The sequence below is a fragment of the Marmota monax genome, unplaced genomic scaffold (genome assembly GCF_021218885.2).
Source record: "Marmota monax isolate L192 unplaced genomic scaffold, Marmota_monax_Labrador192_F-V1.1 WCK01_AAM20220418_F8-fsc00018, whole genome shotgun sequence".
Lineage (NCBI taxonomy): Eukaryota > Metazoa > Chordata > Mammalia > Rodentia > Sciuridae > Marmota > Marmota monax.
The window spans coordinates 4,203,203-4,491,560 of NW_026692201.1; the positions used below are offsets into that span (position 1 = coordinate 4,203,203).

Here is a 288,358-nt window from a genome sequence, read left to right on the forward strand (position 1 = left end):
CTGGGGGGAAAAAAAAATCTCAAATAATGCTACGATATTTCTGGGCGCTCTTTGGGAATTAAAAAAAAAAGTAACAAGTTACAATATCCAGCTTTCTATCATCTTTGAAACTTCACTGAAGATTGAAATTCCTCCCTTCTGCAGCTGGCAGGTTATATGCAGGCAGAGGAAGGAGCTTAGTCATTCTCTCCTAGTCTTCTAGGGCTGCCATTACAAAACGCCACAGAATGGGTAGTATGAACAGCAGAAACTTCTTTCTCACAGCTCTGGAGGCTGGGAATTATAGTTGGCCTGTTCTCCCAGAGTTTGAGACTCATCTTGATCAAGATGCCAGTGGCTGGGCTCCAGAGGAGAGCTCTATTCCTGGCTTGTGGATGGCAGCTCCTTCGATGAGTCCTCATATGGCAGAGAGACAGCGAGCTCCCGGGTGTCTTTCCTTATATGCACACTAATTCTATTGGATCAGGGATTATGAACTCATTTAATCTTAATTATTTCCACTGGAAGCCCTATCTCCAAATACAGTCTCATTGGAAGTTGAAGTTTCAACATATAAATTTAAAGAAAAGTAAGATTGAGTTCATAGAACTTGTTTTCTCCACCTTGCACCTCCTCCTCCCTCCTCTCTTGTATCTACAGTTTCTGACCCACCCGTGAAGTGTGGGGGAGAGGAGATTAAGGACCACTACACTGTGTGAAGTCAGTGTGAGCCTCAGTGCACTTCCCCGGCCAGGCAGACACCACACCTGCTCCCTTCTCTCAGGGGGAGTCTTCGTAAATGCTGCATTCTTCTCCTGCCACTGTGAAGCCCATTTCCCCAGTCCCTAAGAATCCCACAACTGACCTTCAGCCTCCTCCTGCCAAAGTCCCTCCTCCCTTTGCAGACAACCTACCTGGACAGACAGGACTCGGTTCCACCCAGCTCTCTTTCAAGTGTGGGCCATCATGTCCCTTGGAAAACTTCACGCTTGCTTTCTCTTTCTTCTTCTTGAGACTCAAACTCTGGGAGAATAGGCCAATTACAATGCAGTACCAAAAACGTTTTTCTCTGCAGTCAGGGGATCTCTCATTTGTGGACTCCCTAAGGCAGAGATCAGAATGCCTCCCAATATGACCTGTCCCCCAAACAGCAAAGAACACATTTCTAGCTTTGTGAATAGCGTCCCTAACTTGAGGAAAAGGGTGCTCATGCCAGGGCCTCCCCAATACTCATCCCTTCTTTAACAGAAATGGTGGATTAGTACCCAACATCACACCCAATCTCTTTTCTTGCACATTTTTCTTTATTGCAAAATTGAAGATGATTATTTTCAGATTGTTTTGCAGTAAGGATTCCAGATGCAAAATAGGATCTGCCGATTGAAGGTACTGTTGACAAGATTTGAAATCAGAGTGAGCTAGGAGTAGGGAGAGGGAGTCTTCCCACTTCTTGCTGGTCATTGGCTTGGGTTTGTTCCCTGACAAAATGCCACAAACCCAGTGTCTGTGACAGCTGAGGCTCTAATCCAGAAGTGGCTTACCTGAGCTCATCCTAATCTGCTCTCAGAGCATGTTCTGATGAGAAAGAAACCAAGAGTACAGGAAGAACACACAGGACAAATCTGTGGCTTCAGGGACATCTTTCTTCCTTTAATAGCCTAAGCTGCCCCATATAAAATAAGAGGAATAATATTTGCAATGAAAAATTGATTTTCTTTTAATTTTATTTAGACTGCAAATAAAAGCACTTCAGAAAAATTTGCTATTTGCTTTGCTTTTTAGCATACTCCAAGCAAAAATCTGGTCTGCTTGTTCTATAAATGCAACTGTAAGATTAGGCCTCTGGCCCTTTTTTTACCCAAATTGCTATCCCGTGGAGGAAATAATTATTATCCAAGGTGGCAAGAAGTGAGCCAGGGTGACTCAGGTAAGATTCGTCCTCTTTTATATTTTTATATTTTGCTTGTAGGCAACATATGCATCTTTTCTAAAGCCTTCATTATTGGCATGCCTAAATCCAGTGTAATTACGTGTAAAAAATGGTTGTATCATGCTAAAACTTGCACCATGCTTTTTTATTCTGATATAAACCAGGACTTAATCAAGATTCTATACTGTCCGTCTTATGTGAATACATTCTGGTTTCTCCCTTAGATTTTGTTTTGACAACAAATTATTCTAAAAATGGACTCCACAGTCTCATGCATTCCCAGGAGCTTCTCACAGTTCCTTGGTCCCTCTTTGGCCTCCCTCTTCTCTGCTGGGCGTCAGTGAGGTGGCAGGAGCCTCTGGGACTAGGTCATAGACTCCCTCATCCTTCCTTCTCCCCTGGAAGGTTGTGTCACTTTCCTGTCTCCTTTCCTTGCATTATTTTCCTAAGATATTCTTTCCTCTCTGTGTCCAGCCCATCACCAGGGAATAATGGCATTCACTGACTCACAAGGGAAGACACCAGACTGGGAGTCAGTCGGAGAGCTCAGTATCCTGTGAATGTACAGTAAATTTCTTAATGTCTCAGGACCTCTGTTTTCTATAAATTCCAATAGTTCTTAGTTCATATCAATCATTGATTTTAAAGCATTCAGATAAAAGTCATATCACAGCAAACTCCAAATTCTACATGAAGAATTTCTGTATTTGAAAGTAACTTTCAATGTTTACCAACAGGACACTGGTAAAATGAAGTCCTTTCAAGGGACATTGAGGCAGTCGTTAAAAAGCAGGAGGTGGTTTTTTGAGTACTGACATGGAATGGTGTCTAAAGAGTAAAGAAGTGGCACACACCTGTGATTACAGTCTCTCAGGAGGCTGAGGCACATCATGAGTTCAAAACCAAACTCATCAGCAACTTAGCAAGGCCCTAAGCAACTCAGCAAGACCCTGTGTCTAAATAAAATATATAAAGGGGCCTGGGGATGTGGCTCAGTAGTTAAGTGCCCCTGGTTCAATCCCTAGTAAGAAAGAAAGAAAGAAAGAAAGAAAATAATTTGCAGAATAATGTGTAGTAAAATCCATAATTTAAAAAATATAAGCTAAAAAATGTATATATGCTACATGTTGAGCATGGAAAAAAATCTGGGAAAATATAAGCCACATACAACAGTGGTTACTTTGGGTGGAGGAGAGGTGTAAGAAGCAAGGAAAAGAATTTAACTTTTCCTTTCTATGCTTCTAAATTGTTTGAAAAAAAAATTTATCACATTTCTTCTGTAATTAAACAGCACCAATTTTGGAGGGTTTCAGAAAGTATCTTCTATATCCTGGATTAGTACTTCATTTATATGTTTAAAGTTATCTAAAATAAATCATTTTACATATTAAGCATTTTTTCCTTTTGTGAAAGAAAAATCTATCTCCTTTCAGAAAATGCCTTTTATTCAGATAGATAGATAGACAGACCGACCGACAAACTGGGTATGATGGCACACACCTGTAATCCCAGCTACTCAGGAGGATGAAGCAGGAGGATTACAAATTCAAGGCCAGCCTTGACAATTTAGCAAAACCTGTGTTGAAATAAAAAATAAAAAGGACTAGGGGTGGAGCTCAGTGGTAGACCACCTCTGGGTTCAATCCCAAGTACCACAGAAATAAATAAATAAAAGATTAAAACAACAACAACAACAACAAACCACTTAACTTCTCTGGCCTGAGAAAAAGTACAAGCTGAGCTGATCCCAGCTTTTTGTTCTGCACTCAAGGGGCAGCTCCTTTTCTTCCCACTTCTTTCCATCTCAAACATCTTAATCATCAGAACAAACCCAGCACCTATTCCCAAGCACTAGCAAACCACAAATTCCAGGACTTTGAGAGAGGAAATGAAGTGGAGGTAGGAGGTGAAACAGAGGTCCTGAGTTTTTTTTTTCCTTAGTGGGTTCAAACTAAAGTATGCTGTTTATATAATTTATTCATTATCTACTGAGCAGGACCAAGTTCTGCCACACAGACCATAGCTTCTGAAGGCTGATTTTTTCTAGTTATTTCAAACCTGTTTTATTTGCTGCCAAGAAATCTTGATGTCCCATGAAGTTTACTATCATAAGACTTTATACTTATATCACCAAATAAAGCCATTTCCCTCAGTTCCTTTTTTTGCTAATAGAATTTCCACGAGCTATTATGTTCGTGGCTAGCTATGGCAATGCCCAGACAATTAAATAAGTAGCAAGACCCACTAGTGTGTGCACACACATGCATACATGTGGTCTCCATTCACCGTATGCTTCCAGAATAACCTGAGACATTTTGATAGTAGAACCCACCCCTCTGCACCCAATGCCCCAAGGAGGAAATTAATAAGAATAACTTGGGAATGTGATTTCCTCCTTCCCTGTGCTGAGCAGTGAATTCAAAGGCAGCTATGTGTAACACATGAACATTCTAGCTGCTTCACATGACTGCTAATCAAAAAGAACAGGAATTTTCTTGGCAGGAGAATGGATCACCATGAGTCGTTAGGTTCATGCCGGGTGTGAGCGATTCTTCTGTCCAGGCATGAAAGATACGTGTAAGTATGCATCTGTGTGGAAATGAGACATTGTTGGTTCTATAGTAAGTGCTTGGGAACCACATGGTCCTGAAAGCACTCAGTTCTCATTATTTTTTTTTAAAAAAGCATTGGTCTAGGGGCTGGGGTTGTGGCTCAGTGGTAGAGTACTTGCCTAGCACACGTGAGGCACTGCGTTCAATCCTCGGCACAACATGAAAATAAATAAATAAAACAAAGGTATTGTGTCCATTTACAACTAAAAATAAGTAAATAAAACATTGATCTAACAATGAGATGTTTTTATTTATTCACCTTTAGATTTATGCCCTTTCTTCCTGAGAGCTCTGCTACCACTAGCTTTATAGGCGCTACCACCATCATTCTTTGACCTACTGCATGATCTCCTAACTGGTCTCCCTGTTTTCCTTTTGGCTCTATTACAATGTTCTCCATATCAATGCAGAATTTTTTATTTAAACATACACATTAGATCCAGTTCCAAGCTTCAGATAAAATAGAACCTCCTTTGTGTGCTCTGGCTCCACCTTGGTGTTAGGCACTTTCCTCCTGGTCCTCTAGTCACCCTGTCTCGGCCATGATTCTGAGATCACATCCAGCTCATCCTGTCTTGGCACCTGGCCTTGTTCTCCTCTGCTTCTCTGAACCAGCTCCTTTTCTTTCCTCAAGTTCTCCTCAGAAGTACCTCCCTGACCAACCTCCCAAAGTGGACCCTTCCTTAGTTCCTTCAAACTTTCCTGCTCCTTTCCTTTTTAAATATTTATTTTGTTTATAATTACTCGTTTATTGCCTACCTCCCCTGGTCAACTGAGAACCTCAGATAGAGGTGGACTGTTAGAGTCTGTAAACAAGTCAAAATGGCGCCTGGCATTTTGCCAGAGGGAGTGGTTTGTGAAGTAACACCAGCGAGCCATTAAGTGTGGAGATTTCCTTATTGGTTGACTGCTGTATCTAGTTTATGTTAATTAAGGTAAGCTGTGTGGAATGTATATATACCCCTCATGTCCTACAATAAACGGCTCCCACTCCTGCTGTATCAAGGTACACAAGTTGCTCTTCACCCCCCGGTTAGTTTGCTGCAGCCGGGCTGCGGCAGTGGACCATCAGAGCTTGTTTCCCAAGTGCCTAACTCAAGAACTCACTGCAACCCCTTGAGATCTGGGGAGCCTAGGTCTCCAACTCCGACCACATCATCAGTGTGAGCATCACTACCTAAGTTTTCTTTATTACTCTTGTTCAGATTTATCCACTAAATTTCATTGAACAATTGATCAACAGTCTAAAATCTGTTAACTCTTTTCCAGCTAAAATCTAATAAGTAAAACTTTTAAACCCACCACAAAACAAGGAAGCTCTAACACAGAAAGCAACACTTGTGAGATACGCTGCTTATAGAAGCTTTCCACCAGTTTGAGGAGTGCTATAGAATGGGAAAAAATCAGGGTGCATTTCAGTAGAACAGAATGCAAAACCATGATTCCACTCTCCCAAATCAAATGTTTTCATGATGACCTCATCATTTTATTTGAACAATGAAAATTTCAGGCTCACTGATACATCTGGACTCAAAAGTAATAAGGAAAATGTTTTTACCTTCTCTTAAAATTCTTTGTGTAAGTCAGGTGTGTTGTCACATATCTGTAATGCCAGCAACTTGGGAGGCTGAGGTGGGAGGATCCTAAGTTCAAGGCCAACCTAAGCAATTTAGCAAGACTAAGTGGTGGGAAGGTGGCTGAGTGGTAAAGGGCCCCTGGTACTTCAAACAATAGCAACAACAACAACAATAAACCTCTTTCTGTAAAGGCTCCTTCCTTCCATGCATATAATTACTATTATTTTTATCATATACAAATAAAATTATTAAAACAAACAGAGTTTAAGTTTCTTCAGTTTTTAACAATAAAAATAATTTGTACATTTGTGAAGATTTAGTCAGACTCACAGCTAAATTATTGTGTTTTTTTATGGGCACTTAGATTTGAAATACAGATAATTAAGCATGAAGTCATTGAAAGACATAGTTTATATTAGCTCCACAGTTCCACAGTTGGGGAGGTTATAAAAAAAAAATCAGCCGTGATTGTTGTAACTGACCAAACAGAAGGCTAATCAAGACCAAGGCCTGTTGTCTCACTTAACCATTTGATTGAACTGACCCATGTTTATTGGGCTTCTACTATGGCCTAAGGAAGTTTAAGATGTGGTCATAGCCTTCGAGAATCTTCCATTTGAGGGCAAAAGTAGCACAGTGGCTATCATATTTTACATTTATTACCTTTAGAAAGTGCCTTCTGATATCTGTTAAGTGCTTACCAGTCCCAAGTTCTCTGCCAAGATGACACATACATTATTTCACTTCATCTTTCAGCACCTTCCCACACCATGGCTACACAGCAATTTAACATGTAAGACAACTAAGTCTCGGAGAGATTATTGCCTCATCCACTAACACACAGTAAGTGTCACAGACAGGACACCACCCAGACCTACCCGACTCAATGACTCTGAGGACTTTCTACCATCAAAAAATGTGCTATCATTGGGAAGTATGGCTCAGGTTCACCCCTCAGAATGCAAAAATACGACCAGATAATATTAGGACATGAACTTCATGAGGAATGGACCAGACCTATTTTTTCCCCATTTTGTTTCCCAAACACAAGAAAATACCTGGAACTGGTAACTATTTTTTTTTAAATGAATGGCTTCTGACAACAAAACTTGGAAAGCAACAGTCTTACTCAGTGCTAAGTATATAAAATCTAAGGAGATGTGATTGAACATATTCTCTTAGTAAAGATTTAAATCAGTCATCAGAGAGGTTGGTTAGCCTTGGAAGTAGAGAAAAGAAGAATGAGACTGTGGCAAGAAAAGATGCCTGTCCCATCTCGGAATGCTGGTACATAAATTGATTTTACAAGCTGGTTTGATGAGAGGCTGGCCATGATGGATAAAGCTCCTTCTTGAAGCATGGACATAATCAGTGTCCACATAATCAGAGGCAGAAGGCAAAGGCCTTCACTTGGAGTAAGTTTACTGAAAGGAGGCTCCTGAGGGTTGGCATGTAGCATTTACCCAGCAGACCTAAGACCTTGATAACCTTATTTGGAGGAGAATAACACCTGGAAGCCGGAGTAGATTGACTGGTTCTCTGAAGGAGATGGATTTAGTGGCATGTTCAGCTCCTTCCTCATTTTCAAGTCACTCTGAATGGTTGTCTTGCAATAATTTGCAAAAGACATGATGCAGAATTCAGGCAGGTCACCCAGAACCAGCAGAATGTGGGCCTGGAATTGGTGTCCCAAAATATTGGTGAAAATGTGACTGGGGGATAAATATGGGCTTAGCACAGATGGACTCAAGAGTGACGATAGCAAGAGCCATTTCAGGTGGGCAGGTAAGAGAGGAGACAGCCTGGGATAAGGTGAGGAGGAAAACAGGAGGTGAGGAAATGGTGATGAAGGGGAGACAGAGATAAGTCAAAGGTTGGGCCCAGAGGCATGAGCTGGCAAGAGAACATCATCCTCAAGGCGAGGTTCAAAGTTTTTGACCTAGAAATTGCTTTCCTCTCATTTAGGGATCCTAAAGGGCCTATGAAAGAGCTTGACAGGAGTAGTGGGGATAGTGGGCCTGGAGGTGGGTATGGGAACCCCCTGAAGGTTTACAGAGATCTGATGAGTATGTATTTTTTCTGGAAAGGAGTTACAGAGCATTCATCAGATCTTTAAGAGATGGCGAGCCAAGGATGTTTATGAGCCATTGAGCTAATCTCTTCCCTTAATTGAAAATATGAGGAAACCAAAGCTCAGGATACCAAAATGCCTCTTATTACAGACCGGATCTGAATGTGTAACACTGACATGCAGATTATCTGATCTTTGACATTTTCTCAAAATGCCTCCCATGGCAGGACAGTGTAGTGATCTACAAAGACTCAATCATAAGCAAATTGGGCTTCCCTTGGAAATTACACAGATTCCTAACAGAGGAGATAGGGCTGTTTGCTCAAGGCAGCTTACTGTTGAAACAATCCCGAAGTTTCAGTATTTCAGTATAACTGAAGTTTTATTTATTGCTCTCCTCACAACTGATATAAATTGTGGGACTATCCTCCCAGAATGATGCAGGAACACAGATTCTACCAGTGAATCTCCACCATCTTGGAGATTTTTACTTCTCAGCATGCAGATGAAAAAGAAGAGGGCAATGAGGATCAAGAACTATATGGAGCCTCACTTCCAGCTAGACCTTAGTCATATGGTTTCATCCAGTGGCAAGGGAGACTGGGAAATGTAATCTTCCTGTGTAGCCAGTTTGATGACCATGCTGCCTTACCTGGGAATGTCCCAGGTTTAGCACCGAAAGTCCTGCATCTGAGGAAAACCCTCAGTCCAGACAAACCAGCATCATTAGTCACTCTACTGCTGGAAGAATGGACATGGCTTTGGTGAACACCTACCTGTCACAAGATGTTTGAGCAAACATCACTCACCCCCTACCACCACTCAACTTCTGAATCAACTGAGAAATAGAATATGGAGAGATGGAAATAATTCATCCACCAACAAAGCTAGATCAGAGAACAAGGCTTTTGTCTATGGGCAGTGGGAGAGAGGTGGACCCCCTGATGATGAACCCCAGAATGAGGGATACTTTCCCAACTGTCAAGGGAGGTGCTGCACCTGCCCATTCAGAAGCCTGATGGTGGAACCCAGAAGTTCCCCATTCTGTGATCAGATCTGCTGCCAAAAAGAAAATTTAAAAAAAGGAGCTGATCTTTGTACGTCCAGTTTATTTTCCCCACATTTACCTAGTAGAGAAGTCACTCCATCTTCCTGGAGTGTGAACATGAGTACAACAGAGAGTGAAAGAAAGCCCAGACCATTATAGCAATCGATCTTCCCTCACAGAGAAGGAAACACCAGGCAAGACAGGGAAAAACAAGGTAAGGAATTTTAACTACAGAGGTAAGGAGACATTAGAATCATAGACTAAGGAGTGTTTAGAGACCTTAGAATTGTAGAATTTGGAGTGAAAATGTTCTTTCAGTGAGACACTAACCAACCTCTTCATTTTGTAGGTGAGGCTCTCTTCCCTCAGGCCATCTCAAAGGATATAAGAAAAATCAAATTATTTTTGTGGGTGAGCTGCTGTGCTCTCCCAGCCAGATGGTCGCTGAGCACAAATGCTCAAATGACTTCTGATCCACAGTATTTCTTCTCCTTCTGGGTTGCCTCTTTTTCTAATTTAATTGGAAGAAGAAATTTACCTAAAAGATTCTCGTTTTTTTAATCTCGGAAGTCACTTTAATGCTCATCTCTCACTATATTAGTCAGTTTTCCATTAGTATAATGAAATGTCTGAAGGTGGGTGCTTTATAAAGAAAATAGATTTATTTAATTCACAGTTTTGGAGGCTGAAAGGCCAAACATGGCACCAGCTGTGGTGAGTACTTTTCCAGCTGCATCTGGATGGCATCACATGTGAAGAGGATGAGAACAGGGAGGGAACAGGAAGCTAGAGTGTGAGGAGGGGCCAGTAACAACTCACCTTGTTGAGAACTAACTCAGGGTTCTCATGGACCTTGTCCTCATGTAAATCCTTCCCAAGGGTATGCCCCCACTTACCTAAGGACCACTCACTAGACCTTACTTCTTACTGGTCTCACCACTTCTCAACATCACCACCCCCAGGATCAAGCTTTCATACATGAACCTTTGGGGATACACTTAAACCATAGCAATCACAAAAGAGTAACCGAGTCTCAGGAAGAGGAGGTGACTTGCTTAGGACACAGGACTGTGGGTATATGGCCATTGCAGGGCACAGGTGACATATCTTCTCACTGCCAGAGAGGCCTGTCTCTTCCAAGTTACTCTGGCATCCCCCACCAAGCATGGTCAGAGTTCCCAGAGAGTTGGGGACATATCTAAGTGTCAGACCAGGGTGGCTGTTCTCAGAGGGTAAAGTAATAAGAGGTCACCTTCTCCCAGCCTGATGAGGAGACCTTACTCTGTCCTCTAAGGTCGTCTACCCCAGCCCCTTGTGACTTATTGAAAAAGAAGTGATCCTCATATTTTATTTTTTTAGCAGTAAAATATCTCATTGCTTTCCTACTGTTTAGTAAGGTTGTGTGATGTGTAAGAAATGCTGATGTAAGTTAGCTGGAGACGAGGGGGCTTTACTATAGGAACTGAGACAGCCCTGAGGCCTGAGCTGCCCTGAGGAACTAGTCAGTCCTGGGACTCACTGCCCTCTCTGTCTCCTTCTTATGGCTTCTCGTTTTCCTTCTTGTGCTTCTGCTCAGTTCTCCTCCACTACCTGGCTGATTGTGCTTATTAGAGGTTTCCAAACTTTCTTAACTGTGGCTTATGCACAATTTTTGCTTTCCATGCCCCCACTTTTCCCTTAGGCCATCTCAAAGGATATAAGAAAAATCAAATTCTTTCTCTTACCATACTCTCATAACACAGAATGCTTCTGAGGACAAATTGTAGGGGTGTTTTCCTGCACACCAAACAATCAGTTCTGCAGCGGGCACCAGCTGGGTGTCCTCTAATTCAATTTAATTCTGACACTATCTCGAGATAGCGTTGCATCCCAGTTTGGCTCAGTCTCACAAGACTGCCCTTTACTTCAGGTGCAGGTTGCAAGACACAGGTTGTTTTTATCTGTGCTTCAGATTGACTGGTTAAAAATCAATGTTCCCATGACCTTGTCCTTGGGTTTGATTAATTTACTAGAGCAGCTCACAGAACTTGCGGAAACACATCCATTCACTGTTTTATTATAAAAGATATTACAAAGGATACAGGTGAAGAGATGCATAAAGTGAGATACGTGGGAAGGGGTGAGGAGATTCCATGCCCTCTCCAGGTGTGCTGAAAAGGTCCTATGATCTCTGAATTCCTGACCTGGCCCATTCCTTGATGATGTCATTAATGAATAAGGGTCCTGCAATAGCATATTCAGTCCTTTGGGGTTTTTATGGAAGCTTCATTACATAGGCACAATTGATCAAATCATTGGCCATTAGTGATCAACCTAATCTTGAACCTCTCTCCCTTCCCCAAGGGTTGGGAGACAGAATTGAAAAGAACCTGTAATCCTGCCTTAGTCTTTTCTGTGAACAGACCCCATCCTCATGTTGCCTAGAGGCTCCAAGGCACCAGTCATCTCATTAGCACATGAAAGACACATCATGTTGAAAATTCCAAGGATTTTAGGAGTGTATTCCAGGACACAGGGCTGAAGACCCAATTTATATTTCACAATATCACAGTATGCTCACAGTTTTAATCTTGTTGCTCTGGTTTTTTTCCTTTTGTGTTTCCTAGTACTAAGAAAGACAGGACCTGTTTGGCTCAGCCTATCTCTTTCACAAAGACAATCTCTTTCAGATTATGAGATTGGCTACCCTTTGGTTAAGTGCCTACCACTGCACAAATCAGATATAGCCAAAGAGGACTTCCATCATGTGGCCAATTTTCTGGCAAATGACGGGTCTATTGGGGGTAATTTTTTTTAAAGGGGATAAAGATATTGTGAGTTTGTCTAATGTCTCTGATTTTTCTTTCTTTCTTTTTTTAAAATTAAGTTTCAAATGTCATGGAACTGAATCTCTTCATTGGCATCTTTTGTAAATTTCTCGTGACTTATAAAAATATGTTATCCAGGAACTCTTTCAACTATCTAACAGTGAGTCATGAGCATGCTATAATTTCCTGTCTGTAAACTGGTCGGCTCTATTCCAATAACTTTTGTTGGGTTCCACTCCCATGAGGCTAAAATTTTAGTGTGCCACTGGCAGAATGAACCCATGTGCTTGGCCTCTGAGCTCTGTCCTGAGAAGGTCCTATGATCTCTGAATTCCTGACCTGGCACATTCCTTGACGATGTCATTAATGAATAAGGGTCCTGCAATGGCGTATCTAAACCTTATTCTCCTGTGTAAACCCTGTTCTATGTCCCATCTGAGAGAAATTAGTTGATTTAGGAGTTTGAGAGGATGCATAGGTGTTAGAGATACATAAGAAAGGAGAAAACTTTTGCTAAGCATCTACCATGAACCTGGTATGAGATTCTCATTTCATAGATGAAGTTGAGGCCCAGAGAAAATTAAAAAAAAAAAATTCTCAAAGGATCACATAGTGAGAAGGTAGTGGAACTAGAATTAAGCCCAGATCTGCCTAATTTCAAACCCCCTTTGCATCAGACCTTGAAGTTGATAGTTGAGAAGAGGGGGCACATATGTTCCAAGTGGAAAAACATGAGACCATCACAAGTAAAGCTGTAGAGACGGGCAAATAGTGCAGAGACTATTGGCTGGATTGGCAGATTCCTGTTGAGAATAGCAGAAGATTCAATATCAGAGGCAGCCAGATTCTTGCACAATAGAAAGGCTAGGCTGGATGTAACTGACATTTTCGGAGGCCTTTGGCAGTCACAGAAGGCAAGGCAAGGCAAGGCATGACATCCCCATGACAGCTGTTTTCATCAGAAGGATTAGTCTGGAAACAGGTGTCAGATAATTGGAATAGGAAAAGACAAAAGGTGACTTAGGCACACACAGCCTTGGAGGCCCCTGTAATCTTAGGGAATGTTTCACAGCTGGCTTCATCTTCTCAACCCAAGACCCTTTTCCAAGTCCTTTTGCATCTTCTCTGTGACAGTCATGAGGCTGGGATTGTCAGTCCTCTCTGTAGGAACTGAGCTTGGCTATTCAGCATCTCCTTTGGTGCAGAGAAAGGCTGGTAATTTCTTGCAATAAATCCCATGTGAAGCTTCCAAGTGCTGCTGCATTTTTTATTTTTAAAAACAGAACTACTCCAAAGGGTAGCGAGTACTGAGAAGCTAAGGCTGTGGTCTAAATTTCCCCTGAAAGTCTTAACCACGGGTGAGATTTTGTATGTATATCAATCAGACCATTTCCATCCTTGTTCTCTGTTCCTGTCACTCCAAGTGTGAGAAGAGAGAGATGATTAAAATAAAGGAGAAGTTCCTGGCACTTTACCTTCTACTTCTCGTTTTTTCTTTTCCATAGTAAAATTACCATGGAATTATAAGAAATTGCAGGTATTTGGCTATAGTACTATGGATTTGTCCTGGAGAGAGAAAAGAAATCAACCAAATTTATTTCTTTTCATGCATTTTGGAGCTATTAAGGATATTTATATAATTTGGGCATGCAAATAATATAAATAGTGTTGCTGCTAAAATGTATCTTTCTGCCACCAAAGATTAAGTATGAAGTGTGGATGTGAGTTAGTTGGTCAGTTTTCTTGGTGAAAAGACTGAAGAGGAGAGTTTAACCCCTAGACATAGAGGTGGTCAGTAGTCATAGAGGTGGAAATCCAGTAGATTAAAAATGGCAGGTTGAACTGCTTTTTCCTTTTGCCCCAGGCTAAATTTAGAGCCTTTCATCCCTGACATACTTGAAGTAAAAAAAATAAATAAACTTGCAACTTTGACACAACCAGAGGAAGAAGTACTCTGTGCAAAAGTTAAACTGACGATCCCTCTGCCCAGTGAAATATTAAGAAAACCAAATCAAAAGACTTAAGTGACTGCCCTCAATGTGTACGTCACTGTGCTAGGAGCAAGCACGAAGCATTTTTTTCTTGAGTTCAGTGACAGGGAAACCATGTTCTGTAATAGCAGTAATCTGCATTGAAACAGAGGTGAGTCGTTAACATTTCAAATTCCATTTCATGACCCCAAGGGCATACTCTACCCAAAGCTTTCCCTACCAAGTGCAAGTGCAAGATCAGCTCTCTGCATTCTCCGGAGCTTAAAGGCCATTAGACTCCACACACAGGGACTCATAAAAAGTCCATGTGTTCAAGGGACTATGCGGAAGGAAAAATAACCTCTTGCTGCCAAGTTGTGGGACTTTTCTGTCAGGTGTGGATGAAGGCCAGAGGCTGGGTGACCCTCAAACGTTGGTTTGGAGTGGTCTGTGTATTTGGATCCACATGTCCCCCTCTTGGTCCCATCACAAGGGGACTGAGAGGACATAGGATTAGCACAGTTTTAGATAGGAATTATGAAAAATAGCATATACTGAATAGAATTGAGTCAGTCAAGGCAAGCCTTGTGCGTGGTCGCCTGTGGCATCTAGTTCAAAGCTGGAGAGGTTACAACGGAATCTCATCTATTTATTTGCACCTCTGGGAATTTGGGGAACCAGGGCAGACAGGCCTCCATAGAACTAATGACTAAATTGAAAAAACAAAATAAAAAAAAACCAAGAAATTTAGGATTCTTGAGCAAAAAAGGGGAGACATTTTGAGTCAACCTCTCAGAAGGAGGGAGTGACTTACTGGGCAAGGAATTCACTCAGTGGGGGAAGGAGAGACTGGGTTCATATTCCACATATTGAGACACTCATTTTTCATAATCAAGGGATTCTTTTGAGTACCAAAAAGATCTGTCTTTCTACCCAGGGAACTTGTAAACGCCAATGTAATGCAGGGACTTGTCTCAGGAGCCTTAAAAAGTCCAAGATCTCTGAAGGGCCAGATAATTCAAGGTTATCTGAGAGAATTCTAACCATCTGGGATATGGGGCTGGGGTCCAAACCTTCTCGATTTGACAGGAACAGTGCAAATCAGGGACTGCAGGAGAATTGGGGACAGGGGTAAAAACTGTATGCAATTGTGGAGAAACGGAACACCCCAGAAGCAGTAGCAAAGATGCTAGTGAGATATCAGGGATTGGTGGGGGAAGGCAGGGAACCTGGGGATTTAGTTACAGAAACACAACCATGTGGGAACTCAGAGCCAAATGCCTCTCTGGCCCATCACCCAAGCTTTGAATATCAGCAGCAGCTGTGTAACCTGAAAAAACAAGGCTTTCTCTTGATGCTTGGTCAAATATTGGCTACTTTAGAAAATACTGCCGCAGTCTGGCTGGGCACAAAATCATGAGCCACTCAAGCAGGAACAAACTTTATTTTTGAAACTGCCGCCAATGCCCCATACGCTCCAGGGAAGATCGCTGACCAACCCACGCGGTGTTCTCCCGGACCCCAACAGGAAGTCCCTCCTCCGGAATTCCCTCCTACCGCACTTCCCCAACCAATGGGAACTCTCCAGGAGTCCCATACTGGGCGGAGGTGAACAGCAGGAGTCCAATATCCATATTAATGCAGATCTTAACATAATCATATCATCTCAATGGCTTGCTGGCGTCACCTTTCAACCAAAAATGCCATGCATCATATTACTTGGCTGTGGCTCTTAGCAAAATACCACCATTTTTATCCAAATTTTGAGATGTGAAAGGTTAGGGAGGGTGAATGCAACCAAGAGACTGGTTTGAGCAGTTTGCCAGCTGCTAGGATCAGGGGACAGACAGGGGACTCCAAGACTAGTGATCGGATCAGAATTGTCCCACTATGTGGAGAGAAGAACTACCTGCCTGATAGTTAAATAACATTAGAAAATCTGTTCCACTGTCCTCTGATAGCCTCTGAAAGTTTGTCTGAGTGGCACATAGCACCACACAGATCCTCCCACCTTCAGGTCAGGTGAGGCTCTGAAGATCCTACATTGCTGCATATGTCTGCCTTCCTTATGGCCTCATATGTGGGAAGGAGAAGTCCTAATCTGGTCGAAGCAGCTTTCTGGCCCCATAACCTCTGTGAACTGAACATATGGGAGGTAGCTCTTTACTGACACCCATACAGCCATTTACAACAATAGCATATTCTTTATTAATTCCTCTGTACCAAGTTACCTTCAAGTTTAGCAACATAAAACAACAGCAAATGTTTATCTCATACAGTTTTTACAGGTTAGAAGGTCAGGCTCTGGACCTTGCTTGGCTCTGGGTCTCTCAGAAGGTAGCAGTGAAGAAAGATGTTAGACATGGTTGCAGTCAAGTCTGAAAACTTGACTGAAGTGGGAGGGTCAGTCTCCAAGATAATGAGCTCACATGGATGGTGACTTGATGCTGTGGCAGAAAGGCCAGTTCCTCACCACATGGACTTCTCCATAGGGCTGCTTGAGTGTTCCTATGGTGTCCAGCTCCCCCACCCTGCTCCAGATCAAGTGATCCAAGAGAGCAAGGAAGAGGTCTCAATAATTTTTATGATGTTGCCTTGGAAGTCACACTCTGGCATTTCTTTGATATCCTATGGGTCACATAGGTGAACTCTATTCAGTGCAGGAGGGGACCACACAACATTGTGGATACCAAGAGGTAAGAGATGTCAGGGGCCATCTTGGAGCCTGGCTACCATGAACATCCAGCATCTATTAGGCACTCACAATGACACAGGCACCTTGCCAATTATTCTTCATACAAGGCTCTTGATTTTCTTATTATCCTCATTTTTACAGGCAAGAAAACAGGCCTAGAAAGGCTAAATGACTTTCCCAAGGTTTTACTTGTCCAGCTCACCTTTGAATTTCACCTCTAAAGTATATAATTCCATTTCTGTTTTCATCGAGCACATGAGCAGTGAGTGCCTGCAATTGTTGTAGGGCCTGAAAATACATGGCAGCAAGACCCAGTCCCTGAGGCATGTGAAGATTTACATAAACAAAAAGATAACCTTGTGTTTAAGGTTAGTGAGGCTCAACTGAGGGAGCAGTCAGTTCTTGGTGGGTAGGATGGGTCAGAAAGGCCTTCTTGTAGGGGTGATGTTTGAGGTCAATCTTCAGAGGTCAGGCGAGTTCTCAAGTGGGAACATATCCTAATTTCGGGCCTGGAGGAGGAGTGAGGAATTCTTACTGGCTTCTACAGAGTACCCGGAAATCAGCCATCTTCATTTCTGAGCCTTTGTTCTGTTTGATGAACCCAGATGACACTTTTGCAATACAGTCAACTGAAGGGAGCCATGGCGTCTGGTGTCAGGAGACTCAGGTTTATATACACCCAACTTCCTACTAGCCCCCATGTGAAATTCTGGAAAATTCTTACATATGCTGTGGCTCTAGCTTCTTTGAATGGGAATTAAACAATCTTTCCTTCCATCACAGTGGGGAAAGGGAGAGAAGAGTGATTGTGAGGATCAAACAGAATTAAAGATATAAAATGCTATGGAAAAGCTCCAAATTCTCCTTCCTGAATGATCTAAAGCCATGAGCCAATCCCTCTACTACCCCACTCTACCTGCATTGTGCAGAAACAGAGGAGTTGCAATATTTATCTCGTTTTTCACAGTGTACATTCAATCAAGGGGAAAAGAACCAACATCTCCTGGAGATGTTTGATGTTCCAGTCTCCCTCTAAAAAGAATTCAGAGAGGCTTCAACTGTCCATCAGAAATTACATCACTTAAAATGTTGAATGACATGATAAAAGAGAGAGAAGTACACTGTTTGCTGTTATGACATCGCCTGGTCTTTGTGCAGCACTTAAAGAACAACTGTCAGGGGGCTAGGGCTGGGGCTCAGTGGAAGAACCCTTGCCTAGCACATGTGAAGCCCTGACTTCCAGCCTTAGCCCTGAATAAAAACAAACAAATAAAATGAAGACATGGTGAACAACACTGCATGACCCACCATCGCTCTGCATTTCATTCTCTGAGAAGTCAAGCACATTCTTTTCTGGTGTGATAATGCTGTGATTTATTATTATTATTATTTCATAAGCAAATGAGCAGTGTTTTCCCTCTGAACAGTGCTTTCATGTGCATGTAAACCACAGCCAGCAGTTCCTCAAAGAAAGGCAAAAAAAAAAAAAAAAAAAAAAGGCAGGAATGTTGAACACTTTTATCCTCCTTTGGTCACATATATGGCACAATGCCAGGGGGCGGTCACCACTCCCTTCCCATACAGGCTCTGGATGCCCTGCATTCTCAGCATAGATAGATAAAAGACTAGATATGAAGGGGAGTGATAGGTCCCCCAGGTTTACCGAGCATTTCATATGAGCACCTGGTGGTGTTACGCATCTGAATAAACACACAGAGCTTGACCTCCTTCATCATGCTCTCTCTCGCCTGGAGCCTTGGACAGTCTCCCCTACAGACTCCCACAGTCTCTCCCTTCTCCCTTCCACGAGTCCTTTTCACCTACACAAAAATGTCAGATGCCATGTTGGGACCTTGTGTGCCCCTCAATGCACACTGGCAAATCTGTCCCAACATCCATCAGGTTCAGAAAACGTCCTTTCTCTTCTGGTAATGGGGGCTAAGACAGTTCTGGAGTAACCCTGGATTGAGAACTGAAGATCACCTTGTTCTGTGGAAAGTGAAAGAGGAATTGGGGCTGAATTGGGGCAGGGAAGCTAAAGCGCTCCAAGCAGTTCCAGAATGTCGACTCTCTTCTCTCTCCTTGGCACTCCCCGTTACCACCAGTGGTCAGGGATTTGCTGCCTGGTGCCTTTTTTCAAATATGGCTATAAATGCTTTATTGTGGTTAGAAGAAGACATGCATTATTAGAAACCCATTATATTCTTCAGAGACTACTTTGTTGTTTGGCTCATTCATATATTATAAAATTAAAATTTTTTTGGCATGCAGTTTTATGAATTTGGAAACATGCTTGGATTCAAGTAACCACCATCACAAGCAGGACACATAACAAATCTGTCACCCCAAGACACACTCATGCTGCCCCCATGTAGTCACACTCTCCCCCTGACCCCTCACTACCATAACCTGTTCTTTTTTTTTTTGTAACATTTATTTTTTAGTTTTTGGCGGACACAACATCTTTGTTTGTATGTGGTGCTGAGGATCGAGCCCGGGCCACACGCATGCCAGGCGAGCGCGCTACCGCTTGAGCCACATCCCCAGCCCCCATAACCTGTTCTAATTATGGATTTGCCTTTTCTAGAAGAATACAGAAATGGAGTCCGACGGTATAGAACTTTGGAGACCTCCTTCCTCTCTCAGTATTCTGCCTCTGAGATTCACCCATGCATGTTATTGTGTTCTTTTTGCACTAGTTCTTTGTTTTTACTGTTGAGTAGTATTCTACTGCCCTATTGTATATTTAACTTAGCATGTTTCTGTATAACACGGTTCCCATGAGTCCTGGGAAGAACAGACTTGGGTCACCAAGTGAGGAAGTAACTAAGGTTTATTCTTCAAATTCTTTGCTTACTTGTCATGGTCTTGTTGGGGGATCATGTGGAGATGAAGAGGAACAGGCAGTTCTCATTCAAGAACACAAGGAGTGTAGAGAGAGCAGAGGACCCAGCACCTCAGGCCTCAAAACTCCCTTTAAGCCAACCTTCACATTGCCAGGGTGGGGGTTGCACTGACCCTCTCCCAGGCAGTGGTTTTTAACAGGGGGTAATATTGCCCCTGCCCCGTGACATATGACAGCCTAGAGGTATTATTTGTTATCATGCAAGGGATTGCTACTAGAGAGCAGGGACACTCCTAAACATCCCACGATGCACAAGACAGCCTCCCCTAACACGAAGAATTACTTGGCCCTAAATGTCAACAGACTGAGAAAACTTGATCTAATGTACCCCAGGTATCACCTCAAAAGATGCATTTAGAGGGTTTTGTGTTGGGTCTGAAGACCTTGGCAAAACAAAGGGTAGCCTTTCTGTGAAGAATTACTGTTTTATTTCAAAATTTAAGTGATAACCAGGAAGTAGAATCAGAAAGATGAAGGGAGAGATTCTGTAGCGCCCCCTGAAGAAGTTGCACAAGCCCCCTGTGAGCAATCTCATCTTCCAAACCGCCAGCGGCTCCCCCTGGGAACTGTGGCTGCCCCCTCTGGGCCAAAGCATATTCCACTGGGCCTGCAGCTCCCCTCACACTTCTCCTTACCTGGAGAACTTATCCTCAGGCTCACCCTCTGTGTATGCCTGGGACAGATATCTTTCTTTACAGCCCCAGTAGCACCTGGCACTTACCTGGAATGTGACATTCTTCCCAGAGCCTTTGAATTTGTTGTTCTCTCATCATTGGGCTATTTTCTGCATAGAATCCAATGACTGGCACAATTCGGTGCTCAATAAATACTTGCTGAATTTTTTTTTTAAAAAAGCATTTTCTAAATGCATTTGAATAGATTATTCATCCATTTGTTCAATCATTCAATAAATATTTATGGATCACCTACTCCATGCCAAACAATATTCTGTGAGCCAGAGATATAGGAGTGCACAAAAGAGACAAAGTCTCTGCCCTCATAGGGCTTACAGTCTGGGGCACAGGTTGGCAAACATTTTCTGTAGAGGACCAGATAAAAAAATATTCTCAGCTTTGCAGACTGCCCTGTCTCTATAGCAATGATTCAGCCTGACCATTGTGGTGTGGTGCTGGGAGCCATTAGCCAAGTAAGTATGACAATTTCCTTGCCAGCGTACCCCATGTTGCTGACATGTTGCAGTGACATTGAATGTAGGTGACCTTGCTCAAGGACCAAGGCAGATTAGGGTGTTCCCGGTTTTAAGATAATCGTGTTTAGGGCGTTCCCAGTTTAGGTTCCAGGTTTAAGGTTTAAGATTATTCCTGCTGGGAATAGGGCGTATCCTGCTGCCTGAGTTCCCCTTGAGTTCTCACGGGATTCAGACAGTATATTTTGGAGATAGAAGCCCAGTGGAGGTGGATTTGGGCAGAGAACGCGAATTTGGGAGAGAACGTGAATTTGGGCAGAGAACGTGGATTTGGGCAGAGAACGTTGGATTTCCCCAGAACGTGATTGTAGACGGCTGGTGTGAGTTCGGGAATAAAGAGTTGCTGTTTGAATCTACAAGCTGTGTGGTGGCTCGTGATTGTGTGCCCAGCCAGACTGCGGCATTTGTGCCCAGCCAGACTGCGGCAGTGTGGAAGCAGCCAGAGGTGGTGAACAGACAGCAAGTGTGATTTTGCCCTAAGGCTGCAGCTTGCCAACCCCTTTCCTAGAAGAAAGACGAATAATAGAGAAATAAATATAAAATTCGAGCAGTTAGGGCTATTTTTTTGAAGGCAGGATATGGGCTGGAGAGCAGAGCAGGTGCAATTTATAAAGAGCAGGTGGTCAGGAAGGCCTCTCTGAAAGAAGACCAGAGGGAAGAAGAAGGGCAAAGGCCGGAAACACAAGTGTGCTGGGGTCTTGGAGGCACTGTGAGAAGGCCTGGGCAGAAAGAATGAGCAAGGGAAGCATGAGGGTTGAGGCTGGAGAGTCTTCGGGGCCACACCTAGGTACCAGGCAGCTTCGATTTGCCGTGTGAGGGAAGCCCTTGGAGGTCTTTTACGAGGTAAGGCCCTGTTTTGCAAAAGGGGCAGGGTCACAGCCCCCATGAATACCCACAGTGTGTTTGGGTGGTTTAGTAAGAGCTAACTCTAGGAAGGGGCAGCCTCGGATCTCAGCCTCCCCTTCCCAACCCCTGCCAAATGCCTTTGATTGGGATCCAGCTTGCACAGCTAGACATCACTGTCATTGGTCTTACATGCTGCTGAGGTTACTTAGACTCCAACTAGATGGCATTTTTAAGACCGTCTGAGGCTTTGATATATTTGTTTTACAAACTGTTGTCATTTAAGATGGTTTCTGGGGTTCCAGACCAGTGTTTCAGGGAAGATAGGAGGGATCTGCTCCTAGGGGTGCCCCTTCCTGAGACTTTGTACCACTAGAACACATGCTGCCTCTTTTTCATCCGGAGGGAATGCAAAGCAGTATCAGCTAGGGAAACAGGACTGTGAGGAGCAGAAAACTCCCCCAGTTCTGGAAACCGGTACAAAGGAATCTTACAGTGATAATGATGGTTTTCATTTTCTATTCTTCGTTGAACTACAAGTTACCAGGAAAGTACTGTCACACGTTTGGATGCAGGTTAAATTTCTCAAAATCTGAGCCACTACAGCTAGTAACAGTGGGACACATGAAACAATGACTCCAGCTTCCCGTCATGCTGTCGTTGTTGTCAGTGGGTAAATTTCTTTAGCAAGTTAATGTGGTTCTGTTGGAACTGACTGGAAAAAGTCCAGCCGTGGCTCACTCTATGTAGGTTGGTCTTCTTTCCTCTTTACTTATTATTTTGGATAGGGAAGTATTAACAGCTAGGGCTGGGGGGAGTGAGAGACAGTTTCAATAGTATTAAATTCCAATCATAGGCAACTAGGAGGCTTCCAGAATAACTAGACCGGCTTGCTGTGGACCAATGTCTTTTACTTCTCCAAGGTGCTTCGGGAGGCTGTGAGGCCAGGGATGAGGCAGTGCTTTCCAAACGGTGTAGACTTTACCTAGAAGTGTTCTCCAACTGGGTCACAAAGAGCATTACTATTAGTTCTTTGGCCATGGTCATCACCATAGGCCACACAACTTTCCCCATCTCACATGCAAACAGTCTTTTGCTTCTTGCCCAGAGGTTCGATAGGGCCCTTTATTCATTTGTCAATTCTAAGAATGAATGAATGGGACCAACATAAAAAATGAAAATTCCTTATGGACAAATGCAATTTGGTTGCCTTGAATTAAAACAAAACAAAACAAAAGGTAAAATTAATGTGCTATTTTTAGTTTTGTGGTAAGAAGCAACTTCTAAGCTGTGAGCAGAGGATGAAGGATATAGCCCCAGAGTTGGGCTTTCTGCCTAGATCTGAGGTTGTTAGGAGGTGTCTGAACATCAGGCCTGGAACTGGCAAAGCCATTTTGTTTTAGTCTGTCCTTTCCATTTGTTTACCAGGGAAAATAGACACTTGCTAATTTTTTTTTTTTTCTGAACAAACTGGGAAAGTGGAAATGCATCTTGGTTTGCAGTAAAGTTTGTATTGGCTGTTCTTGCCCTTGCCCTACTCTGAGGGATGCGACTCATATCAAAGAGTGCATAGACCTTCAGCGTGCAAAAGTGAAGCAAAGTGGCAGCTCTGAGTGGCCTTACTGCTATTCTACAGGATATAGCTTCAAGTAACCACTGAATAAAATGGTTTTGAGGTGTGTTGCTTGCTTATATCAACAGCTTCCCTGCATAGCTGTGTAAAACGTTACTGTAACATGCTCAGATCTTCTCCCCGAGATAATTTTTTTTTTTTTTTTGCTGGGGGAAGGGAGGGTAGGAAACAGGACTGAAAGCAAACCTCTGGTTTCTCCTGAGTTCCAGTAAAGCAACCTCTGCTCTGAGTCAGTGAGTGAAAGAGGAGAACACAGGAAGCCAAACTCCACCGTCACGAAAGAGCCCCAAAAAAAGGGACCTAAGATTTTTTTTCAAAGGGAGAAGCATTAACAAAATGATGGGGAAGACAGAAAATAGAAGAACAGAGAAAGAAAAAGAGGAAGTAAAATTTGAGGAGGAAAAAAAAATCACAAGACATTATTTTATTGCTATGTGAACAGAAGGCAAAATTGTATCCAGCCCACTGTAGCCCCGCTGGCTTGCGACATCGAGGGGACTGGTGTCACCTATTGGTCTCAGAACATTTAAGATGAAGGATATTTGCTTACTTGGGGGGTAACAATGTGCTGGTTGTCTTTGGCTCCCCCTCTGTGTGCATCCAGGAGTTTGCACATAAGAGGATTTCAACAGAGTTAAATAGTAACTTCAAAGTCAGGTCTATACATGCCAAGTGAAATGTTTACAAAAGAAAAAGAGACTTTTAAAAGAACATATGGATAGTCCATATGAAGAAAAGGTTTATACATCTGGGCCAGACCCTTGACCCACTGAGTTCAATATTTTTATTCCAAGGGGGAGGCAAAGACTGTGGAACAGCAGGACTATAGGATCTCCGAGCGACCATCCACCCCAGTTGGCTTACAGGTTAACTCTCTCCTTGGCCAAGACAGAACCTGCATCAGTGAGCTTCATGTTACTGATTCTCTACTTGCAAAGGGAGCGCTGCATATAGTGCAGCACGTCTTCCCTGCATAGCAGTGTAGAGTGTTGTCATAACAAGCCAGCCCTCTACCTCCAACCCTGCATGGCAAAGAGCCTCCTTAACACTGCATGTCAAGAGAGACCAACTGGCCACTCAACTTCAGACTCCTGGAGGAGTATGACCAGATGGCCAGCCATCAACATAGGGGCCCTGGGTTGGTTTGTTTTCATAAGTGAGAAAAACAAACATGAAAGGAATATCATCTATCATAGGATTTCCCTCAAGCCTTTTGCTCAATACCTTTATCTCAGCGGACCCTGTTTAAAGCATTTGAAATTTTGATCCTTGACCAATTCTTTTCCACTTTTGGTTATTCTAGGATGTCCAGTTGTGCTCAGAATCTCCTCCAGTTACTTTGGTAGTTCCCAAGAGTTATTTATTGAATACTCATGAGAAAGTCATCCTGAGGAAGAGCATCTTCCCTTTTCCTCCTCCTTGTCTCTGGTCTCTGTCAGGGATGGCTTTTACTAGAACCCTGATCTTATCATTAGTAATCTATGAAGACTTTATATTAAAAATTTGTAGAATAGAAATTTGATCCTTGACCAATTCTTAGAAATGATTGATGATAAATACACCAGGATACCAAGTGTTCCTACTTAAATGGGGAATGTTCCAAGAGTTTTTACATTGCTAATGATGACAGGAAAAGATAATCTGGCTGACTACTTCACAATGGATTTGGTAGGTAGATAGGAAATCCAAATCACTAACACCTTAATTCCTTTTCACTTCTTTCACATACTGTTGTTATTTTAGCAAACAAAGGTGAACTAATTGTAAGTTTTTTTCATCTTTTTAATTTAGAAAAAATAATAATACCTTTTCCAAGTGAGACAAATCACCACTCTTTTTCTTTCATGATGTTTCCTCAAAAAATATCTAGCGTGTTTCACATGCATGCACAGGCGTGAGCAACACGCACACACATACATTGGTGTGCTTTCTGCAATTGATCAACTTTAGTTTTTTCTCTCTTCTAAATACCCTTTAAACACCAGGTAATTCTTAACTGGGTGAAGGTAATATTTTATATCTCCCTGAAAACCTATCCAGAGCTACTTGCCTGTGTAGCCTGCAGCGTGGACCTCGGTTCTGTCTGAATTCCAAAAATGGAAGACATTTTTGAACACTAGTACCTTTAAAAAAATAGTGACTCTGGGCGCCCTCTGCTGTGTATTCTAAGTTTTTCAGATACTTGCTAGTGAAAGTAAAGCAGGTCAGCCAGGGAATAGTGAAAACACACACACACACACACACACAAACACAAATACAGATACGCACACATGCACACAGAAATGCCATTGGGGAGGGCGATACAGACAAGTACTGCAGTGACCACATGAGCTCTTACATTCAACTGCCTGTTTCCCAATACTGTTCTCTTCTACTCCCTAGTGCTATCTGCACAGGCAACCTCTCCGAGCTTCAGTTTCTTCATCTGTGAAATGGGGTAAAAGTACCTCATGGAGTTTTCCTGAAGATTCACTGAGATAATGTATACAAAGCACAGAGCCTGGCAAATACTAAGTCTTATTATATGTTATTTTTTCCCCTTCTTTAATAAACCCTAGCATAAATATCCTTGTTCTTATGATTGACCTACCACTTGAGCAAAGAAATGATTCTGCTAATCTGAATTGGAAATGACATTTCCTGCACTCTCTATCATTTTATATAGAGATAAACCCATTGACTCCAAAGCCACATGCTGAGTTGCTTGGTTCTCTCCTGGCTTCCCAACAGCACCATTTGTGTAGAATTGTCTTTGGCCTTGTATGCAGCCACCCTGTATCAGCTACAACCAGAACATACCCTTCATAGCACCTGACATCAGTCCTATAATTTCTAGCTAAGAAACTGAAGGTTATCTTAATTTTCTTGAACCTCATGGCTACATAATGGATGCCCCTGGGCTGTGGTGAGATACACAGCAGATTCTGCTTCTTAATTGCAGGAATCATATGGTCGGGCAGCCACAAATGCAGGGTTACAGCTTCCTTTGTGATGCCACTTTCAATTCAACAGGACTATCTTGCTGTCTGAGAGTGAGGGAGATTTGGGGGATTATGGGAGAGGGTGACTCTGGGCTCTTCTGGGTGAGCAGCTTGGCCTGATTTAGAGCAGGAAAAAAGGAATCAGGAAAGATGAGGGATTTAGAAAGCATCACTGTAATCCACCTATGCATTTCCAGGCTGTCTTCAGCTCACGGACCAGGACGCACAGTGCCCTGCAGGCCATCTCTGAGGCTCCTAGTTCTTCCCTTGCAGAACCTGATTAAATGAGGCTTCCTCTCCTATCCTAAGCCAGCCGGCTTTGGAGGGTGTTGGCTGCAGGGTAGTGATTAAGAGGCCAGCATGTGGTTTTTTCTCTTTCCCTCTGGGCCTTCTTTTCCCAACCCCATCTTCAGTAGCTGTGATAATGCTATCTCTGAGGCCCCTGGAGCCCACAGCCTTTGGAAGAAGGTCAGCCGGGCAACTGCTTCATCCTCTTTTATTAGCCACTTCAAAAGTTGTACTGGAACCTTTGTGCCCACCCTCAACTTTCCCCAGCCCTCTCCACATCACTTCTTTCTCTGATTAACTGATTCCTTGGAACTTCTGGGGGAAAACCCATGAATTCAGAAATACAAGACAGAGGGGCTCTGGTGCACTCTGGTCTATGAATGCACTCGCTGGTCCAGGACCCCTGCATGGGCCAAGCTATTTCACTTCTCCGTGTCTTGGCTGTCATTATGTGAAACAGGGAGCAACCCGTTTATGAGAAACTGAAGAGCTTAAAGCATATCATAGCAGACTGCATCTGTTAACTAAAATCTACCTTTAATTAATTTGCTTGTTTAAAAAATATGAAGGCCCTATCAATTATTTAGTCTTATGTATGCTTCATAGGCATGTGGGGATCATATAATAGAAGTGCAGAAAACTGTCCTTTAGAAGAGACCAGATATAATTTGGGAGAAAAAGTTCTTTAATAGCACAAGTCAATGGGATATATGTGTCAAAGTGAGTAACACTGACAACTGGGGTCACAAAAGATCAGAAATACTCATCTTATTCATATATGCGTGCACGTGTGCGTACACTATGTGCATAAACAGCTGCTTATTGTATGTGTCACTGGTGCAAGTAGTACTCTGGACTTGGTGTTTATCCCAATTGTAATCATATAGTCATCTGTCCAGTTACCCCTTTTTTTTAAACTATTTTTTGTAGTAGTAGTAGATGGACAGAATGCCTTTATTTTATTTGTTTTTTATTTTTATGTGGTGCTGAGGATCAAACCCAGTGCCTCACACGTGCTAGGCAAGCGCTCTTCCACTGAGCCACAGCCATAGCCACAGTCCTGTAGAATGCAAGCTTTCTATCCCAAGGGCACTTTTTTAATCTCTTTGTTTTGAATTCATGTCAAAGTATGAATATGAATATGAATAAAAGACATTTAAATCAGAATTACACCAATAGCAACCAATTTTTGTTGAGAGGATACTTTTGAGCTAATAATATTCAAGCTTATTTAAGGTCTTCATTCATTTTCTTTAAAATATGGGCAAACCGTTTCCATTTCCTTTTTTAAAGTATCATTTCATTCTCACTTTTCTCAAGTCATTCACATTGGGATCAATTTTACAATGATTTGGGTCATGACACAGTTTTTATGCATATCAAATTTTACTGATCATAACTTCAGCCGTTGTGATCTTTTCATGGCTAGTTTACAACCCAGTTTAATCTCCTCAAGTCAAATTTGTAGATAAAAATATTACACAGTAAATTCGAATCCTTAGATATTTTAGTCAAGCTCTGAGCAGTTATGCCATATGTTCTCTTATATTGCATGGATTCTTTTGTTAATACATATTTGAAAGCAATAAATGCATATAGTTTTTATTGTCCTTAATTCATAATGCCCTGGGACTCCTGAATCAAAGAAGGGCCTGGGGTCAGCTTGAGGCAACAGCAGAGTGAGGGTACTTATGTATGGGGACAGATGGCAGAGGCCGTGACCCCAGAAGTGGGTTGGGGAATGAAATAATGCAAATTATCATATGCACATACGAATATGTCACAATGAACCCTGCTATTGTGTGTAATTATAATGCATCGATAAAAGCATAAGAGAATAATCTTTACAAAGATAATTAAAAGTGATTCTTTTTGAAAAATAAATCAATAGCCTCCTGGGGCCAACATGGGCACCAGGGCAGATCCCTTGGATGCATGGACATAGCCAGACTTCATACCTATTTCCTCCTCACAAGTGAAACCAAAGAGGAGCAAGAATGGGGTGTGAAGCTCAGCCTCCCCCACACCAGAAACACAAGCATTTTCTCACATCACCTGTTCTTAAAGTGCATCGCCCAGAGTAGCCACAGCATCACCTGAGAATTTATTAGCAATGCAAATTCTTGACCCTACCTTGGATGTGCAGAACCAGAGACTGTGGTTAGGACCCAGCAATTTGTGTTTTAACAAGCTCTCCAGGTGATTCTGACGCATGCTAAAATTGGACCACAGACTGATGCTCAACTATCATCTTGGATGTAAAAAGTATAGGAAGAAGATATCTAAAAATATCAAACACTTACCTCAAAGAAATCAAAGACTAAAATATCCTTCAAGCAAGTCTCCCATGATCCCCATTCTCAGGTTCTCAATAATCAGAGTTCATAAGAAATTTTATTTAGCTTGCAAAGATATAGAGAAATCTACAATTTCATCTGTCTGAAATTGTAGCAGGTAAATCTTTACCTCCCCACTATAATTTCCCAGTCATATTTACTATGAATTGATTAAAAGTTTGTGTTTTTCCTGTGTTTGTATTTTTCTCAGCAAAGCTGTCAATAGTCTTTGCCCAGGATTGGTCTCTTTTACAACCAAGTCTACTTTGATGTATGGCTTTGATCATTCTAGTATTAGGAGGACCACTTATAGAAGACACAAGCAGGTAAGTAGACCCAAAGTTCCTTAGGGTCAAGATGGCAGCCTAAAAATGTTCTGCTTTGGGAAAGGGAGCTGCCTGTCATTTTCCTGTGAATCCTAAGAGCCTTTGTGGATCCTAAGAGCCTTGTTCTTTGCAGATGCTCATTATAGATTTGATGAAATTAATGACAAATACATGTAGATTTAAACAGCATGGAAATGTCTTGTGGGAAAGATGACACATGAGTTGGACCTTGAAAAATTGGCAGAAAATGATTTTGGAGATTGAAGGCATTTAGCAGGAGGAGAAAAATGTGTATCATGAGATGAGCCAAAGTTTGGAGTGGTCTAAATGTGGAGTGTTTGGTATTAGTGTCTTAGTCTATTCAGACTATTATTACAAAATGCCACAAAAACTGATTAGCTTATAAACAACAGGAATTTATTTCTCACATTCTGGAGGCTGGAAAGTCCAAGAACAAGGCTCCAGCAGACTCTATGTCTAATGAAGGCCACCTTCTGCTTCTCAGACACCACTCTCTCCACAGGGTGGAAGGAGCAAATAAGCCTCTTCAGGCCCCTTTTGTAATGGCACCAATCCCATCTACAAGGGACCCACCCCCATGACCTAGTTACCTCCAGTCCCCATCACCTTGGGGACTGGGATTTCAACATATGAATTGGGGTGGTGGAGGGACAGGGCACAAACATTCAGACCACAGCACTGAGTCTGGGGAGAAAACTCTGTCCATGGGGGATCGTGATGAGCACCCACATCATTTTATGTATATATGGTTAAATGGGTTAGCAATTTACATAAGTCCTAATCCTTTGATTTATTCACCTACTATGCTAGGCGTGGGGCAAATTGTGGAGGACAGGACAGACATGGCACCTAAGTCCAGGGAAGAACAGAAGATGAGCAGTGACAGACACACGATAAATGCTTTGATAAGTGAAGGACCAGAATACTAGGGTAGTTCACTTGAGAAGGAAGGTGGGCCCATACAGCTTCCCCAGATGAAAAGATGTCTGAGTTGTGAGCTGAAAACAATGAGTAGGAGCGAGCCAGTCACTGAGGTGTGGGGCGAAGGGGTGCGAAGGAGCAAGGGATGGAGCTGGATGGGCAAATGTGGGTCAGTGTATGCAGGGACTTCTAAGTCACATTAGGTCTGAGCCTTATCCAGAAGGACATGAGGAATCTTAGGAGATTTTAAGCAGGGGGAAGAACAAACTTTGGATAACCTCACTCAGGCTGCAGAACAGAGGATAGCTGAAAGACAGATGCCTGATAGTGGCGGTCTTAATTAGCGAAGTAGTAATAAGAAAGGAGAAAAGTATAGAGTTGTTGGAAAAAAGAAAATCGGTAATAGTCCTGACATTCCCACTACTGACAGGTGGGGTGTCCGCCCCTGCCTTGAATTCGGGTGGACATATGACTTTAGTGAAAATAATCCCATGACTTCTGATGCCAGGTCATAAAAGGACAACAGCTTCTGCCTGGTCCTCTGGGGACACTCATTCCTGGAACCTGGCCACCATGATCTCAGAAAGCTATGTGTAGGAGTTCTAGCCCCAGCCCCAGGTGAGGTCCCAACATCAACTGCCACAAGTACAGAGTGAGGAATCTTCAAGCTGACTCCAGTCTCAGTCATAATCTGATGAGACCCTGAGCAAGAAGCACCTGGTTGACCCCAGTTAATTCCTAGGATAATGAGAATAATGAAGTGATTGGTGTTCAAAGCCACAGTTTTGGAGTGCTTCTGACAGTGATTCCCAGAACACTATCCCTAATATCACTCCAATTAAGCTCCTGTGTTAGTGCGGGAATGTTCAGGGGTGAGATGATTGGATTATGGGAGCTGTAATTTAATCGGTCTGTCCTAGTTTTAATGGACTGGAGGTAACTGTAGGCAGGTGAGTTGTGGTTGCAGGAGGTAGGTCACCCTGGGTGTGCCCTGGAGGGGTATATCTTCTTGCAGACCTTTCCTCCTCCTTGTTGACATCAGCTGAGCAGCTTTTCTCAGCTGGGCCCTTCCCCCACGATGGGCTGCCTTATCTTGGTCTCAGAGCAATGGAGTTGGCCGTCTATGGACTGAGACATCTGAAATCATAAGCCTCCTCTAAGCTGTTTTTATTGGATGTTTTGGTCACAACTAAAACTAGGAGATATCTTTTGGTTTCTTTCTCATATCTCTACTGGTTACAATCCTGAGGTTTGGATTTTGGGGCAAGACATCAACAGGAAGTAAAACAGTCTACACAGGTATCCGAGTTGAGGAATAAGATGTTCTGTCCAATCAAATATTCTCATGAACAGAAGTGGATGATTGAGGAAAATTAGTGATTGCAAAGAAACATCTTTTTTGTTTTCAAAGAAATGAACAAATTTTAAAGAATGAAGTACCCATCATAACTTATACCAACACTTTTTCTTTGATGGTTTACAACCACCTTTTATCTTGAGGTGAACATTATCACATTACTTAGCTCTGTACTACTGGGAACAGGTGAAATGGTCCAATTTCTGCAGACAGCGAAGCACCAGCCACCCTCTTCAAGGGGAATACCAGGGATTGGGAAGGTTGCTATTTTTTGCTCACAAAATAGCCTTTTTCTTCTTTTTGCTAATGAATGGTCATTAGCTAACGACCAGTGCCACACTCACCCAGTGCTTATAGCTGTCTAAAGGTTCTTTGTGAATGTTAGACAAGATCCAAGATAAGTTGGGGGAACAGGAAATATGCCTTGTTGTTTCCTCAGACTTCAAGAAATCCAAATGCTTTTTTTTTTTTTTCCCTTTTAAACACCACACACACACACAGAAGCCATTAAGCTTCTATGAAGATAATTAATCCCTTATATGGGGCTGCCTAATGTTTCATAGAGCACAAGTAAAAGAGATTCTTTGGATAGTTCTGAGGAGAAAGAACTAAATTTGTTTATGTAATTCTTCAACTAGGGGCAAGCATTGTACATGCTGCCTACGAAGGTGGTATCAACAGTGGCTATTTGTGGAGCACTTACTGTGTCTGGCACTGTCTGCAGGCTTCATATTCAGCATCTAGGTTCATCCTCAAAAAGCCGAGGAGCTTGGTGTTATTCCAGTTTACCAGAGGCAAGCTCCTGACCATGCAGTAAGTCACAGGAGCCCTTAGCATCCTATCCCTTAAGGGACTCTCCTCTTTGAAGACATACAGTGTGGTATGGTGGGAAGGATTCTAGACTATAAATCTAGCTTTTAATCTCAGCTACACCACAAACTAGTAATGCCAAATTTGACAAGTCATCAACCTAAAAAAATGAAGGAGTTGATTAGGAGACTCAGAAGATTCCTCCTACTCTAAAATGTCTGATTCTATGGACAATTCTTGCCTGAGAATAACACTAAAGCAGTGTTTTGGAAGTAGCAGGAAAGAAAGAGTCTGTAGTACTCTTGGAGTCCACTGCTGGGCCCACCCTCTCTGTGGACATTCAGAAACAAAAGGCACAACTGATGTGGGGCTGCTGTGTATCCTGCACATCAGTGGCCAGTATGTAAAATTCATCCTAAGTATGTAAAAATGCTGACCTGCTCTCACCACACATTTATGTTTTACAGGGGGCAGGGCAAAGGCTTCCAAGGAAAAAAAGAGATCATTAACAAAAGAGATGAACTGGAGGACCAAATATTTATGACCCACAAAGAAAAATCATTATCATTTACACTGGCATTGATTTTGAAAAGTACGTGGCTCACCCCTGACCAAAACAGTAACCATTTAAATTTGGCTTATCTGTTCTGAAAACTAAATTCTGGTCTTGTTTGTGCTGCAGACAAAATGAAAAAAATCACAAGAAGTTTACTCAGGTGTGTTTTTATTTCTCTTATTTTTGAGAAAATATGACTCTACGAATTTAAATGAAAATTTTAAATTATTATACAACCACATGTAAGCACTATTTGGAGATGATAAAATGAGCCTCAAGTACCTTTTCAGGGTCAAAGAGCTAAAATGATGGCAGGACACTATGAAAATCCATGTTTTCCAATATGGTAGGATAGGGGTTTAGATCTCTTAAATTCAGCAAGGGTATAATTTGCAAGTAACTATTCCCTGAAAAAAATTAGTCCGAAAAAATTGACCACATTTAGTGAAGGCCATTTTTCAGGGCGCTTGTCAGGGTGCCACGTTCTTCCCTCAGCAGCTCGCACAGGGGAAGTCTCTTTTCTGAGGTTGCGGAGCTTTCTCTGTCTGATCTGGGTCTTCACAGTGGCACAACATAATAATTTCTCTGATCAGCATGACACCATTCAATGAACTCAGGACTTAGGGAGAAGACTTGGTGTTAGCACAGCGTCAACCAAAGTTAGATGCCTGACATCTCAGAAAAGCCAACCGTTCACTTGAAGCAGGCCCCTTAGACCCAAGGAAGTCTGAAAATGAGGTTACTCAGCCAACAGGGACTGGCTGAGGGGCTGGAAGGTCCGACGGCTGATTGTCCTCTTGTTTAATAGCAATGTATGGGACTTCTTGTCCCTGGGGGTACGACAGAGCAGAGTATCCAGTGTGTAAGTGGTGACCTGGCCATTTATGTGCAATTTCCCATAGATCTCGTCAAATTTGGCCAGAAGGTTGGGTGCATCATCCTTCACTTTTTCCCTCACCTTGACCAACTGGAAGAAAGAGCAGATCATTACATCTCTACCAGATTTCTTCCTTGTTCTTTTTATTCTCTAAGAAACAAGAAACAGACCTGAGCAAAAATGTACAGTGCACAATTAAAGTGATAAAAACCAGGGTTCTGAGGCACAAAGTGGCATGACTGACTGTAAGAGAGTCCACCAGCTACATGCAAAATTCAGAATTCATACTTGAAAACCACAGTTTCCTATAAAAGAGTGTTCAAATGGCATGTATTATACAGTGTTACACATCAGGGAAGGACATCAAATATCAATGGAATTAACTTTGTTCAGTGTAATGATTAGAGCGGGAGAAGGGTCACACCACATCGGGCTTTACATACAGTCCATGGTAACTGTTTGAATTTAGCTTAAAAGCACATCAGACGGTCTAAATGGGACATGATCTGATTTAGGTTTAAAAAGCTGTTCAGAGAATGAATGGGAGGGTGCAGGAACATGAAGATAATAGTGGAGGCCACTACAGCAGTCCAGAGAAGAAAGGATGGTGGTTTAGAATAGAGAAAAGATGAAGAAGTCGATATATGTAAAATATATTTTGGAGAGTGAATTTTGGAGGGGAAAATCAAGGTCTGTTTTGGACATGACTGAGACACCTGTGATACACCTATGTGGACTTGGGGAGAGGCAGTTAATATACAGGTCTGGGATGTGGAGGAGAGGTCTAGGCCAGAGGTATAAACAATAAGTGTATAGCATTTAATTTTATAAATAACAGTGAGCTCAAAGTTAGAACGTGAAGCTACTTTCTGAACAAAAATCAACATTGTGCCTAGTTTAATTCTTATCAAGATACAGCTTACGTACATTTCTCAGTGAAATTTAAGTGAGTTCAAGATTCCTAACAAATCCTTTGGTCATCTTCTAAATAAAGCATTTTATTTGCCAGCTGCACATTCCCCCAGCCAAACCTTCAGACAAGCAGCCTAAGCTCTTCATAATGGTTCTTGAAAAGAATAGCTTGTTTAGTCCTCAAGTTCAAGGTGAACTGATTTAATGTGCAGCATATGGCTTCTAAAAGGAGCAAACATGCCAAGCTGGAGGGAATGTGTGTTAACTTCATACACTACATCGGTTGTATCACCACAGAAATATTAAATGGCATCGTGAGTCCCATGCTAAAATTTACGCAGAAAAGAGATTTTATTAATTTCATTTTACAAAAGAAATCAACAAAAAAATAGCTAATGCTTGAGTCTTTTCGTAACAGCACTGTAGAAAATCAACAATTCTTTTTAATACTTCTGGTACAATAATAGCAGCTTAAGTTTAGTCTTATTGCCATACTTTTTTTTCCCCCCTGGTGGTGCTGGGGACTGAACTCAGGGCCTTGTGCATGCCAGGCAAGTACTCTACCAACTGAGCTATATCCCCAGCCCCTTCACACATTTTTAATGGGTATAAATATTAAATACAGCATTTTAAAAATACAGTTGACAATATTACACTCCATACACAATCCCTCATACATGTGTTTAGAACTAATTCAAAATCTACTGGACTTGTTATAAATCAATTCATTTCTCATCAAGCAGATCCCTGAGCGGTCTCACAGTAACCAGGGGTAATACACGGAACTAGAGATTAGTTTTCAAAGTAAAAAAGTCTTATATCAGAATTTTTCCATGTAGGGTTTGTTTGGATGCTCCAGTCATGTAAATGGGTGACTGTAGGTGTAAGGAAAGACTAACATCAATGCTGTTGAGAAAACTGATTTGTATCAGTGTTATGCAATCATGTATGCATATGTGCTTATGAATGCATGTATGTACACTTACATACATACACACATGATGGTACACAAAATTTGTTCATATTTCCAGTTCCTCTATTTTTAAAATTTATTCCAGAATGGCTCGGGTGGGCCACAACCTACAGAACCGGGACCTCAGATACAAAGAAGCTTTAAGTTAACCATATCCAGTTAGTTTCCTGACATTTCCTTTGCCGGCAGGAAGAAGTCTTCGGGCAGAAGTGAGGAATAAGTGGAAAAGGGCTGGGAGGGCAACAGTTTGACAAGGGAGAAAGCAGCCACCTGCCACCTTGGTCATCAGCCTGGGCCAGGACTATTCAGGCAGAAGAAGGAGGAAGAAATAGGGAATAGGGCAGACCAACTAACAGACCACGCTGTTAGTCAAAATAACAATGCCAGTATTATTACTGACAATACGACCATTGTCAATAATTTATGATCTCTTTATAGTTCTCCTCTCCCTTATGTTACATGGCATTAGAGATGTACAAATGACTACATTTCAAATGACCAGCAATAATTCCTCTTTGCATACTTAAGCCTACAATATGGCCCAAGGGTTTGTTTCATTTTGCTTTCAATTCCTAGGAATTTCTTTTCCTCTTCATTTTTATTTAACTTTGTTTCTGAATTTTGCAAAGCATTTACTTTGTTCCCAAATCAAACATACAAGGCTCTGGTTGTAGCTCAGTGGTAGAGCTAGAGCGCTTTGTGTGAGGCACTGGGTTTGATCCTCAGCACCACATAAAAATAAATAAATAAAATGAAGGTATGGTGTCCATCTACAACTAGTTTTTAAAAAGTCAAATATACAAACAAGGTACATTCAGAAAAGTCACAGTTCTCTCACTTTTCCACAACTGTTTTGATTAAGCTTTGGTTTTTCCATCTGTTGTTTTTCAAAACTCTCAACCTATTCACATATAAATATACAGTTATGTGTCACTTAATGATGGGAATATGTTCTGAGAAATGTGTTGTCAGGCAACTTACATGAACATAAGTGTACTCAGACAAGCAAAGATTACCATGTATGTTACTAGGCAATAGAGAGCCCTCCATGCTCCCACCCCTGTATTGGCGGTTAACTCCAGGGCCTCGCATGTGCTGGCCAAGTGCTTTACCACTGAGCTACATCCTCAGCCCTTTCTATTTTGAAACATGGTCTAAGTTGCTGAGGTTGGCCCTGAACTTCCAATTGTCCTGCCTCAGCCTTCCAGGTAGCTAGGATTACAGGTATGTACCATTGCACTTGTCTAAAAGCAATATAATCTTACGAGAGTGCCATCACATAAGCAGTCAGTCACTGATCAAAATGTCATTATGTACTGCCTGCTTATATGAACACACAAACACACACACACACACACACACATTCCCTTCTTAGAGCACACCACACTGATTTGTATCTTGCTTTTTTCACTTAGTAATATATATCCAAGTGGTCCATATATGTAGTGATCCACAGAATTACATGTTGTAGTTATTCCTCATTTCTTTTAGAGTTGCATAGCAGTGCTTCCTATGAATACAACCTAATTTGTTCAATTAGTTCTCTAAGAAAGAAACTGGGTTATTTCCAGTCTCTTGTTATTACAAATCAGCCTGCAACAAACAGCCTTCTACATACAGCTTCTTACATTTTTGTCAGTTTATGTATTCTGAGAAGTGGGAGGCTTGAGTCGAAGGGTAAATTCGTTTATAATTCTACTACATATTGCTGAATGTCTCCCCACAAGGACTATACCAATTGCATTCCCTCCACCCTCATGAGATGATGATTCCTGTTTCCTCAGAGCCTTATTGCTATGGTTTGATGTGGTTTATCCCCCAAAAGTAAATTTGTTAAAAGCTTGGTCCCCTGTGTGGCGTGGTTAAGAAGTAGTGGACCTTTAAGAGGTGAAGCTTAGTGGAAGGTCACTGTGGTCTCTGCCCTTGGAAGAGATTCTATGGGACCCTGAGTTGGTTCTTGTAAGAGGATTGGTATAAAAGAGTAAGCATGCCCCTCTCCTACTCTGGTTTCTCATCATAGCATGTGACTTCTCCTCCAGTAGGAGTTTCCACTATGATGCCATCTACCATGAGGTAACACAGCCAAGGAGGCCCTTGTCAGAGCCTGTGCCACAGTATTTGAACTTTCAACCTCCAAAACTGTAAACTAAGTAAACCCTTTTTCTTTGTAAGCAAAGAAATAGCAGCCTGAGGTATTTCATTACAGTAATGGAAAATGGACATTCAAAGAATAAGATGTCAAACTTTCAGATTTCTATCATCTAAGGTATAAGTAAAACCACAGGTAAGTTTTATTTTGCATTTCCTTTAATATGAGCAAGGTTAAGAATCTTTCCAAATACTTAAAGGTCATTCATAATTCTTTTAAGTGAATTCTGTCCCTATCTCTTACCCATTTTTCTTTAGGGTTGTTGGTCCTTTTCTTACAATGTTTAAAAACTGTTCTTTATATATTAAGGTTAGTTAGTTCTCTGTATAATTAAAGTTTGAAAGCTTTTCCTTCCAACTTGTTTACCTTTTGACTTTGTTATGGTGTCTCTGTCATACCAAAAAACAAAAACAAAAACAAATTTATGCAGTCAAATTTATCAATCTTTTCTTTTTTGGTACTAAGGATTGAACCCAGGGCGTAGGGACACTTAACCACTGAGCTATATCCCCAGAGTTTGTTTTGTTTTGTTTTGAGACAAGGTTCTTCCTAAGTTGCTGAAGCTGACCTTGAACTGCTCCTGTCTCAGACTCTGGAGTGCTGGGATTACAGGCATGCGCCACCATACCCAGCTCAATCATTTCTTTTATTGATTTGGATTTTTGACTAAGAAAGAAAATTTTCCACTGTCAGGATATAAAGTAATTCACTAATGGTTATACTTAGTGATTGCATTGTTTCATTTTGAAATTTTCATATCTTATCCATTTGGAATTTATCTTGGCTTGTGGTACAAGAACACATAAAATTTTTGTATTCCACTGGCTCTCTACTTTTTCTAGTACCACTTCTTAGAAATGTCTATCTATTTTCATTTATCTGAGACACTGGCTTTTGTCTTCATCTAAGTATCCCTGGACTTGCAATGCTATCTCATTAGCTCACCCATTCATGTGCTATTGCCATGGTTTGCATTATAGAAGCTTTAATATGCTTTAGTATCTGCTCAGCCTTGTATTTATTATTGCTCTTTTTCATAGGGTTTTCTTAGCTATTCTTTCTTGGTTGTAATTGCATCTAAACTTAAACTACAGAAAGAAACACAGTGAAATCTTTATTGGGATCATATTATCTCATCACGTTAACTTGGGGAGAACTGACTTTATGAGGCTGAATCTTCCTACCTACATGGTAGGACAAATTTTTAGGATGAAAGATACTATACCCTATTGTTTGCAATTAGGAATGACCATGGGAAAGGAGATGCTCAAAAGAATAAGGCAATTTCTAGGCTGATACCCTGGAGAGGGGGCAGAGAGTACACCATGCAAGGCTGGATTAAGAGATGCGTGCAGTCACTATGGGAATATAGAGAAAGGAGCCAGAGGCTGTCTATGGGGCAGTCATTCTTTTCTGATGATTTCTATTTTCTCCATAAAACAGGAAGCAAGGTCATTAACTGAGCATAAGAAAAGAGGAGAAAAGTATTGGAAGCTTTAGGGGAAAGGAAAAAGGTGTAAAATTGTCATCCACGTGTAAAAGAAACAAAGCTCATGAAAACTGTGCACAGAAAAGAGTAACATAAACAAAGATGTTTTCCTAGACTATTAGAAGACATATTCTGTCAGAATAAAACAAATCTTTGTATGCAAACAAAAGCTTTACAACAGGAATGACGGAGCTGCCATGTTTGACATCTCTTTAAGGAGATGGGCTAAAGAATCAAGAAATCAGGTGAATATTTTTAAGAGTGCTTTTTCACTTTTAAATGATTTCTGCAGCACTTGCACACTCACCACTTCCTCTGAGAACACACGTTTTTTCACAAATATTGATAAATTTCCTTCTGCAGCATTCATTAGTATATCTATCAGGGTTTCCAACATATTTGACTGGATATGGATAATAATCTGAATAAAAAAAGAAACAAGCAGGCAAAAACAAGCATGAGCCAGTATTTCAATGGTTGGAAACGCACCTAGCTACATAAGTTTGCATCAATAGGCACACGCCATGTTTTGATGCTCATTCCTAATACATTCAATCACTTGTGCAGGTTCAAAACAGTGCTTATGTTGTAACATGAGAAATTGAGACTGGACATTTAGAAGAGATTTCTGGGTTATAATTTTTGAACAAAAAAAAACTATCTTTAAGTCGGTGACCCAGTTCATAAAGAGGATGATTCATATTCAGCATCAATTCAAGGTTCCTTACATGGTCCTTGCCTAAAGGATAACCCTCCCACTACATGCACTAGCTGATCTTCCAGTTCAGAGAAAAGGAGCCCATCCTCCTACCCTGGCACCGAGCACACGCCCTGCCTACCATGCTCTGCATTTCTCCTCCTACTGGGCATAGACAGCCTCTGGTATCTTTTTTGGACACCACTGTTGTCCACAACTAGTAGGAAGTGGAGAAGTAAAAACAAAACAAACAAACGATATTACTAGAGTTGATTAACAGCTGTGAGAGACAGGTAAGGACAGAGAGCTGAAGAGTCTAAATCTGCGAAGTGGGCTACATGCACTGGCAGTGGATTATGTTTTTTGACATCTAATCCTATGTTCTGTTCATTACCACTCAGGAGGAGTGGCCAGCTCCAGTCCTGGATGAGAGAGGCACAACCCTCCCCATCTCTGTAGGTCTGGAGAGGAGAAACCTGGGGCCTCACTGTCAGGTGTCTGAGTTAAAACCCTGACTCATATATCTGCTGTGAGAACTTGGGTAACTGAACTTACCCTTTGACTCTTAATTTCCCTACCTATACTACGGAGGAATACTGTTTTGATAGGCCTCTATAAAATGAGCTAATGAATGTAAAGTGCCTACTGTAACTTAGCTAAAATTAAATTAAAACCTGCCCATCTCACTATCTTTGATTTCTCTCTACTAACCTCATTTCAACTCCAGGAAAAACTACCAATGATCCACCTATAGCACCTCTCCCACACTCTACTGGATTTCTTTCCTTCCTGATGCTCTGAACTATTGGATGGCTTTGGCTTTAGGGGAAGAGTTTCTTGTTAATTCCAGCAATTCTACTCCTGTCCCATCATAAAATTAGCACATCTGCAGGCCACTCCCCTCAGAATCAGTCACACACTTGAACACCAGAGTTGCCCATAACCAGTAGGAAGTGGAGAAGAATACAAATAACATATGGTATCTGCTAGAAGACCAGGGTTCCTAGTCTTCTGGTGGCTCAAATGACAGGACCTTTGGGACTCTGGAGCTTTGCCAAACAGCCTCAGCCTCCCAGACCTGCCTTAGCCTCTGAATTTTCAGCTTGATGCCCCCAAAGCTTCTCTTTGGACAGTGAGGATCTGCTATTCCAGGTGGGGTGCTGAGCCCTGCTGGAACTCTACACAGCTGTTATTGTTCCCTGACTTTTCTGATGCTTCCTCTGCCTCACCATGAACGCCTTATAAACTCATTTGTGAGTCTCTTACATCCCTTTCTTGTGGCATATGTCAGTTCACAGCAGACCCATCACTAGGTGTCTGCAGACTGACTGAGCTGACGGCTTTCACACTCTTCCCCTCCCGGCTTATGCCCTATGCAAAATACTTTGTGGGCATTTTCCTAGAAGTCTCTTCTCTTCTAAGACCATCTCCTTCTCAGATTCTCTGTTGTCATTGGCTCCATCTTTCCCTCATGAGAAATCATTTTGAAAAGTTAAGTGTAGACTCCAGTATCCTTATCTTAGACTTCTGGCCTAACCTTATTCTCTGAAATTGACCATAAATGTTGACCTAGTCATTCTCCCGAAGTCAATGGGCAGTGGAGTGGGGGTGACTTTTGACAATAACCACTAAAGTACAGAAATGAAAATCATTATTACTGTTAAGTGTTACTATTTTTTTTCTGAGAAGCTTGGGAATTTTGTCTAATTCCCATTCTGAAATTTTTTCCTTTTTATTTAACTGACCTTATGTGAAACAAATACTACTAGTATTGGCAAATATTAATTGATTAAGTGTCTGGCACTATGCAAACTACCTCATTCACTTACTTCTTTCAATGCCCCAAATAAAAGAACAAGTATCATTACGGTTTCAGATCAAAGGAAATCAGGATCTACAGAGATGAAGTAACTTACCTAAAATTCAGATGGTAAGAGGTGCTTAGAATTAAGAGTTTGTATTCTTTTAAACAAAAGCCTCACTAAAAGCAATCTGTTAGCAAAGAACGTACTTCTACCTCGAACCCTTCAATCACACAGACCTGTCTTCCTTCAGAACACTGCTCGACATGACCTCCTCTCCCAGACCTCAGTTAGCCCTGTCTTGTCCTTCATTCCCTCTTCTTGGAATACTCCAATGCATCTGGGATCTGTTACCCTAGTTCATCTCACACCACTCTTCACATGGTTCAGTTCCATGGAAATATTTTCTTCTTCTCAGTCCCTTGACTGTTTCAGGAGATGGGAAGCCCTTGAAAGCTGGGGACTTTTCTTGTCCAACTCCTCACAACACAAATGCACTCAGCACACAAGCAGGGCCTTGAAAGGAGCTGGCTGCATGCAGACTACAGTGCCTTTAATGATAATATGGTCTTTTTTTATTTTTTATTGGAACAGGAAGGTTTACGTGACTCACTGTTCAAAAACTGGGAGCGGTGACAGAATATGCTTTTGGGAGGAATGTTTTGTCTTTGTTTTGGTTTTAGGGGTTAAGGTCATACATGTCTTGGTGGAATGAGTACAGCTCTTGCTGACCCAAGTAACAAGACTCCAAACAAGTGACACAGTAGTCCAGATAAGTCAATGAAGCCAATGGACCTTGGCAGACTGGCAATATAATAAGAATGAAAACAGTTGATATCTACTGAATGCTTACCATGCATCAGACATAGTTAATGCACCATAGGTAATGAGCTCATTAATCACAAAGACATATGAGTTAGCTGCCACAGCTGGAATGCAATTAGCATGCAGGTTTCTCTTAAGGTCCAGTAAAGAGACTGGTGATTTTGTCTCCATTCCCTTCCTCTTTCCGCATCTATAGGAGTCCTAGCTATGCCTTCTGCCTTCAGCATTTAGCCCTGTCTTCCATCTGAGTATATCTAACCTTCCCACATATTTATAAACTCCTGGAAACAACTGCTGTTGACTCCTCTCATGGGGTGATTCTGTAACTTACACACAGAAGAGCTCAATAAAACAAAAAAAGAGCTCTTTTGAACTGAATAAAGACGTTAGGAGATCAAGTTGTTGTACACAGACTGAAAATGCAAACATTTTACTATATTTCAAGTCTTATCTTTAACCATAAAGAAGTCACTTACATTTAAATTTGTGCAAGTTATGTTCTCTGGATTCATGATTTGAGAAAAAATGGATGCAGCTTTTGCTACCTGGTTCTGAAGGAAAACAAACAAACAAACAAACAAAGTAAGTATTACCCCAAATCATGAGTTATTACTCTATCACAAAGATCATTAATGGAAGGCAGAATATGACTATTCACAAAGCCCCAGAGTATTCAGTAATCAAAAATAAATACTGCATAAACTGTGTCATCCAATAGCATATAATTCTATGCTTTAACAACCTGCCTAAGTCAAATTTTTTAAGATAGCAGCAGTAGGTTAGAATTTTCTCTTGTCCCACTGGAATTAGCTTTTAAGTCAAACAAGAATGAGAAACACAAACACAAATCCTATCTCTGACATAAAAACTTCAAGCCAGAGAAGAGGTGGAAACACTTCAAGAACCCTGGAGAGGGAGCCTGGGAAGGTTTTTAAAGGATCTCACAAGGCCAACCTGAAGTGCATAACCTAAAATCATGTTTACAGTAAAGTCAACACAGTTCTAAACTAATGAGGGAAACTTTCTGGGTCCTTGTAGTGGCAGGTGAGCCAAGTCAAAGATTTCCACAGATAAGCCATGTTTGCAGGAAGCAGTGTGTGACTATGGCAGCAGCACAAAAGAGACTGTCACTGAACACCACCACAATGCCTATTTTCATTGGCCAGGGAGAAGTAAACCTATACATACTTATAGGCAGAACTTCACATGTTATATAACATACATGTTATTAATTATTTTACCTAAACAAAAAGCCTGCTAGTCTAGAATAGGGTTCAGGTGCCTGTTTCTTTGCTCTCTCTTAAATGAACTTCCTGCAAATGGCTGTTCTAAGAGAAATTTGTATTTTTCAGTGATGAATAATCAAAAAAGATGCAGCACATGAACTCCACAGAGACATTTTTTAAAAACGTTTTTAGTTGCAGATGGACACAATACCTTTATTTTGTTTATGTGTGAGGCAAGCGCTCCACCACTGAGCCACAACCCCAGCCCACACTGTGTTTTCCTTAAAGGAAGAAAGGAACACAGTAAAACAAAGATAAGAAAATAACTGGTAGATGAGGAAATTCCAATACAAAAATATTCCCAAGGATATCAAGGACACAAATGAGAAAATGAACAAGATCCCCTCAATTCTAAATGGAAGAAAATCAGGCAGACCTCAGATTTCTCCATGGCAATATTCCAAACCACAAGACAAAAGAGCAATGCCTAAAATAATCTCAAGAAAAAGCAAGTGTCATCTCAAAAATTTAAACCTGGCCAAAAACAAAAGGCAAATAAAATAATTTTAAGGAAAGAGCTCAAGAGAATATTGCTCCTCTGAAAATATAGAAGAAAACACTTGAGCCAACAAAAAGAAGACTGGAAGAATAATAGCAAAACAACTAGCAAGGAACTTATTTAACTACATATAGAGGGCCAAGACAAACATGGGGAATATGGTTACAGAACAGACAGCAAATATCATACACCAGGACAACAGGGCAATGGCAATACCAACAAAAACAAGAAAAGGGAAAATGAAGATTAAGAATAAGGTATGCCATTTTCTTCTTTTTATTACCTGTGGGTCAAAAATATAATTTAAAGCTGATAAATATTTAAGAGAAAAGTAAACACTATGAAAGATAATGTATCAACTAAAATTAGATGGTAGTGAAGGACGAAAATAAGAGGAGAAAAAGAAAATATGCTAATTTCACCATCACTTATAGTGGGGAATTAATAGGTATTATCAAAGGAACTAGAGAATTAAGAAAATTCAATAAAGTTATAGCTTTAAAGTAATCACTAGAGCAAAAATACAAAAAACACAGAAACAACCATGAGATATTTTAAGTTAAAAAAATTAAAGCATCAAATAAAGTAAGACCTAAGATCATCTATATGTCATATAAATATAAGCGGGTTAGGAAAGACCTACAAACATTATAAAATTGAAATTTATGCAATGTACAAGAGATTACACCTAAAACAAAACAATTCAGAAAGAGTGGAAATCACAGAATGGGAAAACGTGTAAATATCAGGCATATGTAAACCTAGTCAAAATAAAGAGAAATTCAAACAAGGGTAGAGATATTAATATTGTACAAAGTTGAATTCAGGGCAAAAGCATTAAACACAACCAAGAAAGGCACTATATGAAAGTGAGAGATTCAAAAATATGACATGACATCTGTACTCTAAACAATGTAACTTACACAGACATAAAGGGGAAAAAGACCTAAAAAAGAAATGAAATCATGTGCCTTAAACAATTCCCGTGGACAAAGAGGGAACCAGTGGATGCCTATTGAGTGAAGGACAAGTCTTTGTCCTTCAGTGATTTGTTTCCAGCACCATATGGAAATGGAGCACCCAGATATTCTGATTTCTAATTAGAAGTAAACAAGAGTTCTCTGCCATATTGTACCAGCTGAGTAAATAACCTGGTTTGGGTAGTATTTCTCTGCCATAAAATATCTTTAACTACATAGTAAACATACAAAATATTTTGTATTTTTAAGGCCTTGGAATAGGCAGGGCTCTTTAAGAGTGGCTACTCCACCAGTGTTTCTCATTAGCTAGGATGAAACTTACTTGAAACTTTCAATTTAAAGAAATTCAAAGCTGGGCGGGGGTTATGACTCGGTGGTAGAGTGCTTGCCTAGCATGCATGAGGCAGTGGGTTCATTCCCCAGCACCACATAAAAAATAAATTTATTCTACAAATAAAATAAAGGTATTGTGCACATCTACAACTAAAAAAAATATATTAAAAAAATTCAAAGCTAAAGATATATATGTACATATACTTTTGTATGTATTACATAATATATATATATATATATATATATATATATATATATATACACACACACACACACACACACATACATACATTTATATCTCTGCATGCAGTTTGTCAGGTTATACAGATTTTTTTATTAAGGATTTAAAAATGAACACACCATATAGGATTGAAGTATCTGATTTGATTAAAATTTTGTATATCACCAAATTCTTAAAAAAGTAACAGTCAAATGCTAAATAACATAAAGTTGGTTGCTATTACACCTTAAAAATTGAGTATACACACAATTACCTGTTTATATGTGCTCATTTGTTATTCTCAAAAATAATGCGTGACTATGATGTAGTCAATAGATTTTACCAGCCACGGTTTTGCTACTTTATATTCAAAACTAAGTTTGTTCTTAGTGAGAATCATAAAGTATTTTGTAGAAGGGCCAAATCACAGAATAAAAGGATAAAGTGAATTCGCCAACATTCCTAATATACAATGTTTATGCTTTCTTTAAAATTACTAAAAGATCAAAATCTCAGAAGTAGTTTGCTGCTAATATATACATATATTGTATAAAAAGGTGTATTCTGGTTTTCTTAAAACCCTTGGTGACTTTTCTACAGTGAACATTTTTATAAACTTGGTTTAATAAAAATTTTAATTTTGGAAGTGAAGTTTTGTAAAAACCTTTTTTAGTCAAACAGCAATGACTTTATTTATAGACAGTAATAACAATCACACAAAAAGCCATACATCTTAATGCCTTTGTTCTGTTATTCTAAGAGTAATGTTTACTGTATGCTTTAACATTTTTTCTGCAGTTAACATGAATGTAATTTTAAGAACAGCAGGGCGAGTTCTTTCTAAAAAGATACTTTCGACTACAGTTTTTTTTTCCAGTTTAAAGCAATAACTGTAGTAGTTTCTTTCAAAGTTTAACATGCCCAGTATGTCATCTTAAATCATTCTGAAATTTGCAGACTTCTTTAAAGGAAAATTGTTGTAGAGGTCATCTTGATGAAATTTTATTCTGAAGTTCTGTGAATGAGTTAAATATTAATAGTCTCATGTGTTTTACAAATAAGCTTTTTCATAAGGAAAATATTGACTTTGGGATTTGCTTTTCTCTGGGAGCTCATGTATAAAAGTAATTGTTTAAAATTGCCCCTTCTTTTATCACTGGGTTGGAAATAGGGAAAAAACCTGTACACTTTAATTTATGGCAATTAAGTTCATGGGAAAAGGGTCTTATTTTAAATAATTTGTCAGGATAACTGTATTAACACTGATACCCAAATTTCACAATACCACTTAGGAAAGCCTTTTCTTTAAACAAATTACAGTTTATGTTGTTCAGAGTCTTATTTGAGATGTGTTGCTTTATTTTTCAATTAAAAATGGTTTTCTCCTAAAAAAAAGGAGTGGATTTTCCAAGGTTCCAGCTCTTTGTCCTTCATTGACTCTGAGGTATGACTCGGGGAGGTGTCCTCTCTGGGTTTCAGATGCATTCATTTATCTGATGGGGGGTTATGGGGGGTTGAGAATGGATGTTAAGCCTCAACCTAATAATAGTAATTGGGTCTAACTATGAAATCCCATTCTAGCAATGGGCTGTGGCAGGAGTCCTCATTTATCTAAGGTGAATTCAGCTTTGGAGAGCATTACATAATAAACTGACCATTTGCAATCTTCATTTTAATTAACTAAGAAAATTCTCTCTAGAGTCTGGCATTCCTCTCTGGTTCCCCACAGGATCTTGGCCAACACATTCTAAATAGAAATGCATGTTAGGTCCTCAACTATAAATAAAAACATACAGGCACAGATGTAGACTGCTATGGCAACAAAGGCATTGTTTTCTTTACAGGAACTTTTTCTTTACTTCACAGTCAGAAGGGTAAAAAATTAATTAAAATAAAAAATAAATGAAAGTAGGGAAGTCCTGCCCACTCCCAATTTACTTATGTGCACCCCAAATCTTACCTGGTTCAGAGCTAACGCCACTGCAAAGCAGGAGGCTCTCCTGGAAAGAACGTCTCCTTTGATTAGGGCTTCTTCTCTTAATGTAGTACAGATTTTAAAAGACTCTGGGCTATTCTGTGAGGAGACAGGATTGCTTAATAAATGTCATGAACTTTTACCTTTAAAACTAATTAATGTGCTTAGCATTTCAGATATTCTTTTGTAAGTACTTCCCAGAGCCTACCTCAAGTCAATTAAAAAGCTAAGCTCCTCATACAGCAAATAATGGTCTTTGCAAACAGAACAGGTTATCTACATGTTCGCCACTCAAATCCAGCTTAACTTTACTTTTCAAGCTGTCAACTTCTGACTTGGGGCATCCAGGTCTCTTTGTATCTGGGTAAGCTAGTTTCCAGACAAAGATGCTGTAGTAGAAAAGTACAGTCAGCCTGCTACTCTACTAAATAGTATAATAATGCTCAGTAACACTAGGAAACTTTTCTGGGAGGATTTCCAATCTGAAAATATCTATATAAGCTTAAATATTTAAAAACATCGACACTAATATGAAGATAAATTATAAAAGAATCTCCTCAAAACAGAAACCTTAAAAAAATTCAAGAATGTGAGTGACACACAAACCAGCAAGACAACAATGGTGAACCAAATCCCTTTCCACCCCGTGTCACACTGCAGGTAGATGAAGCTTTCGAGAATAGCACCAGCTGTGCATGTGTCCTATGTCATGTCATGACTTACCTTCCAATCCTCAAACAACTCTGCATTTGATGAGAGGGCAGTTCTCAGAACTGACCTGGAATCTGCACTGCCTGACCAGCTCAGTTTTCCAACTTGTCTCTACTAAGTGAAACAAGTTATTCTTGGACACAATGCAGGAGAAAAGTCTTCTTGCTCTTCTTATGCATAAGAATTGAATTCTACCTCAGCATACACACAGGAAAGTGTCTTTAAATTGGCCAGAAAATTGACTAACTGATGCTCCAGTGTTGTGTGTTTTGTTGGCCTTCTGCTCCAGAAGGATCATAGGATGGTGTGGTTGGGAAGAATGTGATCTAACCCAGGTGTCAGCAAATGATAGCCCTTGGGCTATATCCAATCTACAGCAAAGAATGGTCTTTATGTTGTTAAAGGCTTATAAAAATAAAAAACAAAGAATATGTGACAGAAATTATATGTGGCAGAAACTGTATGTTCCTCAAAGCCTCAAATACTTACTATTTGGCCTTTTACAGAAAAAGCTTGCTGACTGCTGAATCCAACCCGCTCTCATTTTATAAATGAGGTACATGCATGCTCAGTTCAAAGACAAGTCAGTTGATACAAAACTGAGACTAGACTCCAAGTTTCTCAATTTCCCATTTGGTCTCATTTCCACTGTTAACCCACCTGCCTCTCTGTTTTGGAAAGCTGGTACTGCTATATTAGGGAGCTTTTCAAAGGCCCATGTTCTTCAGCCTTGCTTGGTGTTCTTTTGTTTTCAGTATAAAATGATTCTGTTATCCAAATATCCAAAGATTAACTGGCATGAATGACTAAAGTAATGTACTGAGGCTTGGTCATTTCACTATTTCAGTTATCAATCACTGAACAAATACTGAAGGAATAGTTTTTATGTATAAGAAACAATCCCGGTACAGTAATGACATAAGGACTTGTAAGCCAGAGCTCCTGTCCTTAGAAAGCCTTTTGAATGCCATAAACATTTATTAAAGCCCTGTCAGGTATTAGGTACTATGTCAGATGCTGGGATACAAAGAAGCCTCAGGGATCTCCTGCTGTAGGAGGAGGAAGAAATCTGGGCAAAGTTAAGTACAAGTATGTGATATAAATAGAGCACAATTAGGGGATGTTTGGAGGAGATGTCACTTTAGTACTGGCGATCACAAAAACTTCACAGATGAGAGGAAGGTAGTTCTGGAGTTTGACACAGAAGGATGCTCTGATTTCAGAGAAAATGGCAACAGGAAAAACAGATCTAGTAGAGTCCAGCATATGAGACAACTCTAGAGTAGAGCTTGACCCTGACACAGTCTATTGTTCTCAGTATCTACACAATCTTCAGAAGAGTAAAAGATAATTGCTTTTCCTATGATCAAACTGTCAGACAAGACTAACTTGAGTTTTCTAAAAATGAATACATTTAAAATTGAAATATTCCCACCAGATGGAAAACAGACTTCAGAGAAACTGAACTTTATTTGTAGAGAATAAAAATAAACCCCCTTTCAAACACTACCCACAATGCCCTGAAACTTAAAAGGAAATAGTCTTACCAGTTTGTAGCAAATTGCAAACGCAAGGACATAGGTGTCTTTGGTGAACTTCACATCTTGGTTTTTCATCTCTATCAACACTTCCAAGGCATCTGCCAAAAGTGAGGAGTGGCCAGCAGTGTTAAATCCTTCTACTGGCGGTGCCCAAAGCTCTAACTTGTTCAGCACCATCTACTGAATTCAGTAGAATAAAAGCTGTTCTAAAGTCATACAGCAATTAGCTAAATGTCAAATTAAATTATCAGGTCACGTAGGAAGAACTAAAATTTTAAAAGCTGCCACAATTTTAGCATCAGCAAAATCTGAAATGTTTCATTGAAGGAATAACATGCAATGCAATGTTTTCAAATTTAAATAATGAGGTCTCCATAATTTAGCCCCTCATAAGGGTTGTTTTTGCATGGTCCATTCCCCCCCCCCCCCAATTGCTACATTACCAAAGACAGCAGAATTTTTCAACAACAGGTGGTAGTACTTACTTTTATATTTGCCTTTGATAAATAACATATCCATCAAAATATTGAATGATGTGGAGTCTGAGAAGAAACCATGTAAATGCTAATGAAGAAAAACAATACAGTTTGGTAAAAAGTTAAAACTATTAAGGAGGCATTTATACTGTATCTTCTCTATCCAAGTCTTATTCTTGCTGCATCTGGCCTCCTGAGGTCTCTAATAATCTGAAATACCAAATATTTATTTTTTGAAAAAAGTTTAAGCTGCTGCCCACTGTGTTGCCTTTGGGAATATGCACACTGAACAAGAGGCAAGAGCTCTCTGGGTTTCATAAATACAGTGAAGAACATCTGTATGAAACGTGGCTCTGAAGAAACAAACCAGTTAACCCCAGTAGGGTGGCCTTGGAACCTAGGTACCAACTATTAATACAATACAACAGCTATGAATATACTTGGGAAGTAAGACAGAAGGGTCTCACACAGCCATGGTCCTCAGTTCACAAATGGATAACTTTTTGAAAACAATTCACTAAACTAGTGGTTCTCGACATTTATTTCTCAACACTTTTTCATCTTGTATCTGTTTATTGTAATTGACTAAAATTGCATATATTTTTGCATATATTCCTGTGGACATGTGGCTTTGAAATATGTATACATTGTGGAACGGCCAAGTCAAGCTAAATAACATGTGCCTTGCTTCACATACTTAAAATTTTCTGTGGTGAGAACACTTAAAATCTATTCTCTTTGCAATTTGTAAGACTATAATATACTGTTATTAACTATTGTAATCATGTTATACAATATAGATCTATTCCTTCTGACTGAAACTGTGCATTATCCTTGAACCAATACGTCCCTGACATTTTCCCCAAATGAATGCCATGATAATGTGACAGGTGATATTCAAATTATGTCATTAAACGCATTGCTCAAGTTTGTTCTTTTTTGAGGACCTACCCTGTTCTAGATGCTGAGAAAAGACAAATGCTAAATAATATGCACACCCTGTTCTAAACTCTACTTGGGTTTATAATTTACTAAAGCTCAATTCTGGTGGAGGAGAAAATGAACAAATGAATACAAATGAAGAAGAAAACTATAATTTCAGGCATCAATAAAGGTTAAAGAGACAGGAGAGGTGTGAAAAGCAGAGAGGGAAGACTTCTGAGAAGACAGCTCAGTGGAAAATTAGGTCTTATACACTTATTCTTTTTTATTTAATATTTTATTAGTTGTTGATGGACCTTTATTTATTTTTATGTGGTGCTGAGAATTGATCCCAGTGCCTCACACATGCTAGGCAAGCACTCGACCACTGAGCCACAACCCCAGCCCTCACTAATTCTTAATTCTGTTCATTCTACTCCAAAAACATAGGAATTTTTCATAAATGATTTTTAAAAAAACTTTTTCTTTTTCACCATCATATTCACAACTTTACTATAGTGAAACACTTGTCTTCCAGTGATTACAACAATAAAACATGCTTATTTAAAAAGTCAAACAATACAAAATTATATGAAATGAAGTGAGAATTTTTAATAATTCTAATATCAAAGATATACAGTATAGTTTCCTGAGTTTCAACAGCCACATAGTAAAATATATATTTGTATATATATTTTTTCTTCTTTTAAGGAAAAAAACTAAGATCAAACTATTGGTAATGTTCTGAAACTACCTTTGTCTGCTTTATCATCTGTCCAACATACAGGTGTCCTTAAGGCAGGACAAGCCTAGGGTTAAGAGTTCCACCACATACAGAACACTTTATATGAAAAAGAGAAAGAGGCAAAAGGACAAAGTAATTTGTTATAGAGGTTACTAAATATACTAAAATGTACACAGTGGCCAGTCCCAGCCCCCAAATTCAACAAATATTTCTGACCAAGGATGAATTTATAATGTCTCCAAGCCTCAGTCTCGTCATCATCTTATCAGATTTACTGTGGAAAACAATGAAATGAAATGTGTAAAGTGCAAAAATACAATGTTGAGGATGCAGCAAATATTAAATAAATAATTGCAAAAATAACTACTATTTTTATTTTTAGGAAAAGAAAATCATAATATGTGAAAACATTTTGAAATGGGACAAGAATAGGGCCCAGAGGGGCACACCTGTAATCCCAGCAACTTGGGAGGCTCAGGCAGGAGGATCGCCAAGTTCAAGACCAGCCTCAGCAACTCAGTGAGGCCCAAAGCAACTTAGAGAGACCTTGCCTCAAAATAACATTAAAAAGGGTTGGGGACGTAGTGGTAAAGGGATCTCTGGGTTCAATTCTCAGTACCAAAAAAAACCAAACAAACCCCAAGTGGACAAGAACTTTACAAATGTAGTCTTCCATCAGAAATAAAAACAAAAAAAGAGCACAGGTAAAAGATAAGAAAGGGCTCATATAATGGCACCTTGTCTTAAGCCATCCTTCCCTGAAAGTTCCTGAAAAAAAGAGGTCAGCATATTCTCAAAATGTGGCACATACCACTGCAAAGGCATAGAGACTTATACTACTTGGTATAAACCAACCCCAAGGAAACTTTTAAAATGCAGAGAATTGAATTATTCATTCAGTGTAGTGGCCTTTGTCTGAAAATCTAACCCAGGAATAATGTGTATTGAAAAGATGTCTTTTCTGATAATGACAAAATATACCCCTTGAGGAAATCATATTGGCAGGCAAATTAATCAGGAAAAAATAACCTGGTCTTTGATGAGCTCCACTGCAGACTCCTCAAGATCCAACTCATAACACAGCCTCATGAAAACAGGTCCAAACTTATATTCCCCCAAAGTGACATTTCTGTTCTCTGTATGGTACCTGGTAATCAAAATGATTCAATAAGTCAAAAGGTGGGACACAGTAAAAAGGACAGATAACAGCATGGTATGCACTCTGCTAGGTGCTAAGGACACAATAAGGAATGAGATACTCCAATCTGGAAAGAGAAAAGTGGAGATTTGAACAAAATCAGAGAATCCTGTAGTGCAGAAATATGTCAGGCATTTTAAACAGACTCTATTGGAGGCCAACAAACACTGTGCAATAAAAGCAAGAGGAGAAAATGTACATTGCGATCATTCTCTAAATTAAGCATCAATGGAATTGATCTGAGAATAAGGCTAAGTTAGGAAACAGCAGGGTTCTGTCTCCTCAGAACTGGCCCCACCTACAAGAAAAGAAAGGTAAGGAGCAGGGTTGATGGTCTGGGCTCCTCCAAGCTGGCTTCATGCCCATACAGGATAGCAGACAACTGACACATTTCACAGTTTATGGCGATCTCTGCTTTTATAAGCTCACAAAAAAAGTAGGCATATGTGAACCATGACCACCTAGTATAAATTAAATGCACTTATATAATTTGTAAGTCTTGGGAAAAGGTGAATTTCAAGGACAACAATGTATTTTATGTAGCTTGAGAGTTCTATAGGTGGCCAGTCTGAAACTGCAAAACAAGTTACTTACAATAACCCACCCTTCCTGTAGACACTGTGAGGATAATCTGGTGAACATGTCAATGATTTTCATGACGTGAATGATTTTAAAATATGGAGAAAAGCTCTGACTTTACAAAAGAGAATATTTTTTACCCTTTGCTGAAATAACTGAGGCAAGTAGGAGAGGCATTATGGCTGGTCTATTCTAAACTTATGTACTGCCCAGGGACTATGTACTTTTGAAGATACACTTTATAATCCAACTTCAGAAGTTATAAATTATTCACTGCTTCATTATAACTCTTTTGACTTAAGTTATGAAAAAACAAGAGCAAGTAGTGGTTAAGGAATTTAGACTCCAATTCCAAAATGCTGGTTCAAATTCCAGCTCTTCTACTTACAAATTATGTAACCATGAGCAAATTAACAAAACCCTTCAGTGCCTCAGTTTCCTCATCTATAAAATGGAGAGAAGAGAACTCAACTCAAAATATTCTGTGAAGATTAAATGAGATAAGACTTGCTTATAGGACACAGGAAGTCCTTAGTATGTTAGCTCTTATACAACGCACGGCATGCTGAGAAGCACCTCTAAAATCTGTACTTCAGTACAGTCTCATATGAAACTTGTGCCAGATTAAAAACAACAGAAAGCAAAAACAAATGTTTTCCTGAGTTGACATTTACATTCAAAATGAAATTCAAGACAATAAAAGTGCTAGAAAGTCACTGAGATAATGAACTGCCACTTGACAAGAAATATTCAAGTAAGAGGATGTAATATCCCTCCACAAACCAAATTTCAGCATTTGGTCAAGACTATAAGGGGATTAAGTTACTCCCCATTTGTGGCTTTATTAAAAGATAAAAAACATAAAATTTATTTGTTTCAGCTCATGACTCCCTTTCCCATCTTCCCACTTGTCCAGCTATCTACAGAGGGAAAGGCCAACTGGGTAGAACTATTTGCATCAATAAAGAATTGAGAGTCATACTTTGAATGTTTATGATAAAAATAAGAGTGGAAAGAGTGTTCAGAATTTTTAACCCATTCTGCTACTCTTACGAACATCTGTTGGCTTTAGGTAGTAAAAGGAGGAGCGAGAGGGGAAATTGCCAGAAGGTCCCCAATCATTAAACACCATGAAATTTGAGTATGCAACTGTAAATCAGCCTAATCCTTTCGTAAAAACATTATGACATTTTATATTGACAAATTTTAACAAGTCCCTACTGTCTGCTGTGGTTTGGATTTGGTTTGTTCCCCAGGGGTCTGTGTGGTGGAAGCTTGCTCTCAGGGAGACAACAATGAGGTATAAGTATTATTTTAGAGGTGGGGGCCTAATGGAAGGTCCTTAAGTCAACTGAGAATGCTGCAAGGAATTAAGGTGGTTTTTGACTTGTTGGTAGTTCTTGAGAGACAGTTGTTACAAAAGGCCAAGAGTGGCTCCACCTATTCTCTGGCTTCCCACATGCAGATGTGATCACATGGTTCTCATATTCTCCCAATGCTGCCATCAACTACATGGCACCATCAAGAGAAATGAGGTAATGCCAGTGCCATGAGCTAAATAAAACACTTTTTTCATAAGTAACCTGTCTCTAGTGTTCTATTATAGTGATGGAAAGCTGCCTAATACACCCTCTGATCTCCCTCACCCCAAAAAAGAAACAAAGAATTAGTTTTATGCAGAATTGTTCCTCAGGGCTTTATGTATACTGGTGAAAAACTAGAAACAATTTATATGTCCAACATATAGAGGGGACATAGTTATTTAAGGTAGTTAATTTATAATGGAGTATTATATTGTCATCAAAAGGTGTAAGGTTTCCTGGGTGCTGGGCAATATGGCACACAACCACAATCCCAGCAATTTGGGAGGGTGAGGCAGGAGGATTCCAAGTTCAAGGCCAGCCTCAGCAACCTAGCAAGAAAGATCCAGTCTTCACAAAAAGGTAGGGGTGGTGGCAGCAGCTGAGAATGTACTCAATGGCAAAGCACCCCTGGGTTCAATCCCTAGTACCACCACCAAAAAAAATAAAATAAAATAAATAAATATATAGATAGATAGATAAGAGGCTTTCTGAATATATGTTAATAAAGGAAAATTATGCTATAATATTATTTAGAAAACAAAATATCATTACATATATAATAATAATTATAACTATATAAAATAAAACTTACCAAAAGCGTAACTTTTTGTATAGAAAAAAAATCTGTATAAAAATACTCCCAGTAGCTTCTTAGATTAATAGATGGTGGTCATCAGTTTCTTCCCTCCCTGTATGTGCATGCTGCTCCATCAATCCAGAGGGGGGATCCATTTCCCCTCACTTTGACTTTGTGAGCCAGTGCCACTCAAATTACATTAAAGATTGGTGAGGCATTTCAGGAGAGCACATGTGGCCACATGGAGGTAGCAGAAATTCAAGTGAAGCCTTCTTGGACCCTCCAGCACCTTCTAACATGGGAAGCTCTACTAATAAATCAGAAAGGTCAAACAGGTCTAAGGAGGAAGCAGAACAGCTAGGAGTCCACTGAACTGATCGAAGAAAGAAACACTGAAGCCTGCACTGATATCAGTACTAGGGAGTGAGCAAGCACTGGGATTTCTTATTCCATCCGGGAAATGAGGGAAATCAGACTAAGGGAAAAATGCTCCAAAATATTTGTCCTGTATGACAGGTCAATTAGATAGAAGACACAGGAAGAGAAATAAGTTTGTGTATGTTAAGAGGGTAGGGAAGTGGAATCAGTGATTAGATTGATGATTTCTTTGTCCATGAATTACTGTAGCCTGTCCTCAGCCCCTGGCATGTAGTGCAAACCCAGTAAGTGTTCATTCAGTGAATAAATGTCAGTGTCTGGGGTTTAAAGCAAGGCATTTGGACAAGATTTGGAAAGAATCAATGTAGAGGTGATAGCTGAAATCTTAGAGGTGGGTGAAATTGCTCTGGGAAAGGAACAGAATAATAAGAAAGGAAGGCTGGAGGAATTCTAAAGAAATGCCTCACCTGTACATGACATTTTTAGCCAGCTCCACATCATCCCGGGTCTGACACAAATGAAGCAAAGTTCTCAACTCGTCCTTTAAGATGAGTTTGTTCTGGGTCAATTTCTCTTCCAAGTTTCTAAAATAGGTTTCTGGAAGAAAGCACAGGATGTGGCCATCACTCAGGCTAAGACTGTAAGGGGGTTGACCTCAGGGAAAACGGGAAGCTCACTGCAAAGGGGCACTGAAAGGGGTTGCTGAGCATACAGCTCCCCTCACTGACTGATTCCTCTAGAACACTGAGTGTCATGTGTCCCTAAAGCAAACCTGTGACATAGGGTTACTGGCCCACGCCCCACTCAAAACTTTCTACAACAGAACTTCTACGAGTGGGAGTACTCAGAAAGGCATTTTTGATTCCCTGGGAGATCCTCAGGTATGCCAACTTTTGAGAACTACTGTCCCAGAGTCTTACCCAAATAACCTAATCTACAGGAAGCTTACAAGAAGAAAACATAATCAGATACCCAAATCATCAATTAGCAGGGCACCAAACAGGAAAATGAAATTGTGATCTAAACATGGGTTTATCCATGATGTTGACTTCATGTTTCTTTTATCTGGCTCATTTTCATTTTCTTTCATTCCTCTTGGTTTCTCTTTACTCAGTTCTTAGAAAGCATGCCACAGTACTATATAACTTTTTTAAAAAGTCCACTAGTGAGCATTTAGTAACAGAAGCACTTCAAGGTCATCAGAGTCTAGCTTTGTCCCTTATCTTTGTGTCTAATCAACTATAGGGACAAACACCAAAAGGAAGCACTGCTTCTTGGCATTAGGAAGGGGCTACATTATCACTAAATGTGGGGTGGGATGCAAGGCAGGAACCAAGCAAGCATCTGCTTTCCAGGGCTGTTCTCACATTGGAAGCTGCCAAGAAATATCTACAATTTGTTCCAAGGCCCAGAGCTTTGAAGGAATGCTGCTGGAAGTGGCACAATATATATTAAAACACAAAAACTAGAAGTTGATTTACAAGAAGACACACTTGGTTTGACAATGCAAAGGATCTTCTAATCTATTTGTAGAGCCATACAGTGGTTAAAGGTTTTAGAGCCCAGAACCTGGGCTCTGCCATTTGCATGCTCTGGAGGAGACCTTTGTACAGAGACTATATTACTTGTGTATAAAGTGAGATCTCATGGGCTACATGGTATGTCTGAAAACACTTAACACCATATAGTAGCTGCTAGTAAGTAGTAACATTACTGACCTCATTTTCACTCTGCCTCCTGTTAGATCTAAGAGGATTTAGTCTATTAAATATTTCTAAGCAATTTCCAATATGAAAGATCTCAAAAGGATAGTTTTACATGTTGAAACTCCTAATCCCTCTTAACAAATCTTAAGAATCCACAATGTCAAAAGATGTATGTTGTACATTAAAAAACAAATCAATCAGCATTTAATGGCTTATCATATATTTATATTCAGAGTCATTCTTTGAGAATGGTTCCTGCACTCAAAGAGCTTAAAGCCTATTCAGGAAGGCAAAATATATTTATACAAAGCTATCTGAAAACAATGATGGAAGAGGGACATGTGAAGGACTATAAACACAATAGGACAGAAGAGTCCTGTCATGACAGCTATAATGACTCAGTGCGGCAGGACAGACCAGATTTGGTGGAATTGGACAGATACCAGTAGGGACTGAGTAGAGCTGGAGAAACAAAGCAGGGGGTCATTCTGGGTACAGGAATCAGCAAGAGTAACAGAACAGAATTGGGGGTAAAAGCATTATGGAAAGAAGAGCAGTGACCAGATGAATAAGAAGCTACACTGGACACCAGAGAGGGTCGGGTCCATTAAGGCAGGGATAGAAGCCATCGGGTAAGGAGCCATATGATATGATATGGTATACAACATAGTGCAGTTGTGGATTCTCAAAATGGAAGAACTGCTGACAGGAGTTTAAAAATGCCAATTTGACAATGGAGTATGTTGGCACTAATTAGATTATCTTTCAGGACATGTGAACCACTGTCAGTTTTATAAAAGTCTATAACAATTGGAAACAACAACTAGATAATGATATGGGGCCCTGACTATAAACCTCAAATAGGTCAAAAATACCTGGGGCAAAAAGAAGTCTAGATTATTCAGTATAATGAATTGGAGATAAACACATTATATCGCACTTCTTAAGTCTTATTTTTGTATTACATACAAAATTGGGTGGTGTTACATAGCAGTATCACTAGTGAAGCAGTGGGGGATGACTGATTTCTAAAGGAACAGCTGGGAAGGAATGAAAGCAAGAAGTGTTACTTGGGTGCTCACAATAATTTCCCAGTGAGAAGGAGAGCTGGGATTATAGCTGGAAAAGTCAATAGAGACAAATTAAGAGTTATTACAAAAGAGGAATGTCTTGGAAATATTCATAAAGGAGTTTGAAGTACCAGGATAAACTCTCTGTTGGAGGGAAGAACAAAGTTTCTCAAATGTTGAAAGGAAATAAACCTAAGACAGTGGTATTCTTGTGTTTTTAGCTTTTGTTACCAGCAATTGAACTCAGTGCTTAACCACTGAGTCACATCCCCAGCCCTTTCTTTTTATTTTATTTAGAAACAGGTCTCACTGAGTTGCTTAGTGCCTCACTGTTGCTGAGGCTGGCTTTGAACTCAGAATTGTCCTGCTTCATCCTCCCAAGCTGCGGGGATTACAGGCATGTGCCATCGCGCCCAGCATGTTTTTAGCTTTTTAACAAAAAAATTTTAAGCTCACCCAAAAGTAGAGAAAAATTACCATCAGCCAACCTCAACAATTATCAATTTTTTTTCCCTCTACACTGCCCCCAAACACACTGGACTTTTTAAACTCCAGGTTTTATACAAATTCCTCCTGTTTTTTAAAAAACCCTTGATCCTACTGACTTAAAAAAATATCAAAATGAGCTAGACTCAATGAATGGTGCATACCTGTAAACCCAGTAACCTGGAAGGCTGAGGCAGGAGGATCACAAATTCAAGGCCAGCCTCAGCAAAGTGGCGAGGCCCTAAGCAACTTAGTGAGACCCCATCTCAAAATAAAAAGTAAAAAGGGCTGGGGATGTGGCTCAGTGGTTAAGCATCCCTGAGTTCAATTCCCAGTATCAAAAACAAAACAACAAGAAAATCAAAATGCATCATCACATATAGCACTGTTTTATTTCATTCACATGTCTATGTGATTAAATATATTTTTCACTGAAAGCTACATAAGTTTGAAAGCCGGTCATCTGGAGTTCTTATATATATATGTGTATATGCACGTGGCGCCTTTCTATTTGCATCTCTTCTTGGACTCTGGGTCAAGAGGTAAGAGGAAAGCCGTAGACTTTGTAGTAGTAGAGTGTGAAATGAAAGGTGAATCTAAGGGTAGTCTAGGAAGCTAAGAAGAAATGTTATCAACTTTTTCTATGAGATTGAAGGTCACCAAAGCAAAGAATGAATAGAGACAAAGAGGAAACTGAAATGACAGATAAAAGAATTAACAAAATAAATTCTATTTACCTTTGGTGTCAGGAAGATTATATGCAATAGCCAACTTCTTATGTTGAAATTCTTTTAATTTCATGATATTATCTGTAAGTAGATATCTTTTAGCTAAAAATTAGGGGAAAAAAGTTACATCATTTTTACTGCTTTACACTTAGCAAATAACATAAGTAGAGTCTGATCTAATGATCTGATCTTATTGTTATCTATTATGACATAAACTTGGTAGGGAAAAATATCTTGAAACAACCAGCAAATGAAAGTACTCAGTAAAATAAATTTTGTTTGTGTGTGAAAGGAGCTAGTTATTAACTGTGTATGAGGACTGGTTGACAGGAAGCTGAGATTTGAAGGACAAAATAGTTGTTTGCCATGTGGTTTAAGGGTAACAGACATTTTTTTTTTAAGCTGTCATTTAAATGTAAAACAAGCATATCGTGTTTTGGTTTATCTGGGAGCATATAGTAGAGTGGAAAAAGCTATTATTCAACCACTGAAACTTCTAGTTTTGTCCTTTGTGAAATAAAAGGATCATGGCCTTTCAGATCTGGACTCTATCCTCAAGATAAATCATCACAACAGCTTAATAATCTGAGAAATATCCATACTTCGGAATTCTCGGCTGTGCATGATATCAAATGGATGAAGAATGGCAAAGTACCCAATAAAAGAATTCTGTGTACTGCTAATACTTATAAAAGGGCAGTCCATGGCATGATTGGGAGGTCTCCACTGTTAACCTAGTTCAAATCTTGCCTCTACCAGTTCCCTGTGACCTTGGGCAAATGACTTTAACATTGTAGTATTTCCTTCTCTGTAAACAGAGGTTCTCTCCCACTCTGAGGAGGTAAACCTCTCCCATTGAGTGTTTGGAGGAAAGGAGTTATTACATGTAAAATGCATTAGAAAAATGCCTGACACAAAGTGCTAAATATGTTTATCATCACTCACTAGCATTCTCAGGTTTAATCATTGGTAAGGTGGTAAGGATAATCTTGAGAACGAGGAAACCCTTTCAAGGTCTTTTTATTTGTAGCAGCAGAGCTGAGAGTCCAAACTAAGATCTTCCCTCCTAAACCCTGCCCAAAGGGTGAGAAGTATCCCGGGAGAGCAAGTCGCCCCGTGCACTCCTCCTTCCGTTTCCACGCTCTGGGGCTTTCACGACCCCCAGGGGTCACTGCCATACCCACGTGCGACTGGAGGGCAAGGGCGCGCTCCAGGCCGATGAGCGATTCTCCAACGAGAAGCCTGCCAAGGCTTAACACTCCCTTCCTTTCCATCCCCTCCCCTCCTTCCAAGGCCTGATGCCGCGGATACCTCCGAGTGGGCACCGGCAGCAGTTGGAGCCTGCGGCTTCCACCCCGGGATAAAAAGAAGTCCGTGTCGTTTGCTGCAGAGCTCGTTCCAAGGACCGAAATGCAGCCATATTGTCCCGGGCCGCACCACCTGTGAGAGCTGGGGCGGGGGACGGATCGCCGAAAGCTCAGAACAGGACTCATCCAATCTCTGAGCCCACAGGGCGGACTGTGTCCCGCCCCTTCCCTGCCTACGGCCCCCGGCCGGCCCTCCTCATGGTACGCTCCAAGATGGCGGCCCCCATGGTGCGGCGCTGGCTGCTTCTGGCTCGGAAAGTTCCTCTGCCTCACCTCTACCCGGCAGGTTGGTGACTGCTGCCCTGGTGGGGCTTCTTCATTAGGCCCCTGATTACTCCATTCCTTGAATGAAAGAAGCGACAAGCTTTCCAGAAGAGAGCAAATGCTTTGGGGATCTGGTTGCTAGAGAAGCCATTCGAGGTGTGTGTTAGCGCAGAGAGGAGAGGTAGTCAGTCTCTGACCCATCTCCTTCCTTAAAATAGTAGTATCTGCCAGGTCAAAGGTGTGAGAAGCAGAGGAAGGTTATGGCATGAGAGATTTTGCGTATGATTGTCAGATTTGTGTGTTAAGGTGGTCGTCTTTTTGCCCACCATGAAAAGGTGTAATACATCCACCCCCTGATCTGTTTTGAAATTTTGGTCCTTGAAAGTGTTTCAGAATTAAATGAAGAAAACATTTCTTTTTTGTAGTGGGTAGTTATTTTAGAGACTATTATTGCCCAAGCAATATTATCTGAGAGTAAGCAGGTTCAAGACAGTTTTCTCCCACTCTGAGGTTTCCCAGGAGAGGCATCAGGTAAATGTTTTCCTTACCATCTCGCCTTTCCAGACCCCTGGTCTTCACTTTGCATAAGATTTTTGCAGTATTTATCTCACTTTAACCTAATGACCTTGGACACAATTCTTGAACATTTCTTTGCTATAGTTTTCCAGGTGCAGATAACAAATGCTAATAACTACTTGTAAAATACTTTGAATCTGATGGGGAAAAGTTTTTAAGTATTTACAGAAGTCAAGTTTACAATGATTTCAACCAAATAATCTTGGTAGATGTGCATGATTACTTGATTAAAATGCAATAATCATACTTAGTGTTTCCAGTGGCTTTTATCTCCTCTTTTCAACCAATTCCCTTAGCCCCTATTAAAAATTAGCGCACTCTGGCTCACACTTAAGGAACAGCCATTAAATATCAACACAAGATAGGTGGCCACAAGAAGTTTTCTGAAAAGTAAGTGGTTGCCTTAGCTAGTAAAAATATTTAATGCCATGCATTTGGCAAAATTGGTATGCATAAGTATTAGCCACTCTAACAAAGAAATGGAAATTAGGGTGACTTGAGAGACTTTCCAGATGGCATTTTGGATTTAGTTTGAACTGTTGAGCTTCTGGCAAGTTATACTTGTGCTATTCCAGCATGGTAGTTATTAGCATGGGTCGCTATTTAAATTTGAAATAAATATAAATAGAATGAAAATTTCAGTTGTATCTTGACACTACTTGTATTTTAAGTGCTCAGAGAATGGATGTGGCTCTTGGCTACCATTTTGGATAACTTAGAATTGAACCTTTTCATTATTGAGAAAGTTATATTGAACAAGCACTGGGTTGGACATAGATGAAAGTAGTCTCAAAGTCAAGAACTGAAAGCTATAAGGGAGGTGATATAAGTAAATAGAGTAGTTCAACACAGACCACTTGGAATTTGAAAATTCTGATAAGGAATAAGGAGCTAGATTTATGGCAGAATTGAAGCATTTGCTCCATTACAGGAGAGGAAAAATGTTTTGTACAAATTCATGACATAGATTTGCAACACTGGTGCTTCTATCTGTTCTTCTTAAAATCATATGGAGGAGTACAACTAAAATGATCAAGAGAACAAAAAGAAATTTAACTGACATGAAACCCAAAAAGAAAATGACATTTATCAAGAGCCTAGAGGAAAGAAACCTACTAGACATCATTACATAGTTGACATTAAAACATTAATAATGCACTCAAATTACTGAGAGGCATTGTTTTCCCATCCTGCATAGAAAGAGGGAAAGAGGCTCACAGATAACCTGTACTTTGCCCAGTTTTTCAAAGCATTTATTATTAACAAGGCAAGGATTTAGAGTTACCTTGTGACTCTAAGGCTTATCTATTCCCATAATCACACTGCTTCCCTTTGAATAGGGAGAAATGTTTGGAGACATTTGATTATTGATGGAGCCAGTCAGTTTTCATCAAACTTTGAAATTTTGGTCCTTGAAAGTGTTTCAGAATTAAATGGAGAAAACATTTTTTTTTGTAGTGGTGAGACTATTATTGTCCAAGCAATATTATCTGAGGGTAAGCAGGTTTAAGAAAACTTTGTATATACTTTTAGATGGTATATTCAGAGTAGGATTGAACAGGTTTACAAACCTAGAACTATAAGGCTGGTATCTGTTCCTTTGCTAATTCAACTGTGATCTGAGGAATGTCTTCATCATCATTACCTAGGAACTTATTTAGAAATGTGGAATCTGTTCCTGCTCTGAACCTACAGAATCAGAATCTGCATTTTAACAAAAATTGATATGCATACTAATATTTGAGAATCTGATCTAGATAGTCCACTTGGCTGTTGTCCACTCCATTCAATGTTCTTTCCCTGATTTTGTAGAAATGCTTTGGTTGTAACATTAATATACAGACCTTCAATTCATGCACAGAAATGGAAAGAATTACAAATGCTGTCATTTATAAAGTATTTCAGAAAGATGAAAATCCTGCTTTAAAAATCTTAACAGAAAATGTGTTCTATTGCTTTTGTAGCAAATTAACACAAATTTGGTGGCTTAAAATAGCACAGATTTATCTTAGTATTCTTTGGGTCAACTGTCTGACCTGGGGTCTTATCATACTAAAATTAGGGGGTTGGACTGGATATGTTCCCTTTTGGAGTCTTTAGGGGAGAATCCATTCCTTTGCTTTCTCTGTATTCTAGAGACCTTTGCATCATTGAGAAAGTTATATTGAACAAGACCACTCACATTCCTTGGGTTACAATCCCCTTTCTACATTTTCAACGTGAGCAATGGCCAATCATTGTAAGGTTCTCACTTAACTGTCCTTCACATATCACGTTTACCAACAGACTCTTCTGTCTCCTATTTTTAAGGACCCTTGTGATTACATTAAACCTATCTGTATAATCTAGGACACTCTCCTATCTGATTAGCAACCTTAATTCCCCTCTACCATGTAACATATTTATAGGTTCTAGTAATGGGGCATGGACATCTTTGAGGGCTATTCTGCCAACCATACTTGGTAACTTATTCCCATGTTTGTCATTGGTTTGTATTAAAGCAACTATAGAAATTATCTATTTGCCAAAATTAAGTTCTTTATCCTTGTATCCATTTCTTTTCATTATACCCTCAATATAGATTGAGAATGATTACCTACTACTTTTTTAAGCAGAAAAAGACATATATAACCAGGCACTGAGTACACATGCTTGTAATCCCAGTGACTAGGGAAGCTGAGGCAGGAGGATTGCAAGTTTGAAATCAGCTCCTGCAATTTAGTGAGATCCCATCTCAAAATTAAAAAAAAAAAAAAAAAGTTGGGGGAGGGTATGTGTGCAGGGAATGTAGCTTAGTGGTACAGTGTCCCGGGCTTAATCCTTAGTCACACACACACACACACACAAAAACATATAAACATACACACATACCTTGGGGGGAGCCTGGGTTTATCTTTTGTAAAGTTATTAGTCCTAATTCATTTTCATTCTAGTTTGTTCATTTCTCTTGAACAGTTGCACACAGAGGGTGTTCTGACAGTTCTCAAGTCTTCTTTCCATTACCTCTCCAGCTTTGTATTTCTCAATACAGAACACTTGAGCAGTGATCTAAATAATTGTCTTTTCTGACTCCAGAAAAGGAGCCTTCCACAGAAGGGTGGTTTCTTATGCTAGAATGAAGATGTAGAGAACAAATAAGAGATAATAATAATAAAAGTAAAGGATAAACCACTGGTATCTTGAGTAAGTAGCTTAACAGCTTCCTCAGTTCATGTTCACATAGAGAAGGGCTGCCATTGTTCCCCACAGAATTGAGAGAGCCCTTACTGGTTTTAGAAATTGGCATTCAGTTTACATAAAAATGCTGTTATAAGTAATAAATGAATATCTGAATTGATGCTTTTGGTTCTGTGTCAGTGACTGTTAGAGCCTACGGTGACCTTAGGTATCACCTAGTCTTGCTTGATTTATAATGGTAGAATCTGAAATTTTCTAATAGCTGGTAAAACTCAAACTAGAACTCAGATCTCCTTTCTCCTTAATTGGTGTACAACTCTACACCTAACATAATACCAACAGCTTTTAATCATCCTTCTTGTTTTGATTCCTAAATTTAGGAATATAACTAATAATTTATAATATTGTTTATGAGACGTGACTCAAAGTTATAAATATCTAATACTTTCATAAAATCCATTTGAAATATGATCACTTAAATAGTTGTTTTTTTAGAATGTCTTTGTGCCCCTTTTGAAACAGTCTTAAGAAACTTTTTCTTACTGTATATATCATTGTTTAAGTTTTAGGACTCAAATTTAGATATTCTAATAAAGATCTGATCTGTGCTTTAGATAAGAGAAGTATTAGATTGTGTATAAATACACATGGATGGATCTGGTTATTTTAATTGAAGGATGGATAGAGAATATCTATTATTATGTTTAATTGGCCCATCCCGTCTAGTTAACGTTTGGCTTATTGTCTGCTATGACCTACAGGTGATCATCAGCCAATCGTTCTATTTTGTTTTTCCTTTTAAAAAATAGGTTATTAAGATATAATACATATGATATACAACTCACCCATTTGAACTATAAAATTCAATGGTTTTTAATATATGCACACAGTTTGCAGCCATTACAATCAATTTTAGGACAATTTTTATCATTTCAGAAAGAAATCCCATGTTCATTATCAGCCATTTTTCATTTTTCCCCATGATTTCCCAGTCTCCACTCCCAGCCTTCTACAACCAATAATCTACTTTCTGTCTCTATAGTTTTGTCCATTTTGGGATTTCATAAAAATTGAATTATCGTATGTGGGTTTTTTGAGGCTGACATCTTTTTTACTTAGCATAATGTTTTGGAGGTCCTTCATTTCTAATTGCCAAATATTCCATTGTAAAGATATACCACATTTTTATGTTTATTTATTAACTGATGGATATTTGGGCTGTTTCCCATTTGTTGTCCATTATTCATGTACTGCTTATATGTACAAATTTTGTGTAGACCCAAGTGTTCGTTTTTCTTGGTTATATCTACCTGGAAGTGAAAGTGGTAGGTCATATGGTAACTCCATGTTAACAGTTTGAGGAACTGCCAAACTGTTTTCCAAAGCAGCTGCTCTACTTTATATTCTCACTGGCAATATATGAGGTTCTAGTTTCTCTGCATCCTCGTGAGTATCAAAAAGCCATCATTGTCTGCTGTTTGATTATAGTCATCATTCTCGATGTGAAATGGCATCTCCAGGTGGTTTGGGTTGGTATTTCCCTACTGGCAAATGATGTTAAGCATCTTTCCATGTGTTTATTAGCTACTTATATGTGCATATTTATTTGTGCACACAAATTCAGCCCTCCAGACTCACAGGTTCTGCATCTGTGGATTCAACCAACTGCAAATTGAAAATATGTTTTAAAATTTTCATCTGCACTAAACATGTAATTGTTCTTTTTTTCTTGTCATTATTCCTGAAATAATATAGTAAAACAACTATTTACATAGCATTTACATTGAATTAAGTATAATAAGTAATTTAGAGCTGATTTAACGTATATGGGGCAGGTATATATACCTAGGTTATATGCAAATACTTAGCCATTTTGTCCCAAAGATTTGAGCATTGAAGAATTTTTATATCCACAGGGGATCTTGGAATTAATCCTCCAAAAACATCCAGGGATGACTCTGTATACATTTTATGGGGTTGTTTTGTTTTATTTTTGAGGACGTCTATTAAATCCTTTGCCAATCTTTCAGTTGACTTTGTTTTGTTTTGTTTTAAGTTGTAAGAGCTATTATATATTCTGGGTATAAGTCCCTTGTCAGATAAATTATTTGTAAATATTTTTTCCCATTCTGTGGGGTTTTCTTTCACTTTCTTGAAAATGTCCATTGAAACACAAAAGTTTTTAATTTTGATGAAACCACCATTCATTCTTTCTCATTCATTCCTTAAGCTCATGTTTATTGAGCAATGCCAGGCATCGTGCCAGGTACTGGAAATACAACTATGCCATCTTGTGTGTTTCCTTAAATTTGGCTTTTTGAGTTTCTCTTATTTATCACGAGGGTGCTGGGTCACTTATGCAAAATTTGGGTAAATTTGCTAATCCAAGTCAGATGGAAATATTTTCAAGACTAATAGTTTAGGAATTAAACACTGTTCAGCAGTGTTTTGAATTCCATAAAGGAGTTCTAGGGCTCACCTGGGCCATAATTTTTAATGATAAGAAGTTTTCCTTGCCCTGTCAACATTTTGATCCATAAGATTATTGTAAATGATTTCAATTTTTCTGCATCTTTACTTGTTAGAAGATGAATGCATTTTGTAAACTGTGCAGTAGTTGTTTTTTTTTTTAAAGTTAATATTAAAATATATAACCTAGTGTTTGAAGATATGGCAAAGATAGTGTTTCATAGTATGGATATATTAGATGAAATCATTGCAAAACCATGCCTGTTGAGATCATTGCCTTTATTTCCTCAGGAAAAAGATGTCTGCTTTCTGCAGCATATGTGGACAGCCACAAATGGGAAGCAAGAGAAAAAGAACATTGTCACCTCGGTAAGTACCTACCTTGTGGCTGTTCTGTGTGTCATCTGCAGTCACTCCACATGTCTACCTTCATTTACTCATTTGATGTGTTTGTGAAATGATGCTTTATGCTGGTCAATTGAAATAACCATATTTTAAGTCCTAAAAGACCTGTACATTTCTAATATTTCATGTTTGCCTGATGATTAGTCTTCTGAAGTGATAAAATGATTATTTTCCTACTTGTTCATTTTTATCATGCAGTTTTTATGCAGCCTGTCTCTATTTTATAGAATTTCACATTTCTTCCCTTTTTATTTTCAGTCTCTTCATTTTTCTTAACTCTTCTTGTGGTCTTCAGAGCTGTTTTTGACTCTTTTTGTTACCAGGTAACAGGTTTGAAAACAAAGTTGGAATCATTTGGGGAAGATCATTGACCAACATCTTCTCAGAAAATAAGTTCCTAATTATACTTCCCTTGTTTCCTGTGAAATATTGTACAGAAAGCAACCTTTCTTGTATAAAATGCCAAAGCCTAAAAGAAATCACTGACTGTGTGCACATTTTAAAAATGTTCACACTTGAGCCTTTTGGTTCTGCTTGTCCTTTGGTACATACAACATCATCAAGACATTGGCAAAATCAATAGATGGATCATAATTTTATAAGACTGATGTAATTTTTTGAATCAGTACCAGTGCTGATCTAATATTTTCTCTCAGACTTCTTCCACTGTTTGGGGGGAGTTATGTCAGGTAAGAATAAAGTCTTCTTTTGTTTATGGATTTTTCCCATCAAGTGTGGGGGACACAGGTGTCAGTATTGATGACCTTATTGGGTGTTCCAAAATAATTTTATTCCTTGATGATGTGATTGCACAAGCAGAGTTAGTTGTGAGCTCTGGAATGGGTGTATGGGGATGGGTTAGCCAAAGCAGAACTAGAAAGATCTGAGGATGAGTAATCCTAACCTCTCCTCAAGGAACTTACAGTCCGGTTCTGACTGTAAGAGACCCAGCATAGCCTTTTTTATAACAAGTACTTTTTCTCCGGGGGAGTACTGGGGATTGAACTCAGGGGCACTTGACCACTGAGCCACATCCCTAGCCCTATTTTGTATTTTATTTAGAGACAGGATCTCACTGAGTTGCTTAGAACCTGTCTTTTGCCAAGGCTGTCTTTGAACTCACCATCCTCTTGCCTCAGCCTCCCAAGCTGCTGGGTTTACAGGTGTGCACCACCAAGCCCAGCATAACAAGCACTTTTAATACTCCTCTTTTATTATCTTGAAGTTAAGTTAAAGGATAATATAATCTACCTATTAATAATATTCTTAAAATCTATATCATTACTATGATCCAAAGAAGAAACAAAAGGGAAGTAACTTGCAACAAATGATGTGTATTTCAAAATATAAATAAATGCTTAGGCAAAACTACACTAAAAAGACAATGAAGTAGCTACATACCTGCACTTAAATGTAGAGTCACTGTGAACAATGATAGACAGAAACAGATGAGTACAAATGTGGTATGCTGGAGAATTCAAATACCAGGGTGGCATTATCATAATGACATAATTTTATTTATAAAATGAGTAACTTCAAAGGTCTGTCCTCATACAATTTATGTTGAAGTTGCATTTATAGAAAATATAACTTATTTTCAATAATGAAAGAAAAGCCTTTTGTGCTTCTATGTAAAATGAAATTGGTTCTGTTAATTATAAACAGATTTTTTTTTTTTTTTTTTTTTTTTTTTTAGTAGTTATGACTATTTGCCTTACCATAGACATCATGGTATGTGGGGCAAAATTTTTTAACCTTTTATTTGGAAAAATTTCGAACTTAAAAATAATTGCAAAGAGCTCCTCTCTACCTTTTACCCACCTTCACCTGTTGTTACCACTTTGATCCATTTGCTTTTGCTTTCTCACTCTGTAGACATATAACACACATTTTTGAAATAATTTGAGAGTTTGTTTCATACATTACAGCCCTTTTTCCTGAATACTTCAGCATATATCATCTGACATAAGGATGTTGTTATATACCATAGCACTGTTATCAACTTCAGTAATTTTAATATTAATATAATAATTTAACTTTTTATATCACTATTTTGTTAATTGACCTCAAAATGTTCTTTATCATATTTTTCCATATTATCATAGGATCCATTATAGGTTTACATTGCATTACATTGTCAAATTTTTTTAGTCTTTAAGCTGAAATGGTTTCATATCCTTTCTTTGTTTCTGATGACATTGTCATTTTTGTAAGATTCTCATTTCTTCTTTAAATAACATATTCTCTTTTGGGGTTTCTCTGTGCTTTCCTCATTAGATTCCAGTTATGTTTCTTCATCCAGAATACTCTTAGTGGTGTATCCCTAGTGATGTATCCCTATCAGAGCATCACATCTGGACACACCAGATATCCTAATGCCTTTACTAGGCTATGTTAACTTTAATCACTTAGTGAAGTGTCTGATTTTTTCCACTGTAAAGTTAACTATCAGTGAGGAGCAAACATCCTGCTGCTTATCAAGTTTCCCCTTACATTTAGCATCCGTTTATGCTTCTGGCCTGGATCAGTCTATACTACAATGGTTGCAAAGTGATGATTTTCCAAATCCATCAGTTCCATCATACTTACTTGTTAGCACTCGGTATTCTACTATAAGCAATAGTCTTTCCTTCCTTCCTTCTTTCCCATTTCTTTCTCATTAATTAGTGGGATTTTAAAAAAATGATTATTGCCATCCTTAATTATTTTGGTGGTCCAGTTGTCCCAGAATTGGCCAATACAAGTAAGTCCTCTCAAGCTGGCTTCTGTATTCTCTTTTTCTCTCTCAAAATTTCTTTGTTTTCTCATTTAACAAGATGTTCCAGGTTCATCTTGTACCTTTCCTGCCCTAGGCCTGGACTCGACCTTTTGTTTGAGGAGCTCTGGTTCCTTTTGGTGAGGAACTGCATTAGAAACCAGTATTTAATGTAATTTTTACTTCTCATCCAAAGTAGTGGACAGGGATTGGAAAATATGTATGCATACACACATAAACCCGCCTGTGTGCACATCTGTATCTATATACATGCATGTATCTATATACATACATGTATCTGTATCTATATACATACATGTATCTGTGCAGATACACATACATATATATATATATTTTAGAAACAGAGCTTCTGCCAGTACCAATTCATCTCTGTATGATCTTTCCTTGCCTTGCTCTAGTCTAAATTTGTATCTCTTCCATACTGAGTCCTGGTTCCCACCAGAGACAATGTTCTGATGTGTAGCACAGTCACAGCAATGCTGGTCACCTGCTTTCCCTGTCTTCTGTCCAGAAATTGCCAGCAGTTCCTTCCAATCATTGTGACAGTAAAAAAAAAAAAATACCCCCACTTATACTGAAGTGCCTTAAAGGGCCTATACTGTTCTAGTGACAACACCAACATAGCTTCACATAATTATATAGCAAAGATTGTTCTGATGTGTCATATGAATTATAAGGAAAGTGCTATGAGTATATATGAGGGAATGACAAATTCCAGGAAAGTTTTTGTTTTGTTTTGTTTTGTTTGGTACCAAGAATTGAACCACTTAACCACTGAGCCACATCCCCAGCCTTTTTTTTTTTTTTTTTTAACATTTTCCCAGGTTTAAAGGAAAGATTAGGAGACAAGGCTACTATATTTTGACATCTTGTTTGTTCTGTTATTTGGACACAAATCCAGGGGACTTTATTGCAGATACCTTAGTAAATAGAAGCTGTTTACCAAAGAATGAGCATAATCTGCAATGCATAAATATCACATGGAGGTGCATAAATATCACATGGAGGTAAACTTTGTCTCCTCTCTGTTAAAACTAGTATTCTTGGAAAAGCAGTACAAGCTACCATATACTGAATACTTCTTGCCACTGTGGTAAGTTGTTCGTCTGCCTAGAATACCCCCTTTTGCACCCTAAATTCCTATCCAGTCAGAACCTATTTTTCCTACTCTCTACTCTTAACAGTGCTTTGTCCCTTCCTTACCTAGTGTGCTGTGAAGAGTTTGCACTTACTTATGAGGCAGACATCGCTCTGGCTTTGTAGCCCACTTCTGCAGCTTTCAGCTCTCACCCTCCACGTCTGAACCTATAAATTAGGGATGATGATAATTCCTGCTTGAGTGCCTGGCACATAGAAGATGCTCCAGAAGTACGTGGAATGAATGAGACCCCCTAGTTCCCTCGCTTTACCCCTAGATAAAATGTGTGAAGCAGTTTTGGAACTCAAGCTGCTCGGAAAAAAAAAAAAAGAGGCCTTTGGAGACAGTATTTTTTTTTTCACCACTGTATAACAGAAGGTAATTGTTATTACCTCTATTAAAACAGACACGCTTTTCACTTATACTTGCCATTAGTACATGCTTCTCCCAACTTTTTATTTCCGTATCTGGATGGGGGCTGTGAGCACTGCTGGTGTTGTGCCTGGGGGTGCATCCCTGCAAATTGGTCAGTAGATGGCAGTGTGGCGCCTACGGGGAACCTGCATTGCTCTTTGAGAGCCCAGCGTTGGACTCCCAGCACACGCTAGATGAGAAACGTGCGTGAACGCTCAGGGCCGTGCTTGGCATGTGGAGCGCTGTGATTGGTCGCCGTAAGCCGAAGGGCTGTGAGGTGCTCTAGGCGGGCTCGCTGATTGGAGGAGTGAGGAGGGCCGATATGAGGCATTAGTTCCTGCGGTTCCTATTGGGAAGCATGTGTCCCTGAGGGCAGAGTGGGTGCCAGGGCGTGGTTCCCAACACTGGGTGATACCTCTGCTGTCCTTCCAAAAAATTTTCTTTTGCGGTGATTGCTGTAATACTTGAGATTCTACAGTAGAGTCTTACTTTTGCATTAATGTGGAATTTGGTTTTTTAAAAATGCTTCTTTATTACAGTGTTCTGTATGCATACTTAAATGTACACAAATCGTAACATATAGATTCTCACAAAGTGAGCAAACCTGTGTAAAAAATAGAAGGTTCTTACCCCTCCAAAGGCCCTTATAGCCTCTTATTTTCAAAGGTAACCATTGTCCTGACTTATGACATCATAGTTTACTTTTTTTTTCTTTATGTTTTATAAAGGGAAATAGAAAACATACGAAAGTAGAGAGAATAATGGTCAGGAACCCCCTTTATCCATCACCTGGCTTCAACAATTATCAGCTCATAATCTTTTATTTTTCTCTCTACTTGGGTTTCCCCATCCTGATACTTTGGATTATTTTAAGGCAAATCCCAGGCAAAAAAATAATAATAATTGTGCCATAAATATACTGATACCTGTTTCTAAAAGTTAAGGACACTTTTTACTACTATTATCACACCTAAATTAGTGGTTGTTTAAAATATTATCAAATATCCAGTTTTCAACGATTACCTGCTCATGCCCTTTCATTGGTAACTCACCTCCTTATCCAATTACTTTTTAACAAATCTTAATTATCAAATCACTCTATGTGTTTTGATATATACCTCTAAAAGATAAGGATTTTTAAAGATAACCATAATACCATTCACATATCTAAAAACTAGTCATTTAAAAAAAATAATTTAAAAGTCCCTCAGTGTTTACATTTCCCCAAATGTCTTATAAACTTTTTCATTTACATTTATAGATCTTCAGTAGAGTTTTCCACATTATAGATTTGCTGATTTCATCTCTGTTGTGATGTTTAACATGCTCCTCGTAACTTCCATGTGTCCTGTGTAATGGCCCTTGGAGAAAACGGCTTGATTTGATTGAAGATTTTTGTTTGTTTGTTTTTGCTTTTTTCTTTTGGCATGACTGTGTGGTAGGAGGTATTTTCTTTTGTCAGGAAGTACATGGCATAGGGCTGTTCCTTTATATGTTAAAAACTATGCATGCTCATTGGTTGGCTCCATTATTTTCATAAACAGCTATAAATTTGCTGTTATAATTCTTATCTTTGCTTCATTCATCAATTCTTATCATTTTAGTTATCCTGCAACAGTTGTATAGAAGAGGCAATTTTCAAAATATCCTTCAAAGATGATTAGTGAGGGTATTTCTTTTAATGTCATTATGAACTCAGATTTAAACAGTTAAGGTACAGTTAATATTTTTATTGATAGGTCCTCAGTTCTTCATTTGTGTTCTATAAAGCCCTAGGAGTTCTTGGGCTTTCCTACTTCAGTCAGATGATTTCAACTTTTTACTATTTTTGTACTGGGTTTCCCTTAGGCTAAAATAAACACTAAATTAAAGCATCATCTCTCAAATTCCTCTACTAACTTGTAGATCTGATGGGCGAAGTACCAGGTGAAGTTGTCAACCTTAACCAGTCAACAGCTGGTGAATTACAGAATAGGGCCCCCAGTGACTAGGACTCCAGAGAAAACTGTTTGAGAACTAGGTGGGATGCTGGTTGAAGGACAGGTGGGGAAGCTCCCTGGTTTCCTTGAGAGGAAGTTTTCTGGAGGCAGCCTGCCAGGGGGCAGGGGCCCAGGTGACTCGAGCTGAATTGGATTCATGAGCCTTATGGATTAAATATTTGTAAAAAAAAAAAAATACATATATATATATATATGTATATATATGTGTATATATATATATATATATATATGATGGACATAGTATCTTTATTTTATTTATTTATTTTTATGTGGTGCTGAGGATCGGACCCAGTGCCTCATATGTGAGAGGCAAATGCTCTGCCACTGAGCCACAACCCCAGCCCGTGAATTAAATATTCTATTTCTGATTTTTCAATTTATAAGTAATCGCAGAATAAGGAACACTTTTTGGTTTTGGTTACTGTTTTTCTGTGTTTCTATTTTTGTTTTTTGAGAACACTCTTTCTTAATCCAAAATGTATTATACCATTAATTTGTGAGGTTTACTTTTGCTGTGTCATTTCATTTATGGAGGCCTTTGACTTGTAATTTTTCAAATCCTGCTTTTGAGCCCGAATGGGGATTTTCTGAAGTCTGCCTTTCTCATTTTTGTCAGTTCCATATTTGTATCTCTGTGGCATCTATTCATTACTAAGTCTCATATTTACCATCTGCTGACAGTTGTAGAGATGAGCCTGCCTTGTATATGTTATCCTTCCCATTTTCTTATATGTGTACATAGCTTGTTTTCATTCTTGTTCTTTATTGGACTTGTTTTAAAGATTCTAGTGACAGAGAAACAAACAGAAGGAAATCTAAAAATTCGTATCCAAACTGGTTCCTAGGTTGATTTTCCTTACTTCCTTCTGTTATTTCTATGCATGATATGTTATCTGTCCTTGTTTTTCTTTGAAATGTAGAATTAAAACTCAGTTTCAGCTATAGTTTTCCAAGATCATTTCTTCTAAAAAGAACAGTAACAACCTGAATCTGTTTATTATATAAATTAGAATAAGGTTCACTTATGGCCCAAAGCCCAGAAAGAGCTTAGTATTACTTGAATGGATAACAATAATATACAATTATTTTCAAAAAGTGAAGAATTGAAACTGTTTCCCACTCCAGCTACCAGCCTCCAATCCAGGATCCATCCATCTTTTCTTTGGTGACCTTCTTCACAGCAACTTTAACCTTGAGACCACCCTCTTTTAGAATAGACTTCTTTTCCAGGGTGTGTCTGCTACAGATTTTATGATCAATAAGGAGATTGTCATTTCCTTACTGAGAATTTTATGTGCTAGGAAACTATGGTACTATGGTCCTTGCCTGGTTAAAATTACCTTCTCACAAAATCATTATCTAATAACCCACCTAATCTGTAAAAAAAAAAAAAAAAAAAAAAAATACTGCTTTTTGCCTGTAAGACTGTTGTGTCTGGAATTATTATAGTTTTCCTAGTTTTCTTTGGGCTGTGTTTATCTAGTCAATTTCTCATACATTTATTGTCAGCTTTTCTGTGTTCATGTGGTTTATGCAGCTATATTTTGTGTTTTTATTTTAACCAATCTGATAATTACTATTTTTTAACTAGAAGGTTTAGTCTACTTATTGTTATTTCATGATTATTGATACATTTGAATTTATTTTCCTAATTAGTTTCATGTCTCTAATCTCTCTCTGGATTGATTAGCAGTGTTCTTGTTTTTTACATTTTTTCCCTTCTACTAACATGGAAATTACACCCTTAATTTCTACTCTTCTGAAATTGTTGCCCATACCTTCTAACGTGCATATTGAATTTTAATTCTAATATTCATCAGATTTTATTATCCTTTAGAATACTTTAAGTCAAGATACACATATGTGCACATACATACACATGCACACACACCCAACCATGTGCAGTTTTCCAACATTAAAGTTCTGTCCTTTAAAATACACACACAACCATTTTATTGAAACAGTTTCCCCCCAGATTTAGCCAACTATATTTACTCACCATTCTTTCTTTTCCTAAAACATCTAAATGCTTAGTGTGTGTTCCTTGCTAATAAATTCTCAGTTTTTGTTTGTCAATAAATGTCTTTCTTTTGCCCTTTTTCTTGAGAGAGAGTATTGCCAAATGTACAAGTCTAGGTTGAGAGCTTATTCTCAGCATTTTGCTTACCTTCCTTTATTTTCTGTCTTCCAGTGTTCCTATTGAGAAACCCTATTGGTGTGTTGGGGTTTTTTGTTTTGTTTTTTGTTCTTCCTTTGTAAGTTATGTTCTTTTTCATCTGGCCACTTTTTTGAGATATCCTCATTTTTTAGTCTTACAATAACATACCATGGTTTGGGTTTAATTTTAGTTATTTGACTTGAAGTGAGTCTAAAAATGTGTATATTTTATCAGTTCTTAAAAAATTCTCAGCCATCATCATATATTACCTCTTCCCATTCCCTTTAATTTACTTCTTTTGGAAATTTAATTAGATGTATTTTAGGCCTTCTTATTCTATTTTCTATATCTTATAACTCCTTTGATAGGTCTTATTTTTATCTAATATTCATTTATTTATTTAGGTACCAATGATTGAACCCACGGGTGCTTTACCACTGTACTACATTCCCAGATCTTTTTGTTTGTTTTTTTATTTTGTGACAGGGTCTCACTGAGTAACTGAGGCTGGCCTCAAAGCTCAGATCTTCCTGACTCAGCTGCCCAAGTCACTGGGTCTGTAGGCCTGTGCCACTGCACTCAGCTCTAATTTATTCCTGATCTACTTTTCAGTTCACTAATTGTCACCTCACCCATGCCTAACCTGCTCTTTAATTTATTCTTCAGTTCGTTTTTAGAACATGTTGATGTATTATTTACATAAAATGAACTGTATATATTTACAGTTTCAAATTTAATATGTTTTGACATCTGTATGGGTATACAGGACCTAGAAATCATCACCACAATCCAGCTAATGGGCATATCTGTCTCCCTTCCAGTTCTCTTCCTACTGCTTTGTAATTCTTTCCTCCTTCCTCTTTGAGCCCTATGCCTATATCCTTAGGTAACTACTGATATTGCTTTTTGTCCATGTTTAGAATAGAATTTTATATAGTAAAATCAGCTCTTTAAACAAAACACTAAGCTTGTTATAATTTGGATTACATAAAAAGCATGAATTATATCCTCGAAGATGCTTGAGGGCTGCCTTGGTAGTTTAGAATCCTTAGGGGACCGTAATCCTTACTGTTTGCTTTGTAGGATACGTTGTTTTCTAGTTTATCTTTTCACACAAGTGTAGCCCTAGTTGGTCATGGCTTTACCTCAGGAGCTTCTCGTTTTACAGAATTCTTGATTTTATTCCCCCTAAGTCATTAAAACCAAAGCTCTGTGTCATTACTATCCACAGATGTTCTCATGAGAACTGCCACCATTATTAATCCCTCAGGCCCTCCAAGTTTGTGTTCCCTATTATCTTTGACTTCTGGCAAAATAATTACATGTACCTTATTGAAATTTCAGTCATGTATCTTAAAAAAACATTTTTTAATATTTTATTTAAGTGTTTTGTTTTATGGCGGGAGGAAATTTTAAAATAATGTATAGTCCATCTTACTTCAGAAGTTGAATTCCTGTGTGATAATCTTCTTTAGCTTAGGAACAACATCCAAGACAAAAGAGACTAGTGCTTGACTGGCTGCATCACAGTTTTAGGGGGCTATTCATTAAAAAATTGGATGGCCCTGTTTTATCTCAAACCTATAGAATTAGAATCTTCCTTTGGGTGTGAGGCCCAGCAACCTGAAGGTTTAAAGCCCCTCATGCAGTTTATATCCTCCACCAGGTTTGTGTGCCATTACACTTCAATATTTGTAATAGTACAGAGTCCTCAATAAAATCTTCTATACCCTCAGATCATCAGTGATATTGATGTCTTCAACTAGAGAAACAACTTATACTTGCCTACAGTTCAACATTTCTACATTGTATGGACAGTTTTGAGGTTTGTTAAATGAAGAATTTAAATTTCAGATCCATTTTCCCATGTAGTCTTTATTGTCCAAAACCATTAGCTGCAGTGTGTATTCTTGAGGAACTGAATAACAAGCAAAAAACCATCCTCTTTGGCACACCCCTACGAACAGAACTGTGCATCTGCTGGCCCCTCGCTGAAACATGAAGTGTGACTTTGACTGTGGAAGCCCACGATCCAGAAGCCTGTGGCGTTGGCCCTCTGCAAGCTGCAGCTGTCCCCGCTTTCCTGGCCCTCCCCGCTCTGTGCAGTTTTCTGCCTCATTCATCACACCAACACTATAATGTGAGGTGATTGTTCACATAGTATATTTAGCATCAGACCTTTCTCTGACTTGCAGTATGCTAATGTTATTCATCAGATACCAGCTCTGCAGCTGTTGCCTTTTTTGAGGGCCTGTCCAATTGCACTTGTCTGAAGCTGCCTGGGTGTGAAGGCCTTAGGTGGAATCTTCAGTTACAGCACTAAGAGGTCATCAATGAAGTTGCCTTGATCCAGTGTTTGTTAGGCTCGGGGCACTGTGTGAAAGAGGCCTGTGGGCCATTTTAATTAAGCCAGTGGCTCCTGATCCTGCTTTTTGAATTCAACAAGTAAACAGAGGTGATTCCTTATGTTGCCTGTCATCGCAGCAGCACAAGAGCTTTGACTAGAAAGTGATCATAAATATCTGCCATCATGAGAGAGCTGTTTGACATCTAGTCCATGAGCAAGTACATTTAACAATATTAATTTGCCTTGGTGTGAAGGGTTTTTAAGGATTTATTTGTTATTTTTATATTTTCTTTAATCACCTGGCTTCAATTCCTTTAAGATAGTCATAAGAACATCTATTTAGTTTTACATCATATTGGGTTTTAGGGATTTTACAAAGTTGTTTTCAGACTGAATGCAGAGGTGCTTGCCTATAATCCAGCAACTCCAGAGAGTGAGAAAGAGGATTGCAGTTTTAAAGTCTGAGCAACTTCATGAGACCCAGTCTCAAAATAACATATTAAAAAGGTCTGTGTGTGTAGCTCAGTGGCAGAGCTCTTGCCTTGCATGACCAAAGCCTTGCGTTCAATCCCCAGTACCACACACAAAATAGTTATTTTTCCCTTCATCACTACTTAGTCATTGTGATCACTACCCCAGGAAAAGAAGAGAAAATGACTAAATGAACAGAAAGATTAATAACAAATACCTGTTTATTGATTATCTCTGAATGTCTCTTTATTACTTGATGGTAATTTTACCTAGCAGGGAGTAAAAATGTGTTAGAAATCTAGTGATATATTTTTCTCTCCTTGTGTTCCTTTTATTTTTTCTTCAAGGGTTTACTAAGTGCCTTTCATGGAACTGTTTTGAGGATTGAGAATATATCAGTGAATTTAATCTTGCCTTTGTGGATTTTATTTTTTAGTTTAAGTCGCAAAACAAAATAATAGGCCAACTTATGTAGGTATTTGTGGTTCCTAGAAAATATTTTGAATTTTATTCTAAGTATAATAGACAGTTATTGGCTGATTGGGAAAAGACAATGACAGAATCTGATTTGTCTTTCAAAAGCCTCGCTCAGGGCTAGGGTTGTGGCACACTGGTAGAGTGCTTGCCTGGCATGTATAAGGCACTGGATTCCATTCTTAGCACCACATAGAAATAAATAAATTAAATGAAGGTTCATTGACAACTAAATATATTTTAAATAAATAAATACCCTCACAGCCAACCAGGTAGAGATTAGATTGTAAGGGTGAGGCGATTATTAAGACAAGATCAGTAAGTGACAGATATTAGTGCCTTAGCATGATAGTAATGAGATACAAGTTGGAACCTATAGGAGTTGCTAACAAATGGGTTGTAGGGTGTGAAAAATGGGGTCATGGATGATCCTCACTCTTTGACCTGAGTAAGCCATCCTGTCTTTTCCCACCCCATTTACTGAGATGGGAAAAGCAGGTTTAGAGTGGAAGGTTGAAGAATAAAGAGGGCATGTAGTGCTCGGAGACCTATTAGACACCCAGATGGAGATACTCACTTATTCAGTTGGAATTCTAGTCAGAAGTCAGAGTAGGTATGTGTGTGGAGTCTACAGTCTGTAAATGAGGAGGAAAGTCATGGACAAAATGAGATCACCTAGCAGCTGAGCATAAATGGTGAAGGGGAGTGTGCTGTGCTACTGTGGCTTGAGGCACTCCAACATTTAGATCACAGGAAAAGGAGGAGATTCTGCAAAGGAACCCAAGAGGGAAAGGGAAAAAAAATTTGAAGGATAGAATGGTCAACTGTTGATAGGGATAAATAGGTAAAGTAAGATGAGAATGGAGAATTTGCCACTGAATTGAATAAGGTGGAGGTGGTCATTGGTGTTGGTGGAGGGGTAGAACCCCAAATCTGATTAGAGTGAGTTGAAGAGTGGGAACTAAGGAAGTAGTGACAGTTGGATCAAAAATGTCTCTTTGAAGGAGTCTTGCTGTTAAAGGGAGCAGAGATGAGGAGAAGGAGCTGTGGAAGATAATGACAAGGGTGGGTCTTTTGTTGTTTTTAATGCCATCCATGCTTTGTAACAATAGAAGGCAAAGTATATGGGCACAAATGTGAGTAGCCTGGCAGATTTGACACTAGGAAATGGAAGTTCTCTTATGATTGCTTATTTTCTCGGTGAAATTAGATAAAATCATGAGCTGAAAGTGAGAGTGGTAGGAGAAGGGGAAATGCTTAGCATTTCAGATATTGTTAGAATGATATAAAAGTGTAATCTCAGAAATACCAAGTATTCCTATGAATGTTCTGCTAAAAAGAACCAAAATAGGAATGGTTCAAGCCAAAATCACTAAGCATAGTCAAGGAGCTTCCTGATTTGTTCAGGAAATGTATAAAAGGCACTTGATAAATCTTAATTTTTAATTTTTTGGAATAACTAATATGTTGTTCAAAGTGCAAAAGGAATATATGGGTAAGCAACAAAGATTTCCTTCCTTGCTTGTCCTCCCATCTAATTTGTTTTCCTGGAGTCTGTTAAAAATAACCCTTGTGTCTATGTCCAAAGATATTTTATTGATCCATTTTTTAAAATGTGTGCTAAGAATTTTTTATATCCTTACTAAAATGAAATAAACATTTTGAATTACTAATATGCATTTATCCTCTTTAATTTGTATAAAAATCATTTCTAAAAAAGAGCAAGAAGAAGCATCTGTTTTAATACTAACTTCACAATGTTGGCAGCCATCTGGCAGAAGTCTTATTTGTTAGATTTTTCTTAAGAAACATGTGTGTTTAACAAGGTTCTTTTTCCATCTTTGTCTTCACAGCTGATCTCGCATCTTTAATGGACCAAACATATGAGAGAAAGTTGCCTGTTAGTTCTTTAACAATCTCACGGGTAAGAACATTTAAACTCTTTTCCCCCGCTAAAGAAAAAAGAAGGAAGAATGCAAGAAAGATTCTTTATGGTAGATAAGGCTGTGTGAAGAAAGAATATGCCTCATAGTTTCACACTTTTTCAGTAGTGTGGTGTGTTTTTATAGACTTAATAGATATTTTATGGTATAATAGCAATTTTGTTTGGGGCTGAAATAAAAGGTAACAAATTTACTAGTCGCCAGTGTTAGTAATCACTATTTTGTATCTTATTTATTTTAATTTTCTCAAGGTACAATATTCAGCTGTCTGATACCATGATTTTTTTAAGTCAATATGCTTTTCAAAATAATACTATGCACTTGTTGGTATTGGAAGTATTTCTGGTAGCTGAGAAAGTCTTTAGAAGAATAAATATTAGCCAGGTGCAGTGGTGCACACCGTAATTTCAGTGGCTTGGAAGGCTGAGTCAAAAGGATTGCAAGTTTAAAGCCAGCCTCAGCCTTAGCGAGGCCTTGGGCAACTCAACAAGACTCTGTCTGTAAATAAAATACAAACTATAAATAAATATAAAATATAAATAAAAAAGACTAAGGGTGTGGCTCAGAGTAAGTGCCCCTGTGTTCAGTCCCCAGTACCAATGTTAAACTGCTGCAAGGCAGTGGATAATAGAATAATACTGGCTAGGAATCAAAAATAGTAATTGAAAGTAATAGTGACCATTACTGAGCACCTTCTATGCCGGTTAATTTATTAGTTTCTTTTTTTTTCCTCCACATTTTTAATTGGTGCATTATAGTTGTATGTGATGGTGAAATTTGTTATTACATATTTATATATACATATATATGTGATTTGTTATTACATATTTATACACTCAGATAATGATATAATTTGGCCAATTTCCCTAGTATTTCCCTTTCCCTCCCTTCTTCCCTCCCCCTCGCCCTTTTCCTCTACTCTACTCATCTCCCTTCAATTTTCATGATATTTTCCCCATCCTTATCTTTATTTTCCTTTCTCCTCTCTAACTTCCACTTGTGAGAGAAAATATATGACCCTTGACCTTCTGAGTTTGGCTTATTTTGCTCAATATAATGTTTTTAAGTTCCATCCATTTTCCTGCACATGACATAATTTCATTTTTATTTATGATTGAATAAAACGCCACTGTGTATATATGCCACATTTTCTTTATCCGTTCATCCATTGATGGACACCTAGGCTGATTTCATAGTTTGGCTATTGTAAATTGTGCTGCTATAAACATGGGTATATATGTATCACTATAATATAATGACTTTAATTCTTCAGGATAAATACCAAAAAGTGGTATAGCTGGGTCATGTGGTGGTTCCATTCTGGTTTTTTTCTTTCTTTTTCTTTTTTTTTTTTTTTTTTTTGTTCTTCTTAGACATACATGACAGTAGGATGTATTTTGACATATTTTACATACATGGAGTATAACTTATTCTAATTAGGATCCCATTCTTGTGGTTGGGCATGATGTAGAGTTACACTGATCATGTATTCATATATGAACATAGGAAAGTTATGTCTGATTCATTCTTCTGCCTTTCTTATTCCCTCCTGCTCCCTTCCCTTCATTAATTCCCCTTTGATTAATCCAGTGAACTTCTATTCTTCCCTCCCCCCACCTCATATATCGGAGAGAACATTTGACTTTGGTTTTTTTTGGGTTGGCTTATTTCCCTTAGCACGACAGTCTCCAGTTTCATCCATTTACCAGCAAATGCCAGGATTTTATTCTTCTCACTGGCTGAGTAATATTTCATTGTGTATATACACCACATTTTCTTTATCCATTTATCTGTTGAAGGGCATCTAGATTGGTCCCATAGCTTAGCTATTATGAATTGAGTAGCTATAAAATTGATGTGCTGCGTCACTGCAGTTTGCTGATTTTAAGTCCTTTGGGTATATGATAAGAAGTGGCATAACTGGTTCAAATGATGGTTCCATCCCAAGTTTTCCATTCCTGGTCCTTTGAGGAATCTCCATAGTTGCTAATTTATAATTCCACCAATAGTGTGAATGTGTTTCTTTTCTCCACATTCTCTTCAGCATGCATCATTGTTTGTTCTTTGGTACAAGGGATTGAACTCAGAGGCGCTTCACCACTGAATTTAGTCTCCAACCCTTTATTTATTTATTTTTTTTAATTTTGAGACAGGGTCTTGCTGAGTTACTGAGGCTGGCTTTGAACTCAAGTCCTCCTGCCTCAGCCTTCTGAGTCACTGGATTACAGTTGTGTGCCACTGCTCCCTGCTATTTGTATTCTTGATGGCTGCCATTCTCACTGGAATAAGATGAAAATCTCAGTGTAGTTTTGGTTTGCATTTCCCTAATTGCTAATGATGTTGAACATTTCCTCATACATTTATTAGCCATTTGTATTTCTTCTTTTGAGAAATATCTGTTTAGTTCATTTGCCTATTTATTAATTTGGTGGTCTTTTTGTTGTTTTTTGTTCTTTATTTAATCTGGATATTAATCCTCTGTCAGAAGAGTAACTAGCAAAGATTTTCTCCCAATCTATGTGTTCTCTCTTTATATTCTTGTCTCCTTTGCTGTGCAGAAGCTTTTTAAATTTGATATCATCTCATTTATTAACTCTTGGCTTTATTTCCTGAACTTTAGGGGTCCTTAAAAGGAAGTCTTGTATTAGTTTCTTAGAATACATTTTTTTCTGTTAATTCTTACAGCATTATGTTTACTTAAGATAGATGGTTTAATAACCTTTTCAAGTTCACATAGCTTATAGTGAAAAGTTGAGATTCAAACCCAGCTACCTGTGATATCAAAGTTTTTCTTTGTTGCTTTCCTTAAATACATCTGGTCTTATCTAGATCACACATTCACTTTGTAATATTGGGCAATGGGTTTCCTCTCAATATTGTTTCCAGTATGAGGATAGTAGGATCTTCCTTGGAGGGATCCTATGGTGCAAAAATGAGATCTTGTGAAAGCTTTCAATTCAGCTGCTCATAATTTAAAATTTTTGGACTATAATTGACATTTTAGAGGAGAACTAAAAGATTATTGGTTCATTCCTGATGTGATGTGTAAAACTTTTGTGGACTGTTATACCTGGTATTAGTTTAGATAACACTTTAAGGTTTAGAGAATTTCACATGCATTTTCTCATTGGAGCTTCATACTCTTTAGGGCCAGAGCTTTTATCCTATTTCTGCAGATGGAGCAACTAAGCCCCAGAGGGGCTGTGCCATCTGTTTATGCCACACAGAAAGCTACCAGAGAGCTGATTTTCAGGCTCAGGGCCTGTGTTTGTACCACTTTTCATCTGTACCTTAATGGATTTCTAAATCAAATCCACAAGTCTCATTTATTTTTAGAAAGTCTCCCCACTTTTACTCTTCTTCTTCATGAAGTTTTAATTATATTCACAACATGCATTATTGCCTATCTTTTTTGCCTCTGATTTTCTAAAGTGGAATCCATCCTTGCAATATTTTTTTCTATTTATTTATTTGTATTATAGTTAAGGTGCATACTCAAACATTTTATGGTTTGAAGAAAGACTTTGTTAGAGGAATCATAAGTTGACTAACCTTAGCAGAATTTGAATCAGAGTAAGAAGAATGTTTAGAAAATAAGTTCTCTAAGGATTTTTATGTTTTGGCAATATTGTTTTCAGCCATTAGTGTCTTCATTCTTTCAGCCAAATGTTCCCTTTATTGGGAGCTTAGGACATAGAGATAAGATCAGGATTTGAAGATAAAAGGTGATGACTACTTATAGGGATAGTGGAACAAGCTCTCGCCTAGTTCTGAACACATTCAGCTTTGACTTTCAATCAGTTATTTTTTAAAATTTTTAACGAATTTTAAACAATATTTTTAATTGTAGATAGACACGATACTTTTATTTATTTTTATGTGGTGCAGAGGATTGAACCCAGTGCCTCACACAGGCTAGACAAGCACTTTACCACTGAGCTACAACCCCAGCTTTCAATCAGTTTTTCTCACCAAGGTTGTTCTATACATAGAAAATTAGAAGCTAATATATATTGTCTATATTGGCATAAAAGGATTTCAAGGATGGGAGCCCTGCCAAATGAGCATTGTTTCAGTAAAACGGATGTCCTGTCCTTTTTAAGGTCAATGTGAAGTAGACCGAATATATGTCATAATTTCTTTTTCTCTTTTAGTTTGTGGACAACATTTCATCTCGAGAAGAGATAGATCATGCAGAATATTACCTTTACAAGTAAGTTTTCCATTTCATTTGGCTGTGTGTTCTCATGCCCTCTGCCACTGAACTACTCCTAATCCCTATACTTCCTTTTAACAAAAAAAAGATGATATGTTTCATATATAATATTTGACCTCTTGATATTTAGGTTTATGTTTTAGAGACCTTATCAGTATGAGAGCTTTCTCTCTTTTTCTTTTTTCATTTGCATCTGTATTATAGTCATACTTTGAAAAAAATATATATATATATGAATATATATATATATATATATATATATATGATTGAATCCAGGGTCATTTTATCACTGAGCTACATTCCAAGCCCTTTTTATTTTATTTTTTGAGGCAGTCTTGCTAAGTTGCTGAGGATCTCACTAAGTTGTTGATGCTAGCCTCAAACTTGTAGTCCTTCTGCCTTAACTTCCTAGTCACTAGATCACATATATTAATTAAACTAGTTTCATATTAAAAGAGATTATTCTCTTTTTTTATTATATGTAGTGTTGAAATTAATAACCTCACACACATATAATATTGCACATAATTCTCATGAGCAAATACATTTATAATTTCAGTAGCCATTACCAAATTGCATTCCACTGAGGTTTTATCAGTTTACAGTCCTACCAGCAATGTATGAGAGAGGTCTATTTTTATAGCTTGGCCAACAGAATAGTTTTTTCACACTTGGTTTTTGGCTAATCTCCTTTGGTGAAATTTTTTATTTATATGAATAGGTTAACTATTCCTTATCTGAAATGCTTGGGGACTAAAAGTATTTCAAATTTGAGTTTTTCAGATTTCAAAATATATGCATAGACTTTACTGACTGAGCAATCTCTAATTTGAATATCCAAATCTAAAGTGCTCCAAAACCATTTTCAGATTTTTGAATTAGAAATGTTCAACCTGTATATATCATCTCTCCTTTTTTTTTTTTTACAAATTAATATATACTCTGTATAGCTACTGGTCACCTATTTTTAATTAACTGTATATGCTTAGATATTTCCTACATTGCTCCATTTAGTATTTCATTTTGTCTCAGAGCTGTGAACAGTGCCACTATGAGCTACAGATACACTCATCCAGGTGTACAAACATGTATTTTCAGTATAACATTATTGGTAGTAGCAAGACTGGAATTATTAAATTCATCCTTCCAGTTGATTTTTCACCTACCAAATATCTATCAAAATGATACCTTACAACTAAATTTTTATTGTGATTCCTATTTTAAAATCTGATTTATTATTTGTTTCAATTCTTAGATTCCAAAAATAGACTCAGATTGAAATTTAAAATGTTTCCAGTAAGCTTTTCATTAGTTTTCTTTTTTTTTTTTCCTGGTTTTGGGGTTTTTTTTTGTACTAGGGATTGAACTCGGCCACTGAGCTATATCCCCAGCCCTATTTTGTATTTTATTTGGAGACAGGGTCTCGCTAAGTTGCTTAGTGCCTCACTTTGGCTGAGGCTGGCTTTGAACTTGTGATCCTCCTGAGCTGCTGGGATTACAGGTGTTCACCCCTGTGCCCGGCTCCCTTTTGTTTAGTTTTGATTAAAAGAATTTTGTTATTTGTATCTAGGTATAGTTTTTAAAGTTTACTCTGTTTTAGTGAAAATTTGTTCAATTTTCTTTTTTCAGTTTTGCTAAATAGTCATGAGACTTCTTTTTCATTTATTTTTTTTTTAAATATTTATTTTTTAATTGTAGTTGGACACAATACCTTTATTTTATTTATTTATTTTTATGTGGTGCTGAGGAGTGAACCCAGGGCCTTGCTAGGTACCACTGAGCCACAATCCCAGCCCCTTCTTTTTTATTTCTGAGTTGGTATTTTTTGTTTAAATCAAGTGTCTTGGATTCTACCCATTAAGAAACATTTATTTTGAATCTAAGATTACCTTTAGCTATGTCCTAAGTTTAAATTTTAAGTCCTAACATCATAGTTGCAAGTGCCCTCATATCCTTCATTAAGGTAAACATACATGAAGTGAGGCACAGTGGCATAGATGTGAAATACCAGCAGCTTAGGAGATTGAGGCAGGAGGATTTCAACTTCAAACCCAGCCTCAGCAGCTTGGCAGGATCCTAAGCAATTTAGTGAGACCTTGTCTCAAAATAAAAGATTAAAAGAAAGGGCTGAGGATGTGGCTCAGTATTTAAGCAACACTGGGCTTAATCCCTGGTATTCCCCCGCCTCCAAAAATAAATAAATATAAATATATATATATATTTATGGATCCCTTGATGTGAGTGAGCCCTGCCTCCTTTAGTGGCTCTTTGGAACTGTAGTGCTGTATTGTAGTTACTTTTATCCATGGTGAAGGGAATATTTGGACTGCCATTTGTGCAGTTCTCACTCTTTTGCTTTGTTTGCAGCACAATGCAGAAAATGGTTTCAGTTTCTTAATAGAATTATTAGAATTCTGTCCTATGAGACGACATAGTGCCATATAGTCTTGGAAGAAATATTTTCCAAATTTACAGGTACTTCTGTAGCATGTAATTGATTTCAATAATTCAGCATTTATCATATATTTATTGAGCACCTATTTTATACCCAGCTCTGTTCAAGTTTCTGAGCATATGTTGATGAATAAGTTAGACCCTACCTGTCTTTATATACTACAATATATCCCCAAGACCTTTCATGATTAACTCTTCACATGATGTCCAGTTTTGTGTGACTCATAATATTACTGAAAGATTCATAAAAATCACTATTTCTTGTTTCCATATAGTTCGTATAGTGGACTCTTATCTATCATAAATCTGAGCCATTATTTGATATAACATCCCATCTGTTGCTTAATCAGAAATAACATTCTAGCTGTGACATTACTTTTTTTTTTTTTAAGTTCTGTTCCCCTTCCTTTCATTACCAAGAAAATTCACTCTGGTTTTCCTACTCCCTTTTTTAAAGAAGTAAATGTTTTTATGGCTTCATGTGTACTGTTGTGTTTGTATGAGAATAGGTAAAACTCTACAAAGTTGTGTGTAATGGAGGTTGGCTAGGTTTACTCACTAACCAAATACCTTACTCCTGCTTCCCAGCCTTAGAGAATGTATACAACATACTTATGTCTCAGAAAAATTAAAAGTTATAAATTGCATAACTTTTCTCTCTGGTTAAAGTCAGGGGTGTTGATTCTGAAGACACCAGGGACCAGTTGTTCTGTAGTACTTTCACCAATTAGATCTCCAGTGTTTGTGATGCCTAACAGGCCCATATACTATAACTTTAGACATCTCAGGTAAACTTAAAACCATGGGTCTAGAGTAAGGAAATAGAGAGCAACTTCTGATCCTAGACAACTCAGGGCTTCTTGCTGGCCTACCTTTAGAATTTCTCATTTTCCAGGCAGTACCATCATTTACAGTAAATATAGCAGGACACTTGCATTGGCTCAGCTTCTCTACAGCAGCCTGTAGACACAGGCTCTTCTCACAGAGTATAACTGCCACATCTTCTCATCTTCTGATGGTTAAATCTCCCCACGTATTATGGAAAGTATTAGACCCAAAGAAGCTGGAAATCTTGACTGATCAGTGGAGAGCTGATTGAACTTCTGCGGTTATATCAGGTGCATGAGTGCATTAGCCAGCTTTTTGTTGCTGCAACCAAAATACCTGACAAGAACAACTTAGAGGAGGGAAAGTTTATTTTGGCTCACAGTTTCAGAGGTCTCAATCCATGGTTGACTGACTCCATTGCTCTGGGGCCAAGGTGAGACAGAACATCATGGCAGAAGGGGATGGTGGAGGAAAGCTGCTTAGATCATGGTAGCCAGGAAGCAGAGGGGTGGGGGGGTCAGGGGCATGATAGAATCCCTTAGGGCATGCCCCCTGTGGCCTCCTTCAACTAACTACAATCCCCCTGCCTATAGTTAACCACCCAGTATTCCAAATTTTAATCCATCAAATGGATTAATCCACTGAATAGGTTACAGTTCTCATCATTGCCTAAAAGCCCCACCTCTGAGCCTTTCTGCAATGGGGATTGTACTTTCAAACCATGAACTTTGAGGTGGACATTTCTAGATCGAAATCATAACAGCAAGTGAGCAGTTCAAAGTTGCAGTAGTTCATGGTGCTGCTGGTACATGCCACCTATCCCAGAAAGAATTTGCATGTTTGAATCTCCAGAAGTACACAATTTTGAAAGTTTAGGGACTTGAACATTAAAGAGCACCAGGGATTTTAAAGGAGGGATAGAAAGGCTACGTTGGAAACAGCAAGAGAGAAAACAAACATCCAGACACTCTAGTGGGGTGTGCCCTATTCTCTAGGGGCCAGCAAGCCTATGATCAGCTAATACCCTGCTGTTTGTGAACAGAAAATGACAACACCAAGGGAAGGGAGATGAAGCTCTAAACCAACAGTAACGTGAATTAAAGATAATTGAGGCAATTAATACAGGAAACTACGTAAGTTGACCAAATAAGGAAAAAAACACTTGCTAATACTCTATACATCAAAAAGGAAAAGAAACCAAGATCCAAACACTGAAAAGGTTCAAGTGAAGTAAAGTAAAATATGAACGCCAAGAAAACAAGGCAGGCTAAGAATGGTTTAGATTGGGTTGTAACAAATACAGAGATGTTAATTAAAATAAGATAATAAAATTGAACAAAATTAATAAGACAAAATAGAAAGCAGTTGAGCCAGATACTTATACAATATGGATGGTTTAGGCTGGGAGGTTGGAGGAAGGCAAGGAACTACTCTTGCCTAGGTATTCTTAGCAGACTAAATGAGGCCTGGAAGGAGATTCAGCCAGGCCATGCTGCCGCATGCCCTTTGCTTCTGCCAGAGAAACTGTGCCTCCAGTTGTTTTATGTTTTGGGATCTAACGAGAAAATTTAGAGAGGTCTGCAAACTTGAATAAGAATAAAATTGTATATTCGTTTTCACAAACCTCTCGGTAATATTTAGCATTCCCTTCAGTTATGAATATATATAACAGATCACTGTACTATTGGCAGCATCTGTACCTTTCTCATCAATAAAAATCATTTTTTTTCATTTCGCTTATTCTATTTATTGCACATATCTTAATCATGCTCATCGCAGCTTCGAAATTATGTTAGTAATTAAACCTGCTGCTGGCTAGTGTTTCATGCATTAATGAAGCAGCACATATGTTACCTTATCTTGAGAATTTCTCAATATCTTGATGATTATACCTCGATATAATTGGGTTCAGTTGTGAGAAGCCAATTCTGAGAATGGATCCTTACGCTTCCCAGATTGCCAGAGGGTTTAGACACACGCAAATGTCAAGGATCTTACTGGGAGCTCCTGTTTGAAAATAGGTTCCTTTGCCTATTCCTACTTCTTTCCCTGGGCCTTTTAAGGTATTGTAGGTCTTTCTTTTCTTTTCATACAAAGATTATTTTATATATTTTCATCTGGACCTTATAGAGGAAGACAAGCATGTGACTGAGAAGTGTTCTATCTTCCAAATGAAAATTTAGATATAGCCAGTCACCTAGGTTTCCCCAAAGGAGTGGGAAGAAGGTGTGGGGTGGGAGAAGAAGGCCCAGAGACACTGTCTTCAGGAGATCAGGGCTGGGCTAGGCAGGGGCAAAAACGGGTCTGCTTTATTGCAGTGTGGGGGTGATGTAAGAAGCCAGGCTGCTTCCCAGCAGCAAAAGCAGCAGTAGAGAAGGTTCTGGGTCAGGAGAAAGCTAAGACGACAGGTCACTGACAGAATTGACTGGTCATCTGATTGGTGGGATATAAGAAGTTGATTGCATTTGTTTTATTTAATAAGAGATTTGTTTAAAAATGTCTTATGTTGATTTTAAAAACAGTCAAGTAAAACATTTTCTTTCTAGGTGAAGGATTTTTATTTTCTACCCACTTGCCTTCTCATTGGCATTTGAAAGAAAATAGGGCTTCCTACCTTTGCTTTACTGTAATTTACAGCATTCTTAAGAATTAGATCTGCATCTTTATTTACCAAGGCAAACCTTTCTCACCAATAAAAATCATTTTTTTAATATCGCTTATTACATTTGTTTCACATATCTTGGATTGCACATATCTGAGACATATAGATTGCATTTGCCATCTGTAGAGGCTGTGAATGTCAGCCACTGCCTGCCCTGAGCAAGGAAGGGGACCATGTACAATTAGTGGGGCAATTCTGTAAAAACATTGCAGTGTTTTCTTAGTGCAAGGTTTTACCATGAAGGAACCTAGGTGGAGCTATAATTTCTTTAAAGAAAACCGAGGCAGAAGGGATTCCAGAGAGACCTTAACATAAAGTGTGGAGCAAGAAGAAATCAGAATTACAGGATAAAAGAAATCCCTTGTATTTCTTGTAGTCTGTGTGGTATTGTTGTTTGTTCCTCGAGAACCATAGTCTTAGCTTTTCCTCCTTTGGGTGCCTATCTATGTGGGGGTCAATGTTATTTTACAGTGAGCTTATATGTAGAATTTCATATAATGGGAACTTCCTTTACCATTTTGTGGAGAACATCTTTTATGGGCCACTAGTTTGTAGTTCTGAGCTCAGCTCCATCCCTGTGCCTTGTCTACATAGTGACAAGTGAGCAGGAGGCAGGCTCTGGCCTCCATTTTCAGAAGGTAAAACTGCATGTCATTGGGAATATTGTGCCATCAGTAAAAGCCATTATTTTTATGGTTATAACAAACTGTAACAATTCCTATATTAGGATTTGATTACAACTCTAATGGAATGCAAATTCAAGCCATAAAAATTCCTCCTTTACATTTGCTATCCTTTTTACTGAGAATGTTTGCAAATTGCCTTTTTAAAAGTTTATTTAGGCTTTTGAATCATTTTGGGACAATGGTAGTTTACGGATGCATGAAATTAAACTTGTTCCTGTTACTATCAGAGCATCAGTAATCAGAACTGATCACTTAATCTGCAACATAATGGTCATTCCTGAAAGATAAGTGGTAGAAATTTCCGATGTATATAACATTCTCTCTTTATTGAGAACTTAATACTTTTTGAAGTAGCCTTTTGTTTTTTAGCAAAGATGTGGATATTGTTGATTTACTTGTCATACAATAAGAAAAGATTGTTGCAGCGCTCCAGGGGAAGCTATGCTTTTCTCAGAGTGCAATTCCCTATGTTGTCACGGAGAGTGGCATGCCACCCAGTAATGAGAGGAAGTCTCAGTTGCGTGGCAGGCTGTGTGCTGCCAACACATTCATCCACACTGTACTTTGCCCTCAAGCATCTTTCATCAGTTGCTTAGCTGACCTGGCAGATACCAGGCGTCCCTGGTTGGAGACGGATGGCAGGTCAGGAACAGCTGGGGTGAGGCAGATGGCAGCCTGCGTGTCTCCAGGTCCTGGGTTGGCAGCCAGCCTGCAAAGGAAGGATCAAAATAGCTTCATTTTTCAATAAGCAAAAATACCCTGATGGTTCCTTGGAAGGCAAGGGTACCACCCCAGGCCTGTGTTGTAAGAATCTATTTCTGCCTGTAAGGAGAGAAGAAGGTGGGAGTTCATTAAGAAGGAACGCGTACAAGTTTGTACAGTACTAATTTTCCTTTGAGGGTACAGAAATTGTGCTTTACAGTATTAAAAGACAACATTAAAATTTTCTATTAGAATATATCCAGGTCTCATTTTGCTTAAGCATTTTGTTTAAGAAAAGAGTAGAAGCCTAAAGGAAGGAAAACAACCCTTTTTATAAGTGCTTTGGTTAGTTCTTGTTTGCTGATCCTTACCACAGCCTGGGAGATAGAAAGTTATTGTTAATGGCTCTGATTAGACAACAGCAGATTGTCAGGGGCATAGCTCATGCATTGCCAAAAACCCAGGGGAGTTGGTAGAAAAATGAGAACCCTCTGCCTCTACTACTTCAGACCCTGTACTTGTCATTTATTTCAGTCTGGAGTCTGCTTATAGGAGGGGTGTAGGGGTGAACCTTTAAGTGGTTTTCCTAGCTCTGGTTCAGACATACTCACTGATTTTTTCCAGAGTGATTACTCCTTTTTTATTTTTCTGGTGTGACACCTAGGTACCTCTGGAGTCTTCTGTATTAACAGTCCATAGTAGTCCATGCTGCTGAGAACACCCATGTTTACATCTTTGTATAGATGTATGCTTTTGTTTCTGTGGGATAAATATGTAGGAGTGGAATGGTTGGAGCATATGGTAGATATGTTTAACTTTTAAAGAATCTACTGAATTGTTTTCCAAAATGGTTTCAATTTTCAATCCCAGAAGCAGTTCCAGTTTCTCAACATTTTTGCCAATATATTTAGCCATATCAGTGTGTATTTATTTGTATCTCATTTTGGTTTTAATTTGTATTTGTCTAATGACTAATGCTATCTCCTTTGGCAGAGTATTCAAATCTTTTGCCCGTTTTTTAGATTAAGATGCTTGTTTCTTGTTATTGAGTTTTGGGAATTCTTTTTCTCATGGTCTCATGTTTTCATTCACTGAGCAGTGTTTTTCAAAGAGTGGTTTTTATTTTTGGTGGAAGTCCAACTCATCATTTTTTCATTTTATGGATTGTGCATTTGGTATTATCTAAGAACTTTTCACAAACCAACACCACAGATATTTTTCTTCTATATATTTTTTAGAAGTTTTGTAGTTTTACATTGTATAGTAAAATCTATGATCCATTATGAGTTATTTTTTGTGTATGGTTTGAGGTAAGGATCAAAATTAATTTTTTGGCATAAGGATGCCTAATTGTGTCAAGGCCATTTATTAAGACTTTTTAAATTGCCTTTGTACCTTGTTGGTAATCACTTGTTCATATATGACAGAGTCTGTTTCTGGACTCTTTTGTTCCGTTGATGTCTATTCTGTTCTTTGTCTTGATGCAAATACAACATGTCTTAATGGCCATAATTTTTAAATTTCTTAAAATCAAGCAGTGTAAGTCCTCCAGCTTGGCTGTTTTTCAAGTTGTTTTGGGTAATTTAGGTCCTTTCCATTCCTTATGTATACAAGTGTATGTGTACATATGTACACATGTGTGTGTGTGTGTATATATATATATATATATATATATATACACACACACACACACATTCATACATACACACACACACATGCATTGTTAAATGTAGAGATGGCAGAAACTTATATCAATTCAAGAAATATGTATCAAATGTCTTATATATGTTTTGAAATAAGAATGGCCAAAAAGGAAGATTATAGGGAATATGAAAGGAGAGATTGATTTGGGGAATCACTAGGCATTCTTTTTCTGTGGAAAGCAAATTTAAGCTGCTCTCTGATAGGATTTGATATAGAGGTATACAAGGAGAGATACCATGTCTAGAAGACAAGTGATACTTGGTTCTGTTTATAATGGAAGTTCCAAAGCCAATGGAAGGTTTAAGATTATTTTTTTCATTCACTAAATGGTGTTATATTCAAAGAAAGGGTATGTTATACTCATTGTAATCGAAAGATTATAAAGTGGGGATAACTACAAATGTGGGACAATTCAAAATCAACTTGAGTCCAGGATATACTAAGTAGGTAAATTTATGTAACAGGATTTATGTTTAGAAGAAAACGTGCTTTGGACAGGCCAGAAGAGGGATCAGTGTTTTCAGCAAGCAGACATGAAAGAGGTAGAACTTGAGATGGCCTTGAAGAGTGATGCACAGAGGAAATAGGAGCAGGTGATCAAAATGAAGCAAGCAGGATAGGTGAAGTTAGAAGAGGAGATGAGAACTGGCCTTGTGGGGACTGTCCTAATTAGGAGGAGTAAGGCCTTTTAGGGTGTAATGAGAAATAAGGTAGACAAATTGTGGGAGGAATAGAATGCTGGAAGAGAGCAGGGAGAGTTTTAAATCTGTCATCATCACTCATGGCTAGGAGATATATCAACTGCTATTGTATCTGTAGAGAGGACTTAGGCAACATTTTTAAAGTTGCAAATACTTATGCCCTTTGACTCAATAATTCTACTTCCAGATATCTAACCTACTGATATACATTTATATATGTGAAATAATACCCGTTTTGAAAAGTAGAACTATATGTTGATCAATAGAGGCCTGTTGACGTTAAATTAATTGTTCTATAGCTATACGGTATAAAACTGAGTGATTGAAAAGAATGAAGAATTTGTATTTGTATTTCATACAGAATAAGTTGTAAAATGTATTAAGTGAAAAGCAACAGCGAAGGATTTTGTGTGTTATATAATCACTGTAGGTTTGTTTGTATGTGTAATATGTGTGCTTTGATAGGTGTGTGTGTGTGTGTGTGTGTGTGTACATAGAATGTTTTGGAGTAATACACACATTCACATAAAACTTGTAACATCGATCTTTTGGGGAAGAGACCTGGGTGGCTTTTTCCTGAATTCTCTCTTGTACCCTTTGAATTTTATATTATTGGTATCTATAACTTATTCAAGAAATGCTCTTTAAAGATCCTTGATATAATTAGTCATCACTAAATTCTTGAGAAGTAAATGTTATAATAAAGGTATTCCAGGAAGACTAATAGCAGAGTAAAATTTTTTACTGAAAGATAGAAACGTGGAAGGAAATTAATTGCCTATGCATATAGTGATAAAAGACCTGTCTTGTGGTAGTTGGCAGTGGAGATGAAGAAAGACTAGTATTGTACATGGAAGGGGAGAAAAATCAATCAATAGGATTAATGACAGGTTGAGTGTAAAAATAGAAAACAAGGAGGGTCAACACTGAACTGAAAAATTAACCCTCATTTAATGGGAAAATGACTAGTACATTGCTAGAAGTATTGAATTGGAAACAGATTTAGAAGGCAGCAAAAGGCTGGGGTTTTACTTGCCTTTTCATTGTACATATACTTGTTTCTAAATTTGATAAAACATATTTTATGCCTACTGACCATATTGGACTATTTGAGAGGAACTGGCCAAAGACCTTTGGAGAAAGAACAACTGCAAAAACATACCCATTAGGTCTTCCTGGTGTGCTGGCACCAGCTGGAAAATTTTAGACTAAGCGACTTCTGAAGTCCTGCCAGCTTTCAGAATCTGTGAAATTGAGGCTTGGATAGACTAAGAGATTTCCTTAAAGCCATGTGACGAGTCCTAACAGCTGTAAATGAAGATCTGACTTCAAGGCTCATCAGCTAGACTGGTGTCTCTTTTATGCTAGTTTTTTGTTTGTTTGCTTGTTTTTGGTTTTGTTTTGTTGTTTTATTTCTTTGTTGCACTAGGGATTGAACCCAGGAGTGCTTAGCCACTGAGCCACATCCCCAGCCTTTTTTATAGTTATTTAGAAACAGGGTCTTCCTAAGTTGCTTAGGGCCTTGCTAAGTTGCTGAGGCTGACCTTGAAGCCGAAATCCTCCTGTCTCAGCCTCCTGAATCCCTGGGATTATAAGAATGCGCCACTGCCCCTGACTTGTACCAGTACTTTTTACTAAGGTAGTCTTAGTAATAAACCAGAAGGTAGAGACTGGTTATGTCTCTAGTATTTCATAACAAAGTGACATAGAATTAATTAAACTTAACATAAAGAATCAGCAATAAAAATGCATTTTCCTGGGAGGAAGAAAAGCGCTGAAAAGACTGCTTTGTAGTTAGAATGGTAGGAAAGAAGTGACCTGGATTTTAGGACCAAGTTAGTACCCACTTTTATCTTATAACTTGGAACTGGTTAAGCTGACTCTCTGGACATCAGTTTCCTAGATGAATGATCTGAGTTGCCTCCCAAGGCACATTCCTTATCTAAAATTCTGTTTCTCAGTGCCACTGAGTGAGATAAAACTCAGATTTTATCATCAGAAGCCTCAGATTGAAACACATGAGGTTCTGGTTTGTTTAGTTTCTCGTGAACTTTATTCATGTAAACAGTGGAATTGAAGTTTTAGCTTCTTTAACTGTGAATATCAAAAGAAAAACTAAAAGATGTAAAATTGGACAATAGAAAAAAATAGGGAAACTTCTTAATCTCTTCTGAATTTTAGCAGCAGTCTTCACTTTCTATCTTATTTGTAAACATCTTTGGTAAGTTCTGTGATATGTAAAATTGGGTTTTCACACTTATTTTCCAGGAAACTAATTTTTATACTGTATGTACTTGAGATTTTCCTGTTGTCTGTCTCCGAAAGAGCTACAAAGCACGTGATTTTGATGCTTGCATGTACATGGGATTTAAAGGAAAGGGCTGAAGTCTGTTCTAATAATTACAGAAGCCTTTGAGGATTAAACCTTAAAAAAAAAAAAACACTAACATTTTATATAAAGTTATTTCCTGTTCCACAGCATAAAGTCCCTCAGTGAAAAAATTATCAGCTATTTTCATAATTATAAAGTCATAATTTAGAGTACCAGGAGTTATAGCTATAGGGTAGATAGAAAGGCATGACTGAAATATAGTCTTCTGTTTATTCTATAAACCACACTCCAATAGTGTTTTGCATGTAAGGCAGTTTGATTTGAAGATAATAAAGAGATCTCTGCAGGAGCTGGGGCAATGTTTAAGGGCGAGCTGAGTAGATAAACAGAAGCTTCAAGGAGGGATTTGTGGGAATGGAAGTTTCAGTTGATTGCATCATGATTTTTGAGGCCAACGGCAAATCCATTCCTGAGTGTTTCCAGATGCTGTGTGTCTGGGCAAGAAAACATTTGAGGAGCTAGACATGTTTGATATGAATTCTCTTTAGCGATCTTGGCTGCTATCATTATTTTCATGATAGATTTCCAGTTATGTTTGTTTTGACCAGGCAGATTTTATATCTTGAGGTCTATTCTGTTCTTTTTAATAGCAATGCTGATTTCTTAAGACAAATGGTGGCACCATTTTATAGCTAGTAATAGGCAGGGCTGGGACTTAAAACCAGGTCTTCCAACTGCAGACCATTTCAGCACACGAAAAGCACATTTATTATGCACTGACTGTTCCACAGCTCAGGGGTGGATGCTGCCAAAAGGTGAAACTCAGATCAGTTGGTAGTCATCATTGTAAAAACCCTGGCAGAGTCTTAAAAGGAAGAATGCTAGAATTATTTGTTAAAATGAGAACTCTGTGGGTCTCACCCATGTAGGTTATTGTAGTCTTCCATTTACTGTATTGATTGCAGGTAATAAGAGTTCTGGGTGGCATTCTTAAACTGTGCTGTCAGACTCAGCCAAGACGGCCCGCCGTTCTCTGAACCTGCCCTGTGCTTTCTTATTTTGGCCAGTGGTCTTCACTCCCGTCTCTTTCTGGCAGAAAACAACCTGTGTTTTAAGGTCTGTCCAAAGTCTGCAATATCCATAAATTTACCCTGATTTTCAGCATTTGAATGTAATCTTTGACCTTTTTTGAAATTTTATTTTAGTTATTTGGGGTGTTTGCTCAGTTTTGTCTTCTCAATAACCAAAAAGATAGTTTTTCACTTTCCTTACTTGAGCGCAGTAGAGTAGATAAGAACATGGACTCTGGAATTAGTCTCCCTGGATCTGAGTATCCGACCTGCTGTCCATTGGCTGTATGATTTAGTTACTTAACAGCCTCTCTCCTCGTTCCCTCACTCATAAAATGGAAATCTAAACTGTTCCTGCTGGGGCTGGGGCTGGGGCTATAGCTCAGTGGTAGAGCGCTTGCCTTGCATATGGAGGGCACTGGGTTCCATCCTCAGCACCACATAAAAGTAAAAAAAGCATTGTGTCCATCTACAATTAAAAAAAAATATTTAAAAAGAAAAAGAAAACTTGTTCCTTAGGGTAGTTGGGAGACTTAGAGGATATCTTTTAAAGTTTTTTAGAACAGTCTTGGGACAAAAAAGTTAAGTGCTCAATAAATTTTGGCTTTAATTCTGGCTGTGCTAGATTTTGACATTATTTTACTTTTCTGTTTAAAGAAAATATATTTAAATTTGAATTTAGGGGTTTTTTAATGTTTGTATTAGTTATAGATAGGCACAATGCCTTTATTTTATTTGTTTATTTTTTATGTGGTGCCAAGAATCGAACCCAGTGCCTCACATATGTAGGCAAGTGCTCTACAACTGAGCCATGACCCCACCCCTGAATTTAGGTTTTTATCCCCAACCATCTTCACCATTCCCACTGTACGGGCATCAAGGTTCAAGAGTCATCAGGGCTCAGAAATTGGGGGGAAAAGATGCCTGCGAACACTGGTAGTTCAACAGGTTTGTGGGGAAGCTTCCTAACCCTGAGAGACATCCATGCAAAGCTCACACAAATGGCTGCCCATATTGCTAGGCTTACAGCAGCCACACACCAGAAGGGGGCAGCAGAGAGTTGTCTGTCTGGAAAAAGGAAGAAAAGAAGCCTGAAGTGATTCTCAATTAGGAAAAACCTGCACCAAAACTGATCTCTGATAAGATTTTATTGAGTGGGTAATCCAAGTACAGATTAGATTTTTTTTAAAGGTGAATTTTTAAGTCTTGGAGCATTTTAAGAGTTGAAATGGAAATTGAGGGACTTCCTGTGATTTTAGCTTTGATATATCAAGTGCACAAGAACAGCTCAAAATGGTTGATGATGTTTAATGTTGTCAGTCTTTCCGACTACTTATTGTATTTTTCCCCCAGTTTTAGAAACTGAGTAAGAGTCTATTTGTGGAGCCCACTGCGATATGGAAGATGGGGCTACAATGGCCTTGCCCGCTAAGGAGAAATATAAATTTTTCCACATTTTAAAAATGACTTCTTATGAAAAACATAATTACTTGCTTTTTAATCTTATAAGAGAGAAATTGGCTCTTAGTATGTTTCCTGCCAGACTTTTTCTGTATCTTTCCATTTTATTTGTTTAAAACTATTTGACAGTAACTTTCAGATTTCACCTATAATTTCAATGCAGTTTTACCCAAAATTTCGACACTTTTTTTTGGGGGGGGGGGGGGAACCTGGGAAGATGGTCCTAGAATTCAAATGAAAAAATAGAGGGCCAATAACTAAGACTCAGTAGACTAAGTAAAATGATATTGGTCCACCAGATAGATGACAAGACTTACTACAATGCTATTATGAATAAAAAATGAGATATTGACTTAGATGTAGAAAAACAGACCAGTGGAACAGAAATGGAGAGACTCCAGAAATAGATCTATTCAGATGTAGAAGCTTGAGATGTTTTATACATCAAAGTGGAAAGAATGGATTACTTAATGAATGCTACTTGGACAATTGATTATATTTATATGGCAAAAAAAGTATTCATTCCTACCTCAAAACATGTACACTTTTAAAAGTAGATTAAAAATCCTAAGTGGGAAAAGCAAAACTTAAACTTTTAGAAGGAAAATGTAGGAGAATAGTAATAGTGGTATGATGTTGTGGCAGTGAAGGATTTTTTTGAACATTATGCAAAAAAAAAAAAAAGATCAAAGATTGATGAATTTTAATACATTAAAATATAAAAGTTCTATACCACAATGTACACCATTAACAAAAATTGAAAGATAATGAAAAGATTTATAATGCATATACCTGGCAAAGATTAGTATTCAGAACACATCTATAGATCTCTAAGAGGATAATCCATTAGAAAATGGATAGGGTACATAAATAGCAGTTCACATAATAAAAACCCAAAATATCTACAAACATACAAAAAGATCTTCACTCTAATTAGTAATCAGATAAGTCACAGATTAAAGTAATAACTATTTTTATATTATGAAATGTAAAAATGAAAGGTTTAACAGCAATAATTGTGGCAAAAAGAAGCAACAGGTATTCTGACTTGCTACTAGTAGCAGTTTTAAGTTGTAAAACCACCTTGAAGAGTCATTTGGCAGTGTGAAGTAAAAGTGAGGATGGGCATGGTCCTCTACAGCATTCTTCTCCCAAGGGGATCTGCCTTAAAACAACTTGGGCATGAGTAAGGATTAAATTATACAAATATTCATTGTGGTGTGGTTCATCATAGTAAAAAAATTGGAACACCTTAAACTTTCTTCAATAGAAAAAAACTGCCATAGTCTCGTACAGTGGAATACCATGTATCAGTGAACAAGAATGATTAACTCAGAAACAGGGTAAGTAAAGAAAGCATGATGAGGTATCTTTCAAATGTTTGATACCATTTATTTATTTATTTTTAATTTATTTTTTTTATTGGTTGTTCAAAACATTATAAAGCTATTGACATATCATATTTCATACAATAGATTCAAGTTGGTTATGAACTCCCAATTTTACCCCAAATACAGATTGCAGAATCACATCGGTTACACATCCACATTTTTACATAATGCCCTATTAGTAACTGTTTGATACCATTTATATAGTTTAAAAATATGCCAAAATATTGCGGTTTTATGGTTATGTGTGTAATATGAAGAGTATAAAAGCCTACTCAAAAATGGTAAACCACAAATTCAGGATAGTATTTAGATATGAAGATGGGGGCTGGAGTAGAATCAAGATATATATATGGAGAGACAGAGATAGAGGCATTGCTGTATGTATGTTTTAATTCTTTAAAAAAAAATGAAAGATCTGAAATAGGTGTGACAGCTTTTAGAATACGATGAAGACAAGTGGTCAGCTGCATGGCTGTTCCTTTTTGTATAGTATCTGAATGCCTACCTATAATGCTTTACAGTGATTAATCTCTTTTCTTACCACAAGGGGCAAAACCACTTTTCACATTTGTTTAAAATTTTTTACTTGAACATACTAGAGGCTAATTCTTTCTCACTTCCTTGAAAAAGTCCTGAGGTGAGACCAATGACTTGGGTTAGAGTCCCCTTGGCAAGAACAGCAGGTAGTATGCTTGGGATAGAAAACTACCCCAAAACCGTTCTACTGTGAGATAGTCAGTTAAGGACAGGTTACCTTCCAGGTGAATGATCATCACCAGATATTCAGTTTCAAATGATTTTTATGATTTATCTTTACTTAAAATATTTAATTATAGAAAATTTGAAACATTTTTTTAAAAAATAGGAGACAAAATAATATGTCCACTCATGTACTCATTGCCAGCCTCAACAACTTCCCACAAACCCTTGCCCATCCATTTTCATTTATGCCAGTGTTGACCAGCATTTTCTATAAAGGGCCAGGTAGTCAATAATTTGGGCTTTGCAGTCCACACCCAGTTTATGTTGCAGTTATTACTATCTTTTCCCCTAGTCTGCGTCCAGAGTCCCCAGTATCATCCTCAGGTTCGGTAATTTGCTCAGTGGACTCACGGGTCATAGCCTGTGCTTGTACTCAAGGCTAAGTACAAGGATACAAAGCAGAATCAGCAAAAGCAAAAGATGAAGGAAACCAACCGAGAGCTTCTAGGAGTTCTCTCTCCCGACTCCCAGAAGGAGATAGTGTTTGGCCTAAACCACATTGCTCATACAGTTTATGTACAATGAACCACTCTTAGTTTTAAAGAATAGTGAAAACCCTCCTGAAATCCAAATTTCTAGACACTAGTCAAAATCCAGCCTTGCAGGTAGGCTTTTCTAAGGATAGTTTTCTCAGGCCTCTTAGGAGTCTCTTCTCTATAAAACTCAAAATGTAAAACTTAGCCCATGGGCTGTTCAAAAAGACCATGAACCTAAAGTAGCCCATAAGTCCCAGATTGCCAACCTTTCCCTGTCCTTGAAATGTGGGCAGGGAGAAGGGTAGGAATCCCAGTGTATCATTTTATCCAACCTTACTCTTTTGTTTGTTTTAGAAGGAAAAAAGTAAAAGACTAAAGCTTAAACTATCTCCTCAACTATTTGATTTTTCAGCTCGGAGCTGGAGGGCGAGTAATCCCTTGGATGGCCATTTTGTCTCCCTAGAATGAGCCTGTATATAATGTTCTCCAGTCCTGCAACAAATGATGGAGAGCAGCAGATGGCTGGCACATGCTGCTTTTTGACAGGTTCCAGACACAGAAATATGACCTTGTTACTGATAAACATTCAACTTGCATGAGTATTAGTTGTTAATACTCATTGTTTGACCTTTTATTTAGACATTTGCTTTCCTAACAACTATACAATGATTCAAATCAGAACACTTAACTGTAATACAATATAATAATACACAAACCATATTCTTATTTTGTGATTTTTTTTTTTTAAGGATACTCTTTCCCCACCATACAAGCAAAGTTAGCTTTCAGCTCTGGACAGAATATAGGTTTGAAACCAAGTAGGGAAGTTATTGAAGCTGGTCTTGACACACATTTGTAGCGGTTGGGAGTCATGGTGAGAATAATTTTGTGTGTGTGCATTCATTTATTTGTTTGTTTATGAGAATTTGAACCCAGTGCCTCACACATGGTGAGAGTAGTGTTTTGGGGGTTCGGGGGTACCAGTGATTGGACCTAGCGGTGCTCAACCACTGAGCCACAGGGTCATATAGGGTCTCACTCAGTTGCTTAGTGCTTTGCTATTGCTGAGGCTGGCTTTGAACTTATGATTCTCCTGTCCCAGCCTCCTGAGCCGCTGGGATTACAAGCGTGTGCCACCGTGTCCAGCATGAGAGTAGTTTTGGTCTCTCAAAATTTTTTTCCTCTTTCCTTTTTCCATTTCTGTGTATTACCTTTCTCTGTAGATAGTGATCATTTCTGCTCTATTTTCAGATCTTTGGAACTAAGTATTTTGTAGAGATTTTCTTTCCTTGGATATTTATTTGGAAAGCAATGTTGGAGCACATTTTATTTTTTAGGATCTTCATATCTTATTATGGTAAGATAGTACAGATTGTTTTTTAATCTGTTTTGGTATCTACATCTTTGGCAACAGTCAATTTGATTTTGACTGCAGGCTTTTTTTTATTTTGCTTTTTTTACATCTATTGAATAAATGGTGGAATTAAGTTTATAAGCAAATTAATATTCAAAATCCTGACTGTGTACACATTATCTTCCTTTGTTCATACAGTCTTTGAATCTATTTAAAGAGGAAATAAAGATACATATTTTAGGCATAGTCTTGTCTTGTCAGGTTACTTAGCCCCCTGATTTCTTTCTCATCTTTAAACTAAATATAGAAAATGGTGTTGGAGCCACTCGCCTCTTACATGTAGAAGTGCTCTGGAAAGATTAAAGAAAGCTCCAGATATAAAGGGCACTGCTCTCTGGATAGCTTTCTCTGAAGCCCTGAGCCTCACTTTGGGAAGGCTTGGGGACCCTTTAGCCATAAGATTCAGCACGTTTTCTATGGTGAGAAAAGATTCATGAACCTAGCGTTAACACATTTCTGGCTCCATCTGTTGCTCCCCCTGTAGTTTAAAAACACTTTCCTCGTCATTTTTCTGCCTGTAGCTAGGAATTGGGCCAACAACAGATACTAGAATGTGGAAGAGCACACAGCACTACATTTACCTTCTTTCCTGGGGTTAGGAGGTAGGCAGTCATGTGTACTCTCTTCTAGTGATCCTTGCAAACAGACACAGGTACTACTTCCTTACCATATTTAGAATCAGTCAGGCAAGGAAGGTGTGTTAGGAGGAGCGGGCAGTGTGGGTATTTCACTTTTTAGATCCAGTTTTGTTTTTTTTTTTATCAAAATAAACTGCTTTGTAGCTGGATATGCATACTCTCTTAATTTCTCACCCTTTTCTGTACTGTTAATACTCTGCCATCTTTGGTTCATTTCTTATCTGCTCCACCAAGACATGTTGTACCTCCACATACTCGTACCTTCCCCTTCTCTGTCCTATGGGGTAGCTTACCTAGGTCAAACTCTAACCTTAATTTTCTATTTCTGTTTCTAACATCTGTATTCAGATTTTGTTTATGTCACCTTCAAAGAACAGAAAAAAATCATTAACAAAATTCAAATCAAGAGTCTTGCTTTCATTTTAGTACATTAATCATTGGTTTAAAATAAGGTATCCTACTTTAGTTAAATTTTTTAGTGTCATAGATCTCCTTGAAGTCATCTTCTTGATTTTCCTAACAGAACCAGATTCCTATTGCAATTAAAATCCAAGATATTGCTTGTATTTTACAAGCTAAATTCATAGCTTCTTGGATTTGCAGTTCCCAATTGTAAAACAGAGATGTGAACATCATCCTTCACTTATTTTATAACTCTGGGAGACATCTGTCAAAGTAAACTTTCTTTATTGAGGTGATAAAGCTGTGTGACTCATGTTATAACAGTCATCTGTAGATCCACTGTCATTTTCTAGATTAGAAGTTATAAGAGGAATAAAATGATTATCTAACCTTCCTAGCCCCCAAGGCGCAGTCCTATTCTTGATGCCACATATTTCAGGAATAGCCCAGACTGTTTATATTTAAATTTGGTTCCAACCTACTTTTCTAGCCAGATATCACTAATCCCTAATATAAACCCTACATTTATGGAATTATCTTTCCTGGATCATTCAGTATTGCTCGACAAATATTAATTATATTTCCTCTATAACTAGCAGTGCTCTGCCTATGGCGATTCATTCCTTTCCTTTTTAAAGTCTGCCAAATCTTAAGTGCTCAGACTCCATGACACCATTTTAGATCATGCGAGCCAGCAAGAACCCTGATTTGCACCATGGTAGCATTTAATTTGCCTCACTCAGTTTACATTGGTCACATGTGATCTTGCTTTGTGATATTATCAAACTGAGATTATCAGCACTTGGAGGAAACCTTGTCTGATAAAGCCTCATCGTTTACATACGGCCTTCAAATACCTATAGTCAAAAGAAAGTTCCATGATTATCTGTTAAATAAACAAAGGAATATCTGCCACTCTTCTTTCATGAAATCTTGTTGCCATTTTTGCAAAATTGAATAATTTTCTCCAGTTCCTCCCATAGATGTTCTCTGAATTTCCTGTCCGAGCATTCCCCATGCTCTCGTTGCTTCATGGGCCTCTCACGCTTACTTCCTGCTCTAAGCCTACTGCCTACTGTGTTTTTTCCATTGTGTATTAATTTTCCACAGCTGCCAAAACAAAGTACCACAAACTGGAGAGCTTAAAATAACAGGAATTCATTCTCTGAGTTTGGGCCAAAAGTCTGAAGTCAAGGTGTCAGTGTGGCGGTGCTCCCAGGGTCTAGGGCAGAATCTGTTCCATGCCTTCCAGTCAGCGTCTAGCATCACCAACCATCCTCAGCATTTCTTGGCTTGGAGATTCATCACCTCTTCCCTGTCCCTGTCATGTGACGTTCTCTCTGTGTGTATGTGTTTTTGTGTGCCAAGTGTCCTTTATTTTCTTCTAAGGACACCAGTTATATTGGAATGGACATCCCCTAACAACCTCAGCCTAACTTGAATGTGTCCTCAAAAAAACTTATTTCCAGATAAAGTCACTTTCACATGTACTGAAGGTTAGAATTGCAGTACATCTTTTGGGAGAACATAAGTCAACCTATAATGCTGTTCTTTCTTTCTTTCTTTTCTTTTTTTAGTAAAATTGATCATTTTTAAACGAACAGTCCATTTTTATTGAGTATCACAGTGCAGTAACTACCTCTGTCTGGTTTGAACATATTTTCATCACCCTAAAAGGAAAGCTTGTACCTTAAGCAATCATTTCTAATTGCATTTCTGCCTTTTGGCCAAAGTCAAGTATAGGAATTATTCCTCACTAGCCTTTGGCAACTTTAGTCTTCTCTCTGTTTCTATGGATTTAGCTATTCTGGATTTTCAAATAAATTAAATCGGACAATATGTGACTTTTTGTGTCTGGCTTCTTTTAGCATAATGTTTTCAAAGTTTATCCACATTATAGCATATATCAATACTTTATTCCCTTTTTTGGCTGAATAATATTCCATTGTTTGTATATATTACAATTTGCATCTGCTGATGAACACTTGGCTTGTTTCTACCTTTGGCTTTTGTGAACAGTGCTGCTATAAACATATGTGTACATGTATTTGATAACCTGTTTTTAATTTTAGGGGGCATATACCTAGGAATAGAATTGCTGAATTATATGGTGATTCTATGTTTAGCTGTTTTAGGAACTATGAAATTTTTTTCTACATAGCAACTGAACCATATTACTTTTACACTAGCAATATGTAAGTGTTCCAGTTTTTCCATATCCTTACTAACATTTCTGCTTTTTAATAACAGTTGTCCTACCTTGTTACTGTGAAGTAGTATCTTATTGTAGTTTTGATTTGCATTTCCCTGATGACTAATGATGTTGAGAATCTTTTCTGGTGTTCGTTGGCCATTTTTATATCTTCTTTTAAGAAGTATCTATCAAAGTCTGTTGGCATTTTCCAATTGTGTTGTTTATCTTTTTGTTGTTGTTGTAAGAATTCTTTATAAATTCTACATACTAGACACTTATCAGATCCACAATATGTGAATATTTTCAACCTGCATTTATCCTATAGGTTGTCTTGTGCTTTTTTGATAATGTCTTTTAGCACATGAACATTTTTAATTTTGATGAATTTCAATTTATCTGGTTTTTTTTCCCCCCTCAGGTTTTGATGTCATAGCTACAAATCAATTGCTAAATCCCATGTTATAGAGATTTACCCCATTTTTTTCTTTCAAGACTTTTATGGCTTTTAGGTGTTATAATTAGGTCATTGACCCATTATGAGTTGATATTACTGCTATGAACATTACTGAAATTCTCAAATACTGAAAAGTACCTGCCCTCCAAAGATTGTGTGGCCCAGTGTTTTTTTAAAAGTTGACTTGGTTACTGAGAGGAAAACCCAAGGAGATATATCAACGGGAGATGCTTTGTTAAACAAAGCATTACAAACCAGAGCCTATCTTTCAATCCCTGAAATATCTTTCTTGGGTTTATCACCCCCTCTGGGTATATAGTTAACCAGTCATGAAAATAATTGAACCAAAAAGACGTTCCATTCAGTGCTTATAGGATAGCAAAAATAGGAGTGAAGGCCCACCACTTTGTTCTAGGGAAAAGTCTTGTAAAGTGTTAATTTTCCCTTCCATCTGCAAGAAGAAGCTCTCTCCTCCCTTGCTTCTGTCACTCCCATTCATTATGGAGGACTGGTTCATCACAGCTTATTCTAGTGTGAGTGTTTCATATAACCCTTGGTTATCCTCTAATAGGGTGTCCAGCAGTGGTCCAGAAGTAGTGTCTTCATGTTTTTCTTTCTAACTCTAGCGTTCAGGGTACACAGAAAATACTGAGTATTTATTGTTTGCTGAACTGTTATGACTAAGCTTAGGAATGATTTTTCTGGGTTTATTTGTTGATGGCATATTCTAGAAGGAGGAGATGAAACAAGATAACAAACTTCACATACACAAAAAAAGAAACCTCACTGAACAGAGATCATAGCAACAGCAGCAGTGTCATCTAGTGCTGAACACATATGTTACTGATTGAGTAGCCACACAGCCTTTTCTGTGTATATTCTTATTTTCCTGATTTTATAGGTAGAAAAACCAAGAATCAGGGAAAAAAATAAGTTATTTGCCTAAAAAACACACGTAGCGAGCTAGGAAATACATAGCTAGGGGTTCAAGACCATTTTAATCATTATGACATACCTCTCAGGTTAGAAAGTGTAGTGCGTATGTGAGTATATGTGCTAGACTTTACTGTCTGGAAAGGATTTAAGCAAAGAGGAGATTATAACTTGCATTTGTACTTTCACAGTTGATCTCTATATGCTTGACAGACGTTACTCTTTGATCCTGAGACTCATTCAGCAGTGATAACTCAGCATCAGAACCCTGCTTAATATAGCAATATAGCCACCACTATCAACAAACTATAGTTGGCCTACAAATGAAAGTTCTGTTTTGTGCTTGTCTTCAGCTGGTGGCTCAAAGTTGGATAATGGACAGTTGAGAAGAAAGAATTGATGACAATGATGACTAATCCTTGTTCTCCTTCATGGTACAAACATTACATCAGCAATTAGCTCACTATACTCAGAAATATTTTATGATTATCAGAGCCAGTGTTGCTAAAAAAATATTTATTTCAGTTTTCATGTCCTATTTTTAATGTACTCTTATAGTACAAAAATGCAATACAGCATCCAAATTCAGTTTTCAGGGATTTTTCCCACATAAATCTATAGTAGCTGTTTTTTTTTTTTCTTTTTTTTAAAGAGAGAGAGAGAATTTTTTAATATTTATTTTTTAGTTTTCGGTGGACACAATATCTTCATTTTTTATGTGGTGCTGAGGATCGAACCCAGCGCCTCATGCATGCCAGGAGAGCGTGCTACTGCTTGAACCACATCCCCAGCCCAAGTAGCTGTTTTTTTAAAAAACAGTTTCTGATCAGCATTATTATCACACCAATGAAACTTTTTTCAGAAATGTCTGGAAGGCAAATATAAATGACTTGGTTAATTACTGCAGAAAGTAATATGAAACCTAGCATTTTGTTGCCCTGGAAACACAGCCCAGCGTTCCATATATATTTTGAACCACATAATTACTTGTCAGAACATTTTGACTATTTAACCATCTCATCATTGACTAGATTCTTTTGTACCTGATACATATTTTATTATGTGTTGATTTTATCTTCTTTCTTAGTATATATTCTGTATCAATATAGTATTCTAAGCACAAAGAGAAAAATAGATTTAAAATGTTTATAGGATAAGAAACCGGTGATGTCTTCCTCCTTTTGATTATATTGTTTTCTCTTCTTGATTTATGTTGTAAATGTAGTCTTGTTTCACTCAGACCGCAGTAGCTGAAAAGTAAATGTGATTATCTTGAAATTATGAGTCTGTAGATAGAAAGAACTAAAAGAATAAACAAAGATAAATGCCCGGAAGATAGAAAATGTAATTTAAGAAATATATAATAGGAAAGAATATTTAAAGTGGTCTTGTATCTTTAAAGCAGAATAAGTTTCATGTGGACCAAAAATTTAGGTTTAAAAAGTGTTACCACCTAAGTATGTGAAAATACAATCGGGAAATGTTTTTGTAATCTTGAAGCATGGAGCTTTTTAAGCATGGCATGAATGTCAAAAATCATTTTAATAAGAACAGATTTGTACAAAAAATTTAAAAGTCAAATGTAGCAGAATACCTTAATCTAAGTAAAATGATGTATAAAATGAGAAGCAGTGATTATAACATTAGTTGTTTGTTAAACTTAATAAACAGTGAGTTCTAACTATCAATAATAGAAATATAAATATTGCAGTAGACCCCCCCAAAAAAAAGACCAGAAAAGGCAATAAACATGAAAGATGTTCAACCTTGACATTAAGTAAAATACGTAAGTAATACATAATGAAATACTTTAACCTGTCATATTAGCAAAAGATTAAAATTTTAAAAACACCTAGTCTTAGGAAACAAGCGTTCTGGAAAAACACTGGTAGGAACTTAAATTGGTAATTTTTTTGTAGAATTTATCCTAAGGAAAAGTTCATACCTAAGAAAATTAACTGTGTAGCTCCATTTATATTAGTGAAGAAGTAGAAATATCTTAAATGTCCATCTTTAAGAGATTAAGTGAGCAATGTAATATCAACTGGATGATGAGAATCCAAATGATGTTTACTTCACTGTACTTTTCTATGATAGTTAAATTTACAGGAAAATTTCTACATTTATGTCAGAAAAGATAAAAAAATTTTACTGGGCACAGTGGTGCACACCTGTAATCCCAGCAACTCTTGAGGTTGAGGCAGAAGGATCAAGCCAGCTTCAGCAACTTAGTAACTTAATGAGATCAAATTTTAAGAAAAATATTTTTTACTTTTTAGTGAATTATAGTTGTACATAATAGTTGGGTTCATTTTGACATAATGATACTTGCATGGAATTTAATTAATTTCATTTCTGTCCCTGGTACCCCGCACTCCTTTCCTCTTTGTTCCTACTCTCTCCCTTCCTCTACTCTGCTGGTCTACCTTCTACTGATTTATTTATTTTTAATTGGTGCCTTATATATAATACATAAAGATGAAATTTACTGTTACATATTTATATATGCACATAGCATAATTTTGTCAGATTTATTCTGCATTTTCTCCCCTTTCCCATCTCTCCTCCCTCCCATTCAATCTTTTTCTATTCCACTGATCTTGCCTATATCTTTATGATATCTGATGTTCCCAGATATCATCCCATTTTTTTTCCTTTACTTTGTTCCAGATTTGGCATATAAGAGAAAACAATCAACCCTTGACCTTCTGGATCTAGTTTGTTTCACTTAGCATGATGCTCTTCATTCTTAAGTTCCATTCACTTACTGCCAAATGCCATAATTTCATTCTTCTTTACTGCTGAGTAAAACTCTATTGTGTATATAAACTGCATTTTCTTAATCCCTTCATCTATTGACAAACACCTGGACTGGTTCCATATCTTGGCTATTGTGAGTTGCACTACTTACACTTGATGTTGTTGTATCACTGTAGTATGCTGATTTTAGTTCTTTTGGGTAAATTCTGTGGAGCAGGATAGCTGAGTCATTTGGTGGTTCCAGTTTTTTGAGACTCTCCATAGTGCTTTTCCATGTAGTTTTACTAATTTGCAGTCCCACCAACAATTATGAGTGTACCTTTCCCCCGTCATCTTCACCAGCATTTATTATTATCTATATTTATGATAATTGCCATTCTGACTACAGTGAGATGAAATCTCTAGTTTTATTTTGCATTTCTCTGATTGCGAGAATGTTGAACATTTTTTTTGTTATTTGTTGATCATTTGTGTTTCTTCTTTTGAGAAATGTCTGTTTACTTCTTTTGTCCATTTATTAATTGGGTTGTTTTTCAGTGTTAAGCTTTTTGAGTTCTTTATATATTCTGTATACTAATCGTGTTGAAAGAGTAGCTAGCAAAGATTTTCTAACATTCTTTTAGGCTCTCTTCATGCTCTTTATCATTTCCTCTGCTGTGCAAAAGCTTTTTAGTTTGATGCTATCCCACTTATTGATTCTTGGTTTTATTTCTTGAACTTTTAGCATCTTGTTAAGGGAGTTGGTGCCTGTGTCGGTATGTATTAACCCTATGTTTTCTTCTAACAGTTGCAAAGTTTCTGGTATGATTCCTAGGTCTTTGAGCCACTTTGATTTGGCTTTTGTGCAGGGTGAGAGATCAAGATCTAGTTTCATTTTTCTCCATATGGATATCCAGTTTTCTGAGTATCATTTGTTTAAAAGGCTGTCTTTTCTCCAACATATAGCAAAATACAATTTTTAAAAAGACCTGGGTATGCAGCTCAGTGGTAAAGTGCCCCTGAGTTAAATTCCCAGGCATTTAATATTTTAGAATGTGTAGAGCAGAGGCTAACAGAGTCAGAAGGTCTAGTTGTAGAATTCAGAACATGGGAGTTTTATGAACTGGATGATCTTAAGCAGTTAGACCAATGGGGATCAAGAATACAGAAATAAGAGTCATGTTGATGAGGGAGGGAGATAGAGTAGATATGACAGACTCAGTTGGGCTGTGGTGAAGACCCTATGTGAGGTCCAGATGGAGGTGTCCAGAAGCAGTAGAATATGGGAGATGTGTAGGCTGGAGACATAAATGCAGTAGTCATCTGCAGCTAAGCTATTTTATTACCTGTCTTAAGTCTGTATTGTGCTGCTATACTGTAATCCCTGAGACTAAGTAATCTGTAAATTTCCGAAATTTATTCCTCACAGGCAAGATGCTGGGAAGTAGAAGACCAAGGCCCCTAAGGTTTTGGTGTCTGGTAAGGGCCCTGTCTCTGCTTCCAGGGTGGTGCCTGGAATGCTGTGTCCTCCAGAGGGCTGTTCCTCACATAGCACAAGAGCAAATCCACTGGCAAGCCTTTTTAGGGTATAGTCTATTTGTGAGGGCTCTGCCCTCCTGACCTCCCAATTGGCACCACTTTCCAACACTTTTGCTTTGGATATTGAATTTAAATTTAAGTTTTAGAGGCGAGAAAAACATTCAAATCATAGACCTACATTTTCCCAAGGTCTTTGGTCATTGAAATCATGAAGAGGGTTCATGTTCAGTCCAGCTCATACAAAGCACAAAATTTGCTGCCTCCCTTTGCTTGATAGCCTCTAAAAATAAAAATCAGCACAATAGGCTTCTTTCTGCTTCAAATTAGATGTTTAGTGCATGTTGGAGCAGCAGGCCCACTGTCTTAGATGTGTGGGCTTTCCTAACAGCTTCTATAGGCAATGCTCTGGAGCCAGGGAGTCTAACCTCCCAGTCACTCTCCTAGTCTTTGACTTCTTGTAGACCAAGTTCAGGCATAGATAAGCAGTGAATTCTGCTACTCTGAATAATCACATAATCCATCTCAATTGAGAAAACCACCTCTAAAATCTGTTCTCTTTACCACCATTACTCTAATCCACCTGGGAAAAAAACAACAAAATTTGGAGTGTCATAAAAAATAATTTTCATTCGTTCCACCACAAGCTAGAATATGTAGTCTTGATCTTCTGAAACAGATTTTCCATAAAACCCATGCACATGAATCTGTCAGAGCAATGGAATTACTACCAGGCTAAACTCTGTCAAAGGATCAGAGTGAATGTAGCAAGCACAATGATCATTTTCTCATTAGCAACCCTCAGTGAGAGGAGAGGCAGCAGATTTACCAGCTAGAAGGAGAAATGTCTGCAGTCACTTCAATGTAGAGGGGGGGAAAAATAATCTGAGCATTTGTGGACCTCCCCAGGCAGTATTTTAGTGCAATTCTAGTCTGTTCCAGCTGTTCAAGATCATCTAATTTAACCTCATTTCACAGAGCTGGAAACTGTAACAGAGAAGGAATAAAAGATTTTCCCAAAGGCACAAAGCTATTTGTAATAGGGCTGGCATGTATAGTTATATGAAAATTCTACCGAAAGCACTAGGATTATAAGAAAAAGAATTAGATGTGTAGAGATGGGGATGTAGCTTTGTGGTAGAGCACTTTCTTAGAATTTATGAGGCTCTGGGTTGGATCTCCAGTATACTCCCCTCACCCCACAAATCAATTGGATGTGGAATGGGGAATCAAAGCCTAAGTTTCAGGTGCCTGGGATATCTCCTGTGATTCTCCTTCCACACAATATAGGACTGCATACCTACTGTACTTATTCTTATATTTGTTCTTATCTAGGTAATTATCTGAGGAGGGACTGACTTAAATCCTGAGCAAAGAAGGTGGTTGCTAGTTGTCTTGTGAAGAATCATGTTTAACACCATGATGCATAAATTTAGTGGATAAATGCATTAGATGGCCAGTCTCATTAGATAGTCATCTTATTCTAAAGATCTGATAACATAGCATGATTTAGCATTCAGGCTTTGAGAAAATAGCAGACCCATTGTTTTGAGAATCATTTAGGTAAATGCCTAAAATCAAATCACAGAGAATAATTCCCTGATATAAGTGAGTCTTCTTTTGAAGTGCTTCCTCTCTGCCTTAACCTATTTATTTCTGCAGCTCTAGCCACTGCAGTGTTAAGCAACTTTGGGTAGCTGGATGAAAAAAAACGAGGGCTCACTTAACATAATTTACACAATGAAATTGTCAAAGAGCTCTTGGCTAAGTTTGCATAATCATTCCAAGCTCACTTGTTTATAAATGAAGAAAGCGCACAAGTTGAATGGATAATTTGAAGAGTCCCTTTCCAGCTCTACAGTATTTGATTATAGGATGTCATGCCACTGAGTCAGCACAGTTCCTTTCTCCTAGCTCCCTCCCTCATGAAATTTTATTTCACTCATTCTTTTTTTTTTTTTTAAAGAGAGAGAGAGAGAGAAAAAAAATTTTTTAATATTTATTTTTTAGTTTTTTTTGGCGGACACAACATCTTTGTTTGTGTGTGGTGCTGAGGATCGAACCCGGGCCGCACGCATGCCAGGCGAGCGCGCTACCGCTTGAGCCACATCCCCAGCCCCTCACTCATTCTTTTACTAATACCTGTAAGAATTTAAAAATTTGGAATAGCCATAGCTTTTCTTCTTAATTAGAAGATACTTACTATTACATTTGATAGCAGTTTCTTGTTTGTGAATCTATGCATAAACTCGTAAAGGCTGAACATAGTGGGCACACCTATAATCCACGCTACTCCAGAGGCTGAGACAGGAGGGTTGCAAGTTCAAGGTTAGCCTGGGCAATTAGTGAGACCCAGTCTTAAAATTTTTTGAAGGACTGGGGATGTAGCTCAGTGGTAGAGTGCTTTCCCAGCATGTGCAGTGGCCTAGGTTTGATCCCCAGTACTTCAAATAAATAAATAAATAAGTTAATAAAAAACATGAAGGGGATAAAACAGTTTCATAATGTGTGGAATTATCAGATGCCCAGATGAACATATCTCTGATATCTTTAAGATATTCATTTGAAGGGATGTAAGAGAAAATGGTGACATTTGGTTGTCATTGGTGAATATCAGTGGAAATTCTAGGGCTAAGTTGCTAGCCAAATCTGTTTATAATATTGCATTCTGGAATCAGGAGAGAAGGAAGATAATGGCTTTCATTCAGTATGATTGAAACCAACTGATTTTATCTTTAACTTCTGAAATGACAAATCCAAAATTTCTAGACAAACACCCCTTTTCCTGAAGGGTAATTTTAATTGGAATAGAACCCTCCTGATTTGCTGTTGATACCCTGATTAGGGCACTAGGAAGCCCCAGTTGTTAGTAGAAGGTTGATAAAAAATTTGCCCCAAATCACCTAATTTCAGTACGAGGCAGGATAGTTTAATGGTTTAGAGTTCCAGAGTCAGATCCTAGGTTCAAATCCTTCTCTTATTTCATATTGACTGTGTGACCTTGGAAAACTTATTTAACCTTTTGATGTTCAGTTTTTTCATCTATAAAATAGGGATAATGTACTCACCTTATAAAGGGTTTTTTTAAGGCTGTTTTGATAAGTAAATGAAATAATCTTTATTTTAAAAAAATTTAGACAGTGGATAGTACAGTGACTGGAATGATGTAAGAGTTAAAAATGGCAGCACACTGATTTTATTATTGAATATATTATCTGTGTATTGTCAATTTGAGTGCCTTAAAAGAAAAGAATTGTGTGAGGCATGGGGCTGGAACAGTGATAAAGAAGTATTTACATAGGGGCGTGTTGACACTGACTTTAATAATATGCTCTTAGCTCCTCCCCCATTTTTAAGAGGTGGAAGGGGAGGTTGCCCAGGTTGCCCACTATGTTGCCCAGGCTGGCCTCGACCTCTTGGACTCAAGTGATCCTCCTTCTCTAGGACCCCACACTGCAGGGATTGACTGTAAGCCTACTGCACCACATCTGGCTAGGATCTTAGCCCTTTATCTAACTCTGTTCTTACTTAAGAGGTGTTTGTGTATGTTGAATATATTTCAAAAAATGAATTACATTTTAGATGTGGCAAGTAAGTTCTGCTTTATAGAGCTATTAAATCCTGAATTTTACCTTAATTTGGTGAATAAAAATGTTATTCGTATTTCTTGGCTGCAGACACTTGTCTGAAGAAAAGAAGAATGGTAACCAGACAGCAAAAAAGCATTAAACACTTCAAACAGCAGTCCTGATTTTGAATGACCTAAATTCACTAAAGTAGAACTTTTAACTCAATCCTTTGCATCTTTTTATGCCTTGAATGGGTACAAAATAAAAGGTGCCTAATGACATGGCTTGCGTGTAATGTCACATCCCATGTGACATTTGCAAGGAATGAAAAATTTAATCGTGTTTCCTGGAGGAAGCGAGCGCTATTAAGTGCTGCATCACTGCAGAAACAAGAAAGTGCTCCTTGTTGCCTGTGCTCATGTGATGCTAAATTCACTAACTCCTGACATTTTTCTGCTTCTTTCTGTTAGGCCATTACCATCCCCTCCATTTAAGGCAAAAGGGGAATTGGCTTTATGTCAATGCTGAGGATGAGTGGGGGTGGTTACTTTATTTCCTTTTTTCCGCTTGGTTCTTCCTCTTGTCCCTCCCGCCTTCCATCCCTTCTGTAAATACATACACATACACACATGTGCACACCTGCACCATGAAGCTAGGCTGTGGCACTTGCGTGTGCTCTAGTCCAGCCTGTTCAAAAACTGGCTTCGGAAGTGCCTCAGTGCTCTGCTAGGCTTCAAATTAGGTTAGGTGTTCCTGTTGTGTTCATTTAATGTTACAGGCACTATACCCCCAAGCTTTGGAGCTCTTAATATCTTACAAAACACTACATTTTTGCTTGTTTTTTCTTTCCCCTTTTTTGTTTTTATAATAATGATTATCACTCACCTTTCAAGAATTATTCATGGCATCTGAATTTGTATTTATTTCAGATTTCAAATTAGATTACATTTTGCTCCTAAGTACTACTCACTTATTTTTTTAAATTTTATTGATGACTTCCCATTTTTTTACTTTTATTTTAATTTATTTTAGTTTAGTTTTAGATGGATATTATACTTTTTTGCCTTTTTAAAAAAGTATTTCTGTTGAGATTCAGTTAGGGAAAAACTGAAATTTTGACTTGTTCTTTATAGATGTTCAGGCTTATAGTATGTTTCTTTGGGGCTTCAGAGTTCAATAGGCTTGGGATTAGAATTCTGTTTCCAGCTAAGCTGGGAGACTTTGGGGCAAATTAGTTAGCATCTCCTGATCCAGATTTCTCTAAATGTATAATGAGGGGTTATTACCACCTCCTCCTAAAGATTGTTGTGAGAGTGGGTATAAAACAGTGTGTCTGGCACATTGTAGGAACTCATGTATGTCTACCTTCCTTTTCATTTGAATAGGAGCTTTCATTCCAGAACATCCTACCTCTGCTATATACTTATTTTAATTTTATAGAATTGTTTAAGAAGCTATAGGGCTAAATTCCCTAACCTTTCTTCCAATTTAGTTGGCTTTGTAGCTAGAGATTTGGGGAAGATTTTTGAGGTATTTTGTGTTTAACTGGAGCCTGATACATGGAGAGAAGTATTAGATTTGGAGTCAGAATATCTTGGTTCATTTTTTGACTCTCTCTATACTAACTTACTGGGACTCTATTTTTTCATTTATGTGGTAGGAAATATAAAAATTCATCACTTATTTAACCTCACTAGATGACTGGGAGAATCAGATGAGATAATGTTTGTGAGATAATTTGTAACTATTAAATGTTCTTCAAAGTTAAGTAAATTATTATCATCATTAGACACATCATGTGTGCCTCTTTCCCACTGGAAGGCACAATTATGCTATGAAACATTAAGATTAATTGCTTATTTCCACAGCAAAGGATCTCATTTTGGGTGATCCCTTACTATGAATTAAGTCTAATAATTTGATATCAGAAGTGAATTGATACCATTGAAAAGCCTTGAATATTTATAATAGCATCAACAACTCAGTATTATTTCCGCCACAGAGACCTGTAGGTTGAAAACTTACATAATAAGGAGGCAATTGCTCTATTTCTGTGGTTCTTGACTGGTACTATAGCACAGATTAATCCAGCATAGAAAAACTTTGGGGTCAGGTGACAAATGTGCTATTTCTAACATTTTTAAATTATGGTATAATTTACATATGTCAAGTTCCCTTTTTTTAACTTTTTTTAAAATTTTGATTTGCTGTATATGACAACAGAATGCATTATAATTCTTATTACACATATAGGTCACAATTTTTCCTATCTCTGGTTGTACACAAAGTAGAGTCACATCCTTAAAACATTATGTTTAAAAAAAAATCAGAGCAGAAAAGATCCTATGGCTGAAGTTTTACCCTTTAAATTCAAAAGTTGTTACAATACTACATAATTTCATATCTTTTTAAAAGAGAATTTACCAAGCTTGATTTAACTCTTTCATTATTCAGAGTGATCCTGAATCATGTTATTATATATTGTTATCCTTTTTCCCCCAGTTTAGAAAGTGTATCTTATTTCTGGTAACATTTAGTATGCCATGCATCTACTGAGGGTTGGGGCAGGGGAGGGGGGGTTTTAATATATGTGTGTTTTGTGGTTTAAAATAACTTCAGTTTGCCCTGCATAATTTTTGCCATGTTTTCAATAAAATATTTTAGACTGAACAAAGGATTCAGTGTAGGGATTTGTTTTTGGCCTCCATTGAAAGATGTTAGAGTTGAAAGCGTTGTTAAAGATTTCATCAAGCCTTTTGTTTTGTAATCTATTGAAATTGAAATCCAATAAGTTAAATATCTTAAGAAGTTTTGCCTTCCATTTTTAACAAAGGGTTATTACTGATGAAATATATTTGAATTTTTATATCCTTTGTCATTAGTACTTTTAGATTATTATATAATCTGGTGACCAGTTCATAGACATATCAAACAGCTTGTGGAAGTCTCCTGCTTAAATAAACATGGTGGATTGAAGAAATGTGCTTATCTCTAGTCCTTACCAAAACCTCTACATAAATATGACAATAAAAGATAGAAAAGGAAAAATATCCAAAAAATAAAGAGAGGAGAAAGGAGATAGTAGCAAAATGTTGGAAGCTTGAAAACAGGTGGACAAAAAGCAAAGGACTTACTTAGCAGGAGAAGAAAATTACCAATGTAAACTGGGAAGAGAGGAGGCCCAGAAACAAAGTAGTCTATATATACTTTAGGACCCCAGAAAAGTTCATCAATGTAGCAGGATTCTTATGGAGAGCCAGTGGAGCTGGAGCAGGAGGACTGATGAGAAGGCCTTATAAGAGGTAGTAAATGTCCCCAAATGCTAGAACTGAGTTTGGTGGTTTGCTTTCTGTAGAAATTGAGTCAGAAGGACTGTGGCCCTGGGGATACAATTATGCTTCTCAGTGAAGAATTGGAGGAGTTCTCCCTGGGAAAGTGACCAGCCCAGAAAAAAGACCAGTGGGTTTGGGGGGTGGTCCTCCAGCAAAGTATCACTACTAGGCTACCCTGGCAATGTCATGAGGTGAAAAGATAAGTATGTTTTGTCTTTATTCTACGTTTCTCCCATATGAACATTCTGCTGCATAAGGTGCAATTCTAGTGTTCAGAGTGACACCATTTTTTTTTTTTTTTAAATAAAGCAGGTTATCTAAATGCAAGCACACTACTTCTGATGTTCAAACAGCAGTCCATTTCAAACCAAAGGAAAAGCCACCTGTGTTGGAGTCATTATGGGCTCTTAGGCTGGGTTTTTATCCTTTCAATTTCAGTTTCCTACTCTGTAAAAAGGAAAATGTATATATAATGCCATAGGATAATGCCTGATACAGTAAGTGCCCAGTACATTGGAGTTATTGTTATTTATCATCATCTCCATCATCATTCTCAGTAACAGTTAATATTTTGGACAAACTGATCAGGGCAAAAGAAGCCATTCTTCAGTACTTTTTTATTTTATAAATATTCATTCATTTCCAGAAATAAACTGAGTGCAAGTATTGCTAATAAATTAGACTGTCTTATGGTTGCATGGGATAGCACAAAACCCTAGAGAAAATCAGGTTCTATGGTCACCATAGCAACAGCCTGCCTGATCTGTCTCTCATTTTTGAACCTCGTAACACAGCATCCTAAAGCACAGTTATTAATGGTTGTTTGTATCCATAATCATTTTCAACATGAGAAAACCTATTGGGTGTTTGTTTTTCATAGATATTCCATTAACTTAGTGGCCTTTTGTTGTCATGTGGTTGCTGTCAGCAGCTCTGTCTACATTGCCTGGAAGAGCTGATGGCTGCATCTGGGTTGGGAGCAGAAATAGGAGCTTTCAGCCCTAAACTCTTTACAGATTGCCACGAGTGCTTAAATGATGGAAACAGGGTTCTTGACCCCTGTGGGGGAGCAAAGATACCAGGCTGAGGCAGTGGCTTGTGCAGTGGCTTTCCTTTGTTGCTCATTTCCTGTATTTCCCAGCTTTAGATGGAGACATGTTCTACACAGGTACCTAGTTCCTCCTGTGATCTTCCTGAAGCACAGGTCTGAGCCATGAGCAGTGCTTGGCACTTCTCTTTTGAGTGGTTCAATTTATCTTCTGTTGTCATTCACATTCCTAGTTTTCTACTCTAAACAGAGGCTGGTGGACACTAAGCTGCCACATGGCTCCAGATACAAGCTCTGTTGTATTATAACTGTCTTCCGAGCTGTGGAAGCTAGTCTGAGGGCAGAAGAACACTAATGGGTAAACTAATTCCTTACTAGATCACATACATCCTTCTCTGTTCTGAGCCTTTCTCTATCATAGATAACATCCAGAACCCTGCAACCAGTCATCGACTGACTAACACAGCCCTACTCTGATTGGTTTTGAGCCTTTGTAATTGTAAAAAGCCTTTTTATTCTCCCTTTGGCTTTGCCCTCCAGCTTCTCATTTGAGACAGTCTCCAGAAGAATGAGAGCACAAGGAACTCTTTACCCTCTTACTGACTTTGTTCTTCCTATTTTGTGTCTAATAGCAATCAGGCATTTGCTGTATATATGTACCCAGCACTCAGTAAGCCATCTACCATATAGATGGAAAGAGTCCTAAGAGCTCACATTTAATTCCGTGGCCCTATACATGTGGCTACATCAGCTGCTCTGTCCAGTGTTTCTGAAATCACCATGTGCCAGGCATTGTGCTCAGCAGTTTACATGTTTTATCTCCTTAATCCTCATATCAATCTAGAGTTACACCATATAAAGTGGGTACCATTTTATTCTCATTTTACAGAACAGGCTCCATAAGTCGGTTTCCTGAGATTATAATGTAGGAACAAGTTCCATCTAATGTCAACTCTTGTATCTTAATAATTCTCTATTACCAAAAACAGTGGGTCCCCAGCATGGCACCTTTAAGAGGTGGGGTATAGTGGGAGGTCCTTAGGTCATGAGAAACATCCTCAAAAGGCATTCTGGGGCTGCTGGTGTAATCGCCCCGTGGTAGTGTGCATGCTTAGTATATGGAAGACTCTGGGCTCAATCCCCACTAGCACAGTGAAGGGGGCGGGGAAGTTGGGTAGAGAGATCTTGGGATCCAGTTTAGCTCTGCCCCTCTCTACTTCCTGGCTCCATATGTGAACTGTTTGCTCTACCACATGTTCACATCATAATTTTATGACATCACCAAACCAATAAGGTCACCCCATCTTAGACTTGAACCTCCAGAGCTATAACCAAAATGAACCTCCCTTTACTTCATAAGCAGCCTGCTTCAGCTATTTCATTGTAGTAAGGAGAAAGCTGACTAATACACCTAGCCTTGGAAAGGACACCCATCCAGATATAATGCCATCGAGCACTTAATCAAATAAACTATTGTAATAATATATGTGAATATTTCTACCCTGCTTAGTTCCAAAAAGGATTAGAAGCTGTCAGAATGTTTGCCTAATTTTCATAATAACCCAGTGATTTAGGGTTACTATGAATGACAAAACTACTTCTCAGGATAAATGACTTAGCCAAGTCAATAAGTGAGTCAGAGCCAGGTTCTGCTTCAATAGAGCAGCGCTGCATCCAAGATGTCCTGGTGGTGGTGCCTATGGGTTTCCACTGTAAAGGTGGAGTCAGTCCTCCCTCATGTCTGAGCCAACAGTCATTTTGTTGCTTCTGTCCCTGACCTCGTGCCCCTGGAGAAGCACACATTACTGTGGTTTGGCTCAGCTCTGTCAGTCAGGCCCTTGAATGCAAAAGCAAAAACACATGTTACCTTAAAGTAACCCAGGTTCAAAACTTGCATGAAGATGGCAGACATCAACTTTCCTCCTCTGGAAAGTAAAAGGAGGAGAGTCCAGCTTTATTTTAGATATAGTGCCCCCCCCCCCACATAGAGAGATAGATAGATAGATAGATAGATAGATAGATGAAAATTTGGATTCATGTTTCTACTGACCTGATTTTTTTAATGTTGCATAAATTAAAAATTGCTTATGATTCTTGCAAAACAATCTTTGAAGCTTGTAGCTGATCCAAAAAATGCTTGATTTTTAATAATGCAAATCCAGCTTCATAGCAGGCAAAGAACACATTTATTCATCTTTGTCACTTAGTGCCCAGCATAAATGATGCCTTGATTTGGTAGGTTGAAAAATGAGTGGAAGTGGAAGAGAGCAGCTTTGCCCTCATCAGATGCTTCATTTTGTTGTAAGAAATCATTCCATGTAAGGTCCACAAGTAGAACTATTCTTTCTCTAGTTTAATGTTCAGCTTTTCCTTGATGTTATTCAATGTTTAAAAAAAGAGAAAGACAATAAAAAAGCTTCCCTACTTTTTTTACTTATTTATTTATTTATTTTTGTCTGAAATTAATGAGAGGAAACTTGTACCTGTTCTTGGGGCTGCATGTGTTGTAGCAGTCTCGTAGGGCAGACAGCCTCCATGCTGCCATGCTTGAAATTCCACTTAACATGCACTCACAAGGGTTAAGCCCCACCCCTTCCTGCTCGGTGTAATTGTCCAGCATTGTGAGCTCATGATGTTTAGGAAGCAAGGGAAGCAGAGGTATTTTCGTAGCTTATTTCTTCTTCCCCTCCCACAGAGTGCAGCCATGGTCTGACATATGATCAATGAGCCCAGCTCTTTTTAGAATGCAGAAGATGCCTCCCTGTGTCTGTGGCTCACAGTGGCAAACAATAGACACTTCTACAATGATATTTTGCCTCCCTGGTGTTCAAATTTCTTCAGTTAAGCCTGTCTGGAATCCGTTTAACTATTACCCACCAAAGCCTTTTCTCCTCCTCCTCCTCCTCCTCCTCCTCCTCCTCCTCCTCCTCCTCCTCCTCCTCCTCCTGTTCTCTTTCTTTTTTTTTTCTTTCTTTTCTTTCTTTCTTTTTCCCCCCCTAAATATAAAAGGGGTGAGGGTGGAGGATTGGAACAAGGGAGGGAAAGACTGTATTTTTGCCAAGGAGCTCTCTCTTCTTTCCCTATGACTCATACTTAGAAAAGCAGAGGGACTTTGGAAAGCTGCCTGTAGTCACATTGAGGCAACTCTCCTGGCACTTTTAGACATTGTTTTAATCTTCTCAGGCAATAAAAGATGTTTTTCAAATTGTTCATTCCCTTTTTCTGGGCCAACCTAAGAGCTTTTGCTTTGCTGAGGCATGGTGTTTTATGGAAAATTCACCAGCCAGAACAGATGAACTCAGACCTTTGTATTTGGCTTATTTCTAAAGAAACAGCTCTCCCATATTCAAAATTTATAACCATTCTTTCTTATGATTGTTAAAGTACCAGCCCTTAGCCTTTTTACAACATGAAGCTTAACATTTGGTCAGTTTCATTTTAAAATACTAGTTTGGGTTTGGTTAGTTAGAGGAATTGTCTAGTAAATATAGTCATTCTGTTTTGTTTTGTTTTGTTTTTAACCATTGGGCAACACAAGAAAGCAAATGGGGACTGGGAGCAGAGCATAGGTCACTGGGTCACTGTGTTAGTCACCTTTCTGTAACAAATACCTGAGGTAATTAATTTATAAAGAAAAAGGGTTTATTCTCACAGTTTTTATAATCCTTAATTTCTAGTCCTTAATCAGGTGGAGGCATTGCTTTTTGAGACCTTGTCTCAAAAAATAAAAGATCTGGGGTATAGCACAGTGGTAGAGCACCCCAGTACCTCAAAAATAATAATTAAATGTACTTGAGGGACTTTGAGTTTACCTTTTTTTGATTGTATCATTGCATATTAAAATTTTAGATGCCAGCTTACAGGTTCTGCTATCCCCATAATAATCTCTGTTGGCTTTCTGAAGTAGGTAGCAGGATATTCACATGGTGGGGGAATGGAGGTTACTGGAATGGAGTAGAATCAGATATGAAATGAGTGATAGCTTGTTTGTCTTCAAGTTGTTATTCACTCATTTGTATTGCTGCATTGTGCTGGTTTAATAGAAACTTGTTATTGGCTGGTATTTAAATGAGTGAATATAAGGTCATTATTCTTTAGAATCATTAAATTTAAGTGCTAGAAGGAGATTTCAGGGGCCTGGTATATATACTGTGTGTGAAAACATACTACATGAGCCAAACAAAATTACCCGAACACTAGACTACACCAAGCCCCACATCTTTGTCCCTTTCCTCTGCCATCATCTTTAGTCTCCTCTTGCATTGTACAAAACAGGCAGCATTTCCTCCTGGCTTTGGCTTTATAGTCAGGATGATACTTCAAAACTGGAAGTGGATTACTGTTTCAAATATAAATAATGCTCATGAATTTCAATATACATTATTGATATTTATAAATCTTAGTGTTGCCAAATTATCAAGCACTTACAGATGTAGGACACAAAATGATAGGAAACATGTCCCCTGCCTTTTAAGAGCTTAAAGGCTTAATAGGGGAGTCGGTAGCATTACAGAAATAGAAACTAGCTCTGAACTTGTGGGTTGTATAACTGGAAGGAAGTCCAATGTCCAGTCTTACTTTTGCTATAAACAATTCTTAGAGATTTGACTTTTTAATATATAAGAGAATCAGAATGTTTAAAACATTGAGATGCTTTCTTTTTAAAAGAAAAAATCTTATTCTTAAGAAATCCAGATTAGTGCTGAGCCTATCTTCCCTCAGAAACACCCCTAAAGAAATCCCTAATCTCACACAAATACACATAAATCTGCTCAAAGTGGCTTGCTTCTCTGCTTTATATGCGAGTGCTGCATCTCCTGGGCCAGGCTCTTTTCCTGCTCATTTCTCTTGTGGCAGATCTAATCCTCACAACTTCACTAAGCCTAGAATACTTTAGAAATACTGCATTTTATTTCTGTTTTATTCCTTTGTTTTCCTTTCTCACTTCCCTTCCCTCAAAATTAGTCAGATGTACTAATGATTAATAAATATATGTTATTTTCCTGTCTTAGTCATGATTCATAATTTTACAGAAACTCTTTGAGTTTTTAGCCTGGGCCTTTGTAGACATCAGGAAATATCTATATCTTTTTGAAACTAGTTTATTCATGGCTCATAGTTTTCCTACTCAAAACCAAAAATATTTCCCTATCTCTGCCTAAATCAAGCAATCCGAAAACTTCATATGCTTTTATAAAGAAGATTAGTTCTAAGATCTAATTTTTCTCAACTTCCTGCTGTTCCTAGCCAAAGGCCCTCTCCTGTTAGCCCAGCCTTAGCCTGCTGGGACTGTTCCTAGCCCAGAACCTAACTGTGAGCCAGTGTGTGTGCATCTTCAGAGTGACCAGAGAAGTCCCAGCAGGGGCTTCTGGGTGCACTTTCACTAACTGTCAGTTGGTGGCCACAAAGACAGCCATTTCTGCTTTTAGTACCATCACAAGGAAGGCACCTCAATAATCTGTAAATACTTCTTTCTTCTCCCATTCTCCCCACAAACACTCTTCCCAGTTTATCCACATACTTTGGCTTTTAAAGGCTGATAAAGTCATGTTCCAGGCCTCAGGCAACAAGCAACTAGCTTCATTCTGACTGGCTCCTTCGTAAATCTTGGAAGTGAGAAAGAGCAACTGAGACCGACTGAGGGTCCAACTATGGGTGATTTTTTTCCTGTATCAGAAAAGGAGAGATGTCTTTTTAGATTAGAGTTAGAGGAAATTGATAGATCACCAGGGATAGAATATAAAACCCTGTGCCTACCACAGGGTGGCTACTTGGTAAGTGCACATTTCATGAATAAGGTATATGTCTCCTGGATTGAGAAAGGTAGATCTGACAAAACAGAAGAGAGAATGATTTGACCATGTGTGTTCCATTTGTGATTGAGTTCTGTACTATGGGAGGGCATGGGGACTAGGTGTATTTCTCCTCGAGTAGTTTTTACTATGTCATAGCACACTAGTGTGTTTCCAGGTGAGATGCCAGTGGCCTCATTTTTAAGCCCTGGGCCTGACAAATTCAGATTCAGATATCTAACAAGTCCCTCTTTTATCCATCTTCATTTCAAAAAATGTGTTATTATGCTGCATTCATTTAGCACTTTGCATTTGCAGAATATTATGCCTGTGTTCTTCTCTACTTAAAATCCACTTACTTATCACCCTTTTTAGAATGGCAGGCGGGGATACCAGAAGGTCTAAGGACTGTATATAGAACTCAAAACTACTTGAAAACCGGGTTTTAATTTTTTTCAAATTCTTTTTTGGAAAATGCCAGAATATAGATTGTAAACCTACCAACAGAATTTTTAGAATGCTAGAACTCTTCTCATGTCTTGATTATAGTGGTGGCCATTCAGCTGGATGCATTTGCTAAAACATGTAGAACTACAAGACTGAAAAGTATGCATGCCATTTTATGTCCATTGTATTTCTGTAAATCTGACCTTAAAAATGAAAAATATTAGATTTCTATAATATAAAGATGAAATTTGGTCATTTACTGCATTTTCACCACTTACAAATATTTGTGACTGGAGTATACTCAGTAGTAGGTTGTATGCTTAGGATGTTCAAGGCCCTGGCTCAGCCCCAAGCACAAGCATATATATAAAAATTTTCTATGATCATTTTTTTGTTTTATTTTAAGGATTTTCAATATGTGGGTGTATCTCTATATTTTTAAAGGAAGACAGTTTTATCTACATTGTGAGGTAGATAGTAAATTAATTGAAAAGATTCAAGGCCAGACTGATTGACCTTTGGTGGATTGTGGGGGGCAAAAAGTAGTCCTGGCATTTGGTGCATTTATTTAGTGCAGGCTCAATAAATGTTTGTTGAAAATCAAAATTAACTGAAATTCCTCTTTAAGAATCTGGAGCCAAGTGTGGTGATGCACCTATAATCCCAACAACTCAGGAAGCTGAGGCAGGAGGATCACAAGTTCAAGGCCAGCCTCAACTTCTTAATAAGACCCTATCTCAAAATAAAAAGGACTAGGGATGTAACTCAGTATTAATGCACTTCTAGGTTCAATGACCAGTACCCAGAGAGTGGGTGGAGGGAGAGAATAAATCTGGGATTTAAAGCAGCAAAAAGATTTTAGTCAATAATACTGATTGTTAGTTGGGGCTTACTAATAATTATTACTTTTGAAACTAACAATTCTGAAACCAGAATTTCTGACAGGATGAAAAGAAAGAAAGTCATTATCTTTTTAATTATCTTTTTAGAAGGAGAAAGTGGGTAGCAATGATTGAATCAGATTCTGGTTTAGTCACATGACTCCGCTCTTTGGTTCAAAGAAGCACTCAACCCTTTTGACAGTTGTACACTTGCTTCATTGATAGCGTTGCCAGTCCTCACTACAGGCTTTAGAGCCAGCTGCTTTTCTTCTTGGCAATCTTGCTTTCCTCCTACCCTGACCCCCTCTCCCTTCCCCGTGTACACCCAACTCAGTGGCTGAGGTTCCCATCTGGAAAGCCTGTTGCCACAGGATACAGAATTCACTAGGGAAGAAGGAAAGCTGCATGTGTGTGGCTAAGCTTGGTGGCTGTCATAATCAGATAAACAGTGTGGAAAGCTTGCTTACTCATGTGGAAGAGGCAGTGTTGCAGCTAAATGGTGAAGCTGCTGGGCTCCAGGCTCTGTCTGGCATTTGTACATGAGGCCTGCTCAGCCTGGAGCATTTTTATTTGTGATCCTAAATGAGCATTGCCACTTTTGCCATTCAACAGTAATATACCTTCATTTGAATCCCATGGTAGAACAGCTATACCTACTTTTTAAAATATATATATATTTTTAGTTATATGTGAACACAACATCTTTATTTATTTTATGTGGTGTCAAGGATTGAACCCAGTGCCTCACACATGCTAAGCAAGTGCTCTACCACTGAGCCACATCCCCAGCCCCTATATCCTACTTTAAAAAAAGTAAACGATGAATTTGATCCCAAATAAGAAATCCCCTGTGACATTCACACCTGTAAGGGCCTTTCTATAATATTACAGCAAATTTCTAGTATTTTTTCCTTTTCACTCTTTAGACAGTTTGTGTGTGTGTGTGTGTGTGTTGGTGGTGGTGGTGGTGGTGGTGGTGGTGGTGGTGGTGGTGATCAAACCCAGGGCCTCACACATGCTAGGCAAGTGCTCTACCACCGAGCTACATCTCCTCTTTTCATTCTTGACCTCTAATGACCTCCCTTCTCTTCTGAGAAAATGTTAAAATATCCAAAACTTCCACTCCCATGTCCATTTTGCAGGCAATGATTCTGCACTTCTGCCTTTCTGGCGGCATCAGTCGTCAAAAAACAGAATGCAGGCCAGTGCCCTGAACAGCTCTACATATGACCTGATTTGGAACTGAGATGAAGCTTCTCAGTTCCTGGCATTGGTTGGCCATGATTGGGCCTCCTAGACAAGCTTTGGCTTCACCTGGAAACCCTACTTCACTCTGGGGAGAGATCTCTTCTCCCATGGTTACCAATTTTTAAGAACCAGAGCTAGAAGTGGGGCGTGCACTTCTTCCATCTGTCTTCCTTCCTCCAAGAAATACACAGTTCCTTAGAATTGTTCTAAGTTTACTCACATTTTATAAGCTGGAGACTCAGAGTGGCTCTTGTCTTCATGAACACATCATTGGGGTTATTTAGGTTGCTTTTGTTTATCTTTTCCACACTCACGGTTTGCCTGTCTTGGCAGTCTGCTGTCCTAGGCAATAATAAAGCTTTTGTCGAGGTGAGCCAACAGCTGATGGCATGGGGCACAGAGGGGACTCCTACAGTGGCCGAATGTAATCTGCCAGGCTGGTGGTCGGAGCAGGCAAGAACAAAAGCTAATCTGTTTGCAGGCAAATTGGAAACTCAATGTGTTAGTTGTGTTCTTCTCTCATTGCCTTTCTCCTGGCTGAAAGTAAGAGTGCTCAGCCAGCGGTCCAGAGATTGATCCAGACCAAGTCCCCATCTAGAGTCTACCTGCCTCTTGCAGAACTGAGAGTTAGAAAAGGGCCCACATTTATCCATGTGAACTGCTTATGAAGTTATTGACCCTGGAATTTTTCCCACATTCACCAACCAAAATTCAGCCCTTACTTGGCCCAGTGTTTTTCTGGTTTATGTTCCATATAGCTACTCACATAAGTTCCCTAATTTCTCTTTTTAACACTGCTTGGGGGTTAGAGAAGAGTTTACTTGCTGCCTGACTGGGAAATGCATGAATTGCACTTTGGGCAACATGTTTCATAATACGTGTATGTTGATTCTTATTCCTGATTTGAAGTGAGTTGGTTTTTGTGATAGTGGGGATGAAACCTGGCACATGCCAGGCGAGTGCTCAACCACTACGCTGCATCCCCAGCCCCACTCATTTCCTAATTTGACATACTGTTGGCAGTTGCTTGAAAACGTCCTCTACATTTGCTGTCATATGGATTGTTAGGTCTTAGAGAGCAGAGGTCATACAGGTAGCCATGCCTGAACTATCCTGACAAACCTCTTCAAGGGCTACTATACAGAGATGATTATGAGTAACTTTCTTTTTAGACTTCTAAGAATAAAGTGTGAGAAGAAAAGACTTTTGAAAAGAAAATTATTTTCTGTTCTTCCATGTGTTGAAGGTTGCCTTAGAAAGTTAACAAATGGCTTTAAATAAATTTTCATTTGAGCTTTAAAGGTCTATATCTAGGTTCTCACTGTCATCTTTGTTATAAGTCTAAAAATAACCTGCTGATCATGAATAAGAGGTTTTTGTTTGGATATAGTCATGAATAGTCATAGGTTTGGGTTAAAGTTCAGCAACAAAAAGTGTTGGTCACTGAGACATCCTAAGGCAGAAGGTTAGGTTGAAAATGAGGATTAGGTCTAAAGTACTTGGGTAAAGGAGGAAATTGGCATTTTTAATTTTAGTTTGTTTTAAAATGAAAAATAGACTAAATCTAATAACCACTATAACAAAAATCCTTTAGCATCTAGTGGTCCCCTTGGTCTTTGGCCCTTTACTCCTCACCTTGTATTATTGTTAAATACATGTGTATGGGTTTTTTTTTGTTTTGTTTTGGTACCAGGTATTGAGCCCCAGGGCACTGTACCACTGAACTTTACCAGCAACCCTTTTTATTTTGTTAAAGACAGGGTCTTGCTAAGTTTCTGAGGGTCTCACTAAATTTCTGAGGGTGACCTTGAACGTGTGATCCTTCTGCCTTGGCCTCCTGAGTTGCTAGCATTACAGCTGGGTTCCACTGCACCTGGCATGTGTATATTCTTTTTGTAATGAGGCCTCATATGGGGCATTTACTATTCCTTATACATGCTATAGATGTTAGCAAAATCATCAGTACATAGTAGCATTTAATACCAATGTTGATTGAAGCTGTTTTTTTATTCACTGAAAATCTATGGACCAAGAATTGTGAGGCCCGAGTCACATGGAGCAAGTCAATTGATTCCCTAATTACCAAGGGAGTTTACCAAGGGAGTATCACTATCATAGGGGCCATGCACCTGATATTTCATTTGACATTTTTCCTTTAAAAATAAAAGTTGGCTCTTGTGTAGCTAGGTGGTAGAACACTTGCCTAGCATGCACACAGCCCAGGGTTTAATCCTCAGAACCACAAAAATTTTAAAGAATAAATGAAAGAAACTACATTGGCCAATACATTTGTTTGTTTTTGTGGTGCTAGGGATTGAACCCAGGGGTGGTCTTACCACTTAACTACACTCAGCCCTTTTATTTTTTATTTTGAGACAGGTCTCACTAAGTTGCCCAGATAGCCTCAAACTTTCAAGCCTTGGCCTCAGCCTCCCAAGTCACTGGAATTAAAAGCATGTGCCACCAAGCCCAACTGGCCAGTACATCTTACACTCTCAAAATTTTAAGAGTAACAAGGAAAAGGAAGAAAGCAGTTCAGCTATTGATTTGAAAATGAAAGAGAAAACATGAAATACTGAAAGTTGTATTTTGTCGTTTCTATTCAGAAGATCTCATTAGAACTTGTATCTAGGGCACCTACACAATGCTTTTCTCTGGTCAGGGAACTCTTAATCATGAACTTAATTTGACATATTTTTATCTTTCAGATTTTAAGAGAGCTAATTATAAAGAGAAAAATTAGAATGAAAGAGACATTTTCCAGCCAAAACTAAGATATTAAAAAAGAAATAGGAAAAACTGGGGAGGGCTACATGATCATAATTCTGTAAAACATCTTCAGATCTTATTTTGCCAAACATCTCACCAGAGAACTAATAAATAGCCTAAATTAAATACTAGTTCTCACTTCCTCTCCTTTTTTCAGCTTTTACTTTGGCACCTATTCAGAACAAAACTATCCCAGTGGCAGATGGCAGGAAAGAGCGTGTGGCAGATTGAATAATCAGCCTCTTAAAAATGCTAGTATTAGCCTGTGTCCTCAGCTCTTGAATATGGTACAAAATACTTTAGCTCCAAGTTTGTTTATTTTTTTTCTTTTTCTTTTCTTTCTTTCTTTTTTTTCTTTTTTTTTTTTTTTTTTTTTTTGGTCTGTACTGGGAATTGAACCTAGAGCCTCTTCAATGCTAGGTCATTCCTTCTTTTTAAAAAAGATTTTGAGCCAGGCTGGTGGTACACACCATAATCCTACTTACTTGGGAGTCTGAGGCAAAAGGATCACAAGCTCAAGGGCAAAGTGGGCAACTTAGTAAGACCCTATCTCAGAATTTTAAAAAGGCTAAGAAAGAAGTTCACTGTATGAGTGCCCCTGGGTTCAGTCCCAGTACTCGAAAAGAGTTTTAATTTTTGTGGAACCCAGAGATCACCCTACTTCCTGATGGTTAAAAGCCCATGTGGGAACTTAAGCCATGATATGAGATAGGAAAATCCATCCTAATCAAAACAGATTAACAAAAAGAGTGAGTACAAAGCCCTGGATACAGCCTCCTCAATCCCTTGCTCTACTCCAGCTTGATTTTTTTGTCATAGAGCCTGAGGAGCAAGAAGCAGCTTCCACCCAGGTGTTAGCAATGTATGTGCACTGAGGCAAGGGCTGCATTCCCAGTTCCTTTGTGGTATTGCTCCGTGTATACCTCATCTTACTGTTGGACTGGTGCACACCTCATCTTCAGCTGTTTAGAACTTGTGGAACCACTAGGGAGTTGGGGAAGCAAGAAGAAACAGACCAAAGGGCTAGAATGGAGTTGTGAAGAAGATGGTGGGTTGAGGATCATGGAGGACATGAAAGTTCAAATTGGCTCGTCCTTCTTCTCCTTCTTCTCCTTCTTCCTCTTCCTCCTCCTCTTCTCTAAATTTCTGTTTTTCTTTTTTTGTGCTCATCTGCTTTAAAACTTAAAATATGAGCATCAGCTTCACATCTCCTTTGTATTTACATACTGCCATGGTTAATAGAGTCTGTTCTCCAAATAATGTCTTGTAAATATCATATTAAAATGTTGAAGCAGGGGTACTAAATAAGGATTTTTTTTTTTAATGCCAGGTATTGAACTCAGGGCCTTGCCCACTAAGCCACATCCCCACCCCTATTTTGTATTTATTTAGACGCAGGGTCTCATTAAGTTACTTAGTGCCTTGATTTTGCTGAGCTGGCTTTGAACTCACAATCCCCCTGCCTCAGCCTTCCTAGCTGCTCAAATTACAGGTGTACGCCATTGCGCCCAGCAGGAATGAAATTTTTTATAAATTCTTATTTATTATGTTGCCTCCTCTTTCCTGCTTCAGACTTATGATTAATGAGTTTCAACTTCAAATTTATATCATCTGTTGACTTATAGCTTTTGGTCACATTGAGTGCACTGAGTAAATATCTAAGAGAAGACCTGCTGATGAAAGATATATTTTGATACTGACATTTAAGAGGTGACACCAGTTTTCTTTCTTCTTGTGCTTTATTTAGATTTCGACATAGTCCCAACTGCTGGTACCTAAGAGACTGGACTATCCACACTTGGATTAGACAGTGTCTAAAATATGGTGCAGAAGACAAAGCTTTGTATACCCTTGTAAATAAGGTGAGTAGTTTCCGGGAGTGTTTCCTGAGTTAAGAGGATATGGTGTTTGTACATGTTACAGTACAGCAAGGAATAGTACCAGAAATAACTTTTATAAATTATCTCCCCTCAGATGCCTTTTCAAAATGGGGCTGAGTGTAATCAACAAAACAAATTATAAATAAATTTTCTGTAGCTGATACTTTTCCAAGCATAGTGACTCAAGAAAGGACAGGTAAAGGTTGAAAGATAGTTCAATCAGAACAACTCTGTACTGGTGGTCATTTCATTCTTTACCCTTAAGCCTAGGATTTCTTGCCTAGCTCCTTTTGATAAAGTATAAAGGGAAAATGACCAGTTTTGCTGGTGTGTCATCTCAAAGGTATTCAAACTTATCTTATACTATTTTTAAAGACTGTACTCCTAGATATTTCATCCTGTGTCTTTGCATTCTCTGACTACTGACCTCAAGCCTGAGATGAGGATCTAGGTCTTTGTTTTTTCAACTCTAATTAGAGCGAGTTGTATTAAATCAGTGATTTCCTATTCTGCCTTCCCATTAGTGTCATCCACGAATCTTTAAGAAGTATAGGTTCTTATCTCTGCCCCCCAAGAATCTAATTTAATTGTTCTTAATGGGGCCTGGGCATTGGTGTGGGGTTTTTTTGTTTGTTTGTTTGTTTTTAATGGTTTCTAGTTTTTTAAATAAGTGTTTAGATCAATTTTAGGTTTACAGAAAATTAAGCAGAAAGTACAGAAATTTTCCATATGTCTCCTGTCCCCATATATACTTAGCTTCCCACATAATTAACATTCTGCCCCAGTCTTTGATAAAAAAGATTAAAAAAAAATTCTGCCCCAGAGCAGTACATCTATTAGAATTGACAAACTTACATTGACAAACACATCATTATCACACAAAGTCACTAAGTTTCATTTTTAATGTATACATTTTTTGGTTATCGACAAAATGTTCAATGATACATATCCACCATTATAGCATTGTGCTGGATAATTTGCCCTAAAAAATCCACTGTGCTCTGCCTGTTCATCCCTCATAAATATTTTTATTTTTAGTTTCCAGCTGATTTTAATTTATAATGAGGGTTGAGAATTACAAATCAGTTGATTTATAAGGTCTTTTTCAGCTTTAATGATTTATCATCCTAAGATAGTTTGGTTTTTTTCTGTGCCTAGGGATTAGTGCAAATTTGGATGAGTGTTTTGAGAAATACAGATCCTGCCCATGAGCTACAACCGTTAAAACAGTGGCTTTTAAACATTTCTCCATTTAGCACACCTGAGGCATCCTGTGCAGTCCACCAGTGACAGCAAGTTAGTTCTGCAGTGTTTCACAGTTAGGGTTTAAAAGGCTGGGGTCAGTACCTCCCAAGGCAGTGAGTGTAGTTGGAAAACTTTCTTGGGTGTTTCTGGTAGGGAAGAATGGAGGGGAGGGGGTTGGGGAAATTGTTAACCTATTGAAGTAAGAATGTAAAATAGATATGCAACTACAATCTAGATCAGTGGTAGTCAAACTTGAGTGTGCATGAATATCATATAAGATGCTCACTAAAGCTTCAGGTTTCTGTGCCCAGTTCCAGAAATTCTGTGGATCTGAGGCTTAGGAATCTGTATGGTTTAGGAACTCCTAGAAAATTCTGAGGTAGATGCCAAAGAGTCCACATTTATCCCTAGAATTTTATTCTTAAAGTATCTGTCTATCTGATTCTCAAATACTCAGCTGCTTATAAGTACAATATCCCAGGAGGCTGGTTAGTAGCAAATATTTGCTAACATTTTTCTTGGGTCTTTAAAAGCCAGGCCAAGAACCAGAATATGCTGCACAATGTATATTTCTCTTGAGAATCCATTTTTTGCATTGTTATTCATACTTTAAAAAAATCACTGAACCAGTTAGGGGGGTATTTGATTTTTTCTTTTTATGTTGTTTTTAGCTATGGCAAGGTGTTAGAATTGAGCTTTCTCACATATCAATTGTCTTACATCAGACACCCACTCACAACTTTCTCACCCTGACCAACAGTTCTAATTACCAAACCTCATGAGTCACAGCTTCTGTTTCACTGTCAGCAGATGCTGTAAAATGATCGTCATAAGGTTTAAAGCTAATGGTGACACGTTTTATCCTGAATAATACATAGGCATTTATTACAGACTGCATTAAATTGGGATGTGTTTTTCTTTTTTTCACCTTTATTTTCATTTATATTACAGGTTCAATACGGAATTTTTCCAGATAACTTTACATTCAATTTACTGATGGATTCTTTCATAAAGAAAGAAAATTACAAAGGTAGGAAACCAAACCCAGATTCAGTTATTTATTATAGGGCTTTCAGCTTCTAAAGGGAAATATATAAATGCAGGCACTTTCCACTTTTTAGTTTCTTAATGACATCTCTTTACATCATTCTTTTAGTCAGAAAATTTTCATGTAAATATTGTCATTTAGGCAAAAAAGTTTAATATTGTCCCCTTTTTTTAATGGTTGTTAGAATAGGAAATATATTTTTTCAGTACTGGGGATTGAATCCAGGAGCATTCTACCTCTGAGCTACATTTCTAAACCTTCTTTTTTAGTTTTGTTTTTGTGACAGGGCTTGCTAAATTGCCTAGGCTAACCTTGAACTTGCTATTCTCCTGCTTCAGCTTTCCAAGTAGCTGGGATCCTCACTCATCTAGGATAGGAAATATAAAATACATAAATGACTACAGAGGAAATGTTAATTATACAGGTTTATCTAATTTTACTATCTAAGCTTTTTGAAATGCAGAATATAAATAAAGGATAAAGTAAATTTGATTTAATATGCATGTGTAATTTTGAATTCTGTAAGGAACAGTTGGCCGAACTTGGATTTTTTTTTTTAAACAGATTTTTGGCCTTGGGTTCTAAAATATTATTAGTTTGTTTATTTAAAAGAAAATCTCTTCCAAGTTCTTATTTTACTAGACTCACACTAGATGACTTCCTGGTTTGCCTGCCTATCTCAGTTTCCCCATTTGCAAAAAGAATATAGATATTCATGTCTGTGGCCTCCTTTAGAACCCTGACAATGTGCAACTGGCCAGAAGCAGCTGCAAATCATGCTAACTTTGATAATTATGAGTATATACAAAAGCAACAGATTAACTCAGTTGAAAATAGTTACTGTACTTGTGATGTGTGCAGACATTATATTTTAAACCAATATTAGCATTCTGTATTTTAACAACAAATAACTGAGGAATGGAAATTACTTGAAACTGGTTTTCTTAGCTTCTATCTGTTGTAGAATATCAAGGGAAAATAAGAATTGCTCAAGGCCTGCTCTCCTATGACCAGCTTGCATGTGAAAACAAATATGTTGTATGTTATACTCAGGGGCTTATAATTTATGAATGAGCATTTTCCTTTCCCTTCTTTCAAGTCTTTTAAAACTGGATCTTACTGTCCCCTTTTATACTGATCAGTTTTCTGTTGTCTTTGAAATGACACTTGGGATTGGGATTTCCTCTGGCATTTGTCTACTTCTGCCTCACTGGAAAGGTACCAGTGCAGAGAATGGTGCTAGGAGCCCAGCTTCTCTGCCCTGCTTGTCAGGGGTGACCTTGAAAATAGATGCATCTCCTTTCTGTATGCCTCAGTGCTTAATTCTGCCTCACAATTTTCAAGGCATTTTCTTATGTACTATCTTGGTAGATTGTCAACAGATCTCTTAAAGCATTTAGGGCAAATAGCATTTTATCATTACAAAGATGATACTGGGAGCCAAGAGAAATGAAGTGGTTTATTCAGTGTCCTGGAACATGTTGATGTAGTAGCACCTGATTTCATATTGTACAGTATGTATAATAGAAGTTAAAGGCTTGAGAAAAACCTATTTTCCCAGGGGTGCTTTGCCATGGCACTGCATACCCAGCCCTTTTTTATTATTTTAATTTTGAGACAAGATCTCACTGATTTGCTAAGAGTCTCACTATGTTGCCAACACTGGCCTTCAACTTGGGACCTTCCTGCCTCAGCCTTCCCAGTTGCTAGGATTACAGGCATGCACCCCCACACCCAGCTCTATTCTCCACTTTTTAAGAGTATTTATTGTTAGAGATTTGGTGATGTTACTACAACTTATTTTCACTTTTATCTTCTTACCCAGATGCTTTATCTGTGGTTTTTGAGATCATGATGCAAGAAGCCTTTGAAGTGCCTTCCACCCAGCTTCTCTCCCTGTATGTTTTATACCACTGTCTGGAAAAGAAGACAGACTTCAGTGTAAGTAATCTGCACTAAAGTGGTACCTAAAGCTTTAGGAAAGAGCAAGTGGTGGTTTCTTACCTAGAGGAAGTCTAGGAAAAGGTATCTGATGTGACCTTGCACAATCAGAAAAAAGTTGTTTATTTCTGTACCTTCTAGTTACTGGTTTTTAACAAAATGGAACTGAATGTTTTGGAGGGTTTGGTTGGGTTTTTTTGTTTGTTTGTTTTAGAATTTTTTTTGTTTTTATTTTTTGTTTTGTTTTTTGCAGTGCTGGGGAATCAAACCTGGGGCCTCTTATATGTCAGGCAAGCACTCTTTCACTTAGCTACATCCGTATCCCCTTGTGAATAGTAGGAAACTTAATCTATGTAGAATGACTTCAGACATTCAGAAATGGGTCATTGATAAGAGCTGGACATGGACTATCAAGGAAGCAGGTGGGCAGCTACCTTTGACTACAACCTAGGGAATTAAATGCCACTTGATCTGTGTCACTATTTTTCTAAAGTTGTTCTAGGCCAGTTGTATTCTGGAAACTTCAGAATGTCAAGCTTTTGGTCTTTGCTCTTAAGTTAGGGTTTTAGTCATTGTTTGTTCTTATCCTTAGAAATAACAATAACTGGTATTTAAGTAGTACTTATTTTACACACCAGACTGTGTGCTTGGTGTTTTAAATGTATTAGTGCCTCTCATCTTCACTATATGCAGATAAGAAGACTGGGCCATAAGGTGTTATAGAGTAACTACCCAGCTGGTAGGTGATGCAGCCACCCAGTATGAAGCCAGGCACTGTGGCTCTATTGTCTGCTCTTAACATCGAATGTAACATCAAAACATCTTGTTAGGGGTAGGAACTGAAAAGGTGATCTAGTCCAACTCCTATTGTAAAGAATTGATTGTATGTTATATCTTATTTAGATGAGTGTCACAGCATATGACATACACCCCATTCATTATTAATTCATTAAATATATATTGAGCATCTATTCATTCCATACATTACCAAGTACCAGTTATACAAAGGTGAGCAAAAATTTTCTGCTTCCAGTCTAGTATTTTAAAACAAAATGAAACAAAATAAACATGCAAATATAAAAATATGACCATAATAAACAACTATGAAGAAGCCTATGAAAGGCCTATCTTGTAGGGAGTTTTCTTTATATTTTAAACTTAAATTGGTTAGGAAGGGTTTCCTTAAGGAGATAGTTCTTAGGTTAACATGTGAAGGATAAGTGGGAATTAACACTGAGGAGGGAGAGAACAGTCCAAAAAGAGGAAATAACATGTTCCAAGGCCCTGTGGCAGGAAGAACATGGTGAGAAGAAAGCGGCTGAAGGAAGATGAAAGAGTGGAGGGAGGACACAGTGAGATAAAGTTGGAGGACATAGGCCATGGTGGGCCGTTTTGTTTTTATCCTAAAAATAGTGAGGAGCCATTGAAAAATTTTGAGCACAGAAAGTAACTAATCAAATTTGTGTTTGAAAAGATCCTTCTGTCTATACTGTGAGTAAGAGCAGGACAAAGCTGACTATGGTCAGGCCAGCTGAGAGACTCCCATGCAGACTGAACAACAGATAATGGTCATGTAGCAATGAGGGGGCCGTGGAGTCAGTGCCCACTGGACATATTTGGGAGGTAAATAACAGGAGAGGAGCTAGATGTGGAGGCAGGGGAGGCAGAGGTCAGTTATTTTCTCTTCAGTTTCTGTGTCATCTGGACAGAATGAACACCATGTTTGCCAAGGGAACTTTAGAAAAAGTTTTTGTTTGTTTTTGGTTTTGGATACTGGGGATTGAACTCAAGGACACTCAACCACTGAGCCACATCCCAGCCCTATTTTATATTGTATTTATTTAGAGACAGGGTCTCACTGAGTTGCTTAGCACCTCGCTTTTTTGCTGGGGCTGGCTTTGAACTTACAATCCTCCTGTCTCAGCCTCTCACGCCACTGTGATTACAGGCGTGCACCACTGCACCAGGCAAGACCAGATTTTATGAGGCTGTGAACATCTTGCAATTTGAGATGCTTTTGAAACAGCTAAGAGATTTCATGAGGGAAATTGGAGGCTTAATGGAAAGATGTGAACTGTAGGTACAGTTTTGATGATTAATTATACATCCATATATTTTCAAATGATCTATCACGTAAAAGGAAGGAAAATCAATGTTGTATGCATTTATCTGATTATTGTGCTCTACCCCATAAATATATACGAATACCATGTGCCAATTAAAAATTAAGATAAGAAGAGAAATCAGGAATGTGTTAGACCATAAAATCCATAGGAAGAGAGTGATCTACAATGTAGAGTGCTTCTGAGAGGGAAGGGTAAGATGAGGAATAAAAATATTTCATTGAAGTACGAAGTATTCTTGCAGTTGCACACCTGTAATCCCATAGACTTGGGAGGTTGAGGCAGAAGAATCCAAGGTCTAGGCCAACCTGGAAAATTTAGCAAGACCCTGTCTTAAAATAAAATTAAAAAGACTGGGGATGCAGCCCATTGGTAAGAAGACACTGAGTTCAATTCCTAGTGCAAAAAAAAATTATTGAATTTAGTGACATAAAGACATTAAATTATAACCTTTGTATTCATGCAGATATGGAGCAAGAACCCAAATTGAAATGGATTAGGAAGTGATTTAGAGGTACGGAAAGGAGACATGTAGGCAACTCCTCTGTGATGTCTCACTGTGAAGTGGGTGGGGGGAGGGCAGTGAGGATGTGCTTCGTATTAATAGGAGAGACAGAAGCATAAAATGGGAAAACCTTGAGGCCGCTAGTAAAATAGCACCTGAATTAATCCACCATATGGATTGGATATTCCTTATTCAAAATACTTGAGCCTAGAAAAATTTCACTTTTTTTCAGATTTTAGAATATTTGAACATACATAATAAGGTACTTTGGGGATGGGACCCAAGTCTAAATGCAGACTTCATTTATATTTCATATACACCTTTACTTAGAGCCTGAAGGCTATTTTATACAATATTTTGAGTAACTTTATGCATAAAACAAAGTTTCATGGTGGTGAATTTTCCACCTGTGGTGTCATGTTGGCACTCAAAATGTTTTGGGTTTTGGAGCTTTGCATATTTTCAGATTAGGGATGCTCAACCTATATCCCTGTCCCAGTCACCGTTCCCACCTGCCTGATCCCTAGCCCATCAAGGATAGCTGTCATGTGCTTCAGTGCTCCTTTGGCTTCAGCCCCTATTGTACTGATACTGCAGCTCCTGTTTTTCCCTTGGGGATGGGGGATGTTCAAGCAAGCCGGGCATGTGGGGATAATCAAACTTCCTGGGTTAGAATAGTTTGGGGGAATAAAATGACCTGATCCTTAATTATCAACTCTTTTACTTCTCTGCTGCTGAAGGACCTGAGGATGGTAGTGCTTTTCTACCAAGGTTTCTGCTGTTTTCAAAGGTTTAGGAAACCTCAAGAACTGGCATTTGTGTTGCATGAAGGCTGTTCACAGTCCAGAAGTTTGGGCACCTGTGAACACCTGAGCCATCTCATTCATACCTGGTGGTAGCTGCAGCCTGTGGACCTTGATCATTCTTTGCTTCCTCCCTGAGCTCAGATGCTCCTGCAGGGCAGCTGGACCTCTGTGTTTCAAAGCTGGGCGAAGGTTGCAGGTCTAGCCAGTGTGTGCTCATGGCACTGAGGTCACAGCTCCCATTGTCTCCGGAGCTGCCAAGGTTCTCCTTGGCCTGTGTTTCCAGGGAGTCCCCACCACTGCTATTATTAGTGTCTGAAAGGCGTAGCAACACTTGTGATTTTGCCCCCACTTTATGTCCCCATGTCTCAAAAGGCTTCAGTTTTATTGAAGTATAATTTTGCACCCTGGGTTGAAAGAAACAATAACTAAGTGTTTCTGATTGCCTAATTTGTTTTTAAGAGGCACAAATCTATCTAAAGGCGACTGAAGAGTGTTATTTATTTTAACATTGTGAAGGAGAAGTCATATTGCTGAGTTGTTTAAAAGTGAAAAGCTTGCTCATGGTGCCACAGCCCCTTGAGTGACAGCTTGTGGAATCTTCCTTGATGGCCTCAAGGCAATGTGAACTCCAGAGTGAACTCTTTATTTTTGTTTTATTTTGCTATTCTGGTTGTAAAAGGAACTCTTATTCATTGCTAAAAAAATTGGAGAATAATGAAGAATACAAAGAAGAAAATCAAAGTTACTCATTAATTTTGCTGCTCAAAAATCTGTCAACGTATAGGTTACTTCTGGTCTGTAGTTTTCTTTAAACATACATAGCTTTTATTTACAAATATTTATAACTTTCTTATTTTGTGATATTTATCTAATGTGATAACATGTTTTTCCTCCATTTCATCAAAAGTCACATTTTTGAAAAAATGTTCAGTGCTTGCATGGACCATGATCTGGTATATTCTATTGCAGTGGGAAGAAGAGAGGAACTTTGGTGCATCCCTATTACTTCCAGGCCTAAAACAAAAGAACTCAGTGGGTTTGAGTTCCCAGTTGTATGGCTATGCACTTCTTGGTAAGCTTATGTATATTATTCTTCATGGATACACTTGGTACATTCTTGTATTTCATAGTAAAATTTTAATTTGATTTGAACTTACTAGTAGAATTCTTACTATAACCTTCATTTTTTTAAAATTCATCTATTTATTTATTTATTTACTTATTTTTATTTTTTGGTACTAAGGATTGAACCCAGAGGTACTTTACCACTGAGCTACATTCCCAGTCCTTTTTGTTTTTTATGTTAAGGTAGGGTCTCACTAAGTTGATTAGGGCCCCAATAAGTTGCTGAGGCTGGCCTCAAACTGTGATCCTCCTGCTTCAGCCTCCTGAGCCACTGGAATTACAGGTATGCACCACTGTGCCCAACATAACCTTCATTTTTAGACATAAAAGTAGAAGGTCTCCATAGCCTTACAGTTATGACATAAGGTCAGAACTGGTTCTGGAGGCTGTAGGTAATATTTGGTTAATCACCATGAGGGAGGGGAATAGAAAGGGAAGTTCTTATTCATTCTATTTTTCTTTTTCCTTTTCTGTTTGCAATACTGGGGATCAAACCCAGGGCCTCTACCACTGAGGGGCACAAGCTCTGGCACCCTGTAGGGAGAGCCAACCAATAGAATCTTCCCCCCGTATTAAAAGAGCTCTTCCTGTCTCTTCAGCCATGAAGTCCAGGAGGAAAGAAATTAAGAGTTGGGGTTGAACTGTCTTTGGTTTTGTTTTCAGATGAGGGAAGAGAAACTCAGAAAGTATAACTCTTAGCCCTTTGGGAGAAGCAGAGAGCTGCCCACTGGTACAGTGTGATTGTAGAGTACGGTGAGATAGCAGTTGGCATTTGGACCCCTGGTTGCATTGAAAATCAGAAGGTTGAGAGGATTGGCCTCAGCAGTCCTGGTTGTGTAGAATCTGGACAAATAGCATTCAATTTAAATGTGTCCTGGTTTATAGAGATTATTAAATGCTTGTTAGTTCATCACCCTTCCGTTCTCTCTTAAGTAGTTAGGCCTCCAGGAAACCCCTTTCCCTTGATAGCAGTTTGACTACTTTTTTTATATAACTTTATTTTATTTATTTATTTATTTATTTATTTATTTATTTTTATGTTGTGTTTAGGATCGAACACAGTGCCTCAGAGATGCTAGGCGAGCTCTGGGCCACTGAGCCACAACCCCAGCCCCAGTTTGACTGCTTTGGAAGTTGATCTTTGCCAACAAAACATAGTGTGGCATTCTTGGATGCTGATTCTAACATAAACTGAGAAAGAGGTAGTTCCTAATTTATCAGACTGGCTATCAAATTATTAAGGGTTGGCCACTCTTTTAAACAGTTTTTTCCTTATTTACCACCTACTTTTGGTATTGATTTACATGTGTTTTCCTTTGTGTTCAGATTAGCATTCAGGATGACTACACTGTGTGGATTTCTCAGGAAGTTGGCAGAACTAAGAAAACGTACTTTGTTTTTGTTCTCGAGCAGAGGCCTTGGTGCATCATAACTGGCAGCCATCAGATCAAAGCTCTTTGCTCTCACTGATCGTGTGCTGTGCAGCCTGCTCAACCCTGCTGGAAGAAGCAGTGGCCCAGAATGTTGCCGCCCTCTAGCCCCAAGCACCTTAAAGATCTAATATTAGCTGTCACCTGATAAGCTTTGTCTATTTGTATCCTGCTATAGCTTTCCCAAATCCTCCTTCCTGGGAAAGATAAATGAAGGTGGATTTAAGGCCTGGCAGTTCAAGGTGACTGGTCATTAGTGTAGAGAGGTTTTCTGCTCTGCAGTATAGATAGCCCCTCTCACTGCTAAAGACCCTGTTGTCCACATCCACATCTTCAGCCCCAGTTTTGATGGTGTGAGGTTCCAAGGGGAATTTTATGTCCTAAGATCCAAAAGGATCCCCAGTACTCTATGATTTCAGAATTGATGACCCTCACCTAAAGTAAAGGGGAAAATTAGATTTTTCCCCTCCATATAAATAGTCAATTGGGTGTTTTGGCACTTTTTGAAAAATGTCGCACATTTCCTGGCAAGAGAAAGTTGTCAGCTGTTGACAAAGTTGTCACTGTAGGAAAGTTGGGGAAATTTCTTTTTCTAATGAAGATTTTGGTCTTAAAATAAAAATAGCATTTCCGTTGACTTACGTTTTAAGGGTAGCCCTGCTCAGAGGCAGATATTTCAGTATTAAGATTTTCCTCAGCCCCATAATTCATGCAAGTTCATACTCCACCAGCCCAAATGAAAAAGAAGAAAAACAGGTTCACACAATTTTGTATTAAATTTGTGAAGGTGAGTCCTGCTACATTCTTTATCATCTATCTGAAATATCACCGGGTCACTGGATGAGGTAAGGCTCTCGGTGCAGATTTGAAATGATCCTTCTGTTTTTCTAGAACGGCAAGGCAAATATTCACTAGCACCTACAAGTTCTCAGTCTCAGACAGAGTGGGAAGACATGCTGAGCCTTTTTCCTTGTCCTTTCTTGGCCACAGGGAAGGTGGAATTGCAGCATGGGCTACGAGCTGTGTACTACAACATGCCTCTGATGTGGAAACCAGGCTACCTTGACAGAGCCCTTCAAGTGATGGAGAAGGTGGCCTCTTCCCCAGAAGACGGAAAGCTGTGTCGAGAAGCGGTATGTTCTTCAGCCCTGAGAACATACTCACTGAGATTCAGACATCTTTGTGACTCATGATAAGTTGAGCTTTGATTTTTGTTTTGTTTTTTCCCCTACCCCTACTTTTATATTTATGTACTTATTCAGTTAAAAGGAAAGAATAAACACAAATATTTTCAATGCTACCAACAAAAAGCATTATAAGATTAATGTTGATTTATAGCTTTTATTGCCCAAGAGGAAAACTATTCCCCTCCCTGAAACTCAAGCTAAATTTAGTAAAATATTGCCTACCCTACTAACTTCCCTCAACTCCACTCCCCAAAAAAATCTCAGTGGGAGCTTAAGAGAGGGTAAGATCGCATGTTAAATATTTCTAGTATTTCTTTACCCTCACGTAGTCCTGAGAAATTACAGAGGCATTTTTCCCCTATAAGAGCCCTCAAGAAATGAATCTGGGGCACACATCTATAATCCCAGCAACTCAGGAGGCTGAGACAGGAGATTGCAAGTTCAAAGCCAACCTCATCAACTTACCAAGACCCTGTTTTAAAATGAAAAGGACTGAAAATAGAGCCCTGGGCTCAATCCCCAGTACAAAAAAAAAAGAAGAAGAAAAGAAATGAGTGTCAGAGATGGCATGATCTTTTCCTTCCATTAAGCCATTGTGTGATCAAGGTGTGCACTGCTGAGATCTGGGTCACATTTTTTTTTTTTAAGTTCTAAGCTGTTTGCATTGCCTGATCTTGAACACTGTCCTCCCACCAGCTCCAAAGCTCATCTCTCATAACACCCTTGTCACTATGAAGTCACTAGACTTAGCTCAGACTCTAGAAAGCACAATAAGCCTTGCACCCCACAGGGAGCCATGGTGTCCACTCTCTCCAAGCAGCCTTTCTAGCCAGTGAGGCCTCATTACCAGAGTGAAGTGTCAGGTATTTTGTCCTTACCCTGTCCACTGAGGCCCACTACTTCATTTCAGTCATGAGACACATAGGTCCAGTGCCTTTACTGTCACCTTATACTAATGTGTAGCAAATCATATGTTCTTTACCAGTGTTTATAACAAAAGATACACATTTCTAAATATGCATTTTAAGCCTGCTGTAGTCAGTACTAGTGTTTGAAGACACAAAATTATACATAAAAACCTTGCCAGGGAAATATTCTTTCGTATCTGAATCAATAATCTAACTTAAGATGAGTCTGATTCACATGTTGGCAAGAATATGCTATATTTCCAGTTTGGGCATTGTGCTTCAAGTAGTAAAAGGACTTGAAGTCATTTGGGGGTCTTGGTCTAATGTGATATGGACAAAATTAATCAGTGTGCAAGTAGGTGCTTATGCCCGCCTCGCTGTTGTTTCCATCCCATCTCTGACGACTAGGCCCTCTGTGGGTCAAGGGAGCTAAACCCCACAGTGGAAGCAAAGGGGAGAGGGATCGAAACAAAAAGAAACTCTGTTTTTTAATTAACTTACTACTTAAGTCACAGAAATCACCTCATTAAAATGAATTTCATGGATGTATCTCTGGCCTTTGCCAGCGGCTTATGTAGATCAGACTGATCCCTAATTTATAGATACTCTGTGAGCTGAAGTCTTTCTCTGAGAGAGGCCCTCGCCTATACCCAGCAGCTCTACCATGCATTCACACTGGCCTTTTGTTGGCTGTGGTTTGTGGTGGTCTTTCTTTCCCTTTGTCCCAATTCTAAACAGATTCCAAAGAAAGACATGGGAAGGGGAGGTACTTTAACGGCCATCAAGCATAATTCCCGGTTTCCTGCCTTGCTAATTGAAAGCAGACTTGAATGCCATGGTGCTGATTCACCTATACAAATAATCCGTAGCTTGTTTATTTGTACCATTTGCTTTGTACGGAGTTTTCCATGCCATCTGAGAGGGTGTTTCTAATGTGCAAAAATACAATCATTTATATTCCTTCTTTTTGTTTTGTTGTTGTCAGTGCTGGGGGTGGAACCCAGATCCTCAAGCATGCTAGGCAAGTGCTCTACCTCTGAGCTGTAGCCCTTGCTATTTTCTACAATTTCATAAAGAAAACTTAGCAGCTTTTTAGATTCCCTTTTTCCCTTTCTTCCACCATCTTCAGCCTCTCTTCACAATTTGCTGCCAAGACCACATGATGCACATATAGTCCCTGACCCTCTCTCTGCTCCACAGCTTGATGTGCTAGGAGGAGTGCTGCACACGCTGACTTCCCCAGCTGAAGAAACTTCTGAGAAACAGTCCCAAGAAAGTGACAACAACCAGGGCTCCGAAAACCTGGTGGAGCTGCTAGACATAGAGGAACCAGAACAATCCAAGCTGCCCCGATACCTGGAACGATTTAAGGTGAATCAGAGCAGAAATTGAGTCTCTCTCTGTTGTGCATAAAGCATGTTCCTCTGCTGTGGTGATGGACAAGTAATCTTCATGCATCAATGTCACACACAAAGGCAGGAAAAAATGACATTAAAAAATAGCATTTGTATTGCTTTGCACAGAAAGTGGTCTTAAAAGAAGCTAGTGGAATTTTTATGCTTCTTTTTGTACTTAAGCTAATTGGTGATAGTTTTTGTTCACTAAGGCAGTTGTCATTACCCACTCACCCCTGATATGTGCCTGGTGGGTGGATAATGGCTCATCTCCTCTTGACAATATCCCGACTCCTGCCCCTGGTGGAAAGTATCGGGTCACTTCTCCATATTGCCCTGAGTGTGCCTGATCAGAAACTCACAAAGCCACATTAAACAAGAAGTGGTAGGATGTAGGCATCTTTTGTTGCTCAGCTTTGGCAGCTTCATGCTATTCTCTAAAACATTAGAAATGCTCTTCTATGCTACGTGGCCTGGTAAACAGGTTTTCCCTGTTTCTTTACAAAACAACCCGAACTCTCAAACTGTCTTTGGTAGCTTTTAACTGTACATCCCTAACTGTTCTGTGATCAGCATCTGAGAAAAAGAACCATGTTCAGTGTTAAAACCCTCGGCCTACTCCTTGCTTTGTTTCTCATTCGTTTAGTGCAAAGAGGAAAAAGTGCTGCCTGAATGGGAAACCTATACACAGAACAGAAAACCTGCCCATCTGATGCCAGCTGACCTATTGGTGATTTTGTAGCAGATAGATGTAAACTTTACTAGGTTATTATATTTAAATATATTCATAATTACATCAAATCAGCTATGGAAAACCTCTTTTCTCGTGTTAGAAGGGGAATTCTATGGTATTTTAAGCAATTCTTTCTCCCAATACTTCAGTAAGATCATTGTACAACTTTTCTTCTTTGTAATTGAAACTGAGAAAGAAAGGTTAACTAATGTTCCCAAGATATACAGAGAACTAGGTTGAGAATTTACATACCCATCTTTGGCTCCCCAGTTTTCATTCACCGCATACACATTGACCAAGGTTGATATGCTATTAAAAATTATAACCTCTTTCTGTTTTCTCCCTCTCTCTCTCTCTCTCTCTCTCTCTCTCTCTCTTGCTTGGTACTGGGGATTGAATCCAGGGACACTTTTAGCACTGAGCCACATCCCCAGCCCTTTTTATTTTTTATTTTGAGACAGGGTCTCACTAAGTTGCTTAGAGGCTCGCTGAATTGCAGAGGCTTGCCTCAAACTTGCGATCCTCCTGCCTCAGCCTCCTGAGCCACTGGGATTACCACCCCACCTGTTATAACTTCTACTCTGGTTTTGTATATATTTCATCTTAGAGGGTAGAAACTTCTATCTACTTAAAGTTCTTAACCTTTACTCTTCTGCAGATGTATTTTACAAAAATCAAAACAAAAGACAAATGTTTGTCAGCTAATAGCTCTGAGGCACCACTTTACTTCATTTACTGGTTTTTAGAACACGGAGATATGTGGTATAAGCTGCAGCTGGGGCCATAAGTGGTGCTGTCTGATGAACTTTATCTTGAAGCATTTAAGTAAACTAATGTTTTCAGTGCTTCTCCAGGAACACAGCACTGACCAAACCAAGTGCCATTTCAGATGGAGCTGTAAGCAGGGAGGATATGAGGCTGACCTGCAGGAGGGCACAGCAGTTGGAAGCCCTCATGGGGCCTGTTTAGTATGCCATTAGCGAGAGGCCACCATTAGTGAGAAGCCATCAAAATGATTTCAGTCTGTTAAAAGGAACGCTAGTAAGGCAAAAACGGACTTGTATGTATGGGTGCACTTGCTCTAGTTTATCAGCTATCTCAGCCATTTTGTTTGCATCCTAGAATCCTGGTGCTTGGAGTTTGCTGCTTGGTTTGGAGTAGGTCAGAGTGGAAATGTAGATGTGTTCTATCCATGCTGTCTTTCTGGTTTATAATAAGAAACAACAGGGAGTCAGCAGGTGGAGTTCCGCTTTACCTCATGGGAGTCAAGGGGGAGAAATCACATGTGGTGAATCTTAGCAAAACTGCTGAGCTAAAAAAATAAAATGGCAGAAAGCTAGCAGTGCCTAGATGAAAGGCAGCGAGACAGCTTCCCAACCGAGGCCCTTCCCTGTAAGCAGAGTATGTGGCTTTACAAGTGACTTAATGGCTTCTCTTCCTGTCCCACCTGCCCCCACCCCTCTTGTTTCCAACAGGCCTCACAGTCCAAGCTTCAGACTCTGGGCCGAATTGAGTCAAAAAGCCTTTTGACTCTGACCACGCAGCTTGTCAAGGAAGAGCTCCCCACCTGTGAGGCAGAGGACCTCGCCACCTATGAGCAGAAGCTGCAGCAGTGGCATCGGGATATGATGCAGTTGATTCAGAGGGAGCAGGAGCAGAGGGAGAGAGCGAAACAGGAGCACCAGGCCCGGAAAGCCGCAAAGGGAGCAGCTTAACAGGCCCCAGGCTAGCCCTGCATGAGGACCTCCCTAGGCTGCCACAGCACTCACCAGGGACAGGGCAGGTCCCCAGCCTCCACCAGCTGGCTTCTCAAATCAAGTTTCAGGTGACCCAAAAGCCATGATGTGCTACGTATCAAGACACTGTGACTGCCCAGCCAGAAACCAAGAAGGGCTGAGGAACTCGGAAAGTGGCAAGTGGTTGGGCTGAAGCCATCAGCTAAATACCTTAAAAGGGACTTTTGAGGCTCTTGATGGTGCAGGGATCCTTTGTGAGCATGGAAGGTTGGCAGTACATAGTGAGGGAGCTGGGGTGGGCACTGTGGCTAAACAGCCAGGGCTCCCTGTCCTCTGCCCAGGCACATCAGGCCAAGGTGAACAGCAGGTCCTAAGACCTCAGCCCTCACTACCCTCTCTGTGAACTGACCATAGGTGCTCACTATTCCACTCCTCCTTCTCTCCACACACCCCCCCCCCCCCCCCGCCCTTCGTCTTGCCCATATGATTCTGCTCTGGGAAAAGTTCAGGACAGGAGTGTACTCAGGACCATGACTCTGCTGGATTTAAATTTTAGACACTGATGGTAACATTTTGAGAATGTAAAAGCCTTTGAGGAGAAACCTAGCCCTAGTTGTGAAGCCTTCTCAGCATGGCTTCATCACATTGGGGTAATTTTTCCAAAGCATTGTCTAGCTCCGTTTTCAAAGAGGTAGAAAGAGCCTTTTGTGTGTGCATGCACACACAACACACATACCCACACACATTTTTTGGTTAAAGAAGTTGGAGAAAATGAGAGATGGGTTGGGTCCTGAAGTGCACAGATGATATGCAGAATTATGAAACTGTCAGAAGATGGAAAATCCCTTCTTGAAGTTTTCTCCTCTGTGAAGGGGTCAGGGGACAGCTTTTGCTTGCTACGTAATGTTGCCTTTAAGGTCAATGGTGTATTTTTCTTGAGGATTGTGCTCATTTATCAAGAAACTATGAAAATAAAGAATAAAATGAAATAATTCCAGAACATTTATCTTTCGGGGAGAGGAGAAGTCTTCGCAGTATTGTTACTGTGATTTTGAACAACACATTCTCAGCCCTACTATGTAGAACTGTGACATCTCTAAAAAAATCTTCATTCAGGATCACTAAATATGTGCCAACACCTCAAGCAACCCTACTAGGCGTTACCATCATCCCCATGTCATGAAGAAAAAAATTAAACTAAGCCCCTCCCCTGAGATGGGGCTGCCGCTGCCCCTCCTGGCATATCCTCCATGTGTACAGTAGTCACCCAGCACGGGCCCTACAGTCTAGCTGTGCTGACTCCTGCTTAGTAGAAGGTCACAACGATATTGGTTTGCCAAGGGCAAGTCTTTTTCAGCTATTCCTCATCTCAAGATGGAGATTCAAGATACTCAACAGTTAACTTTTGCTCCATGAGTGACTTTTATGCGTGAAGCAGCTGGTTAACACTTTGGCTCCTAATTATGCCTTCACTTTTCCTTCCCTTCTGTCCCTATTTGTACTTCACTTCCAGTCTTCTCCAGGAGAGGCCCTTCTGCCCCCAGCAGGCTCTTACATGCTCCTGCTCCTCAGGAGTCCTTCCATACTCTCTCTCCCAGGGCCTCTTGAAGTCCTTCGCTTCCAACTCATCTACCCTCTCCCCACGCCCCCATCTCCTAAGATGTGGATACTCTTCCACCTTCCTTAATGACTGTGATTTCCAAGTACAACTGTCCTCTGAGGCTTTCTCTGACATTCTCTCTGTATTCTTCCATGAAATGGAGAAACAGCTCTGAGTACCCTGTTACCTTCCCACTAGCTGACCTGCCAGAGTCACCATCAGATCTTCGGCATCATAGCACTGATTTACAGTCTTAGACCCAGAAGCCCCATTCTCCAGTCTCGTACTATGACTCCTGCTGAACCAGCTTGTCCTGTTATTCCCACCTATAAACCTTTACCTGTCACTCAAATCCTTGATCTCCAGAATTCAGACCCTACTTGTCTCTATCCCAGCCCAGTCCCCGTGGTCAGCCATCCCACCTACATCCTTGCTTCTACTCAATAGGGATCTAATTGTGTCCCCTAAGAAAATATGTTAAAGCCCTAGTATCTTAGAAGCTGGTGTTAGTTGGAAATAGGTGTTTTCTTGAGGTACTCAAATCAAAATGAGAACAGTAGAGTCAGCCCTATTCCTATTTGTATTTAAAAGGGGGAATTGTGTGGAGACAGAAATACAAAAGAAAATCAATGTGAAAATACACTGGGAAATGGTAACTGTGTTTTCTGTCGTGGAGCATCTGCAAGCTAAGGGATCCCGGGCTGACAGCAAACACCAGAAGCTAGAAGAGGCAAGGACGGGCTCCCCTCGGGCCTTCATGGTGAGCAGAGCCCTGCCGTCTCCTGGACTTTTAGCCTTCAGAGCTGTTCTGTTCTTCCGGGCCCTTAAGAGGTCCTAAGACCTCACGCCTCAGCATATCAGTAACTGATAATACCGCCATTTGTTTTGTTTGCTTCTGACTACTAACAACTGGTAATTGTTTTAGTCACCTTTTTCCTACTGTGACCAAAATACATGACAAGAACAATTAGAGGAAGAAAAGTTTATTTGGGGACTCATGGTCTCAGGTTTAGTTGGCTGACTCCATTTCTCTAGGCCTAAGACAAGGCAGAATTTATAAAGAGTGTACTAGAGGAAAGTGGCTCAGGACATTGCACTAGGAAACAGAGAAAGAGAGAACTCTGCTCAACAAGGACAAAATGTAAATCCCAAAGACACACCCCAGGGACCCATCTCCCAACACACTTCACCTACCTGTAGTTAACAACCAAGTTAGTCCCTATCAGGAGATTAAAACACTGGTTAGGTTGAACCTCTTGGCCTAATCATTTCATCTCTAAACTTTCTTCCATGACTCACACATGAGCTTTTTGGGAATACCTAATATCTAAACCATAACAATAATTCAAAGTCATAATTCAATGTCTCTACAAAATTAAGTCCTCTTTAATTCAATAGTCACTCTGTGCCAGGCACCATGGCACATACCTGTAATCTCAGCAACTCAGGAGACTGTGGCAGGAGGATAACAAGGTCAGCCTCAGTAACCTAATGAGATCCTGCCTCAAAAAAGGCTGGGGATGGACTAGGGCTGTAGCTCAGTGGCAGAGCGCTTGCCTGGCACATGTGAGGCACTGGATTCATTTCTTGGCATTTTTGGCACCACATAAAAATAAACAAGGGCATTCTGTCCATCTACAACTACCAAAAAAAGGGGGAGGCTGGGGGTGTAGCTCAGTGATAAGCACCCCTGGGTTCAATCACCAGTAAGAGGGAAAATAATAGTCACTGCTTTACTATAAATGACTCAAGGTTTTACTGCAATGGTTTTGCTACTCTGCATGAGCCCAAGGTTCTTGCCCTTAGAATTGTGAGGAGAGGTTCTTGCTTCCACTTTATCAAGAAAACTGGGGCCATGTGACAGCTTTGGTCTCCCTTCTACTTCCAGTGAATGCAGTCCTCTTCTTCCCTTCCAAGGTCAGACTCACTTGTAACCTTGACTCCATAGCTGCCTGCTTTTACAGAAACACCAATAATTATCTTTCCATCTGGCATCAGCTCTACCGAGTTCTTCCAAGTCTATAGTCTCATTCAAGACCCCTTTTGCTTCAAAAAACAAAAAGGCTGGCTGGGTGAGGTGGTGCACACCTGTAATCCCAGCTATGCAGGAGGCTGAGGCAGGAGGATCGCAAGTTCAAGATCAAGCTGGGAAAAGCAAGAACCCTGTCCCAAAATAAGGAATCAAAAGGTCTGGGGATGTGTTTCAGTGGGAAAGCACCCCTGGGTTCAATCCCCCATACCACAAGCAAATAAAAAAGCCTTTATCCTGCCATCAATCAAGTTACACTTTCCTCCAGATGTCACCAGGCTCCTTGAAAAGGTATGCACACTTACTGGCCCATTGCTCCTTCATTAGCCCTGAGAACTGGCTTTCAGCTTTACTTCTGCTGCACAATGTGCTCATTGACTCCCACAATCCTGTTTCCCCTCTTAAATTTGCTTTGTTTGCCTCCCTGATCACTTCCTATGTGCGGGCACTGCTCTGGTGGGCTCTCAACCATTTAACATACACTGTGCAGCCACCACACTGAGTGCTTTGGAGTTGTGATAGAGATACTGCCCTCGCATAACTTAGCTTCTTTTAGCTTCTACTGAAGGAGAAGAGGCCGACACACTGACACCTGCCAACCCAGCTGCAAGGTGTCAGAGAGTCAGATAAAAGTGACAGGGGAGTTCTCAGGAAGAACACTGCAGACTGAGGGATGGGAAAGCCTCTATCGATGGGAAACAATCCTGTTTTGTGCTTTAATTCATCCCACAGGGTCTGCCTCAAGCTGCCCTGGGTAGAGGAGGCTTCTCCATGGAGTCTCCTGCAGAATATTCATGATAAAGTATTTTAAATCCAACTAAAATAAACAATTCTGACAGATCTGTTTGGCCTATGCTCAAGACTCACCTTGGCAAAAAAGAAAAAGAGGGAGGGAGGAAGAAAGAAAGCAAGCGAAGAAAGGGTAGTGGAGAGAAGAAAAAAACGATGGTGGAGTATAAATATCTCAGACTCCTCCTGTTCCCTTGGCAGCAAACCTTGCATCTTGTTTTCCTGCCTTCCAGTTGATTGCAAATATCAGATATTTGTGCAGGAAGGTGGTTGTAGATCTCACAGGAAGTAGTCAAAGACCCTGAAAACACGTTGATCAAAGCCACTTTTTCCCACCCTGAATGAAGACAGCTAGCTTTGGCATCCTTTGTCGTCTGACTTTGGACGTCTTCCCTGGAGTATAATGCTGGGTTTTCCCTCTGCTGCAGCTACTTGGTGACCTTTGAAAAGCCTTTATAAGCCCTGCAGGAAAAAGGGAAAACAGCTCTTCAGTAGAGCAAAGAATTTAGGATTGGAATGAAAACCATGTTCAGAAACTCGTCACTGTGTTCTCCAGGAAGCAGATGCTGAGTGACAGGTACCCATGAAAGTGAGTTTGGGGGTCATGCCTGCGAAAGGTAAAAGGGGGTGGAAGTAGCATTGGCAGGGAAAGCCCGTGGGTGCAGATCTCATGTCTGCGAAAGGGAAGGAGCACGGGGAGACGCTCAACCCCACTGCCAACCTCAGCCAGAACTGTGATCTGACCACCTTTCCTACCATGGACCCTGAGCTACCACCAAACTTAATGACATACGTCCCCTCTCACCAGGGATTTCCTGATGGCCTTGTTGAGTGTCCGGTCTCTATGGAACCTAAAGCTGTGCTGGGCCTCCTGGCTTCCTGTGATGTATGTGTCCACCCAGCAGGCTCACTCCCCTACACGGCCAGGTTTATTCAGGCCTTGCAGGTCTGTTCTATATGGAACCTCTCTTTCTCCAGGCTTTTACCAGCCATCCTGGAAGCAAGTTTGCAACATCCTTGAGTGGTAAACCCCTTATCCACTTTGTGGTTCTGAATTAATTCTTAAGAACCAATGGTGAGAGCAGCACCAGACTTTAACCTTCAAGACAGGAACTCTGTGTCTTGTTAATTATCATATCCTGACAGAAAACAATCACTCCCATGACGCGGATGCTGCTTAGGAATATTTATTGAATAAATTATTAGGTTGAACGTCCTTGGACTGAGCTATATAATTCTTGGCAGAAATATTGAAACACTAGAAGATAAACACACACACACATACACACCAAGGTGAGAGTTTAATGACAAAGAAAGCCTCTGAATTCCTACAAGGGGTGATGTAGGCCAGCAAAAGTGACATCACGTAGAAAGTTCATGGGGACTGGTGAGGAGAAGTGTCAGAATTATCTCTCTGTCTCATATGTATCCCGTTTACTTGCCTCAAAGCAGAAATTGATAAAGCCATAACACAAATCTCATGATTCCTAGACCAGAAGCTAATATTTAGGCTGAGCATGGTGGCACATACCTATAATACCATCAGTTTGAAAGGGTGAAGCAGGACTCAAGTTCAAGGCCAGCCTCAGCAACTCAGTGAGGTTCTAAGCAACTTAGCAAGACCCTGTCTCAAAATGAAAAAACAAAGGATTGAGGATATACAGCTAGGTGATAAAATGTTCCTAGGTCCAATCCCCAGGGAAAAACCAAAAAAGAACGTATTTATTGAATACTTATAACCAAGAACTCTTTTTAAATTATTTTATTTTTTATTTATTCATTTATTTTTTTATGCAGTACTAAGAATTGAACCCAGTGCCTCACATACGCTAGGCAATCTCTCTGCCACTGAGCTACAGCCCCAGCCCTAAGAATTCTTTATATTATATTATTTAACCCATAAAATATGGTGAGAGTTATAGCTGTGTTATATTACATATGAGAAATCGAAGTGAAACAATTCACTGCCAGGACCACCCTCAATTAATTGAAGAGCCAGAGTCAAGCCCAGACCTGACTCCTAAGGCTACTTTCCCAAACTCGCCAGATCACTGTCTGATTTAGGTTCCCCCTAAATCAGTGCAGGAGATAGGAATTTGAGTGCAAGTAGGTAGTCTGTGGTTGGAGCAGTTCCCAAGCAGATGGATGAGGGAGGTCAGAACTTACAAGGAAGGAAGGAAAGCCCATCAAGTATGCGTAACTGAGTGGTTGGTGGGGGGCAGGCTTATTCCTAGGGATGCAGAGAGTGTAGGCACACAGCAGCCTCAGTGCACCAAGGGGTAAGGAGCTGGGGTGTTTATGAGTGAACTCCATTCCCTCATTGGCTAGGGACACTTCTGTCCTCCTGGACGAGCACACCAACATGACAGTAAATACCCCTGTGCAAAGACCAGGAAGTCATCTGTCCACTGGTGGGAATTGTCTGCAGGTGACCTCAGGTATAAGCCCGGGACAGAAGTTGTCAACCAGGAGCCATTTTGCTTCCAGAGAATATTTGGCAATGTCTGGTGGTGCTTTGGATTGTCACAGCTGTTATTGGGGAGGTGGAGAGGCCAGGGATGCTGTTGTAAACACCTTACAGTGAACAGGACAGGCCTCTCCCACCCCAAGAACTATCCTGTCTGAAAATATCAAAGGAGCTGGGGTTAGAAGCCCTGGGCAGAACAACCATGGGACTTCTGTAGGGGTTTCGATTGGACCCAAGGATGACCTTTGTAGCAAATAGTTCATTTACAAATTCTTCAGGCTAGAAGGGTAATAGTAGTTGTTTCTTATTTAATTCTGAATATGATTACCAGATAAACAGCAATGCAGAGGGGGGTCATTATGGTTCCTAAACAATGTTTGTTAGGGAAAAGGGTAAATGATAATTTACATGAGTTTGCTATCTGGATGTGTCTGGGCCAAGACATGACCTTGCATGGGTCAGGGGAAGATAATTCCCTTGGTACCTGAAAACCTCCCTGGGTTTGGATGAAAAAATGGATGAAGTTCCAAAATGTCTCAGAGAGCTTTGTCTTTCATGAATCAATAGCAGAAAAGATGATGGAATTGTATTTTCATGAACTTTTCAAACACTGAAAATGATGTATTTAAGAAAATAGGGAGAAGGGAGTGCTTTTCAATATAATTATGTCAGGAAAATTGCCTTTTATTTTGAATAACTTCTTAGCTTGAAAATAACCTTTTCTTTCCCCCTGATGTGGCATTTTCGCTGACATTACATACTTCCATGAGGATGTTATTGCCTGCAGGTAATAGGATAAGATGCTGGCAGGTTCCCTGAGATTGTGACAGTGACAACTAGGATCTTTGTTTAAAACAAAATAGTTACTTAAGCCATGTGTTTACTGTGTGTGCACATTAGAGACTCCAAATCTGAGCTTAATCTGTTCAAAACACAAAGAATGAATTCTTGCAAAAATCATTTGAAAACAAATCCCATTGTGGAATTTAAGTGCTGAATCTAAGCTCATGGGGAAGATTTGTAAAGAATCTATAAAAGGGGACGTGATATCCTCTGATATACCCAGTAGCAGGAAAATTGTTGAGTTATTTTATTTTTTTGTTGTTGTTCTTGTTGTGTTTTTCACACTGAGATTGGACCCAGGGTCACTTAACTATGGAGGCACATCCCCACTTCTTTTTATTTTTTATTTTGAGACCAGGTCTTCTCAATAAATTCCTTAGATCTTTGCGGGTTCCTAAGGCTATAAATAATTATGTCAGGAAACTTGCAATCCTCCTACCTCAACCTCCTGAGTTGCTGGAATTAAAGGTATTCACCTCTGCACCTGGAGCATATTAACTTCTAACAGTGTTTTAAAGATTAAAATTTTGAACTCTGGGGCCAGGTTCAGTGACTCATGTCTATAAATCTAGTGACTCACGGCTATAAATCCAGCAACTCAGGAGGCTGAGGCAGGAGGATTGAAAGTTTGAGGCCAGCCTCAGCAACTTAGTGAGGCCCTAAGCAACTTATCAAGACTCCATCTCAAAATAAAACATAAAAAGGGCTGGGTTTGTGGCTCAATGGTTAAGCGCCCCTAGGTTCAATCCCTGGTAACAACAAAAAAAAAAGTTATTATGCCTGTGATAGTATGTGAGATAGACCAAGAATGTCCTCTGGTGATAGTATGCTATCATACTATCAGTGGGCCACTGTTGGGGGTGGGTGTTTCCTAGGCTGTGGTTCAACAGAAATTATGTCCCTACCTTGATTACAAAAGTCATGTGAACTCCTCCTTGTTAAATGCCCATTATCCAACCTGATTGAATGCATCTTCTCTAATCCTTACCACAACCCTGCAGGGCAAGGATTATGATCCACATTTCCCAGAGGAGACATAATGTCCCTTTTCCAGGGCTATCCAATTAGAAAGTGACAAATGGATGAAGTTTCAGTTAGAACTGAAGTTTGTCTGGTTCTAACCCAACTTTCCAACTACCATATGGTACAGTCACTCTGTCAACCTGAGTCTTAGTATATTCATTCTTTCATTTATTCAACAAATATCGAACACCTACTATGTGTCAGGAACTGTGAAAATAGTTACTGATGATACAGCAAGGAAAAATACAGACCCGGATCTCTTCCTTTGGCATTTGCATTCTATGGAAGGGGGTAGATATAATTAATAAGTGTACCATGTCTTATGGGGATAATGACAAAGCAAGGAAGAGGACAAGAGAGGGCTGTGTAACTAGTGGCGGTTGCAATTTAGGATGATGAGTGGAGGCATCCCGAGAAGATGACACCTGAAAAATGACCCACTGGGGAAAAAAGCATGTCAGACAAAGGAAATAGCATCAAAACCCCTGAATGAAAGAACATTTCTGAAGGATTGTTCTGGCTGCTACATGGAGAATAAGCTAGAAGAGAAAAGATGAGCAAGAGGAGGAGCTGTTAGGTGGCCATGGTGCTGATCCAGGAAAGAAATGACTTTGAGAGGAGGTAGCAGTGAACAAGGGGAGGAGTTGGACTGGACGTGCAGTTGTGCGTCACTAAACAACAGGATCGCATTCTGAAAACTGCACTGTGGGTGATTTTGTGAACATCAGAGGGTACTTACCCAAACTATAGCAGGTGCAGTCTACTACACACCTAGCCTGTAGGGTATACGCCACCCTATGTGTGATCCATTGTTTACCACAGTGTCGTTGTGCAGTGTGCAACTGAATTTTGTTTATTTTTTTAGGGGGGTGGGTACCGGGGATTGAGGGGCACACGACCACTGAGCCACATCCCAGCCCTATTTTGTATTTTATTTAGAGACAGGGTCTCACTGAGTTGCCTAGTGCCCCACCGTTGCTGAAGCTGGCTTTGAACCCTGCAATCCTCCTGCCTCAGCTTCCCAAACTGCTGGGATAACAGCCCTGAGCCACTGTGCCTGGCTTGTGACTGTATTTTGAAGGTCAAGTTAGCAGGATTTTTCTGACAGGGCTGATATTTGTGACCTACGAAACTAGAATTATGCATTTGCCATTTACAGAGGTAGAAAATCCTAGGGGAAGAAGCAGTCTGGCAGTCTGAGGAGAGATCAAAGGTTTGTTTGGGGGCTTTTTTTTTTTGTTGGGGGGGGGGGTGAACTTCATTCCCAGTCTTTTTTGAGACAGGGCCTCCCTAAATTGCTGAGACTGGCCTTGAACTTGTGATCCTCCAGTCTTGGCCTCCCTGGGAGCTGGGATTATGGGCATGCACCACCGCACCCAGCTGATTTGGGGTATTTTTAAAACATTCCTTTTTGGACATCAAAGTGAAGATCTCAACAGGCAGCTGGATTTGAGTCTGGAGATCAGAGAAGAGGTACAGGCTGCAGGCACAACTGTGAAAGTCATCAGTTTACACATGACATTTAAACCCCTGTGAGCATTAGAGTAGCTTGCATTTCTGGCTTGAGCGGATATGGTCTGGACTATGACCTGAAGCTCTCCCTGAGAAACAGGCGCAGCTCCACTGTCTGTAAAACACCACCAACAACCCCGACAGTGAAGCAGGAGAACATCTCACAGCAAAAGAACTGTGTGTGACCAGAACTGTGTGTGGCCAAGCTGCAGATAAGCTTCCAGTGAATTTACATAAGATATTAGATAAAAGAGAAAATGGTGATCTGTATTTATGTGAGATGCCAAGAGTTTGTGAGTCAAACTATGTTAAAAGATCATTGTAGGGCTGGGCACAGTGGCACATGCCTGTAATCCCAGCGGCCTGGGAGGCTGAGGCAGGAGGATTTCAAATTTAAACTAGCCTCAGTAATGGTGAGGCACTGAGCAACTCATGAGACCCTGTCTCTAAATAAAATACAAAATAGGGCTGGGGATGGGGCTCAGTGGTCGAGTGCCCCTGAGGTACCAAAAAAAAAAAAAAAAAAACATTGTAAGGACACAGAAGAGCATCCAGAATGAGTGATAGAAGTAGAGAGAGAAAGCATGGTCACAGGTCCTCAACAGATCTTTATGATTTGGAAGACAGGAAAAATGAAACTGGAAAAAAATCTACTTCCACAATATGGAGGAGAAGCTGGAAGAGGGTTCACTCTTTTCCAGATTTAAATAGGACAGGGGTGGGTAGGGTGACCAGGCCTCAGGGGTTCCCTGGGCCTGAGTATGCTGAGGCACAATCAGGCTCCCAAGGCAAACCCCGATGGTTGTCACCTTGGGTTCATGCCAGAAGAAAAACCTGGAATTGAGCAATGGAACAGAAAACAATTTAACTACCCAACTTTAGCCTGAGAGAGGTAATTAAAATCTCTTATTTCCCACCCCAGTTCTCACATCCTAACCCTTTCATTTCTGGAGGTGTTATGGTTTAGATGTGATGTTTCCCAAAAGCTCAAATGTGAGACAATGCAAGAAGGTTTGGAGGAAAATGAGTGGATCAATCACTGATGGGATTAACTGAGTGGTGACTGGAGGCAGGTGGGGTGTGGCTGGAGGAAGTGGTTCATTGGTGGCAGGGTTATGGGGATATATATTTTTATCTGGAGAATGGATCTCTCTGCTTTCTGATCACCATGTGAGCGGCTTCCCTCTGTCACTCTCCTGCCATGATGTCCTGCCTCACCTGGACCCCTGAGGAATAAAACCAGCTCTCTATAGATTGAGACCTCTGAAACTGTGAGCCCTTGAAGAAACTTTTCCTCCTCTACAATTGTTTGGGTCAGGTCTTCTAGTCACAGCAGCAAAAAAGCTGACTAAAGCAGGAGAGTTTCAGAGTCCCTCTTAGCAAATAGTGAGTTCTGCTGAGACCACTCAATGCCGTCCGAGTGGTTCAGAGGCAAAGTGCAAGATAAGAAGTAGTATACGTGACAAAGGAACATCATAGTGACTCAGGACAGACTGCAGGGGACTTGTGAGGTCAAAGACCATCTCTGAAGACAGACATGGCCAGGTGCTAGAGGTCTCCACTGAACACCCCATAGGCACATCCCCCGGGGGGTCTTGGGCTCCCCACTATGCGCTGCCATCCTGAGCTGTCTCTGCCCCAACAGATGCTGATCCCACTCTCTGCTGAGCCATGGTGTGTCCTCTGCCTGGAATTTGCTTTTTCTCCCTCTTTCCAGGGCTCAGCATACACATTGCCACTGGTTTCTCTTATGGTCATCTAAGCTCACTCTTCAATTTTAGGAGCCCTTGTCACAATGTAGCATCAATGCCTCTCTGCTGGCCTGTCTTCCTAAACCAGCTTGGACAGAAGTTGTTTTGTTCCTCTTTAAATTCCACAAGCCAAGTAGAACCCGCCACTGGGTACAGAGTAAAGGCAGGAAAACCATTTAAATGGCATATTGGAAATCCTACTTGTGTAAGTGTTTTGGGAATACAGATGTATTCAAAATACTTAAACAAGTAGGATTTCCTCTCTGGCATTCAAATGGTTTATATAATAATTTTTCACATTAATGAGTGTGAGTGAAATATACAGCACACTATGTTAGTTAGATATAGCTTATTCAGCTCTAATAATCATGACAGCTTACAGAACACATCTCAGGAGGGACCAGCCCATCTGACCCTTTAGTTGAGCTCTCTCATTTTACAGAGAAGAAAACTCCAGAAAGATTAAATGACAGGTCACCCAGCTGGAGGTGGCAGAGCCAGCATTCAAATCTGCTTTCTCGTTTTTTTTGTGGTTTGTGCAGGAAGCCCAGCTAATATTCTCCTTTAACTATTTTGTTTTTAGGCCACTGTTTTTATTATTCTTCCCCCTCAACTCCCAGTTTCTGTCCTTAAGACTCTAACCTCCTTGAGAGTTTGGCTACACACATCAATCAATGAGTAGCCACAAAAAAGCAGTCTGAAAAGAATGTGGTCACCCCCGTCATGGATGGCAGAGCCCAACTCCGGACACAAAGCCAAAAACAGCACGGGGAATGCGTGAACTTTTGCCACTTTTGTATTTTATTGTGGAACTGAGTTTTTTTTTTCCTTTACATCAAATATCCTCAATGGAAGAGGGGATATTGCACACAAATATCATAAAAGCACTACATATTACTTTCACTGGAAACTAATTTTCTACATTAGATATGACTGGATAGGATAGAAGTGATGCAGGATTATAAGACATAATGCCATACACAGCTGCAGACTGACACAAACACCATTCAGAACAAGAGAGAGGAGTGTGAAGTGCTTCTCAGCCCAGCTCAGGACCACTCCTTGTGGGGGCTGGAAAGTGAAGGGGCTGCGTGCAGCGTGGAAAGCGTGACTCCCAACTGCTGGCTGCAGGGTGTTCTCCAAGGGGCAGCCCGGTCTGAGCCTCTTCTCTGTGGCTCCCGCTTTGGGGAGCTCCAAACAAGTGCAGAGAAGCTGTTGACTTTTTCTTCCCTTCCTTTTTCAGTTTTTGATGCTGCCTTTTAAAATGAACTTCGTAAAAGTCACAGATTTTTTTTTAAATAGTAGATAGTTTTAATACCAGGTGAATAACCTAATTGCTTTCAAAGAAATGCTCATCTCTAGGCTGCTTTTGGTGTGTTGTTCAGTTGGTTAAAAGATAAAAAGCTTAACAGTTCCTTTCAAATGGAAACAGGATCTTTTCTCCTACATCTGAAGCACGAAAAAATAAAAATAAAAAGTTCTCCTAACGCACAATATCGTTACTGAGCAGAAACCTCCTGTGACAGATGACTAAAGAGAGGCAAGAAAAGCAATTCCAGAATTGTAGAGCAGCTCCTCGGAGCTGAAATTTGGTAACAGAGGGAAAAATGGAAGGTGGAAAAATTTCCATTAGCAAATGATTAAATCTTATTAAATGAATATTGGAAAGCTCCTAAACTTCATAAGCTATTGGAGACACTTAAAACATCCATATACACTGGGGAAACCATTCACTATGATATGTAACGTTAAGAAAAAATTTTTTTTCCTTTTGAACTCCATGGAAAAATGGTGTTTAAAGAGGGAGGGGTCAGTCATTGTATCCAGTCCCACCACAAGACTGAGAAAGCATGCACAGGGGTTGGGGTTTTGAGAAAGGGGATAGAATTGGTTAAAATTGAAAATGGAGGATCGTCTCTTAACATTTAGTCTCTGTAGAATTTTGTTTAAGAATACTACCAAAAAGGTCATGATCATGAGTGCTATCGCAATAGAATCCCATCATTTAAAGAGAATGGAAATTCCTTCCACTCAAATATTCAAATCTATACAATTGGATTAAGTAATCGGTATGAACAAAGCTCCTAGAAGTCTGTGTCGAGTTTTAGCTTTCACCATGAAGGTACATGGTACTTTCTGATGGCTGTTACTAAACTAATTGTGTATTTATGGAACTAGCAAAATTAGGTTAGTCACACAGGTAGGAAAGATGTCTAGAAGGACAAGAGCAACCTGTAATGCAAATATTGGTTTTCCTGGTATACTCAGGCTCTGTGGCCATCATAGAGAACAACGAATGGAGGACAGTACTGATAGATTTCATAGGAAAAAGAGCCAGCTGACCAATGACAGTTTTTTATATTTTTCTCATTAAATTCCATAGAGGAGTAGGGGGTTGGGGGCAAGGAGTGGGTAGAGAGGTTATAACTGAAGACTGGCTATAATTCTCCAAAAGTGTTTGCACTTTTTTTAAAAGCAAAATAATATACAACTTAAGTAACTTTAATTTGGAAAATTGGAAAGTAACTCCATCTTCTATCAAAGAAAAATCAACCAGAGGTCTGGATTTGGCAAGAAGGCTAGGAAATGTTTCTCTTCCCAGGCATTTTGTGAACCAACTCAATAACTAACCATTAAATAATAAACTTGAGTAATTTTATGGGCTTCTCATAAAAGAAGTTTTAGGTAGATGAGTTTATGCTCAATAAAACCCATTTTGGTCACAATGACTCTTCCATCAGGTGTGACATTTTTGTACCCTTAGTGTGTTATTTTTAAAAACTTAAAAAGAAATAGGGCAATAAATAAAAACTGTATTCCTAGAGAAGCCTAACAAAAATAAAGTATTAATTTTCTTAAAAAAAAGTTAAACATTTGGAAAATGTAATTCACAGCATTAAGTAGACTGCACGGGTCCTCAGTGAGGGACCCTGAAGAAGCATTGTTTAAACCCTCATATTAGTTAGCAGTGCAAAACAAACACTTAACAGACAAAAATAAACTAAAATGTTAATTCTGAAATAAATAACTAACACAGAAAATAAAATGAGGTCATTGTTCACTACTCCGTAGATCTTAAGAGTCTGCAGGAAACGTGACATTACAGAGCACAGCACAGTTGTCACTGAGAAGTTTGCCACATCCGAACACTGGGTGCATGGAGCTGCAACTTGAAACCGGACGTCAGTTTTAATCATGATCTGGCTTCCCAGGTTCATGGTTCAATGATGACAGCGATGGACAGTATGTCTGAACTCTACATGATGAACAACAGGAGTGGGGGATTCATTTGTTGTCAATCTATTACTTATTTTTTCCAAAAAAGAAAATCCCATGTGCTAGGGTTCTTTTGAACTTGGCTCTTTTACCTCATGGTTGAAGATCTTGAAAGAAGTATGTAGGGTACCACTGGGTGATAGACTCGTAAAGCCCCTGAAATTAGCCTACCATGCTGTTCTCTCCCACTCTCAAATAGCCCATACTCAAATTTTTAGGTTATGGGAATCAAAAGGTGGGAGGTATCATTCTTCCTGGTAGTTTTGGGTTTTTAATAAATATTATTACTGCAATCTTAAGACTTCAATCTTGCCAGAACTTCAAAAAATTATTCAATTTTTGTCTTATGAAACACTTAAAAAAAAAAGACTATCGCTTGAAATTTTTCTTTTGTATTTTCCTGTAAATTAAAACGTTAGTTAAAAAGTTCATCTATGAAAAGTTCTCACATAGCTAAAAAAAAAAAAGTTCTGTACACTTGTTCCCATAATCATGTTGAAATTAATGGAAAATTAAAAAAGCCAATGTAAGACAAAGGAAGGTAAATACTGTACACTTGCTGAGAACCTCTTCCACCATAAGATTCACTGTTTTCCCAGTTCTGATCATAGAAGCCTTTTCAGTCTTGAATTTGCAGTAGTGAAGAAGCTATGAAAGGTGCAACTTGTTTGGCTGAGGGATCACGGGTGCACTGGCGTGGTATTCAGCACGCATGACTCAGCATCAAACTGTTGGACCAATCAGATCAACTTCTAGTAACCCCCATGTGCACACACGTGCTTCTTCAACTGGAGTATCTATAATCCTACACGGATGTTTTATAAACTTGCTGTCTCTCATTAAAAAATAAGTGCATCAAGTATCTTTGTACATTCAAGTCACTTCCTAAGGCAAATTGTCTACCATATGTACTCCCAACTGCTTTGGTATTTGCTTCAGTTAATTGGGGTGGACTTGGGCGTTGACGCATGCAGGTTAATTGACGCAGTGTGGACTAAGTGGGTGGACAAATGCTGGGAGCATGCCTTAGATCAATCTACTCGTGTGTCTAAAGAGTCTGAGAGTTCTGAATGGGGCTCATTCCACTTGTGTGTGCGGTCTACACTCACTACAGCATGTCAATGTGCAGCCTTCAAACTGAAGGAGCTTAATTAAGGCGTGACAATCTCACATGCCCTCATGACAAGTTTTGTTCTTTTTGTATTCCTCTAGCCAGCTTGCTTTAGAAAATGATGACTTAAGACTGACAAAAATGGAAAACTTGGCCTGTGTAGACTACAGAATACCTACTGCCTGAGGAAATGCAGACCTCATTGTTGGTTTTCTTCTCTTTACCCCACCCTGCTCTCTCTTTTCCTCTCTGGGTATCTCACCAGAACCTCTCCACTCCATCTCCTTTTCTTGCATTCTTTTTCTTTCTCATTCTTCCTCTCTCTCTCTCTCTCCTGCATTCTCTTTGTGCGCTCACTCCCTCACTCCCTCTCTCCCTCCCTCCCTCTCTCTCTCTCTCTAAGACAAATGCCTCTACCTAGCAGAAGTCAGTTGGGTTTGCTAGTGCATGGTTTCCAAATGTTCAGCAGAGATGAACTGGGGTAGGTAATTTTGTAGTAACTTGAACCCTATTGTGGGAATACTGTTACTTCCCTTAGCAATCAGCAAAAACTGAGAAATATTAGTGACTTGCGTCACCATGACACAGGATAGCATTTGGCAGGTAACTGTTCGGCGACTTAATTAGATGAATTGGCGTTTTAGAAAAGGTAGTTTCAAATTGAAGAATTTCTGGAAACAAAGTTCAAATCCTGTGGTGTGGCTGGCCTTGGTTTTTACAGTTCTATCTTGCATGCAGGGAAAGATTCATCTTGCATAACCACTGTGCTGCTGCTGGCTAAAACCATGATGTTGAGGTCTTGCTGTTTCTCATGGGTCTCCTGGTACCATTCCCTCATCACTTCTGAGTCATGAGTTGGGATCAGAGTTACCTGCAGGGAGAAAATAGCTGTTTAAGGGCAGGGACAGAAACCAGATGCAAAAATAGTACAAACCCAAGGTATTAGACCACTAGAAGATGGGGAATGAAAGAAAAATGTTCTATTTTCCTCAAGGAATGCAAGTCTTTTTTTTCAACCTACATTTGCAAGGAACCAGAATAAATACACACAAAAAAGAGTGGAAGACTAGAACCAAAGGCAACTAGAGACTTGTCAATTAGTTCATCTAAATTCACTGTTGTTTTTTCAATCCTTTAATGTTCATTAAGTACCTTGATTAAGGCTATTTCTTACAGCCAGGAAGTTTTGCATAAAAGATAATGTATATTTAGTCAAAGGAGTTTTAGTTATTATTGTAGCTCAACATCCTCAGAAAACCCACCCACTAGGTGTAACTAACATTTTTCTGGAAATGAAGATATGTGTCTTTGCATGTGTGGCTGGGGGGTAGGTGAGTGGGATAGGTGGTTAATGACTTAAAAATGTAATATTCCTTAGGAGGCAATTGGCTGTTTCACATTAGATTTCTTTTACCTTTTTTTGTGGTACTGGGGATTGAGCCCAAGCACACTCCACCAATGAGCTATGAGCTAGCTATATCCCCAGTTGTTTTTTTTTTCTCCCCTGAGACATGGTCTGACCAAGTTGCTGAGACTGGCCTCAAGCTTGGCATCCTCCTACCGCAGGCCTCCTGAGTTGCTGAGATTATAGGGGTGTGAAATCTAATGCGCTTGGCTACATTAGATTTCATATGATTAAATAAGCAATTCTATTTAATAGTATGCAAACATAGTTTACTAATGATCCTGTGCAGAAGCATAAGTAAAATTTGGATGAACAAAGATCCCAACCGTACTGACAGGGTGGTTCATAGCTAGACACTTGGTTTGGGAGTTAGGCATATTCTTTAGGAGTCAATGCTCCTACTATGGAATTTCACCTGGACAGTTGATTTTCTAAAGTTCTTACCTTCGGTCCATCCATAAAAAACAAAGGAGTGAATGCACTTCTTCAGCAGCTCTCCCGTGGAAATATAACCACTTTGATTTGCATGCACAATACTCATATATTGGGGGAAGGCAATTAACCTTCAGTCCATTTTATAGATGAATAGATTATGCCTTAGGTAAGGTGGCTTTCCTCCAAAGTGTTGGTTGTTGGTGGCATCAAGAATACTACTTTAGACAGAAATTACACAGGGATGCCCACTTTCACCACTTCTATTCAACACAGTCCTTGAATCTCTAGCCACAGCAATTAGGTAAAAGAATAAAATAAAAGGTATACAAATGGGAAAAGAAGAGTTCAAAATACCTCTGAGTCAATGACATAATTTTATATTGAGAAGACCCAAAAAACTCTACCAAAAACTTCTAGAACTCATAAATGAATTCAGCAAAGTAGCAGGATACAAAATTAACACCCAAATTAATTACATTTCTGTACAACAATGATGAATCAGCTAAAAAAGAAATTAGGAAAACCATCCCATTCACAATATCCTCAAAAAACAAACAAAACAAAAAAAAAACTTGGAAATCAATCTAACAAAAGAGGCAAAAGACCTCTAAAGTGAAAACTATAGAACACTAAAGAAAAAAACTGAAGATCTTAGAAGATGGAAAGATCTCCCAAGCTCTTGGATAGGCAGAATTAATATTGTCAAAATGGCCATACTACCAAAAGTGCTACACAGATAGAATGCAATTCCTATTAAAATCCCAATGACATTCTTCATAGAAATAGAAAAAGCATTCATGAAATTCATTTGGAAAAATGAGAGACCCAGAATAGCCAAAGCAATCCTTAGCAAGAAAAGTGAAGCAGGATACATCACAATACCAGATCTAAAATTATACTATAGAGCTATAGTAACAAAAACAGCATGGTTTTGGCACTAAAACAAGCAAAAAGACCAATAGTATAGAAAAGAAGATAGAGTCAAACCCACAAAAATATAGTTACCTCACACTAGACAAAGGTGCCAATAACATGCATTGGACAAAAGATAGACTCTTCAACAAGTGGTGATGGGAAACTGGAAATCCATATGCAGCAGAATTAAATTTAACACCTTTCTCTCTCCCTGCACAAAACTCAGCTTAAAGTGGATTAAGAACTTAAGTATTAGACTAAATCTGCACACATTAGAAGAAAATGTAGCCCTAACCTTCCAACATATTGGCTCAGGAACTGACTTCCTTAATAAGACTCCTAAAGAGCAAGAAGTAAAATTAATAATCAATAAATGGGATGGCATCAAACCAAAAAGCTTCTCCACATTAAATAAAACAATCAAGAGTGTGAAGAGAAAGCCTACAGAATGGAGAAAATCTTTGCCACCTCAGATAAAGCATTAATTTCCAGGATATATAAGGAACTCAAAAAACTTAACACCAAAATAAAAATAATTACAATAATAATAACCCAATCAATAATTGGGCAAAGAAACTGAACAGACACTTCACAGAATATTAAGGGTCAACAAATATATGAAAAAATGTTCAACGTACCTAGCAATTAGAGAAAAGCAATTAAAATTACACTGAGATTCCATCTCACTCCAGCCAGAAAGGCAATGACCAGGAATACAAGTAACAATGTTGGTGAGGATGTGGGGGAAAAGGTTCACTCATTCATTGCTGGTGGGACTGCAAATTGGTACAACCACTCTGGAAATCAGTATGGAGATTCCTCAGAAAACTTGGAATGGAACCACCATTTGACCCAGTTATCCCACTCCTCAGTATAAACCCAAAGGACTTAAAGGCAGCATACTACAGTGATGTAGCCACATCGATGTTTATAGCAGCTCAATTCACAATGGCTAAATTATGGAACCAACCTCGGTGTCCTTCAATAGATGAATGGATAAAGAAACTGCGGTATATATGCACAATGGAGTATTACTCAGCATTAAGAAGAATGAAATTATAACATGTGCCAGCAAAGGGATAGATCTGAAAACTATCGTGCTAAGTGAAGTAAATCAGTCCAAACAACCAAAGGTTGAATATTTTCTCTGATAATGTGAAAGGAGCAGTGAGGGCAAGAGTAGAAGTGCAGTGGATTAGACAATGCGGAATGATGGGAAGGGAGTGGGGATAGGCAAGGAACAAACAGTAGAATGAATCTGACATAGTTTTCCCATGTACATATATGAAAACAACACCATCATGTACATCCATTAGAATGGAATTCTAACTAAAATAAGATATATCCAATGCTAATATAATTAGATCAAAATGGATTCTGCTGTCATGTATAACTAAAAAGAACGAATTAAAAAAAATACTCTTTTAGACCATCTTCTGTGGGTTAAACTGACTTTGTCCTGAGGAGATTTCATGTGTGACAGTTTTGGGAGGCACCTTGTACAGATCCTCAATGACAAAGGTGCCTTGCTAAACATGGCTCCCTCCCTCTGCCTCTGGCCCCAGTTCAACCACAGTGCAGCCAAGGTCCTCGGGCCCTTACCTGCATGTTGCTGCCCCACTGAGCCTTCCCTTCCAACAAGGCATCCAGGACAGCCCGGCTGGGCTCCTCAGCAGCAGGGTCATTCCCACTCACCACATAGTAGGACGACCTCACTCTCTTGAAAAATTCAACATCAACATTCTTACTGTTGCTGTGGTTGGGAATATAGCACAGGTCCAAATACACAGGGAGGCCTGGAGGCACAGCTGAGGACTTGGCCGTCTTGGTGGCTCCTGGTCCTTTGGTAAACAAAGACAAAGCAAGGGTCTCAGTAACATGAAGAGAGCTGTCTGTCCAATGTACCTCCCCCACTCATCCCCAAGCAGGCTCTCTGAGATAGGCAAAGAAGTGAAAGCATCTCCATCTCCCCAATAACGTGTACAGGACATCTAACACTAGCGATACGAGAATTCCATGGTTGTTTATCACTTCAGTAGGAGAAACGAAGAGTGGGATGTTTGCCCTCTGTGCACAACCCATTATGAAGTAAGAAGTTTCAAGTAAGTTTCAAGGCCCTTGCAAAGACAGAAGTAGATAGCAACACCTTCCTAAAGGAGCTACTAACATCATCTAAATCTGAAAAGTGATCTAGGAAACACCTTAAAAATCAAAAAGAAGCATCTGCATCTGGCAAACCATAGTTACGCAATGATTGATTGACTGATCGATTTTGGTGGTACTGAGTACTGAACCCAGGGGCATTCTACCACTGAGCTATATCCCCAGTCCTTCTTATTTTGAAACTAGGTTTCACTAAGTTGCTGAAGTTGTCCTCGCACCTGCAACCCTCCTGAGATGTTGGGATTATAGAAGTATGTCATCACACCCAGCCGCAGTTAAGAGATCTTAGCAGTTCACTTTAGGGTATCAATTGATAGCGGTTGTGCCCATAGCTGAATAGTATGCCCTAACCTCTGTCCTAGTAAGTAGTTCAGATCTTCACCCTATATGCTCTCCAGGGCCCTACTCACCATTCATAACCCAAGGAAACACTGTATTCTCGCCTTCGCACAGTACTGTGAGACATCTCTCCCTATGCAGGGATGGACACCAACATTTGGCAAAGGAAGGTCTAGAAAGACTAGGCTTTTGCTAACCAATCAGGACATATCAGACTGCAGAAAGGGGCACCTTGGAGCCAAAATTTCCAGCCTAACCCAGAACGGCCTGGGCAAAGAAGCAGTTCAGATTAACCCCCAAATTTCCTTGCACCCTGTTTCGTCAGCTGCCTTGCTAACTTCTTCTGGTTTGAAGGTTTAATGCTTTTGAACGAGTAAAGCTAACACTCTAGGGCAGTGGTCCGTCACTCTCCCTGCATGATTAGAGTCACCCTGGTTGCTTACTGATGCCAAGGCCTTCTCCTCCAGAGTCTGCTTAAGTGCGCTAGGGCTGGGGTCTGGGCACCATGACCTTTTAAAAGCACCCCAGGGGACTCTAATGTGCAGTTTATGACCACTGCCTAAACCATCTGAAATGCCAGTGAGATTCTATACACTTAACCTGCTCTCCTTTCTCCATGGGATGTGTAAAAACTCTCATCTCAGAGTTTAAAAAGTTCCAGTGAATTCCATCAATTGCCCAGATTTACTTTTAGTGGGTTAAGGAAGTAGCAAGAATCTGCCAAATTAATGTTTGAGGTAAATAAGCTCATTTTATAAATACATTCACAGACCATTTTAGTCAATCTGAGCTGTAAGCAACCATTTGGGGACATTCTAAAGAATCCTGACTCTAACAGAAGTTTGAATTGCTGTTCTAATAATTAAATTTGTTTGCAATTTTATCTTGAATATTAAACTGCTACCATCAAAACCAAATTAATAATGCTCATAGAAGCACAAACTGGAAATCACCAGAAGTCCACCCAAATTTGCTTTTAAAATCAGTTAAATGGGCAACTTTGTCTTTTTAGAAATCTAAAAGCATCTTCAAAGTAAATAAAAATTAAATCCTCTTTATTACTTTGTCTTTAAATTGTCTCCTTAAATGTTCAAGAAAGTCTTTTTTTTTTTTTTAATATCAATTCCGTGGGCTAGGGTGTATATGTTCTGCAAAATTTCATCTGTTTTTTTTTATTATTATTATTAATTTGAAGGGATTCCATGCTTTCTCCTTAGTGCAGGTCATCAGCTCTTTCAGACCAAAGGGTTAATTATCTGGTGGGTTTATATTTATACTAAGCATGAACAAATTCCATTTATTTTCTCTGTGTACATAAAAAGACCCAATCTCGTAAGAACTGAGTCTTCAAATTGATGCTTCACATAAAGTAAAATCTGCATCTGTAACCAAGATACCATAAAATGCATGGAATTTGAGAGCCCCAAAGGGTCATCTCTCTGATATTCTCTAATAAATCAAGGAAATATTATTCAAATTATTTTTTGTTTCATGATTTTGGGTCAATTTATATGCCTTTGTGAATGGTGATCTAAAAATCCCTGGATAATTACATAAAGAAAGAAAGAAAAAAAGAGCTTTAGTACAAATCCTCATGACTACTTAGAAGCAACAAGATGAAGCTGTGCTACCAAAGTCCAGTGTCATCAAAATCCCAAATCACTACTATAAACTGATAAATCTGAGACTCAGAGGCAAATCAGGAATGATCAGAAGTCAGAAATATCAACTGGAATTACAGTGTATGTTAGCTGATAAGAAAACAACATTTCCTTCAATGGGAATGTATCTCCAAACTGGTCATTTTTTTCATTAAATAAAAAAAAATGATAATATTAAATTTTCATGATTTTATTTTTAAAAATCTTATTTTAAAAAAAATAGGACTCTAAAATCCTGGGCCTTGGCAGGTCATTGGGGGTTGGGATGGAATTTCTAGTTCTCTCTAGGCCTTTTGGAGCTTCTAGCCCTTGTAACCTCGGCCGGCACATCTGAAGCCAGTCTTCAGAGCAGCTTGAAACTCATACCCCTGGCTCTGAAGGTTTCCATCAGGAATGCAGTTGCTATACTCCAGAATGGTGCAAAGCCAGGAATCCCACTGTCCCATCAGAGCTGCTCTGGGCCATACTCTGAGCTACCCCTAAGCCCAAGTCCACACTGGGCTCAGAAACAGACCTTCAGCAGGAGAGAGTAATGGGGGGAAGTGAAGCATCCATGTTTGCTCCCCTGTCCTCCCAGCACAAAGTCAAACAGGGACAGAACTCCATGACCTCCCAAGGATGCCCGGTGCCCTGGGCCTACCTGCGGTGGCAGTCTTTGCTGATTTGGATGCGGAAGCGTTGGCGGCATTCTTGGTCTCCTTGTCCTTCTCTTCCCCTCGCACAGCTTTGACTTCAGGAGTGGCGGTGGTTTTCGCTGCTTTTTCCACAGATTCTTTCTTCTTAGGAGAAGCCACTCTGGACACCTTATCTGAGGTATCTTTCAAGGCCCCCGGTTTTGGTGAAGCTGCTGAGGGCTTGGACTTCCCGTCCCCCTTTTTGACAGGTGACGAGGACTTGGTCTTTGTCCCTGGCTTCTTGGTCTTAGTCTTCTCTTTCAGGTCCTTCTTCAGAGCTTTGCCCAGGTTCTGCTCAATGGCCAAGGCCTCTGGGTCGACCATGGACACGTCAGGGTGGCGTGGAGAAGGGCTGCGGTCCTGCATGGGGGCAGGCGGGGGGTCCATGTGCTTGTACGTGACAGTTTTGTCTGTGGGGATGGTTTCTGACTCATCTTCGGAGTCGATGTTTGCATCGGCTGTGATGGAAGGACACTCTTCCGTCTCTGGAGGGACATCAGAGTCGGTCTGGGATGGGGCCGACTCACTGACTGAGGTAGGTGGGGTCTCATCACACTGTCGTCCCTGCTGCTTTCCTCCTGGGGGTGGTGGGGCTCCCCCTGACTGAGTGAGGGGCTTCTCAGATTCTTCAGTGGGCTCTTCACTGGCAAACCACTCCAGAGGGTTGGGATTGATGAAGGAGGGTGAGAGCTCTGTCTTGGGATGCTTGTACTCACAGGAGGACACGAGGCATAAATCCACATCCTGGCGGGCCTCCGAGGGGGACTTCTTCTCCGCAGTGTAGCAGCGATCTGAAGTCTCGTAAGAATATGTAGATGCCTGGGGGGTTTTAGTGATTCTCTCCATCGTCTCATAACAGTATGTAGAGCTATCAGGGCTTCTGGCTGTTTTTGTAGACGTCTCGTAGGAGTAACTTTCAGATTCAGGGAAGCTGGAAATTTTCTCAGTGGTCTCATAAGAGTAGCTGGCATCCCCGGGTGTGTGGCCACCCTCCTCAGAGTCGTCATAGCCATTGCTGATGTCATCCAGGAGCCGTCTGGCCCTCTCGGTCTTTTCATAGCTGTAACCGCTCACTTCAGGGGTCCGTGTGGTCTTCTCACTTATCTCGTAAGAGTAGCCGCCCTCTTCAGGGGTCCGTGTGGTCTTCTCGGTGATTTCACAGGCATAGCCACCATCTTCAGGGGCCTTGATGGTCTTCTCAATGGTCTCGTAGGAGTAGCCACTGTCACATGCAGATTTTATGGTTCTCTCCGTCTTCTCATAGTAATAGCTGCCCACATCTGGGGTTCTGGAGGTTTTCTCAGAAGACTCATAGTCATAATCTTCTTCATCTGGGGACCTGGTGGTTTTCTCAGACTTTTGATAGACATAGCTAAAGTCACCAGGTGTCTTTCCTCCATTGTCATTCTCCATGCCAGATGTGGCCAAATCTCTATTCAAGGCAAGATGATGTTGCATCGTATCGAATAACATGGAGGCACGGTAGCCAAAGGGCTCTGCAGATGCTGCGTCTATAGGTGGAGATGAGGAGGTATGGCAAGCTGTTGTGTTCTCTTTGACGGCAGAGGTAGAATCTGAAAAACCAGGTGAATATAAAGGAGAGGACTCTCGTGGGGTGAGTGGAGAGATATCAGATTTTGGAGAGAGCTTCTCTCCTTCCAGACTTTGCTCCTTCTCAGAGGTGAGTGAGGCATATAAGGACATCTCTCTGGGAGGAGCAACATCGGATAGAGTTTCTTCTTGCAGGGGAGAAGCTATCTGAGATGGGGTATGAGCAGAAGAGGTGGACGGGGAGGCCTCCACCTGAGACACTGAGATGAGCTCGGAGAGATCATTATCTTGGGTATAGGACTGCTCCTCCGTTGGTGGTATCTTATGTGATAAACTGGAGTCTTGCATGTCAGAAGGACTATAGTCCACTTCAGTTGGCCCATTTTCAGTGATGTGAAGCATACTTGCACCCACCGCAGGGTGATCTGGAGACTGTCGACTGAAGTCCATAGCAAGGGAGTGCTCAGGAGATTCTTGGCCAAACTCAATAGACATCGAGGACTGTTCCGATCTGTGATCTTGAACTGGTGTCCTGGATTTGGCTGTCTTGGGGGAAAAATCTGGAGGAGAAATTGACATTGGTCTTGGGCATTCTTCTTTAGATGGAGACATCTCTGTCTCCTGGAAAGTGGTAGGCGTTTGCACAACAGACACTGAAAGGGAGTCATCGACTTCTGTGGAATGTGGGGAGCCAACTTCCGCATGCAGAGAAGGAGACACATCATCTGTTGTTGGTTCCGGAAATGAGCTCGTAGCCACGGAGGCGGTGGAGACCGAGGCCACACCCTCCATGTGAGAGTAGGTGTCTTCTGCTACGCCCTCATCAACAGGAGTGGCTGACTTGTCTGAGACGGTGCCTTCAGAAATGGACATCTTGGTATCTTCTTTGAAAGATCCAAACTGACTGACATCTATTTGGGTTGGAGAGACATCTCCTCCCAATTTCCTTTCATCCAAAGCCAGTGCTGGTTGAGAACTCATGGCTTCAACATCATCGGTTTTCTTTTCTGGACCAAAGTCTTCCTTGATTGGGGTGAAGTCTGTACTTCTGACCTCCTGTTTGTCTTGGTAAAGACCAGGGGACGTCATTTCAGAAACTGGACTGACTTGGTCTGCAAAGTCTTGTTTTCCATTCTTTCCTTCAAAGGGGCTTTGGGCACATCTGCCAGGAGCCTTGTCATCAGCACTGAGAAAACTTTCATATGCAGACTCGGATCCAATCAGGGGAGGGCTGCGTAAAGGAGACAGGACTTTTTCCATAGGTGACTCTGAGTCAGGCACGGGTTCATCCATGGGGCTTATGGAAGCCCTTTCACTCTCATCTTTGGCATCACTGAATTCAAAGCTCACTGGCACTGCTGCTGGCTTTTCAGTGACCTCTGTAGGGAGGTGACTAGCTTTCTCCTCGGTGGGAGATTGGTAGTAAGGTGTGTGGCCGGCACTGCCAGTCACAGACTGTGACGGAGACACCACTTCCAGAGTCTTCTCCTCAGGACTAGCACAATGTTCTTCAACTACTTCCTGGGTCACCTCAGGAGACACAGGGACCACTTCGGCCTCTGTGGAGACTGTAATCTCATTGGGCGTCAGAGAGAAGTTCACACTACGTTCACCCAGGGGGGTCTTCTCTATGGGTGACGGCGGAGACAGACTCGAGGATGGACTCTTGGCTGGGCTAAGCTTCTCATCCGAAACCGGGGAGACGGTATCTTTGATCTCCAACGTGGCACTCGCTTTCACCTCCTTCTCTTCTGAATAGTAAGCATCACGTAGAGCAGATTTGCTGAATTTGTCTTCCTCCATGGAGGAGGGTGGGGATATGGTGGAGGCTGAAGCATTATAATCCTTGCCCTCGGTGGCATCGGTTTTTGACCCATCGGATAATCCGTTGAATGGGGTGACGGTCGTTTTGGAGTATTCCTGAGAATACAGTGAAGACTCGTATTTGGTGATGTTTATGAATTCCTGAGATGGGGACTCTGTCTCTTCGTTGTTGGTCTCGTCACTCATCACATCTCGAGGAGTAGACATCTCATCCATGGGGGTGGGCTCGCTAGATATCTCAATGGTAGACTGAGTGTAGCCAGAGGTGGCAGTGAATTCCTCAGGCTGGTCTTCTCGATTCTCCTCATCAGAAGCAGTGGCCTCACTCTCTGAGCCTCCAGGTAGAGTCTCATCGTGAATTGAAGAAGCAGGTTCTCGGCCAGGAGACTGGACTCCCGGTTGCTTGGCTGATGTGGTGAGGAATCCATACTGATCCTCGGCACCCCCAGCCTCCGCAGCCTTGTCAACCACGGCCATCACATAATCTTCAGCTTCCATTTTTTCCGGCTCATATTCATCTCTGGCATCCTCTGCTTTGTCCTCCTCTTCGGCCTCCTCCTCCTCAGATTGTTCAGCTTCTCCTTTCTCAACGGCCTCGTCCATGTCTTCTTCTGCCCGGTCGTCCCCACTGGCCACAGACTCCCTCTTCTCCTTGATGTGCACATCTGCCTCTGCCTTGGCACTCTCCTCATCCTCCGTGGGGCTGTGCTTGGAGGTGCACACGTTTTCCTCACCATCTTCTTCGGGCTCCTCAGCCTCCTCGGTTTCTGCCTTCTCCTCATAATCTCCCGTCTCCGAGGACTCCTCGAAACCAGCTCCTTCATCTTCAAATTTTTCAATGTCGTCCACCCCCGGTTTCTCGACCGGCTCCAGCTCTTCCGGCGTTTGCTCGCATTCGCCCTCCCCTTCAGTGGTGGTGATCCCCTCATCGGGAGACTCGGCAGAACCTTTGATGACTTGGAGGACGTAGGCGTCCACTGGCTCGGTTCCCTTCAGTTTCTCTTCGTCTTCGATGAGTTCCAGCTGGGGCTTGATGTCCTTGGCTACATCAATCTCTTCCGCCTTTAGCTCTTCAAAGTCCTTGGTGAGATCCTCAGGGGATGACATAAGAGACCTCTCGGCCTCCAGTTCTTTGGCAGGGCCGGTGGCTGCTATCCCAGCCGCTGCCACAGCGGCTGCCGAGGTGGCCACGGCGCCGACCGCTGCAGCTGCAGCCTCGGCAGTCTTGCCCTCCTTCTTGACGACTTTAATCTTCCCCTTCTCCTTTGGCTTCCCAGCAGCTGCAGACTCCTTCTTGACCGGCTCTTCCTTCTTGGGTACTTTTGGTTTTAAAGACGCTGGTTTTTTTGCTTCAGAGAGGGGCGTCGATGGTTTCTTGGAGTCCTTAGAGAGTTTCTTGATTTCTTTTTTGGGCTCCTTCTCCTCCTTTTTCATGTCCTTCTTTTCTTCCTTCTTCCCTTCCTTCTTGGCATCCTTCAGCGGCGTTTCTTTCTTAACCTCTTTCTTGGGTTCTTTTTTCTCTTCCTTCTTGACTTCTTTCTTGACTTCCTTCTTTACCTCTTCCTTTTTGGGTTTCTCCTCCTTCTTGACAGGTGTTTTGTCCTCCTTTTTAGCCACTTCCTTTTTGGGCTTCTCCTTCTCCTCCTTCTTCTCCTCGGGTTTGGTCTTGGTCTCTTTTTTCACGATCTTCTCTTTGGCCGTCTTGGGCTTGACGTCCGTGGCTTGCTTCTCGGCCACGTCGGTTTTGGCGGGAGGCTGCTCCTCTTTGCTGGGTGCCTCCTTTTCCGTCACGGGAGGTTTGGTCTCTGTTTTGACCGGCTTGTCTTTTTTCACGATCACCTTTTCTTTGCTTTCGACTTTGGGTGGCTTTTCCACCTGATTAGCTTTTGTGACCTCGGGGGTTTCTTCTTTCGACTCCTTGCGCACCGATTTGCTGGCCACCGGTTTGGCGGCTGGCTTGAGACTCTCTCGGCTGTCGGCCCTCTGCTTCAGTTTTACTTGTTTCACGGTCGGGGTGGGCACCTGGCCCGTGAGATCCTTTTGGGTGGCCAGCGGCTGCTTCAGGAAGTCTAAATGTTTGAGCTTTTCTAGCCCTTCCAGGATGTTGTACTGGGTGCTATTTCCAGGAAACAGAACTCGAATGATTTTCTCAGCAGGGTTTGCTGGATGCCACACGATCAAAGAGGAGACGGACGTCAGGTAGGAAATTGGGATGTCTACTTCTTGACCATTGGGCAGGATCAGTTCAGCCTTGTCTTTGTTGGTGCCAGTCCATTGCTGCATAAAATACTGCATTTCCTTGCTGCTCTTGACGGGGTTAAGCACGTACATCTCAAGCTTCCCCACTCCCATTTTTTGGAAAAGAATGACAGGATCAATGGTATTGCCGACACTTCGGAAGAGAGGCTCTGGTTTCATGGACAATTTGTTTAGGTACTGGAGTGTGAAGCAAGCTTCTTCTATGCTTCTCTTCATCTTGATATTCGGCTCTGGGTTTTTCAGGTTTTCAGGTACATTGAGAAATACGACCCCTAAGTCAGGGGAGATAAGGTTTTTCATCCAGTCACTGTTGGTGGTGGAACCCTGGGACTGCTCTTCCTCCAGCTCTGCGATCTTCCGCTGCAGCATGCTGTTGATTCCGGGCAAATTGTCATCCCCAATGTGGGTGAGCAGGATGGAGTCCACCCGGTCCAAATGTCGGATGAGCTTCCAGAAGCAGGATTTTCTTTCGGATCCTCCATTGATGAGCATATTGAATCCGTTCACAGCGAACAGGGCAGAATCACCCCGCCCTCCTGGGAAAATATAACAGCAGGGCTTGGAGAGCTTCAGAAATCCACCCGATGTGGGAGGTTCCAGGATGTCAAAGGGAGATGGGACTTCCACTGATTCTGAGAGGTACTCGGTAAACTCAGAAAGTCCTTCCATTTCTGGCAATATAGAAGCTGAGTTGAGTTTGATATTGATGAAGTCTTGGAGATTGTGTCTGTCAAGATTGGAGTTCTTCCAGTCCCCCTCTTCGGGACAGAACAGGGTCAAGCTGGCTTTGTTGGCAGGATGGGTGGTACTCAGTAACTCCCCAATCTGGGTTTAAAAAAGGAGGGAAAAAGGAAAGAAAAGGTTTAAGTGGCTGTCATTACTGATCCGTCACTTCCATCAATTACCAGGTATTATGGGATCACTGACTGCAACTGGGACCTGCTTCAGAGATGGACTTGGGTAGCCATGCTATTTAAATGCGGACGTATTTATATACTGGGAGCTGAACAGCCTCTGTTTAGAGCCTCCCATTCCTCCCTTTTGCCACCACCAGCACCCCTCCACCTGACACCTGCCCAGTAATCCTTCTCCCATATGTCTTTGCCCTGTAGGAGAACTTCAGAACTCTGCTCCAATTCCAAAACCACTGACCATCTGGGTGATCAGTGCTTCCGCTCCCACAGTTACAAAATACTTTGAATATTCCCCCTGGGTATTTGCCATGCAAAGATGCCCTTTAAAAAAATATTAAATATCACGGATGTGTGTGGAGGGGACTATGTGAGTCATCTCACCACTGACATAAAACCTTTTCTTTTAATCCATTGGGCTTGGCAAAAAGAAAAAGGCCTGATGGACACATTAAAAGGAATTCAAATAATAATGCACTTCTTCCTGTCTCATTTCAGAATTTGGTAGGCATAAAAGAAAAAAGTTTGGTGGGTTTTTTTCCCCCCCTGGGACACAAGAAGTTGCAGATTGCCCATTACTACGAAAAAAAATTCCTGGTTTCTGGCATCAGTGCACTCTACTTAAAACATGAGTGGTACACCCAGCAGATCCTCTGTAAATGCAAATGCTTTTATTGAAGCCATAATGATTCAAGTGGTTGGGTAATTATGCAAGCCTGTGGCCAACTTCATTCCTCATTTGCTTAAGTTTAAACCCAAGGTAAGGCCTTGCTCCCATTTTATTTTTTTATTTTTCAGGGCAAACTGGGTGCTGAGTGGCTAAGATCACATTGGACTCAAAGGCTTTTCAACACACTGTTTAGTACTTCCCAAGGACGGGAATTTGGACAAGCAAATCAGGATCAAAATGGTGACTGTGGTTTAATGAAAGCACTATTTTCCTTCTCACTCCATATTAAGGCCATATGTTTCATGGTCTTAGCTTAGCAAATAACAATGGGGAATCACGCCATAAATTCCAGAGCTCTTTCCATTTCAGCAAACCTCATAAATCAGCTCAGAGTTTCAACTGACAAGTGCTCTGTGGCCTGGATAGCAAATGATAAAGAGGCAAAGCAAAGGTTTTATTTCACGCAGGCAACCCTGGGCCAGTGGATCTGAACTCTTACCTCCTAGCTTTGGTTTCCTCTGGCTCATAACCTCCTGTATATTAACATTATGACTACCAGAGTGTGTGTGTGGTGTGTGTGTAAGGGTTATTTAGACTGAGCTTTCCTATATTAGATTGCAGAAAATAATCATTTTTGTCTTGTTAGCCTATTAGTCTTAAGCATAACATTTTAGATGAAGCATCACAAAATAGCAAAATAACGAAACTTTTCTATTTTCCTCTAACCTAACTTCACAATCCTGTACAAAAGGAATAAGAATTGACACCTAGTTTGGAAGCCAAGAAAACAGAAAAAGCACATGGCAACTGTCCTTGGGCAAAAATCCCTGCTCAAATTATTTGCTGGCCAAAGCATACATAAGTACCAGTTATGGTTTCTTGTCCAATAATCAGCATAGACCCTCGTCATGGTCACTATAGCCCCATATAGATTCTCTTAAACCTAATATCCACACAGAGCACACGCAAGCTATGCATGTAAATTTTGTAATACACTTTAAGAGGCAAATTCAGGATAACTCAAATTGCTAAATCTTTAATCATGAATTTTTGAAATTCCACCCAAGCTACAAAGCACAGCAGCCGGGGTCATGTGTATGGGGGTTGATCAATCACTAGCTCTTTTTATGTGAAATGTGGACTTCCTCCAACTTTAAGGAGGAAGTAAAAAGACTTGAGGAATATCTCCCACTTTCCACCTTTTTGCCTCTACCCAGAGAGTTGAATGAAGTGCAGGAAAGGACCCCAAAACAAAATGAGGTTGCAAAGGAGTCTGAGGAGGTCAGACGGCACGAAGACAGCAAGAGGGGTGGGTGAAGAAAACCTAGGAGGGACCAGGCCGAACGGAAAGAAAGTCTGCTCTGCTGGACAGGTTTCTTTCTTTCCGACAAGTTTTTGGTCCCTCTAGAAAAAAAGCATGAGAGAATGATGAGGCAAGAATGCAGAGACAAGGACTGGAGACGGTGAGCCAGGAGGGACGGAATGGGACAGGGAAGAGGAGGAGGAACACTACATCCTTGAGCTGCTCCACAGAAACGAAGCCCCCGTTTTCTCCCTCTGCCCGATTCTAGACCTACGGGCGGCCCACAGGTACCCTAGAGAGTGCCCAGCCCCAGGCCACACTCCATGGATGCTTATTCAACAAACGGATGGGATCAGTAAGGGGAACCCAACAATGGCATGCGGGCTCTGACTGGCTGTTAGACTTGGAAATGGAGGCTTCTTCTAAACAAATTGGGAAAACGTCTCCGTGATATGACTAAGTTTCCAGATAGCAGAAATACACCATCATCGTCATCTCTCTCTCACTCTGTTTTTGGTTTGGTGCTGGGAATTGAACTCAGAGGCTTGTTCATGCTAAACATGTACACTACTCCTGGGCTCTGCCCCTAATCCATCCTCTGTGTCTTTGTATCTTAGTTAAATGTTAACTAGTATCTCAATTAATGTCCTTGATTCCCTAGTATATAGCCAGACTCAGCAGGTTTCATTAAATTGCACTGAATACAGCCAATTCCACTCCTGCCATTTTCCTGGAGTGGGCACTAGGAAGAGACATGAGCCTGTGGGTACTTATCAAACATACTAAATACTCCCCCGGGGCCTTATAAAGATGGGTGGTAGACATGACTGGGAGAAATGTTTCTTCGGAGCAAACATAATCTTTTTTGTTAATTATTTTTTTCCTGATGGAATGCAGGCATGCTGGAAGAGGAAGGGCGATAAAGAAAATAAACGGCTTTACTGAAGATGATATTAATGAAACAAGACTTTTATTTCTAAACCGTGGCCTTCTAACTACATCTCCTTTTTTGATTAGGTTACTTGGTTGGCTGATGAGGAAATACTACAGACAGCTTTAGCAAAACATTGAACAGGATCTCTGAACGTTGTGATGGCAGAATTAGGTGGATTTATAGCAGCCGTATAAATAGTGCTACTTAGTGTCAACCCGGAGGTCTGTGATCGGCTGCCTCGGGACTAATTTCTGTCCTGCTGCGGATTCACTTGGGAAAGAATGGTGGGGACGTGCTTAGGGGATCAGTGGAGGGCATGAAAACCAGAGGCCTGGCAAAGATGTGGGGTGGCAGAATTAAAGTACTTAAGGAAGCTCTCGATGATGATGGCTAAGTCACCTCTAACAGGGTGGCACTCTAAAGGGATAAACGTAAGGTTCAATAGACCAGCAGGGCAAAGGACAGGATTGGGAGATGTGGCTTAGCAACAATATCCATGGGGGAAAACTCAGGGATTTTAGTGACAGTCATGGATTTATCATGAAGCTAATGCCAAGGCCCCTCACTGGCATGATTCCCTACTAAAGTTTTGCACTTAATTGTGGATTAATAATTGTGTTTTCTTTTTCTTTCTTTCTTTCTTTCGAGTGGCACTAAGTGGCTCAGGCTGGCTCCAAAGTCCTGGGCTCAAGGGACCCTCCTGCCTCAGCCCCCCCAGGAGCTGGGACTTCAGGCATGTGCCACCATGCCTGGCTGTTTTCTTTTACTTAATAAGACATTCCCCCAAATTATCCAAATTGCAGAGCTCCTCAAAGGCTGTGCCCTTCCTGGTTGGCATTTAATCACATATGGTGACTGTCAAAGGTTACTTTTAGACTTGCTTAATAGAGGATTGTATTGGAAACTATCAAAGTCATTGATTTTTACAGTTCTAATCTGGTCAGATGACTCCCAGGAAATGGTGTCCAGTTTAAGTCATGACATTTTTGAGAAACTAGATCAAACAACGTAATAAAACAAGTTTCCCCTTGCTGGCTTCATCTCATTGGCCTTGACTTCTACATGCTAGATCTGGGTCTCTTTGTCTTGATACACCATGTCTCTCTCTAGATCATGACGTCTGTCTTCTAGGTGTCAAATACCCTCTGGGTTTTAACTATACCAGCAGATTACAAATCAATATCTCCAGCCCAATTCAAGTTCCCCAGCTCTGGACTCCCATCCAGCAGTCCAATGAACTGCAAGGTATTAAAACATGACCAGGACTGAACTCGTGAATTTCCCGCACAGCACCTCATCTGCCTTTCCTGACAGAGGAACAGGTTTGAAGGACAGTGACCAAGGAACATAAGGAGCTTTTATGATTAATTTGCGGGGAGGGTAAACTGAGTGTTGTTTAGGGGTATCTAAGACACTGTAGGTGGTAAAGGATTCTGTTCCTTTCTCAAAGACATAAAAAGACAAATAAGGAAACACTTCAACAGAGAGGCAGGAAAAGGCCCCCAGGAGGCGATGACTCGCCACCCTGGATTTCAAGGGGGGGGGGTGGTGAGTTGACCAGATGGCTGCTCTGTCTGCAAGAGCTAGTTTTGTAGTTGACCTCTAGTGTGAATGCTCCCTAAACCCAAAGCTCAAAGTACATAATTCTATTTTTTTAAACCCTTTATTTGTAGCTATTCTTGTTAAAAAGAAAAAAAAAAGTATCATTTTTGTTTTTCTAAAATTGTCATTCCTGGTTTCTCTGGAATTGACAAGGAGCACTTTTCAAGGACTAAAGGACTGGAGCTGGACTCAGAGTGACCTCTGGTGCTTTGGCTACTGAGTCATTCTGTATCCAACCCTTTTATGGCTGCAAAGACTGAATTGTACCCGGGGCACTCTAACACCATAACACGGAGCTCTATCATTTTTTTTATTTTTTGAGACAAAGTTTCACTAAGTTGCTGAGTCTGGCCTTGAACTTGTGGTCCTGCTGCCTCGGCATCCCAGGTAGTTGGGCTTACATCACAGTGATTTTTAATTCACTTTGTCTCTGGCTTCCTTCTTCAATGCTCATGATGTCAGAGAGATAAAGGGTGAGTGGCTCTGGTTGGGGCAGGAGGGAGGGACTGGATCTTCATAATCGTCCTCCTCTCCCCCCACTTTCCCTCTCCACCCCAACACCACTGATCTAGTCTGTTAGGAAAAAAAAAAATCTAGAAAACTTTTTCCATTTGCATTAACCATTACATTCTCCAAAGTATCAGGATGAGGGATTGTGAGGACAGCAGAGGGGAACATGACCTAGTGTCTGGCCCTGACAATACCTGCCTGAGTATAATGAAGATGTGCACCCTTCAGAACAACCCTATGATTATGAACCCTGGGAACCTGCCCTTCCACAGAACTCTTAATTCTTCAGGTGAGGTGGTTCATTTTTCTTCTGTAGTTACTGGTAAAAATCAGACACATGCCTAGCCCATTGCGCCACAGCTCCACTTCCATGGTCTGTAAAAATGACTTAAATGGTAATATTCTTAACACTATTCTTCAGGTGGATGAAACATGATATCTCCTTATGTAAAATTTTGGCAATGACAAACCCTTTTCTTTACATATTGCCTTTGCTTGGTTTCATGGCAAAAAAAAAAAAAAAAAAAAAAAAGGAAACCAATGGCTTGGGGAGAAACCAACCACTAGAAACCAACTGCAGAAATGCACAGAAATGCAGAAAGGTGTCCAGGTGCAGAGTAAAGAGCCAGAGGTTCCGTGGGGTTGGCTGCCCACCACTGCACCAACTCCTGTCCTCTGCAGCTCTCCTGCCTCCCTGGGACAAGATACTGATAATGTGCATGGCCTCTGAGCTATCAGACACTGCCCATCTGCCCCAGGTACAGCATGCACTTGAGGATACAATCTTACAAAAGAGTCTGTCCTTCCAGTGATCACACATCAATCTCAGAACAGTAGACAGAGCAAGAATTATAGCTCAAGCTCAGGAATTTCAATGCCATTCAGTGATGGTTTACTGGGCCTTTACTACATGTGGGAGCCATGGAGACCAGAATCAATGAGGCATGGAGGCTGCCCCTAATAGCTTGGGGGGAAGACAGATCTCAAGCTCTGGAGAAAGAGCCAAAGGGCAGGGCAGGGTGGTGCATGCGGTGCATGCTTACTTATAATTCCAGCAATGCAGGAGGCTGAGGCAGGAGGATTGCAAGTTAAAGACCAGACTTAGCTAGTGAGACCTTGTCTCAAAACAAACAAAAAAGGACTAGGGGTGTAGCTAAGTGGTAAAGTGCCCCCTGGGTTCAATCCCCAGTATCCAAAAAAAAAAAAAAATGAGCCAAATTTCCATTCTGAAGTGGCAAAGAGATACCAGGTCCAAGAGCCTTGAATGCTTAGAGGAAGGGACTACTTGATGCCTGGGGGACAGCTTTTTGCTTTGGGGAACCAGTGTCCTATGCTTCCAGCTGCAGATGACCCCACACCTTGGAGGGCTGTGGCTTCGAGTGTTAAGTGAAATGTTCATTTTCACAGTCATGTTGTGTCTTGGTCCCCCGTGGGTGGAGAGTGAAAATCATTTTTTTATCTGACCTGTGTTTTTACAGAGGTAAACTAAATGAAATTGGGCAGTTTTCTTACAGCTCTTGTGGGTGAGGAAAAGTACACAGGGACTTTTCCAAGAACCATCAGGCAAAGGGAGATTAAATACAGAAAGACACTTGGCCTTTCATGACACACAGGAGATGGACAAGCTGCCGTCGCAAGAAGACAGTTTTAAATGGTCCTGGCACCTCCGCATCAGCAGATCCCCAGCTTCTCCGTTTAGAAATCTGCTATCAGCTACAGGCAGGCCCCAGTGATGGTCCTGAACTCTATCTGTAACCACTGAACAAATGGGCTAAATCAAAAAGGCACATTATTTTGGAAAGTTTCTCAGCCAGGACAAATTCTCAAGTAGAAATAAACAAATTCAAATCTTTCATTTGATTTCACCAAATACTATTAGCTTCCTATAGTTTTCAATACTTCATAAGTATCTTCCTCGAGTAAGATATCTTTCCGAGAAATATTAATGATCCAGCTCCATTTTAGCTACTTCAACCATCTTTTTTTGGGGTCACAGACATGGCCCATTTTCCTATATGCCTCCCATTCCAGAGCCCTCTCTCTTTAGTGGACTATTTATACAGCCCAAGTTCAAACACTGGGATTAAAGCAAAGAGAAATAAAAAAATAATTAGGCCAAGGAAAGTAAGCACAAATATTGAAAGAGATCAAAACAGGGACAGCCTACCAAAAGCTAAAGGGATCTTCGAAGTATTCTTGCAGAAAACTGGACACCTGAATTTTCTATTTGGCTCTGCCATTCCAAGTCTCCCCATTATTTCTGCTATCTGTAAACATTTTTTTTTTTGTACTGGGATTGAATTCAGGGGCACTTGACCACTGAGCCACATCCCCAGCCCTATTTTGTATTTTATTTAGAAACAGGGTCTCACTGAGTTGCTTAGTGCCTCGCCTTTGCTGAGGCTGGCTTTGAACTCGTGATCCTCCTACCTCAGCCCTCTGAGTCACTGAGATTACAGGCATGCACCACCATGCCCAGATGCTATCTGTGAACTCTATTTCTAAACACCCCGCCCCCAACACACACCTAGCTAGTCTCCAGCACATCAGGTGATTCCAAATAATTACCGATGAGTGCTCTAGATTCTTTCCATGATAAACCATAAGAATAAAGTACTTTGGATCACACACAGTTTTGCTTATTTCAAAGGAGCCATAAGACTTCCTCTCCTCTTTCTATCTCCCAAGTGCTTTCAAAGAAGAGCCTACAGCTAAATAATTATCAAACAACTGGAAGTTGAGCTATCCCCAGAAAGGAGCCCACCTCTTGATCGGTGAAGATCTCTATGAAGTTCTGGAAGGAGAAAGAGCCAGACTGCAGAATGAGCTCTCCAGTGTTTTCGAAGCACTGCCCGGTCAGCACGAGCAGCTTGTGTCGGGCAGCGTCGGTGATCATCAGGCGCACCTGAAATCAAACACAGGGAACCAGCCATGAGCCGTGGGGAGCACTGCCACCCGCCTCCAGGACGGGGCTTTGGGGCACATGAAGTTATCAACCAAAGGCGTTCAGGCCCTGGGAGTCTACTTTCTTCCCCTGGGGTTGGTCGGGGTTGGGGCAGGCAGGGCTGAGAGCAGCAGTGGCTGCAGGAATTATCTGCAAACTTTATGGACACAGCCACTGGGAGTTCACCCATCAACACCGTTTCCAAAGTTCTGCTATAACCCAGACAGTCATGCAGTTGACTTTCTCTCCTAGTCTCCTCCTGGTTTTCAAGGCAGCCTTCACAGCTGGCAGGCATGTGCTCCACAGCTGTTCGGAAGTGACTGCTAGCAGCAGGCAGTCTGGGAGACCAGGGCCGTCTTGCCAAAATCTCACAGACTGAGTCACCACGTACAGCCCAACGGCCCCCTCGGGAAGGAGAGGCTTCCAGCCAGGGTCCAGGCCAGCCCCTCCCACCTCGGGTCCTTTCCTTCCTAGAGCAGGCACAAGGCTCCAAAGGCAGTCTCCAGTGGGATCTGCAAGGTGCAGGACACTGAGCATGACTGAAAGGCTTCCCCTCAACAGTGATCTCTGAAACTGAATTGCAAATGGTTTGCACTAAAGAACTCTCTGTGAACTTTATGTGGCAGGAAGCCAGCTGTCCTTCAGCAGAAACACCAGTCTGAGCACAAAGATATCTGTTCTGGGTCCAATTCGTGAATGTTTGACACATACTGGGTGCCAGGCATCATGGGAAGCACTGAGGGCAGAGGGCAGAAGTAAACAGACCAGGACCCCTCCTGGCCCAAGGACCTCACAGTCTCATCATGGGAAGACACATGTACCCAAGCAAGTGCTTCAGTCCCAGTTGCTCTGCAGGCAAGCCTGGATTCCTTTTTCAAAATCCTTATTTTTGTGGGCTGCAGTTGTGGCTCAGTGGTAGAGCACTTGCCTAGCATGTGTGAGGCACTGGGTTTGATTCTCAGCACCACATATAAATAAATGAATAAAATAAAAGTCCATTAATATCTAAAAAAAATTGTTAAAAAAAATCTTTATTTTTTCTTGTCCATTCCTCATAGCTGTTCTAGGCAGTCTGCCTGGACACAGATTAATCCTCCAGTCTTTTCAGGTTATAATTACTCCCTGATTCCATTAGTCACAGAGAGATTGCTATTCCCTCACTTTCCTCAACTTTTTACCTTAATGGATTGTCAAAAAGGTTTTGTTCATCTGAAGCAGGGAGAAGAGAGTCAGAATAGGCTACTCTATAACGGTGAAAAAGTGGAAGCAACTCAGATATCTAGCAACTGAAAAACAAATAAACAAATGTGCTATATCCACATAATGGAATATTATAGAGCCATCAAAAGAATGCAGAGCTGATACATGTGACAACATGGCTGAACCTTGAAACGATCATGCTAAGTAAAATAAGCCAGATAAAAAGGGCACAGGTTATATGAAATGTCTAAAACAGGCAAATCTATAGACATAAATTAGGTTATGGGTTGCCAGAGCAAGGGAGAATGGGGAGTGACTGCTAATGGGTTTGGGGAATGATGGACGTGCTCTGGAATTAGTGGTGATGATTGTACAACTTTCCAATAGGGCAAAAATCACTGAATTTCATACTTTAAAAGAATAGCTTTTATGCATATGAATTATTTTCAATGAAAAAAAATAGAGTATAATCATAGATACTCAAAATATGGGCAGAAGATATTGCAAATAATGGATGCTTTCCATCTTAAAGCCATCTTTAACAGCTTTAAAATCCAGGAAACAACTCAGTTTCCAAAGTGCTAAACTCTAATAAAGGAAGTCGGAAATGGAGTTATATCAGCTCCTGAGCCTGGGTGACCACGGACTGTGGGCTTCAGCCTAGTTCTTTGTCACAGTGGGTTCTGAAATTCCCAGTTACTCTGACTATACTTTCATATGTTGGGAACAATAATAGCCAACACGCTTTCGTCATCACATGCCACACTCTGTTCAAAGTACTTCGAAGTACCACATTATGTATGCACATTCCGTGTAGGGACTGTTACGATCCCCTTTTCACAGAGGACAAACTGAGACAAAGACAGTAAATAACCCACCCAAAGCCACTAGCTAGTAAGTGGCAGACCTGGGAGTGGGAACCCAGGTGGTGTCCATGCTCCTGACCACTGTGCTGTCCTGCCTTTCAGCAGGGGTAAGGGTTGTGCAGGAGAGCTCTCAATGGGCTTGCATCTCGGGTGCCATTCTTCTCCAAGTTAGGTTCCTGTACACCTCAGCCGGTGGGCTTACAATCGATTTCCTCTGCTATATTCCTGCTGGACTCCACCCCTCCAGCACACACCCCACATATGTCCCCATTCTACACTGTTCCCCCCCCCCGCCCCCGCAAAGTATGACAGCCCCAGGAGCATCTTCTATTTGTCCTTACCGGGAGGCGCTGTCTGAGGTGGTGCTGATGCAGAGAACCAGCCACTGAGTGCAGGTTAAGGAAAACCCCTGCACCCAGGATTTCTCCTCCTCTCATGACCCTGGCTGGCCCCCTCCTGTCCAGCCCCTGGAGTCAGTGTGGGAGACCCTGCCCAAGGGACGAATGCTTACCTCAGTGCTGACGGCTTCATCTGAAGGGTTGATCAGGACCACTGTTTCTAGAACGTCACTTCGGTGATGAAGGATCTTTTGTCCTGCAGGCACGAAAAACACACAAACACACAAAGAGCAGATCTTTAGCTTTTTCCGGATGAAAAGCCTGCCTGCTTCAGGGAAGAATTTCTGCCTCCAAGGTGGCAAGGGGCACCGAGTTCTCTGCACTCTCTGGGGAAACACAATCGGGGCTCCCGATGAAGAGGGTGCGGGCAGCAGGCTCCACCCGGCGCTGGGTCCGTGTGGCCTGCAGATCGGTGACCCCTCACACTCTAGTTTTCATGGTGGGATCGCCAGGCAGCCTCAGCGCCCTAATGGCGGTTTTCTTCTGAGACTAGGCGTGGATGCCAGGAAAACTCAACTGGGGCTCTTGACATTTCTTTTCTCATGGTAATCGGGGATGTTTCTCCCTATCAGCCTTTCTTCTGGTGAGAACTGCGCTGAGATTAATTAGGAGCCTCATTGTGAAATGAATGACATCCAGAAACCCGGACTAACAATTAGCCCAACAACCAGAATGGCTGTCTGAGGCAGGCTCGAAGTGTGTTGGGGGATTCCTTAATTAATTCACTTGCTCATAGAAAAGTGGAGAAACTGTGGGCAAATGAAAAGGGAAGAACAACCCTCCTGCTGGACAGTGTGGCCAAAGGGCCCCCCTAAAGACAAGCAAGGTTGACGGAGAATCAAGGTGTGTGGGAGGACTGAAGCCCTGCGGGACCCAGCTCCACATCCCAGCCTTCCCCCATCTCACAGGGTCATCCTGCGGCTGAACAGCCCTCCAGCCAGGGTGGACAGGAGGTTTTTGGTGGCCTCAACACCCCCCCCCCCTTGCCAGCCAGATGAAAGCCATCAGGGGGTGTGCAGCCACAGCCGGCTGTGTGTGCTCTGCCAGCTGATAGAGAAGAAGGGCATCCCTCGGAAAGTCGGGGGGAGACACGTGGTTGGAGGGTAGATAAGAATGCATCGGCTGCTTGGAAGCACAAGGAAGCTTGGGCAACACGAGGAAACGGATTGGAATCTGAGCGAGGAGGACACCAACCGAGAGAAATAGAGAGGGGAAAATGACCAGAGGCAACTGTTTTCCAGACAAATAGCTTAAGTTAATGTTCTTCAAAAAGCTAAAACAGAATTATCAACAACCCAGCCATTCCCTTCCTAATGGAATGGAGAGCAGGGACTGAAATGGGTGCTTATACACCAATGCTAATTACAGCATTATTCACAGCAGTCAAAAGGTGAGACAACCCAGATAAAATACGTACGCACAGACAACAGAATACCCACTCACCGTGGAAAGGATGAAGTGCTGATAAAGCTACAACATGGACGACCCCAGAAAACATTATGCTCAAAGAAATAAGCCAGACACAATGGACCAATACATGATTCTGCTCCGATAAAATAGCTGGAAGTAGCAAATTCACAGAGAGTAGATGAGAGGTTACCAGGGGAGGGAGCATGAGAGATTATGGGTCCAGTTTCTGCTTGGGGTGATGGAAATATTTTGAAAATAGAGGTGATTAGTTGTTAGTTAGTCAACTTTGTGAATATAATTAACACCACTGAATTGTACATATAAAAATTGTTAAAATGGCAGATTTTGTTTTATTTATATCTTATTGCAACTTTAAAAATAATTAATATACCAACCAGCATGGAGTAGTAGTATACTTACATGGGTGAATGATATGTTATGCAAATTACATCTCAGTGAAGTGGTTAGAAACAAAGCAAGCAGCCTAGGCACAGGGCCGAGGGTTTCCCCCTTTTCTCCTCAAGGACCAGGAGTCCTACAGATTCTGGACAATATGTTGACATTCTCAACATCGCCATTTTCAAGCTCTCCTCCAACATCTTGCTTTCCTTAACAGCTATTATTTAGCCCCACCTCAGACATAGAAGCAGCCCAAACTAAGCCACAATGGTGTCCAGCGCTGCTCTAAGACTTCCTATATACAACTTTGCTTATAACTGAGGTATCATGATAATTCCTGTTACTGTTGAAGATGATGAGTCTGGAGAAGAAAATTAAGTACCCACCTCACCCAACCAGTGAGTGAGTGGTCAAGCTGAGAAGGCACCGAGGTTGCCTGGCTCTACGGCCCTCCTCGTCATTCCCTATGGAGCTAGTTAATGGGACCAGATTAGGAAACAAAAAGGCACAGGCATCCAGTGTCAAAGAAGAGCTAGAGAAAAGGCCAAATAAAATCCGTATGCACAGACAACGGAATACCGATTCACCGTGGAAAGGATGAATAAATGAATAAAATCAGAGATGTGCTTAAAGAAGAAGCCTCAAAGCTTTAGGAGAAGAATACTAATCAATAAACAAGACAAAACAAACAAAGAACTACCTACATAAACATAAGTAAAATTAAGTGAAAGTATGCAGTGCCTTACTCCAAACACCTAAAAATGAAAAAACTTCAAATCAGGACAATGCTACATAGTTCTTTACAAAAAACAAAACAAAACAAAACAAAAAACCCAAAACATAGAAAAGAAAGTTCCTTTATTTATGAATGCTGAATTCTGTAATTTATTGGAAACTGCTTTTGGCTTTTTCGTTGTTTTTTTGTTTTTTACGAATATGTGCATTTAAAGCTCAAGCCAAAGAAAAGCAAATTAAATAATAAGGAAATGATAAAACGAAAGTCAGCAAAACACACAAATCCATCCTCTATCAAGTGGCCTCTGAGTCCCTCCTTGAACAAAGATTTCAGGATCTTTGAAGGCAGGAAGTTGGGTGGAAATTAAGCTACAGTGTGAGACCAAAGAGAAGCAGTCATCTCCCTTCTCATAAGTTTGACCTGAGTACCCGAAGTATCAGGCAGCCCCATGCAGGGGTCTGACCACTGTCCCTGACTATATTCTGAAGGAATTCATAAAAGTAAATGAGTAAGTTCATAGAAGGAATGCCCACCCCAAGAGACAGTAGTGGTCTCAGAGCCCCTTTCTTTCCTAAGTGATCCTACATCCTGCCCCCAACCCAGCTCACTGCAGCCGGCACAGCCACACTCCATCCCACCCAGGTCCCAGAGGCCGCCTGCTGCCAGGTGCTCCCTGAAGGGGCTTCTTACCATCCTCCGGCAGTTCCCCTCCTCCTTGGCTTCATCAATTGCAAACAAAACAAATGCCATGTGACAGCTGTCGACTACCTCCACTCCTCCCAAGCCAATTTCCAGACCTGTTCACCCAGGAATTCAGCTACTGATGTTCTTCTCATCCATCTTTGGAAAACACCCGGAGGAATGACACCAGCGATGTCCATGCACCAAGATGCAATGGCTGCTCCTTCAACAAAAGCCTTTTTATAGGATTTATTAGGACGAAGGAGGGGACTTAAAAGGAGAGAGGGAAGTTGTGTGCTCTTGTCACGGCTGGACTGTGGGCCAGATTCTCCTCCAGGACAGGGGCCGAGCCTCCTGGGCCAATCTGGCAAAGCCACAGCTGGGTAGAGGGTCCTGCAGGCGCCCCCACCCCCGCATCCCCTGGGTACCAGCTCTCCCACAGCAGGCGGCTGTCAGGCGGCTGGGACACTCACAGAGTTGCATATTTGGGGAATGTTTCACACTGGGAAGTGGGCCAGGCATTCTGAAGGAGAGGCCACTACCCTTGCCTGTAAAGGTCTCATTCAGTTGCTTCAGAAAAGCAGTTCCCAGGAAAGAAAGACAACAGGGTTCCAGCCTCTCCCCACCATTCCAGTGTGCCCTCCCAGCTCACCGGGTGACCATCAGGCAGCCCCCATGAATAGTCTGTCTGAGGGGAGCAGGGGAATGTCACTCACTGCTCGCATCAGAAAGAGTGTTCTTCAGGGGCTTCCCCACAGAACTCAGTGTGATTGTGAGGCCTGACCTGGCGGTATGGGGGCAGCCGAGATGGCAGTTATGTGACAAAAAGGGTCTGCTCCACCTCTGAATCAAAAGAGGATGGTCTGGGGACCCCTTGAAGCAGCAGGGGCCTTGCAGACAATGAGACTTTTGTCTGTGCTCTTCCAAAGCTGTGTTCGGAACTTGAAAAGAGGCCTGTATTTTCCAGTTATGGCTGGAATTTCTTTCCCCCTTTTGAAAATCTGATCAATTGAATCTATGTGTCTTCTTAAAGTTAGGCTGCTGAGTCATTTCTGTTTTGCTATATGCAGGTGATTTTGAAATCTCTTAAAGCAAAATGTTGTTTTCTTTGTACATAAGATTCTAGGATGCTTACAGGGTCTCTTTTCCCTAGAGCTAGAGATTCATCTAAACTTGTGCTTGTGAGCACACATAAAACAGAAGGTCTCTCCTCAATTTCAGAAGCTGAGGATGGCTGAACTCAAAGACGCACTCGACTGGGAACAGCCACAAACTACCCCCGCCACCAAAAGCTCAGAACCTTCTTTCACACCTGGCTGATGCTTTCCTCCCACACTGGACGGGGAACATAGTAGCTGGGAGGTTGTAACATTTCTGCAGGAGTCAGAGCAACCTCCAGCCCTGGGCCTGGGCAGGCAGCTCCTAATGCAACAGTCTGGCATGAGGGAGAGCAGAGCCACCAAGGCGGCCAGGTAGCTCCCAGCTACCTGGAGCAAACCCTCGAGGGAAAACGTAACATTTGAAAGGTTGCTGAGACCTTACAAATGGTCTCTAAGAGGGTGATAATTATATGTCTTGGAGATGAATATTTAAGTCTTTTTCCATTAATGATCACAAGCCCAAATTTAATTTTTACAACTTCTTTTTCCTGAAAAATTAACACGTGGCAAGCATAATCTAGAAAAGCTAATTGAAGAATAAAGAAAGCATTCAATTTCCACTCTGCATGGGATGGATTAGACAAGGAGGGTCCTGAGTCACTGATAACCAGGACCCAGGGTCAGAGTGGGTGAGGGGCTCCAGCAAGGAGAACAGCCCTCTTGCCCCATAGAGATGGCTCCTTGCCAGGTGGAAACCAGGTGGGTTCTTTTTAGAAAAGGCATTTGACATTGTGATTTGACACTTTAAGAAGCCCCCAAGGTGAAGACACAGACCTGGTAGAGAAGGTTAAAGAAGATTCTAGGGTTAGAAAGGGAAATGTGTGGGATGAAGGAGGCCTAGGATGACTGAGCTAAAGGAAAGGTCTGGAAGATCAAGAAAGGCCACAGGCAGAAGATGTGTTGATGTTAAAGTCAAGGAGAAAGGAAGAGGGCGAGGGCCTTGGATTTGGAGAGAAACTCCTCACCTGAATCCATGTAGACAGAACACTCCCCAGGTAAAATTAAGCTAAATGGATATAAGCAAGAATGGAAAGGCTCTCTGTGGAGGGACTGAAATCACCAACAGGTAATTACAACAGGTCCCCCAGCAGTTTTTAATAACAGCTTTTTATTTGAATCATACCCAGGTCTCTTTTCTGCAGGAACCCACATCACACATAAAGCAAATGTGTGGTCAGGTTGAAGGGAAAGGAAGCCAACATGGAAGGATTTAACACTGGGTGCAGAGGAGGTCCCAACCCGGCAGGAAGAGTCCCCAGCTCTCAGAGGGAGGGAAGGGGCCAGTGTGTGAGGAAGGAGCAGAGGCAGCAGAAAGGCCTGCTCAAGAGTCCATGGTGGTTTCCTGAGCTCCTCCATCCTACCTAGGCATTTCTGAGCAAGAAAAACAGGGAGAGAGAGACAGACAGACAGACAGACAGAGAGACAGAGAGGGATGTGAACACAGGTCACCTGGTAACAGAGTTTATGAGAAGCCACAATTAGCAGATTTTGGGGCTCAGGGGAAGAATCCAGGAGAGGGGCTGAGGCAACCTGACCTAACAGAAGCCTCCTTCATGTCCCTGAACCAAGAAATCATCTCAGTCCTGGGGGACCATGTGACCACGAGGCAGGGAAAACCTAAGTCCCTTCACCCCTGCCAGGGAGGCACTTGGGGACAAAACAAAGGTGCTGGGGGACCTGGTATCTCCTGATTACCCAGATCCCCAAACCTGGTGTCCACATGGAAAACAAGAGGCCAACTGTTACCAGGAAACTGCGCAGAGTCCCTCTCCAGGGAAGGAACACTAATCCTGGAGGGGGTCTGGCTTCTCAGGACCCTCACATGTCAAATCAACTTGCTTATCTTTTCCTGTTTATCTGCCTTTCAGCTCAGCCCGAAGCTTGGAGAAGAACAGTTTCTAGGCTGGTGTCTCTGAGGCCATGGGGACCTGGAGCAAAAGACGGCACAAGTATCACTTGACGGGCATGCTGGTTTTTATGGTCACATGGGAGCCCCTTCAACGTGCCAGGTGCCACCCTATCTGGACCGAACACAACTAAACATGAAACTAATGCACAGAAAGCCCATCTGAAGGATACAGCAACAAAACTTGACACAGAAACAGTGCTTTAGAGTTCTTAAGCACTGTTCCTTCACATCGAGCTTGGTTTACGATTTGTAACATTTATAACATTCCCATGAAGTGCTGGGGGCAGATACTACTCTCCCCACTTTTTGGACTGTAGACCTGATTCTAATGACTTGCTCAGTGTGAAAGAGCAGGGCTGGGACTCAGGTCACCTCCACTTACAGCTGCTCATGGCCAAGTAGCCAGGGACCCAGAACGATTCTTTTTTCCTTCTTGTACTGACCCACTCCTGTGCAAAATGAAACTTTCAAGTTGTGATGCCAAGATTCCCCTTTGTAAGAGGGTAATGCGGAGGCTGGGTCAGTTATGTTGAGTAGTGCGGCTCCACTGCTGGGAGAATATACCCTACTCCCTCCCATCACGGGGCACCCTGGCCTCCCACACAAACCCTGAGGCCAATTCCTCCTTTGTTTCTGCTGAACAATCAGCCAAGTTCTCTCCCACCTCCCCTGATACTCCTGGAAATGGCATTTCTTTTCTATTGAAAATGAATTTTTGTTTCTGCATGTGTTTCATCTCTGATGTGTGTTCCCGGATGTCACATCACACTTCCAATTCTGGACATGCACTTTATTAAAAAGAGACTTAAAAAAAAAAAAGAGTCAAATCCCATTGTAAATAAGTTCAGGATATTTCACAAATGACATTTTTCCATATAAATAGGTTGATCATTGCTTAGAAGCCAGAAAACTTGTTTCTCTCACCTCTGGTATCTTTTATATTGCAGAGAATTTACGTGATAATTTGAATTTATACCTAATTTTTCCTATATTTCCCGGTCCTTGTTCCATTAACTATTTGCTTTTTTGTTACCATTGGTTGGGGTCTGATTTCCCCCACGTCTCCCAGTACTTCCACCCCATCTTTCCTTGAGTCTGCCGCCATCTTATGCTTTGTCCCCCCAGCCTTTTTCTGCCTGGATAAACAAATAACCAGAGCCTTCACATTTCCAGGTTCTCTCCCGGTTCCACATTTTTCACAGGAGGCAGAAGCCATCCCAGCCCTCTGGTTCCAGGCAGGCAGGCCTTGCTCCTGCTTGCGGAGAAAGCCTGGTCTTGCAGTTGGCATCCCCGCATGTTCTAACTGCACGCACCAGGAACAGAGCTTGTGGGACAATGGGTCGCGGGTTCTTTTTGTACTTCACCCACTTTCTAAATCCTCTGGTTCAGTGTTTTTCTCCTACCTTGCCTCATTCCCCTAGGTTTTCCTCTGGCTTTTTTCTTCTCCCTTTTTTTAAAGCCTCAAGGCAAAGGGATAAGAATCCAGACTATCAGGTGAAAAGAGAGTGGAAGAAAGAAGTGGAAATAAACAACATGGGTAGTGTTGATGGAAATAGGCCTCCCTGGTGGACACCCAAGGGGAACCAGCAATGCCCAGTGTGGGTACCAGCTGAGGCCGACAAGTCAGCCTGAAGGTCATATCTTCAGCAGTGTACAGATGCTACAGATACACACACACACACACACACACACCTCGTTCAGAGTGATCTAGTACCCTGTCAGGGAACCAAGTCCAGGTTCATTCAAAAAATGACAGACCAGCATGTATCTCGTACCTCACCACTTACTATGCGCTCTTCCATCTTTGTCTGTGCACAGCCTTCCAAGTCTCTGAATTGGTTTCCTGGGGCTGAGATGAGATGGGATCAGCTCTGTTCTCTAAACAAAGCCACTTCAGACAAAGGAAAATACTCACAGCCCTCATGCACAAGAAACGATTCCCTTTCTCCGCTTTTAAGACCTGGAGTCCAGCAGCCAGGAAGGAAGCGTCCTCCCCATGAGTCTCATGAGAATCTGTTGCTCTTAGGGTGTAAAGAATCAGAGCTTCCTCACTTCTCAGCATGGGAGGACCTGAAGGAGCCCTGGGGACAATGCTGTCCTCTCTCTTTCCCTCTCAGTTTACAGAAGAGGAAGCTTCAGACACTGCTGTGGTCGGTCATGGGTGGTAGACGTGTATTTGTACAAGTGCCAAAGGCATTTCCTATGTATATTGTAGACGGTTCTATTTGGAAGTGGGTGGCAAAATACTAACGCTGCCTTTCAGCTGTGATGCACTTTATGGTTTGTAAAATTATTTATTTGCACATTACCTCATTTGGACATTACCAAGGTCAATGATCAGAACTCTTTCTTTTTACAGATGGGGAAACAAAGCCAACAGAGAAGGCTGTTGAGAAGAGTTAGCTGTCTTTATGGGAGACAGAATGAACTGTTGAACTCGGTTATAATTCAGCCTGTCTGACTCCTGATCCCTACTTCTTTTACTGCCCCTCACTGATGGAGAAAAAATGTGGAAGATGTAACAGTTCCCTGCCTTCTCTGCTCACCTTCACTCTCACCCACTTCTCAGATTATTTTAGGAATTTCATGGTTCCAAATCCTTATTTTTTAAAAAATGACTTATCTGAGATACATTTCCCTTGGAATATTATAGAATAATCCCAGCATTTGGGATATAAGTTTGGGAATAAATTTTATTTTGAGGGATACCTTCCATGTGCCAGGTGCTTTGCCAAGTCATAGCTTATCAATATCAGTTAACTTTTAACTTTAAGACAGCACTTTCACCAGGTTGACAATTAGATCCAACTTTCTTGAGAACAGAGTAGGTTTCAGAGGAATGTTTTCAAAATCTTTAAAAAAAAACAAAAAACATTGCTTTATTTTTCCTTGGGTTACTGGGGATTGAACCTAGGGTTTCATGCATGCTAGGCAAGAGCTCTATTGCTGAGCTACAGATATCTTTATTTTTTATTTTCAGACAGTATCTTCCTGTTTTGCCCAAATTAGCCTTGAATTTGTGATCCTTCTGCCTCTGCCTCCTAAGTATCTGGGATAAGCGTGCACCACCATGCTCACATGATGTTCTCAAAAATCTTCATGGTCTCCTTCTGCCTTTGTAAAGCATGTTATATTTTCTTTCTGTTAATTTATTAATTACTTATAGGGGACACAGTTTTCTGGAGTTTAATTCAGGCAAATCAGTCCTACTTTTATAACCTGAACATTGAGAGCAACACATAAAAGGGATACACCCCTATCCTGAAGGGAGCACAGTTTGATGGGGGAGAGACTCAGTGTTTTGACAATTTCTAATTCAGGAAACCTAAGTCTGAAATAATGTCTGAGACACAGAAGTAGCTCAATCAATATTTGATAAAGGAATGAATAATAAAATGGCTATGATATATTGAAAATCTACCCTGGGTCAAGCATTAAGTTCTTTGTGTCTTTTATTTATTTCATTTAATTTGGACAATAACCCAATGAGGAAGACTCTCCTCTTGTTTCACAGACAGGAAAACAAAGCATGGAGCTATAGAGCCACAAGAGTCCAAAGGTCTGCATAGTTAGTCATGAGACCAGGGTGGGATCTGGGTAGTTTGGTGTGGGACATGCTGCATTTGAGGTCCCTGTGGGATAGCCAGGTGGCTCTGTCCAGTAAGCAGGCAGAAGTGTGGATCTGATGCTTAGGCAAGAGGCACAGTAAGTATACTTTTAGTGGACACTCTTGGCAAACACTGTAAGAGCCTCTTGCTAAGAATAGTCTTCAGAAATGCCTGTATCTAAAGGGTGGGCAAAGGCAAGTTGAAGATGATGGAGAAAAAATGTGAAAGATGTAATGGTTCCCTGCCTTCTCTGCTCACCTTCACTCCCACCCGGAGGTGACCTATAAGCATAGTGCTATTCTGAACCCTGAGCTAAATCACCTGTTATGGTTTGGACCCAAAAGTTCACTTGTTGAAAGCATGGTCCCCAGTGCAGCAAGATTCAGAGGTCAGGCTTTTGGGTAATGATTGAATCACCAGGACTCTGACCGCCTCAGTGGATTAATCCGTTTCATGGAGGTGGTCCCTAGTTGGAGGAAGTGGATCACTGGGGCGTGTCCTGGAGGGGTTTGTCTTTTCCCTGGTCCCTCTCTCCTTCTCTCTGCTACCTAGCTGCCATGAGCTGAGCAGCATTCTTCCACTATGCCCTTCTGCCACAATGTTCTGTCTCATCTCAGGCTCACAGAAATGGAGTTGGCTGACCATGGACTCAAACCTCTGAAATCAGGAGCCAAAATGAGTCTTTCCTCCTCTAAAGTTTTTTTTTTTAATTTTTATTTATTTATTTTTTATGTGATGCTGAGGACGGACCCAGTGCCTCACATGTGCAAGGCAAATGCTCTACCACTGAGCCACCCAGCTCTTTGTTTTGCTTTTAATTTTTATTTTGAAAGACAAGAGGACTCTATACATTAACATGTACAGCCAGTATTCAATCAGATAGCTATTTTGCTACTCAAAAACAGAAATGCTGTGGTGCCTCCAATAATCTTGTCCAGCAGTGAAAACAGACTAAAGTATCACCTCTGCATAGAGGAGTCGAGGCTAAATATTTCAAAGACATTAACCAATCCAATCAGAACTTATTTCTGGTTTTTGAAGTCAATCCAAATACTCTTGGTTGAGCTCTATATACCCAGCTATGATACATTACATAGACTCTGGGCGAGGCTTTATTTTCTGTCAGACACCTGAGATACCTGTCTGGTGGAGGAGAAAGACTATATCCTGGCAGGTTTCGGAATCAAATATTCTGCACAGTCATCTAAGGAGCGCCATAGAAATGGAGATTCTCATGGCTCCCCTTAGACTTTCTCAATCAGGAGTGAAGCCTGGGACTCTGCATTTCCAAAGTCTCCCAGATGATTCTCTGGTTCCCTTCTTTGAGAAACAAGATGGCATGATGATGAATATGCTATTGATCGATTATATAAAAAGTGACCTCATTTAAAGTTGTCCTCGTGTTGTTTTATGTATTACTACCCTAATGTCCAAATGGATTGTGAGAATTATTTCCCTTGGGAGCAAATGTGATCATTAAAGACTCAACCCACTCTTCTAGCAGGTATTGATTCCTAGGATCATTTGACAGGTTTATCTGACATTTAATTTGCCATCAAACTCCTACCATTGATCAAACCCAGGCAAACAGTTGACCTTTTGCCCTCATCTCTTCCTATCAGAACCAAATCATCCCGCTATTATTCACCTTCAAAGCCTGCTGCCTTTAAAACAAAAAGTAAATTAGTCTTCTTTTTTTTTTTGGTATTTAGCCATCAAAAAGGAAAAATTTAAAAAACTACAAGTAGCTGACACAACATGTTAAATCTAGAATCTGACAATGACCTACCCCTAGGCAAGCCTTTTAGCCCGTCAGGGAAAAGTGGTATGAGATGATTTTCTTTCCCTAGTAAAGTCTGGAGGGGACAAGGCTAGTGGTACTGGCAGCATCAGGCTGAACACAGCAACCTGGTCTACCAGGAAGGGACTTTTTAGGGTCAACAGCCTGATCTAGAAGGATGAGGCTCAAGAGGCCTGAGACCTTGTCCTGGGTGACATGGTGCCTCGGCTGCCACCATCTGTTAACACACAACTCACAGGTAATTCTCAGGTCCTGAACTCTGGTCAGAATGAATAAATCTGGTCATCTCCAAAACAGTTCACATAAAACCTCAGCCCAACCCAAAGGGCCTGTGATTCTTGTATTTGTTTAAATGGTGTTTTATTAATACTCTGCATCATTCAAATATGCTATTGATCTGTGAGGCACAGATGGCTAACTCGCCCATGGGGACTGACTGCACCTGGATATTTCCACCTGTGCTATGGCCGTGTCGTTCAGTCATGGCTGGATGCTTGGCTGCCCAGAAAAGGACACCCAGTTCTTGCTAACTTTGAGTCTTTTCTCTCCCAGGCCTGAAGGATGGTCCTCAGCACCCCAGGGCTGAGTCCCCATTCCCCTCAACGCTCTTATTCTTTGTGTGCCCTCGCTGGGAACCACAGGACGCCTCTGTGGAGCCTGGTTCTCAACCTCCTTCTGTTGCATTCCGGTGAATCCCAAGAAATCTCCTCCCATGTTTAAATGCCTTTTCTTTAAACCCCAAACTTACAGTCTTTAAAGATATCTGCCGCATCTGTAGGCTCCAGCTTTACTGTGCTGATCTCACAAACAGCCCCAGGAAACCCACCATATTTGCTCATGTGTTTTCCTCCTTATTATTCTCCTTTTTTCTTATTCTAAGCAGGAAAGAATCACCCCCTTTTGCTTTACTCTTTTCTGCTCTGTATGTTATCCTGGGCAGCAGCAGGAGAAGGGTACCATTTTTGAAGGCTTAATGTGAAGATACAAACAGAAAGCCTCGGGTGGATATTTTAGCCCTAATGACTAAATGTTCGTGTGTGCACGCTGCAACATTCTGTTTTTATTTTTATTATACATGTATATATACGTGTGTGCATGTGTATGTGTGTGTGTGTGTACATATAACACTAAATGTTAAAGAGGACAATGCCACAAAGACTTGACAAGTTAAATTGCTCCCACCACATCTTTAGATGTGCCACAGGGGATTTTTTTTTTTTTCTTCCAGGACATTTTTTTTTTATTGGTTGTTCAAAACATTACAAAGCTCATGACATATCATCTTTCATACATTTGATTCAAGTGAGTTATGAACTCCCATTTTTACCCCAAATACAAATTGCAGAATCACATCAGTTACACATTCACATTTTTACATAATGCCATATTTGTGGCTGTTGTATTCTGCTGCCTTTCCTATCCCCTACTATCCCCCCTCCCCTCCCCTCCCCTCCCATCTTCCCTCTCTACCTCATCTGTTGTTGTTCAGTTCTCTCCCTTGTTTCCCCCCCCCTCCCTTTTCCCTCACAACCTCTTATATGTGATTTCGTATAACATTGAGGGTTTCCTTCCGTTTCCAAGGGAAATTGCATGGAAACGGAAATTGCACAGGGGATATTAAGCCCCTGCAAATTGGGCAGTTCCAGCTCCTCTCAGTGGGCACAGAGGCAGGAAAATTTTAATAGAACTTTCTCCAACTAAACCCTTCAGCTCTAAATCAACTAAATCCAACCCCACATTTGGGCAGTGAAATATTTTTAAAAGGGTCAAGAGGAGTGACTGCATGGCTAATGCTGTATTCTCTTAGGAACATCATAAACAGAGTTGACCTTCTTGCTGCCCTTCACATCATTGTTTTTGGAGGGGATAAGAAGATAAAGAATCCAATTTGCTGCTGACTGAGGCCTTTGAGGAGTCATACTTTGATGGGTAGGATGTAGGCCTTTGGATTATTTTTTCTTTTTTGGTACCAGGGATTGAATCCAGGGACACGCAACCATCCCCAGCCCTCTTTATTTTCTATTTTGAGATAGGGTCTCATCAAGTTGCTAAGGCTGGCCTCAAACCTGCAATCCTCCTGCCTCAGGCTCCAGAGTTCTGGTATTACAAGTGTGCATCACCATGACCAAGGAATGTATTCTTAATCTACAAAGGTAGCTCTCCTGAGAAACAGATTTAAAGCCCATGAGGCAAAAGTCATTTAGACAGGGAGTCAAATATGTTGTATTTTCTTCTATCTTCCATTAAGAAAGACTGAGATTCAATTTTAGAATGAATTTGGGTAGGGAGGAAAATAAACTGGAGACTCTGGCAAAATTTGCTCTTGAGAAAATTTCTGAATTTTAATTTCCATGAGAACTGACAAGTTCTCATAGAAAGGGCAGCTGTGTCAAATCACTTCCTATAATCCTTTCTCACATTACCCTCCACTGGTTAGTTGAATGTATTCATACACTTGGAATATATGCAGTTATCCATATTATGCTAATCAAAGTTCTTCTAATGCAGTACTCTTTACACTTTCATAAATAAAATAGTATAAAGTGGGAGTTTGTTTTGTCCCTGTATAAATGGCAAAGAGGTGGAATGGCTCTGGAGAACGGGCTTCACATGTCCTTTGCCAAAACTCCAGGTACAAAAGAAAGAAAGACCATCTAGCTCCTATCCACCTTCCTATTTGTTCTGGAGAAGCTGGAAATTCATTCTGAAGAAATCAGAAGACAGAGCACCCAGAGGCTGCAGAGGGCACTACTGCTCAGTGTGAACTTAGATATCTGGAAGAGGCAAGGGGTCAAAGCCAAGGGTTGCAAAGGCAGTTTTCAAGCGAGCATGAGGCCCTCCTTAGGTTGGGGCCTTGGCAAAGCCAAGGAGTTGAATGGGGACAGGGGCCAAACGCAGGCACATGGCCTGGCCTGTTTGCTGACATTCAGCAGTCCAACCTGAAAAGAACCTGACCTTGTTTCTGACTCAGTTCAATAAAGGACAAAAGGATCCCAAAATCATGGAAATAGTGACCTGTGTCCTGGGCTGAGTTTGAGTTCAGGAATCTTTCCAAAAAGGGAGAGAGAACACTCTGCTTGTTCCTAACTGTGAGGCTGGTATGCAGAAGGCCAGAGGCTGCAGCACATTGGTCAGGACACAGGGGCTGCCCAAGTGCACTAGCATGATCCTGGCACTTTCTGTAATACTGTTTTGGGAGTCTTCTCCCCAAGGCCATCCTACATGGAGAGCCAGATACCAGTGGGTTTTCCACAGTGCAGGTAATTTGTCTGCATTGACTGAGGAAAAGGGAACGTTGCTCATCATCCCACCTCCATGCAAACCCAGTGGAATCCGCCCTGTAAGGAATGAGTGTTTGGGGATGAAGAGGTTCCAGAACCTGCATGATATCATCCCTCTTTGGAAGCACTACTAGGGATCAGCCTCTGGAAGCCTGTTTCTAACTGAAATGGGACCACAAGAGCAGCCCCAGCTGTTCTTTCTCTCCCAGCTTCTCAAGGTGTCGGGGTGTGTGTCCCTGGTGGAAGGCAGGACACCTAGTGTGCAGGAAGCCCTGGGTTTGATCCCCAGAAGGAAAAAAGCAGGAGAAGGATCTGCTCTCAGATGACCAGAACTTGGGACAAATTAATCAGAAGAGGCTTTTGTTGTACAAAACAAGGGTCCCCCACATCGACACTTGATTATATATTTATATCTTCTGTGTTCTAAACATTTTGCCACAGAAAAGTTTCATAAGAATTTTTAAGTATCTTAGAAAAAGCTTAAATTTATGTCACTTTTTTCCTTATAATTCTTAAAGGAGATAAGCTGATGTTTTAATGTGTGATTTATATTGTTTTGGGAAACACCTGCATTGCCTTTCTGACATATCCAATCAAAGTCCTGTTCAATTTCCTAAATGTCTCATATGTATAACACTGCATGACAGGATAAATTACATTATTTTTCTTAAATTGAAAAAAAATCATGGGTCGCCGGGGGAAGATATAAAATCAACAAGGAGTTGAAACACTTCAACTCAAGATTTTTATGCCAATGATAAAGGGTATTTCTCTGGGTCCCTTTATTTTTGTTTTTTGGGTTTTTTTTTAGTATGAAATGTCTATGTATTTTAGCTTCATTAGACAAATCATTCTTTTAATATCTTGGTTTGTTTTTATTTGATTTAAAGAATGACAGTTGACCAAAGTATCTAAGGGAACACTAGAGGTAGACACCAAAAAATATCCTGAGTCTTCCCTATGAATGGATATTTATTTATTTATTGGTATAGGGGATTGAATCCAGAGGCGCTTAAGCACCGAGCCATACCCCCAGCCCTTTTTTTATATTTTATTTAGACAGGGTCTCACTAAGTTGCTTAGAGCCTCACTCAGTTGCTGAGGCCAGCTTTGAACCCACAGTCCTCCTACCTCAGCCTCCGGAGCCTCTGTGATTGTAAGTGTGTGCCATCACACCTGGCTAGATATTTATTTTAAATGAGCTCAACTGTTTACCTTTCCCAGTTTGTAGCTGAGTCCTGAAGTCAACTGAGAAGTGTCCTGTGCAGAAAAGTAGTAGACAAGCAGTTCACACTTTTCTTATTAATATTTGTTAAAAAGCTATGATAACTACTCTGGAACCTCAACTTGCTAACTCTGTAGGCTTTTGGTGGGTAGATTTTTTTTTTTTTGCCTCTACTTTAAAAAAAAAATCCAATTAACAGATTTCAAACAATGGGACAGATGCTGTGAAGAGCAGCATCACACATGGAAAACCATCCCCTTCTGCTCCCTCATTTTCCATAAGGCTTCCCATGGAACAGAGAGGTGCTGAGATAGCAGACTGCTCAGCCATTTTGTAGATCTGAGTCTGGATCTCCTGTTTCCCTTTGTCCCTCCTCTCCTTTTTGTAAATGTCTACATTTTGGCATTTCTGTATTGCCTGTTTGTTTTTCAGATCTTTCAACTGAGCATTTCCTGGGGACAGCAACCACCACCAACAACAAATACATACATACATACATAGAAAGGAAGAAAGAAAAAAGGAACACGTAGCAATTAGCATATATTATGCGGCTGCACCAGATTCGAATACTCACAAACACGTCTGCATGCCAGACCAGTCAGCCCTGTTTTGTCTTCTTTCCTGGACTGGCCCGCCCCACTCCCAGCCTGCCATTTGCCAAAGGGAGGTGCCCGCCCCTTCTCTTCCTCTGCTTTCCCAGCCACTGCAGGGCACACTCAGTTTTCCTTGCTCAAGTACTTAATGAGTTTTTAATTCAGTTTTGACTCTGGAACTTGGCCAGCTACTGCCGCCTTGGGCTTGCATTTCCCTTTAGACATCATCAGAGAAGGGTCATAAAGACAAGTTGTGTCACCCCCGGCTTTCTAAGGGAGGATCCCGTTATTATGAAGCTTTGCTGGCTGCAGACAATAAGAGGGCTGAGGGGTGAGAACAGGGAGACACCTTTGAGGGTCCGGAGGGAACTGCTCTGAAATTTCTAAGGAGTGAACATTGCTTTGGATACCAGGAGACCTCTGTCCACCAGGAAACGTGAGAACTACAGTGCATGGAATATTCTTTCAGCTCAAATCAGATGCATTTTTATAAACAGATGGCTTCATAGAGCAGCATCCTGGAACGCTCTTCTCCACCATGATTCCTGTGGCCAGCTCTCTGCTCCCAGATATTGAAAAGGGATCTGCATGCTACACCCTTTCTCTGAACTCATGTAGATCATGAAACACTCCGTGACCCTTGGGGAAGCTCTGTATAAGCCACAAAAGCTATTGCTCTGGGGGAAAATGAGAGAAAGCTCTCTGAGGCTTGATGTGCTGGGATATGCCTCACAAATGATGCACTTTTTCCTGCGTTTGCCAAACCATAGCTGGGATGTTACCTTCTAGAATTTCGGGGCCTGGGACTGCAGCCAGAAGACCTCGGTTTATGTCTTCTTGCTAGCTGTGTGATTTAGGGCAAATGAGTCTGAGCCCCGTCTATGAAATTGTGGTAACAACAGTGCCTGCCTCTGACAGTGGCTGGGAGGGTAAAACATGCTGGGACTGGAATTGTCGTATTTGCTATTACATGATTTCTCCCTCCTGGACTCTCTGGTCCTACAATTAGACTTTGCAGCCTCCTCAGTCACAGGACTTTGGCAATCACCATCACCACATCTCCCAACACGGGCATGTTCTACTGGACTGGAGCAATACATTTGATGAGTTTTTAAAATTTTAACAGCAATGCATACTTTTTTTTTTTTTATAAGAATACTCAAAGGTAAACTTTATTATTTTTTTTTAATTTTTTTTATTGGTTGTTCAAAACATTATAAAGCTCTTGACATATCATATTTCATACATTAGATTCAAGTTGGTAATGCATACTTTGATATACAATGCATATGTGTCGTTACCTGGCATTGATTTTCCATCAAGGATAGTGATATTGTCTCGTTCCATGAACGGTTAAGTGAACTAATGATCATTACATCCAATTCTTTTGATGAATCGAAGAGAAAATTGAGCCCGGACGGTATGTGACTTGCTCCAGGACCTGTTCTAGCTTTGGCCAGCAACAGAACTGTTGTTCACGATTCTTCTACTGGACCACATATGGTCATCACCATCTCATGCCATAAGTAACATTTCTATTCTATCAGCATTTTAACCAACTGATGCATGACTTTTTAAAACCCCTAACTATTTTATATGCCGGATCTATGGACTTGACCTAATTTGCATGACTCAAATATTGTTTCATTCATTTGTTCAACAAATATATATTAAGGACTTCCCATATGCCAGGTCCAAGGTATACAGTGGACTTAACTTATAATTGGGGCAGAAAAACAAACAAACAAAACCCAATAAGAAAAATGTCAGTTAGTGATTGGCAGAGGAGATTGGTCACTATTTTTTGACAAAGGGACCAAGGAGGATGGATGACAAAGCTCTCTATTCACAATTACCTGACAAAATTACATTTTATTTCAAAAAGCAGGCTTTGGTGGTTCCTGTACTTGGTTTAAGCCTATCAAGGTTCTCAGGGTTCAATACCCATAATAAGGTCTGTGATATACATGTCCAATTGCTAAAAGGTAGACCCAGTTGGAAAAAACTTTTTTAAGCAAAGAGATAAAGGAAGAAAGGAAGGAAACAGACTTCCAGGAAAATATTAATAAGTAAATATTACCTGAATGGCAAAAGTCCTAACTAATAAACAAATCATTTGGCTGAAATATCCCTACAAACAAAAACACTCAGGGAAGCAATGGTTCACCCAATAGACTGCAAGCTCCGCCGTCTAAGAGCATGTACCTACGCTGGTAAAAGGATCAGCACAGCCCTGGGGAGGCACATAGGAGCTACAGATGAGGTCTCCCCCACCTGAGAATGGAAGTCAGGCAACTGCACTGGCTCCCTGGCTACCCTGTATGTGGTTCCAAAACCCTTTACTGAATGTAGTCTTGTCGGGGATGGATTCTACGACTCAGGCAAGAGAGCGGGCACCCAGCAAAGAGATGAGGTAGGTGGCAGCACCGCCAAATGGTTCCATCCTGGCCATCATCAGCCATGAGAAACCCAGAGAATATTAGTATCATCCAACAAAAAAATAAAACAATATTGCTGTCAACTCAAGACACCCAAAAGATTCTAACCCATAAAAAAGTGAATTTTAAGCCACAGAAATGCCACCTTTGTCTTAGCCTAGATTATCATCTCCCCTCACCTGAACTGTGACAGCCTCCTACCTGTCTCCTTATCTCCAGGTATGACCTGTCCAATCCATTCTACTGACTATAGTAGAAGTAGTTTTTTTAATGTATGAATTTACTTATATAAGAGTTCAGGCCAGACGCAGTGGCATGCGCGTGTAATCCCAGTGACTTGGAAGGCTGAGGCAGGAGGATCGCAAGTTAAAAGCCAACCTCAGCAAAAGCGAGGCACTAAGCGACTCAGTGAGACCCTATCTCTAAATAAAATACAAAATAGGGCTCAGTGGTCGAGTGTCCCTAAGTTTAATCCCCGCTACCCCCACTCCCCAAAACCAAACAAAACAGAACAGAGTTCAGACTCTGGAACCAGACTTCATGGGTTCAAACTCTAGCTTTAATGTTTACTGGCCAAATTATCTCAAGGCAAGATATTTCTCCTTACCCCATCTCCTTGTTAATAGTTTAGGTATATGGTGTCCCCCAAAAGCTCACGTGTGAAATGATGCAAGAAAAATTTAGGGGTGAAATGATTGGATTATGAAAGCCTTAGCCTAACCAGTGCAGGAATATCCACTTGAATGGATTAACTGGTTGGTAACTGTAGGCAGGTAGGACGCAGCTAGAGGGAGCTAAGTCCTGGGAGCATGCCATTGGGGTATATTTTTTGTCCCAGTCAGCAGAGCTGCTCTCTGTTGCTTGGTGCCATGTCCTGAGCTATTTTCCTCTGCCGCACCCTTCTGCCATGATGTTCTGCCTCACCTTGGCCCAGAGCATCTACAGAGACCTCTGAAACCATGAGTCTACAGTACACATTTCTTCCTCTAAAATTGTTCTGGTCAGGTCTTTTGGTCACAGCAGCAAAAAAAGCTGGCTATAGCACTCCTCATCTGTAAAAGAAGATACCTCCCAGGGTTGCTGGGAGGAATAAAGGAGTTATCGGGTGATATGAAAATATCAGAATGGTAGTAAGTACACGTCAGAAGTATGCTAAGTGTCAGGTGCAACGACCAGGCTCCATCATGGTCCTCCACATCGTCCTGCCACTCTCCTCCTTACAAACATTTCAGGTGTCCCCAGGGCCTTCAAGATGAATCTAAGCTCCTTAACATGGCTCAGGAGGCTACTCACGACCTGGCCCCCACTTCCCACTTCAGACTTTGAAAGCCACAGGAGACCATAAACACTCCCTGAAGTTGCTTTGTCCCACCTCAAGGTTGCTCTGTCCACCAGAAAGTTCTTTCTGGGTCTTTGCACATGCCGCTCTCTGTGTAGAACATTCATCTCCTATTTACTTGACTGCTTCCTATTTGTTCTCCAGTTTTTGCAGAGATGGTCCCTTCTGGAATCCTCCCCAAAGCCCCGTTCCTTATAGCACCTGGTGCCCTCTCTCACACTCACAAACTCCACACCATGTTTCTCTGCGTGGTGGGGGCTGAGTCTACTCTGATGTCAGAAATCAGGGGTCAAAATGGCTTTTGGTCCTTTCTTTTAGAGAGACACTTGGCATTTACTTATTTACTTATTATTCATCAGTGGGGATATCTGTGAGGAATGGCCTCCTTAAATGAGATTGCAGTTTGATGTTTTGAAAAGAGTAAACAGTAATATTAATTAAATAATTGGATGTGGAATATTTGAAAAGAGGCTTTGGCAACGAGGCAGATAGGTTTAGAGATTGAATTAGACTACATGTTATGGTTGGTATTTTAAAAAAGCCCATCCCTCATGGGCTATGATTCTGCCTATTCACAAATACCTGAGGTCAAATTGTCAAGCATAGGTAACTAGTCATCAATAAATTACTACATTTTACCTCAAATGTAGATTTTTATTTATTTATTTTTAATATTTTTTAGTTGTAATTGACACAATACCTTAATTTTATTTATTTATTTTTTTAATTTATATTTGGTGCTGAGTATTGAACCCAGGGCCTCGCATGTGCTAGATGAGTGCTTTACTGCTGAGCTACAATCCCAGCCCCAAATGTGGATTTTTAAATCCCATTAACAATGCAAGTGTCTTACAGTCCAGGCACACTGCCATGGTAAATGAGACTGGACATCTGATGAGCACGCAAAGACCCTCCATAGAAACAGACATGAAACCAGGAGCTGCTTGTGGACCCGCCAGCTGCTTCAGAATGGTGGTCCTGGTCCTGGCTACCGCATGTACTTGTTATAATAGTACATATTGCTTGGCCCAATCTAGAACTGCTAAATCCAAACCTCTCAGGCCAGAGTAATGACTATCGTCACCAGAGGGTTGGGAGCCTCTATTCTAGAGATCACTCTTGCTGAGTAGAGGGCTGACCTCCCTAAAAGCTTCTCTTGGGGCTCTCTCAATTCTGAGTTTCAAATCTTTCCCTAATCAAATTAAGGATGAGTTACCAGTGACCATAGTAGCTATATATACATGTAACTATATAGAAGTTACATGCTCTGGGAGACACGTCCTCTGAGATGGAAAGATGTGGTCCAATTAGAAATCCCACAGCCCGTAATGAGGGGCTATGGAAATGTAATTTGGATGGATTTATTGCTAACTCCTCATTTACAAAGATATCAAGGATCAGAAGGCTAAGTGACTTGTCCAAAGTCATACAGCAAGAAAATGGCAGAGCCAGAAATCAAATGTGGGTATCCAGATGACCATCACCCCCAAAGTAACCACGGGAGAGGCGACCTGAGAGCTCTGTGATGGGGACACTTCCTCCCACACCTAACTGCTATCACATGGCAAATGGAAGCACTCCATCAAGTGGTATCATCTCAAGTGGCTTAAAAGGCTTTGATTCTTACCTAGATACTGCTCAGATTCCTAATTGGAAGCCATGATGGACTGAAAGAGAAGCCATCTTAACATCTTAATAACTCTTGGGTTACCGATTTGGGTCAAGGATGGCAAAGACATGGAATCTCATCTCATCTCATCCATTTGTCTAAAACTGTGAGGCTAAAGCTGGCTATACAACTTCCTTCTTTGGAAAAAGGAACAGACTAGAAAATATAACTGCTTTATTTACAAAACTACTTTAAGTGGCAACAGGGAATTCTCAATACAGAATAGCAAGCCTTCTTTTGGGGCTCTGTTTTGCTTTTACAGTCTTCAGAGACCCCCTCATAGCAAACTCTAAATGATAGATGAAATGAAAACCCTCACACACTGAGTAGGAAGGTTTCAAGCCAGGGAGAGGTCATTTCTGAGCAACCCTCCCTATGCCATAATTAATATTCCACGCATGCACATTCTTAAAACTTAAAGGGCTCATGGTGGAAGGGAAATGCTTTTCTAATGATGGTGGGTTTTATATTTACTAAGTCCCCACGGTGCTGGGTCCCTCACAATGCATGTCAACAGCCAACACCCTGGGATGTGCTGAGGTGAGAGAATCTGAGCAAGGAAGAAAACCTGATGTGAACATCCTTCTATTTCTTTAGAAATATTTCATAAGCATGAGCAGAAAGTGATACATGAAACTACAGGAAACAGATAGGAAGTGGTTTATAAGGAGCTGTTTCCTTTTGGCTTTGGGTTGACTTGTTGAGCCTGTTTTTCTTTTTCTTTATTTTTTTGGCACCTGGGATTGAATTAGAGACTCTTAAACACTGAGCCACATCCCCAGTCCTTTTTATTTTTAATTTTGAGACATAGTCTCACTAAGTTGCTTAGGGCCTCCCTAAGTTGCTAAGGCTGGCTTTGAACTTGACAATCATCCTGTTTCAGCCTCCTGAGCCGCTGGGATTATAAGCGTGCGCCACTGTGCCCTGCTGTCTTTCTCTTTCTTAAGGCCATTTTATTTTCATCTCTCCTTGAAGGAGTTTGAGCAAAATGGAGAAAAAGAAGATGCTCTCCCAATCCTCTCATGGCCCTTGTATCAAAGATTTTTTAAGTTCTTGAAAAATGGCTCAGAGGGATGAAAAGGTCAGTACATTGTCTTATTAATAATGACTGACACAGGAAAAAAAAAACTTCTGTCACTATTTTGTTTCTTTCCTTTCTGCTCTGCTCAGACACTCACCTTGTCAACCAGCTTTGCTAAGTGGAGTGCAGTATCCTTGATCACACAACGTTAGTTCTAGGGCATCACCTGCAGTGGTACCCGGCATGGTATAATGTGCCCAGGGCGCTATCTCAGACACAAAGGCCCCTTTTCACTCTCTGGCCATGACAACTTAGTACAACTTAGTACTGAATTGGCAGTCAGTTTTGTTTTTTCCTAGTATCTATTTTTCAGCAACGCATCCACAGAGCCTAAGTATGAGCTGAGGGTGTGAAAATCCCTTTGGGTAGAAAAGAAGGGCGGAGGAGTTGGGAACATCACCATGATTCTTCACTAACTGGGACTTTCCGTGTCCATGTGTCTGCAGGAATCCTGGCTGTAGGGGGCAAGACATCTTTTTCATAGAAAAGAATCTCACAGAAAGAAGTGTTTATAGTTATACATTCCTTCATGGCAACACCAGTACTAGTACTAGTAAGCATAAGAGCCATGATAGCTGCCTTTCACGAACAGTTTATTGTGTGTTCTTTGTGCATGACAACATTAATTCTAATTTTCAACAAGAGCTGTATGATGGGCTTCACTATATACATGGAGAAACTGGGGAGTAGAGAAGGGAAGTGATGGAGCCAAAATCATATGGCTGGTAGGTCCACAGCTGGATTCCAACCCAGGCGTACCTAATATGGAAGCTCATCTTCTCTTGGTCTCCAACACTCACTAGGTCAAACCTTGCAGCTCAGAACTACACTCTTCTCCACCCCTGGCTTGGGGTTTTTGAAGGTGGATGTCCCAAAATCTTAGGGAGAAGTGACGGGGTCTCCCCAGAGCCACTCTGTTGCTCAGGTGCAGAGGCATCACATCATGTAAACAGATGTGGTCTCGAGTTAAGCAACCACATGGTACTGTGTTCTGGGGTCTTTCTGGCCTGGGAAAATCCCCCAACCTCTCTGGGCCTAAAACTATTTCCACCCATCCATCCGGGTAACATTTCAAGGCCCAGGACCAAATGAAGGAGCAGTCCCTCCTGCCCATGGCCAGTCTTGCTTCTTGAAGATTTCCAGATAAAAAGATTCCATGAGAGTCTCTCTAGAGTCACTCCAAGGGCTTCTGACCTCTAGCTGGAGAGGGTGTAAATCCTACTGTTTGCCCTACTCTCAACTTTGTGAAGATTAAGAGATTTCCCACAGTCTTGACTGCTTTCTACATACACTTCCCAAGGAACAAAACCAGCCCTGTTACTAGACATTAAACTCAAACGATACGGAATGAAATGATTACATCTTGAGGCTACTGAACTGATATCAAAAGAAGGCATGATGAAAAAAAAAATCACAAGAACATTTATGCATCCTTCCTACCTAAAGGGAATGCAGAAAATAAGGCCTATTTCTAAACAGTGTAATCAGCAAGGCTATTCCCAGCCTACTCTCATTTCCTAGACAATAGTCATGGTTGTTTAAATAACTTCAGCTATTTCTAGATGGCAAAATAAGTATAGGTTCACAGAAAAATATAACTTGTAGTAAAAGACTTAATACTATTATTGCTCTTGATTAAAGATCTTATTTACTTTTAGAGTCTTTTCAAAAAAGAGCTGGGAAATAGCTAGAGGAAGATTTTTGGTTTGGGGAGGATTTCTCTGGCTCCCAACATATCACTGAAAACCACCCTTTGTTCTCTGTCCCTAATCCACAATAACATCTTCCCTCCTGCATCCTGATTCTCATTTGTGCTCAAAGTGAAAATGGAAATACAAATGGGGGAAGAAGCTAAATAGCTGAAACGTCATTCTTTGCTCAGTTCAAAAACACATTTTGAGCTTTCTCTATAAAAACTAAAACACTCATAACATTTTGGCTACAGAGGACACTGGAGAAAGATAAGGAGGTAGTTGGGTATAATTATGATGGAGCCCCGCCCTCTACCAGTGAAAAGCACTATTTACTATGGATAGAGGCTGCATATCTCTCTCTTTCTCTCTCTCTCTCTCTCTCTCTCTCTCTCTCTCTCTGTCTCTCACATACACACACACACACACACATACACACACCGCCCACACATTCCCATCTCATGTTAAAACAATAATGAACAAGACCTGGATCTCATGCTGTTCAGACATGGAAAACTGTTCCCCTTAAAATATGACTCAGACTCAAATGTGAATTTAATGTGAAACTCTAGTTCCTGGAGGACTCCTGAAATCCCTGTTGAATCTTCATGAATGCTTCTTTATTTCTATCATTTGATGCCTTGAAGGCTTCCTCTAAGATCCATCAATGCTAACATTTCATGACCATAAAGAGAATAAGAAGGCACTTCTTTCTCCAGGGTGTAAGTTAAATCACTGGTATAATGGTGTTTATCAACAATACGGCACCAGATGGTCAACTTACAGAGATAATTGTATATACACAGCCAAGCGAAAAGATGGCCCAGAGTTAATTACTTGCCAGGGTCCAGAAGTAAGCCCTGAGTGATACTCTTCATTGCACTAACAAACCCAATCTGCCTTCTCAATAGCTTCCAGACACTAGACATTTTGTTCAAAAAGATTCCAAAGAATCTCCAAAGGACTCCTAAGAAATAAATCCAGATGTAAGCATAACTGAGTGATTATATATATATATATATATATATATATATATATATATTTGCCTAATTCCTAAACCTTCTTCAAAGAAAGATCACCTCTCTATAATCTTTCCTTAAGAACTAATTTCTTGGGGCTGGGATTGTGGCTCAGTGGTAGAGCACTTGCCTAGCATGGGCGGGACCTGGGTTCGAATATCAGCACTACATAAAAAAATAAAATAAAATAAAGGCATTGTGTTGTGTCCATCTACACCTAAAAATAAAACTGATTTCTTTTCCATTATGAGGACATAAGGCTCCATCTATCATAGGGTAGTGAAGTAAGGAAAGGTTTTTGGGGTTTCTTTTGTATCAGGATTGAACCCAGAGGCACTTGACCACTGAGCCACATCCCCAGCTCTTCTTATTTTGAAACAGAGTCTCCCTAAGTTGCTTAAGGCCGCACTAAGTTGCTGAGGCTGGCTTTGAACTTATGATACTCCTGCCTCCACCTCCTGAGCTGCTGGAATTACAGACATGCTCCACCATGCTTAGAATGAAAGAGGTTTTAGAGAAGGCAAACCTGGGTTCAAATCCCAAAGCTACAACTTGGTGGCTATGGCCTGGGCAGAACATTTAATCTCCCTGGCCTACAGGTTCCTCATTGGTCAATGGGAATAAAGTCACCATACTTCATAGGGTTTTTGTGAGAATCAAATGAGGTCTCCAAGCCCAGCACATGGGTGCTCAATAAAGGGGTGTGACTGCAATTACTATAACTGGAACTGGACATAGTACACCAGTCCTTAACTTGCTGCTTAAATAAACCCTTTCAGGAACCAAACAACAAGTACATAGAAACCTCCTTGGACCCAGATTCCTTCTCCCACTCCCAGAGGTGCATGGTTGTCTCTAGCATGCCCATTGGAATGTTTTCCAGCACTGACTCCAAAACTGCTCCACCAGGCAGCCCTAGAACCAGCACCAGCTTTTCATCACCTCAGTCTTACCTGTTGCCTTCCTTAATCATTTCCATGAGTGTGAGGTTTGGGTCTCATGAGGAAATCACCACAAGTCCAAGATGTTATCACTTGGCTCATCGACACATAGGTGGTCCTCTCTGAGTTATTCATCTGAAACTCACATAACTCAAACATCACCCCAAACTCCCTCATCCAGCCACAGCAGCTCCTTGTGTATTCCTTGTTGCTGTCTTTAAAGGGATCCAGTCACAGTTTGCAAACACTGCTTTCTTTTTCCCAGCCATTTTAACCACCTAAATAGCTATGTGAAGCAAGGATAAGATTTAAGGTTCGCTTAGGTTTGCATCATTCAGTTTCCAGTGTCCCTTACTAGTCCACCTGATTACAAGGACCGTCATAAAAATCAGAGGAGAAAGAGTAATAAAAGCTATCAATGCTTTCAATGCACAAAGCATCATTAAAAGTGCTCTGCATATGGTATTTCCTTTACCACCGTCATTTCCCATAGTCCGGAAGCAATTACTGGAAGGTTTGGGACTTGGCTTTTATAGCAAGGGTCTGTTAGGGTATGGCCATGAATCTTATCAGGCAGGTACGGGCTAGTCATTTTTCTCCACTCTCAGGGACCTAGATCAATATTTCCTTTTATGTTCTGCCCACTTGTCCCAGAGAGACCTGCCCTGTCCCCTGTAATCATGTGGAAGCCCTTGGCTGGCTGTCCCTGGCAACCCCCCTCCCATCTTGTCCCTAGGCTCCACTGAGTGCACCCACAGCTGCAGCTGTTGACCTGTGTTTTGCTGCTATTTGCATCTCAAATAAGTTAATAAAAGCAACAGGATTAAATAATAAATTGGAGATTTGTGTTTTAAAACAACAATGACAAAGGCCTTTGATTAACCCACAGTACAACAGAAAAGCAACTCAATAATACCACTGCTAGCACTTCACGCACATACAGGGCCTCTCAGCTGACTGTCCTGGGATTTTTACAAACGTTATCTTCTCAGTCTAAATGGAATGAAAATCAACACCTTTGGGAAGGACAAGTAGGTCTAAGACAGAGATAAAAGAAATGTGCTGATTTGCATATGGTTACAATTAAATTCAGTCACTCATTCATCCATCTGTTTAATACATATTTACTAACTGCTGGTAACACTAAGTCACCAGCTAGTTGGGATGGTGTGGAGGCTGACTCATAATCCACTGGCCTCAACAAATAAACCTACAATGATTGGGTGGAGAAAGCCTAAACTCTGGTCCATGATTTGCTGGACCAGATCAATGGGAATAACTCAGTTCTGAGTTGTGACTTACAAGGTCTCCCTGGGTCTCAGTGTTCTTATCTGTAAAATGGGTGCAGTGTACAGGGTGGGAATTTGTACCAGCTGCTTAAGAGCCCCTTTTCTATTTGGACACTCACTGGTAACTCTGGGGTGCTGTAGTCTTGCTCTGTGTCCCCATGCATGTTAGAGAAAATGCTGCACCCTCATTGTGTACACAGATGCAAAGGAAATTAATATTGGAACCAGAAGAAACATGTTGGAGTCCCTAAATCTTACCAGGTCCTGATCTCCTGGTACACAAAGGAGAATAATAACAATTCTTACCTACAGAGTTGCTCTGGAGATTTAAATGAGGTAGCATAATGTGAACTGCACTGGAAAGCTCTGTACTAACATCCCTGAAATTTAACAGCCCCTTTTAGGATCAGATATTGCTAGTTCATCCTTCCCTTAGTATCTCTATCATGTTTTATGATTTTATTGCTCAGTTAGTACATAATTGCTCTTCCTATGCGGCCATGTTATTTCATTTTCAGTTTGCCTTGCTTTAAGAGGATACAATTTTGAAATGCCCCGCCTTATCTATTGTCTTCTTGAAGCAGATGCTTCATTTAGCCATATAAAATTCTGATTTCATCCTAAATTGAAAACTTGGCACATCAGGATGTGACACTGGAGAGAAGGGAGTAGTTGGTATGAAAATCCAGGGCTGCCCCTGCCTGGTGGGGACTCCCCCAAGTGGTGGCCAGTGTGTTGGCAGATACATAAAGAAACATCAGTGTTTGAGAAGCAGAAGAGTGACTTGGGGGGGGGGGGACTGGGGTGCAGGCTCAAGCAGCCTGATGTGTGTTCAAAATGAAAACCGTTCAACTACCTCTCTAACTCTTTCCATCACATTTTCTACCAAAAGACTACTCAAAAGTAGGGGGAGGGCTGGGGCTGTAGCTCAGTGGCAGAGCACTTGCCTAGCATGTGTGAGGTACCGGATTTGATCCTTAGCACCACAAAAAGTAAACACTACACAAAATAAAGGCATGCTGTCCATACACAACTACCAAAAAAAAAAAAAGTAGGGGGAACTATCAACAAATGAAGTGACTTACACTGCCTGTTTACTGAGAGATTTTCGTTTAATCCATCACATATTTTTGTTGTTAGTATAACTACCAGCAACTTTCCAGGACAGGAACAATCAAAACCACGGCCTCTGTTTTTATGCCAACACACTCTCACCAAATCTCATTCTTAACCACAGCTCAGGAGCTATGGCTCCTGGCTATAGCTAAATGGCTAACCAGTTGGCTCAGGAATAAATCCAAACTCCTCAGCCCAGAACTTAAGCACTTTCACTAGCTAGCTCTTTGCTCCTAGGAGGAGCAAAATTGGAAAAACACAGGATTACAACTCTTGAAGAGATTAATAACTTAGTTGGTGAAGCCAGATTTTGTATATAATATATTTAGAAAATAATGTATGTGACTATTGAATCAAGTGCTAAGCCAGTGAAGGAACACACTACACAAGGTCACTGAAAAGATGGACCTTTAATTCACTAGAATGTTCAGCCTTCCTTTAGCAGGTAATACTCTCCTCATAAAAACATCTAATCCCTGGTCAACCTAGAGTCTAGGATAATCTGGGCTTTAAGCACCCTGATGACATTCAAAATTTCGCAGGGCTTGTGTGTGATGGTTAATTTTAAGTGTCAATTTGACTGTATTAAGGACTACCTGGAGAGTTGGATGTGTCTGTGAGGGTGTTTCCTGACTCCTCAGGACAGCCTTTGGCAGGACTTCTCTGGTGTGTGTGTCAGTGGACCGATTGGGGAAGACTGGCCCCCAGTGAGAGTGGGCACTATTCAATCAGCTGGGGGTCCTTTTAGGACCAAAAGGCAAAACAAAGGTGAATTTTTTCTCTCTCTCCTGGAGCTGGGACATTGTCCTCCTCCTGCCCAATGGACATTAGAACTCTAGGCTTTCTGACTTTTGGACTCTAGGACTTGCATGGGTGATGCCCCAAGGTCTCAGAACCTTCAATGCCATCCTGAGAGTCACAACACTGGTTTCCCTGATTCCCTGAGCCACACCACCAGGACCCGAGGGCCTCCACTTTATGGACAGCCTTTGGCAGGACTTCTCAGCCTCCGTAATGGTGTGAGACAATCGGCCTATTAAACCTTTTCACATACAATGGACGTATGTATGACTGTTCCTCGTTAGGTCTGTCTTCCAGGGAAACCCTAGCTAATACAACCTGGATTTCTCAGGGCAAAAGCTTCCCAGATGAAGGAACCCTTGTTAGAAGACACTCTCAAGAAGCCGCAATTAGCAGGAATCATCAGGATGCTGTTCACAGCACGAAGAAGAACTCATAAAGGGAGTGAGCAGTCCTGACTGCAATCCCCAAAACTAGTGGATCCAGGAAAAGAGGCCCTAGGGAGCAACAGGCAGATTCTAAGCCTAGTCTCAAAGAATGGCACGATTGCCAGGCCTGGAGGCCTTGTTCTACCAGCACCTTACCATCTGGTAGGGGACCTGTGTTTGTTTACCCAGGAAAGCCCTGGTTGGCAAAGTTCACCAGTTTAGCTGGGCAGCATGCTGGGCACCGGTAAAGGATAAACCCCACTCCTCCAACATGTCTCTCTGACTCTCGCCTGCCTGTGGCCATCTGTATTGACCAAATTAACTAAAAGTTGTCAAACCTCCCTTTGTGTTATGTAGACATTACCTCTGTGTCTGTTTACAAATAGATGAAGTTGTTAACAGCACACTGGAAAGGGACCAAAGACACTCAATTGGTCCAAAAATATGTCAGCCTTACACTCAGAGGGAAGTCCTGCAGCCTGGGTGGCATTGCACATGGGCACTGGTGGGCCCATCCAACTCCTGCCCTAAATCCTCTGGTCTTGAACATACTTTGCACAGTATTTCTAGAAATCTGATCGTGTCTACTGCATCTCCATGTGACAGAGACGTGCGTGTGCTGGGAAGAAAAAAAAGTGATGAAGTAATTCCCCCAGAGGAATTATGAGCAAAATAACAGAAGTAATAGTAATTCTACAAATCTAATATTATTTTGTTTTGCTTTTGTTTTTGGTCAATATATGAGAGATTTGCAGGTCATGTTAACCAACTGCAAGTGCCAACCTATGGAATTTGGTTATAAATGGCATTTTCTTCTTTTTAAGATCTTTCTTTCTTTCTTTCTTTCTTCCTTTCTTTTTTGTCTTTCTTTCATTGAGAAATTAGGTCTTGAAGGTCATTTTGTCAATCCAGGAAGAAGAGATTTTTTTTCCCCCTTTTAAATGGACATTGTGAAAGCAACAGCCCAGGGCTTTGGAGGGGGTCTGAGCAGCATGCAGCTCAGATTCCAAACTGTCATTTCCATTCTCATTTGTTATTCAAAGTCCAGTGGTCTCTAAACAAAGAAAAAGGGATCCCCTCTCTCTCCTTGATCAAAGCCCAGTAGAAGGGAACCCAGGGAATAAAGAGAGGGAAAGAGACAACACCACCTGCAAGGATTTATATCCTGAGCACCTAACTCTTACTTATCCACTGCCAGCAGCCACACCCCCCTTGGCTGTGTGTGGTCCCCCCAGGACACTACCAGCTACTCCCATCGTCACTATAAATAACCACCACACTGCCTAGGCCTTGGTCCCACTGGCCTCTGATTTGCTTTTGAATGAGATTATCATGGAAGATTGGTGCCCACAGAAATGGCAAAACACTATTGCCTCGGAGAAACAGTTCCAGAACCTGGCCAATTCAAAGACCTCATACCTTTTCGTAATTAACTTCAGTGAGGGATTCTCGTCAAGGCAAACATGGTCCCTGCATGTGCAACAGCTTCCAGAAGGGACGATGACATGGGCTTGGCACAGCCACGCTCCCTCCCAGCTCTCGTGTGAGAACTCTGGCCACGGCCAGCAACCCAGCCTGTTGCCGGGTAACAGGGCACTGCTAACGTGTTGCCTCATGTTTGTAAAAATGGCAGGGAAAGAAAGACAAATCTGTGCAAGCGGATCCAGCAACACAGACCTGAGGCAAACACGAGGTAGCTCAGCAAATGCTTGGCTACTGTTGGTCAGAACTCACAGAACCAGGCGCCAGACACACCCACAGTGCAATTTCCATACTGCATTTTGTTTTCTTGCAGTTACTCCTGGGACCCTAGACAAGCTTTCCACCCAGACTTCAGCAGCCTTGGTTTCTCTGCAGTTCCCCCTGGAGAAGCCATGTTACTGCTTCCTGCTCCAGCAAGTCGGCAAGAGAGAGGCCCAGGGTCCACACACAGCCACGCTGCCTTCTAGAGCTTGGCTGGTGATGCTTTCCTTGCTCCAAACAGCATTTCCAAACCCGTTTTTTAAAAAGCTGGTTGATGTATAAGAAATGTTATAAAAATAGCATGAGACTTTATTCTACGATTTCTCCTTTATAGACCCTCTGTTGACCAACATAATGCTCAGGGTGGGAAGGGAAGCAACATTCGAGAGCCCTGGGTTTTGTAGAACAGGAATCCTATTTCAACCGGGGGAGAGGCCAACTGTCTCTTTCTTCATGCCAGGAGGAATAACATCTAGTTTTTATGTACAAAACAGATCCACAGATAGGATAATTAGCATACAATACCCTGTACTGCTTTGTACCTTTAAAATAAACCACCATCTACATGCCATGTGGGATCCTGCAATGGTGTAAGGACATTTCCTGGAAAATCTGGAGAAATTGGAATGAAATCTGAACTTTTGTTAACAGCATTCTACTAATGTTAATTTTTTGGTTTTGATAAAGAGTAACATAGTTGGGTCAATTGTTAATGGTGGGAAAAGCAGGGTGAAAGACACCCAAGAACTCTCTGTACTGTTTTTGCAACTGTTATATAAATTCAAATTTATTTTTTAAAATGTGTTGTTTTTAAAGAATCAGGCTGGCCAGGAATGGTGACACATGCCTGTAATCCCAACAAGATTGGGAGGCCAAGATAGGAGTATCACAAGTTCAAGGCTAGCCTCAGCAAGATAGGCCCTAAGCAACTTAGCAAGACCCTGTTTCAAAAAAATAAAAAGTCCTGGGGATGTGGCTCAGTGGTTAAGCACCCATGGGTTCAATTTTCAGTAAAAAAAAAAAAAAAATCCCACTAAGGATGTTCCTCCTTATGGCATTCAAGTGGTTACATCAATATTTAGGAAGCAAATCTAAACTTACACAGGAGTCAGCTTTTGAGGAATTGATTTAAGTTCTTGTTTGAAGTACACTGTCCCCCTTCCTCCCTTTTAGATACAGGACACATCTGGAGGCAAAAAAAGAGAAAGCAGCCAGCCTTCCTTTTTGCTCCATCCCCTGCCTCCAACCAGCTGCATTTTCTGCTCCAAACTGTCATCCCACTGTCGCCCTGGTTCTTAGTAAAGGTACCGAGGAGGCCAGAGGCATCCCCACTGAGCAAAGGGATTCTGTCCAGGGGGCTTCCTAGAGACTGTTTGGAAGATCCGATGCTCTAATGTTAGGAGGCTGGACCAGTGTCTCGCTAAAGAGCTAACAATGTTCTCCACCAAGCCAACAAATCACCAAACAATTCCTGTAGAATTCAGGGCTCATCAGACAGAAGCTGAAAACACACTGCAAAAACAAATGTTTATTTTGGAAAAAGGGGAATCAGATTTTGCTTAACACCCCCTTCAAGATTCCATGGGCTAAACCAGTATATTTTCCCAAGGGTATATGAATTACTTGGTTAGAAACAGGCTATTTCTTTCCAATCTAGTTGGAACAGTGACGCTTAAGATCTCAGAAGTGGTTTACTGCACTCTCAACCTTGGAGCTTTTCCAAGTCGAGAAAGAACAGGAAACTGCCTTGGGATTTCCATGAGAGCATTCGATCAAAACAAAAGAAACAGACCCAAATTCTTTGATGAGCACTGACTTCGTGTCAGGTGTTGGGCTGGGTGCTGGTGGATACACTGGCAGATAAGACAGGGTCTTGACCTCTGTGGGAGTGAGGTGTTCAGCAAAGAATCACATAGAAAGTAGCAAGATGCAGGGTTCAGCAGAGTGTGTAACAGGATCCTAAATCAACCCAGTGTCAAGACAGGCTGGATCCTGGGGGGTGAGCAGAGATTCTACCCTAAATCCAAACAGGGGAAGAACCTCAGAATTCCAGGAGAAAGGCCAATGGACATAAATGCTCCAGTTGGGAGATTAGAGGAAGGGACAGAGAGGCTGCCATCTCCTCACTCCAGAAGGCAGCTGAAGCTTTGTACACAGTCCAGCTAGTGACCTGGGCTATTTTGAAAAACATTATGGAGCAAGGAGGCTTTTTCTCCATCACAACAAACATCACTTTACTACAGAGGTAGAAGACATAGGATAGGCAGAGAGAAAACATGGGGGACAAAACACACGTGGCCATGATTTAAAGTCCACTTTCACATGGATTAGTAAGCCAGATTTAAAAGTCACCCTTATATATCTTGATCATAAGCAGCACTGTTAAATCAATTATTAGACTCTATCCACAGGTACACCAATGTACTGTTCACATTCATAAAGCAAAACAAAGAAGAAGAAAAAACCAGCTCCCTCCATCCCGGTAATGGTTAACTTGTCTGGTAAAGGTCAACAGGTACTGTAAATGACTCTCATTCTGGTAAAGGTCAACATGTCCAGTTACCAACACAAAGGAGAACTGAAAACACCCTGTTAGATCATGTCCCTCTACTATTGATCTTGCATGTATAAACATGCCCAGCTAAGATGTCACTAAGGCGTTCCTCTCCAAGGCTGACACTCTACCCTGCCTCTCCAAGTGTAGACGTCTTTCTTTTCCCTCAGTAAAATCAACCTGGCCTCACTGTAACCCATCCATAGATTCCTTTCCCTGATGATGCCAAGAACCCTCACAGCCCCAGTAGAGGTCCACCTCCTCAGGACCGTCCTCCCAGTGACACCACACCACACTACACTCTATGATTCCTTCCCTCTCCTGTTTCCCTTCCCCACCTCAGCATCTCCTGAGTGTGTGGGAAGTGGATCAGGTACCCCCAGAATCTGATGAGAGTAAGAATCATCTCATAAACTTGTTCCAAATGCAGATCCCTGGATCCTACCCTGAAATACGGAGACCTGGGTATCCTTATATTCATAACCCGCAACCCCTTCTCTGCCAAGTGATGCTGACAAATGGGTTAGCTGGTCTGGTCTTTATGCAATTAATTGGAAAAGAAGAATATTCAAAAGTAGCAAGATAACATGGAGAACAGGGGGCTTCTGCCTCAAGTGCTATTAGCAAAGACCTCCCTGTGGGTGTGCTTCTTTATTGGGTCTTGGCTGGTCTCCATTAACAGAAGGACCAAAGGGCGGTCTCCTGAGTCCTCAGAAGACAGGAAGGATGGAGAATTCTCAGGAGCCCTATGCAGTCTCAGAGTGAAATGGAAAATACCATGGAATAAAGCCTCAGAAGAGGTTTAACTAAGTGGGATGTCCTTTGGTTCCATAAGAGCATCACAAAAGAAATGTTTTATGAAACTAACATTTTATGAAATAATTCCTATTTTAAAAATCTTCAGAGCCCTCATAACAACCATACAATGTATGTTTAATTACTGTGAAACCTTTGCTATACAGGGGTAACCCCTTTATAACCTGTTGGTCTTATGTTTAGGGAAACTTACCATTCCCTTAATTTGGGTGATTCTCTCCTTTCTTTGTAAACAAAAGAAGTTTGGAAATCACTGTCCTGAACTCTGCAGAGACTTTTTGAATTCTCATGTTAACATGTTCATTTGAGTCCGGTAAGAGGCTTTGTTTTTCAGTCTATAAATCTGTTAGGGAAGACAGTGAACTGGACCCTCTGCTGGTGCATTTTGTAGTCAACAGATTTCCCAGGCAACAGCCACCAACTCCAGTCCATCGAATAGTCACCAATTTTCTCCCTTGACATGTCTTCCAAGTCCTCCCCTCCCAGCTGGCCATCGGACCACACCAATGCTTTTCTGTCTACAGCAGGAGGAAAGGATGGGCAGTCCCTCGGAGGACCCCTGCCTACTGGCCAATCAATCACCCAGCGGGGTGTGCACAGTCAGGAATGTCCTCTGTAGGCTCTGCCCTGGGCTTTCCAGCACCAGGCAACTCTGCCAATGGCCTGCCTTTCTTACCCAGTCACCAACTCTCTTTCATTTTATAATTTACAGCAAAGGACTCATTCAGTAGTTCATATTACCTGGAACACAGATGGCTCTAGAGCAGGCAATGAAACCCAAGTGTCCTTCCAGATGTTGGCCCCATGACAAAGCACCTTCCTGATGCACCTTGACCAAGAATGATGTGAGCAATTTGGTTCTTGGCTTTTAAAGAGTTTGAAAAACTGTATTCTTCCATCGGCCACTAAGGAGAGTGTCCTCTAGAACATCCCATGGCCAACCAGCTTCTGCTTTTGAAAAAGGTTTTAGCTGCCCCAGAGAGGGGCCATTGCTGCATGTCAAAACCAAGTACTTCCTGTGCTTGGCATCCATTGGATCAGACCTGCAAGCTCCTCAGAATATAGAAGTTAAAGAACTTCCCAGGAATACCTGAGCATCTTCAGAATGGAGCAAAAGACTCGAGTGAGATTCCCACAGGGTCTGAACCCCACCTCCACCACACACTGCTGTGTGGCTCTGGACTCTCATATTCTGTATCTCATACCCTGGGCCTTGGGTTCCTCATGGTTATGTAGAGAAACCCCCTTGGCAGGTTGATGAGGATTACATTAGTCCCATGTAAGGTGCTTAAGACGGCACCCGGCACAAGGTGAGCACTCGGTAACGGTTAGCTATGCTCTTTACTAGCTCTCATCAAGAATAAAGACTAAGGCAAACTGGCTTCACAGAGGAAAGAGGAACAAACCCAGACTGAAAAGCCACCACCAGCTCCATCAAACAAAGACAAGCCCTCTTCCCTAGAATATGATTCCCTCACAGAAATCCCTGGGAAGGTGGCCTGCCTGGAATTATTTTTAGATTTAATGAAAAACGTTATCTAGTCCAAATTAGATGAGCTGGGTGACTGTGAGATCCAGCCCTGGGGCAATGTTCAGATTCTCGATTCTGGTCTCATGCTGGGCTGAAATAAATTGATTTAAATGAGTTAATGAAAAATTCAGTTTCCCTTCTTGCAAACGGCATCACCAAGCTTCCTAAAAGGACTCAACGGAACGGACTACTTTCTTGCAAAAGCGAAAGAAGAGTATGAATTGAACTTATGTAGATTTCCCCAAATCACTCTCAGTGAGTCCCTTGCTTGGCCCATCTCCTTCCAACTTCAGGGTTCCGTAAGGATTCCTCTCACTGCCCACATTTCAGGTCTTATATGACTCCTGAATGAAACTTAATGGATTTGACTGGTGGTTCATTACTGGCTCCACGTGGAATAACATCACACTTCATGCATAATAAATATATGACATTTTTAAACTAATAGGGAGGAACATAAATTCAAATTTACAGCGAGACCCTCTATGGGACCACTGGCCATCTCATAATTAGCAAGTGATTTAGGACGGCTCCATTTCCCACCATCTTCGCTGTGGGCCACGAGAAAATCCACCAGCACTTCACTGCTTCTTGGAGGAAATGCTTGGCGTCTAAATGGAATATTGTCAGGTGAAATTAGGCCACTTCTGAGTTGTGCAACATTTCTCTTCAAAATCTTGCTGATTATGCAAACACTGAATAATTACACTGATTCGTGCATTAGACTCCATCAGAATGACAAAGCATTAGCACTGGCACTCTGCTAATGAAAAACAGCAAGCTTTTAAGACCACCATCCATCAAGACAGAAAAAGAACTCATTCACAGTCATGACAGGTGCATGACAATAGAAACGGGGTATTTTTTTTTTTCTTAAGTATGGGGGCTGCTGCCAAAAATGAAAATCCTTCTGTGTTTAATATCACTCTCTTTCTTTGTGTTCCTCTGAGGTTTAGTATTTTCTCTCAGCAGAGAAATACAAAAGTTGATGCAAGAGATCCCAAATCCCCAAGAGGATTTTTCTATAATTTTACACTGGGTTAGTGACAATTCCCACTGGGGTTTCTGTCACTCTCTTTAGAGACCAATGTTCTCCCCTGTTTGTCCAGGGGGCAAATCTGCACAAAGGTAGTTCTCAAAAATACTAACAAACTGAACTGAGGAGGGAGTTTGTGCCAGACGGTGCCCCCCACAGCTGTACAGAGCGTGATTTTCGCCAAAACAGAGTGTGATTCACAGGCAGCACCAGAGCTAGGCAGGCACGGACCCTCCTGAAGCTCACACAAGCAGCAACAGTCTTCCAGCAGCTCAGATGGCCAAGAGAAAAGGGGGCTATGTCTTGAGGGGTAAGAATGAATACATTCTAGCACTTCACCCAGCAGCCTGAGGTCTCAGATTTCTAGTCATGGCTCAGACCACTTCTCAGAAGCATTGCTTGGCTCATTTTCCCCCTAGCACCCTAAAACTCTTCATCTGAAAGACCCAAGAATAATGCCTGGTGTGTCCCAAGTTCTTTATCCAGCAGCCTCAACTGCAGGAAATTCAGCTTAGAATCTGGTAATAAAACAAAACAACAGAATAAGAGAAGGGATAGAAGTCTCCAAACAAGAAAAATAGATAGCACTAAGTCAAAGTACTTAAAGCTTCAGAACTTGAAGCCAGTGAGACCCCTCTCAGGGCTTATCGCCAAGAATCAAGTCTTTCCTCTCTTTCCTTCTTCTTTAGTTAGGAGATCTAGTGAACTCAAGTACTAGGTTTTGCAATCTACAGCAGATCTAAGAGAAGAGAAGAGAAGAGAAGGGCACTGAATTGAACAGCATTCCCCCAAATGCACAGCCACCTGCCCCCTCAGAATGGGACCTCATTTGGAAATAGGGTCTTTATAGATGTAATTAGTTCAAATGAGGTCATATAGGGTTAGGATCAGCCCTTATAAGGTGTATCCTCATAAGAAAACATAGACATACCAGTTGAATATGCCATGTGACATCAGAGGCAGATATTGGAGTGATAGCTCTGCAATCTAAGGGATGCCAAGGGTTGCCTTCAACCACCAGAGTCCAGGAGAGAGGCATGGAACAGCTGCTTCCTCCCTTCCAGCCCCCACAGGTCACCAGCCTTGCCAGTACCTTGCTCTTGAACTTCTGGCCTCCAGAACTGTGATTGAAGGAATTTCTGTCGTTATAAACTACCCAGTTTGTTCCAACTTATTTTGGCAGCTCAGGGAAACTTACAAACAAATGCATTGATGGTACCTTAGAAGAAACTCCTGACAACATGGTAGCAAGCGGGGAGCCCAGGAGGGATGTTTTCTAAGAGACAGATGAATTTAAAATAAAAAACAGAGTTTGGACCATTCTGCAGGCAAACCAGCATCCTCTCTGGGAAGACACAAAGACACAACCCAGTTGTGGACAGTTTCATAATGGCGACCTTAAGTTGGTTATTAAAAGGCTGGATTCTGTTCAGGGTGTTCAAACAAGGCCCCGCTGTACTGCCTCGCCCCGCGGCCCTAAAAAGGAAATGTATTTGTTTGCCTGTTGGATTGCATTAAACATTCTCTTTTATATTTGGCTTCTCAACATGGTGGCATATTCTTTGGTTACTAAATTCTCAGGACTAAAATTTCACATTTTCTTTTCTGGGAATCCCATCAAACTGGGCAGTTTATTTATGGTCTGTGTAAAGACTTTTCTACATTTACTCAATAATTGTGTTTTTCTATTATAACTGCACACACACACACACACACAGAACATAACAAGAAGAAGAATCATTTATTAGAACTCCAACATATTAACACCTAAACAATCCAACTTTTCACCGTGGATTTCATACAAGAACCCAAAAATCCTATTTCTGGCAGATGAACTATGAAGATGGACTTAGAATAATTACATCTTGTCCTCAAATCACTCACAAACTCTATGCCTCAACCCGCCCCCCCAATCTATTGAGAGACAATAAGAACCACAGCTGAAAATGTTCAAACATATGAACTACAGCCCATATAAAAATGATCCATGGTAGTTCTGTTTTATTCTTTGATTCTTCTGCATCATATGCTAAGGTCAGTTTACCTTTTTGTTTGTTTGACTGACTGATTTTAATTTAAACTTATGCTAGGGAATTGCTCTTGTTCAAAGAGCGAGCATTTTCTGCCCCCCACAGTAAGCACAGAACTGCATCCCATGAGGGACCTAAAATAATTTCCCATCACTTGTCTATGTAAGAATTGCCCTCTGGCTGGGAATGGTGGAACATGCCTGTAAGCCCAGAGGCTGGGGAGGCTGAGGCAGGAAGATTGGGAGTTCAAAGCCAGCTTCAGCAACTTAGCAAGGCCCTAAGCAACTCAGAGAGACCCTGTCACTAAAAAAAAAAAAAAAAAAAAAAAAGTGGCGGGGCTGGGGATAAAGCTCAGTGGTTAAGCACCTCTGGGTTCCATATCCAGTATCCCCCCCCCCAAAAAAAAAATCAGCCTTCTGCCCAGCAGATGAGGTGGGAGGGCGGGGCTACAGAGTGGGCACAGAAAGGGCAGCCCGGTCCTTGAGCACATACCCGCTGCTGCCACTGGCTCCTCCAGGCAGTCAGGCTGGGCACTGTGCCAAGGTGGGGAGGGCCACCAGACTGTCGCTGGGTCGGGGACTCCACAGGTCCCTTTTGCTTTGCCCTGTCAGCATTTTAGGATTTAGGGCTGGGGGCTGAGTTCCAGAAATAATAAAAACCACTCATCTGCAGAAACACGTGGCAGCGCTCTGCAGCTTCGCAGCCTCTCTGCAGAGCTGCGCTGGGAGAGACCGGCGAGCAGTCAGTCAGCTAGGGGTGAAGATGCTGGGGCGGGTCAGCCAGAAGCACTGGGGAGGTGGATTTGCTGTGGCCCCCCACCTTAATCCAGATTTAGGGTGGAAAGGATCCAAAGGAGTATGTTCTTTTTAACCAAGCCTCTTGGTTACATGATATCATTGCCTTGGGCTTTTCTTCCTTTTCTCCCTTTCTTTCTTTTTTTAAACCATGATCCTCTTACAAACCAAACATAAAATCGGCTCAGAACCTCTCCATATATGGCATTTCCACACAGAATGACTCTACGGGCTGTTTCTTGGGCTCAATGGAGAAAAGCCTTCTAGGGCACTGTCAGGCTTTCTGGGTTGTGCAACATGAGGACCCAAGTTGGTAGTTCCCACAGTACAGGGTCTAGCCTTTCAGGGTCCCTGGCCAGCCAGGAGCCGGAAGGGTCACTCTCTGCCTACTGGGCAATGTGTTCATGATTTTAAGAGACCCACTGAGCACTAAGACTGGGCGGGTCTGCTGGTAAAATGCCTGGAACACAGACTCTGAATTCAGGTCTTTTCGTCTTATTCTCACTGGGCACAAGTCCAGTGAGAATTAGATGAAAAAAACCTACCAAAGATATTAAAGGCTTGTAGCTACCAAGTCCTGTTCAAGTACCTCCAACCCCTTACATCCTGGAGCACTGGTGACTGCTGCTCACCCCCACCGGCTGTGCGCAGGGGGACGCCACGCTGCCGCTGGGACTGCTGTGCAGGGACAGAAGATGGGGGGCAACCAGGAGGAAATAGGAAAGAAGTGGCAGGGCAGAAGAGTGAAGTGTGAGAAGGGACTGTGGGGAGGTGACAGGGTCCAGGGAGGAAGTGAAACAATATGTGGGTGCAGGGTGCTGCACCCTACAGCAGCTTGGCTGGCGCTCTGCGAGACACAAACAGCAGAAAAAACACAGTCATAGAACACCGGAGGCTGGTGGGCACCTGCAAGCACTGAGAGGTCAAGATGCAACACATGAAGTGGACATCGCACCCCTGCCCCCACTCAGGGGTTGCTGCCTTGAGCAATTTTACTGTCTGGTCACCCTTTCGTTCAAATCAACTCATATACTTGAGACTGGGACCCACATGAAAAAGGCAATGTCTAGATGGACACTAGAAACAAAACCAGGCCCACTTAGATCTTGGTTCTTTTATTTTATCCCATGTGGTCTAAAGTTGATGGTGATTTCATTCATTGGCATCTATGTGATCGCTTCCAGATGCATAAGTTCAGAGACTCTATTCTTTGAAAACATCAGATACAGGTACAGGTTGCGCTCGCTCTCTCGCTCTCTTGCTCTCTCTCTCTCTTTCCACCTTCACCCCTCACATCTCCCCTTTTAAAATTAGTTTTTCCTATTTTCTTTTTGTCTTTGTTTCTTTTGCAATGAACTTAACAGAGAAAGGATCTTTTTCTGTTTCTGTTTCTCTGTAAAGAAACCTGTAAGTGATATTTAATAGTTCTCAAGAATACAATAGCTTTTCTCTTCATTTCAGGTATCTCTTCCAAAGCTCCATATCACTATTTTTTTTAATAAAAATAAAATTTTTTGCAATTCTTTAGCATAGCATGAACTCAAATTGGCGTCCAAACCAGTATATTTTAATAAAAACGGACTACAAAATGTCATCATCTGTTGCAGATAGTAAACATGGATAGTGTTTTGTTTAACTTTTTATTTCCATTTTATAAAAGCGGGGCTTACCATACATTTTCTATAATTGTGGTCAAGGTAAAGAGTTTACAAAACATTCCTATGCAATGTCTCTCGGAATATAAAGTTGTCTTTAAGATTAAAAAATAAAATCCCCTGAACTGGGCCCCTCTTGTGGACGTGGAATAAAGAACAAACCTCTACTGCCTTCTTACCATGGATGGGGGGAAAATTAGCCTAGTGATAATTACAAACATTAATTTTTACATAAGAAAAAAATATTGTTAAAGTCTACCTCAGGCTTGTTCACATTCTGCGACATATTTATTCTTTCATTTTGTGATCCCCAAGTCAGAACTAAACTGCCTTTCTCACCCTCCACTGTAGTCCTTTCCAAGGTAATTTATTATTCGAAAATGACAGGGACCAGATGACTTCAGACACATGGGAGCCAAGGGTGTGAGCCAGAAGGAGCCTCCATCTGCCTCAGCATTGGCCAGACACCCCCAGACTCACACCTCACCTCACGGGGCTAGAAATTGTATTTTGGAGTGCCAAACTCCAAAAAAGAATAAACATCCAGCACTGGAAGAAAATTCAGTATTCAGAGAGTTTGGTGACTTGCCCAAGGTTAGGTACAAAATGTAACAGCAGAGCAGCCAGAACAAAAACCCAGGTTTCCAAGACGCTGGCCCAATAGGATGCACTTTGATGCAGGTTCAATATGGAGGCACCCACTGACCCCAAGGTTAACGGGGCTGGGGCTCTTGGACGAGCACATGCTTTTCTCTTAGGGCTGTTTTATGTATCTACTCCAACTTCCTTAACTCAGACTGACATCTGTGGCTTCTCGTGCCATGTCATTACTGCACTACATACCAGTTTGAGGTTTCTGAGGTTAGTATTCATAAGAGCTTTCCAACCTCTGAATCAAAAGAGCTCTATTTTCTCCAGATATAGAACTTACTATTCAATCTCATTTCCATGAGAAATACAAAAGTGATAGTGATTTATGACTCAAATATTAGATTTATCATTTTTAAAAATGCTTATACTTTCTCCTGACTGTAAAATACTATGTTCCATTAACACAAAAAGTAAAAAGTACAGAAAAAGATAAGGATGAAAATCAATGTGATGACTCATATTAAAATTTGGGTGTATTTTGTCTATGAAGGTGCAAAAAATCCCTTAAGCATTAAACTGTGATCAAACTGAAAAATACCTACATGAACTATCCACTCACAGTTTTTACTCAACATTATACATCAGTGAAGATTTCATGAATATACAATTTATAATGTAGGTTGAATATTGCATCCTATCAATTATCATTAATTACTCCATTCACTATTGTTGAGAACGTTAGCAGTTTATTTCCTAGTTTCTCACATACATAAATAATGTGGTAGGAAGCATCTTTTTGCATAAGTTTTTGTGCATATCTCTGCCTGTCTCCACAAAATAAATTCTTGGTAGGGAACAACTAACTCAAAATATATAAGCATTTTTAAGGTTCTTGATACTTGTGGAAAAGTTCTAATTCAGAAAGGGTGTTCATATCCAAATAAAAGTACAGGAAGATGGCTATCTTGACCTCTTTGCCAATGATAAGTAGTACCATTTTTTAAAGTCTTTCAATTTATAGGTAAAAATTTATATCTTTTTGTATTCACTCATATTTCTTAATTCATAGGAGTCTGCATATTTTCAACATGTTTACTGGCTTTTTTGTATGTGGTGTGTCTACCGTTCTCCTTTGTATGTGTAAAATGAATGTTCCTATACCCTTTCTTTTCCTATTGAAAAGTTAAGGCTTTACTTATTTGTTTGTAATAACTCTTTACATAATAAGGGCCTAAAACTTTTGAATGTTATATTTGGGGCAAATGTTTTGGGAATCACTTTTAATTGTATAATAATTTAAATTCATAAGATATATTGATTTTTACGTTGTAACCAATATAGTAATAAGTCATGCCACCTGCTGGTAAAAAAAACAGAATAGTTGGCCATTCTTCATGTTTCCAACATAGGACTATAGACTGATACTTTTTCCATGTCAATTATTTTTAAATGTTGGAAACAAAGGATGAACAGTTGTTTGGAGCTTTTAGGAAATTTTGATCTCATTTAAGTATTTTTAAGGTTACTTTACCACCTAACTGGGGAAAAAGAAAGAAAGAAAGAAAGAAAGAAAGAAAGCTTTGACTCATATTGGACATTATTAAGAAAAAGCAAAATTCAATTCTGAGTCACCTCAAACCACTTCTGGTGCCAATTTTGGACATAGGTACATATGCCCTGTTTTAAGGAATCACAATAATTGAAAATCCAAATTTTAGCTAGGTCTAGTATCACATATCTGTATTCCCAGCTACTCTGGAGGCTAAAGCAGGAGGATCACAGGTTTGGGGCCAGGCTGGGCAACTTACCAGTGTCTCAAAATAGAATCTATAAAAAGGGTTGGGGATGTAGCTCAGAGATAGAGCACTTGCCTTGTATGTGTGAAGCCCTAGATTTAATTCTTAATATTAGGAAGAAGGAAGAGAAGAAAAGAGAGATAGAGCGAAAAGGAAAGAAAGAAAGAAACCCAAATATAATAATCAGATAAATGCAGAGATGTACTCTTATAACTTATCTTTATAAAAGGTATTTTCAAAGACAGATCTCCAAACCAGAGCTTTTCCTATACAGATCATTTAAAATCAACTCTTGCTTGATTTGGCCAGGCAAATTAGGGAAAGTTGCTTCCACTTAATTCTGGAAGAATAGGTCTTAACCGTTTAAGATCTTAATATTTTCATGTAGTTCCATTGGAAAATACGACTTAATTTGTGGCCTCCTGAAAATAGTAGATATGAAGCATATTTATTGCTTATACACCCACTTGGAAACTCATCTAGGAAAAACAATACACTCAAAGCTTCTTCAGAAATGGAGGCTGTTGAAATGATCAACTAACTATAGCATATGGTCAATGGGTCAATGGGTCATACACAGGCAGGTTAACAGCCAACTACCAGATCTATCATCACATGGTCTGACATCCCGAGGAAGATTAAAAATGGAATAGTTGCTTTAATGACAAGAAGCCATCCTGATGAATGCACTGAACTGATTTTTTTTTTGTTACTGTGAATTATTACTCAGCCCCTGAGAGTTCTGATAGACAAAAATGCAAGCCACACCAACAACCCAGCCAACATGGTGCTGTGAGCAGAGCCCTCAGGAGCAGGGAAGGGCACTTGAGCCTTTGGTGAGAGAAGATGCAGAAATGTGAATCAACTTGAAATGACCAGAGGTGAAACACTTAAAATCAAGCTGTGTGTGTGTGTGTGTGTGTGTGTTCCGGGGAAGGTCTGTGAGGTCTGTGTGTGCTGGGCAAGCACTCTGTCCCTAAGTCAAATGCATACACTTAAATAATAAAATAAATTTTGGTATTATTTTTGCAAAAAAAAAATTCTTGGTAGGGAATGACTAACTCAAAACACTCATTTTAGCAATCTCTGAATAAGATTTTCCCTACAGGTTGTCTTTGACTCAACAGACAAAATATGTAAGTTTGTAGTTGATAATCAGAGAAGAATGCAAAACAACTCAAAGACATACTCTAATAGAAGTCCAATAATTGACTCCAATAATTGAGTAAAGGGACCAAACATTGTGATGATGGGCAGGATCCGACAGAGAGAAGGAGTAAAATGATTAAGAAAAGTCTCCCTTCTCCTGTCAGCTAGGCTTGGAGGTCTTGAGGGAGGGTGAGGCAGATTTTAAATTATCCCAGAGAACCAATCCTACAGATGAGGACAGGCTGTGGCTGAAAACATCATGCTAAGAACCTGAAGGAGACACAACTGAGACACTAGGAAGGTGACCCTTGTCACCAGGAAAAGGGCCTCCGGCCACCTCCAGACAGCAATTTCAGCTTCCAAAAGCAACTGCCAACTTCCTGTTGGTAATGGCCTTCCTGAGTGCTACACGTACGTTCAGGTAACTTGTCCTGAGACAGCTGTCCTGTATTTCAAAGAATCCAAGCAGGACCAGGGGTGGGGGTGGAGGAAACAACAGCAATATTCCATGAATTCAGAAGAAAAACTCAGGAGACACTCAAGTGAGAGCTGTGGTACCTGTGGTAACTGGCTCTCCACATGGTAGGCAGATCCTCAGCATACTGCACTCAAGAGCAAAGGACAGGTGATTCAGACGGTCTAGCCCTTTCTAGACCCCTCAAACAGACCTTGGCACATCCCGGTGTCCTTTCTACTTAACAACCAAATACCCTGACAGTTATGCTGTACCTCAGTGAGATTCAAATCTTATTCCTAAAATACCATACTCTAGAAACATCAACTAGGTAACGAGACCTGAAAATTCAGGCAGGAAAGAGAAATAGCACCTTCCTTTCAAGGCAAAACAAGAAAGAAAGTGGAAAGGTCCCAGGCAACTTGGATGCAAAATTACTACCTGGTAGAAGGGCCTGATTTAGACTGGACTCACAAGACAGTTCAGAACCAAAGAAACTAATGCTAATCAAGTTATCTTGTCCACATATACACAACTGAGAAACATTGTACGGGTTTGTAAAACCTCCCAAGAAAAATCTGTGGGGACTTTTTCTCTCCCAAAGGTCTGGGGAAATTTTAAAAAGGTTAAAATTCTAAAGCCTCTCCTAATGCAGGTGGCCTTCAACCTCATGGTTCGTAGTCATGCCACAGGGAGGGTACCCAGCATGGCCAGAGTCGGTTCCCTCACCTGATTCTGCATCCCACGGACAAATGGGGAAGGAAAGGAGAAGGGTTTCTGCTTTTACAGTAATAGGCTCATGTCAGAACACCAGCCTGTTTTCTGAAAGAAAATGCCATTTTGAAGGTGAAAAACAACTGCTGATGGGTACCAGACACAGCAATGAGATGAGGGGACTACTGCTGGTTAACTCCATTGATCAGATGTGCAAACTGAGGCTCAGAGCAACCCAGTAAACGACCCAAGGTCACACAGCTAAGTAAAAGCCCCAGAGCTGGTATTTGAACCCCATTTTTCCGACTCAGGTTATTATGAGAGTGCTTCAAAGGGGGACATGACTCCCCTTCCCATGTTTATTTTTGCTGGAGGACTTGGAAATGATTGATAAACTCTGTGCTATCAGGCTTCCACCGCAGTCCCGATTTATTTTTCTCACGTGGGAAGGGAACTAAGAGCTTTACCCTGAGAAGTAATAAATGAGCCTGGAGGACACACTCCATCAGCGCCATCCTGAGAAAGTGGAACACTTCAGAGGCCTGAAGGGACCTGCCGCCCGAGTTCCCTTTCTACCCAGCAGTGGCCCTGGTCTCTGCCTTCATTTTTCAGGGACATTCTCTGCAGCAGAGCTCAGGTCATTGTGGGCCTTGTGAAGAAGGATATTCTGCTTTTGTAAGAAAAGGAGGCGTTTTCCCAGGCATGCTTTGTGTCCCTGGCGCTTTTGCTAATTGACAGAGTGGCGCTACAGAGCACATCTCCATTCAGCAGGCACCCTCTGCTTCTACATTTTCAAGTTTTACTTGCTTTTTTTTTTTCTTCTTTTTAAAATTTTCTCCTATGAAGTAAGACAACAGTTAACAAACAGAAGTGCAGCCAAATTCTTCTTAACGAAAATGAAAATGTCAGGGGGATCTCTTTCCTTGTGCTAATCCCCTGTTTGACATGCAATGACATCATTCCACAGAAGGGGAGGGGGTTGATCGGAATGCCTGCTGTAATTATAGGCCTTGATATTCAGGGGAGGGGAGATGGCTGGGAGGTGCAGGCAAGCCCTTCCCACTGGGCCTTCCTTGGCAATACAATGGGACCCACTAAAGCAGTGCTAGAGTCTTGCTGTGACAATACTAAAAGAAGCAGAAATCAAAGGACTACACTGGTCAGAGATTCCTGCTTGATTTTTGGAGGCAAAACTTATCTTCCCTAAGTGACCATTTACATAAAACTGCATTTTTTTTCCGTTCAACTAAATTAAACTGTGCTGTCAAGAAAGACAACACGCAGGCGCACACACACAAAATTTTTGCTCATAAAAACTAAAGTTAAAAAAAGAAAGCTGTAATTCAGCAGGTTTTCCTGCAGCCACAATGAGAGTGAATGAGCTCTCATTCTTTCTTGGGAGCTGGTGGCTGCAGGAAGGGAATTTCTACAAGACCATAAAGGATGGTTTAAATAAAGTTTTGAAGTGTGAAAGGTCCTGCTCAGATAAAGAGAAATGAACATATTTGTCTCAATACTTCAAGTATAGAAAACTGATAATGCTTTAAAAGATACCACAAGCCCAAATTATTGTTGAATATACTGTAGATTTTATGGAGATTTTAAGCAGAGAATCAGTTTGAACATTCATGAGTCAAGATGAATCAGTTTTCCCGGCTTTGCTAACATTTCTTATTCATTTCCTTGAATGAATGGTTAAAAGCATTAATCATTAATGAAGACATTCTTTTTTGAAAAACAATTTTTATCTGAAAATCTAAAAAGCATATTTAATAAACTATAGCTTACAATAAAAAATACCTGCACATTACTTAGAATAATACTGGGCTGTGTACCACAGAACCAAAGAAACGTACAAGAGAATTGGTTTTGTTTTCTATAAATGATATGTGTAATAGCCTCTTAAAATATGATTTGAAGTATGTCAAAGACACCAAAATAATATCACATTCTATAAGCATGATAGATCTAAAATTTTTTTTTAGAGTTGTAGATGGACAACACGCCTTTGTTTAGTTTTTTATGTGGTGCTAAGGATTGAACTCAGTCCTCACACATAATAGGCAAGTGCTCTGCCACTGAGCTACAGCCCCAGCCCAAGCATGAGAGATTTTGCAAATGAAACTTATGTCATATAATGACTACTTCAAGTCAGATAGAATTAGGAAGACGAGTGGGTTGGCAGGACAGCACACCAGAAGAGCCTAATATGTCCTTATCCAAATTGATGAATCTTAAAAAAATTCATGAAAATATACAAAACCAGAAAAACTGACCACAGTGATTCAAAATAAAGAGATGATCATAGGTAGCAGCAGGGCTGGGGGCAGAGGGTGCAGAGGGAAGAACTGCACCAAAAGCTACCGAAACACACATTTTTTAAAACATATTTTTTTAGTTGTCAATAGACCTTTAATATTTTATTCATTTATATGCAGTGCTGAGAATTGAACCCAGGGCCTCACACATGCTAGGCAAGTGCTCTACCACTGAGTCACAACCCCAGCCCAGAACACACATTTTTATATGCATGCTCCACCTCAGGATAAAAGTAAATATATTAGTAATAGGTAACATGTATAGAGCACTTAATACGTACCCCTCGCTGTTTCTACACTTCACGTGTCCTGAATATTCCCAAATCCTCTATAAGATAGAACCACAGATGAGGAAACAGGCACAGAGAACTTAAGCATGAGGTGGAGCTTGTATTTGAACCTGGGCCCTCTAGCTCCTGAGCCTCCATCCTGAGCCATCTTGCTGGGCTTAGAGAAGGTAGAAAAGGTTGGCCTCACTCCCTAACATCTACCCCTGGCTCTAAGATGCAAGACAGGGAAAAGGGGAGCACTGCAGGGGGAACAGTGGCCTCCTTCCCACTGCTCTCTGCCCCTCTTCACTCCTCACCTTCGGAACCCAATGGAGCTGGGGGGTGAAGGAAAATTCTGCCCTGCATGACAACCTGAGCTGAATGGCTATCCCTGGAGAAGCACCTGCAAGCAGAAGCAGCATTTGGAGGAGGCTGGGGAGGGCTCTGTCTTGGCAAGCCCTTCCCATTTGTTTCACATTTGTCCAAGGAAGGTTCCATCTAACTCTGTCTACAAGGCAGAAGCTCTGACAGCGAAGATGGCCCATGTATTCCTAGGCCAGCGTCCCACCCCCGATGAATGCCTGCCCGTCTGTGGACACGGGGTCACAGACCTGGATCTGATGTCCAGTTTCTAGTTATAAGAGGGTGAAGATGCTGGCAGCCACATGGGACAGTGGGACTCACTAACTCCCTGCAGCCCTGTCTGTCCACAAATGCTGGATCCAGACAGACATCTTACTACAAGAGGAGAAAACAAACAGAATTCAAAATGGGGCCATTGAAAAGATTCTGCAGCACAAGAAAAAAAAATGGAGTACTGGTTTGAGCATTGGTAGAAAAACATATCTCAAAAAAAAAAAAGACTTTCTACAGGGAATAAGATAAAATTTTAGAAAATGATACTTGTGTCCACAAAAGTTGGCAGACATTGTCTCTATGAAACTATAGAGAACCATATAAATAGGGTGGGTTGAAATACAGGCAGAGATGAAAATGGAAGTCACTAGGGAAATGGACAAAAGAATTCAAGGAAAGACAATATATATGCCAGAGCAGATTTTAAATCTGCATCTGAGACAATCATGGACAGAGCAAACCCTGCAGAACACTGGCTCAGTGATGCCCAGAGCAAATGGGAAATGTTCTCCTAGAAAACAAAAGACTGGGGAAAAAAAAAGAACAAGGCATAGAATGAGATAGAAGAACAAGTTCCATTTTAAGAATTAATAATCAGAACTAGAGAAAGAGAAATAATGAAAAAGAGAATAAAAACCTTTGCTATCTGAAAAAAGTCCGTAGACTGAGTGAAGCAGTCAGCGGTTCCTCAAGAACCACTACTTTCTGTCTGTGGTTTTTCCTGTGTAAAGGGAGCAGTCAGTCTAGGCTCAGCATCTGCCAACAGACAGGGGTGGAGGGACTCCTTAGCAAGTCTCACTGTCCCTCCCGGGTGCCAGCATTTTCACTCTCCTAACTAGAACCTGTACATCAGACCAGGAGTATGTTCCCCTCCCACATCCCATGTCCATGGTTCTGCAGAAGTTCATCTAGGGTGCACGCAATTCAGAACATTTCAGGAAAAAAATAATAATGATGATGATGAAAAATGCCTGTAGCTTGGTATTTCTTTGCAATGTATTTTAATTTCAGATAGTCAGATTAGCAAGATTTGATGCTCCTGAAAAATGTTACTCTGCACCTGAGTTATTAACATCTTCAAGTAAAAAGTTACATTATGGAACAAGAAAAATCTGTTCCTAATTAGATTTGATGGTAAAGTTGGGTTTTCTTTTTTCCAATAAGGGGTACTGGTTCCAAACAGATGCAAGCTATCTGTTTCAGTCATATTCTCCAGTTTATAAAAGATGTATTTCTGTGTGCAAAAGCTGGGATTTTAGACATTTCATTAATATAGCTAGAGTTATCAATCAACATGGGAAAAAGAAAAGGCCGTACCAGAATGTAAATGACAAATGAAAACTGATCAGAGTGTAATGCACAGAACTCTGTGGGCCAAAGACACAATGTATGTTGCAACCCAACCTGCAAGTTCTGATCCCCAGAAATTTTGGGCACTTCCTTCTCTATCATCAGAATTTTGGCACCCCCGCACTTGTAATCAAATCCCCCCCACTTTTTTTTTTTTTGGTGGAACTGGGAATTGAACCCAGGACCTCACACATGCTAGGGGCAGAGCTAGAGCAAGCCCTCTATACTGAGTTATATCCCCACTCCAAATCCCATGTTCATAAAAGACCAATGATGATTCATAGTTTTCTTTTACTTTGATGCTTTCATTTCCCCCCACCCCCCAGTGCTGGTGCTTGAACCCAGAGCCTTGTGCATGCCAGGCAAGCTCTCTACCTCTGAGCTGCATCCATCACCTTTACTTTCTTGAGCCACAGAAGAGTAGTGGAATCCTTATGAGAATGTTGATATTTATATAAAAATATTTTAAAATAATTCCTATTTCATTGTTCATATTTTCCAAGAAATGTGTTATTTTAACTCACATTGATCCATGTGAAGCTCAGGAATAAAAGCTTTACCCCCAGAAGCTCTGCAACTAGTCCAAGTTGCTAACATCATACTTAGAAAGAAATATAAATACAGGACCCAATGACTTAAACATAACATAAAAAGAATCTCCAAATTTGACTGCAAAAGTTCTCTCACTTTCCCCCTTACTAGATTTGATTCCTCTTTTATATATTAGCACCCTATTCCCTTCCCTCCTACTTTGTGGTTTGTGATGCATATTTGTGTGACTATGGGATTAATGTCTGTCTTCTCACCTTGACTCAGAACTCCACAGGAGACTGGGTAGGGCCCTTGTCTGATTTATTTATTTTACTTATTGTTATTAACCTCAGCATTTCCCATAGTACCAGATCCCATTAGACAAATAACATATGTTGGTGGAATGAACAGATTGAGTATACGTTTCCATACTCAATTCAGCCAGGCAAATTACTGTGTCCTAAAAATGCCAAAGGACTTTAAAGAAACAGCACATCTTAGCTCTACATATTAGCTATGTTTATCAATTTTGCATGTAAAACACTTTTTAAAAATATGTGAATGACTTCCACTTGGGTTAATATTATCATACCACAGAATGTTAAATATAAAAGGAAGCTTACAAATAATCAAGTTCAGAAGTGCTGAAATTCATAAATGCTAAGTAATTTGTCTACAATAGCTCAAATCTACTTAGCAGTAGAACCAGGATTAGAGCTCAAATTTTCTGCCCCTCCAACCTCACCTCCTAAGGGTTCTGTCAGTTGCTCTCAAGAGACTGGCTCTTTACCAGAGTTCTTTGCCAGGTCTCTGAAAGGAACTGATAGCTTATAAATAAACACTTTCCCGTACCTTAATGTTTAAAGGAAATCTATAACAAAGAAATTGCTTGCAATGTAAATAATTATTGCAAATTGTCAGATTTCTTATGCAGTTTATTTTTCAAATCTAAGAGCTGATTATAGTTTCTCAAGCCATGACACCTCATCAGTCATTGTCATTCCTACTAAGCCTGTGTTTCTGGCATTAACCTAAGGCTCTTTATCAAGGGGTGTTACCCTGAGGCCTCCTTACTTCCCTGGTTAGAAGATAACTGCATTCCTGCTTTCTTATGAGTCAGTTACAACCGGGTGAAAAGCCATTTCTGAAAGTTAGAATCCAGAAAGATTTTTAAAAAACTATTCCTATGGGCTGGGGTGGTGATTCAGTTGTAGAGTGCTTGCCTAGCATGTATGAGGCCCTCCCTGGGTTCGATTCTCAGCACCACATATAAATAAATAAAATAAAAATCCATTGACAACAACAACAACAAAACTATCTCAATGATTAATTTAAGTTCTTTGGTCTCTATTTTTCTCATTCAAAGTATATTTTTGTTTATTGGGGTTTTCTTTTCTTTTTATTTTTTTAAATTGGAAGTTAAGATTTCTCCTCCCTCCCTCTCCTTCTTTTTCTTCTGTCCTTTCTTTCTTCCTCTTTTTGTAACTAGTTTCAATCTCACCAAGCACTGGAAATCCATTGCTGGCTAAAGGAGTCCAGCAATAGAAATTTCTATGTCATGATGGAATCATATTTCTAGATGACCCCTAGAGTGAGTTAATTTGCCAAATTATTTCATTTATATTTATATTCTGAGATGTCATTCCAAAGGCTCCAAATAATCTGTTCTATGTATAAGACAAATAAAACAAAAATAAGCTAGAGTATAATAATAAATATAATACATAATGTAATGTTTCTTTTAAAAGCAAATACTGATCAGCTGACATGTTAGCTGTCTTAAAACAACCTCAAATCAACATTATTTGTAGAAAAGGAGGCTGTGATTGGAGAGTAGGGAGGACACAGAGAGAAAATGCAGGAGGGAAACAGATGGTATTCGAGGGGGGAAAGTGCATGAGTGACATGGGCGAAGGAGCAACAGGAGAGCACAAGAGTAAGCTCGACATCTGAGGCTGCTGCTGGTGCAACACGCCGTCTGTGGTTCAGGACACTCATTTTTACCAGTAAAAAGAGTATGGTCCAAAGCAGTGATAAAAAGCTTAGTCAACCCATAATTCTGCACCACAGTGTTTATTATCAAGTATGATGTGCTGTACACAATTGGATGCACTGTTTCTATGTGCCTGACAACACAATAGGCTTCTCTGCACAGCATGACCACAGACATGTGAGTCATGCATTGTGCTATGACGTTGGGATAGACATCACGTCACCAGCCTATAGGGACTTTTCACCTCCCTAATAATAATCTGGAACCCCTGGGGTGTCACTGAAATATTATGTGGCACATAACTGTAATATAAAACAAAGCAAACAATGCACATGCTCATAATTAAATTTGGATGTAAACGACTACATAATTTAGCCCTATAACTGTCTATTTCTAGGATCCAAATATATATTTTGGACAATCTTTAAGCATAAGTAATAAATCTTTAAAAATAATTTCACTTATTTCTTTTACCTCTTTGTTGATCCTACCTCCCTTTGGGGTATTAAATCCAGGGGTGCTTTACCACTTGGCTGCATCCCAAGTCCTTTTTGTTTTTTATTTTGTGACAGTGTCTTGCTACATTGGTACATTCTCACTAAATTGCTGAGATTGGCTTCAAACTCTCATCCTCCTGATTCAGCCTCCCAAGTTGCTGGGATTACAGGAATGTACTACTGCACCAGGTCTTTGTTGGGTTTTGTGTTTATAAGCTTATTAGGAGTGAGAAGACAATTATCTAGTTAAAACATGTTTTCATAGGCAAGGAATATAGGAAGCAGGAAGAAAAAAAATGATAGGGGCTTAGTAATGGGTGCACCTATTGTATGTACACAAGGCCAGTGTAAATGTAGTTAACTTAGTACTTATTTCACAAACTTGGAGATTTTTTGGAAGTTATCTACAACATTGCTATGGTCTCTTTCTCCATACTCCCCCTTTCTTTACAGCAGTTTTGGGTTATTTTGGAATATCTAGAACCAATGACTTTTTCAGCCCTATAACTTTCAGGGATAGTAGTTGTTCTACATTAAAATGATGATAAAACATCTAGGTGGCTGTCTGTTGACTACCTCAACATGAATGGTTTTGCTCAGGAATAGGAATTCAGTACTCATCAGCATACTCTAAGGCCTTCAGGGTGATAACCACTGGAGTTCATGAGGACCCTGAGGCACAGGGAAAAGACCTTCCTCTGTAAATACATGGATAAATGCACTAGATTATTTTGGATTCCAAGTAAGTAGCAAATGTTCTTTTTCCTCTTGAATGAGAACATCTCTCTTGGCCTATGTTCCAAATAAATTCCAATATTTCCATAAAGAGTACATTATCTCTTTTAAAAAATATCCTTTGAAAATATCATTATATTGGGGAGGGAGAAGGCATAATGGATTTCTAAATTCATATTTTCCATAAATCATTGGAATATATCTTGGCTTAATGCACAAATTGAGTTTAGGAATTCCAAGTTATTTCTAAATAAATGTGAAGTGTTCACATAAAAGAAATGACTATATGACTGCAATCCAGAATTTTGTAAAATAATAATCCCACAAGGAATTAGGACAACTCTATTAACTAGAATCTTTGATTCACTAGGTCACCCTACTTTCCATCTATGGAATATTATCATTAATGGTATTAATGTATACAAATTCTCTTTCAAGTTTTAAAATATTCTAAGTTTCTCTGTGAATACATAAAGTCACATCCAATGTTCAATGAGTAATTTAAACAATTTTTGCAAAACATGATCAAATTAGAGATTGAAATCATATCTTAAAGATATTAGATACCAACAGCCAGTCATAAGATGCATTACCATAAAAATCACTTTTCCTTTTGGATCATCATGGCTTTCTGATAATGATTACCTGCATGCAAGTTGTACACCGTCAGTAATAATTTGACTTGAGCATGGCTTCCCAAGGGCATTCATATCTGCGTGTACTGACTTGTTAAATTACCTTGTGCTAATTAATGGTTCACATGACAAGATATGCATAGCTGATCATGCTTATTAAAATGCAGGCCACTCTCAATTATCTATAACAAACAATGTGCCTGGGACTTTTTAACACATTCAACCTACAGATAATTCCCAGAACTCATGAGATTCAAACCTTCAGCCTCCTTCCAAAGATCTGTGAGTAAGTAGCTAATCTGAGGCTCAAAGCAGCATCAAACAGCAACATGCAAGTTCTCATTATAATGGAAAAAACAAAATGAAGCTATTTCCTCTTTGGCATTGCATAGATAAAATACCCATGAATTTGACTTTTGAAATTCTTTCCATGCAGGTGTTTGGCATAGTACAAATAGGATTAAGTTTCGTCTTGTTTGGTCTGCCTACAAGGTAAAGACAGATGGAAAAAGTCAAGGGCCAAGAGTCCCCAAACCAAGAAATCATAAGCCTGTGCACCTTCCTTTAAAATTGGTAATCCTAATAGATGGGACAGGCAGGTTTTCTAAACAAAGTATGTTAGTATTTTAAAACCTGGATCAAAAATCATCTTAAGCTAAATGGAGTAGGATAAGTTCCTGTCTACATTTCAGCAATGAGGCAATTTGGTAAGAATTCACGGAACCATGGAACACAAAACCTGGAAGGGACTCTGCGACATTTAGCCCATCTTTTCCCAACTGTGTTCCACAGAAACCTAGATCCACAGAAGAGAGTGGTGGTGGAGGTGACTGGTAAAAATTTATGGTTCAGAGCTGGGGATATAGCTCAGTTGGTAGAGTGCTCACCTTGCATGCACAAGGACTGGGTTCAATCCCCAGCACCACACAATAATAATAATAATAATAATAATAATAATAATAATAATAATAATAACTATTATTAGTAGTATTAGTATTAGTATTATTTGTGGTTGAATAAAATTAAACTTATGCACATACACTTTATGCCTCTACAAAAATGAGAGAGTAGGCCACTGTTCCCAAGCTTATTTTGCTCTGGAATTCTTTTCCACTGACCATTTTATTTTAAGGTTTTGTAGAACTAATGACTGGGAGAACAAAGTTTAAGGTGTCTTAATCTAGTATAATTCCTTTATAGCAACTTTTTAGGAAGCCACATGAGTGACTCCAGTATGGAGATGCTGCACTTGATGGTCAGGCTTCCAGACTCTCTGGAAGAGGGAAGGTCCTGGGAAACAGCTCACAACTGTCCCCACAGCTCCCTTCCCCTGACACAGGAACAGCTAAATTGGACGCCTTCCAAAGTGTCCATCCTAGCTATGGAGCAGTGAACAGATTATTTTCATGTTTGTTTCCATAAAACCTTGCATTTTCACAATCTCTCCCTAGTATATTTGGAGGCTGCCAACATACAATTTTCCAGCACTGAGAGATGAAGACAATCTTGAAATTAAGCATATATGTCCAATTTAGTGGTTTCGTTCTCACATGCTTTCAGAGGAGGTGAATCCCTAAAGTATCAATTTTATTTTTTCAACATTGAATTAAAGGGCTTAATTTTAAACCTAGCTTCAAATTAGGGAATAATATAATTCAGTCTGGATTACAAATTTCCTGAGTCACAAAGAGAATTCAATGCATTAGAATCTGTTGTGCTAATGCCACAATTGAAATAGATAATATATTTCAGTGCATGTTTTATGCATACATATTTCTTTTGAAATATCCTCAACACAGAGAACTCAGGACGACATCCGTGCAAAACTCTCATTTGGCACATGTCACATACTGACTTAGTTGTCTTATTTACACACTCAATTGTAAGCAACTCTCAGTCCAGGATTTACTTACAAGTCTTCTTATGACCTTGCAGAGCTAGGACTGGGATTGTGCCTGGAGGCAGAATGTAAATATTTAATGTCAAATTGGCTGATGATAGGGCACATTTAAAAATGATATGCCATATAATGTGAAAATATTATCTCCTTTCCAATGGATTAGAATATGATTGATAAGGTATTCTCTCTCATGCATGAGTGTACACACACATACACACTTCACTGAACTAACTACAAGGCACCTCATGGGACTTCACACTGACACTTCTTTCTTTCTTTATGCTGGGGATTGAACCCAGAGGTGCTTTACCACTGAGCTACATCCCCAGCACCACTTTTCTTTCTTTCTTTTTTTTTTAATTTTGAGACAGGGTCCTGATAAGTTGCTGAGGCTGGCTTTGAACTCATAATCTTCTTGCCTTAGCCACCCGAACTGCTGGGACTACAGGTGTGTGCCACTGTGCGCGGCTGATCACCTCTTCTTTATTGAAATACACCACCCAAAACTCTTGTATTTGAAGTGAGAAACTGTTTGAAATTCTAGATGAAAGAGCAGCCCACATCATTTCTAGCAGGCATCTAGTGCAATTCAAAGGGCAGGAATCCCACGAAGTTGTTTTCATCGGACTCTCAAAAGTTGAAAAGGGAAAGAGACAACTGCTCAAAATGGCTAAGGAACTCTGCACTAAGAACCATTCACCTGGGCTGCAGAATGTACTCCATCTTTAATTTAATTGTTCTTCAAATATGACATTTCTGCTGACTGATGTTTCAGGAAGCAAAAAACAATGTCTACCTGGAGCAGCGTCCCTGGGGCTGGGATCCACAGAAATGAGGTGCTCACTCAGGGGAGCCGCTGTTCCTCCCGCACACCAGTGATATGTGTTGCTGAAAGGAATCTGGGAATTTAGACAAATGCTCAACGGAGGATTATTATACTCGCAGCTCCACTGAAAGCTGGTTTTATTAAGAAAGAAAAGGCCAGTGTGAACAGCTTAACAGCAAAGTGCTGGTGTAGGGGACTTTCCTCTGTGACAACAAAGGTAGTCCTTAGGATGTATTTGATCTTAGCCCCTCAGGAACACAGGCAGCAACTGCTAGACTCGGCTTGACCTAAAACGGGGTGTGGTATAGCGGAGCTGTTGAGCCCTCATGTTTAATGACATACTTTTATTCTCAGATCCCATAGACTCTCTTGCTGCATTTTCTATGAACATTCATTTCCGCAGTCCTAACTACAGGCAATCCTTTATCGGAGGTTGGAAGAGCTGATTTGAATAACATTACTTTTGTCTTGGACTTCTGCTAATTTCCCCAGCCCCCGTGGTCCATTTTCAAGCACGTTTCCTCAGGACCACTTCTTACTTTCTCCCATGCCTCTAGGATCAAGGACATCTGACTTCACATGCAACAGGACCGCGGAAACAAAAGAGGTAAGCCCTGGAGTATGATGTTTGGGGACACTGGATCGTTGCCTGGTAGCAGTTTAATTAGTCCTGGGTAGAGTGGGGGGGCGGCGCTGGTACCTGGGTAACCTTTGTCACTGTGACTACATCTATGGATGAACAATCAAAATGCACCACTCATTATGATTTCCATTCTCGCCCTTTGTCTTCTTTAGGGATTTGAGTAGGCCTGTCTCTCTCTTTCTCTTATATACACATACAGAGTTTGTAAATTAAGGAGATACTTTCTTTGTTAAACAGCACAGTATTTTTTAAAGCTGTGAGTGACTTTTCCCAACTAAATTATGAACAGTGGCATACCTCCCTTATTCTTCCATCTGTCCCTTGACAGTTTCTTGCCTATCAGTGAGTGCTCAACAGTATTATGTAATCTATCAGTTTTTGCTCTGTTCCTCATCTTCCGCTATGATTTATGGCATGCTACCACAAATGCTGAAAATGTCCCAGAAAGAAGATGCAAACAGAGGCAGCAAACAGAAAGGGCCTATGACCACCCAATGGCTTGCTGTCACCGCATGCTTTAAAAACATGGTGCTTTGGTCTCTGGCAATGAAGACAAAAGCGCTGACATTCCACGTGGGACACCGTCCTTGCTCGGCAGTGTCAGCAGCTGCTCTGGAAGGCACTTAGCTGGATTTAATGGAGGGGTTATTGACATTCCCTAAAATGGCTTCTGAGCCCAGGCAGCCAATTTCCTGCTCCCTTCCTGCCCATGCCTGCCTGTGTCTAGTGGTTCCACAGTGCCCATTAGGAACCGCTTGAGGGCCATTATAGCCGGCAGACTAAAACAGCCTTTCTACTCTGGGAAAAAAAAAAAAGTGAGATGAATGGGTATTTCTAGGGTGGTCTGAATAAGCCATCATTAACTACCCTGAGGAATGTAGGTGCCTGAACATAGCAATGAAGCACTGTTTTATTCCTTTTTGATGGGCATACCTGGAAAAAAAAAAGCATCACATATGTGTGAGGATGTGGATCTAAAGAAATCCCTCAAATTTCAAAGCTGAGCAAATGTAAACCTCTCAGGAATTACGCCTTGTGCTGTGGACACTACAAAACCCGGGCTCTACTCCTTGGAAGGTCTGGTTCTTTGACGATTTCAAAGGGAGCAAGCAGTTGCCTGCAAAGTCTGAATGGGAGCAGTGGGGCGAGAGCAGGGAGTGGAGGAGCTGCAGATCACTCTGCCCTCCCTGCAGCGGGGCCAGGAAGGCTTAGGGCAGGGGGCAATAGGGGGAAAGACTAGGGATTTGCATTTAATGAGTCTCCTTCCTAGGCAGGCAGCATTGACCTAAATGGATATTAAATAGAGGTCTGGTTACTTCGACAAAATTAAGGCTCTCTATTTGCTCCTTTCCTCTAAAACCATGATTCCGCCTATCATTTCTTTTGCTTTTTTAAAATTATTTTTTAGTTGTCAATAGACCTTTATTTGATTTATTTATATGCGGTGCTGAGAAACGAACCCAGTGCCTCGCACATGCCAGGCAGGCACTCTACCTCTGAGCCACCCGCCCCCCCAGCTCCTCCTATCATTTCATATGACAATTCAATGAGGAAAAATGAATGATCCCTGTGGACTTGGGGGCAGGTACCTATCCCTGAGATGTGTGCCTGTGACAGAGAAAATGTGAGGATAAAGGATCTGCTTTCCCTTCAAAATTGCAGGTTCCCTGAGCATAAAGTCAGCCAATGGAATGCAACTGGAACATATATTCGGGTGCTTTACTGTTAAAGGTTGGAAGCAGGGTTGAAAAGGCATCTATCACTCCCTGTCACAGAGCAGCTCACGTATTCTAGACACATACAATTGAGCCATAATTCTACACAATGACAGACTAACTATATAAGTTCAGACAGAGGAAGATGACTAAAAATATTCTAAGACCCTTTTCCAAGAGCAGTTTAGCATTTTCTTATCATTCTACTGGCAAATATTAGCTATAAAACCTTTCCTCCTTAATGTCAAAGGGAAGAGAGGATCCGCACGACTGAAATTCAAAGGGCTGATTTTAATTCTCCATCAAAAAACCAATCTCCAGGCAGGATATTTTTAGCAGTCACTCAGCACCAATCTAAAGATGCTCAGCTGTGGTTTGTTTATCTTCCTTGGAAAAGGCATGCATTCTTAAACAAAACCTCCCCTATCCACATTACAAAATCAGCCACATCATAGGAAGGGTTTTGTGAATGTGATCTAGGAGTTATAAAACTAGTGGAAATATGCCAAAGTCTTTCTATTTATCCAGCTAAGAAAATACATTACAAGAAACCTCAGTTTCTTCTAACTGGCAAAATTTACAGTCACTTGTTGATTGGAGAGAGTGGAAGAGAAAACTGAGTAGTTGAGTGGAGTGGAAGAAGTTACACAGTGAGAAAGCAGGCTGGGACTCTCCTAGCATCTCAGCATCCTTACCTGCACAGGGTCAGAACCATTTTGCAAATGGTCTACAGCCCTGGTGACCCAGCACTCCAAAGCGACACCTCCTTTTTTAACTCTTATGCCCAAAGGATCTCACTAAACTCAGTCACTGAACGTCGCTGCCATCTTCACAGACCAGCAGCTTCATACCCCTTGATAAGTCCAGAGGTAATAATTTCTCAGGGAAACATCTTTAATACAAAGTAAAAATTATTACCATTATTGCCAGCCAAACATCTAAATCTAGTATTTCCCATAGACAATAATAATCACCATCTTTAATACAAATTAAACATTATTACCATTATTACCAGCCCAAATATCTAGATCCAATATTTCCCATAGAAAATAATAATCACCAAAACCCCAAGCCAAATAGATTTTTACAAGGGAGATAATACGAATATTAGTGTAGATTTACTGTTTGTCATGTGATAAAGCCTGTTTTAAGATTTATACACATGCATTTGAATCCTCATGCAAACCCTACGAGGTAGGAATGATCATTTCCATTTACAGATAAGAAAACCAAGGCAGAGGATGTTGAAGTCACTGTCCAAGACAATTCAGAAAATCAGTGAAAGAGCTAGGATCCAACATGGAAGTTTGGTTCCAGAGTCTGTATTCTTTTTTTTTTTTTAATAGTTTTTATTGATTGATTGATTGATGGACATTTATTTTATTCACTTATTTTCATATGCAGTGCTGAGAATGGAACCCAGTGCCTCACACATGTGAGGTAAGCGCTCTACCACTGAGCCACAACCCCAGCCCAGAGAATCTGTATTCTTAATTGTTACATTATGTTGCTGGTCAGCAACTGCGTTATCAAAATTTCAAAACTATTTTAATAAGCAGACAACAGTGGCAAAAGGAGGGGAAAAAGAAAAATGAAACATTTTCCATCTCGTGTCCCTTGTCCTGGGAAAGTTTTTCACTTGTTCTGAAATGGCGCCTGTCTACCACAGATAGTCATGGGGCACTTCCTATAGCCCCAGGAGACACCCTCCCCCAATACTGTATGAAGTTACATCTAATGTTAAATTTGAGAAAGAAGCAATAGGAATGGAAAATGAATGAAATTCTATACTGTAAGGCAAACCTATGCTTCCCATGGTCTTACTTTTGTAGTAAGACTTATAAAAACGATTTGCATCCAGCAGGGTTAAGGGACAAAATTTCTAGGATATAATACATCAAAAAAAAAAACAAACCTTTGTGATGGTATTTGAATTCATAAGTATAAGGAAATGTAAGATTTGTTCTATTTTGAAAAATCTCAACTGCTGACCTGTCACTTGAGTGAAAGACTGGAGAACTCTTGAAAGAATCTCATCTCTTCTCTCAAGGTGACTGTGCTTGCCTGCATCAGCTCCCTCCCATGTGGGGTGGCCAGGAAGCCTAGCATCAGGGCAGCTCAGCAAGAAGTGCCCTGGGAACATGGCAGGCATGGCAGGTGTGGCTAAGTCACTGTAGGCAAGTAAATGCTGTAGCACACTCAGGACACTAAGATGAACCTGATGATTGACCACTCCAAGAAATGTAGTCGCCAGAGTTGGACAGGGCTGAACGATCCCAGGACTAAGGTTCTGGGGGATGGGGACCCTCCACTCCCCATTCATATGATGCCACCCCCACCTTGTGTGGAGAAAGCACTTATATTCCAGGTTCCTGCCCAAAGGATATTTATCTTAGATGATTAAACTGATTAGAGTGGTCTTGAACGAGAGCAAATCCTGAAGAAAGAGTCTTAATGAAGCTCAAAACCCTAGAACAAGGGATAAACTGGTAGAAAGGAATGAACCTAGCTGTGCCATTTGCAGGGTCTGTTAGCTGTACTTGGAGGTGTAACAACAACCTGAGCCCTAATCAACTATGCCAGGGGATGAGTATTTTACATAACTCTGCTAAACAGGGGCGGGGGCCGGGGGGCATCTCTCAAAGCCAGGGAAGGAAGAAGGAGAGAAGAAAAAGGAAAAATCCAAAATAAAACAAAAAACCCTGTGAAGCCTGAACTTGACACAGGATTCTAGATTTGATGTTGAGCTGCCTGTGGTTGCTAATACCTCCTCTCGTGACATAAATGTCATAAAAGTAATGAATACGTTTGCTTTGTCTGTTTCATGTCCTCACCCACCTCACTCTCCATAGTGCCTGGCACCATGTAGGTGCCATTTCAGTATTTATTTTTATATATTTTAGTTGTCAATGGATCTTTTTATTTTATTTTTTTTTATTTATATGCGGTGCTGGGGATCAAACTCAGGGCCTCACACATGCCAGGCAAGTGCTCTACCACTGAGCCACTACTCCAGCCCCCCACCTCAGTATTTTAAAACCCGTGAATGAGTGGCTTTATTCTTTTTTAATCATTCTTTTTGTTCCTTGTCTCAAAATTAACTTTGATTCTTGAAACTCTAAATGCAGAGATTCAGTTAACTCCACTTTCAGGGCTCTACAGGATATAAGTTTGCTTTTAGAATTTCAAGTGAAAAGGGAAGAGAACACTAGGCTTGGAATCACTAAGAAACACACTTCAAATTTCTCCAGTTTGTTCAGGAAAAGCTATAGGTCTCCATGGTCCAATCCAAGGAAAATCCTATAATCTCTATGTACCTCAATTTTGTGTTCTTGTTTTCTGGTGTCTCCTCTTTCTAGAACACACCTGAAACTGAATATGGCAGGTATGTTTATCATCTACAGACTAAACATCCAAGGATTTAGGAGCATTTTGGATTCTGGATTTTTGGATTAGGGATGCTCAACTGGTAAAAATGGGGGCAAATGTTCCAAAAATCTCCAAGTTCCAAAATCTGAGACCTTCAGTTCCATGCATTTTGAATAAGGAATAATCAACATATGAAACAGTCTTAATAAGAAAACTTCATGTTTCCCACATACGGGCATCACTATAATAGCTCCATTAGAGGTTTAAGTTCCCAGAGGAGTCTGGGGCCTACATATGCTTGAAATGGAAAATCATTACACCAGTCCTTTCTGCAGTTGGTAAGAATGGTAAGGATGCTGTGCATGTAAAGGCCAGTTTCTAAATAGAGCATCAAGCATAGCACTTGATAGAACTAGGTAGGTGACCAGCTCTTATACAGGTGATAGAGGAGAGGAGAAAAGAAAAGCGTACAAGGCTGAAGTGAAATTTGGAGGGAATTGATCTTTTTTTAGTCCACAAGAGAAATATAAGTCTTTGGTCTAAAAATGGTTAGATTTTCAGAAATTCTTACAAATTTTCATTTTGCAATACACATCTTTCTTACAAGGTCAACCCAAATGTGAATAAACACAACAAGATGTTTACAAAATATGATGTTTTCAAAAAAGAAAACAAGTCCCACAGTCATAGCAAGAAAACCAGAACAACTTACAGAAAAAGGATAAAAACTTGGCTTTTATATGTTGAAATAAACATACTTGTTAGTAAAGGGTACTTCTCTTAGTTTTTGTGAGATGGTTTGAAAAGTTATGGAGATTTTGCAAGACATGAAAATAATAAGAGAGACAATCTAATACTGTACCTGTCCTTCAGTAAATCATATCCTGCCTGATAAGTCTCTGGATCATTCCTTTCCTCAACCCAATGCAATACTACTTAAGAACTGATTTTTCATAGGGCTTTTAAGCAAGTTTAACTTTCAATGAAAAAAAAAATTCCCCCTAAGTTTCTCTTAATAGATTCACCCATCCATACTTGAATGCTACAATTCATTTGGATAACTAAAATGTATGGGATTTCATCCTAATATCAAACTTACAAAAAAAAAAACAGGATAATCCCATGGGCATAATACTATAGCCAAGTATGATTCATGAAGGCACTGACATTCCATAAAAGTCATTTCAAATCTCAATATACATATTATAATAGAGGATGATCTAATCATCCCCCAAAGACTAAACCTCATTTCTGATGTTATAGCAATGCCAATAAAATTAGCAATCATAGAGCCAAAGCATGTAGACAGAAAAGTGTTTAGTCTTATTTTACATAAAATTCAAATGAAGTCAAGAACTCAAGCACAATATAGTTTTAATAGCAAAGTTTTTGGAAAACACAACCTGGGTTTGAAGCTCTTATGGGCCAGAAATTGTTTCATAATCCCCAAATGTGACAAACTGGGAAAAATAAGGGTCACAACTCACAAGAGGAAGAAGAGATGTGAATTCAGCATGAATCTATCACCAGCACCAGAGACATGCGACAGGGCACATCCCCAGGGAGGCAGGAACCTTCACAGATGACAAATGTTTGTGTCCTTACCTTTAATTATTCTGTAGTGTTCTTTTTCATCTCTAAAAGAAAGGCTATTTTAACAGCAGTTTGGAATTATCAAACTCTCTTACCCACAGTAAGAAAGGTAGATGATAATGCAATGGGGATAATAAAGATAAAATGAAATGTAGATGTCTCCTTTTACTTTCAAGAGGAGGAAGTTGTGGGATTCTGGGAGCATCCGATTTGAATTCATAATTTCATTTGGGTAAAATTAACATTTAAATAGTTTGAAATCACTTGAGTTTAGAGTATGGAGAGTTAAAAAAAAATTAGCCTAGAACTTAAATATCTAAGAATTCACAAAATGAATAATCCACACAGCTATAACTTGGAGTAGGCTTTCTTAAACTGTGGCTGCTGGCTAACATAGTTGATAATAACCAGTACAAAGAATCATGTAGCAGTACAAGAATATCTTTCCCCTAGATATCAATCCAGAGTCCCACACAAAGCTTCCAGCCAGTGACCTATTCCCTTGTCCTTTCAAATTCTAGCCTGACTAATACAGAAGCCTCACCTGGGACTTCAGGAGAGAATCTTGCAGAGTGTCGAGATACAAAAAGTTTGAGTTCTTGATCCAAGTTGCATTCAATCAGGTTTGTGTCCCATGATCGGATTCCTATGGAGGAAGAGGAAGAGTTGACAGACTTCCAGTTAGTCATTTCAGAGTGGTTTGGAAAACATCACTGCAACATTTCTCAGGCTTTAGAGGAGACTATAGAGTCCTTTTCTGAAGAGGTTGGTGACTAGCAGTGGATGGCCACAAAGTGGGAAGGCCAGGGAGGTCTCTCCACCAGGCCACAAGGGAAGGATAACCATCAGCGGGGACTGAACTTCTGCCCCTCATAAAACATAAATGCAGCTTTGCTGGAAGAGTCAAAGAAAACAGCTATTAGGGAAATGACAGGCTCTCCTCCAGGGAGGGAAAAGAAAGGGCAGGAAGATGGCTAGTTTATTTGTGGCTGAGAGGTCACTGGACTATCTCTAGCTTTCTCATGGTTCACTTGCAAGTGGCAAGAAAATATAAAAAGCAGGTGGGGAAGGAATAAGGGAGCTGCCATCAGGGAGCCTAGGCCTCTGTCTTTCAAATGATGTTCTTGTTAGTGTGTAGTATTTTTAAACCAGGGATTGAACCCAGGGGCGCTTAACCACTAAGCCACATCTCCAGTCTTTTTTATATTTTATTTAGAGACAAAGTCTCACTAAGTTGCTGAGGCTGGCTTGGAACTCAAGATTTTCCTTTCTCAGCTTCTCTAGCCGCTGGGATTACAGGCATGCACCACCCTGCCCGGCTGATTTCTTTCCTGTACTCATCTCATTTTTTTAACCTATGTTTCTCAACCCCTAGATATCCATCCAAAATTTGCATGGTCTTTGATAAGCAGGGTGGATCTCAAGACTTGGCCCATGTGTTCTCTCAGGCATTACCTGCCCAACTTGGCAAGCAGCACATTTATTCACAATTGTTAGTTGTATTAAAGTTTCTTATCCAGAATCAAAGAAATATGGCAACATTTTGTACTTTATTAAGCCGTTGATGATGTTGGGGGCCATGAACTTCCTTTCAGTTGAGACCTCCTTTCACTGGACTGAAAGGAACATCAGCAGTGAGAACACAAGATCAAGTCTCGGAATGATGGTGGTTTCCGGTGCTCATGCCCCACCTCCTCAGACTTTTCCTTTCTCCTCCCTCCACCTCCTCATCCCAAAGGGGATGGCTCAGAGGGAAATCCAGAGAGCTCTGGATGAGAGAGAACTGGAGAGCAATCCAGGGAAAACTGAGGAAACCCAGGATTCTGGAGTGTGTGTGTGTGTGTGTGTGTGCGCGCGCGCACGCGCGCACATGTGCGCGCATTTATATTTTTCCGAGCAGATTGCTCATGGTGGAGCCAGTTCATAGCATTCATGATTGCACCCTTGTTTACAGCATCCTCAATTACCAAGAACAAATCTTTGCAACAACAAACACTTATTGCCCATCTCCTAAAGGCAGGAGCTTGAACCTCTGGGTACAACACTGCAGGTAAAATATCTCTAAATAGCCAGTTATTCAATCATTCTTGTTGATCATTTGTTGTGCACAGAGACCAGAGGGTTTAAATGGCAGTGTGCTAAACACATCTCCAAATCCTGAATGCCTATCTGTATTTGCCTCCATTTATGATTTATTCAGTTTTCTAATCTTACAAAGAATTTGTTCTTACCTTGATATAGATATATATATATATATTCACATACATACATATATGTACACATCTGTGTTTATATACATACATATAATATATACATATATATACACACACACACATATGTATACGTGTGTGTCTATATGTGCATTTTTTTTTTCTGGAAACGCATCTTAAATACCTTCAGATTACACATCAAATACCTTTTCAACCATGAGGAATATTTTCAAATAGATTTATGTCCACTAAATAAAGGCAGAAATTCCCCACATGATCAATGAGAAGAATTCAGAAATGCAAGAGTTAACAGCCCTAAAGAGTGGATAAATTATAAGGGGGAATTTTATGGGTCTCCCTGGAAACATTAATGGCCTCAGTTTGCATTTGTGCTAATGGAGTATTTAAATTTTAACAAGAAAGGCATGTTGAGATTTTGCAGCTCTTTTGAGTACAGAAATGATAAATGGGTTCTTTTTTTGTTTCCCGCAGAGCTTGACAGGTTGAGAGGTCTGAATTCATTAGAATATTTTACTTCAACATATACACTATATACCAGCCTAGTGTGAAAAATCATTGCGTTCCTGTCTGCGTCTGACTTAATTGGTATTGTTGACTGAATTCTCCGAGCTGCAGGTCAGAGCTCCACTTTGTCTTCTAGCTTGTCAAGCTGGGTCAATAAGTTAATAATGAGACATATGTATTTAAATTAAATTCATACAATTTTTCTGTCTTTGTTCTAAATAATGTCTAAATTGCTACATTATTTGAATGACTCCATCTGGGGTTATGCGTATGCGTGCTCTTACATTATTGTTTGTCATTTTTCCCTTTGCTTCAAAATTAAGTTGTCGTACACAAGCACTTAAATGTTTGCTACATATATATATATATATATATATATATATATAAAATATGAGTAACTTAACAATGAATAAATGCTAAATATTAAGATATCCATTTAGTATTTTTAAAATTACACTAGTAACAGCTGATAAAAATAATTTCTCTCTCTCTTTTTTGTTTTTTGTTTGTTTTCAATGTAGGGATCAAACCCCAAGCCCTGGACAGGCCAGGTCATCGGCACTCTACCATTGAGCTACATACATGTTTGCACTTCCAATTAAACTAAAAATTTAGGGTTCTCTTTCTATCAAAGCAATTTCCAGCCAAATTATTTCTTAACAATGCACAATCACTACTATCACTTTTCAAATAAAGATCAAAGGGATTTACTAGTTATTTTCATTGGAAAGGAAAATTTGGGGATCAGGCCACTTTCTATACCAATTGTAGAAAGAAAATATTCAGAATTGCTTTGTACCATCTGCTGGATAATATCAGTGAAGGGAGAGTATTATTCACTGAAGGTTCATTTGCATTGAGTAGGTTTCGGTATCTCCCCTTTGTGCCTAAAATGGAGCCAACAGTGGGACCTTTAGAGTTCATAGCACAGAAAGTATTCTTGTTGGTCTTTCCCACTTTCTCCGTTCTCAGAATCTGTGGCTGGATGGGATCCTGGGTATTGGTTAAGAGATTCTGAGCAGGCTTTTAGAAGCAGGTCATCTTGGTCAGCAATGGGAGAAGAGAAATCAGGAGAAATTCCTGGCCCTCTTTCTGATTATCCTCCCAAAAGTCCCCAAGTGCAGCTCTTCCCTGAGGCTTTCCTTCTCCAGCAGTCTCTAACTGCTGCACCCTTCTTGGCTTACCCAGGTGGGGAACAACTGCTAACTCCAGCAGTTTTTAAACATCCGGGCCCAAAAGGACATCTGTTACCCCTGAGAACACTCCTGGCTGCTAAATGGGTTTGGCCCAGCCCTGGGAAGTGAGCACTATCATTGGTCTATCCTTGGTGACAAGGGAGTAACAAAGGGTTTTTTCTTCTCAGTTCTGTGACCCCACATGGTAGAAGTACACAAAGAGGAGGAGAATGTGCATGTGACACTTACAGATGGAAAAGGGGGGGGGGGGGAGAAAAGGTGTGTGTAAGGGGGTGGGGTCACCACAGAACAAGTCAGGGTGAAAAAGGAAGAGTCCGGTATCCTTGAAGTCTACAATCTGGATTTCTCCAAGCTTACCCTGAGGCATGCATTTTGCAGGATTATTTAATGAAACCAACAATTTTTAAAAAGCACCTCCCTTTTAAAAGCTAAAAACACACACAAAAAAACCCCAAAAACCTAGATTCCTAAAAGCAACTGCAGATTGAAGAAAGCAGAATAAAATGACCTGCATTGCATGTTGTCATTTGGACCTTTAATGAGTTGATCTGCCTCTATGGGCTTTAATTATTCTTTCTGAGAAATGGGCTTTTGAATGTAGTTTTGCAAATACCTAAATAACTAACCTATAATCATAAGATTCTATTGGTAAAACCATGCCAAAAAGTGAACTGAAACCATAATAGAAGCATAAGCTAAGGAAACAATTAAAAAGGAAATGCTAATTTAAGAAAGGCTTTACTTTTCAGAGACAAGATTTTCCTATTTTTTTCCCTTGACCTAACTTTCAATTTTATGTTTTTCCCTTTTTTTATAAGCTAGCAACTTGATGTTCATTACATATGTTATATGTAATGCAGACAATAACTTACATACATGGTTCATAATTTCAAGTATTGATAATAAATAATTCAGATCTTATAAAATATCTTATGATAGAAGCAAATAATAATTGATTTATGATCATTTGTTTATTTGACCTAAAAGTCAGAAGTTATTTTAAAGTGAGCCCTTAGGGGGCTCTAGCTCAGTGGTAGAGCACTTGCCTCCCATGTTCGAGGCACCAGGTTCAATCCTCAGCACGACATAAAAATAAATAAAGGTATTGTGTCCAACTACAAATATATATATAATATAAATATATATTACTTAAAAATATATATAACTATATATTATATATTTTAATATATATTTATAAATATATATAATATATTTATATATTTTTTTAAGTGAGCCCTTAGAGAAGGTTAACAATGAATCATCTATTTAATGACCTTAAGTTTTGGGACTGGCTTGTGTTTCAGCATGGATCACAGAGCCCTTAGTAGATAATACCAACTACTTGATGCAAGCAGAAATCTATCACATTTTGACTTAGAAAAGTAAAGATGAGTACAATACATTTAATACCTTATAATATTTCATTTAACTACCACTTATTATATTAGAAGTAAGTGGAATTTTTGTTTATTTATTGGTACTGAGGATTGTACCCAGGGCCTCACACATGCTGGGCAAGTGCTCTGCTACTGAGCTTCATCTCCAGACCTGATGATGAAATTAAACCCAAATCTTTCCTGGGTTCTTAATTCTCTTATCATTTTAGACTAAACACGTTCAATAAAGTGACATCAGAATGTTACAATATAATCAGCTAAATCTAAATCTCAAAATCCAGGGCAGTTACACACACCAATAAATTCAGTTTGCAAGACACCCATGTATGTAATCTAGATTTTTAAAAAACATGCACACACACACACCCCAAAAAACTAGAACAAAACAAATTTGAGGAGCAGGTGTTCTGTTAAAATCTAAGGATGACTGGATAAAACCATGTTGAGGGTGAATTGCAGGGGCGGGGGTGGGTGGATATTGCCAAGGAATAATAGTTGGTGATAGCCACAATGGTTCAGTCCTGCACAACTGAATCAGTAAAGCTAGAGGACATGGAAACAATTGTTTCAAACTCAGAAATAACCAAACCTGGCATTGTGCTTTTTAAATACAGTTGAGAAAACAAGAGAGACCATTTCTCTTGGCTTCAAGAAGCATTTATTAAGCATCCACATTAGGATGTCTCAGGCATGTTGGTTTATCATGCTACCATTATCCCTCTACAGATTTATAGATTATCTTCTAGGTTTCCCAGAGGGTCCTCAGTAACCAGATGGCAAGTCACCAGGGTCTCCAATCCCACAGAACCTCAATGAAGACAGGAAGGGAAATAATAAGAAAGAGTAACCAATGAGGAAATGGTTTCCCAGACTCCACGCAGCAGGGCCCAGTTAAAAGCGGAGCTCCCTGGAGCAGCTCCATCTTGCTTCACACATATGGCCTGCAGGGTTCAGCAACAACAGCGGTGGCATCAGAGTGACCTCTGGAGGAGGCCCAGCTGGGACCTGCCCACTGAAGCTGCAACATGTCATGCACAGGGAAAGAAATCCTGCTCACCCTGTTGCTAAGACATCTCAGACTGTCTGAATGAAAAGCTGGGGAGTGGTACTCTCACTTAGCATTGGAAGCCCTGCAGCCTGATTTGCATTGGAGACCCCAGGACCCAGGAGAGCAATCTCCAGAGAAACAACAGCATCTGTTACTGCCCACAGGAAATGGCTCTGTTCACTCACTTGGCTGACTCTTAATGGGATCGATACAGCCATTTCGGAATTCTGCACAAAAATGTGACCAAATTAAGGAATTAAAAATCAGGAAGGCAAGGTGAGGGCAAAGGAGATGGGGGTGGGGTTCTGGAATTGCAGTAATATCTGTTTTTATCTGGATAACACAGGTGTGTTCATTTTGTGAAAAAATCCATTGAGCTGTTCATCTATGATTTGTGCCCTTTCATCTCTAATACATCAACAGGATTAAAATTTTTTTTAAAAAATCAGAAAGATGAATTTTTATTACTAAGTGCTAGTAGTGTGAAAAGGACTATAGAGGGAGCAATAGATGGCTGCATCTGTTTTGTCCTTCAGCGGAAGCAACTTGAATAAACCCCCTGAGGAATGGGACACTGAAAGGATGATCAGCTGAGTAACAAAGCGAGAAGATAATTATGGTGGGAAGGTGAGTGTTGAACCATCTCCCTGCATGGGGCGCTGCCCACAAGTGGATGACTGTACAAAGGCAAGCTCTGAAAACTGCTGTATTGAAATCTCCCTCAGATATTAGCCTGCCCTGCGCCAACATCATGACAGGGTCAGAAAAGCAGTGACGCTGCAGTACTGGCACTCCAGTCACTGATAAGCGGTGTGACCTTGAGCCGGTCCCCTTCCTGCCTCTGGGCCTCATCTGGAAAATAAGGATGAGGATCCCTCCCTGCACCACATTGGGTGATTAGGAAAATTTTGTAGCTAGAAATCACCTCCCTATATGTTATTATTCCCAGGCAATGCTACTGACAAATGATTTTTTTAAAAAATCAAAGTCATTGATTCCCACAATAGCCACGCCCAAAATAAGAACGTGCAAAAATTTTCCAGGAGAAAAATGTGCAAATAAACAAAATTAGAATAAATCAGATCAGAGGCCTACAGTTTGAGAACGTAGGGTTATTGAGATGCTCAAATAAAACATTTCATTTTTAAAGTCTCTTATTTTTATTTTTTTTTCGAATGAATTATCATGACTGCTTTCTGTTCGCATTTTTTTTTTCCTTTTTTAAGCTGAAAAGAAAAATCAGTGCTTTAAAGTTAAACAAAAGAACAAGGTCTGCAACTCCAGTCCCCACCCTGCAGCCTTTTGTTCTGGGGACAAGTGGCCATTTCCAAGTGCAGAAGAAGCAGATGACAAGCGTTTATTTATTTATTTATTTTTTTCATCTAAAACAAGGCTTTTCTTCCGCCTTTTATTGGGGTGAGGGGGAACCGGGAAGGAGGGCTGCGTGAACGCCCTTTGTCCGCCTCGGGCTGCCGTAGAGACCGCAGTGCGGACTGCACCACGCCCACCAGCCGGTGTCTCCGGGCAGAAACGCTTCAGCACCACCCCGAGAGAATAGAGCCGGGCTGGGGCTGCAGAGAGACCCGGCGACCTCTGTCAGGGGCGCGGGGAGGGCCAGGACGCCAGGGGTAGACGAAAAGGCAGAGATCATAGCTGCCACCCCGGAGTCGAGCGCAACAAAGCCAGGCAGAGGGAGAGGTGGGGGCGAGTAGCCCCCGCCAGCCTGAGGCTCCCGCAAAGCGCACACCCCGCCAGCCGTGCCTAGTGGGGGCGCCGCAGTGCGGGGGGCAGGTGCGGCTGGCGGGGTGTGGGCACTGCGGCAGCCCGGGTGGGGCTGAAGGGCGGGTCGGTCCGCACGTCCGAGGCTGCGTCCGCCGGGACCCTCCCAGCCCCGCCCAAGGTTCCGGGCGAACCGCTACCCGGCTCTGCCGAGCGCGCTCCTGGTGCACACATCGGGCGAGGGGCTGGCCCTAACCGCTGACGCCCCCTTCCCCATTCAATATAGCACTCCCAAGGCTTATACTTTTAAAAGAAGCCCCACCCCATAACTTGGGGTCCCATTGTCCTTTCTCAAAGCTGCAGCTAAGACCTCAGGGGCAGCGGCGAGGCGGGCTTCGTCTGGGAAACGAGCGCAGGCGGTTCTCCATCCCTAAGTCCCGAGGGGTGGGGGGAGCGGGCGTGGCCCTAGGACTAGCCTAGTCATTCTGAGGAAAGAAAGGATCGGGAAGTTTTACACCAGAAAAGGCAGTTCTCGGGGGCTTAGGTGGCCGTGGTGACGATGGTTCCCAAGGGCCTGGCACATGGTGTTTCAACCCTCAGGTCTGCGGGTGAGAGGGATCCCAGCTTTTGCTAAGGCGAAGAAGGGTGCTGAAGGGAGTGGTTGCATCAGGTCTACCACCACCATCACCCCCTTTGCCTCCCGCGGTTGTGGCTTTATTATGGCCTTTGCTCCTCGGACACCTGCATTTCACTTAGCGGGAGAGGCGGTGGCCAACTCGACTGTGGCTGCGGACCGTCCTGGTGATTGATCCCTCAAGGTTATCAGAGACTCTCCCTCTAGGTCTCAAATCTAATATTCGGGTTATTCCCCGAAATGAACCCAGAAAAGAGTCCAGGTCGAGTGCGGGAGGAGACCGGGAGAGACGTGGGTGCGGGGCGCGCCGCTCCAGGGGAGCTGGGTGGCCTTCGCTCCCTGGGTGGGGTCGTGTTTGCGCGTCTCCCGGTGCGCGTCCCTGGGGGCGAGGGGCCGCTTACCGAGCTCGATGTTGCCGATAGCACGCCGCAGGTGCTCTTCTGTCACGGTCTCACCGACCACCACCAGCAAGTAGAACTTGCTGTCGAGGAAGCGGTGCGACAGGCTGGGAGAGGTGGACGCCGCCGGGTTGGCGATGCTGCCGGATGGCTCCGGCTCGGTGGCTTCCACCACCACGGTCGCCATCCTGCCGGCCCGATATGCCTCGGCGAAGTGTTCCTCTCCTGCCGCTCCTCTGCTCTGCGGCAGGAGAAAGGATTATCACCGAAGGTGCTGTCTCCGCTCCGCCCCCTGCGTCCCCCCTCCTCCCGGCGCTGCGCGCCGCCTCCCCCTCCGCCTTCTCGGAGGCGGTGGAGAGTGCGCTGGGAGAGGAGCGGGGAGTGAGAGAGGGCGGGGAGGCGCCGCTTTTATATGGAGACTAGGCAGGGAGCCCGGGAGGAGGAGGAGGAGGAGGAGGAGGAGGAAGGGACCACCCGGCACATCCTCACGCGGTGGCTGCCTCGGCTCTTCCAGCCGTTGGCCCAGGGCTGATGTCATCTGCAGCAAATCATCTTGCCTGCGGCCCGGAAGCTGAAGGGACGAGGTGTGCGGACAATGGTCTGGGCAGGGCCGCGAACCAAGGGGCTAGGGGACCCAAAGGGCTCCTGCTGTCACCGTGAAGTGGGAAGGCACGCAGTCTACACACATACACCCCCTCCCACGCACCTACTGCCTTTTCCAAACCCTCATCCAGCCTATGCAGGAGAATGGGATGAGTTTCCATTTTCAGAGTGGAGATATTTCCCACGTCCTAGGTGCACAAAGTCAGGCCTTTGCCTGTGTCCAGTCCATGATGAAGCCGGGGTCTGAGATCTGTGATAGCTACAGTGGACAGGTGCCCAGGGTACTCTCCCCAGGAAGACTGGAATCTGTCTTTTCTTTAACCTTGTGGGTTTAGGAAGACATGTTTACTGATATTTATCAATAGCAATATTTACCACCTTCACTTAAAAGAATGCATGAAAATTGCAAAAACTAAGCCTACTTTTGTTTAGTCTTGAACTTTTCTCTGTAAGGGCTAATGGTGAAAAAGCACTGCCTTTGTGGTGCTTATGGGAAATGAGATGAATACAGATATATTATCTTGGATACAGATTTCTTAATAATATTCTGAACAGATATTTTCAGGCATAACAAAGAATAAAGATACTGTCTCTAACCAGCAGGATTACAGCAACTATAATGTACTCTTCAATTCCCTGGGGAACACACAGGCAAAATTATTTCATGTGACAGTGATGTCTTAAAATACATGTAGCATCAGGAATTTTTATCGCCTTTGTCTATGTTTAGAAAAACTCATTAAAATTTTTAAAAGACAACCCATCTACAACCATTTTCCACAAATATAATGAGTATAGCTTTTGTCTCAGGGAGGAAGGGAGGATGAAGAGGGGACAAATTGTGCAAACATGATGCCACCATAAAAACTGGGGAATTAGAGTTAGGGAAGAGAGGTGGACAGCAATGAGAGTAGTCAATGAGTTGTAATACAAGAATGCATGTTAGTAAAAAACTAATAATAATTTTTAAGAAGTGGATATTCTGAATTCCAAAATAACCTAATATCTTAGATATTAACAGCCATGGCTTACTTATGTACCCTTTGCCCCCTTTTCCTGCAATCTTGAATAGGAGAGGCAGTGGGCAGCAAAAGACTGTGGGTCCCCTCCTATATGCCAGTCTGATCAATGGGAAATAAAGGTACCATCTGGTCAATAGCATTTGGGGTCTGCAACAAATTCACTGGAGAGCTCCAGACACTAGTAAACAGAGCCTAGGAGTTTCTAAGTGAAGTGTCAATAGATTATGGTCAAGATGTTCAATCACTATGGAAGCCCATTGAGGGCTGGAGGTAATGTGAAGAACAATCTGGCAGGGCTTAGCCATTGGAGTCCAGCTTCACCTAGTGATCCCCTCCCTTCTCTGAGTCACCATTGCCTCCATGTATGTGATAGTTTTCTTTTACTATTCAATGTATTCTTAAATTTATTTTGAAATAGAATTCTCTTTTGCTATATACATGGAAATACTAATATCCTTATATGTAGAAGATATTCATAAAATCTACATAATGAAAATATATTGATTAAATTCCTGCTATACATATTATTTGCTCAAGATTGAACCTGAGGCATACCCTATCTTCTATAAAAACATGTTAGCAAGCATTAGAGAGGTGTGAAAAACACAGTAGCACCTGGGTTGTTCCCCTATGTTAAAGCAGAAGGTTGGATGAAAAATGCAACAAAAGGACTTTCTCACTGTGATATGCAGTGAAAGGCCATGACCATGAACCACTCCCATCATCACCTGGACAGACATAATGGCAGAACACAGATTAAGAATGCATACTGCTGGGCTGGGGTTGTGGCTCAGTGGTAGAGCTGGTAGAGCGCTTGTCTCAAATACATGGGGCACTGGGTTTGATCACACAAATAAATAAAATAAAGGTATTGTGCCCGTCTACAACTAAAAAAAAATTTTTTTAAAAGAATGCATACTGCTGCTTTATAGCTCTGTAACTTTGAGCAAGTGACATTCTTTTTGATATTCAGACCCCTCATGTATATGGTAAGAAGAATAAGCTCTTTATAACTCTAAATAACTCTGTAAGAGAGGAGTAAATGATGCAAATTTATATAAGCCCCAATGCAACGGTTGAAGCATAATAAGTAATCAAGGCATGGTTGATTAAATGACTTTTTTTTTCCGATTTGAGACAATGAAGCAAAAGCAGCTTTCCAAAATGTGCGGGTGATACCTCCACCAGCACCTCTGAAAAAAAGAATAGAACATTAAATCACACTTCAAGCCTAGAAATGTAACCCCATCCCAAGAAAAAGGCTACAGTTCTGAGGAGGAGGAAGGCAGAAAATAATATAAGAAGGCCTGCATGCCCAGCTACCCAGTTGACATCACCTGAATGTCCCAGAGGTTCCTCAAATTTGAAACACTCCAAATCCAAATCACCTTTGCCCTCCAAACCTGATTCTGTCACACGTTTCCCATTTCGATTAATACTACCACCATCTGTCCTATGTAGCAAGTCAGGAAACTCACAGATGTCTTGAACCCTTCCTTGACCTTTAGCTTCGTTTGCAATCCAGCATGGAATTTGGTCAATTTTACCTTTTAAGTATCTCTTCAATTCATCTGTTTCTCACCACTGTAGTCACCCTAGTCCAAGCTACCATCATCATGAGAGGTACTGGTGTACAAACTAGGAAATGGGTTCTGGAGTTGAAACTGCCTGGTTTCAACTGCCATAATTTATTACCTGTGTAACTTTGGGCAGGATGCTTAACCACTCTGTGCTTTGGTTTTCTCATTTGAATGATGCAGATGAGTTGCCAATGTTCTAAATGGGGAATAGTTTAAAGGTAATAAAGTGCCTAAAAGTGTCTGTATATTATAAATACTCATTAGAGGATAGTTTGTTTTACTATTATCCATTTCAGTATAGAAAATTTCCAAACATAAATATAAGTAGAGAGAATACTATAAATGCAAAATCATCTCTCATCTAGTGATTTTTGAGGTGTAGCAGGAATTAAACCTAGGGTCATTTAACCACTGAGTCTCATCCCTAGCTCTTTTTATTTTTAATCTTGAGACAGGGTCTCGCTAAGTTGCTGAGGCTAGCCTTAAATTTGCAATCCTCCTGCCTCATTCTCCCAAATCATTAGGATTATATTTGTGTGCCACTATGCCCAGCTCCAATCAAGTGATTTTTTAAAAGTTTCTTGTTTAAATCAAAATCAGAATAAGGTCTATTTATTTTAATTGATTGATCAGTCTTAAATCTCCTTTAATGTGTGTTCCTAATTTTTTTCCTTGCAATTTCTTGTTGGAATATGTGTTATGTAGAGTTTCACAAAGTCCTGATTTTGCTGGTTGTATCCCCTGTTGGGTTACTTAACATGTTCTCTATCTCCTGAGTTTTCTGTATACTGATAGTTAAATCCAAAAGCTTGATCAGATGCAGATTTTTTAATCAGATTTCATATTTTTTACCAGTATGTTTCCTAGGTGATATTGGTTGACTCTTATTCTGTAATTTTAATAGTATTGATGATCATTACCTAGCGTCATTATATACTAAGGATTTGAAAATGGGGTAATATTCTAATTTTATTATTTTTCATTCATTTGACAACTGGAAGACTTGTTAGGAGAAGCCTTATTCCATCTGTTGATTAGCCAGAGGTACAGTTTGTACAGGAATAAAAGGATAAAAACATGACAATTTCTCTTTATTTACTAACTTTCAAAATAACAAATCCATTCCACAGTGTAATCCAAAAAAACATTAATGTTTTTGTGTCATTAAGACTATAACTTGCAGCTTTTATTATGTTGATGCTTTAACTTTTTCACCTTTGGAAAAGGTGTTCCCTGCTCACCATGTACTTATCTGGCCTCAGAACTTGAGAATTATCCATTTCTCGAAGGAACCCAAGTTCCTAAAGTAGGAAATGGTATTTAGAGACCATAATCTGAACATAAGGGTTTTTGCTACTATCTTGGTCATTGTTCCTAGATATTTTCAGTGGACAGAAGTAGGAAATACATTTTTTTTCAAGATGAAATACATTATGAGTTCATACTGGCAATCCCAGTTGAGTATGAAGGCCATGGGGATTTTGTTTAAACTTTTATTCTTACATCTATATTTCCCTTTGTCCTATGCCTTGAATTCCAGTTCTCGGAGACATCCAGGATGATTAGAAGAACAGAGGATTTTTCATTTTCTTTGTCTCACAATATATAAAAATCATATTTTCTGTAATTTTAGATAAAAATGGAATACTTTTGCCAACAATATGATTACCAAAAATGGTTCAAAGCTTTTTGCAATTATTTTTATTCTTAGAATGTATCACATTAGAAAACCAAAATTCCAGTTGCCAGACACTAAAATGATCACTCCTTTTTTAAATCCCAGAATATATACAAAGTAGTCACAGGATAACAACAAAACCCTACTAATATCAATAAGATATTGCAAGTAGTTTGGATTTTTTTTTGACAATTTCCATCATCAATAGATATAAACAAACAGCATAAAGTTTTATGGTCTAGTTGACTCCTTTTTTATGTTATTAACTCAATACATAGTTAGCTGTGTTTGTTTCATTTGGTTTTCACGAATTTTGAATTGATTTTTTTTAATTTAATTTTGCTTTATAATTATGCAAAATATTTACACGGTTTCAAGGTCAAATCTACAAAAGCTTTGTATTGAGAAAGCTTAAGCCTCTATTCCTGTCTACTCCATCATGCTCCTTTTAAGTAACACATTTAACCTTGGTTTATGCTTTCATTGTAAAAATACATATATATAGTTCGTGGTGTGTAGCTCAATGGTAGGGTGCTGCCTAGCATGTGCTAGGCCCTGGTTTCAACCGCCTGCTAAAAATGCATACTACCTGCTTTCTTTTCTCAGATAAATAGCAACACACATACACACACACACACAGACAGACACACACACACACAGTTTCTTCTATTTTATTTTCTTTTTTTCACCTAACAATATATCCTGGAAATAACTTTATAGCAATATATATTTATATTCTTCATCCCTTTTTAGCCATGTACTAACCCATTATATACATTGACTATAACTTATCCCACCAGTCCATTGGTGTTGAACATTTGAGTTACTTTCAATTGACCTTATATTATGAACAGTAATTATAGCTATTGTTTCTCCCCTGTGCAATAACAATGATCATCTGACTGGCATCATCATGTCCACCCTGACCCTTAGCCAGTCCATGCTTCACACCACATGGAAAACAGTCTCTTCTAATCTGGCCATGTTACCCCACCTCTGCTTTAAATCTTTAAATAGGTTCACACTGTCTTTATTTATTTATTTATTTTTTGATGATTTGATATGGAGGTTTGGTCATGTTCAAGTTCAATTATTTTTTCTCATGACAACCTCATGATATCATGATGTCGTGTTCTATCAAGAGGCACATGGTGTCTCGTTCAAATTCTATCATGCCTTCTTCATTTATATAAGTCTTTAGGATAAAGACTAAACATATAGGCATGTCCTACAAGACCCTGCAAAGTCCTTATCTCCCTTGCTTGATCTATACCCCCCACCCCAACCCTACTCACCCTTACTTTCCAGCTTCGGATACACTGACCTTGTGTCAGACCATCCTTCCTTCCAAAGCAGGACCTTTACCTTGCTCTTTCCTCTGCCAAGAGCTGACTGGTGAACTTCTAGTCAATGTCTGCTCACCCTGCAGACGGCATCTCAGCTATCGTTTATTAGGGATGGCCTCTCGACTTTCCTTCCTGGGCCAGTTACACTTTTCATGTGCACTTTTGGCTCCAGGCCCCAATGATGATACTTGTCATCATTGTAACTTTACATTTAAACATGTAATTTTTGAAATTTCTATCTTCACTATGGACTCTGCTCTATAGGACAAGGATCATGTCTGTCACGCCCCATACACACCGTGTTCACTCACACCAGCTCACTTTCATATTCCTAGTGCCCAGCATGGAGCATGCACTCAATAAAAGCAGACTTGGTGGCTAAATGAATTGCTTCTATGAGCCATGTTACTATGCCAAGTGCTTTACGTACATTACTTGAGTTAATTCTCACAAACTTCTTAAGTGCTGGATAGTATTATTTATAATTTTGCTGGTTTAAACTCTGTACTGATATCTGTTTTTCACTTCTGATCTTGGTAATTTGTATTCTGTGTCTTTTTTTGATTGGTTGTGCAAGGGGTTTATCAATTTTGTTATTATTAACAAATGACCACATTTGGCATTATTGATAGTTTTCTATTGCATGTAAATGTGTATATGTTCTCATTGAATATGTTTGTATCTATTCTATTTTCCCTTCTAATTTCTTTGAGTTTTATTTTATTTCCTATTTTTGTTCCTGAAGAAACTCAGTAGGGGTTGGGGCTGTAGCTCAGTAGCAGAGCTCTTACCTAGCATGTGTGAGCCACTGGGTTTGATCCTTAGCATTGCATAAAAATAAACAAATAAGTTGATTTTTAGTTTTGCTTCTTGTCTATCATATACATTTAAAGCTATGCTTTTCTCTCCAAGTTCTGCTTCAGCAGCACCCTAAACATATCACTATGTTGTGTTTTCATTATCATTCACTTCATAATCTTTTAAAACTTCATTGGGATTTCTCTTCTTTCCATGTGTTATTATTTTGCTAATTGACTGATGGAAAAACTGTCAGACAGAAAAGCTAGATAATTCTAAGTCACAGAAATAGTAAGTTGAAAACCCATGACAAGAACTCAAATATGTCGGACTTCAAAGCCCACAATTTCCCCTATAACTTATTTTGTCTGTTTTCATTACTATAATGAAATACCTGAGACAGGATATTTTTTTAAGAAAAAGAGTTTATTTAGCTCAGAGTTTGGGGACTAAGGGTCCAAACAGCATAGTGTTAATTCTGACAAAGACCCCATGACAGATGGTGGTGCGTGTTCCAGAGGAAGCATCACATCTCAAAACAGGAAACCAGAGACAGAATGGGATCCCCAAATCCCTTCTGATGGTATATTTGCTCTCATTTCACCTAAGGACCTCCTGCTAGGCCCCATCTCCTAAAGGTTCCATACCATGTCCCACTGCCACGTGGAAGACTCAGCTTCCAACACATGAAGCTGGGGGACAAGCCACATCCGAACCATAGCAACACCCTTCCTCTATGCTATAAGAATTAAGGAAAATTAAAGGCAGCAAAGCAAGCAAAAGTGTTGGTTGGAAAGAAGAATAAAAGAGAAAGACCTTAAGGGTCAGAGTAAATGTCACATCAAATGAAGCTCCAATATTATGCTGTTATTTAAAAGTGAAGTCATTCTAGAATGTAATTCAGGGAATGTATTATTTAAGGGTCGAGAAATAGTCTTTGTTTACTCAGCATTGATGGGTCTTTTCTTTCCAAATTTTGGGCTAGCTGTAGAAAATCTAACAGGGAATCTTGGAAGAAACAAGAAAAGTGAGGATAATAACTTGTAAGGTCTGAGCTATTAGAGAAGGGAGTAGAAGCATGATCTATGGGCTGCATTGTTGACAGGGGCAACTATGCTGCAGTGGCCATTTAGGTTGGTTGTAAGAGGGACAATTCTGAAAATTCAGTGGTGATCTCCATAGCTAGGTGAAAATGTCTCGTACTTATTTCTGTTTAATCATTCTTTACTCAAAGGGCCTCTTCTTTTCCTTTGATAGAACACTGGAAAAAATATCACACTGGGAGGCCAATCGACTGAGATCAATCCCTTTTCCTAGCTGCATGAACTGGCTTCTTGCAATCACTGCCATTCAATAGCAAACAAAACCAAACCCTATTAAAGCATAGGGCACAAAATAAATGTCCCTCCTTTTGCATTCCTATTTCTACAGGAAAACACTGTTATCCAGGCAATACACACACACACACACACAATTTTCTCTATTTTATTTGATTTTTTTTACATATATATAAACACGTATTTCATGTATTTACACATATATTTAGTATGTACACATATGTATAAACATACCTATACATACACATATGCATGCGCACATAGCTTTCTTCCCATTAGTGGAATGATATTTTGCTTACTCTTCTTCAAATGACATTTTCCCTTTGGAGCTCTTTTCAAATACGTAAAGATCTACCTTATTTTCGAAACTGCTGCACAGTAGCCCAGAGCCTGAATTTACCATAATTCATCCACTCCTTTTCCTACTGGTGGTCCTTTAGGAGATTTTTTTTTCTATTGTGAATAATGTTGCAGTGGCCATGCTTATAAGTGCTGCTGAGTGCATCTGTGGATCTCTGAGCACAGATGTCTAGAAGTAGAATAGATGGGTTGAAGGTGATGCATAATTTTAGCTTTGGCTAACTCCTGCCAAATTACTGCCCCAAGAGGATTTAACTATTTATACTTCCTCCTATCCTTGCCTCTTTACTCATATCATCGTATAAATCTTTTTTAGTTTTTGTTCTTCAAGGGGAGAAATGTATTTATGTTTGAAATTTGGAGGTATCTTAAATAACATTTCTTCCTTTTAATTTAAGTAACTGAATTTTTTCTTAAAATTTGTCCTTTTCTCTATTGGCTTGTTGATTTTATCTTTATTGGTTTGTAGAACCTCTTAATACAACCTGAATAATAAGCCTTTGTCATCAATAAATGCCATGAATGTTTCCTTTTGGTGTGTCAGTTTTGTCTTTTGTTCCATTTATGATGTCTTTGATCATATAGAATATTAAATTTCTTCTAAGTTCTTCTTCTTTTATGAATTATTTAGGAAGGAGTTCAAGCCCCAAACCTGATAAATTTAATAATTTAAATATTTAATATTTAATAATTTTTAAAATAATTATTTAATATTTAATAATTTTGTTCAATTGAGAGAGTATCTAATTCAAGATATCAATAAAGATGTGTATATAAAGAAATATTTGAAATTATCCTGGAAGAGTCATTTTTCTACCAGGCAGAGATGGAGATAAGACAATCTACAGGAAAGGACAGGATGAACCAAAACAATCAGCAGGAAGACTCAGGGCTTTATCCTTGAACATAACTGATGGTTTACTTCTCTTTCTTTTATACACAAATGGTAGCACACTGAACAAATCATCCTGCATCTTGCTGTTATCCCTCAGCAACACATCTTTAAACTATTTGCATGATCATCCTACAGGGTATCCCCATTGCTTGTGACCAATGCACAGAATTCCACTGTATGTGAAAAACATCCTTTATCACTCCTCTCGTGATGATTCCTTCTGATCTTTTGACAATATAAACAGTATTACCATAAGAGAAGTTTCTATTATGTCATTTCTCATAGGTTAGAGTCTTTCCATAGGATGAATTCCTAACAAATTGCTGAGTCAAAGGATGCACATTTACAATTTTGATAGATGTAGAAAATTTGCCTCCTCTAGGTTTGTGCCAATATGTTACACATGAGTGGGCTGCAGATTCCTCACAAGTATTTTCACGCTTTTTAAATTTTGCCAATATAATAGGCAAAAATATATATCTCTGTATGATTTTATTTGCCTTCTCTTATAAGTGAGGCTAAACATCTTTTCATGTTTTTAAAAACCATCTGCATTTCTTTTTCAGTGATCTGTCTACTTACATTCTTGGCCCATTTTTCCATTAAAAAGCTTAGTGTTTTTCTTATTGATTTGTCTGTACATTAGGGAAATTAGCCTTTCTCTGTACTATGATTCATGAATTTTTCTCAGGTTGTATTTTATTGTTGTTTTGTTTTTACTGTATATATAAAAGATCTTGGCATGGGGAAGGTTTTTATGTAATTAAGTCTCTTGTTTTTTATATGGTTTGTAGGTCCTGTGTTATACTCAGGCCCAGAATGGCCTAAGGCCACTCTAAGACTATATAAGACAATTTCTCACAGGGTTTTATCTAGTATTTTTAAGACTTTATTTTTAATATTTTGCATTGATCCACATGTAGACTCTGAGCTATAGATCCACTTATTTCTCCCCAGCTCCTTAGCACTTCCCTGATACAAAATTTTACAACATTTTGTAATTACTTGATAACTAATGTTTTCCCCCAATTGATTTTGAAATCTGTGAGAGCAGAAACTTTGATTTCATGCTTCCATTCCCTCATTTACCCTGCCCTTTAATCCACTTCAACCCCAGCCCCAAGCCTTTCCTTGTGCCTGACAATGAGAGAGTTCTTGCTTCTGCATTTCTTGGTGGCTGGGGTGATAAGATTCCACCTGAGTGGGGATGAGGCCTGTTCAGGGAGGGACTGAGAAGGAGATGGGCAAGTTCTTGGCCAGGCCTTTTCATTAAATCCTGGCTCTTTGCAAGTGCAAGTGCCAAGTGAGTCATTCTGACACATGTAGGGATGGCATCCTGAGGGGGAGAGAATTATGGTGGAAATATCCAAGCCTGCCTGGAGCCGGGCTTCTCAGCTGGTGCTGCAGACAGGCAGCCACTCACAGCACACAGCCCAGCAATAGCACGCCAGCTTGCAGGAGGTGGAAAACTGCAGGTGCAAACACAGGCTCTCTCCACAAGCTACCAGCAGTAAACAGGGACAGGTATGCTCAATGGACAGCAACTGTGGAGTCCTCTCAGCTCAGCCAGGGAGGATATCACTAGCAGAGGTGCTCCAGGGTGGGGGTGAGCAGGTAATGTCATGGGCCTGGGGGGAACATCTGGACAGCACCAGGCCCAAAGAGAAGTATGTCGCCTGCTGAGCACTAACAGCAATGACAATACCTGCAATCTGTTCCACACTATTCTAGGCCCCAAGAGGACACAGAGTTGGTTCCTGATTCAGATAAGTAAGGAAAGTAATACAGGCACAAGGGAGCAGAAAGGGGAACAGGGTCCAGGTTGCACTGAGGAATAAGGAGGAAGAAGCAAATGCATCTCTTGAGACAACCAGGAAAACTCGGGAGGAACTGGCACAGAAGCCCCCAGCAACCTGTGAGGGAATCTGCTTTGGAGAGTGGAGACCTAAGGCCACCTTCAAAAGCAATTCAGAAGAAAGCAGATGGGGTGGTGTGATAGGCAGAATGATGTCCCCTCCCCTCAAATATTCCTATCCTAATCCCTGGAATCTGTGAATTTGTTGATTTACATGGTCAAAGGGGCCTTGCAGATGTGATTAAGAATTTTGAGATGTACAGACAATTCAAATCATCTTTTGGGGGGCTTCATATAGTCACCAAGTTCCTTTGTGAGACAATAGCCAGAGTCTGAGAAGATGTGAGGAGAGGAAAGGGAGGGAGGGAAAGGGTAGGGAGAACAAGGAAAAGGAAGGTGAGAGAGATTGAGATTTGAAGAAGGAAGGAGGTGGCCATGAGCCAAGGGTTGTGGGTGGCCTCTGGAAGCTGGAAAAGGAAATGGATTCTTTCCCAGAAAGAAGGAACAAAACCTTGCAGGCACCTTGGTAGTAGGACTTCTGATCTCAGAATCATACAATAATAAATCTGTGTTGTTTTAAGCCACTGAGTTTGTGGTAATTTGCTGCAACCTCAATAGAAACCAATGCCAAGGGTTAGATAGTTGGATAGATCTCATTCCTCCTGCAATTCCTTCTGGAAGATCCCATGTAGCCTGGGATTCTGGACAACCGTCCCTCAGGCCTTCCCCACACAACATGCTGGGTCTTGGCTAGAACTGGGCTGGAGCAGGCAGAAGGACGAGGACTGCCGTGAAGCCACCTGCCTTGGCAATTCTCGCCTCTGTGCTTCTCATCTGGAGTGCAGTGAGGATACAAGGCGCTAACCCTCTAAAGAGGTTGGAGCTGGGCAAGCATCTGAAACCACTGGGTTTTAAAATAGAGGTAAAATTGAAGTTGTCCTTTAGAAAACTGTGGGCAATCTCTCTCAAATTCCAGGGCCAGCAAATATCTGATCTCCCATTAGATGGCTTTTTGCCGTTTCTGCAAGAAGTTTGGTTCTGCTTAGAATTCTACAATTGCTTATGGATTAGCTACTTCAGAGGTGGAATCTGTGCATGTGAATTTTCAAAATTATTTATTTATTATTTTTTCAATACTGAGGATTGAACCCAGGGGCATTCCTACCACTGAACTACATCTCCAGCCCTTTTTTTTTTTAAATTTTGAGACAGGTTCTTACTAAGTGGTCCATGCTATCTTCAAATTTGTGATGCTCCTGCCTTAGACTCCCAAATTGCTGGGATTGTGTGTGAACTTTTAAAAAGTGATAGGAAAATATAAAGTCACACACCGATGACCAGGTAAAAGATTTCCAAGTTGTGATATCAGGGTACAAAGAGGTAGCCATTTATTTGGTCATCCATACATTCCTTCAGTCAACACATCTTTAATAAGCATCTACCATGTGCCAGATACTGTTTGAGTTCCTGAAGATATGGTGATGAGAAAAAAACAGACTTGATCCCTACCCTCATGAAACATGCTGCCCAGAGAGAGAAGTGAAGGTACAGGAAGGCAGATTTCGTGTGTGACAAATTGGTGTCCTGAATGCCCTTGACCATCATTCCTCCATCCACACCAGGGAGTGAGAATTGGACCAATCTACTGGACATGATGAAAGAAAGAGTCAGAGATGAAGGATCTGCAAGTGAAGAGATGACCAGACTCCTCGGAGTCCCATGAACAGGGCGTCCCCATGACCTTTACAGAATCTCTGAACTCCCACGCTTCCATTCTTCAGAATGCAAATCCGGCACAGGAGGGTGACTGTGACTCTTGACAACAGATAACATTACACGATTGAGGAAATAGGACGAAACCGTCATTTCTCAACCTTTAAACCATGTGCCCTCCTGTGGTAAGTATAAAAAATTGACTCCCTTTTAAGCACTTGAAATTTCAAAATATATTAGACAGCCTAACTGAAAACAAACCGCAGCAAAACAAAAGGTAATTGTAAAAGAATGTTCTGGATTTGACTAGAATAGGTACTTTAGTTTATCTGCGATGGCAGCTGTGAAGTCATGGAACAAAGGGTGGAAGAGGGTGCTGCTCTGTCACCTGAACTCAGGGCCACCGTGCTTGCCATCCAGCCTCATGGGCTCTGCTCCAAGTTCATCCATGCTTCCCACTGATACCACGGAGATATCCCACTCAGTGATTGCTGACAGTGATAATGTAGACCAGTATTTGTGTATCTGACTTCTTACCATACTAAAAATAATTACCAAATATTCTATCAGTTGATAAACAAATTTCATACTACCTAAACATAATCTTCAAAAACATCACTTATGTCACAGTAAGGTGCACAGATAAATTAAGTGAGCTTATAGTCAGAATTCATGATTTCAAAACTCAATCCTATCCCTTCTCAGCTACTGGACAAGCTACTCCACCTCATATGTCTTAATTTCTTAATTTGAAAAATGTGAAAGTGATAGCTATTATTTTTATAAGTTTCACTTATAAACGTCATTGATTCATTTATTCTTTCAATAGTTGTTGTATACCCACCAAGTATCAGACACAGTGCAAGGGGATAGCATATTTTAATAACTAGTACATTCTAAATCTTCTGAAAGATGCTGGTAGTGTGCAGTTACAGAGTAAATCTTAGTTTTCAGTTAGTTTTATTTACTTTTTGAAATATTTTTGCTGTGTTTGCTATTGCCTTAATATAAAGTATAATAGACTGTAAAAAAAATCACGTGATTATTCACCCCTTATTTTACTCTTCAGAGTTCTCAGGAATCACAAAATGTATAGACAAACCAACCAACCAGCAGATAATAGAAAACATACAGTAGCAAAGCAGCATGTATGCAGACTTAAAAAAATAAGTTAACAGATAATGATCCATGGCAAGATACTCTCTGAAGTACCTTACAAATGACATCTATGAATGAAGTAGAGCCCTTTAGAAAGGATTGAAAAATGTGGCAATATGACCTGAGCCACTGTGTTTTCCTGACTGCATATTCCTGGTTCTGTAACACTTAACAGAGGTTGTGTGATTATAGATCACTTCTTTTCTAGGATGCCAATTGTATGAGAATTAAATTCTGAACCAGAAATACTTATTTTTGCTTCTTCTGAACTCCCACCAAAAGACAAAAGTCACCCTCAGAAGCTGTGTGTCATCTGCTGGGTGCAGTGGCACATGCCCATAATCCCAGCAGTTTGGGAGGCTGAGGCAGAAGGATTGCAAGTTCAAAGGCAGCTTCAGCAACTTAGTGAGGCCCTAAGCAACTCAGTGAGGCCCTGTCTTAAAAAAAAAAAAAAAGATGAAGAAGCAGCAGCAAACCAGAAGAAGCTGTGTGTCAGCTTAGAAATCACCATGGAATAAAGCAAGGGCTTTGGTTATGGACATGCCTCTTAACAGAGCTGGTTTCCTGGCCTCAACTTTAGAGTGAATACCATCCTTAGAATCAGCCAATCCTGGTGGAGGTTCCAGGAGTATTGGACTTAAAAATTTTCCTTCATGCTGTTGGAAGAATACACTATTAAAACAGAAGAGAAACAGAAAAACCAGGAAACTGTGGCCACGTAGCAAACATGACAAAATGACCACTAAAACATAGAAAAGTTCATTTTAGCATTTGTGTTACTTTTAGGAAAAAAAAAACACCTTTGGACATGACCTGAATTCGTGAGATAACTACCACTATTTTGAAAGAAAATTGCATAGTTGTAAAGAATATAATACTTTATATTCATGCTTGTATTGTTTCCAGTTCAAATCAGACTTTAAACATCTCATTAGATGTCCTTTAATCTGAAAAAAAAGTCTTTTAACAATAGTCTCAAATTTGGCTTAATTTAGAGATATCTTGGAATATAGATTGCACCTTCTAATTACATATTTGTAACAACTTATTAAGGTGTCTGTTTTAAACTTTCTATAAATAGGTACAACATACCAGAAACCATTTCCAGCTCATTTTTTCCCTCATTAGTATTATGTACACTTGAGACCAGAGTCAAGTTTTAACCCTTTACTCCACATGTGTGCTTATTTTATTGAAATGATAATATCATCAGTACAACCTAATTTATCACAAACTGATCTCTAGCAAATAATGAATTTTCATGACTGAGCCACACTGTCCTCTGGACCCCTGTAGAAGCTCTTCTTTCTGTCTTCCACATGCCATCCCTCTTAGCATGCCAACTTCTCATCTGCTGAGTCTAGCTTAGAGATAACCTTCTCCAGGAAGCCTTCCCTGATTCTCTAAGATCGGATTAGATGCACCTTCTGCTGCCTCCCATGCTGCCTTGTGCTTCTTCCTGTCACAGGCCTATTGTAGTAAGCTAGACTGACTTACTAGAATCTACCCATGGCTCTCAAACTTTGTGTTCTCAAGATTTCCTGGATTTTTAAAAATTATTGAGGACCCCAAAGAGCTTTTGCTTATGTGGATTATGATATTAGAAAGTAAAATTTAAAAATTCTTAACATTTTTGTTTAGTGGTTCATATAAATGTAACAATAAGAAACCTATGAGATGTTGATATCTAGGAACATATTTTTATGGAAATAATTACAGTATTTTTCAAATATAAATTTCAGAAAGAAAGCTGGTGGTGCTTCACATTTTTGCAGTAGACTTCCCATGTCTACTTCTGTTTTCAATATGATGCAATTAATTTGGGGAGGTTGATATATATGAGGAATATACAGTCATTCTCATATATATATATATATATATATATATATATATATATATGAATATGTGTGTGTATGCGTGTGTGTGTCCCCTAACAGTTCTGTTGAAAGAAGATACTATTAAATAAATATATATCTTATTTTAAATAAATACATAACTTATTTAATAGTGAATATGAATATATATACACACAGTGTGGAGAAGAGAAGTACATTTCAGTAATCTTTTCAGGTAATTGTGGATATTCATCTTTGATACTATGCTAAAACTGAACAAGTGGTAGATTCTTAAAGTTTAATTTCAACGTGTTATCTAAAAGCAAATTAGTGAACTTTATGTGTTCTGTTACATTAAATCTATTGGTCTGTTTTTTTCATTTTGGATGCAACATTTATCCATGCATGATTTTTTAACTTCATGCATTTTTGCTTACTTGGAAAAGACTGGTTCACTGTGTTATGCACTTTATTTTAATTTGACAATTTCATCATATAATATTAAGTAATCAATTTGTTAATATCATCATCATTCTCATCGGAAAGTCTCTAATTATTAGAAAGCTGGAAGTTTATGTTTTCAAAAACTCTGATTTTCATTTGAAAGTTCAAGTTTTATTGTTGTCAACAAATATTCTCTTTTTCATGATGTGATAAGATCAATTTTTTTCATTTTTGAGAAACCACCTGCCAAATACCTAAGTTTGAACAACCAACTTGTCTATCATTCTTTCAAGTAAAAATTACATCCCTTGTAAAAAGTGGCTAGCTCAGTTTGTAACTCCAACAGCCACACCCATGGCTCTCTGTAGCAATGTGCCTCATAGGTCCCTAGGACCTCCCATTTCATTTCAGGGAAGATTCAAAACAGGTATACTGCAGGTTGAAATATAATAAAAGTAATAATTTCTTCTGCTTTGTCAAGGACATTTTTCAGTGAAAGTGTCTTTTCGCGTGCATGTGTTAGGGTGGGGACAATACAACTACTAACATATTTGGTGTCACTTTATTGACTCATATTAAGGAACCCGTAGTTTTACCCACCAATACTTTGGCATCATGAATGCAAATGCCATCTTAGCATAATTAGGAAAATAGCTTTGACCTTGATGACCTTCTGGAAGGATCCTGTGAACCCCAGGATTTTGGGTCATACTTTGAAACCTCCTACTTGAACATAAACTTCTTGAGAGCAGGACCCTAAGGCCTGCCTAGCACAGACCTTGGTACAAAGAAATGCTCAATAAAGACTTGCTGAATGAATAAATAACTCAGAGGAGCTCAGTTTTCTTTTTGGAAAGTCCTACTTTTCTTTTTTCTACTTTTTGGGGTGATTTGAATATTTGCAAAATGTTATCTAAAATATACTAAGCATTTCTCTCCTCTCTTACAGAGAGTGTTCTGAACCTAAGTTAATCTAGTGACTCAGGGTCATCTGTGAGCATCAGCTGGAATACAGTGAGATTATGTTGGATGTTGTCTCTGCAATAAATTATGTCAACTTCGTATGGGGATTTTACTTGTTTCTTGGTTTCTCTTTTGTTTGCTTCCTTCATTGCTGATCAGCTCTCAGCTATCACTTAATGATGATGTTAATCTTAAGACCCTAAAGAAATGCCTATAATCTCCTCCTTTTCATGTAGTTTTATAATCCATAAGCTCAGAATAGGAAGTCGAATAGGCCTACACAGATTCTGTGTTGCCCCTTGAATCAAATGCATGAGGTTTTAGTGCAGGGATTTTTCCAAGATTTATTTAGTTAATTGGAGGCCTCTATTTTCTTTCTGGTCCTAAGCCATCTCCTGTCAACCTGAAATTTCAGGATAGACAAGTTTTAAATAGAGGAGGTTTTGCTGTTGATTCCAAAAACATACCCCAAAATATACCAACTTCTTATTCAAGTTTAATGCAACCATATGTCTGTTGTTACAGAGATGAAGGTAGATTTTATTTTGAAAACTCTTCCAGTTGCTATCGTTAAAACAAACACAAATAATTGGACAGAGGAGCTTCTGTGACAGTGTGGGAAGAGCTGCTTAAACAATTTGAACATTCATCGTTAATCACCTAATACTGAGGGCTGGGGTTATAGCTCAGTGGTAGAGCGTTTGCCTAACATTTGTGAGGAACTGGGTTTGATCTTCAGCATCACATAAAAATAAAGGTATTGTGTCCATCTACAACAACAACAACAAAACCACACAAACAAAACAACAACAAAAAAACCCTAATACTGAAAATGAAGCATGATGGCACATGCCTGTAATCCCAGGGACTTGGAAGGTTAAAACAAGAAGATGACAAGTTCGAGGTCAGCCTCAGTAACTTATTGAGATTCTGTCTCAAAAATATCTGTGGAAGTCGCTCAGTGGTAAAGCGCCTCCTGGGTTCAATCTCTAGTACCAAATAAAAACCTAATACTGAAACTTTTGAACTCAATTTATCCTATCTTAATTTAGTTGTATTATTTTGTAAGGTAGCTACAAATTAATGATTTTTTTTTTTATTTTAGTATACTTATGTAATAATGTTTTATGCTCATTTTTAAAAGGACCATTCGTACCCACCAATGGCATCAATTTTATGTTAGTCTTTTTTAAAACATATTTTCCTCTTTTCAAGAGAAGGTGGTTCCTATGTGAGAAATATTAGGCCTCAAAATTGTGCTCATGGAATACTGATTGTGACTTCTAGATGTACACACAGTGAGAAGCCAAAAGATTTTTTTTAAAAGATAAAATGAATGTACTTAACTACATTGTTACTAATTACATCACTTCTCACATCTGCAATTTAGTCCAGAAATTCAGAAAAAACTTAGCTGTCGTCCATCTCTCTTTGCAGAGGTGACCCCAGGATATTATACCAGAAGAAGAAGCTGTCCAAGTTTTAGATAGGAATAGGACAAAATATTCAAGTTCAGGTTCTATTTAGGCAGCTAGGCTCCAGCCTTTCTTCCAACCCACATTAAATAAACTGAGACACCTCCTAAAGAAGGGATCCCTACATGCTTGTGAAGGTTGTGGGCTTCCAATCTCCTCATGCCTAGAGGCCCCTGAGAGGGTGATGGGAGTTGTGAAGGCCCAGCTCCTTGCCTTGAGGCCTTCACTGAACCTAGGCAAACCTGGGGGTGGAGATGCAGAAAATTTGGGGACCCACTGGGTAAGGGTTCTAGACATTTACTGGTAGACTACATTCTTCTCAAGATATCTGCAAAGGCAGGAACATGGCATTAAACATAAAAATCTGGGCTGGGGTTGTAGCTTGGTGGTAGAGTGCTTGCCTAGCACGTGTGAGTCACTGGGTTCCATCTACAGGACCACATAAAAATAAATAAATAAAATAAAGGTATTGTGTCTACCTACAACTAAACAAACAAACAAACAAAACCCCACACATAAAGTCTTGCTCACCACCTTTGGAGATGTGACTTGTCTGTTATTTGCGGGCAGCCAATTGTGGCCAATTAGATTGACAGAACTCACCATCTTCCCCTCCACTCCTAGTACAGCCACACCTGGGAAAAGAGCCTCCTGGAGCAATCAGTGAGCTTTGGGATAAGGAATTCACCAAAGACTCAATGGGCCACCAAACCAGGTCTGTTTTCCTGTAGCGCAGAACACCAATCACTGAAATGACAAGTTGGACAATGAGTGAGTTTATTCCCAAGGTGGCCAACTGTGTGGAGAGGATAGAGCAAGTTTCAAATCCCCTTCACTGAGGACAGGGTTTGGGGATATTTATGGGGTGGTGTGGGGAAAGGTGATTGGGTCAAACTTTGTCAACTGTTACCATCATCAGAGGCATTATCTGCAGTCAACTGAAAGTGAGTGACTGGTGAAGTTTAGAGGGATTTTTAGGAACAGAGAGCAGGTGGCTTACTCAGGTTCTCCTCAGCTTCCAAGCTGCTCTTTGAAGGTGATTCAAAAAGCCTAAAACCAGTTGGAAGGTGAGGACTCAAAGGTTTCCACGCCCATTTTCAGGCCACAAAGAGTGGGTCTTACAGGTCATCAAATTGTTAGATTCCATTTTTGGGAGAGGTGTTTTAGTCAGCTTTTGCTTCACTGTGACCAAAATACCCTAAAAGAAGCACTTAGAGGAAGAAAATTTCATCTGAGCTCCTGGTTC

General features: G+C 40.3%; 3 protein-coding genes across 7 annotated transcripts; 1 reads left to right on the plus strand and 2 right to left on the minus strand.

Annotated features, from left to right (window-relative positions):
* Positions 1-33,024: 33,024 nt before the first annotated feature.
* On the minus strand, positions 33,025-62,044 carry Ptcd2 (pentatricopeptide repeat domain 2). Of its 3 annotated transcripts, none has more exons than XM_046427347.2 (10): positions 61,901-62,044; positions 60,599-60,691; positions 57,067-57,196; positions 53,314-53,431; positions 50,628-50,706; positions 50,149-50,240; positions 47,876-47,989; positions 43,074-43,148; positions 39,581-39,694; positions 33,025-33,840 (listed from the first exon to the last, which is right to left on the minus strand). In XM_046427347.2, the coding sequence occupies exons 1-10, from the start codon at positions 62,007-62,009 to the stop codon at positions 33,613-33,615; spliced, it is 1,152 nt and encodes a 383-aa protein (XP_046283303.1). In that variant the 5' UTR covers positions 62,010-62,044; the 3' UTR covers positions 33,025-33,612. The 3 variants fall into 3 exon arrangements, with proteins under 3 accessions (XP_046283303.1, XP_046283306.1, XP_046283311.1); XM_046427350.2 differs by having other exon boundaries at positions 60,599-60,670; positions 61,901-62,035; XM_046427355.2 differs by lacking the exon at positions 39,581-39,694.
* A 75-nt stretch (positions 62,045-62,119) lies between these two features.
* Mrps27 (mitochondrial ribosomal protein S27) lies at positions 62,120-152,470 on the plus strand. Of its 2 annotated transcripts, none has more exons than XM_046427331.2 (11): positions 62,120-62,242; positions 68,734-68,811; positions 82,479-82,549; positions 86,723-86,781; positions 135,157-135,271; positions 137,486-137,564; positions 139,408-139,523; positions 143,927-144,029; positions 146,503-146,645; positions 148,808-148,978; positions 151,210-152,470. In XM_046427331.2, the coding sequence occupies exons 1-11, from the start codon at positions 62,155-62,157 to the stop codon at positions 151,447-151,449; spliced, it is 1,263 nt and encodes a 420-aa protein (XP_046283287.1). In that variant the 5' UTR covers positions 62,120-62,154; the 3' UTR covers positions 151,450-152,470. The 2 variants fall into 2 exon arrangements, with proteins under 2 accessions (XP_046283287.1, XP_046283293.1); XM_046427337.2 differs by lacking the exon at positions 62,120-62,242 and adding an exon at positions 62,251-62,376.
* Positions 152,471-166,349: 13,879 nt separating this feature from the next.
* On the minus strand, positions 166,350-268,338 carry Map1b (microtubule associated protein 1B). Of its 2 annotated transcripts, XM_046427376.2 has the most exons (7): positions 268,054-268,338; positions 259,468-259,569; positions 192,549-192,631; positions 189,792-189,932; positions 175,430-181,922; positions 172,229-172,467; positions 166,350-168,742 (listed from the first exon to the last, which is right to left on the minus strand). In XM_046427376.2, exons 1-7 carry the CDS (start codon positions 268,235-268,237, stop codon positions 168,587-168,589), a joined length of 7,398 nt encoding a protein of 2,465 aa, XP_046283332.1. In that variant the 5' UTR covers positions 268,238-268,338; the 3' UTR covers positions 166,350-168,586. The 2 variants fall into 2 exon arrangements, with proteins under 2 accessions (XP_046283332.1, XP_046283343.1); XM_046427387.2 differs by lacking the exons at positions 259,468-259,569; positions 268,054-268,338 and adding an exon at positions 195,671-196,108.
* Between the last annotated feature and the right edge of the window lie 20,020 nt (positions 268,339-288,358).

Coding starts and splice junctions, on each gene's coding strand:
- Ptcd2 (XM_046427347.2), bottom strand. CDS start 62,009: ATGGCTGCATTTCGGTCCTTGGAACGAGCTCTGCAGCAAACGACACGG. Junction 43,149..47,875: donor TGGCGTTAGCTCTGAACCAG/GTAAGATTTGGG, acceptor GTTTTCCTTCAG/AACCAGGTAGCAAAAGCTGC. Junction 39,695..43,073: donor TAACTTGCACAAATTTAAAT/GTAAGTGACTTC, acceptor TTTTTTATTCAG/ATTATTATCCATATCCAGTC.
- Mrps27 (XM_046427331.2), top strand. CDS start 62,155: ATGGTACGCTCCAAGATGGCGGCCCCCATGGTGCGGCGCTGGCTGCTT. Junction 68,812..82,478: donor AAAAGAACATTGTCACCTCG/GTAAGTACCTAC, acceptor TTGTCTTCACAG/CTGATCTCGCATCTTTAATG. Junction 82,550..86,722: donor GTTCTTTAACAATCTCACGG/GTAAGAACATTT, acceptor TTTCTCTTTTAG/TTTGTGGACAACATTTCATC.
- Map1b (XM_046427376.2), bottom strand. CDS start 268,237: ATGGCGACCGTGGTGGTGGAAGCCACCGAGCCGGAGCCATCCGGCAGC. Junction 181,923..189,791: donor AGATCTTCACCGATCAAGAG/GTGGGCTCCTTT, acceptor TTTTAAACCCAG/ATTGGGGAGTTACTGAGTAC. Junction 168,743..172,228: donor AGTGGGGCAGCAACATGCAG/GTAAGGGCCCGA, acceptor TTCTCCCTGCAG/GTAACTCTGATCCCAACTCA.